The sequence below is a fragment of the Ptychodera flava genome, chromosome 14 (assembly GCF_041260155.1).
Source record: "Ptychodera flava strain L36383 chromosome 14, AS_Pfla_20210202, whole genome shotgun sequence".
Classification (NCBI taxonomy): Eukaryota; Metazoa; Hemichordata; class Enteropneusta; family Ptychoderidae; genus Ptychodera; species Ptychodera flava.
In genome coordinates, this window is record NC_091941.1 from 20,584,393 (window position 1) to 20,848,246 (window position 263,854).

The 263,854-nt window shown below is 39.9% G+C and overlaps 5 protein-coding genes across 28 annotated transcripts in view; 2 read left to right on the plus strand and 3 right to left on the minus strand.

Moving 5' to 3' along the window:
- Positions 1–27,968: 27,968 nt before the first annotated feature.
- Positions 27,969–64,752, minus strand: LOC139149703 (homeobox protein OTX2-like). 5 transcript variants are annotated; one of them, XM_070721578.1, is made up of 5 exons: positions 64,619–64,752; positions 64,077–64,212; positions 44,685–45,067; positions 39,990–40,141; positions 27,969–30,864 (listed from the first exon to the last, which is right to left on the minus strand). In XM_070721578.1, the coding sequence occupies exons 3-5, from the start codon at positions 44,797–44,799 to the stop codon at positions 30,250–30,252; spliced, it is 882 nt and encodes a 293-aa protein (XP_070577679.1). In that variant the 5' UTR covers positions 44,800–45,067; positions 64,077–64,212; positions 64,619–64,752; the 3' UTR covers positions 27,969–30,249. The 5 variants fall into 5 exon arrangements, with proteins under 5 accessions (XP_070577679.1, XP_070577677.1, XP_070577680.1 ...); XM_070721576.1 differs by having other exon boundaries at positions 44,670–45,067; XM_070721579.1 differs by having other exon boundaries at positions 64,584–64,651.
- A 29,903-nt stretch (positions 64,753–94,655) lies between these two features.
- On the minus strand, positions 94,656–163,684 carry LOC139149704 (EH domain-binding protein 1-like). 4 transcript variants are annotated; one of them, XM_070721581.1, is made up of 25 exons: positions 163,336–163,681; positions 149,598–149,679; positions 148,642–148,785; positions 128,716–128,773; positions 126,504–126,599; positions 125,366–125,422; positions 124,215–124,396; positions 122,181–122,377; positions 121,400–121,778; positions 117,622–117,820; positions 116,694–117,002; positions 115,980–116,158; positions 115,679–115,727; positions 113,871–114,608; positions 111,932–112,066; positions 111,407–111,557; positions 108,267–108,293; positions 106,299–106,432; positions 105,162–105,249; positions 102,597–102,721; positions 102,252–102,372; positions 101,436–101,529; positions 100,756–100,829; positions 98,597–98,711; positions 94,656–98,045 (listed from the first exon to the last, which is right to left on the minus strand). In XM_070721581.1, the coding sequence occupies exons 3-25, from the start codon at positions 148,740–148,742 to the stop codon at positions 97,964–97,966; spliced, it is 3,690 nt and encodes a 1,229-aa protein (XP_070577682.1). In that variant the 5' UTR covers positions 148,743–148,785; positions 149,598–149,679; positions 163,336–163,681; the 3' UTR covers positions 94,656–97,963. The 4 variants fall into 4 exon arrangements, with proteins under 4 accessions (XP_070577682.1, XP_070577683.1, XP_070577684.1 ...); XM_070721582.1 differs by lacking the exon at positions 108,267–108,293 and having other exon boundaries at positions 163,336–163,684; XM_070721583.1 differs by lacking the exon at positions 116,694–117,002.
- A 193-nt stretch (positions 163,685–163,877) lies between these two features.
- LOC139149707 (uncharacterized) lies at positions 163,878–176,390 on the plus strand. Of its 2 annotated transcripts, XM_070721585.1 has the most exons (7): positions 163,878–164,065; positions 166,231–166,412; positions 167,246–167,534; positions 168,375–168,452; positions 168,698–169,530; positions 171,522–171,669; positions 173,037–176,390. In XM_070721585.1, the coding sequence occupies exons 1-7, from the start codon at positions 164,002–164,004 to the stop codon at positions 173,567–173,569; spliced, it is 2,127 nt and encodes a 708-aa protein (XP_070577686.1). In that variant the 5' UTR covers positions 163,878–164,001; the 3' UTR covers positions 173,570–176,390. The 2 variants fall into 2 exon arrangements, with proteins under 2 accessions (XP_070577686.1, XP_070577687.1); XM_070721586.1 differs by lacking the exon at positions 168,375–168,452 and having other exon boundaries at positions 163,879–164,065.
- Positions 176,391–180,809: 4,419 nt separating this feature from the next.
- LOC139149708 (serine/threonine-protein phosphatase 4 regulatory subunit 4-like) lies at positions 180,810–243,337 on the minus strand. Of its 15 annotated transcripts, XM_070721587.1 has the most exons (27): positions 243,026–243,308; positions 242,850–242,923; positions 221,514–221,616; positions 220,791–220,938; positions 217,669–217,704; positions 216,990–217,063; positions 215,816–215,922; positions 214,882–214,989; positions 211,522–211,643; positions 208,819–208,941; positions 205,751–205,851; positions 204,184–204,261; positions 203,013–203,132; positions 202,556–202,633; positions 201,936–202,019; positions 201,215–201,256; positions 197,982–198,164; positions 197,286–197,391; positions 196,315–196,607; positions 195,773–195,814; positions 194,093–194,276; positions 193,384–193,491; positions 190,221–190,323; positions 189,297–189,356; positions 186,873–186,955; positions 185,547–185,640; positions 180,810–184,808 (listed from the first exon to the last, which is right to left on the minus strand). In XM_070721587.1, the coding sequence occupies exons 1-27, from the start codon at positions 243,107–243,109 to the stop codon at positions 184,787–184,789; spliced, it is 2,760 nt and encodes a 919-aa protein (XP_070577688.1). In that variant the 5' UTR covers positions 243,110–243,308; the 3' UTR covers positions 180,810–184,786. The 15 variants fall into 15 exon arrangements, with proteins under 15 accessions (XP_070577688.1, XP_070577690.1, XP_070577691.1 ...); XM_070721589.1 differs by lacking the exon at positions 217,669–217,704 and having other exon boundaries at positions 243,026–243,337; XM_070721590.1 differs by lacking the exon at positions 201,215–201,256.
- Positions 243,338–258,483: 15,146 nt separating this feature from the next.
- LOC139149710 (thyrostimulin alpha-2 subunit-like) overlaps positions 258,484–263,854 on the plus strand; it is a 29,182-nt gene continuing 23,811 nt past the window's right edge. The window contains exons 1-2 of one of the 2 annotated variants that reach the window (XM_070721605.1): positions 258,484–258,500; positions 258,661–258,926. The gene's annotated coding sequence lies outside the window, so the exon portion shown is untranslated. Of the gene's footprint in view, positions 258,501–258,660; positions 258,927–263,854 lie in introns of those variants that run through there. The other variant, XM_070721604.1, reaches the window with a different exon arrangement.

The window sequence follows — 263,854 nt, forward strand, 5'->3', positions numbered from 1 at the left end:
TTCAGCCATTCTTGTAAATTGAAAACAAGTCGACTTTTACGTCTTGATATTATATGAATTTAATTTGCAGAAAATATAGAACGATTATATTGTTTGAATATAGGCCGTAACATCGCCATTGCTGAACTAAAATTCACGTTTAGCTGTACGCATGACAGAATACCCTGCTTCTTGAAATCCCCGGCAATCGTTTTGCATTTTCAATTCTAGTTCAACCTTATACAACGTGTATTCAGGGACTTTCTTTAACCTTTTCTCATGGATATTTCTGCAGGATTTCTTCTTCTGTTATTGATGTGATATCAATTGCAAATTGAACATCGACGTCCGATGGCAAAGTCGGCGGTTTTTTTCTTATCAGCAAGAAAATCAGAACGGACCCGGACTTAACTTTCTGAAGTGAGTTTAAGATGAAAACTGATGGATCGTTTAGATCAGGGAACTTCAAACCGATTTAAAAGCTATTCGCAAAATCGTGCAAAAAACCCACCCATATGTCTATCAATTGGGGGCGCTGTCCTTTCTGTTAAAGTTTCTGTTAAAATGGTGACCGAACAGAAATGTCTTCGTCAATTTATTCCGCGGTATGCCATGAATCTTGTATTAAACTTGTCGAGTACACTAGCATTGAATCATGGGAAATTTCAACGTCTCACGAGTTTATTTATTTGACTGCTACAGATACATGTACATAGAAGAACGACAGTAAATGCACACCAGAACACGATTCAACGAGCATTTAAATTGTTCACAATGAAAGACGATTACAACCAAAATCGTTACAATTATCGAGGATGATCGCTCAGTCTTGTTAATTAACACGGATTTTTTAATTAAACGGACACCCTCTCACATGTTTACCTAACTGTGACAATTCGATCGAACGAGTTGTCCGGCAAGCTTCGAGAACTAGAAAAGTTTTTAAAAATGCATGAGCGAGTTTATTAAATGTAATAAATGAAATAAGTAGTAGATTTATATAAACACTAATTTTACCAAGTGTAGTCCGTCGCCTAAGAGATGTCCAAAATAACGGTAAACATGATTTGCCGCCGTCATTCAGAGAGCAGAGTCATTTCCTTTGAAATCAGACTGCACAAATAGTATTTAAAAGGCGCCAAAACCTTGCCATATTTTGCATGAAAACAACACCAAGCGCGATAATTTTTTAATTTCGTTGCCTGCCCGACGGCTATGGCTCTGTCATTAGACGGTTGTATAGCGCCGCTAATTTGGGTCGTGATTGACTAATTGTTCGTGATCGCGACTCGCGCCCCTTCGAAAATATGTATCAAACGTGATTGCGTTCGCAGATAAACGATTACAAACAAATGAGATTACCATAAAAAGACCAATGTTTAGACTGGGCAAATAATATCCACAATCACTCCTGTTAAGATAACCGTCCGTTCTTGCCAGCCGAGGGCCGGCATAATAAAAGTCAAAGCAACGCCAAATCGATAAATCTTTTAAGAAAGAGTATTTAAGCATTTAAAAGATTTTCTTTTTGCCTGTTTACCGACCTTAATTAATGAAGCATTATCGTAATGGACTTTCGATATATTTTTTGTTCTGTGATGCCAAGACTGGAAACGCCCGTGTCGTCTGTTGTAGCCGTCTCGTTGAATTGAAAACGTTTTAACAGAATTTAGGCAACCGTGATACTATGGCGTAACTTAGTATTTGATGGAGTTTTTTTAATAATCTTTCTGTAGACTCATCTTAGCTGCTAATCGAAACCAAAACACGCCACCGCACTGCGGAGAGAAAGGGGGAATATTGCAACGGTTAAAACGTTAGTGAAATTGTCTGACCTGCGCAAACAGTCACAAGTAAATAAAATTGCATTTTAAACATTCATATTTTCTTATTTAAAATTGAATATGTTTGTATTTGGCCGGTCATTGATTTTGGCTTTTTTGGCGATGTGATTATAATGCGTTCTGCGTTCCATCATCTTCCTTTGGTATGTATGGTTTTAGTTATAGTACGAAGATCAGCTATCTATGGAGCTGCGTCGACAGCATGTAAATTTCGCCCTCGTGAAATTTACAATTTACAGAAACACTAGGCCTAATATAAATGAAAACTAATCCCTCAATAATCCCGTAAACAGTTTCAGCACTTGAATCGATTACGGTAGTAGTTATCCGTTTCTCTCCGAAACATATACAGAGTGCCAGGTACGACAAATGACATTTTTTTCTCAAAAAAACCCCACATTGTCTGTTGTTTGCAGCCTGATGGTACCATATGATGTACAGTGGGTGGAGGGACTGTGGTACAGATGATGTTCTTCTGAGAACAAACGCGAGCGCTCGAACCTGAACGCGGGAGGGCGCTATACTTAGGGCTGTTATCGTCGCACCGGCGTTGCATTACTGTGCTGAATGTATTTGCTTGTTGAATAACACTCCAGAGATTCGTTTTCTAGGTTGAAAACTTATTTTTTTTGTCTTCCGATAGTTTAAGGAGACAATAGTATGGTTAAGTGTCAAATTCATCTGTTGATCCATGGTTCTGCCTCGTGAATTTTGGGAAATAATGGAACACGGAAGATGAAGCTGTGGGGTAAATTATTTGACATATTACAACCGTCACATTTCAAACTCTGTACATCATTGAAATGGACATGGAGATAACATTGTTCTACCTTGTCACACAGTAATTAACCAACTTAATGATTTTTTTCACATGTTCAGGAGAACAGCCGCTATTTTACACTCAGCTCAATACAGATGTTAAAGGTATACTGTCACCTATTCCAATTTTGCCACAGTTACCATGGAAAGAGAAAATCTAACAAATCACATATTTTAAGCGTGTGGCCGCTTTTTAAAAACAGCGCCCTCATATAGACAATTTGAATACCAAGGAACGCCCTTTGACCATATATGGGTATATTTAGATTACAGGTATTTAAAGTATTGCGGTGCTTTCAAGAACAAGTGCAATGTCGCCAGGACAAAATAGACCGAACAAAATATTCAGGGCAATAGAGGAGGATGTAAGGGACCGGTGCTTGTAAGATCAAACAAAACGTCAGTTTTAGAGAACTTGTTCAAAAATGGAGGAAAGATAACGGAATACAAACCCTGGTCAGATAGCAGTGCGTTATGCTATCATCGCAGGACATCACTTGTATTTTGTTTGTTGTTAGTTTTGCTCTTTTTTTTGAATTGCAGGCGATTTTAAGGTGGAAATGAGTAGTGATTTTTAACGGGTATAAAATATAGAGCACGTTAGTACTCAGTGAGTGTATTGTATTTTGGAAACAGGATGTCAAGACGAGAGTTATACATCAATCAATTTCAGAATCTGCTAATTAATCACAAACCATCTGAACCCTCGAATGGTCGGCTGTTTTCGTCAAATCGCACGACTTTCCTAATAGTATCATACCGCCCTCTATGAATTGAAATGGAACGGCACAGAGTAACAAAGTGTCGATGGAAGAACATACCTATAATAAGACGTTTCACGAATCTGTTACCCTCTCTCCCTGTTCACTGTGTGCTTTGCCGTGACGTGATCAGACATGAAATCACTACTATTCTAAAAGTGTCTGTTACACACCACTTTCAGTGTTACTATTGCTGACATTGTATGAAATCAGCTTCAAAGAAATGTTGTTCCAAGCTATTACACGCACTGAGAGATGTGCACTCATCTTCATTACACTTGTTAAAGCGAACGGTGTAGTTTTAGGATCCTTATAACATCCCAGGATATCTCCCAAACATATCGCCACAAACGGACAGCAACGATGAAACCCGGACACCATACACGTTCATCGTCACTGATAAAAACATTATGAGGTATTTACCTTTCTGCTTTTATTACAAACTCTGAAGTGAAATCATTAGTTTCAGAAGCAGTAATGTGGCTGAAGTTTGTTTTGAAAAGCGGTTAAATTCTGAGTTTTCCTGATGTGTGCCACACCATTTGGTCAGTAGAGGGAGACATGCCGTTGGCGTGACAGTTTTTATGGCATGAATGACGTAACATGAATGGATTTGGACTAAAATTGGATGATTTTGTGCACACCGTACCGCAAAGGGATGGCGTCTCCGTGTTTTTTATACAATATCTAGACGGGGCTATATGCCGGATTACTAAAGCAATTTAGCCAGGTTCGAAGCGAGCAAATTGTTCCTTCCCTCGAGGAGATATCACTGTGTGGTATATTTCGGTGTATTTTGTGACGAAGTGGTTATAGACAATTTGTCTTCCTATAGCAAAATCTCATATCAAAATTCCCAAGTTAAAAAAAGTAGGACTTGACTCCGTTTCCGTCGGAAGTTAAATTTAAGGGCATGGTATGACATTGCCCGGTGATATAATTGCAGAAGTTGAGGGCGCTGTCGAACTCCCGACCATTGCCTCAATCCCCCGCGCAACCCTCTCACTTTCGCTGCTCGCTCCGTCTTCCTGATCTTGCCATGTGGCATACCACTCGTATACTACAGCATATGGCGCAAGACCTGTAATTAATTTCCTATGCGCCACTACAGTGGCGTTGAGCTAAATTTCCCCATTTGAAAACATTCTGCGCGCGGTACAAAGTCTCTTTACAGGTGTTAGATTAATGCAGCTTGAGTACTGATTAATTTTTCGTGTGAGCAAGTCCATTTGAGTTAGCGATGAAAATGGCGCCCAAAGTGCTATTTCTGTTGAAATTCAAGCCCATTGCCACGTTTTTCATTGGCCAACGAATGGTATAGCCATCTCCCACATCAATCAGACTGTCTGCATTTTGATCCAAGCAGACAATGATATTTGCAAAAACTATTTCAAATCCAAACACAAACCAAACATGCGCCGATGCAGGTATCAAAATTCAAAATTCCGAAATATTTTATCACCCGAGCTATCTGGTCTTGTGCCATACCTCGTACGTACACCGAAGAGTCAACTGTTGTCAGTGAAGAAACAAAGGTTCCAGGCCACGAGATGTTGGGGGCGCTGTCGAACTCCCGACCACGATGATTTCTCTCGCGATAAAACGTACTATTCTATGGAAGACCGGTCACGACATGCGACATGCGAGTCTTTTTTAAACTGCGACATGCGAGTTCTTAAACTGCGACATGCAAGTTCTTAAACTGCGACATGCAAGTTGCAAAACTAATATGGCGTTTGCATACATGTCATTTCGTTCTCCTCCTAACGATGGATTACAGAGGTAGAGACGAGCTTATTTCTGCATACTTCTACAATGAATACACCGTGGGAGAAATAGCGGCCACGTTAGGACTCAGACATAGTATGGAAGACCGGTCATGACCTGCGACATACGACCTGCGTCTTTAAACTGTGATCTGCGACCTAACCCTAACCCTAACCCTACCCTAACCCTAACCCTAACCCCTAACGCTAACTAACCCTAAGTTATGCCGTTACAATTTTTCCCTCCCTTTGCCTAACCTCCAGGGTTGAGAGCGAAGTAAGGCTTTTTACCAGAGAAACCTAACCTCTAACACTAACCTAACCCCTACCCTAACCCTAACCCGAACCCCTAACCCAAACCCTAACCGCAGATCGCAGTTTTAAAAAGTCGCATGTCGCATGTCGTGACCGGTCTTCCATATCTATTCAGTTGTATCTGGTTAAAAAAGTTGGTATCGATTATCCTGTGAAGTTTATGATAACCTTTATATTTTTCATTTTACCGCCCATGACTTATCTGGTGGATAAATTTTACGGTCTTAGAAATGTACTGTCCGTCCCTGCCAATTGGCCAGATCTGAAACTCTTGTTCATCGTTTATATGATTGTAGTAAGGCTGGACACTTTTGAAAACTTCCAATAAAGATTCGGGCAAACAATCTTGTGTTACGGGCCATCTGGACCTCGCAAAGGCGTTGCCGTGCGATTCATACTTGCCAGTGTTGGCGAATTTTTTTCGGACTTGTTCCAAACAATTGTTTTGAGACGTGGCAAATAGCAAATTACAAATTGCATACATCATTGAATTGAGAGCAAGCAGTTTTTGAAACTTTATCAATCTAGCGAAATGAAGTGGTCTGCAATTATATATCACCAGACAGTGATGGACCGTTGTCTTGGCAACGCAAACATTGCTTTAAGGTGGTGAACACTGACGACATTGTTCGGAAGACGACTTATAGATATACCGTCTTCTCCTGCCAAGTTCATATTTTACCATCAGGTCAAGTTGGTTAAAAGTAGTGGAGCACAACGCGTCCCATATTGATTATTTTAACAAAAACTTGAACATTTTTAAAGTATTATTTTTCTGATTTTTAAATGGCCTTTGACCTGCCTATAGCTATTCAGTCAACCTAAGGCGATGTCGTATTCTGCCCGGCCTTATTTAAGAGTCCCAGCTTTTTTTCTAGTGAACAATGACGGGAAGGGGACATATTTGCACACAACAATTTTTTGAGGATGAACTTGACTTTTGACCCTGGCATGATCCTGCATCTCATTATTTTTGCACATATCTAATTCTGGCCTGAGAATTAGAGGTATGATTTTTGTACACAGCGACAAGTATTGGAGTAAAGTTGTTTTAACAAAAAGTCACATGACCAGCAAATCCTATACCTCATTAATTATGCAAATATCTAATTTTGGGCTAGCTAATAGAGGTCTGATTTTTGGTACACAGAGATAACTGTGCGAGCAAAGATTTATGACAAAGTGTCACATGACCTCAATGACCTTTGACCTCAAATATATACTTTTATGCCAATAAATCAGTAGCTACAAGGGCTAAACAGTTCATATTTGGTAGGATGATAGACCTTATGGTGTAACATGTTCCTCATTAATTATGTGCATATGTAATTCTGGGCGAGCCAATTGAGCTAGAGGTCTGATTTTTGGTACTCGGGGATAACTATGGGAGCAAAGATTTATGACAAAAGTCACATGACCTCGATGACCTTTGACCTCTAATATACTTACATACCTATAAATCAGTAGCCACAAGGGTTATAGTCTTCATATTTGGTGAAATGGTCGACCTTATGGTGTCACATCATGTGTATTGTTCATTATGTGCATATCTAATTCTGGGCTAGCCAATAGAGCTAGAAGTCTGATTTTTGGTACGCAGGGATAACTATTGGGGTAAAGATTCATGACAAATTGTCACGTGACCTCAATGACCTTTGACCTCTAACATACATATATGTCTATAAATCAGTAGCCACGCGGGCTATTCCCTTCATATTTGGCAGGATGGTAGACCTTATGGTGCCAAATTGTGTTCCTTATTAGTTCTGTGCATATTTAATTCTTGGGTAGCCAATTGAGCTAGAGCTTTAATTTTGAAAAATGGGGAGATATGTATGGAATATGGAAATCCGGTCACGACATGCGACATGCGACCTGCGACTTCAAAACTGCGACCTGCGTCCTGCGTGTTTGTCAAACTGCAACCTGCGACTTCCGGGTGCTCTGGCCTATAGCTGCCACCTGCGAGTTTGAAACTGCGATCTGCGAGATCACAACCTGATCCATGATTTTAGGTATTTGAGAGTATGAAAAGCAGTCACAAGTAATATCAATGATAGGTGGTGTCATTTAGGAAAGAGATGAGGTTCGATGACACGTACAGCTGTGTTGGCCTACTTGTTGTTCGGTTGCTTTCAAAGTCCGGTTTCAAAGGGACAATGCTCAACTGATCACCGATTTTCATGAATAAAATTTGTTTTGATAGGCCTACTTCAACAAGCATGTTGTTATATATGTTGTTTCCTAAAGTGGTAGCTATTTCACAGATCGAAATGACTTTAGGCCTATGTATTCCGTGGTTGTTGTACTTCGATTCGGTGACCATGCACCCCACCCAGCCCTAGACATTATAAATATCTTTATGAAGGCATGAGGGCAACTCCACACATCGGCTCTACCAATATGTTTAATATTACGAAATGGTGAACAAAAGGATCATTGCATTTATTTTGTGTGGAATACATGGAGAGACACCGGTGAATCGATAGTGCTTTGACCCTAGTCACGGTGATCTGTGTCCTCGGTAAACCGGTTTGTTGATTGAGTGATTCGTCTTAACGGTGTTTCGGAACCAAAAATGGGGTTCCTTCACCAGTCGCTCTCTTGCTTTGTATCCCCTCCGCTTGGTTGTGTGATGAAGTCATCTTCGTCCTCGAAGAGGAGAAACCAGATTTGTTATTGAGAGAGTTTAGTCTATTGACTGACTCTATAGTGAGCGATCCGGTGTGTGGTGTCAACATGACCCAGCATCGACCGGAGTTTCTGGACGCTTATAGGGATATTTGTTTACTGCATATTTTGAGCGTTGCTAGTGCTCGTTATGTTAACTGTAAATGTTGTACTAATCTGACAACGATAAGTTTGTTTTGGACATTGAAATCAATTATCCGAACTTTTGGGGTTTTGTGTCAAATTTTCATGGACTTTGTAATAGATTTCGGGTCGATATTGATGCCTGCTTTCCGGTGTTGAAAAGCATGTTGTGAAAGGCTGTTTCAAGAAATAAATCTTATTTCTCTGTGTTTAGCCATTCCCAGGTTTCATGGTTTCGTTAACAATATTTGCTGTAAACGGTCTTTGATCGGTTTGGTTTGAGGAGAGTATTTGTTTATTTAATCCATGCCGCCAACTTTGATTACTTGTATGGAAGCTCTCTCAGTTTTTTATTTTCTTTGCCAGATGATGTTTTCTGTATTGCTCAGCAATCTTTTGAGATTGGTTGATTGTAGTATCAATTCGATGACTGATTGCATCTTGGTTTTATACGATCAGTTGTGGCATAAAAATGGAGACAAATTAAAAAAATTCAGATTCCCCGTTGTTAAACCTGCAGTTGTGAAGTCGCAGGTCGCACTTTGACAAAACACGCAGGACGCAGGTCGCTGTTGTGAGGTCGCAGGTTACACCTAGGTCTAAATGCCGAAGTCGCAGGTCGCATGTTTCAAACTCGCAGGACGCAGGTCGCAGTTTTGAAGTCGCAGGTCGCATGTCGCATGTCGTGACCGGATTTCCATAATGGAAGACGTATGGAAGCAAAGTTTTTTGACAAAATGTCATGTGACCAGGATGACCTTTGACCTCAAATATGCATACGCATCTATAACCATAGACCCTCGAGAAAAACGGGGTCTATGCTATAACTCAGTAACCACAACTCCTACCTACCAAATGATGGGAGCTATTATGACGACATATCATGTACCTCATTAATTATGCACATATCTAATCTGGATTTATAAATAGAGATAGAGGTCTGATTTTTGTTACATAGGACCGGTCTTCCATACATAGGAACAACTATCAAATACAGTTTTTTGACAAAACATCACGGGACCTTGATGACCTTTGACCTCAAATATACGTATATGTCAATAACTCAGTAGCCACGAGTCCTACACCCTCCATATTTTGTATGATAGGAGAACTTATGAGGGCACATATTATACCTTATTAATTATGTGCATATCTAATTCTTGGCTAACCAATGGAGATAGAGGTCTGAATTTTGGTACATAGGGATAACTATGGAATACAATTTTTTAGACAAAATGTCGTGTGACCTCGATGACCTTGACCTCAAATTTACATATATGCCTAAAACTGAGTATTAATTAGTGCAACACCCTTCATATTTGGTGTGATAGGAGACCTTAAGGTGCCACATAATGTAGTAATTATTTATGCACATATCTAATTCCAGGCTTCCAAATAGAGCTAGAGATCTGATTTTTGGTACACAGGGATAACTATTGAAGGAATATTTTTTGACAAAATGTCACATGACCGTGACAACCTCAGACCTCAAATATTCTTAAATGTCTATAAATCAGTAATCAGAAGGGTTACACCCTTTATATTTGGTAGGATGGTAGACCTAATGGTGCCCCTCCTGCACCTTATTAATTGTGTGCATTTCTAATTCTGGGCTAGGCAGTGGACCCAGAGGTCTGATATATGGTACACAGGGATACCTATGTGATAATTTTTTTGGCAAAACGTCACATGATCTTGATGACCTTTGACCTCAAATGTACTTATATGCCTATAAATCAGTAACCACAAGTGATCTATCCTTCATAAGCTTATTTGGTAAGATGTTTGAGCTTATGATGCCAAATCCTAGAACTCATTAATTATGCACATATACTATTCTTGGCTAACAAATATAGCTAGAGGTCTGATTTTGCTACATAAGGCTTATTTGTACAGATGCAAATTATTTTGCCAAAATCTCAAATGACCAGGATTACCTTTGACCTAAATTTCACAAATAGACTTATAAATCAATTACCATAAATTTTATCAATTCATTTTTTGTTTCAGTGATATAGACCTTATGATGCCATATCACTTATCTCATTATTTATGTGCATATCTAATTTGAGGGCAGGCAATAAAGCTAGAGATCTGATTTTTGATGGACAGGCATGATTATGGAAGCAAAATTTTGCCAAAATGTCCCATGAATAGGATAACCTTTGACCTCTGTGACGACGTTTGACTTCTTTGACACACTTAGGTTGCTTGGACCCGTCATTGCTGCTTGCAGCTATATTTTCAATTGAAATTGAATGTCGTAAAGTCGTCGGGCGAAGATGAAGATGCCTTACTTAATGACCAGCTTGTTTGCAAAATTCTCAGACTAGAAGCGTCGGCAGTGTGGCGATCACACGTGGATGTTTCAGGCTACTTTTGTTATGTACTTTCGTTCAGAGAATCCGGTGATGGGTGCAAGATCTGAAAGTTTCCGTACAGGTAATATCAGCCAGGGGCGTAGAGTGACACCACATATTGCGTCACATGCACTGACTTGTATGGACTTTATTTGCCCCTTTTCAGTTGAGAGAGTGCTCGTATTCACATGGTTTAGGGTGAAACACTTACTTTAAATAATAATACAGGAACGTGATCTATCTTGTGTATGATCGATTTATTTCTTACAACGAGATTGACGAATTTAATTATATGCATTACCTTTTCGTCGGCATCGTGTACGTTACGGATGTGCTGATGATCGGACACCTGGTACCACCACCAACCATCAGTGGATCAACATGGTCTTTCTGTACATTGTCCATGATATTGTTTCATCTTTATAGGGCCAAGGTTTCGTTTCTTCCTGTTGCAGTTATTCTCCTGAAGACTTCCTTTGATCAATATCTGTTTTGTTGGTTAACTTTGTAAATCTTATTTCATTGACATTATTTTTCCATTACCACAACTAGAGTCTTGGATGATTTGCCTGGACCTGGAATTGTAATATTTCTTGCTCCACTGTTTTAAAACAGGAAAGACGTCGCGATTGTTCCGCATACAGTCTAAATTATCCTGTCAGTTGAACCCCAGTCCCTCCATCACTGGTGGAGGGACCTTGGTTCAACGCTGTGAGTATACCTGATTTTGAATGACATCCACAATGTGATGCACAATGTTTCTCCGCAACGTGTCCTTACTTTTGTCACGTGAAGATTTACGCTGTCGTCCGAGTACACAGTTCCAGTTCTACTTAGTGATTTTTGGCATGTGTGATATATTTTCGTTATGGTTCCTGAAGAGAGTTGTGCTTACTTTTAACTTAGTTGTTGTCTTGGGTATTTTTCTTTCTTCTCGTTGCGTCAACAACTTGGTGGTTCAAATAAAGTGAATTTCTCACAGTTTGTTAATTTCCAACCACCCGACCTCGCTGCAGAAATTTATATTCGTTTGTTTACTGTCCTCCTTCGCACGTCGTTGGCCGTGAACAATTGATCTTTTAAATTCAGTGTTTCAAAAAGTAAATTGAGATAATTAACCCTTTGAGTGCTATATTTTTTCCCATCAAAAGTTTAGTCCAACATTTTACAAATTTTTATGAACTTTTCTGTAATTTTTCTGATAATTTTTGACCAAATGAACACAACATTACATTGGCCTCAGTTTTTTTTATCAAAATTTTGGCAAAAATCTGACAAAAATTGACTGAGGTATATTTTATTGACTTTGGCGCTCGAAGGGTTAATGATAAGTGTACGATTGCTTGGAGACTCGCTGCAACTTCATGCTTATTTATCAAATTGTCAATTTCGTTCGAATTTGTTATTTCTCTGAAAGTCCGACAGTGTGCCGATCACAAGTGGATATTTTTGAGACTTCGGACACTTTTGATCAGTTTAATTTTGGTGACAGACGTACTCGTAGGTAGTCTGGTGAAATCAGATACCACATCTTGTGTCACATGTACAACATTTTTAGCCTTTTCAGTTGAATGAATAAACTTGTGCCATCTTTGTAATGGTTCAATGTGCAGTACTTACTTTTAGATAATAGAAGTACGTGATCTCTCAACGCTTTAAGTTACTGATGATCGATTTCCGTACAACGAGCTGTAATTATTCAATTATGTACATTTCTCTGACGTCTATTACATGTTGCGGGATGTAACACGCCTGCAGGGTCCGTTTGGCCAAAGCTCCTTCCCACAAATGAACTCCAGCTGGGTCAGTCCGGACAGCCAATACCACTTATCAGTGGTGAACGATGGTTCTACTACATGTTGTCCCAATATGAACCGTTCATGATCACTGGCTTCATACATCGGGTAATTTGTCACCTTGAACGGAAAGTTTTGACGAGAAATCGATGACTCTAATTCTTTAATGTAATAAATCATGTTTTCGTAGCTCTTTCGATAATTTTGTTTACTTCATCCATGGTACTGTTTCCCCCAAACGCTGAATTAATCCTACTCATTTTATTTTCCGTTCTTTAGGTCAACCTAATATCTTATTATAAGTAATCCGTGTTACGGTGACGAGCTTGCTACACAATGGTCTTAGCGTCATTATAATTTGTTTTCGATAGTGTGTTGATTCCTTAATCCGTTATGCGCTTGCGCCGTCTTGTTTCTTCTCTTTTGGAAGACAATACACATGTTTTTTGTTTGTTATTGTCACAAAATGGTTTCCTAATCTATTGCTGCTTCTCAATTTGAATTATTTATTTTGAAAAGAATTACTTCCAGCAATACATGACGATTTTAATCTGCCAGTCTCTTGGTGATCTCGTAAAAGCACCCATTGTCTTCTCCAGTTGGTGAAATCTTTGCTTCCCAGTGAATCTGTTTTTATGTCACCATGGCTGTTTTTTAATATTTCAGAAAAACTGCATATATGTTGGAGATAGACAAGGCGTTTTAAACTTGATGTTGTTCTTTCGTGAACTTGAAAAAGATTCCTTTCCTGTTTGTACTCTTGAGAAAACCCATATTTTTACAGACTTTTTTGCTCTCAGCGATCCCATGCAAAGGTAGAGTGTGCGTTCTAAATCTGAAATTGACGTAAAAAACTCGCGTTTTGCCGTATGCGAAGCTGCAATTTATGTCGCCACCAATTAACCTGTCTGTGATCTCCCTCCTCGTGTTTTGTCTTTCTATGATCAGGTTTGTGAGTTTGACCTGACCGTAAGTTTGCTTTACACAAGCTATGTCGTATATCCGATTTTACGATGAAATGTTCGGCGAAAACTTGTCATTTTGGTTTGTTTTAAATCGCAGACATTGCAATGACGATGTAGTGCGCTTGACAGAAAAAAAATACATTTACTGGAATAGTCAGATTTCAAAATGCAAATTTTAAAAGAAATTGTAGGCCTAACTGCTCATTTAACTTCAGACGCAGAATGTCCTCTGTGGTTTTCTGTTTTCTAACATTGTCATACCCTATATTATTATACACCTGCGTCTGTAACCTATGGCGTTTCGTCGTATAGTAAGTTTCGGTATCAGAGGACGCGGAGTCCAATAACTTTGACGCGGAGTTCACTAACTTCAGGTGTTATTGGACGCTATTTGACCTTTGACCTCAAAACACCTTTACGTCAACACGAGGAAAAAGAAGAGAATATTTTACATTTTTTCCAAAAATATATACTTCTTAACATTCAGTTCTTCACAAAGTAAATCATGGTCAGTCCAAAACCGGTAAATTTGAGTGAAATTATGCTGCTGGCGTAAAATTTCTACCGCGTGCACTGCGCAGCGCGGGTTGAAATTTCGTTCTGTGCGCTTAGCGGACGCGCTGAACGCGTTCCCAGTCTGCTCGCGATCGCTCAGTGCAGTGCGCGAGAAGCATCCAAAAAACGCCTAAATTTCGACTTTTTTCAGATAAAATTGGACTAAAAAGGTGTATAATAATAAGGTTATTCCCAAAATACCGGGATTTATGTCCTCGTACATCGTACGCTACGGTATTGTCCTCGACGCTACGCGTCTCGGACAATACCTCCGCTGCACGATGTACTCGGACATAAATCCCGGTATTTTGGGAATAACCTTATATTATACATGATTGAAACAAGAAAAGGCTGTACAATATACTATCATACACGAATTGTTTACGCAAGCCCCTCCATTATAAGTTGTTTGTCTTCAGATATCTCTGATCGCACTTCAACGATAGGCTTACGTTGATTACTATTACAGTTTGCCTCGCTGGTCTGTAAATGATGAGTTTTTGTGCGGTTTTCATGTCAGATACATCTCCCTTTCCCGGTTTTATTCGTAGATAAGGAACTGGCATCTGCCGGCTGCTGACTTCACTGTTCCGAGCAATAAGAAGGCACGTGCGATAACAGATTTTTAGTGCAGGATTCGACGGGTGGTGACCACGGTTTGAGGTTTCCAAGGCCAAGTATGTATGTAAGTCAATCACACATACATGTACTCAGTTTGGAAGGCGAGTCGTAATTTACTTTGCCCTACCACTGATTTAAAAAAGTCTTGATCTATAAACTTTTTGAGAGTTTCAACGATAAGTTGACTTAAACATCTGTAGTTTTCCTTTAATAAACTCATCAAAAAATTGTCGAACATTCATTTCAAATGCGTTTTAGTAACTGTCGTTCATTCTGCGAATGGCAAACTACTACTGGTCTTTCTTGAAAAAATAGAAAAAAACTCAAAACGTTTTATTTTGATCCAATTGATATTCTCGCTCAAGCGACTCGGGCATTTAAGGGACGGTTCAGAATTTACTTCCACGGGGGCTGGAGGATTTTCAGGGGGGCCACCCATTTTTCCCAAGAAAAATTAGGGGGCCAGACAAAAATGCCACAATCTTTTGGGGGGGGGCAAGGAAAAAAAATCAATTCAATATTTGCCCAGAATTTCTGATCTCTACAAAAGAGAACCATAGACGCTACCTGGGTGACAGATAAACTCAACATGTTTAGTTAAAATCCTTTAGCTGCCAAATCGGTAATATTCACAGTGGTTTGTTTTATGCATCTACTGCAGTATCTTGTTCTCCTCCCTGAAGCGTCATGAAATGTCCAGTATTTAGCATGTCAACACAAACCATACAGTGAACAGTCAGGGTTGTTTTTGTTGAAAAGAGATCTCGGATCAAGTCCAGACTAGAATTCATTTGTCAACAATAACAATGGTCATTTATATTCACACTGGTATGTTGCTAAATACAGCATTTGGTGTTCTATGTAGTGATAGAATAACAAACAAATGCTGATACACAGAGATGAACATTGAACAAATGCTAAAAATTACAGCAAATGTCTTTTTAAGGTTGGGTTTACCTTGTAGCTTGTAAAGCAGTTGAAAGTTGTGTGATAAAGAATTGTTAATTAATGCAAATGTATGGAAATCACCCGATTTCTTGGCTTCTTTTTCCTCCCAATTTCAAAGTTTCCAAAGAATTTAACTTCACTTCGGCTGGGTCAAATTTTCTAAAATTTTCACATTATGGTTTTTAAATGCTATATAACAAAACGACTATCAATTGGTTTTGTTCGGCAATAAAGCTCTTACATTTTTAATAAGAGGCATTTTGAATAAGAGGCATTTTAATTTTGCTGATCATGATTTTAATCAATTATTAGCGTGTCAGTCTTTAAACCCCTACAATTTTAAAATGAGGATGGATAATGCCAAATAAAATACTTGTTTTTTTCTACATATACTCTCCCTTCAAGTGAAATATTACATTTCAGAAAATACTGTCTAGTTTTCAACTTAAATTAATTTTTATCATTAATACTAAAATTGAGGTTTTTACCCTAAATATACATCCACTTCATCCTTTGAGTAAACTACTGCTACCATACTAAACTTTAGAGTCTCTGCTTTTTGAAAATATATGGTATGAGGGGGTTTCCTTGTCATCTTTGATGAGAAATATTGCTTTAAAAAAAAAAACTGTGACATGCAGCTCCACCTTAATTCAAAACAAAACGACTTGCTGCTCTGCCTCTTTTTAAAGTAACATGGTCACGTTGGTTCTCTGGGATTTTGTCAGTGTCAGTGTCTGTGTCACTATCATATTCAGAACCAACACCATCATCATCACTCTCAATGACTCCAATGACAGAGGTTTCCAATTCAGAGTCACTGCTATCTGACTCTGACTCATCTGTGACATAAGTTGTTACAATATCTTTCCCTGACAGTTTTCTTAAAAATTGATTGAAGGTTGTGCATGTATATGTGCGTTATAATTTGAACTTTTCAGCTTTCAATTTTTTTGTTTTGGTAATTTATGTTTATCAAGGTATTTATCTAATTCTTTTACGTTTAAATTTTGAAGGTTCCCACTCAAGAGCAACTTTAACCAGTCATAGTCCTCGTATTTTTTATCCTCTCTTCTTTTCTGCTCCTTTTTTCTATGTTTCATTCTCATCAATTTTACCCTCTCTAAATTTTTTAAATGTTCTACATAACTTTTTACAGTGCTTACATCTACTATAAACTTTTTTGAAAATAAATTTATGGCCGTCTCATCTTCAAGTTGCTTTTCAGTGATTATTTTCTTAATGTTGAAAATAAAAATATTATGTATTACTGTCAAAAATATATGGTGAAAAATTTACAAAAGGGTTGATTTTCCAATAATCCTGTATGTGCATCCAGAAGATCATGTGGCACTGCATCAATGCTATGGTGTCGGATTGTTGAAATATTGTGTACACAAGAAATTTGCTGTAGTCCAAGAAGTGATCTCAGTGTGTATGAGGCTAGGAGAAATGTGGATAGGCTTACACATTGTGTATTGATGCTAATACTTTTGTGTCCCATTCATTCTGATATGTATAATCAAAGATTTCTCAGTGGCGGCTGGCAGAAAAGGCAAAAAAACAAATTAAATGTATTGTTTCGTGTCATCTGAAAACATGCGCATCATGACTTTTTTAAAATTAAAGTTTGTTAAAAAAATTTGAAATATGAATGCTCTGTCAATTTTGAAAAATACTGCTGACAAAATGTGAACTTTGACTTACACAGGGTTATCTGCATTTTAATATGAACATTGGATTGTGAATGGAATGAGCAGAATAACATGTGAATTCATGTTTTGGATAAGGTGTTTTGTTCAAGAAATGTTCTAAAATATTCCTCAGCATTGTTGCTTTCAGTGGCAGCTATTGGTTTTATGACAACCAAATTAGAAAAAAAAGAGAAAAGTAAAAACAAGCTGGCTTTCACCAATTTTAATTCCTAATGTTTAAAACTTTCACCGTGAGTCTGCAAATATTCAGCATCATCAAATGAAAATGTATGCTGAACTTGTGCATGTACATATCATGTACATCTCACTTTCCAGAAATATCTGGATATCTGCAAATGATGTACCATTAAACTTCAAGATATATATCACTTTGCCAATTATCTGCTCCTCTGATTTTCTGTTCACCATTTCTAACTGACATCTTTGCTTGTCTTTGTGTGCATCATATGTATCAGTGAGACATAACGAAAAGAATATTCATATTTAGTAATTAACTTTTCTTCAGAAATTGACAACCAGATATGTTTATTGCTACCCTTTCCAAAAGTGTGCCACTTGCAGTCCCTGCAAATCATTCTTTTTATAGTCACGTAACCCTGAAATGATTTGTTATATCATCGATTAAATGTCCACTACAGTTCCTGCAACTTGTTAGACTGGATCACAGGAGGGACCATGACTGGATATGTCTATAGTGTGTAAGCATGCATGTATATATTGGGGGCTATGGAAAAAAACAGGAAAGATGAGGGGGGCCATAGATTTTTTCTATAATTTACTAGGGAGGGCCGTGGAAAAAAATCACCCAGAAAATAGAAAATCCTCCACCCTCCCCCTGGAAGTAAATTCTGAATCGTTCCTAAGTAAACCCTTTCTTGCTCAATCGGAAATCAACGGGCAATCGAACAGCGCCCTCAACGTTGTTCATGTCATGCCTCGTCTTTTTTTTCGGTGAACCTCATATATTTGCCGCGATGTCAAAAGGACGACATTTATGAATGATCTGTTGCTGACATTTAACCTTATCAAACCGTCATATTTCATTTAAAAGAGAAGATATCATTTTATGATCTATGAATCAATATTGTCGATTACTAAAACTCTCATCATTCTTGTTGACCGCAAATTGTTTGCTTCCTTGGTTGGTTGCCCTGGCGACAGATTTACTGAGATAGCAAACCAGACGATTTCGATAGTTTGTAACTATAGTGTTTTTGATGTTTAAGAGCAATTCTAACGTATTTTGGAAAAATGGAGGGGAAAATACCGAGCAGTGGCTCTTCGTAACTACCCTCCTGCTAAGAAGTGAAAATTATACTCTTCTGTCGTTAGTTTTCTTTCACTCCCCCGTCAGGAAATCTCCCACGCTTTTTCTCTACCCACCAAAAACTCGCTACTACCCTCTCCCCGCCAAAATATGACTTAACTCTCCACATTACCAACAAACTGAATCATGATGACAATACGTCACAAACAGTATTGTAGTTTCTGACATTCTGACTATTGTAACTTTCCAACGGGATCGAAGCAAGTTCCTGATGTTATAACCGTCAGTGCTTCATGAACCGACTTTTTAGTGTGGTCGATGGAGTCAGGATATCTTCCTGTTCGTGCTTGCAAGATTATTCCGTGCAAGCTGATTAGTTTCAAATGGAGCGCTTTATCAGCGACGCTTGATCACCAATTATTGTTTTGCGAATTAATTATGAACGAATCTAATAAGGGACCAAGATTTCGGAAACCCACATCTTTTGTCTTGCTTTAAATATGCAAAATGTTAGCCGTTATGTTACCGATTTTATTCTCGTATACCATTATGCACGTCTTTGACGTCCGGATCAAGTTTTAAAATATTTCACATTCTTCAGTATGCAGTGAAAGCGTGACGAAGCAAAATACGCAATGTGTTCATCTAACAAAAAAAAAAAGCTTTTCGGTTTTACTGTCTGGTCGACTAATTAATTAGCCGTTCTTTGTCTAAAGCCGTGCCAATTATACACAAAACCGCTTATTTCACGACAGTTTGAACATCTGCATCTATAATCGACGATAACTTTTAACCTCATTATTTATAATATGTATGATAGTCTTCAATTGTTCAATCCTTAGTTACATTGACTGGAATAAACCATTCGTCTACAATTCAAAACGTTTGTGTCTATGTATGTATGTATGTATGTATGTATGTATGTATGTATGTATGTATGTATGTTTGTATGTATTTATGTATGTATGTATGTATGTATATATCTATGTATGTATGTATGTGTGTGTGTGTATGTATGTATGTATGTATGTATGTATGTATGTATATATGTATGTTGTAAGTATGTATGTATGAATAGACGGATGGTAGGATGGATGGATATATGTGTGTATGTATGTATGTATGTATGTATGTATGTATGTATGTATGTATGTATGTATGTATGTATGTATGAATAGACGGATGGATGGACGGATGGATGGATGGATGGATGGCTGGCTGGATGGATGGCTGGATGGCTGAATGAATGTATGTATGTATAGTATGTACGTTTTACAAACCTACACTAATACACTACACTACACGTACACTTATAAAATCACCTTAAAACCCAAAAAAATCACCACATAATTTTCAATCGTCAGGCCTTATCTTGATGAAGATATCGTCTTTTTTGTGCAAATTCAATATCTTAATACGAGATTCCGTCACCCTAGTAAATTGTGAGGGTAAAATTATGCTTAACAGAGTCGCCAGTATGTATGGATTTATACGGACACTATCATCACCAAAATATTATTATTATTATATACCGGTGTGATTCATCTCTCATCGTTCAACTTTTTTGTCAAATGAGAAGCAAATCATTTCTTCTGCGTCAGTAAACTGTCAGTTGTTGACCCCTGAAAATCAATACCTTGAGCGTCGGAAACTCGGGTCACACTCAAGGTGATTTTAGGAGAACCGGGCTTTTACTATGACGACCCGGAGAGATTTCTCATTGGTCGGTTGCCCGAACGAGGCGCCACGCTGTCCGCCGCTGCGTCTCCCCCATGTGAACCTCTTGCAAACATTTTCTCTCTAATTGCGTCACGGTCCCAAAATGTCATCTCGGCACGGCTTGCGCAGATCCGTCGTAACAGCCGCGGGTGGCGAGATTGAACTCACGAAAGATATGCCGACGACAGGTCATTGGGGAGATAACATTAAAAGTTGCTTTGTCTCTCGTCTGAAAAGTACAAGAACTTCAACCGGTAACCTTTACATCGGCGCTGATGTGCATTCCAATCACAATATTGAACAATAGATATATAGCCTCGTATATTTTTAATCGTCTGGATATGTAACTCAACTGAAAACATACCATCCCTCCCTTCTATGATGATGATGTAATTTTTTTTTCTACTTCTCAGGATATTTATATACGGCCTTTTGAGCTTTGCATTAATTCGCCATAAGATTGGGTCAGAAGACTGATAAATTGACTACAGTGGCGACGGACCAGAGTCTGAAAATCTGTTGACTTTTTAAGTTGTTACAAGGTGAACTTGATCAATCGGTGGCTAATACATCGGAACTTGCACATTTTTACACTTCAATCATGTTCATTTCAACCATGTATGAGCGAAATTCGCAACGATTCAGTATGCGTCTCGAAAGTGAAAGACAGCTCAAGATTTCCTACAGAAAATTTTCAACCGCTCTCTTTCATAATCAAGAATAAAAATGAGGGATCACTGTTACCAGAGACACAAATTACCTTAAATTTATCGATATTTCAAATTCAAAATGGCCGCTATCCCTTTGTATAACTCTATAGCAAAAACATTAAATTTTCAATTTTTCGCAAAAATAACAGGATGAGAATTCTGTTTACTTCAGGAGCTTTAAAATGAGCCCCCACAGGCAGTAGACCAGAAAAGCGTTTTGTTAACATTTGAAAGTCCATGTATTTCTGTCCCCTCAGCGCATTCTACATTAATTCCGATTCTGTCAAAAAAGGGGACACTATTATTTAAAATATCACTCACAATAAACTTTGACTAATTTGATGACCTATCACCCTTGTACTCCCAACCGCGTGCCCTTTAACCAGACTTAAACTCAATACGAATATTTTCTTTTTATTGACCATAAATTCTTGTTATCTATCGTATGATGTAACATTTTCCATTGTAGATCAGCTACTTATAGTAAGGGTATTCGTAAACTTTTGAAATCATTTCAAGTGTGAAATAAAGGAAGGCTGGCTCTTTAAAACTCTTATGGTTAAGTCATCTGTACATTCACTGATACAGATACCGGACTTTCAGAGATAGGGGAGAAAACCATCGCTTTGGCAGTATATAGACACTGCAGTTGTTTCTCCTTCTTGTGATATTTTATTTTCCACGAGAACGCCTTCACATATTAAAAGGCACGGGAGAGTTTTATTGCTTCACCTTTGTTTTGGTAAAAACAATATCAATTTTGTTCAAGACTTTGTATCGATACAAAGACTTCTGAAGAAGATACATGATAGATCTGCCAGCCACTGTACAAAGTTATGTTTTCAATCTCAACTATATGTTAATCTCGATGTTTCTTAGGATGTGTAACTGCAATGTGGTGGCTGTCCTACGAATTCAAAGTACCATTTTACGACATTGCTCGCGGGTTTTGAGTTCATGTCGCCGTGGTAACAACACGCCACATATGATAAGCATGCAGAGCGATGAGGCCAACCTATGAAGGCCCAGTAGCTGTAATGTTTGGTGATTTTTTCGCTATTTCTTAGTTATTGCTGTCAACTGTAGCTCACTGTTTTGCTCCCCAGAGCATATTTGAGATACACAGTATTCACCTTGTCAACTCAGCCTGTACGTATGTAATCTGCATTATTATTATTGACAAGTGAATTCTGGTCCGGACTGTACTTAAAATGTAAACAATAACAGTGCCTTTTACACGTGTAGTCGTCGTGTTGACAAGCTAGATAATGAACGTTTAACATGCTTTTGGGGGAAGAACAAGAACTTGCCATTGACAAAAGAACAAAAATAGTGAGAAAAAAACATCAACGGTCACAGCCACTGCCCTTTTAAGTACCTTTCTGACGACAACACATTGTATTATCTACAGCTACAATCACATTTGCTTTCGCCTACCTGATATTTAAACCCAATGAATATGAATTCACAGTGAGAACACGGGAGCTTCTTTCCTTTACGTTGCGTGAGCAAATCTGTAATTTCTAAACCGTAAATTTTTATCACCATAGGGTAACAATGAACTTTTATCAGATTAGGAAAGGAAGGGATACTCCAATGTTTCCGTTACCAGGGACTAAGAATGACTAACTCTCCTTATATACTCTACCGGGAAATTAAATTTCTGTTTTGACTAAAAAGACGTTGAAATAAAAACTATTTGTGACAAGCTTCAAACTGACTGCACGTACGCCGCGGACTTTTGAAAATAAAATAATATTTCGAGATTCTGGAAATCAGTTTTCAAGTAGTGATGTAATGGCGCTGGAATCAACTTGGCAAGCAGACGACATCAAGTTCGTTACACTGTCAAAAGTTGCTTGGATTCAGGGCTGCTAACGTCGCCGACACTGTCCTTGTAAATTAAATTATTCACAGTAAATATTGACAAACTTTGGTTTGAAGTGCCCTTTCTAACTATTTTTTTTTACGTATCAAGTTTGTGATGGGTGGTTTTTATCGACAATAATATATAGGTCATGACATTTCACAGTTGTTTGAGTTTTTATGGCGATGTAGCATTTCTGCATTTATTCCAGCTCATTAAAATTTATTGTTCTCTCGATGTCCAATAAACCCGCAACTGCAATATTCAGGGTCTAACTGTAGAATTATTCAGAAAGTTTTCTTTTGAACGGTTTAAATTTTCTCTTTTTAATCTTCACCATCACGAAATTTCTATCTGACGTGTTCGGAAAAATTCACATAATAGATCAAGTCGTCCTCTATCTACATCGTTGGACTATTGGTGGCGCTGTCTAAACAACCTTACATGCATAGCCGTCCGTTGTCGGCGCTTTTCACATGCTCTGCTCGACTTCTCAGAGCAGTGCGCTCTTCGGTGAGCAGACCACTTTCCGCGCCGACTGTCTGCGTTGGACCAGTTTCCACCATTTCGATGAGTGATCTGTGAGGTTGCATCGACGGACTCGCATTTGTCATCGGGGGAAAAAAACTGTGCTCACAAATGTGACACTGATTTGAATAATTGCTCTGGCTACTGTGCGTGTAAAAGATGTTTTCATGAAAATCTCTGCTTTGAAAGCAGACAAAGCCCAGCTACGGCACCGGCTGGGGGTAGTCCGACAACAGCTGTAACGGTCAACATAATTGGTGGCAGTGGAAATCCAGCGATTTACTAACCTTTAAAGTGCCTCTCAGGTCTCGCATTATGTTAGCAAAAGTCTAAGTGGATTTCGCAAATTGTTGACTATAATAAAAAAAAACTCCGTTAGTTTGAACAGGTAGCTGCTACGACAGAACCCGAACCCGATGTCGATCCCGATATTGTTACATTCACTCGCGACTCGATATAGAAACGGTTCATTTTGTTTCCCCGCGTCAATAAGATTACGCAGAGATATGCCGATTTATTTGCTATTTATAATGTTTGATATTCTGTCACCATTTTAGCGGCAGCGTTTCACATAGCGTTGGGCACGTTAACAAATCCTGTGGGCCGGGGCAAAAAAAAGCTGGCCAGCCTGGTAGATTTACAACTGTTGAAATGCTCTGTTAAGAATAGCGTGCTGGAACAATATGGTGATATTATTGATAATAGCAGGTACGTTAATCAGTCAATTGAAGAGTTTTCACCAGAAGACATAATATACCAAAATGCGGTGAGGTGAGCATTATTAAATGAAAAAAAAACTTTATGCCTGCGAAACCAGTGCCCCCTCTCCGTGACCGGCGAACAGTCAAAGCCGCACCAAAGAAGATTTGTAAAATACGTGAAGAGTCGCGGATACTGATACCGAAACATGCACTTTGTTCTGAACCATTAGCTAACCTATGCCGTAATGTGATTTTTCTTTTGGCTAATGCCAACCAATTCCGCGCCGGATTAAAATGTAAACTTAGATGTAGATTTTGACGAGGGTTGAATGTTTGTGTCGGCTCTGGCGAGGGAGACTTGCAGTGGAGCTGACCCAGTCAGAGCTACACGTTTGATGATGCAAGTTACAAGTGTACGAAGAGCGAGCTTAAATATCCAGCATTTAATGAAATATTTAACATGATATAGTGATAAATTCTCTGTATGTAATGATCGACGTAGGGCGTGTGGACAGGCGCGGTAATCACTGCTTTTTTTCTTTCTTCTTTAAATAACCACTCATTATAGAGTAAGGTCTCTGCGAGCGAGAACAAATCGGGGTTAAACGGCTGTGCACAAAAAAAGCTCAACAACCGCTCGCGTACAGGCAACGAGGTTGACCCGGGTCCGATCAACAATGTCGAGGATTATTTCATGTATCTACTGTGAGCAATTAACCCTTACACCGTAAAGCAGATGATGGAACCTTGGAATAAAAAGAATTAATTTTTAATTCTGTTGAGTTTGCCAGATACAACCGGAGCCATCGGGCAGTGTATCTTCAACCAGAAAGATAAAAAAATCGCCTCAGAAAAAACTTCTTTTTCTCCGACGAGCAGAGGGCGATAGTCAGAGTCACGCTTGGTTTCAAAATGAAATTGGATGAGTCAACGGCAAAAAGGCAGTCATCATACCAGAGTGAAAAAAAAATGAAATATGGATGAGGATTTGGTGTCATTTCATGTGACGAATACGTAAAAATACAAACATGCGCCGGTTTAATGGACATCGATCATCTGTAATTAGACGGCAATCGACAAACAGTTCCTCCAGGTGTGGTCCAGCGCCACCAGTGGGGGCGAGGCACGTGAAGAACTCGAGAACTGTTGACGTTGCTCTCTCTCTCTCTCTCTCTCTCTCTCTCTCTCTCTCTCTCTCTCTCTCTCTCTCTCTCTCTCACAGCCTCTGCGAGCGAGTCACGTAAATGTGTAATATGCACACAGCAGCAGCATCGACGTCTCCTCAGTTAGGAAGAGAGGCGATATTATTTTGGGTTACAAATGGGACAAATTAACTTTCTCTAATTAAACTTTGAATTTCGCCGATATTAAAATGTGACATCCTGCTCGATGTTTCAGCTAAACCGCTTTAAAAATAGGTGTAATGTCAATGAAACATTCGATTTAACAATTTTTGATTTCTTTTATACATTTTATGGGCCACGCAGAAAAAAATTAGTAATATGAGAAATCTAATAATATTTCAAAGTATTTTAATCCATTCAGCTTGTAACATGCCAGCTACATATACAGACAATGTAAGTTGATATATTACAATTATATCGGGCAGGGGTCGAGATTTTTTCTCTATCCCACACTAATTCATATCACGTCTAACCGGCTGACGACAGATTAAAAAACAATTCTTTTATCAACACGACAATGCGCAGAACATGCAGTGCGCAATATGTGAAATGCACAACATCTGACGCCCCGTCCAGCTTAACTTCGAATGAATACATGACGAAAGTCAGTAAAAACAAGATTAAATATTTTTCTCCTCGCTCGAATCCAAAATCCAAAAATTTCGACTTTTTTTTCACCATGACACCGTAGCGAGCTGTGGAATTAAGAGACAGACTACAATGTAACAAGGGCACGAACAGCAAATAGGTGTCCCCCGACGATTGAAAGTCGGGCTGTGGTAGTAGCTAGACGAATGTGAGCCAGTCGCAGGCGTGTTTGAACTCTTTGGCGCATGTATCAACCATCGAGCTCGCTCGCCTGGGTGAGTCATGGCACGACACTTCGCAAATTGCGAGTGATATCCCTTGACACTGACACTGGAAAGTCACTTTGACTTTGAAACATGTAAGACAAGGGGTATTGATCTCAGTCGAACGAACGCAAAAGCACCGAAGAGAGACAAACCGAATAATAGCAAAATTCAACATACTGTGGACGTAAATAAAATCGTTACCATATTTGTATTGCGAAATGGAGAAATTGAGGGAAAGTGTGAGGGACATAAAGTTACGCACGCAATTTCGTATTGTTAAGTATTTTAAGGGATCTGGCCCGTAGATGGCAATTGTGTTGGCAAGGGGAACTCTCTGTGGGGGAACAATCTCAATGTAACGAAGCTTGAGGGGACTGCTTTACCTACGCACTCGTAAACATTATGAATTCACAAAAGCGACGCTTCGTAGCTCTTGGGTTTATGCGTATGTTGGCATCTAGCCACTTTTGAACAATAAAAAAATTGTCGAGCGCGAGATTTTACTGCGGCCATGCCATTGGTTCGACTTTTGTTTTATTGCTGTATGTTTTTGTGATCATTTGAGGGGAGGAGGGAGGCTCGAGAAAAGAGAAAACAAACAAATAAACGTCGGTTTCTCTTAACGCAGAGATGACTTTGCATAGGCAGGTTTATCCCCAGTCAGATACTCACAGAAGGATCGCCACTGTGGCATTTATCTGCACAGGCCACGCTCAGCATGAGAATGGGTTGCAATACATCAGTGTATTTAACCGGAAAGGTGGAAAAGAGAACGAAACAGCTGTACTTTTATGACGTCACTGTCAACTGTTGTGACCACCTCGGAAAGCCCCGTTTCAATTTTCGCTCGGTCCAAAGCGTGCAACTACACCGACTGACTCAAATATCCACTGATTAAAAAAAAAGCATAATTTGTTTCAACATTTTGTAACTCTAACCGTGTAACTAGCCATTGTAAGACTTCTAAACCTTGTCCAGAATATGGGAACAGTACGAAAAAGTAGAGCTGAATACAATTTAGTTGGCATGGAATTATGTGTAGTATTAACCTGTTAATATAGCATTGCAGTGACCATTCTACTTCACTTTCCTGGCCCTGTCCGACCGACATTTTTTACTTGTTGTATTGAAAGAGATATTCAATACTCAGACGACATCTATTTTATGTGTAAGTGATTGTATTCTGTCGATTAAGGGGAGGGGGCGTTTCTTTTCTGTCTCACTCAAAACCTAACATTTCAGTTTCCCGGTGATGCAGTGGAAATGATGTAAAAACTACAGTATTTGTTTTCCGTTTCCCAGATTTGACCTCACGTGTCACCACTGCGCCGCCTACCGGGACCACGATCGCTGCAGTGGTGGAAATCGTCATAAAAAAAACACGGTTGTACGGGGATTAGTGGTATTTTTGGAAAAAAACGTTTCTGTTCTTGGATGACAAGCTGAAAATAGTCACGCTCCACGACATAAATCAACGTGGATAGTTTAACATCATACTTAGTGGCACGGCTGACGTACACTTCAACCCGTCCTATCTGAGCTGCAACCGAAGAGGTCATGTCTCCTCTTTGGGGTTCAACTCCCGTCACCCTACATTTTTCAGCACTTGTATCCACACTACACACAAACATACCGTTCGTACCTGCTTTTTTTTCTCGCCGAAATGCAATTTTTTTTCTCTCTGTATCATCCCCCTTCCGACAAAAATTAAAACGTCATTGGTGGCTTTTTACATCATCAAGTTCAAGTTAAAAATCAATTTGCAAAAATCTTTGCCCGGGGCGTAGGGGAAAATAATCCCTCATGAAAGAGACCTATCTATTGATTTCACAATTCACTCAAAATCGCAACCACTCTGTAAAAACAACATGACGGCATAATTGATTTTACTTTAAATATATTTTTTATTCCTCATGTTCACTGTCAAAGGTCCAGACACACAAAACAAAAAAATTCTTGAGCTTTAAAAGGTGCCTAAAATCAACTTTTCTTTTCACTGAAAATTCCTTAAAAAGACAATTCGATGGGAACAAATAACTGCAGTACGAAAAACGAAATTAAAATTTCTACTTTGAAATTTTTTTGCAAAAAAAAATAACATTATAACTAAGTATACTTAATGTATTTTTCAAGAGAAAAAAATAATTAAACTTTACGGGCAGTACAGGCGAAGAGAACATCCCGCGAAACTGGAATATTCTACACAATAAGCCCAAGAGTGACGTGGCCTAAAAAGGTCACTCTGGGGGCTTCATTCCCCAAAGAAATCACTGTTCTATTTCATAGTATTCTTTTGTTTTTAGAAAAGGGTAACATTTAACGTTACGTGTGCATTTCATCTGCGACAAAAAAAAGATCCAACCTCATCGAATCAAATTCTTCTTTTTTTAAAAATCACAACACCGTTGAGGTCTTTTTTTCATTTCCTCAAACGTTTAAGAAATGGTAAGGGTGTCAGCTTTTTGTGAAGCCAAAAAAAACATTTCATTGGAGCAAGAGATGAAAGTGACATTGCGTCCTGGTGTGGCGAGGTAGTCCTCCTTATGTGGCGAGAGAATGCTCCATTTTCCATAGGTACCTAAATCAGAAGAAAACTAGACTACTACTATTTTGTATATATACATTTTGTGAAAGCGTTCGGATTTAGACATTTAGTCACACGCAGTATAATATCAGCTCTTAACTCAAAGAAAGAAATATCTTTTTTTTTCAAATCGAGGGATTAACATTATTATTTTTGTACAAAAAAAGATGGCAGAAATGAAAACCAAGGGTAAGAAAAGTTTTCAAAAGACGCTACGAGAGCTTATTTACAAGCAGATCGGGTTTACAACTATGTAAAAATTAGTCTCCCCAGCTCCAGTATGATTGCGTCACTGTCTGTCGGTTTGGGCAGGAAGAGGCGAGAGGGAATTTTTGCAAGAGTAGTTTTATTTATTATTGCGACAGTACTTTACAAAAAAAGAGTTTCAAACGAGAGTTCTAACCATAACCTCTTCTGAATTGCCGACGTACGACGAAAGTACCCCGTGACAGACAGAGACGCCCCCCGTAGGATGTAATGGCAAGGCAGTGCAGTATTTACCAACTACACAACCATACGCCCCCTGCTTTTTTTTTTGTAATTATGCATGTGACATACAATTTTTAGAAAAGTTATTAAATTTTCTCAAGATGACAGTACAAGTTATTGACCTTCCGGATTGCAGATTACTTCTGGATGGCAAGGTAATCTCCGTGTTTCTTTTAGTGTAAAAAAGGGTGAACATTACTTGACCTCCTGAATATATTATTGAGATATCACGTAAGTAACTGGGCCTAAACAGCAAGACGGCGAGTTCCGACATCCGAGCCTCGCATGTACGTTCCAGATCTGCGCTACAAACAGCTTTTTAAACTATGTATTTAATTTCTACGATACAGTTCATCAAACTCAAAACTGACCAGCAAACCTCTAAGCTTACCGTCGCTACACCACTTGTTCTACATACTTTTCAAAATAGAAAAAAAAACCTGAAAACAGTTTCATCAACTCATAGATTATTTTTTTCGCAATATATTTCTATACATAAATTAACGAAATATTGCAGCCACAACACTTATGAAAATAGCAGAAGAGAGAGATTTTAGAATTGGAATCCAACCAAGTTTTTTTTTTAAATATTTATGTTGAAGAATAAAAATTCATTGAATAAATCTATCACCAAAATCATTAGATGTGTAGTCATTTGGTTTACAATTCCAATTGCGAGAAAAATTCACGCAGGCACGCATTTCTTCCCCCGAAGCCGTCGCCATGGAAACTGTCTCTTGATCAGTTTGGGTATTGATGACCACAGCTTGTCCGTTTCTTGGCCGCACCTCTTTGTTTACTTTCAACCGTCGTGGCTGTTGGAATGAAGGAGTTCGATTGGCTCAACGAAGCGGGGGAACAAAATTTCAGAAATCATACAAGAGTGCAGACCCGACGCCGTGGCGACCTGTGTAGGGGGCGTACATTTCACGAGATACGCGAATGTTGTCCCTGGAGTATTTATGCGATAATGCTGTTCTCTCCCCTGATAGTCAAACGCATATCAAAGCGCAAAGGATGAAATTCTCTTTGTTCATTTTTTTTAAAAAGTCGGTTCTGTCGATTCATCTCCTTGATTTCAATAATTTTTACAAGACTTGGAACTTCCACGACGAGCCGTGGTCTTTGCTTTCCAAGCAGCTCTCGGCGGTGAGTGAACTGTGCATACCCATTGAGCCCATGCTTGTAGGTGTTCCAGGGTTCATGTGATGGGTTGGCGCCAATTGTGACGGTGCTGAGCTCATGTGTGAACTCGACATGCTGGAGCTCATCTGGTTCAGAGTGGTTCCCGGCAACTGCATCGGTGGCAAATACGACGAGCAGTCGATATTACTGAAATAAGAAGACGGTTGGTAGTTCTGCGTGTAGCCCGACGCTTGCGTGTTGCCCATGGGATATGTAGAACGTTGCATACAGCTGTTACTCGTGCCGAGCGGGTCGTTCACTGGCGGTGGGGGGATGGACGCCGGGCTCCAGATCCCGTTCCCGTTGGATATATTCGACATGACGGGCGATTTGTACGGTGCGGTCATCGAACTCATGGTGGACATGGTGGACATACCTGCACTGGTGGTCGGAGGGGTGTCTCTTGGGGGTGGTGAACTTTTCTTATTGGCAGGTCTATTTTTGTTGGCATTGGGTCCTCCGTTCTGTTTTTGCTGTTCCTGCTGTCTGCATTTTGCTCGCCTGTTTTTGAACCACACCTAAGAAGATGAAAAAAGTAACAGAAATATGTTGAAATAAAGACGAAATAAAAGTGCAGGTAACAACTGTTGGCTGGAGACGACATATGGTCAGAGCGGTCACTCGGTATTTTTGTCAGCTGTCAATCAGGCGCCTAATGTAGTTTTAGCGCGAAAGCAAAACACTGTCGGTGTTAGGTGAGCAAATATCATTTAGGGACCTGCGCCAAAGTTTATTTAAATCGTTGACTTTGACTTTTCTAACAAAGATATCGAAAAGTCAACGAAGGAAGACCAAGTGCCGGGACAGGCTGGCACTTTTTTTCTTTGTTATTTTTCTCCCCAACGCCTACATCGATAAGAGCGAGGTGATAGGCAATCGAAGATAGATCGCGAGTCAATAACACCTCCAGTTTTGAACACATTTTTGCGTAACTACGGCTTCGCAGATAGGGCTAGCAAACGCCACAAGATAAACAGAGATATGGCCATCGCTTGTAGGGTTTCGCGAAACGCTGTCACTCAAACCGGGCATGATACAATGACCGCCTAGTGCCAGAAACAAACACCTCTTGTCAAAGCGGTGACATAATAGCCGAGGCAGGTACATAAACGTTAATGCATCGGCCGCATGTGCCTTCATTTCCCGGCGTTTCCGAGTCTATGAAGTGCCCGTCATTTTAGGAAAAAAAAGAACTTACAACATTTTTATTCATCAAAAATCAATAAACCTGGGAAATGCTGTCAACGGTCGATAAAGATGTGGACAAAACTGACGCAATTTTTTTTATTAATTAACGAAACCGTTCAGCTACAGGTGTCCTGTGCCGGGGGCTATGCGAAATGCAGTAGCGGCGGCTTAGCCTCTGCTAAGACGTTTGGTTGACTTCTCGAGCCGCAATTTGTAACTTATAATCCGTTGCATTACAGCAAATTACAAAGCTATTGTCATCAATAACTCAATCAATCACGATGATAACTTAAAGGGGACCGGGGAAATCGCGGCCTATCAATGGAGACCATTTTTTCGATAAATAAACCACCAGTCATCTCAAGGAAAGCACGCTTTCGTGCATGAAAAAATCATTCGATGATTGGATGTCAGGATGAGAAAAATGTGCATTTTTTTTCGATCGCTGCGATCAGCTGGCGGTGATTTGCGGCACTAGCCGAGAAGTACTCATGTTGAAGCCGTTGCTAACATACAATATATTTTCTCTGAGAGTTAACCATACAGATATGCTGAGATAGTATGTCGACTACCGCCGATGTTGATGCACGTGGAAACTGCCTCTAGGAATGGACAACCCTCCCCACTACTCCCCATCCCCTCTCTTCTAACCAACAGCAACTTGGACGAAGAAGCGCCAATGCTGGACTTTTTTTTTGAAGTCCCGAGCGTATATTGCAACAAATGTAAACACATATAAAAAGAACGTTGTTTTCCCTCGCGGGTATAAACTCGGTTTTGAACCTCCCTTTTAGAGTGCCGTGGGTCTTTACCAAACACCGTCAGGTTTTGTGATGGTTTAAACAAGCGAGTGTGAAAGGGAGGGGGCTTCGGTGAAAACATGGCATTCATTCCGCGGGCCCTAATTGATTCGCCTCTATCTGCCTCTAAACAGTTTATTCCATTTTAACCCCTTTTCTTTGCTCCTTGCTAATGACGTGTTTTCTCGAGCAACAAAAAGCACATTTAATCAGTGGTGTGATAATGGCAAAGAAAACAGGTCTAATTGCCAAACTAATTAACACGTTCGAGAGGGAGGGCAGTGAAGTCAGATTTGTCCAAAAAAAAAAAAGGCTCTCAAAGTTCTGTCCACTCTACAGAACTAGAGCCCTCTCCGTCAAAAGAAACGCTGCCTTCTTCGACTTAACTTCCAATAACGTCAGAAACATAAGCGGCGGCCTGACTTAGGGGTATTCCGCAGCGCCTCAAGAAGACTTCGTGATTTTGGCTTCCTTCATCGGCGGTTCCACTCTACGAAAACAGCACACACCTGTCTGAGATGGATGGGTTAGACTATTTAGCTCCAAAGCGAAACCGAACAATACGTTGAAAGCTATGTAAACTGGGTTGGGACAGGAGCACGCCTCCTTCAGCCGGACAGGCTTTGTCTTGGTGGCACTTTGGCGCATAAAGGCATTTGGGACTTTCGCTTGTTGTATTTGTTGGTAAATACAACCAATGGCACTTGTCATTTTTTTGATGTTGGCAAGTAGTGGGACACGAACAAATGGATTGTCTCTTACGCGCTTACGCCGACAATCACATAAATAGACCATGCACATCTTAAGAAGTTTAGGCTGCACTCAACCTTTTAAAGAGAAGATGCCTTCCTTAAGAAGTTTAGAGGAAAATAAAAAAGATAAGGGGGGAAGAAGAGAAAAGCGCTAACATTGTATGCGACTCGTCGGTCAGTCAGTTCTGGCAGATGACCTCATAACTATATGCAAAGGCATTTTCTAAGTTCGATACACGAAGTTTATCTGCGGTAAACGGTTCGGGATGTCCCGGGTACGCAGGAAGGGGTCCCGACCAGCCCTGTCAGATCGAAAAAAGATGACCTTCCCGACTTTGACACGGCTTGTTCCGGCATGCACATGGGACGTAATTTGCATCGTAACGGAAGACAACCCTAACAAAGGCCATGATATTACCGACAATCAACTAGACACCTGTCCCACGTTTGGCCTCTGTACAACGTTTCTGCAAGTAGCACAAGGGAACAGGAGTAAAAATAGACAAAACAGTACAGTTACGCAACCCCGATTGAAAGAACTCGAAGTAGTGTTCAGTGTAAAGTGGCCGTGCTTCGTTTTCACAAAAAAGGCATACATTCAAAATTCGACCTGTCATCCTTAAAACATGGAACCGAATCGGACTTTACCCAAGCTGACAAAAACTACCGCTAAAAATACCAGCGGTTGGCTGAAGGGAGGGCGTTGAAAGGGGAGAAACGTTGCACGGTTTACTCTCCCTTTTTTATGGGAAAATCCAGCAAAGGGAAACATATCATTGCCCCATGGATAGATACTTGTTTTTATTTGAATGTGTAATTGTAGTATTGTACAGCAGATCCTGCCCGCAGGCGCTGGAGGACCGGCGAACAATCGCCTTTTGAGGGCTTTCATGAGTAGCGTTGCCGCCACTTTTTTGTAATCAATGCTGGAGTAGCCGGCCAACTTTTTTTTTCATTCTTTGAGTCTACAGCTAACAATGCGATGATACGCGATAAGTCTCCTGTTAGAATAGGTGAAGTTGTCATTGCACAGATAACCGCACTTGAAAATAGGCAAAAAAAACTCCGACTGATTCCATAATCAACAGACTAAATAGTTGGGTAAGTGTCACATCGAGGATTATACAGGGGAGCCCTCTTGCTTTGCAGAACGCGGCATTCCACCGCTGTGTAATGAAGTCAACGCCGGTAAACGAGAAGATCTTCAAAACTGTAATCCCTTATTTTGTCATCATCGGTGTGTCAGAAATCTTTTTTTTCTCTCTCTCTCGTGAATGAATCGACAGCACACGGTGATTTTGAGCCACAGCCTGTTCCTAGGCTTAATTGGATCCCGTCACAGTGGCTGAGATTTACGTGGGATTACGGGCCATTTCCTCTATGAACATATTCCGAATAACGATATCAAAATCTCGTTCTCCTTATTCCCAAGCTGGTGACGGGAAGAAATTATGGTTGGTTGGAAAGACAGCGAGGGAGGCAACCCCCCCCCCCCCCACTCTAACGAAATTGCGGAAGTTAGGCGGCCTGGATGCAAAACCACGGCTCTTTGTAATTGCCTTTTCAGGGCGCTAACCAAGCGACACTGGACCGGATTCAAACCGTGGTACCTTCTTGATTTAACACTGTATAGAAGTTTGCAAACATGCATCGTACCCCGGCGAGATATCGAAATCCTAGCCTTCAGGTGTGTTGTCGATTGATAAAACACGAAAGACACATGCCATTTAACGACCGAAATCTGAGGCAACAAGAACGAAACAAAATCTAGTTGTAATTTATATTTCCCGGAGACAGAAATATAGCATTTTTCGGCCAACGCATAATTCTTTGCTCCAAGTGATTTGCGCAAATTATGGCGTTTTTCTTTTTTTTTTCTTCTCGGGTAAATAGTTGTAATCACTCACCGTGAAAGTGATCGGAATTTCTTTTGTCTCAATAGGCAGCCAACTTCAAAAAAAACACACAACCCTTCTCCCTTCGCGTCAAAAGGGGAGCTTTTCTACGCGTTGTACTTTCGGCGTGGGAATGGTTTACAAAAAAGGTCTTTCATCGGGGAAAAACGTGCCATTCTAACGTGTCACCTGAAGGTGAAGTAAGACGATAGCTTGCCAAAAAAGACCAAGGTTTCCCCCCGAAGCCCGTAGCTAGGCGATGTCGGCTACTTGTTCTGACGTGCTCTCACATCCCGAAGTTTCTCAGGGCACGTAAAACAGGGCACCAAATCAGTCGACTCCCCTATTATCTCAAAAGCCCTGGAACATTGGATTTTTTACACCCATGGCAAGACCAGCGCCTCCACTACTGGCACACAAATACAAACCGGCTTGGTTTGGATATATATATATATATATATATATATATATATATATATATATATATATATATATATATATATATATATATATATATATATATATATATATATATATATATATATATATACATATATTCCAGCCAATGAGTGTCACTTTTCCCTCTTTGCGTTTATTGATATCCAAGGACAGATGCACCACTCGTGCACTACGTACTGATTCTTTAACATAGAGATCAATATCGCCACTATTAAAATTACCCGATACGAATTGTAGCGTTTTCGTCATGAAAAATATACGGCCAACGGCAAAATCCTATCTCTTATATGGTTGTTGTAAAATTAAGTGATGAATAGCCGTCCTGATTTACATAAAATTCGAAGTAGAACTATGAAGAAATTTGTGTCACTACGGAGGTATGTGCTAACATAATTATGTAAAACAGATAGCAATCCAACATAACTCAATTTCGCGTTATCACCTCCAGCTGATTGTGTATCTATCTCAACTTATTTTGGTAGTATATCTAATCACTATGCAAATTCTTCCGCAAACACCGGGGTTTTTTTCTCGCAAAGTCATTTCACAGCACATTAGCAGCGTCTTCCATCGAATGTTGAGAAGAGAGACTCACAGAGAGAGAGAGAGAGAGAGAGAGAGAGAGAGAGAAAAAATAAAATCAAACCAAAACGAATCGATGAAGCCATCGATCAGTAAAGAATGTATAGCAAAAGTGCTTGACATGTGTGTTACTGTGCATTGTTGAATTCTTGATACATTTTTGAAGTTGGCTAAATCATTGAGGTAGGAAGCGAAGCAACCTTGATAGGCATGTGGAGAAAGATCTGAAGGCAAAGAACGAGGATTTTTTTCTTTTGATTTGAGAAAAGTTGTGGCAGATTAAGCCACAGCGAAAACAGGTCCTGACTTTAAATTTATTCCTTCTCTTGGCGACGAATTACTTTGTAGTGCCTTAAAATTCGCAAACATCTTTAACTTAAGCGTTTATTAAACGAACATCCCCGAGAACAAAATTGTCGAGTAACAACATGCTTCTTTAGAAACTGTAACTTTGCATTCAGAGAAAAAAAAATGTTACAAACGCGTGTACTGTTGCTCTGTTTGGGCATGATGTTGTATCGGGACCTTTCCGAGTTGCTAATATCCAGTCGCCTAGGGGGTTAGATACACAGTGTGTTTGCAGCTCAGCGTAACACGTTTGTTGTTTCTAATTAGTAGGTGCGTCAAATTTGATTTGATTAAGTGTTTAGGTTTGTTGTCCGCCATTACCATCGCCGTTGCCACATATACGCATGTAAATAAATAAATACAATTAAAAACCATTAGCGTTCTGAACAATCTCTTGATACTTGTATGTTTACACAGGCAGCCGTAGTTTGTCATAAATGTGACGAGGCGAAATGTCAAAAACAAACCCCGCCATCTCAAGCAAAGAGCGAATGAGCAAGGTTTACGTTACGCCTTGAGAAATATCCATAAACAATTCGACGGGTGCCCTCTTATCTTTGCTGCGGTAACCAATTTTATGAATGCATTGTCGCTTTATTGAAATAGTGTGTCCTTCAGACAGTTGTCGAGGTACATGTTCGGTGCACGTAATTTCAAACACTGGGCTGAATGCCCGAGCAAACTAGCCGGATTAGCTGGGCGGTGTCAACAATTTCGCGAAATGACAAATTTATACATTTTTTACATATGCATTAGAGCGATGATTAAACGGATAGAGCTGCACCCGTTGATGGTTGCTGTATGTCTGCCTCAACTGTAAATGGTACCTGAAAACAAGTTGTGAAACATGCTTTGAAGATACACCTACCCTATGCCAAGATTCGCTCATTTTGAATTTTTAAAAAGGGCACGGCATGTATAATGTTTGATAGATTTGTTACAGAGTTTAGGTGATGGGGAAGCTGGGGTGATTTCGGGAATATATTTCATACTAGTTGTCTTCTTGATTCGCTGGAATGGTGTTATATCCAGAGATTGGTACACAATTTGTTCTCGAATCAGTTAAAAAAGTACGATGGGGTGTTTTTCAGACGAAAAAAAAAGGATAAAAGCGTCAAAAAGACTAAAATATAAACTTTTGCAAAGGAGATAAGGGAACGATACCACACAAAAACCCCCAAAGCCATTTAAAGAGCTGTTATCATAAAAGAAAACACGCCATATTTATCCAAGGATTGTGACGAGAAAATCGCGATCCGCAGTATCGTTGAGGGGTTTATTTTTATTTTTGAGAAGAGTGACCAGCTCAAAGCACATTAAGACGCATTTATACGCTGGAAAAGAAGGGTTATTTGTTTTCAAAAGGATTTAAAAAAATAAACGGCCTCTGCTATTTTGACAGAAATACGTTCCGATTTTTTTTTCCAGAAGTCGCACACAATCCCGTTCGCGGCGGTGGATTCTCGCGTGCGCGTTATAATTGTTACTTTTTATTGTTGAAACGGTAAAAATATGCGCCAGATGCCGACAAACCCCCCGTCTGTTGAATTAAAATGAGAGGGGGGAAAAATCAGAAAAATTAATTTTCCCAGCCGCCACGGGTGAGAAATATCTACCCAACCGTATGGGAGCAAACTAGTAAAAAAACGACCTTTAGAAAGGGAGGTAATTATTTTTAATAGTTGGAAAATATTGTCATTTTCAGAGTGCTCATATTTTTCAGGTGAATTTCTGTAAATGTGGCTTTCCATATGTAGAAATAGATGGCATGACAACACTGGTTTGGCCTCTCGCACGAAAGCGACGGATTAGCAGATCATTGAAAACGTTGCACGGGCTGTGGGGATTAGGGGCCCAGATGACACAAATGTCACCAATTCTCTATGCGAAAATCCCCAAATCTGTTTAATTGAAAAATAGGAAGAAAGATTGATGATAAAAAAGTGTCAGCGATGCGATATTTAATATGTCACACGTAGAGCACTAGAAAAAAATGTGAAATAAGAAATTTCCTGAAGAAGTTTAGAATAAAATGAAATGTAAAGTGACCCGAGCAGTGAGTTATATTACAGCTACGTTCCTTTTTGTTGAAAAAATAATGATTTTAGTGTAGTGTTTTGTAGGTAAACAGTCTACGAACAAGCTGTTACCACTGGACAATCCGTCACTCGACCACACGCCGACTACGATAAATATCCATCGCTTGTTGAACATTTTCCCGTGAACATGTTGTAAGGCAGCTTTCACTTCAAACATCGGAGAGGGTGTACTTTTGGACTTCGTCTGCGTGTCACAACAGCGATAATACCTATAGCTGCGTTGCTATTAACGCAAATAGTCGAACTGTCTGTAAACTATTAAGATTAGCATCGATGCCCCCCCCCCCCCCCCGTGCTCTCCGCGTTTGCCACTGATGACAGGGAAATCCGCTGAAAGTGTAGAACGCAGTTGAAGTGGTATCACAGATTTCTAACGGGCGTTTCTGGCCCGCGACGAGAGTCGAAAATCCGGAACACATTTTGAGGAGGGGTAAAAACGGTGGAGGTTTACTAACAGGGCGAATGGGGGGGAGGCACTTGGACGGTAAAGCCTCTCTATTGAGATTAGCCAATCTGATCCGTGTAAAAAAAGGCGAGTGAATTTAACAGGCTGTAAACTCAGAAGTTAAGAAGTTTTTTTTCTCTGTTGACGTCCAGTGTATGTATCACAGAGGAGGTTGTCACTTATAAAGAGGGGCTCACTGCAACTTGAGCGACGAGGCGGTGTGTCCACATCATCTGTCAACATCTCACACGAGAAGACAGTCAAACTGGGCAGAACACGAGGTTTCTAATGGTAGAACGCGCGATCGCAAAGCGAATGAATTTGCACGGCTTGACCTCCGCGCAGCTGAAAAATCTGTCATCGGTACCTCCTTTACATAAGTAATGGTTTGGTAAATGTGTTCTTTTTTTTCAAAACGCTATAGATCTGAGGCAAGATATGACAAGTGATATAACATTAACGACAAATAAACTGTGTAATTGCCGGACATTCATGACACCACTTGGTTCCCTATTAGCCTCCGAGGCTAAACACTATGAATAGAATCGACAACTATACGCGTTCAAAGTTTTTCTTTTTTTTTAGAGGGATAGTTGCTTTTCAATGTGAGGGGGGAACAACAGTAGAAACAGATTAAACTCTAGCTCTGTCTGTCTTGTCAAATGAGGGTACTTGCACATTTCAGAAAGTCAATAAATCGTGCCTTCGGGTCGTTCATGGTCTGAAAGATGATGCTGACAAGGCAATAAATAGCAACAAGAAATGGTTATGGACACCCCGCCCTCTCCTTCCGTATCTTCGTTTCGAGAGATATTTCTGCCCCGACTCCCCCGTCCCATTCTCGTTTTACACTTCTCAGGAACAGAGTTTTACCCTTTTACAAGTTTTTTTTTCACTTCATCACTGTAACTGCAATTTCAGTTTGAAACACACTCTTGAAACCGAAACGTTGGCTGTCTTAAAAAACTTGAACGTGGAACAGCTTTGCCGTGACGTGAAAGAGAAAATAAACACTGGGCCAACCCCACCGGAGGTGACCTTACATGAAGCGTGCTCGCCAAAGCAAGAAGCTTACCTGAACTCGAGACTCGGGTAAATTGATTTTGAGGGCGACCTCTTCTCTCATGAATATATCTGGGTAACGAGTTTTGCTGAAGAGCGACTCCAGGACGTCGAGCTGGGCCCTGGTGAAGGTGGTCCTCTCGCGTCGCTGCTTCCTTGGGTTACCTGTGAAACAAGAAGCAGAACATCTCAGGGCCATGTTTCAAAATAGAAGAATTCCAACACTTAGCTGATTAAGAAGTGAGGGGCAGAGAGGAGAAGGAGGGAGACGCAAGACACAAAACGAACAGAATAGGTTGCAAAGGTTTTTTTGATTAGATTCTTTTCGGGCGAAAAAATAAAACGCATCGAAATAGCACTGGTCACCCCAGGCTTCAAGATAACCGACAGAGAACCCCCTTATATCGAGATTAATAATTCAATTTAATTCCGTTGAAATGGCAGCAAACGCTTGAAACGAGGCCCATCTCAAATCTGTCCTTCACTATAACTAATTGGTAAACGCAACACAAGGTCGAAATTTTCGACCGAACTTGTCTTTTTTTTAATGATGGAATACGTATGGAACGGGCACGATTGCAATCATGATCACGGCTAAAAGGTATGGCAACGCGTTGGTGAGCGTGCATTTGTGGGGTCAGTCAAGCACTCTGCTTCCTGGACTGGCGTTAATACAAGGGTAAACAGCAGATTTGATTTTGCTCCCCTTCCTTTTCGAACAGCGGAACCAGGTGTTCCATCTCGCCCAGACCTGTTGATGGCTGTTTTGAGAGTTACAAATAAGTTCTTCACACCGTTATTCAATTTTAGGGCTTAAGTGGCCATTTTCCAAGCGACCGGGAAATCAAGCGATAATGGAGAATGAAATATACACGGGGATCCCCCGGGAGGATTTGATTGGAAGTTTACCAACACATTTTCATTATTTCCCCTGGGATACGTGAATTAGGCAGCGTTCTCAAGGTACAAAAAATCGCTCCATTCCTCATGAAATTACTCCGAAGAAATTGCTTCGTGACGCTTCACAATTCAAGGTACGTCGCTCTCATTTGAGGGCTGACTAACCCCCCCCCCCCCGTAAATGATAAAAGCGAAAATACGCCTGAAAGAACGAGTTGTAGACTGAATTCCCAGTGCAAAATCAATAAATATACCAAATTCCATAATTTTGAACAAAAATAGTAGGTTAAGTACCAGAGAAATCCAAAGCAAGTGTGTTTCTATGTTGACTTGTAGGTGACTGCTTTGTTTTTATCCCCTATCTCTCGAGGCATACTCGACATGCCGGTGAGCATGGCTTCAATTTGGACAACGTGTCAAAAGTTCGACCAAAAAAGCGTGTTTTGGTCTGGTAGGCCTAATCACCGTCCTCTTTTACGTTTTTCCCTCCAAAAATTGCCTAAAGCTAGTTTACAGATGCTTTAAATTACTCTCACGGAGAAATCCCTCCTTCATTGGCAAATCACAGCTCGTTTTGAAAATCGCAGAAGGCAGATTAGATTTTTCACGGGGCAACGAGAGAGTTGACAAGCCGAATAAAGTAAAAAAAAAACAGGTTTTACTAGCGCCAATTAACGACGCAGACAGTAAACATCGGTCAGTCTTAACTCTGTCGCATTACAACGCATTGCCACAGCTTGGTATTGCTCTCACCGGCTTCTTGGTTGTCTTTTAGAGCGAACAGATTGCTTACAAAAAAAATTGCAAGTCATCAGGGCATGTAGAGACAAAAAAAAGTCACCGCAAAATATACTCTTAATTTTGAGAAGCAAAAGTAAAAAAAATCCATTACCACGATTGAAAAATGGAGTAAAAACCGTTGCGATTGAGACTTTCTCGGCGAAGGGTAGGAAGATGCAGAGCCGAAAGAATGAAGAAATAGCCTACTTGTTTGCCTTGAGGTGACTAGGTTACATGACGACAGATAAGAGTGTCAGGCAAAGTATTTTAACCCATCAGAAGAGTCTTATCAGATTCACTTTTCTATCGCTCTTCAGAGCATTATTATTTATGGCAATTTGTTATCATTAAAATAAAAGTCATCATCAATACAAAGTACTGGGCTTTGTGTGATCTGTAGTAGTGTTTTATTTTTTTTAAGTGTCTATGACAATAAATCGCATAATCTAGCGTGGCGAGAAATTTATTCGGTGTATGTTCGTCTTACGCGAAGCTGATCCGAGCAAATAGGCTTAGGGTAGTTAAGACACGGCTTCCCGTCAGGGTCTCTCCTTCTACTGGGCTTTTGGTCAACTGTGTACTTCGCTAGGACTGACAGGTCGGCACGTGTGGTGATTTGCGGGGTTTTTTTTACCCGGCCATATGCATGTCGGCGTGGCCGAAGAGAACTCGAAAGATAACACGAAGACAGTGACTTTTATTTTCTTGCAGAAAAAACTGTATCATTTCTTAACGTGAACAGACTACCTTTCAGCGAGAGACATATACTAAAGGCGATTAATGATTCCGGGGGACAGTGCGTGTTTACCTTTGCGATGTCACTGAAAATACACATGTTTATCGCCATTAAGATGATTTCGAGCATTCGCAAATCTGTTGATATATTTGCTTCATGATTCATCCTATTTGCGCTACCGTGGAAGCAATAAATTAATTGCGCGGAAGTGGTGTTTTAGGAGTCGAGGTGGAGAAACACAAAAAAAACAAACCTATGTCGACTCGCCTCAAGCTGCAAGCCCACGTACAGAAAGCATTGTTTTACTTGCCCAAATTCGCAAGGCGGGGAATTGTCACATTTTCCTCGGCCGGCTCATTGTCTTCGATCCGGAGCAGTTGGTGTGTTATTTTTAGCTCTTCGCAGGGGTGCTTACGACGGAAATCACACAACGGTGTTTAAGTCCTACCATTATTCCCCCTATTCAGGGGACATATAAAACTTTTTGTGGCAGTTTCGTACACACTTCTAAAACGGGAAAGTAGAGATTACCGTCCTTTTCGGGGAACCGGCGTATATACAGCGCCGACAACGTCGCCGGGGAGTAGTTCATGGTGAGCAAATGGTGAAAAGCTATGCACAGTTTTATTGAGGAAATCTTTAACAGCTCGAAGATACCTGTGTAGATTATATCGGTCATCAGAAGACGTACGATTAAAATTTGACGTGCAAACGACCAGATAAGTTATTTGTGTTTGTTTAAGGGCAGCGCAGACGGTGTCTCCTGGTTTGTTCTGTGTTATTGATTAACTTAGAGCGGGCATTGTATGCGTAAATTTGTGGTGACTATGAGATGGGGTTTTTGCACCTTTTTGGTCGAGTCTCCTGGCTCAGAGAACAGAAACACTTGTAGGGAACTTTCTTGGCTGCCATTTCGCGAACTATGAATAATCGTTTGCCGGGAGAAAGCGGGGGTCCGTCTCAAGAACTTTCGCCACCAACCACTTTGCAGAACTTTGGCCTCTTTTACAAGTTAAAAAAACTCCCTCATGAAGCGAGAATGGCGTTTCTCGCGTGCAGGAGACACTGAAAACACGAATGCTGTAAGTCGCGCCATGAGAGGCCATCGATCTACTAGTATGTTGAGTAACACAGCGACTTACACACAGTCCCTGTTACGGGAAAGGCGATGACTTACGAGCGATGGTTTGGATTATGAGAACCCTTCTCCCGCCTTGTTTTTATAATTATTTCTCATTCTTGCTTTAGGAGTTATTGCCGACATAACCGCCCAGTTTCCGTTTTGTTCTTGGTCATTCGTACATTAAGACGGGCCACAGAAAGGAGGGCGTTTTACTTACGTCCCTCACAATAGCGTTGAACATCCTGTATACCCTCTTTGAAGACAACGAGATAGTCGCGTTTTTTGTGCTTGCGTAATTATAGACCGAAAGATTGACGGTAGGGCTTGGCGGCAATCGGTGAGAACGGGAGGGAAAATATAAACGGCGGCGACGCCTGCCAAAGTGAAAAGTCAAGTCGACGTGTGGGCTTCGTAGCTAACGCACTTTTTTGGACGATATTTCGCACACACGGTTTCCTCTGGGGAGGACGATCCGCATATATGAAAGAATCTGACGGGTTTTGGCATACTACAATCGACTCGTCATTATTCAGTTTTGGGCGGCGTTCAGAACAATCGAGGGCTCAAAGGGGTTCCGTCGAACAAAGCTTTTTATTACTCAAAGTTGCGGTTTCGACAATCGTAAACAAATCAATCGATATTCCATATAAATGCACTCGTAGCAGCTCGCGGGGGGGGGGAGAATTCGACGTTCCGTTTTCATTCTGTGTCATCGCAGGGGAATGAGTAACACAGCTCATCGTTCGTGTCGTCGATAGGACTTGCTGCTGAATCGAAACCTGTGAACGGTGGCAGGTTTCGGATTTCCTGACACGAGTGCGAGACCCAAAAACTTTGGCCGACACAGAACACACTGAAAATCAATAATTCTAATTGCAAGCAACGATTTTTCGATGGACCCAAACTTACAAAGGAAGCCAGCTTGAGTACTGAGCATGTCACGAAATATACATATTCCTCAAAATATTTGAACGATTTTTTTTACCTCTCTCATGATAGTAGCACCGGATGTCGCCAATGAGCAATCTATGGCATCACATGTTTGAAATGGTGAAAGCTCGTAATCGTCCAGACCATAGAACACACACACATATATAGTTAACACAACTTTTAGTAAAATTATCGAATGCGAAGTAATAAAATTGGTAGCCTACTGTTAAGGATGGTACCTTGGTACATAGCGGGGTGCTGACCAAGTTCCACTGCATTCGGCGACGCCAGGCTGATGCCGTTGACGCTGTATGGTACGGGCCCCTTCATATGGGGTAGAGGGTAGGCCATCATTGGGAGTTAGTAGTGAGCCGGGGATGAACCCTGAACGGTGACGATCAATACACAGGCTGGGTGCGTGTTTGAGGACGGATCGATCCACGTACTACTGAGTCTTGCCTCTTCACGCTTGGCAACAGGAAAGTGGAGGTGAAATGGACTGTCCTTATAAATTCGTTGTAGTATTGTGTGTATCTGTTTATGGTGTGGCACTGGTTTTGGTCCGTCGGCAAACGGCGTTGTTTGTAATACGGTCCGGATTTCACTATACTCACGTGTTCACCTGCAGGATAAAAGTTACCAGAGAGTACACAAGAGTTAATGACTGTGATCTTGTTTTAAAATAAGAGAGGGGTGAGCATATGTTTATGGGGACATATGTCTATATACCCCCACTCGAGGATATGGGGGTTTTAACCACACGAATTAAGAATATCCGAAATCGGGACTGTACTTACACCAGGAAAATGCACAGCAAACTGCCCAGCAAGTGGAGATAAAATCGCACGTGACGACGTCAGAGAAGCAGGTGAGAGAAAACAAGCGGCTATCAGAGAGAGTGACCAACTGCGTCAAAGCGAGCAGAACTACTACTAACAGCGGAGGGGAGCGCACACAACCACCTGCAGTGCCAGTGCGACGTTTGACGACATTGGTGGCGGTGTGTTGTCGCGATGATCAACTACCGTGAGCTGAGTGTTGTGTGTGCTTTACGTGTTACATTCAACCCCGCTCCACAGGAACTGTCAGTTTTACGTCACATGTCAAAGTTCGCAGCCAATCAGTGGTCAGCTTGGGTTTACAATGCGCCGCATTGTGCAAAGCCCTCACGGTCTTTTCACTGAGTGACGATCATTTGCGTACTCTAAGGCACCACAACGAGGCTCCTCTACACCGACCAGGTACTCCATTCTGTGATTCAGTTACATTCACTCATTATCTTCTATTCACAATTTATCCATTTGTTTTCTGACTCACGTTCCGCGTAAACAAACATACAAACAATAAACAACTCACTATAGGTGAAATGCACCGCAAAAAAACTAAACACTGCGAAGCGTGTTTTAGAATTCCCTCGCCAATAAGATATACGGCACTCGCATACACCGTTGATTGCAAGGAAGTAACCATGCATATACACAAACTCGATGAGAATGAGCAAACATTGTGCAGATACTAAAACATTTTTTATTTGACGGTAAACTCTATGTCAGAACATTTAGATTGTCTCTGCAGGTTGGGAAAGTTGGTCAGAGCCACTGGGCATTTTCACAGCATTGCTATTGATATCGTAGTGGTTTTATTTCCCGTATAATAAACCGAGTGTACTTTTTTACATCGATTCTTGGATTTGTGCCGTCCTAAACGTACTTGGTTGTGAATTAACAATCTCACAGGCCGTGTGACACCCCATCCCTGGCCACGCTTAGTGTGTTTCCATGTCGCTTGTCTGTCATGCCAAAGGCGATAACTGTATGGGCGGGGACAAGGGGAGGCGGAACGAAGTAACACTAATTAGACAGGAAACCCAACAGTCTATATCTGTTTGAATTTCCAGACTTCTAATGTATCTCCAAACAATTCGAACAGGCCGGAATTTGTAATTGCTATCCTAACCGCGTTTTCCCCCTTTCCTCTTTTATGACCGGAGGAGAAGGGGTTTGTCTGCTTTCGCGGTGTGTGTTTCGGGATTGCTTTTCACCACGAGCGGGTCAGGTTACCCAATGTTATCCTTGGACGGGGGGAGATTTTTTTTCCTTGACTGGCAGTCACCGAGCTTGGGGTGACAGTTTATGCTGGTTTTATTGTGGAAACAGCTTGATGGATTTTGATTTTCAGGTGTATGTGTACAAGCACACATTAACACTTGTTTGATGTGTCAATTGACCAGTAAGTGTAAATCCGCCATCACACGATGACGAGGGCAATTCACACTGTCACGACGGACGGGGAAACCACACAGATGTGATAAAACAGAAAGGAAATTTGACAGGTAGAGCTAGTTTGATAAACCTTAATTGTTAATATTTCACACCTCCCGAGTGCGCGTAAAAGGAAGTGAACCCCCCTCTTTGATAAGCCCTCCCCTTGCACCATACCACCACTAAGAGACCCTTACACGCACTGACTATGCACAGCTTTCGAATGTTCACATAACTTCCACATTCAGTTACGGATAATGGGTAATTTATTAATGATCGACCCTAGAAACATATTGTGAAAAGAGCATTAAAAAGATAACTGGCGTGATTTTTATCAGACATACGGAAAATCAACACATTAACCGCCAGACAAACTGACTTTAAACCAATGAAAATCGGCAAAAACGAATTACTGTTTAAAAGAAAAGTGAGAGGTTTTGTACTTTTTTTAGCAAAAACGATAATAGAAACGAATTCGGGAATCGATATCACACTGCCCCGCATGTGACGAAGTTGTGCTCTAACCACTCAACCGGTGAATGCGGCGTATGATTAGGACGATTTCCCCCACTCATCAACTGATTTCCCATGGTGTACAAGAAACAATCGCCGTTCAGTTCCGTCGCGCCCGGTTGCTCATGCTCGTGCCGCCGTGAAACAAATCGCTCCGCTGACTAATAATAAAATTTCATTGGACGTAATCATGTCTTTATAGCCTTCAAATTAATTACTAAACCATATCGATAATGGGTAGTGTAGGTTTTGTCCACGGTCGAGTTCGGTGTCACGGGGAGAGAGAGAGAGAGAGAGAGAGAGAGAGAGAGGAGAGAGGAGAGAGAGAGAGAGAGAGAGAGAGAGAGAGAAAGAGAGAGAGAGAGAGAGAGAGAGAGAGAGAGAGAGAGAGAGAGAGAGAGAACGTTCGGATTGTCGGATTTCGCAACCCTGATGTTCATTTCGTAAATGGGAATACGGGTTTCTTGTGCTGTTTGATTTCAATTACGATGGGAATTGCATTGCAGACTTGACACATATTTGAAAAGTGCTTGGTAACAATTCAATTAAGGTTATATTGATATCATCACACAATTATGATTATACTTAATGTAATAATATGACGCACTTTAATATTTCTTTTGTGTAAGCTCCCCGCTGATGGGAGCGTCCGCGGGAAAGCGGTTTCCATTGGAAACGGCGCGCTAGGACATCGAAGGAGCGCTTTTTCGTTTGACATTTCAGGACTGCAGGAAAATTTACATCGCCTTTTTTATCTAGTTGGTTTATTCAAGTCGGACCTCTGTCGCCGATTCAGTGAAACCTTACGAACAATGCAAAACAGGTCCGGTACTGAATGAAGCAAAATTCACTTAAAGGAAGCGCACACAAAAGAAAAGCATTAGAAGGGACTTTATTTGACCAGTAATTTTGCGTGTGAAAGCCATGGTCTCTTTAACCAGTCCCCGTTTGTTAAAAGCCTTCCCGTGTTCGGGGATGGCTAAGGCATTCTTCCGGTGAAAAGCGCCGCGGCCACTCGTGTGACAGCTCGCTTTCTGCCCCTAAGAATCGCTAGGTGTGAAAACTAAATCGCTCACAAGTGTTGTAAACTGCTTCGCCGGCTGACTGAGTAACAGAGCCAATGTGTCGGCCTTAGATCCACTCTGGTCAATTCTCACTCCGCTTCGTTTTGTTTTTGTTCGTAATTTTTTTTTTCTTTTGCATGCCACACAACATTTCCACTACTCTTCCTGCTTTCTATGGGTACAAAAATGAGGTACTGTCGTGTCATCCGATCCAATCGCGCTCAAAACGTAACTGGACAAATTGTCAGATACACGTCAAACTCTCAGTTGTAATGTGGAGCCCTGTACACTAACATCTGCCGGTGACAACGAGATATTTCCGGACTATTGTCTCAGCTTGACAAGCCTTGTTTGTGTTCCTTCCTCGGGCTCCGTCTCGGGAGTAGGGGAGAGGCAAGAGGTGCGAAGAATACTTCAATTTCAGCCTTGGATAACGCTTTTTGAGGAGAGCACACCCGGCAGCACATTTGACGCAGCTTACAAACAGAGACATCAGTACAGCGTGTACGCCCGGCCATCCTCTGAACCCAAGAGACAGCGGCGATGGTAGTAAGAGGAAATCCATGGCAAGTCCATTAAAAATGTCTATAAGAGTCGGGTATCGGGAGAATTTTCCCTGGTAATGGACCGTGCAATGGTAGCTGTTTGGTTTTTCCCGGGCTTCGCACATGCAGTCCGCGTTAAACGCGCCATCCTTGCGTGCACGCCGCGGTCCTCTGACAACAGCGTACCATATTGTAACCAAGTGTGCCGCGTTATTCTGGCTGTTGGGGCTTTTTCCGCCCCAGGGGTTTATATTATAATATCCAGAGTCATAAGGAGATCTGCCTTACACGAGATGCTTGGAATATTACAACACCGAGTAAGCTGTAAAACGGCCAGAAATTCGTCGTCTGGCCTAGATTTCGTTCGATACGGTTTAGCCGTAAATCCCCACTTTAAGCTGTATCCTTTTAGCAAAGATAAAGGTTCGGTAGTATAATTGATGTCAAAACTTCGATCTATTTTCAGCGGGTGTTCCCCAACCTTAAAATCCCCCAATAGGCGGCGCGGTCGGTTTTTTTTAAGAAAAACAAAAACGAGAAAACTAAACTCCATCAACCACAGCCGTTACCACATATCGGCGAAGCCCTGCTGCCTATTTTCAATATTTGCCTCGCCGTACAGGTTTCGCTTACAATTATTTCACAATACCAAGTGTTCAACAAGCCTCGGTGCGTTACAGAGCATGTGCCCCGTAACCCTTGACAACGGTTTACGGCCGAGCAGTAAACTCATAAAGCGTTGGGCTCACGAGAATGTTAATGTTCCGCGTTCGGCCTGCTTTCTCCTCTCCCCCGCATACAAAGACTCGCAGTATTGAGGATTTTATTGAACGAAATGTTCAAATGTTAAACTGGAAAGGGGGTACGTTCTGAAGTGGTCGACCCTACTCAAATCTTGAAAAGTGGAGGTCGGCGAAAATGGAGACATTGTATTCCTTCCTACTCCACACCATTCATCTCCGAGGTCAAATTTTCAACAAAATGGCGATAACATTGTTGGTATACGTTCCACGTTTTGGTTTGTCCGCGTGTATCTCCCTTGATCTGATGAAACTGACAATAGGAAAGAATTTATGTCGATTTCTAGTGGAAATCCATCCCCGCTAATCTCGCGAGAACAGAATTCCACCCGCCTTCCCTTCGAAAATCCCGTCGCTTCCGCTGGGATATACCCCCTGTATATCTCTGGAGAATATATCCCTCACATCCACGATGATATTAATTTGCGAAAAAATTTAAGTGAATGGTCACCTATCCTACGATTGGTAAAAAGAACAGATTGGATCGAAAGCACTGATTTTTTTTTCATTTCTCTCTCTCTCTCTTTTTCAACTGCATGCGCGAGTTTGTTTGAAAACTGATTGGAGGGGCCTGAATGGATGCTTTAACAATGAATGCAGAAACTGGCACAGCTGTTTGCGCGGGCAGCATAGCTAGTCTAATAGAGAAAAAGCCCTCCCCGTCTGTTGCAACATGGAACAATATCGCCAGAGAAAATATTATGCTTTTTATACACGCATATGCGCCAATTAAACGCATCTCGTGTAGTTCACACTCTTTTCCGCGACTCCATTATTACCTCATTAATGGTTGAGCTTTGAAACAAACCTGAGTATCCAATTCGACAAATAGTCAGTCAAACGTAACCAAATAAGATTTTGTTTGTTTAATTTTTTTTTGAAAGATTTTTGTAATGTTTTCAGAGACGGGCGACTCTGTCAAACGCCGACGATCAGAAGTTTTTTAATATCATTAACGTCTAATCGCTTGTATGGAGGTATTCAGCAAATCAAATAATTTAGCCAGTTCGAGTTCATTTGTCTATTTGATCGTCGGGAATCGGTAACATCCGATGCAAAACAAAAATAGTACTGAAAACGGATTTTTTTTGTCATTGACCGAAATTTGACGAATAAAAGAGAAAAAAATATATTCTCATTCATTTTAGTGTGAGACAGATATCGATATGCGAATCAAAATAGTCATATTATTCGACAAAAGAATTGTTTTTTTCAGAAGGTCCTCTTCCAGCAGGATTTGTGACACGCCTCATAAAATTGCACTTGATTAGTAAACACAACTGCTTATTCACATTAGCGTTATGGAAGTAGACGATGCGCCGGATACAGGCCTATTTTGGCACTGGCGTTGGCACAATGGGCGAGCTCAAATCACGCCCATCTGGGTATAGAAACCCATGCTCATATCAAAATATAAATTAAATTAAATTAGAGATGCTCGGTGATCAGTTCAATACGGAGACGACAGTGCCTTTTGTCGGAGGGCATCTAGCGGGAAAGCTCGTTTGACGTCGTCTGAAAGCGCTGGCCCGCCAAAGCAGAAAATTGCTTCGGCAATTATCAATTCCTCGTCGATATTGAGTCAACATGTTCATTATGGATGGATTATTATATTTACAGTGCTGTAATGCACTATCACTTTCTTATCTATAGTAACCTTTTACATAATTGCATAAGCAAAACGCAGCTTGGGGAGTCAGCGGGGCTTGTTTGCATGGCTTCTCTCTCCTCCGCAGTTCCCGGGAGATGTGACTGGTGACAGCCAAAAGTGTCGGAAACGGCCGAGGTTTCGGCAGGTCCAGCCTTGGCCGATCATCCACCGACCTTTTTAATCAGGCGTTGCATTAAGGCTTTGTGCGAGTGAATTTTCTTTTCGCAAAGGAGGGGCTAGAGAGGATGTTAGGATAGGTGGCGTTGTTAGCTTGGAAGAGAAGAGGCAGGATCAAAAGTACAGATCGCGGAAAAAAATCAGTGTTTTTCATAAAATCATTGGTTTGCACGCTCTTAGCATTGTGAAAACTCGATGGAGAAGGATGCATCATCTCGCGAGACGAGAAAGTCTTTCAAGTTAATTAAATTCGGGTGGGATGCATTGCGAACTTGCAAAGAATTTTCTCCGACAGTGACTATGATTATCTCTGAGCGAGTTTCGACCACTGCCGAAATACCCCGCGAGCTTTCAGCATCGACCCGAAACGATGATCGCTTGACTCCTTAACGTATGAAAGTCAAGACACATTTCAGAACAGTGATCGTGGAAGGGGGGGGGGGAACATCGTGCATTTTTGTGGCGGGATGAACTGCCAACCAGATATACATTACCCCAGGGCAGAGACCTAACATTTCACAGAAGATCCCCTGCAAATCGACTGAAAAAACCTAACTTGGGAGGAATGATCCACGTTTGACAGCTAGACGCCGAAGGGGGAAACGGAAGCCAATCACTCACAGGTTGACGTTTTATTTTTATAAAATGTTGGGATCGAGCCTGAAATCAAACACGGGCGATGTTAGTTATTGCTCGTTTCTATCAGTGTACATTACCCAATGTTCACTACCGTAGCGAAACATCGCAACAAGTGTGTGACCTTTTATAATGGGACTGAAAACAATAACAGCATGGACATGATTTGTGCATAATTGGCGTTGCTATCTATCGCAGGACATATCTAGTCTCCTTCACGTACCACGCACCCACCCAGTAATCCGTTGATAATTGTAGCCAGCACAAATGTTGCAAATGTAAAATTAGCATCTGTGTCACCGACTGAAATAATGAAATACATATTTATATTGCATTTACGATAAAACGTCTCAATTACAGAATGGATCGGATGCATATGTAGATAGGGGTTGTTTGCGAGCGAAAGTATCGACACGTTGTTTTGAAGAGTGTTTTTCTAAAAAACAAACTCCTACATTTTGTTTATGTAGAGCTAAATGTGACAAAAACCGGGAAACAGCCCACGCTTTGAACTGATTGATCACTTGGCGAGATAATTGATTGTCGGATATCATCATGAGGTTTTTGCTTTTGGATGTAAAAGCATGTTTGAACGTATTTCTCTTTGAATTTCTGAATTTCACAATATCTATGAGGTGCATGCATACTCGATATTCAGTTTTCCGTCTGTTGTCACTACTTACGATTGTAGTATCAACGGACACGGAATAGTACGTCAGTTCACGTACCTAGACGAATGAAAAACAAACAAACAAACAAACAAACAATCGGCGGAAATGATAATTTAATGACAGTGGGAATTTCGTCGCGCGTAAAGTATGTCCGACACGAAACCGTACGGTATACGCGAAGCCATCTAAAAACACCACCGTGACACCCGGAAACCCCGTGCGCATAGAGGTTGTAAGAGTGCGTGCAACGCTCTTATGTCACCAGGACGGTCAATTGGGACACCAGTAACTTCTCATTGTGGGCAAACGGACGGGGCGTCCATCACGACGTAAGTCTTGCGGTCTAATCACCGGGTAAATCGCCATCAGACATCCGTCGACAACCGCTCGGAAGGCTTTTTTCCACACGCAATGCAAAAAATATAACAGACGGAAAATTTTTCGTTTCAGCCGTTCACGCTCATCGCGAAAATGTCTTCTCTTCGGTTTAACTTTTAAGTAATAATATTGTATCGAGAAGTTGACGTTTTCGATGTGGTACAACCTCGATGCGGAAAAACTGTAACTCTTCATTGGGAGAAACATACCATCATAGTTGAACTTGGAAGGGGATCAGTATATTCATTACAGTTAAATCCTGACGGTTCAATTTCTATTTGTGTTTTTCTACCAGTAGAGCGTGTTTTTTTTCAAAGCTAAAATAATATATATATACGGTATTTAAAATTGCCTTCGAGAAGTTATCAAAGTCAAACTGTGGCCTGCTATGATAATCGCGATATAGAAATTCGATTTGTCTTCACAGCTGACTCAATGAATGGTATTTGTCTATTTAGCAAAGGGCGCTTGCATTTTCCCGCCTCCCTCTCTTCAGCTTTGAACGTGATCTGTAACCCCCGCGCTGATCTCTCTCTGGGCCTGTGTGATTCAGAAGTGTCCTGCCTAAATATTGGCATATTTTGTATAATTATGGAGAAACCCAATATCCCGTATGAGTATCAGAACAAATAAGCTCAGATTGTATTATCTGACGCGTTGCGGTGGGGACGGCAGGAGGTGATCTACCAGCGGCGTGACGTCGAAGCATCGCACTTGGCATAGTCTGACATGCTGGGTCGTTCCGTTCGCCATTTACACGCTGTTTATTGATAGCGACAACCCTCCAAAGACCCATAATGATGCCTGTTTATTAACTAATATTTCTGAAAGCCAAGTTTCTCACCCTTCGATGAACTACCTTTACAAACCTGCCATTGTCAACCACGGATAATACTTTTTTTTTTGTTGCCAACAAAGCAATATAATTGTCAACTTTTTCTTTTGAGGCGAGCAAAGAAAACATTGAAATCCACGATTTTTATTCTTCTTCACTGACAGGGCTCGTGCATAAATATGTCGAGTAGTGGTATTGTTTTGGTCTGTGGTTCAAGTCTCCCCCCCCCCCGGTGCCTTGGCGTATGTTCATACCTGCCAGGTCAGTACAAATTATGGAGGGAGGACATACTGTTTCAACATAGGCTATGGATATATACAGGAGGACGGCTGGAAAAGGTATATAAATGGAGCTTGTTTGCGGCTTTTTGTCGGCGAAAATTCCGACGAATTATGTGAGTAGACATCGCATGCGATGAATTCGTCATGCTCCCCGATTCGGAAGATGCAAACCGTTCCCCTTTCAGTGGATTCTTCAATCAGCACCCAAGAAAGAAAAGAAAAAAACATACAAATAGGGTCCCGCTTTTCATCAGGGGGACTCAACAATGAGACACGGCATAATAAAACGCTGGTATTAAAAGAGCGCTGGTCGCTTGAATACAAGTGGGTGCAGTCTACAGTCGAGTACAATGTCCACCATTTGTTCGCCCCTGAAATCTGGTTGAGCAAAAATTAAAACGGTACCCACTCAGAGGTAAAAGCAATGAAAAGGCTGGGTTGGTCGGTCAATGTCTGCGCTGATTCCTATTCAGTCCGTTGTTTTGCCGGCCCCTGTTCCCCCCCTTTTGCGATCGGTGTACAGAACATCGATTCTATAGGCGGCACAAACGTCGGAACACTGTGTATACTAACCGCGTGTATATACATACACTGCGTTGAGGCTGATAACGTTTACTTATGACGGTTCACAAAGGGCAAAATTTGAAAAGCAAACAAGTATGCTGTCTATTTCAAACATGACTGATGGCGTTCGTCGGAGTAAAAGTCACAGCTTAATATTTCAAATCCCGACTCACCGATTCCCTCTTTCCCCAGTGTGGTGCCTTTCCGCGTTTATTCCTTGTACATTTCGTGTCGTTGTCAACGGTGAACCCTGAGTATGTTTTGGAATAATATAATCGGGTTTTATTTTCCACGATTTTTTTTTTCTGTCCCTCAAAACTATCTAGCTATCCACTGCATTATTTTGCGTGCGGTTGTAAGTGAGCGTATGTTATGGATGCTCGCGGTAAGTAATTATGGGAATTAATCGCCACATCACTAGCCAGAAAAAGAAACATCACAGTTTCAGCCAAAAGAGCGTTCTCAAAGTATACGCAATCAGGTAGGCTAAATGATAGTGAAGCATGCAAGACGAGTACATAGATCAGCGCCTTCCAACAGAATTTGCCAGTGAAATTCAAAAGGGGTGCCGACATTCAAAATATCACTTTTACCGAGTGGATTCAAACTCCTCCTTTTAACCGAGATAAGCAAGCAAGGGCCCGATCATTTCTTTTCTAAAGCGCCAAAGATTATATTTTCAGAAGCCATTTGACATGTTTGAACGTATTGGGTCACAGATATTTGACGCCTGACTGAGACAGGAAGACAGATATACTCATAATAAAAGAAACGCCATCCAAAGATGAGATGCTGTAACCGAGCCACTGGGAAAACAACACAAACAGGTACGCCGGAAAATATTGAAACGTATACGTTAACTCGGACTACAAGAAAAATATGGTTATGTGTTACCACCTAATACAGTACCATACACCAGCAGGCAGAAAAAAATAATAGTGAAACATAATTTCGAACCCAAATTTACGACAATTCTGTTTTTTTAAGGGACACAGCTGTTACCATGGTCCAGCCATAGGAATACACTCGCAACTATTTTCCCACAACGGTGCCGCATATGGACTATGCAACTATTCACACGAGACAACGCTGGCAAAACAACGGCCTCACAAACAATTCCCATGAACGCACTGTCGATCGCGGGACGAGAAAGAACAACGCAGTATAAGACAATGAGATCTCCCACTGCTTAATTAATTATCAATCTGGGGACAATTAATGTCATTTAGGTACACTGCGGCATTTATCATGCTATCTATATCGGCCGTCGTTATGTCAGAAAAGTGACGTAATTGGGGTCAAAATTCAAGGTCTCTCTGCGTATATCTCAGAGCCAAAATCAACTGACCGACCCATGTCGAAGTGCTCTTTGTAAGATGTGGATGACGAAATATTATGGACACACGATAGCATCGAATTATCAATCATTCATTTGTATCTTCATTTTGTTTACGTACCTGATGTGAGAGAGAGAGACTGGAGACTGTGTGAGTGAGCCTGTGTGAGTGTATGTGACTTGGTTTCACATTTGGACTAGTCGATTTTTAAAAGAACTTCGGAAGCCCAAAACAGATTGTCATATCATATAACCGATGAGATTTTTCAGAAAGGTAATCATAAACGAAAATAAAACAACCGAAAACCGTTTGCGTCAAAAGTGACCCCCTCCCCCTCACCCACCGCAGAAGCCTTCTATTTTGAGAGGAATTCTCGAATTCGATGCTGCAAAGCCATGACTCTTGCACTATGGAGGGAAGTGCAGTTGGCTGGGTGAAATACATGTATTGACAAACAATGGCCCCCGACTCGCTGACTTCAAATGAACATATAGAGTGAATGAGCGGTGCCCTCGGGGACAAATATTGGCATTACAAAGAACGAGACGCATCCTTGACAATACTATGATTTTTTTTCCAGACATATTTCACGCAGTACCCTCGTGTAACGGCCATCTTTTCTTGTAAAACACAGAGTCTATGAAAGTCACAACACCGTCAATTCGTCTGCGCCGGCATTGTTTGCGGGTATTTTTTAGGGGGAGGGGTTCAGTGGACGACTTACAGAAAAAGAGGACAACAAAAAATACCCAGAAACAACAAGTCTGTTAGTTCTGCTTCACTATGCTGTATACTTTCGGAAAGGGAGCTCACTAATTTGCTAATCAAGACCGAAGGGTTTTTGGTGGGATGGGGGAAAAAGAGAGTCGACGACAAAAAAAAAGAATGGCCTCGGAATGACGGATGTGAATTTGATAGCGTGCTCTATGAGGTGTAAACAGAGGGGTGGTGTGTTTTATATAGCAAAAGACTTGTGGGTAGACAAATGAACGCGGGAACACGATGGTGTACACTCCTACGCCAGCGTGGAATTTTTGCGGCTAGAAAAGAGTGAATACCTGCATAACACACATCGTAAGATCGCTACATCGGTATCACAAACGTGTTCGGAACATGCTTGCAGGCCCCCTCCCCCTGCTCCCGACCCTGTGCCACGAACCCCACATGCGCGCGCGCTCCTTGGCTGACGTGTATATGCCTCGTGCTGCGGCGTACAGCGACTTCCAAAAGACTAATCTACCATAACGACTGGATCTAATAACAACATAATTGATGTAAAATGCAATCAACTAATCGATTTTCAGACGTCTCTCAAAATTGGGTGAATTTTGAGCTAATTACACCATGGGTCAACGACTATCAAGTATGCTGCTTCCGGTATCAAATTTTGAAAGGGGGAGGCGTCGTCCAATTTGCGTTCGATTTTCCACGAGTTAAAAATGAAAGTTTAAATTCACGGAGGTCGCGGAAAGAATTGGGAAGGAAGGGGGTGTGCAGAGAAATCAACTTTACGGTTATCATTGGTAACCTTGGTTTGGATGTAAGGAATGAACTTCGCCCGGGGTGAGGACTTCAGTACCTGGGCGAATGGAGTGAGACATGGCGTTTCAATGTACATTTATATATATACACAGAGAGAGAGAGAGTCATCTAATAGAGGGGTAAATTGGACAGTCATTAAGTGCACTTCAACTGATTGCAATAACTTTAATTTTCAAATATACCTCTTACCGACACAATTTCCACCTAGTCTCCCCTCTGCTTAATCTTTTTACAGAGCGGTGCATTTTGTAAATTATGTCTAAATCCCAAGTCATCTCACGCATACCGTGTACGCGGATGTCTAAAGCTGCATTTTAGTGTTCTTCGCTAATTACAAATCGTTTAAAATCATATGTTTGTTTTGCACGTTGAAAAGAGGGAGAGAGAGAGATCACAGCCCAGAGAGAGACAAGAAATTCGAAATAGGCTAGTGTCTGTATCCGATGCATGTTATAGCGTCGTTATAGTTTTTTTTTGCTTGCCAAATAAAAGCTTGGTAAAACCTGAGCCAACAGCTTTGGAAACGAATGTATACTAGTAACAGATGCTGGGGTCAAACCCCAGCACAAGCCCCCGAGATTTCAATCACGGAGACAGTACAGAGAACGCATGCCTCAAATCTGTGCTCAATAAACCTTGTATGCGGTGGTCGCTTTTCACAGATTGCTCGCTTCGTATCGGTGCAATTTATTGGCGAAGAATGGAACGTCATACTACTTAATTTACTCTATTAGCGTGTATCTTTTCTATATGTACATATTTTGACAATGTTTTCCCCTGTATACTCGGAGGAGGGAGATGAAGGGAGGGAGGGAGGCAGGGTTGTTTTGTGTGCATTTCATGCCACTGACAAAGGATTCCCCCCTTCTCTGCCAACACTGGTATTGTGATTGTATCGAAGCAACTGGGCTCGTTGTCTCATCGAGATGCACCGACACATTCCAGAAAATAATTACAAACGGCACAAAAGCCGAATGCAACCATATTAAACCGCTTATTCGAAGGCGAGCGTTTGCCCTCTGTGAGGTTTCGGAAACGTATTGCAAAACAAGCCGGAAGTCAGTTGGTAACATTAAACAGACGCTGGATCTGAAACAAAACTACAACATATTGAAATCTCTTTGAATATACATACATACATATATATATATATATATATATATATATATATATATATATATATATATATATATATATATATATAACAATAGAGAGTCTATATAATCGTCGACTCAATACATTGTCTTCTGTTAACGGTTAAGTATGTTACCAATTGTGATTGAACACAATTTTGTAAATAAAATGAAGGAAAAACAGCGCGGCAAGCGACGACATCCGGGTCATTCAATTATTCATTAAACAAATCAACGGTGTAAAATTATTGAGTGGGTTCGTGCATGTGTGCGTCCCTTCCGTCGAGTTAAAACGCCTAGCTGCCAGGCGTTCGTTTGACGGCCTCGAATCTACTGAGTCACCATTATTGTGATGTTTGTTGCCGTTGTTTCGCTCTCAAATGATATCTTTTTGAACTCGGGTTTCTCGTCATTCGGCCCCCATACGAGCAAATCCCCGTCTAATTAATTACCGGTGGCTTTTTTCCCCACTTTGCTCTCGTTCTGCTTTTCGTCAGCGTGCAGACCCCGCCGTGTCAGTGTGTGACACTGGTAATACTTGCTCGGGTTCGAATGTTTAGCTGTGTCTCTTTCATGTCATTTTTTATTGTTATGTTTTTTTAAAAACAAACTCGCCTTCCAATTCACGACTTCAAATATATCTGTGGTGTTACTGCACCGCCCTATATACAGACGATGGCGTCAGCTGTTTTCGCCGTAGCTTTGGTCACACATTTCGGAGGCGAACAAACAAAAGTCTAACAAATATACAATATTTTGAAGTTAAATTTATTTTAGATGTAATGACATAAAGAACACAAGTGAATAAATTATATAACGTCTCTCTTGTTTTCTTGAGAATTATGCGAACAGTGATAGTCCAACCTTTAATGCGATTACTCGCCGCTCTAATGGGGAATAGACCCAGACGCAAAACTTGTTTCCATTTGTGTGTGGATTAATTGGATTTCTTTTAACCGCCTTCGTCATATTATGATCGAGTTTTGATTGAAATTGATGCGTCACATAATTTGTTGTCGATTTACCCAGCGTATGGCATCCGTGCGCGGGGAGACACGCTATAATTTTGCTGATGCGCTGACTATTCACTGAAATGTACATTGTATCCCGCGCAGTCGACGGATTTTCCTCGGACACCATCCAGCGGTGCGCGATGCACTGTCCATGTTCCCGTCTGGTTGGATCACACCTACTATTTTTCGCGCCCTTCATCGGATCGATTTCACGTTCAAGATGAACAACGACCACCGAGCTACGGCCAGCGCTGACTCCCTCTGGCGAACCAAATAGGCCCCAGCTGAAACTTTTTAAAAATATTTCTCCAGCCTCTTCCTTGGGAACCGTAGCGTCATGAGACAGAATTTTGTGTGTGTGCATGCCTGGCGACGAAAAACACACAGACGAATAAATCTGTTGAGTTGGGGTAACACAAAAAGTCTGTCGTCCCGCGAAGCGTGCGTCTACTGCCCTTGTAGTATTGGCGGCAATGAGGGGGTAGTACCGTCACTGTGTTGTTACTGCAATAAAGCTATTGTTTGGTAAATACCATATCAAAACATATTTTCACTGCAACTACCTGTGTATTTACTTTGAGCGATCACCCTGCCATGTTAATTGCAGTTGCTGACTGAAAAATCAGAAATGTACACAGTCCTGACAGGGGCTAAATCATTAATGAGCTCGCGAGAATTAATCAGTCTGTTTCATTCCCTGGCCGCTCGCATCGCCCTCCAAATGATTCAGTCGACAAATCTCTGGGTACATGTGCGGACCCTTCGCGTCGCGAAGCCCTTTTTGTTTCTTTCGCCACCGTGACGGCGAGCTCGGTCTCGGGGCTAAATCGCGAGAATGAACATTGGCATCGGGCATCAAATATGTACATTTCAATTGGATGGATTGTGTTTCGATTACAATTAATTATTAACTACAATAACCGTGTGGCCATTATGATTAACGCGAGATAGCGATCGGAATGGACATCTGACGAGAAATTGTTCACCTCAGAAACCGATTCTAATTTCGCCGTTTAAAATACACTAGTACAAGCGGTGAACATAATTCTTGTGTATGTGTATTGTAGGTGCCGGCTGACAGTTGTATGTTCATACGCACGGGCGACTCAAGTGTGGACCTCTAACCCGCTGCATATAGTCTGTTCGGCATTATTGCTGTAATTCAACAATTACAAAGCAAATGCTACTTTGTTCCCTGGTATCTCTATAATCTACACCTGAAGATCTTGTGAAACTCTCAGCTAGGTTGACGTCCCAACGAGGGAGGACACGGTCGCCGCCATCTTGAAGTCGCTATGTTGATAGTGCGAGCTCCTCCAGTGGTAAACTGAATATCTAAGAAAATGCAAAGCACGCAACCGTTATTTATAACGTGCCATGATACAAAAGCTATACTTGACGGTTTTAGGTGAATACCAGATTGATGTGATCCTTGTTTAGTTCTGATCAAAACGTGTTCAGTTCTCACTTTTTCGTCGCATATCTTCACGGTGTTTCGTCAGGCGAATCGAGTCAACAATTCTATCTCGCCTTTTCGAACGATTTTCGTTGACTTTGCCCTTATTTGGTGTTTGAGGCGCTCTCACGCCCAAACCTATGCAAATAAACGTGGAAAATTCTTCGGCGTTCGAAAACATTCGTTAACTTTTCGCTCGTCAGCGGTTGACGAGCTCGGAGTTCCTGCAAGGAGCGCGCGGTAATGCACACACACAGGCATTCATGCTTTCCTTTTCTCCATACGAAACAATACGTTCGTCGGATCCGTCTTAAAAAAAAACCTCCAAAGAACTAATCGAAAGTTTTGACACGGGCAGAGCTGCAAGACAATGGAGAGAGCGAGCGGAGTCCAGACCGATACCGAACGTCAATATGAATACGAACAATGAAGCGAGTTATGACACCACAGTCGCCGGGTGTCTTTTTCACATTAATCCGAGCATAAGGAGCGAGAATGAACCGTGCAAATAAAATTGTCATCCCGTCAAAATTTTGCAACCGGGTCGTGTTTGATCTGTTGCATCGCGGCCGTAGGTTTGCTGAAACCAGACTGGGAACGCCGCCTCGAGTTTGCGCCGTGAAAACAAACTATCGATTTTAAACTGTTGGGCAAGAGGCGTGTTTGAATTTGGTGGACACACGTTTGTCAAATACACGGATACCATACAAGTGTTTTAGTGCCCAAAGTATACTAAATTGTTAACCTGACAACGGAGGGTTGCCAAGCATTTTAGCGAGTTCAATGACTTGTCGGGACCCGCGTTACGGCTTACGTAAACGTGTTTGTTCATTCAATTTTGGATATCTGCACCGACAGTGCCGGTTGTTGACTTGGGCCGAGTCGAGTGACTGAACGCCATATTTCGGAGCGGCGTACAGGGAGGGGAAACAAAAAGTGTGCGCACTGGATACACCCTCCACTTGTCTTGTCGCATATACAACCAAAACAAAAACACCAACGGGTACACATGTGGCGAGCCTTTTATGCAATCTCTGTCTGGCATCGTCGTTAGCGAGGGCGAAAACAATACGACATAATGTCGACACTAATAAAAAGGTGTTACAACAAGCAGAGTTCAAAGAATGGCACAGACGAATCGGCACCAAAAGACAATATTTGACAACATCCTAGTTGTGGCATGCTCAGTTTCATTAAAAAAAAACCCACTCGCACCGACCCATGAGCCGTCCAATTAACAAATACAAAATCATTGAAACCTATTAAAAACAATATTAGTTTGCCTCTTTCAACCTACTTGTAACTTCGATATTAGGGTCGCCTAGTGAAATTAAGAAAACGGTCTGAAGTGCTTATCTGAACACTGCGAAGAAGAGTAAAGTCCAGAGAAGGCTTCGCTTACTAATTAACAAAAAATGTCACCTTATCACGGTGCAGATCTTGCAGCATGAAGTAAGATAATATTTATCTATTACGTTAGTACAGTGCTGCCCTCGTGACAAATCACCGCCCTCAAAAAGGCAAAACACTACTATGTAAGGCACTCGTCTACTCACCCCCACCCCTAACCCCGACCCCTAAACGTATGAATATTCTTACCGGTAAACTTTGCAGGCCCTAGCTAACCGAAGAGACTTCTTAGGTAACTTGAAACGATGTCAAAAGGCGAAAGGGAAATCAACGAACGGAAAATGCTGGTCAAATAGACGTGGGCCCATTCCGAGGAGTCGACATTGGTAACCCGTGTTACCTCACCCAATCGGATTTGGATTTCTTTTTCGTGAACAAAAAGAGTAAAATACCTCGTGCGGCCATTGAAGCTTCTTTTTTTACGAGGGCAAATTTGGCGGGTGAACAGATCTCTTAACCCGGGGTCTCCGCCTTCGTAATTTGGCGTATAATGAAGTTACGAAGGTTTTATTGGTAGGCGACTGTTGTTGGACAGGGGTGTGAAATCTCTTGAATTGCCAATTTCGTTTCATGAATTATATATTGAAGCTAGTCGGATAATCAGAGCAAACAATCCACCGTGCTTTGCATTTTGTCCTGCTTTGCTTCTGTCTGTCCCCTTTGAAAAAAAAATAACACGGGGCCCGGTAATCCCTAAACACAAACAACGATCAACGAATATTGTTATCGCGAATAGATTTTGCCGGCTATACGCGTTTACACGCTTTCCTGGGGTAAACGCCGATACACGATTTGTGAGCACTTGGAGGGCTTCACAAGCAGGGCTTCAAAAAAACGGCCACTTACTCTCGCCCCCTCTCTCTCACACACACACTTAGGTGTGAATGAAGCAGTTCAAAAAAACCTTAACAAGGGCTTATTCTTCACTTGAATAAAAAAGTATCTAACGCGTTTTCACACTATTTACTGTTTTGTTGGCATTTTCTACACATTCGAGAGATCTTGTTTTATAATTAACGCTTAACATATGTCCTGTGCCATCGCTGCACACAACAGTTCCTCTGACAAATTGATTTCGGAGTCGCCGCTGCCCATTCTCGTCGTACTCTGTCGACTACTGCTGAAAGTTTTACACAACTTAAAAGTAATCGCCTGCCGCAGTTTTTTTTTAACTTCATAGGGCTTCTCTGCAATTATTTTGAGGATAGCAAAATGATAAACGTTCGATGCCAACTCATTATACTATTGTGAAAACACACATTATCAATATTAGCTTGACACGCTGTGATTGCTCACTGACAACCGAAGTTTTGATTGTAATAACACAGACCGTAATGTAATGTAATGCAATGTAATTTGCTCACCTATCTGTTGACTTGGACCGCTTAAGTGCTTTTCAGAGAGTTTCGTCTGCTGTGGTTTTGCTCTACTGGCTTGCAGCGCTAGCTCATGAAACAGCGGTAACGGTGACGATACCTGGGTCCACTCGGACGGGGATCCCTGTCAGCACAACCAAACAACCAGGATATTAGTACAACACGCAACGCCAAAAAAAGTGGCTCGTCGACTCGGCTCTCAACTAGACACACACGGGCCGTGCCCCGAGAGAGAACATACATGCGTGTATGTCAGTATGTCGGTATGTATGTATGTAGGCTCGCAAACACACACACGGGCATACGCCGCATACACTGTGTGACGGTTCAGCTCTCGCGACAGCACTGTACACAAGTCGTCTCACTACGGGGCTCTTTCAGTGAGTGTCTCGGAGTGAGCCAACTCCAGTAGAACGCAACGACACACCTGAATGGCTAATTGAGAAGCTAAGCCGAATCTAAAACAAGGCTTAACCTTGTTATAGGCAAGCTTACGTCGTGTAAATGCGAAAATGATTGTGATTGATCACCTTCACACGCTCGTACTCGGTCTCAAGCTGGACGCCTATAATAGTATTAGATTTACTGTAAGCCCCTCTCATGCAACAGGGGTACCCGCTCCGACCAATCAGCGAGCGACCTGCCCCCTCTACGTCATCGTGAGTTGAAATAGATGTATCGATCCGCACACGGCACTAACATCTGTGGGGTTTCACTGGTCATCGATAATGGAGACTAGATTTCCCATAATTTGTTTACTTAACTCGCGTCGAACATAACATTTTACTGACAACTCACGCGGTGTGATTCAAGCGTGTTCAATGTTTAGTTTCTGTAGAAAAACGGCGACGTTTGACGATAATTATGCCTTTCTAGTCCACAACATTGAGTGCGGAACAATACATTACTCCAGTGCGCCTCTTGACTTGAGCTGTTTCATTGAGAAAAAAGAGTACGACCTCTTTTCAGGTGTTGAAACAAATTATTCTAATTACCTATTACGGCGTCTAATCGGCATACTAATTGAAAAACTATACGCGATTAATCATTCTAATAAAAGCAAAACAAAATAAACAGAAGGAAACGTAATGTATGCATTGTCATGGCTACGAAATACTCCCCGGTTGTGAAAAAAGTACCTTGGTGCTTGATCGCTGGAACTTGACTTCTCAGACGAGACAAATAGCGCGATTTTCAAAAGTTATTTGGAAAAAACAGTTCTATATAATATCGTGATTGGTCAAAAAATAAACCACCGTCCAAGTCGATAAAGTACTTAAGTGTCACGTCAGGTTTTGGCGATGAGTGGTTAGTGAAGGGTCAGCGGGCAAGGCACGTTGTAACAGACCATAGCGCGCTCTTTCACGGTAGCAGAACCTACAAATGAGTGTTTTATTATGACAAATGACTTCAACTGCTCCCCGCATTACCATCAGAATGGCTGGCCGTGTTTACACTTTCCTCGCCGACGAAACCTACACCCCTTTTTTTGGCTTCGCACTCTCGTCTCGTACAGTTTGAGTCAAACACCTCAGTGTTTTGCCGGGGAGTTTTATTTTGTGATATGCCTTCCCTCGACACGATCGATCGATTCAGACTAGGTTTACATTCTAGGCCGGACACAACAGATGCCGACGGGGGGAATGGGACACATTCTATAGCACTTTTCAAATTTGTCCTAGCGAGACCATGAGACGTGTCCTTAGAATATGAGCGACATTGACTGGGGAAAAAAGGGAGACTCGAGCCGCTCCGAGGTTCCTACCACACCGCCGGAGGCTGCTGGCCGTGTTGATTGGAAGTAGTCCCCCGTTATTAATTTAGTTAAGCATCGGCAGTTCAAACCCATTAGCCTCTCATTAATAATTAAAGACTCTCACCCAGGACCGTGTTTATATGTCTCTGCGTACTATTTGTGTGTCTGTGTGTAGGATGTCATGTGATAGGGCAGAAAACTCCCCGAGACAAGGCAGGGAACAAAACCAAGGGAGAAAGCCAGGTAACGTGCCTACAGGATGGTATGAAAGAACATAAAGGCCGCGGTAAGGAGTTCTCAAAGACTTCAAAGGGTCCAAGACTGAATGACCAAACGTACTACCATTGTGCAGGTCTGTGTTGAGTTAAAAGGGGCAATGGTGAACCTATTCTGCGGCACTGCCCTGAGAGCGGGAGAGAAAACAGCGTATTAAGTGGGTTGCAGGAGAAAAAAAAAGGCAGCGCTCTGTTGGAGTGGGACATCTTGAGAGTTTGACAACCATTGCAGTTTTTTTTTTTCACTTTTAAACAATATGCACATACCGAAGCAAAAAAAAAAATAGCCGCAAAACTCTTGTCACCAAGCCGAGAATTACTAAACTAATTATCGCTTTTCGTTGTACAGCAGCTAATTCGTCCCCGCCAGTCCCACGAGTTCGCTCTTATATGGTTTCTTGCTCGTGGTTATAAACCAGTAAAATGGAAAAGGCTGAGTGAAAAGAGCTAATTGTAGGCAATAAAAGAACGCTGCACAGAACAGGACACTTGAATGAACCGTCTGGGCTTCTTGACCCGTGCATAGATTTCAAATAGTTCCGAAGGTTGCTAGAAACTTCTCTTGGTTGGTAAAAATGCCGACAAACTTAAAGGAAAAAATTCCACCCTCTGTCAATTTTTTTTTTTACTCTGGTATTCGTCGGGCAAAATAAAATCAAACGCCTTAACCAAATGCAACTCCTACAGGTGGTATGACGGTGATCTGTGGAAGGGGGACTCGGATAATGGGGGGACACCTCGGAACATCTTCGGAGCGATGTTTCGTAAGATGTCGTCTTCTGAGAGCTCGCTCTGTGTGGAAACAGCCTGGCTTTTACATAGTTTGTGATTTTTTTCCATGAAACAGAGCGGGAAACAATGGTTTGTAAATTGAATGGTTTGAAACAAAAAGCTTCCTGGGCAGTTTTACAAAAGGCCTTGTTATTACGGCATTGAGTTTCCCATCGTTGGTGTGTCTCGTTTTTTTCTCCTTCTCTCGCTCTCTTTCTCTCCCCTTTCCCGAAGAATACAAATTCAAATAGAAGAATGGAATAAGATGGTGGAAGAGTCGAAAAGTAAAGTAAAATGTTATTTCAACAGCTGCCTCAAAGGCTGAATGTTTGGCACAGGGATGTTTTGACAACAGCTCATAGTCCCTAACGGTGGTTAGTGAGTTCAGAGCTTGCTACGTATCTTGTAACGCGACCACCGGTGCACACTACATCCTTTGTTGTCATTTTGTTTTGCAGAAAGTTTTTTTTTCCTAAAAAAAAAAGCTCATTGTAAATTGTCCACGCAAGCCCCCTTGCTCTCAGCACGGTTCCCGATGGGGCGGTCTGTGTACTGTTACAAACACCGAAAACAGTGCCAATTGATGCCCGTGAAAAGCCTGGCCGGTAAATCCGATCTCCGTTCGCCTCAACTGGCAGCCCCCGTGATGTCGAGCCGGCCAGGCCCACCTTGGGATTTCAATTCCAATGGAAATAATTGTGAGCCAAGTCGCTGCTGTCAGTTGTGTGTGCACCGGTCTGCAGACAGTGTACGAGTAATAGGCTTAATTTGGAAATAAAGACTTCATAATCCGACGTCGCTTTTCAGCCTCCGCTCCAGTTTTGTTTTGATGGGCAGGATTTATTGGTGAGGTGGGCCAGCTAAGTAGTTTGCTCTTGTTATTAATTATTGTATAAAAGTTTGCATTGAGCCCCAACAGAGCTGTAAAGCAACCGGGCCGGCACTGTTTACTTTTTACACCAATATGCCACCACTTCCAGTCCATTGCAGCCATATAAGGCAACGTTGCTATTCATGTCAAACCCGTTTCCTTCGCACGCATGCCTTCACTCCCAGCCGGCGTAGATGGCATTCAAGTAGTGTCGCGGACTTTTCTAAATGTTCTTCTTTTTTATATTTTCCTCACGCTCATGTTCGAGGTGCACTTCTTTTAACTCTGCCTCGATCAAATAGCTCACTGGTCTTTTTTTTAATGTCTTGGTGCGGTTAACAAACAAAAGTACTGAGTATGCCGAATGAGTTGTACGTCCGTTCAAAAACGCAGGATTTCATGTTTTTGGACCCGCATTTAAACACTAAAATAACTCAATATCGAATTGGTTTGTGCGAGGCGGATGGAGCGATGCAACTACAAGGGCGGCTTGAAAATGAAAGGGAGAAAATTCTCAAAACAAAACCTTCGATTATTCGACTGGTCTGGCCGGTCATTGATCGATGCGCGTCTGGCAGCAGAACTGAAAGGCAAAGGGGGTCTGGTGTCGTCGTTTTCAAACGATTTAATGCGCTAAATTGATTAGACACGGGAAAAACTTAACATTCCCGGGGATTTATGGTACCGCGCGGTCGGCTCCATAGTCTGTTAGCGGACGCGGGCACTCGTGATCTGACTGATTAACCCGCCGGGAGCAGGGCGAAAAAAATTCCCGAAGTGGTCAGGAACATCAATGAGACAAGGCAGAAAGAAATGGCACGAAGGGAAAAGTCGTTGCTTTATCGCGGTCTTATCTCTACCATCTAATACCGGTGCTTTCTCATTAGCGCCAATTTTCAGATCGGGTTTCCCTTCTTAAAATGTTGTCTGAAACCGAGTGATTTTGTTCTGTCTTTTGTCTTGTTTTGGTCTTGAAAGACAGCTAAGTGTTAGCCCCTACTTAGGCCTTACCCGCGAGTTTTTTCCCCCCTTTCACGGTGTCTTTGTACCTGTACGTTATACGCTGTCACAACACGGGCGTTTTGGATTCGGATGACATAGGTGTAGGCGCTACCGTATTAAAATCAATTCAATCAGTGTTGTGCTTTCTCCTCTTAAATACCTTGATAGGTTTTCTTAATACCGAGATTTGTTGTGGCTATTTGAAACCGATGGAGGGAAAAAGAGACGATAGACAGAAGCAAGCCAGCGACAAAGTGGCCCAGCGTACACATGAAACGGCGTCCGTTGCATTCTTTTTTCTTTCTTTCGGAGATGGACATTTCCACCGGATCAGAGAACTCCTTAACCCCTCTTGGCTCGCGAAACCTCTGAGCCTCTTGTGGTCGGCCGCTGGTTCTCAACCACGCAGTCTCCCTTTTTTTTGCGTTCTAACCCGAATCGTTGTGTTCCTTCCTAAAAGATTTGGATAAAACGGAGTCAACGATATGAATTACTCTAGGGCCAACCGTCGCCTCTATCTAAATCCATCCCTATTATTGTCAACGGATTGACTGTTTTTTAAGAGTCAGCGAAATAAACTGTAATCGTCACATAAATAAAGATACCGGCGAATAGAAAACAGAATAGCTCGTTAACCACATGCGCCGCCTAATCGGATAGGGGTGGCAAAATATCACCGGACAATAGGGACACCGTTAAAAAATCGTGTCGTTTCGTGTAACGACATCCACTTCTAAAGTCTCCTCGGCACACGACCCGGCCGCTGCGGCTACCGGAGAGTCCCATACCAAAAAAATTACGAAGAAGAAAGCGCCGTGTGTATGTTTGAGAAGAACGACAGAAAATCGAACTGAGTGCCGACCATAATGCCAGATGGATTGAGTGCTTTCCTTGCAGGTTGGGTTGTTTCGCCCCCTTTCCGATGTATATTGTACCGTGGAAGCGAGATCAATAGCGCGTGTTTTTGCGATAAAATGATGGTCGACAATGGACTATGCATGCTAACTAGAAGCAAATGAAAACATGGACAAACATTGTGACCCCTACAATACACACACATCTCCGCCGAGGCCTTTGTTCCAGCAGGCAACTCAATTACCAACTGTGTACTTGAGATGAAAAAGTGCTTTGTGGACCGTGTATGAGCGCGGTGTGGACTCTCCCCTGTCGTCCGATTACATTTCCTAAATGGACCAGGGGAATTTAGCAAATAGTCCAGTCTCTATTTTCTATACATAACCTTCGAGGGTTTAAAGACAGGTAAAGTCACTGCAAAGTCGGGTTTAGCAAACATTAAGTCGTGTTAGACACACTCTTGGTTATGAGCTGCAATGGGAGACCAATTTTGTGGGATGTGGAGCATATGTTCCGAGGCATATCTGTTTTTGACATCTCCCAGAGAGGCAGGCAGTTGAAGTTTCAGATATATTTTACAAGACAACGGGAGGGGGGTTGCATCTAAATGCAAGAGCAAATATTGAGTTTAGATTCGCCGTTATCAGACGGGTCCAGAGTGCAACAAGGCAAGCAACTATCTACAGCGAAGATATTGCGTGTGAGGAAAGTGCAATGCCACAGTTTCGGAGATACCTTTTTGGGACTGGGAGGCGAACGTGGGAGAACATGACAGTTAATATTCCAGTGGCAAAAAACAATCAGCCAGCTCGTGTAATTACGGGAGAGAGGGGAAACCCCGGTTCGTAATTACATCGTATGGCAGTGATTCCAAGTACAATGTTTTGCACTCGCCCCGAGGCGGGGAAAGTCAGCGAAGCGAAATATCAGATGATACGCCTAATTATGTAAAAATCACATGCATATCATAAGCACATTATGGCTGAATACCCTCGACGCATGATATGATACGCCGGATACACACTTGTTTGTTTAAACAATAGATTACGTGACTTGGTAACTGTCATAGTTATTTTTAAAACATCTATAACAATGTAAATAGCAATTGTGTTATCAATATGACTAATCTACTATTTCTTCTTATTCTTCTTCTTCTATTATTATTATTATGATGATTATAATTTATTGGCATTGTTGAACGTAGTGTCTACAAATTGCAATCCGCATAGAGTTATGTAAAACGTGACACGAGGGACGAGTTTTAAACAATATGCATTGTTAAATTTGTTTGAGTGAAATAAAAAAGGGTGTTACGCTTGAGTCAGAGCTCTCGTTATCGTCTGCACTATAATAATTCAGTATTTTTGGACGTAAAAATAGGATAAATAAATATGGAATATGTATCACGAACCACTAATGTGGAAAAGAGACACAGATTAGGGCGCGTGCACAGAGTCGCAAAATTTGAAGGAAAATGAAGATGTCCCAAAATTAGTGGTTTTTATGAAGGTTTTTCACAAGGTCGTCGCGCGATAAACACGTTCGTCTGGAACTTTTGGGCCAAGCCTCGTGTCACGCAGGCAAGTCACCTTGACGTTGACAATGTTCCGTCAAAACAAGTACATCTGTATAGTTTGGGGAAGCATATACTGCCAACATTGCGCGGAGTTGGATAAATCTGCCCAGGTGTGTCGCGAGTAAAATAGTTGTCGCGCGTTATTATATGGACGCCCCCCCCCCCGAACCGCGGTAACCGGAGACTTTGGAGCCAATGCAAAACATATGGATATGCTAAATATCACGAAAACGAATTAATATTTTAGGGCATGGTCACACCCCGAAGGATGTTAGCCAGCAATGTACCAAAAAGACAGCGTGTCATCGTAACGAGAAATACAATATATGCCGCGATGAAATCGGACACGGAGATTAATTTCATGCCGAGAATGAAATAAATGTGTCGATGTATGCGCACACAGAGATGGTCGTCTACTTTGGAGGATGTTATCTGACTAGATTTTATTTCTTCCATTTTTTAATTTTTTACTTCATTAGAAAATTGAATCCCATCAACTCCTAGACAATAGCGGTTCTCATTGAAATATCAGCGCCGGCTCCTCGCCCAATAAAACTCAGAGAAAAATGGAGAAATTGCAGAAACTACATCGAAATGAGATTTCTTTCAACGCCTTGTGTTTGTTAATCGACTGCGTGTGCAGTGTACTGTTACATAAATTGTACTCCCCGCAGCGACCTTTGGATTCGCTTGCCAAGTACATAGAGATAGCGGAGATACATCGAGTGGTATCGACAAATAAAGGTGAGAGAAAAAAGAGGAGGGACGACGTTGAAAATGTGCCTCGGCGAAGATGGCCATTTACCGTAGAAGTAAATTGACCTAATGGTGCGTATTGCGTAACGCGAGAACAGTGGACAGTATTGATCGCAAAGTAACCCCGTTTTACCAGAGTCATTCAAACCACTGGCTATTTCATTTGAAGAAGTCCCCGTTATTTATTTTGCTTTGTTTTTTTTATTTCCCTTAAAAGAACAGCCATATCGATATATCGATGTCTTCCCCTTTTTGTAGTTATCTCATTTTAATCAATCCAAAACAGATAATATATTCCATCTTGCGTAACGACTTTTTAGAATAATATCGACTGACGAAAAAAATCTTATTTCTGATAAACTGGAATTGAAACTACTACGATGTACTCACCGCAAAAACGTCGGGAAAATGGACTATTTTCATCCTAACGCTCGAAGAAAACAGGGAATCTTCGAAACACGTGCACGGCCGGTCAATGTAAATTGCGGAGATAGCTGCCTATTTCCAGCACTCGATATGATCACTGCCGCGAAGCGAACAAGTGTCTATGTCCTACCCAGATAAGTCTTTATAAGATTATGAAATTGTATTTTTATCGATTGAGATCCATCCTATTATGGAATTAAACATACAACAACTTAATGCTCAACTGCTGTATCGCTGTTTTCCCGAGTCTCTATACGATTAGGCGATTATCCGCGCACTTTGCTGGCGCGTTGAAATGTGTGACTTGCCCCATTAAAGCGCGCTTAACAGGGCTTATACGGGGGTTTTCTCTATATTATTAGCAGTAGCAAATCTCTTTATAGTAAACTTTAACAAGTCCTCGTGGTACGGGTAACAGTCTTGCGTGGAGAGGGAGATAAAGGTCCCGGATGACACGCCAAAGCCTTTTTAAACAAGCCTCTGTGAGAAGGTTACCTCGGGGTCTGTCTTACAAGAAATTACCCCAAGTGATAAATCCTGTCATACACTGACTTTGGGAATAGGGATTTGTTAGGTTTTTTGTGTGTTCATAGCGTGTAACAGGCTCCATTTCCAGCAGCGTACACGGTAAAATAAAATCGCCACGGATTGAATAAGGTGTAGCCTATATTGAACTTTTCCATATGTGTCACAATAAATGCAATTATTTTTGACAAAGGACAGATGCATAATTTATATTATTGATACAAAAGTTTATACTGAAGGTTGAAAACGAACTATATATTAGCCGGCAACCCAAGTACCACGCAAGGGATATCAATTTAATTTCAACCCTGGCACCTCCATGTCCAACATAATTTTTCAATTATCGCCAAATGCGTGTACCTTTGTCTGCGGTGAAACTGTTCGCGGCGTCTACTTCTTTGTCACGTACAACAAAAATATATACACTCGCGCGCGCACTCACACATATATATGTGTACACGTAAAACCGACTGTAAAGCTATAGCCACTCTGAGCAGTTCTCATTTTGTAAAGGCAAAAAACACGAAACCGACAGACATAATGGCGAAGGTGAGAATACTTTATCAGGAATGGTTTGCAATGGACATGGAAAATAGGAATCACGCAGAATTTAATCAATTCCTCTGAAAAAGACCATAATGTACTATTGATGTCTTGCAATTGAGTGCAGTGTATAAACAAAACGTAACCGGATCCTAGCGGAATCTCACGGGGCAAGCCAACGAGTATGCATCATTCACGGCCACAATACTGCTATTTATGACACGCATAAAGGAGCTGAAAAATCTAATTTCGCTATGATAAAAAGAACAGAATCGCTTGAGACAGCTGTAGACTGGTCCATCAGTGGCCTACACTTTGCCTTTCTCCAAGAAAAAAAAATCAACTTCAGGCTAGGTATTTACACCGATATTACTTGCGCTATAAGCCAGTCGATGAAAACGGCAGACATCGGGGAATTTGGAACTGTACTTCGAACATGTCTACAATCCACCTCGTTACAAAGGTTTGTTCCCGAGAGAGGTTATATGCACTGCGGAATATGCATAGTGTGTGTGTGTGAGAGAGAAAGAGTCTTCAAAACTTAAAATTATAAAATGCATTAACTCCAACATTTATGCGTGGCGCGAAAGAAAAAAAAACGCGTGTGGCTAATAAAATGATAGCGGCTATTGTGGGTTCGCGACAACATATGTAAGAAATGAAAACCGCTGAATCATTAATGGCTGCCTTGATGGAAACGTCAGAGAGAAAAAACACGGCAAAAAAGGATCCAGTCTCTCCGCTACAAAACGCGGCGACCTCCTGACGGTGGCCTCAAGGCCGAGGAACGGAATTATAACCACGTCCTCTTCCCGAGCGCGCCGCGCGCCCGAATGCCGTCTGTTCCCGTATTTCCACGAATATTTTCTAAAGTATTTAACGAAAGAAAAAAGGAGAGAAAAAAAGATATTTGTTATTCAAGTTCACCGCAAAGCAGCGCAGAACAGAAGGCAGACGATGGACACGATTGTGCGATTCATAATCTGTATGAAGATTCATCAATTGGCTTTTTGAGAGGATCATGTTGATTTCGTCAATTACTCAGCTGATCATATCCTGTGTCTATTTCATACGTGTTATATTGTTACAGTACATATTAAGTGTTCTTGTTTAGGCAATGAAGCTTTTAATCGTGCTCCCAGGCTATATGTGCGCATGTATTCACTACGTATATGTGTATGTATCATGTCGGGAGGGAGAGGGAGAGGGGGACAGAGATGCGGGGAGAGGAGCGGAAAGGCAGAATGAGAGAGGGAAGGGAGGGGAGGGAGTGAGAGAGGCTGTGCGTATGGTTTTGTGTGCTGTTCGTCGTTATAAGCTCGCATGGAGCAAAGTAGCTCAACTTTTTCTCTGCAATTTCAACTATATCGCACCTGTCCTCAGTCGTTACAATCCAATTCAGCTTCGTTTATGCTTGGCCGAATCTTAAAAAAATAAAAGTAACATGTTTGTGATGCAGTGAAAGCAACATTTGCTTGGCACAGTGAGACCCATTGGAGCGACACCGGACACGTGACCGCTACATCTGTTTATCACTTTATTAACTTCAAGCAGTCACTATTTTCAAATATGTCGGAGGAGGGGGGTGAATCAACACAAAGAAGCTAGTAGATTGTAGCCGCCAGCAGCACTCGATTTTACTGTTCTTGGTGAGGGGGGGGGGGGAGATTGTTCAATAACACTTGGAATAAAAAAAAATCGTCGACCTTCCGAAGTTTCATCGTGAAAATCGGCATCAGTGGATGCATCCATGGACGTTGCCACGGCAACTTGGAAAGTTATGAACCCTGACACTGTAAATGGACGAATTTGGCATGACTCTCTTTCCACTGAAGGTCCGGTGACCTTTTCCCGGAGAAAAAGTCAGACGTAACTCACTGAAAATTAAAATTTCAAAAGACTCACCCAGGTTGCTCATTCTCTCTGTATTTGTTTTGTTGTGGTCTCGGAGCTTTCACTTTCGACGTTCCGTGACGAACGCCGATGATTGATAGTTCTGTGTATCAATTTTGATCACTTGAATTTTGAACTTTCTTTACCCCTCCCTGGGTATTGCTGTTCACTTTGTGTTTTGTTGTCAAAGTTACGCCAACTGAGACGCGCAGTTATCAATTTAAGGAAATATACACACACGCACACTCATACACACGCACACCTACAACGACATTAATACGCCGGGAACAAGGGCTCACGTGCGCCGGTCTCAGCGATATAATATACCAACTAACTTATATGCCGGCTACATGGTCTGAGACAGAGCCCATTCTTTCATTTCGCCCCTTTTTCCTATCCAAAGAGAGAGAAAGTGCTCGGGGCATCGCCGCGGCTAACTCTCCGTAGTGGGTATATTGCACCGTTCAATTTTGATATTTTTCTGTTACAAAAAAAGTGACCATATGGGTGTTGGTTATGCGCGGCGCGGAGCGAGAACACTACCGCGGGGCATAGCAAAGGATGATGAATGACAGTGGTGTGCACTTCCCAACCCAACACATATGCCGGGTGCCTTGTTCACTCTCCTAATTACACTCCTCTCTTAATTTCCTCATATTTTAGAGCTAATCTCGCCTCGTTCACCGTCCTCATCAGCACACTATCATCTGAGTTACAAAAGGGAGGGAGGGAAAACCGATGCTCAATATTCTCCGTCAAATGTACCCTATGCAGTCAAAAAAATAAACACTTGCTACGAACAGCCGCAAAGACATTAGAGAGAGAGAGAGAGAGAGAGAGAGAGAGAGAGAGAGAGAGAGAGAGAGGAGAGAGAGAGAGAGAGAGAGAGAGAGAGAGAGAGAGAGAGGGACGAAGAGAGAGGGGAGAGACAGACAGACAGAGGAGACAGAGGCAGAGAGACAGACAGACAGAGACAGACAGAGAGACAGACAGACAGACAGAGGAAGACACACAGACAGACAGAGACAGACACACAGATAATTTTTAAATCGTTGACGGAGATATCAACTAAATCTAAAACGAGAGGGTCTTCAACTTTACGTTTGTGAATAGGTGGTTTTGAATTTACCTGAATGACGTCATGAAACAAAACATTACCTGAAGGTTTCGGATCTTTTGAGCCTGTCCTGTGTTGGATTCTCTTTCTTCCCTTACATTTTTTCCCTCTCTGTTCTTCTTCTTTAACAATACTTGCATTTGTGTTTTTGTTTCTACTGCTTCAGAGTATCACCAGGTCAGTGGTACATTTCAGAAGATGACTTTTCGGTGAAAGTGCCCCAAGGGGGTGGGAATTCTTTGTATGTCGAGCACTTTTCTTCCCCGTTCATCGACACCGACTTGCCGGCAGCAAAATCGTTGCCGGGGCCCATTTTTCGGGTGGGAGGGTGGAGTAACAATCGAAAATGTGAGCATGTGCTTTTGACGTAACATTATCGGTAATGTGCTGTATAGTGAAAAGAACGGTAAAGCGCAGAAATTTGAAGTGTACCTTAACTGGACATGGAAGGGGGAGATCGCCCGGGGCGATCATGATGACCCCGGTGTTCGTCGCCGCCCGCGTCAACGTCACCGGCACAGCTTCACCAGACTCCGGGACTCGTCCACGGGGGGAAAAAGAGACAGTGTATGTATACTTTTGTGTTTGAAGTACTCTTGTCTCGTTGAGAAACATTCGAATTGACTTTTTCTTCTCTTTTGTGAAAGAACGACATTTCAGGAGAGAATAGGTTTCAAGGGGCAGAACATATTCAACGAAACTACATCTGCAATTGACAGAAACACACGAACGAATATGTAAGGAGTGAAAATAAAGGAAAAACAAAACAAACCAATTTTGGAAGCTCCTTTTTTTATTTTTTTTTTTTGCGAAGATGAGGGCTGTAAGAACGAGTTGCATGGAATTGAAATTTACAAAAAGGCTAAAAAAACCGCGAGGGCATGACGGTCGGTGAAATTTAAGCGTGAAAGGAGAGAACTTACCACCATGAGAGAAATAAAATGTTGCAGACAGACTGGGGGAGCTAGCGAGCGCGCGGGGTTGTGCTTGGCTCGCCCTAGGACAGGGTATAGGTTTAGAGATATTGGGTGTCTGCACCATATGGAACTACAAATGCAAAAAAATAACACTTACTGAACCGTCAATATAAGGGTAAACCCCATGTGCAATGTTTCAAACACAGAGGACAGAACCCGTGTAGTGAGTTTAAGTTGAGCGCTATTTAAATTTTACTCCTAAAAAAACTACATCTCATTGATCCGTGCTCCATCGGGATAGAGCGATGGGATTTCGAGAGAGAGAAAAAAAGCGAGAGTAATTTTTAACAGAGTGCGAAATCGCTAGAGTCTTCGCCGGCACTGAGTTTTTTTGTTAAATAGGTCATGTAAACAGAAAATCAATTGAGCCAAAGTAATGGCAAATCCCCCATTCCTATAATGGAGCAAATAAAACACGAGGTGGCCTGGGATTTGGGTTTGGTGACAGCTCGCGGTTACAGGGCCGCTCTCCGAAGCACGGGAGTCAGCCAATGTAATTACCTTAATGGCAAGCATTGCATAATAATTAATAGAGTGGATAAAAAAATTGACATGTATACAATGGGCGGGTATCCCTGACTGACAAACGAAACGGCAACCCTGCACTAATTACGCGGCGGGCCAGCTCTGTATTTTAGCTGCAGAAGTGAGAAAGCTATGATTTGGACAACGGGGGAAGTGAATGTAAGTTATCGACAATCAGGGTTTCCATTTCGCTTTTTGGTCCCAATCGGCTCCTCCAGCTAATTTCAAGGATAACGACACAGAAGGCCTCGTTCCTCATCCCCTCCCCTCCCCTCCCTGACCGAGCCAGCCAGGGAGAAATCAATACTTCGAACGAACTCTTTGAGAACACCTGCGGATCACATCTCAAAAATTCGACCGGCTCAATGCACTTGGATAATAGGTAGAAAATCGGCTCCCCCTCTCTCCCTCCCTGCATGAATACGTATAAGTTACCAACATTTAAGATACACACACACACACACTTCATGAACTGTTACTAGATTCGCAAAACCGCCGCAATAGTATCTCGATGTTTGCAAACTTTCGTCACTCTCGACAGAGGAACTAATTATGTGCTGTGTCACGTGGTACACATTACGTCACTCCTCAGCAACTCCTCTGCCGTATATACTTTAAGAAGCAACTTCAACTTGCAAGTGTAACAAGAAATATCTACCTTGGATTTTTTTCTAAATTTGTATACTCGATGTTGTCATATGGTTTGACCATAAAAAAAACAGAACATCTCAATATACCTGGAAGCGGGTCTTGTCCCGTTAAAGGTTCTCGGTGCAAGTCGTGGCGACTCTCGAGCATCGAGGGAATTCGTCTAGTAGTTGATTATAGCGGCCGATTCGTCCTCCGAGGTGAAGTCGGTCTCCCGGGTCAATTATCTGTACTAGATATTGCTTTTATGAAAGAGCTCGAGCTTACTTTACTTGAAAAATCGACGTCACAACTGAAGAGCCAAGTAAATGATACCCTTTTTTCACTTCTGCACTTTTTATCACCGAACTATAAGCTAGTTTTAAATACGCCGGCAAAGAATGATATGGGCACACCTCACCTGCCAATCAAAATATGCTCGCAAGGGATTCTGAATTGCGAAACAGGCATTCAGTGTTCCCCCCCCCCATCCCCCGAAATAAGTTTCATTTACTTGCAAGAGTTTTTCCCGACCCATTTCCTTTCAACCCTTTTCTGAATAAACAGCGTTGTCTTGTCACAAGAGAAGCGAGGACAGCCCATGAATGTTAAAGCTGGGGAAAAAAACACATAACGAACATGTACGCACAACAATCAAAGCAGTTTACTACTCCTGGCAAGGTATTTCAATTTGTCATTTTCCCCCCGAGTTTTGTCCGAGGGACATCGATTAGAAATTATGCCCGCGCCAAGCTTGCTATCTTACAATAGTTATATTTCCCCATTACTTCAATATTTCCGATTTTAATTTTTCTAATCGGTCACGGACGGATAATTCAATGGTGATTTATACGGTCAGTGACTGACTTACAATGAAGCAGCATTTTAATTACTGGCGTAATATATTATCGAGTAATCATACAAGTAGCGGCGGGGATTATGGCGGAGATGCATCTTCATTATTTTAGAGTCCGCTAGATGATAATGAAATCGACAACCCCCGAGCCGTGACGTCACCGCAGACTCGCTTTCTCATACACGGCAGCTAGTCGTCTTATAAGTACCGCGAAAGCCCACCCTTGTAATTTTCAGACGCTGATGAGCTCATTCTTCCATAAATGTTTATGATTAGAGTACAGATGAAATCAAACACGGGCCAGTGCAAAGCTCCCGCTGTAAATATCTTACTTGGATTTATTCGCAACCAATGCATCGCCCTCCCTGCCCCCCGACTCTCCCGTTTCTTGGGTGCGTTTCTCGCTCTGACGTGTTCCGCTCTTCACGCAAAGCCCCTATTTTGCCATCGTCGCTCGGTCGTGACCGTCTTTACGTGCCCCGTTGTATTCGGCGTGTATGTGTGTATGTTAGCGAGAAAGAGGCAATTGGGTAGCTGACAATCTGCAGAAAAGATTACCATAATGTTTTGCGAAGGCTTGCCAACTTAACACCTGAGCACTGGCTGGGACTGTCAAAAGATTTCAGGCAGCTCTTTTTCTATTTCACGGTATGTAAACAATTACGCTATGGGTATTAAAATACTCTCCCTTTCACAAATTGAATTCGTTATGTGTGAAGGACACGTTATAATCCCCGAGAAGTCGCATCCCTCCCCTCAAATTTCATTTCTTCATTCCATTAATATTTCCTCCGACCATTGTCATCATTTTCATTGTTCTTATTTTTTTCAATAATAAAAAAATGCAACCGTTACTAATTTAACAAGGATTTCAGCTTCATTCACTGACGCTGGGTTTGCGTCGACATGTGGACTATCTGGCGTGTTACTCGTGAAGTCTTCTGATCATCATGATATAAAAGGCCGGTTGGATTAGTTTTAACTGTACGTTCACTGCCGAAGAAAAAAAAGTTAAGCTGAAAACAAAATAGGGCATTACTTGGCGATCACGTCAACGACATGATTCCCCGAGGGTTTCGCAAAAGAAAACTCTCTCAGGTGTATGGAGAATCGTTGACAACACTACCCTCCCTCCCGTATTTCACTCCAGAAATTTGTTTAGTCAATCTCTTTTTTCGTTTTGTTTTCAGTCAAGGGAAGCGTATGTTGGCGGAGAAAGGATACGGTGATCATGTCCAAGGTGAAGACTCGCCTCTTAATATTACTTGTCGGTCTCCAGGCAGCATCTAAGCGACTCTCCCCTGCAAGACCACTCATATATAGATATGAAATTAAAGTTGTTATTATTTTGATATCGTGATGTTCTTTTTAGTATATCCAGTGATTTAATCAGTTGTTTTGGTAGTTGCTTAAAAAGACATAATTTACCACAACGCATTTTTCACTAGTCTCAGATTTTTTTCTTTTGCAAAGCGTTAACTATTTATGTACCTTCAGTAAGTAAGTACATTACAGGAAATCGACTTCGGCTCTGTCACATGTTTGACAACTGAATTAGTGGTGTGGGAAAAGAGCTCACCATTTACCAGATCCCGTTTAAGGCCTTGGTGGGTTTTCATCGGTTCAAGGGACTTGTTACACCTGAGAATACCCCGGTAACGTCATGATACACGCTCCATCGAGGCCGCCCACTACTCAGCTTTCATATACACATTATTGTCAGGGCGAGCGATGCGATTGAGAGCTTGCAAACTTGAGCCCTGTTGGGGATTGAAGGCACAGCGTAGACCGTGGAGGGTGTGGAAAGTTTACAAGATTTCGACACGATCGTATGTTCAAAGTCGGTCGATGAAATATACACGGTCTGTTTCCAGAGTGTGTGATTATTGAGATGCCATTTTAAAAAACAAAGCCAGAAATCTGCGGCAATTCCTTCAAACTTACTTTCTATTTTTAAATAACTCTGAACAAGACAGTAGAGTCAACGCCTGTTTTTGTTTACTTTGGTTTTTTGTTTTGATTTTTCCACACCTGCTTTTGTTTCTTTTTTTGTTTTGTTTTGGTTTATCATTTCACTGTTGTCATCGTGCAAGAGGTTCTGAACAAGCCATGCTTGGCATGGACAGCATCATGAGTGAGCAGCCTGTTTTGCTCAGTTCTGTGAAAAAAAAGAAAGGTGGGGCGGGCGATTGCATCAGTAAGTTTTCAGTAGGTAAGCAAATGAATAAGTTATGGTCGTACACAGTCCCCCTCACTGAATAATTCACGGGAACACATTGTCATCGATGACCGAATTGCCGGGAAAAGGAAGTCCTGTCATAGCGGAAGTTTGATTTCGAAGACATTGGCGTGGGACAACACGACAAGGGGGAAGGTGAAAAACAGCGCGGATCGATAGACCTTTTAAAAAACATTAGAATACATGTAGCATTCCAAGCTATTTCTAAACCATTGTTTTCAGGAAAAAATCCCTAACTATTCATATGAAAATTTCTTTCAAGCAGCGGTGTCAGTGAGTGTATGGCTTGAATATCGATTTTTTTTTTCAACCGCCCGACCTTTTTTCTTCTTTTTTTTTTCTCAACACGGCCACGTCAGCGTACACTCTACGGACAACAAGTCTTCGACGAGTTGTTTTTGCGGAGAGATGCTGTTTCTTTCGGAATTCGGACAGTGGCGATAAAGTTATAGCGAGAAGGAGATATTCTCCACTGTCAGGAGAGGTGTGACTGCACTCCTCGCCAACGCATAACCCCCGTAATTGTCTGCTATTTTACTTTTCAATTTCTCCATAATGTAAAGTTATTTTCCTAATGCAGCAATTGCTGTGCTGGCCTATTGGACGCTGCCGCCTCACTGAGGCAATTAAATTTCTTCGCTAAATCCCCTCCACTCCGTTGATGGCATTTCCAAAGCGACTTTCCAATTAATTCACAATTCTTGTCGCAATTCTATTATCCAAAGGGGTCATTCTCAGTGACTTTCTTACCCCAATACTTTACGACGGCGGGGGGATTAAAACCCAATACAATATGACTATCTATGCTTTATCAAAATAGTTTTCGGTCCGACTGCAGCTATTTCGTCGGGTGGAATCGAATCGCGCACGCCCGTTTAATACTCAAATCACGCTCGCCGCGCGATTGTGGTGGGAAAAAAAAAACATTTTCAAGAAGTTTGTAGTTCTCCTTAACAGACCTCATTTGTAAAGAAACTCAGATTGGACCACGAAGCGTGCCATTATTATCTTCGACACGGTAAAGGCGAAAAAAGGTACAATTTTTAAAAAAGGGACGGGGAAATATTACCTTGCATGCTTTCGTTTCATTTTATTTAAAGCACATTTATTTCCTGGAACAAATTCGACTTTGTTGAGAAAGTGACAAAATGGCTCATTTTTTGCGTATTAGGGTCGGATCATTTATCCATTTATTCAAATGAAATGAATACCGGATGTTTAAGGGAAAAACAAATCATTAACATTTGACTGCGGCCACCTATGATTTCCGTTGTTTCTGTTTGCCTCTGCCCGTCAGTGAGTATTAATAAGTAGACAGATGATGACAAACATACAAACAAATATACATCGAAAACATCACACAATATTATACACTACCTTACTTATCGTATCTGTATTTACATGTCTCGCTGTCTATGTGTGTATAAACATATATTCGCTTAAAGTATAAATGAATATGTGAATATATTTATATATATTATATATATTATATATATGTATATATGTATGTGTATGTATGTATGTATGTATGTATGTATGTATGTATGTATGTATGTATGTATGTATGTATGTATGTATGTATGTATGTATGTATGTATGTATGTATGTATGTATGTATGTATGTATGTATGTATGTATGTATGTATGTTTGTATGTATGTATATATGTATGTATGTATGTATGTATACCCCTAGATATAAATTTGTTAAGGAGCCTCTTGTAAACGGGACATTTTCCCGCTTCTTAGACTTTTTGTCTTCATGGATTTGACAGGGGATTTCAAGTTTGTACTTGGAACTTCTCGGAAATCAACACTTTGCCTCAAACAGCTAATCAATTCAATAGTTCGGTGTAAGTTTCCTTCTAACGACCTTTACCCTCCCGGCGCAAACATTTCACTTCTTGTCTTGGAAATAATTGGGAGGAATCAAGTGTGGCAATCCGTGGTTAGTGTCCACTCGGCATTCCTCACTTGTTATGATTTGCAGGACTTACCGCGCATGCTCGGGATTCTTCAAACATTACAAATTGTCATTGATGATGGAACTTGAATGCAATGAATTACATAAAAGAGAGATTAAGGAGACAGTTTTTTTCAAAAGAATTCCAGCTTTGAAGTAAGGACGTCTTTAGTGAAAAAATGGAAAGTTCTTGAGCGTGTCACGAATATTGTCGCAGTGCCTGTCGATGACTCGACGCCTCAGTGGTATAGAAATCTCTGAGGCGGCGACACGGGCGTGGGATGATACCGTAGTCTGCCTATTAAATCACAGCTCCGTCGACTTGAAAATTCAACTTTGGGTAGACACTGCTGCCCAAGCCAGTTATTAAAAATCCCGTAATTCGTCCGAAGTCGTGAGTTTCGATACGGGGTTATGAATCCTTTCCCAAGCGAACCCGGTGTGTTACAGAGACATTGAGCACCGGTCATAAAACCGAGCCGACCGAAAACGAGGTTAAATTTTCATTTTCCAATAAAATTAATTTTCAACTTTGATTTATTGAGATCGGAAGGACTTCGGCAAATTAGCATGTGTTAATAGGGGACTTTTGCTAATGTGGCGAGCGTTCCGAGTCGCCAAGTCTCCTCTCCAAACGAGAGGTCATCACGTTTATAGACCTTGAGGGGGGTTAATCACCGGGTATTTGAAAACATTTCTGCGATGGCTGTTGTTTTCCGTTCCATGAGAGGAAATGAAAAAATACTAAAAAAGGTACATAGTCTGTCAGGCGAACGGGCGATAATATGTGAGTCGGCTCGTAGTCAATTAACTGAAGGGATAGTATTAAAGCAGTTGTTATGGACTCCGATTGCATATGGCCCATGCAGTAAGGAAGAAAGGGGAAAAAACCCAAAGCAGTCTATTAACCAATAAGAGAATCAAATTATCATCTTTTGGCAGTGTAAGTCAGCGATTTCAGCTTCCGGCGGTCATACCTGGAAAAAAAAAACTTAGCTAATAACACGGCATGCCTCGATCGTTTTAACGAAGAGGAGACAGTGAGAGACGAGATGCGCTCCGCTTCGTTCACTCCGAGCTACATTGAAATATTTTCTTTCTGGCAGAAAAGAGATTTACCGGGGATTAAATCAGTGACCGTTCGGTATTTTCTATTTCCCTTTTAATTCTATATATATACACTCAGCGTTCTTCGTTATATGTAAAATCCTGCGCATGATTAGATTTTATTTCCACGAGTATAATCAGGCGTTTTTTTGTACGAGTCCCATGAAAACGATGTATTAATGCTTTTCTCCTTGGATGGGTTTCTTGTCACAATTTTCATATTACCGTATATCCATGTTTTTGCCCTCTCTCTCCCTTTCTCTTTATCGCTCGCTCTCTCCCTCTCTCTGTATCTGAACCAGCAATGGTATAACTAACAGTCATGGCCTATGTAGCCTCAGCCCAAGTTCGACTTTTTTTCCACGTACAACCTCCTTGGTGAGGCATATCCGACAGTGTCTGAAGCTTTCTTCCACGTACGAGGGAGCATCTGGTTAATTTAAAAATTTAATTTCATAAGTAAGGCAAGAACTCAGGAGGTGGTGAGGGGATTAGCTAGTAATGATGGATTAACGGCTGTCTTTCGCTCACACACGGCACACATCATGTCTGTATACTATTGCCAAATACATGAACGTCGGATAATAAGCGCGTCAAAGAGAGAAGTGAATTTCCTAACCGTTATACTCATGACCAGCACGGTTTTTATCTTTCGCTCTCTCTCTCTTTCTTCCTCCCTGTTGTTTATCATTCTACACATCGTCAAAGTGTCCCAACACTTCAAATCAGTGCAGAGAGAGAGAGAGAGAGAGAGAGAGAGAGAGAGAGAGAGAGAGAGAGAGAGAGAGAGAGAGAGAGAGAGAGAGAGAGAGAGAGAGAGAGAGAGAGAGAGAGAGAGAGAGGAGTAAAACTAATCCGTAGCACCCTGCAAAAGTACATCTTTCTCACCTCGTTGTCTTTGTACTCTCCTCGCCCCACCCTCGGGAGGGTTTGTCGTCGATGGGGATCTTCGCGCAAAGTCTTGTAGGGGCGAAAAAGACAACGTCTCCTTGTGTTGTTTTTTTTTCGGTGTTGTGAAAGCATTCTGTGCGCGCCTTGCGATGTGGGACGAGACGAAACTGAATATAACGCGACTCTCTCTCAAAAAAAGTTCGGTGGAAGTTTACAGTCGATTGAACAAGAGTGTCAAAAAGGAGTACCTACCCCGTCGCCGAGAGAACGCCTTTGTCTGATCAGCACATCTTTTTGAAACGTTTGAATATTTCTTGTCATGAAAAATTTATCGATTGCAGTTTTAGCTGTGATAATGCCATTTTTCTCAGAAACGATATTACGAATTACGTTATCACATGCTTTGTACAATGCCCCCTAGTTGTGTAAGACGTTATGATTTTGATACGGCCCGGTTTAATCTGATTTTTTCCCTCATAAATGAATAAGTGTAAGTTTTCGTTTCCTTCATGCGGCAAGTTTGTTTTCACGTGACAGGCTCTATCTCTCCGCCGTGACCATGTCGTTTTTTTAGTCAGTCGTATCGTATCTACCCTCACTTTGATCTTAAATGTGACTTTGTCTTCGAATCTGTTCAGATCAACCAAGTAAAAAAAAGAACGAAAACAAAAAAAAAAGACTCTGCTAGTTCCTGAAATCATGTCTGAACTCTGCTCTCTATGAGGAAACGAACATAACGCGTTCGTGTAAACCAGAAACTGACAACTGGGTCTTCTTCAATCCGTAATATTATATATGTTCTGCAGAAAAGCTGATTAGACAGATTGATATCGCCGATAAAGCCGTCAGATGTACAAGACTCGGTGGTTGGGAAATATCGATATTCATTTTCCTTGTCGCCAGGATTTTGTTTTTAGATAACACTAAACTTCAGCAGTGTGGGAATGTTTTTTTCCTTGTACACCTTAAGAAGAAGTTTACCATACCTATACGGAGACGACAGGTCGGAGGCTTGAAAGGGAGACGAGTAATTTTTCATAAGTCTGCCATTTTAATAGTTATTTGAACCAGTGATACGATCTCCTCTAAATCTGATAAAATGTCAACATTGGGGCTTCTCTACCAGCGATTTAACACAGCCTTTTTTTTCAAAAAAAAGAGAAAGAAATCTAATCATGGTGCCTTTGAATATGTGATAAAACATCAGCTAGAGAAGTCGTCTCCGAGTTGAGTCCGTGCGCTAGAGTGACTCCACCATTGTCGAAGGTGAAACAGAACAGTGGAAACTGACAAGGTAACTGTTTTCCAAAGGGTTTTTGATGGATGCAGAAATGAATCTGCCGGCAGCCGCGGATTAGCCTAATGAATTCATTGGTTATTGAGAGCGATGATTATTGTCACAAAGGATGCCACCGAGATCTAAATCAGCGGCAGCGAATTGGAACACGACATAATACGGAGAGGGTGACTCCTTTGAGGTTCCACACGCTCCGAGATTACATAGTTGTCACTTTGGGCGCTCTAGTTTTGTTGTGAGTAAAATCGTATATTCTTTCTCACTCACTCGCTCTCCGACGAGTTGCGTCCTCCCATAAGCCCGTGTATATCGGCTGTGCAACCGACCACAAAGTGTGTTTACGTGAACTCTGACATAATTACAGCTCCTTCAGATGTAACTTTTATAGATTTTAGTTTGCGTTTGTAAAATACAGTCGCTTGTTCTACTCCTCAACTAACATCTTAACGTCCAGTGTGTAACTTTTCATCATAACTTGTGCAAGCAGCGTCCAATTTTATTGTCAACAACTGAATTGTATTCGGACTTGAATTAATTTGTCAACAACAACAACAACAACAACAACAACAAAACAACAACATGGCATATTGTAAACAATGCATTGTGTTTCCATGGCAACACTTTGCATTGCGAAATAATTTTAAGGAGAAGAAGAAGGAGACAATGTACTCACTTTCTATGACCAAAATATTAACAATGATCATCAGCAGGTTTACCAATTGCCTCTTTCAAGAAATTATTTTTATTTGAAGCATAATAGCCGTTTTTGACCGACATTGCGTGATTGGAGACGACAATTTCTTCAAACTCAAAGGAGACGTGATTCCTTTGGTTGCTCTTTACACTACTAACACCGTCAAGTGAAGATGCGACAGATATCACTGTAATTGAAGTCAAAAAGTTTTAAGTTATCACAATCATTTGGTTTGGCATGTTCAAAGTAGTGATTTCTAAATGGGATATCTCCATACAGACTGGCAAGTGCACATCAAAAGATCATCTATTCGTCTGTCTATCTATCTATCTGTCTATCTTCTATCTATTTGATCTGTCTGTCGCTATCTATCACAGACGAGCGCACACACAATATATATATATATATATATATATATATATATATATATATACACACACACACAATTATATATATATATATATATATATATATATATATATATATATATTATATATATATATATATATATATATATATATATATAAGTATACATTAGCATATATTAGTATGACCTGGTGGGAAATTACAATGCTGGATGCTAAAAGCAGAGCGATATAAATACATTTAATAACATTTACTTGATATAACATAATATTTATATATATATATAATATATATATATATATATATATATATATATATATATATATATATATATATATATATATATATATCCTGCGTGATGATTGCAGGATGCATGAAACTTAAGTAACATATATCATTACTTTGTACTTGAAGTAATTTTGTGTTATTATATATATATATATATATATATATATATATATATATATATATATATATATATATATATATATAATGTTTGTAAGTACATGCGTTTATTTAATTATCATTATTTTATATATCCATTAATTCATTTGTTAATTTATCTATTTAAGAAATAATACCTGTAAGTCCACAGATTTATGACTCTTCGATTCCCTTGAGAAAGTAAAACTCTTCTCAGTATAAAGTCACCGAAACGGAATGGACAGTAAAATCGGCGTTATTGTTACATTGTAACAGTTCCGTATATCGATTACCATCAAATGTAGATGTGGATTGTGGGAGGAGAAAGTCGCCGCGGTACTTTGTCCACTGATGTATAGCTTGAGACGATCAGTGAAGTCTCCATTGTCCAAGCCGGTTAGAAAAACAAAGATGGGCACAGCCGATGAAATGAGAAAAGTGAATCCGAAGCGATGCATTTCGAAGAATCTAATCACAGCGATTGTTTTTACAGCTGGGCCAATGGTTGGTTTCGGGAAATTCAAAAAGCCGGCACCCTTCCCTCCCCCTTCCCCCTCTCTCTCTCCACTGACTGGCCTCGCGAGACTGATTCATAAAAAATAACGACGTAACGGTGATTGAAAACAGACATATGGAGGGGCAATCGATTTCAGGTGTCTATTTCGACCTAATCAGTCGGTAATGATAAATAGAACCTCCAAAACGATTGCCTTTTATTAGTTTGACATTTCTTTTCTGCCTATAAAGTTACTGCCAACACGTTCATATTACCCTTCATTATTGTGACCATTTTCTCATTACAGACAATCCGTGCAGCCATCACTTTCATCATTATTATCGGCATTGATGATGTGCGCACAACCCCATCCATGCACCGCTGCATTTTATCGGTCTAATCATTTTTAACCATCATCCCCTGGTCGTTGACTCATGGCACCCCTTTTTTTCCCCTTCTCCACGTGTAATTTGCCAGCCAGGCTATAGTATCTTTTTTTTTCTTTTTTTCCCGTACCGAGTTTGATTTCCGGAGATCATAATCTGCTCTGACGAACACCGTCTTAACGCGTTGACAAATCCCCGCTAACCACTGCAGCAAATTCAGCGTCCTTTTCTTCGGCGTAAACTTGATGTCTGTCGTGATTAGGTCCAAGACGGAAGCTATACGATGGATGGCACCGGCAAATAAATCTAACAGAAGGGGCATTTTTTTTTACGTTCGTGCTTTCTTGAAAATATACGCGGCAAAGCTTGCGTTAATATGTTTGGGCGAGTTCGTTTACCGCTGTGTCCATACGGATGAGGCTGGACCCTGAGGGTCCACGAAAAGTGCAGGCTGAAAGTAAATGTTAGGATTTCAATCCGACAAAATGATTTAGACACATACGTTTTAATAAAAAATCGTAACTTGTGGATCAAAGACACTTCCAAAACTTTGAATAACGTCACAGTTACGCCTAAGTGTGTTGAACCGTCCGACAAATTCTTTGTAAGGTTAATTTTCGTCGAATAACGGCAGGGGCAGCAACGAAAATATTTACATCTTCAATTTTCAGACTGTCCTTGTAACTTCGAGTCTTTCGTTCTTTAAAAGTACGTATTAAATTGTTTCATTGTTACGGGCATGCACCGAAGAGAGCAGTGATGTACCCGGAGCCGTTGCAATAATTACCCAATTTGCGTAAAACAGTGGAACGTTTTTGACGCCATCTTTGGTAATAATAACAAATACATTTTAATTTTTATGGAAGAGATACATCAGAATGAAAAGTAGAACAAATAAAAAAGAAACTGATATTTTTTTTGCAAAGGAGGTTGTCGAAACTGATGTATTTCCCATCTTTGAAATGTGGGTTTAAACATTCTAAAATTCGATGCGATTACTATAGTTAAGACAAGGTCAAACGCCGGGACTCACGAACGCTTTTACGGAGCCAGCGACGCCGAGGCCTCGGCGCTCTGATTGGACTGTGAGCAGGTAGTGAAAAAAAAGACGGGAGAGAGAAAGAGTGAGAAGAGAAGAAGAGATAAGACCCAAATAAAAACGGGACCTTTTAATTCAGTCTGAAAACCTTGTAGAGGACGAAGAGCACGGCTATGCCGACAGAAGCTTCGGGAGATGCGCCTTTTGTCCCGTTGCCGTGGAAACCATTTGGTGTGGATGAAGGTGTGGAGGATGAGTATTATCTGTAATTTGTCATATTGGTTGAGGCAGGAGGAATGGGGCTGGGGTCAAGCATGCCAGCTTTGGGGGTCAGACTACGAGGAGCCAGTCAGCTTTATAGCATCAGTACATTAGATGCTTATAACTGCATTTAACGTCCAATTAGTTGAAAGGTAACGTATTGCTGGAATGCACGCACGCAGCAAAAAAAAAATTATCCGAGGGAAGAAATGTGAAAATAGAATAATTCTTTGCCGTCTGTCCCGACCCAACTTCATGAAACAATCTCACTTGTTTGTCTAGAATATCTATGTTCCAAGGCGTAATTTCTGACTGACTTCATATCTTGTAGTCCGGTATATGTTTGCTCAACTGATGTGATGGATCTCAGACAGGTAATGCAAAATAATTTATCTTTTCCTTTTGTTTTTGAGACTTTCTTCGTCAAGTCTGCCCCGAGGGGAGGGTATTATCCGGTGACCTTATCATTTTTTTTTGAGATGATAGCGGTACGTACACCGGTAATGTACACATCGGTACGTGTGTAATTTCTACCATTGATCCGTGCGTTCTGTGTATCATTTTAAATGAAAAGGACACGATTTCCTCCCCATAAACGTTTCACGTGACACGGTCAGGACTGGGCAAGGAAGTCAAATACTTTTTGCTTCGATGGAACCAGCTCTTGCGAAGTTTAAAAAAACCAGCCGAGCAAACATGCATATCAGAGGGTGAAAACAAATGTTTCACGCTCGAAGTTGCCTTCACGCCGATGTTTTAAAAATAGCCTTTATTGGTTAAACGGCTGAAAATCCTTAAAGGAAACCGAAAAATAAACACTTTTGTTCTCGATCATTATCTCTTTGGCGATGATGTCACTTTGCTTCCTCATTTGCGATGGGTGTGAACAAATGTATCACCTGCGATCTTCTCCCGGCTACTAGAATGCCACGCTCTTTTCATATGCAAAACAGTCCTTTCTGCTTTTTTTGTTGTGAAGAAGACACAATGTCATATAAACGGCAGCCTCATTGATTCGTGGGAATTTCGTTCCGAAGACAATCGGATTCAATCTGTTTCTTCACGACGGAGATCTTTAACATGATCTTATCTGCCCTTGCGGTGCCAGCATGCTGCTGTTACCTTCTGCAAATCTCCCCGTGTGTGACACTTTGAGCGAAATTAAAAACCCTGTCTCTGGAGCCAGATTTCACGCACTCATCACGACGACTTGTTCTTCTGTGTGGAGATGTGTTTGTCTGGCTGTATGACTGGCATTATCTGTTTCTCAGACTTGACAAGGTTTCTCTTTTGTGTCTGCCCCTCCTTCTATTCCCATCAATTTCTCTCTCTCTCTCTCTCTCTCTCTCTCTCTCTCTCTCTCTCTCTCTCTCTCTCTCTCTCTCTCTCTCTCTCTCTCTCTCTCTCTCTCCCTCTCTCTCATATTACGGCTGGCTTTAAAATTTGCAGTGTCATCATGTTATCTTCACATATAACATAAAAAAACAACAACAATTGCATCCGGATGCCTTAAGTTATGCCGGCCATGGTCTTGTACCAACCCCACGCACATCTCGAACAGTTCCCGGCCAAAATTTTTTTTTCAACGCCTTTATCCTTGTGAAGGCAGGAAGTGAGGGGAGATCAGGAAGTGAGGGGAGATCCTCGATGGGTGGGCTGCAGCTGGGATGATGTTCCTATAACCACAATGATGGCGGGGGCTTTAAAAAACTTGGAAAACATTTCACATGCCTTCAAGGATTGAAATGACTGATGGGCTGTCCCTGACGAACACCCTCGATTTATCGAACGTGATCCGTTATCTGTTGCTGTACACGTGATGTAACGCGGTCGCGGTTTGTGTCATCCCTAGTTCAAGGTTACAACGGCATTAAAAATGATACCGTATTTCTCAACCACTATATAAAATAAAAGAAAATATCTGCTACCCCTCGAAGCCGGAGTGTAATTTTATTTTGCACAAGAACCCATCGATTGTGAAAGAGGTTTCATTTTTTCAAATAAACACTGGCAGAATGGTACATGTAAATTGGAACAAATACCTGAACATTTAATACAGTTAATAAATTTATCGGATATTAAAGACGGTCTTTTCCGCAGCGTAAGCGATCAATTAAACTTTTTTTTTCTCTTGGTAGCTAATTCGGTATGTTGCGATGATTCAAATCAAGTAAAAGCCCGCGCAAAGGTCACTTCGGACGGTTTTCATACGACAGACCTCAGTCGACGACAATAAAATGCTTACTTGGAAAAGTTTTTTCGAAGAGTCAAGTTTATGGTTTCAAATCTTTTAACACTGGCACCGTACCACCGAAAATAAGTTCATCAACAATGTAAATTATAGAATATGACGCGACACTTTTTTTGTTCAAAACGGCAAGGGGATGTCTCCTTACGGAGAGTGGATTATTAAACAAGTTCGGAACACCTGCGATAGCACATAAACACTTGACAAGAAACGAACTGTCCTTGAAAGGGGAGGGAGTTAACCTCCCCCACCCTCCCCCAACATTAAAATCACATCCTTCACCTTGAGGAGTTACCTTGCGACGAAACCAGGGGGCGTGGATTAATTACACTCTATATTAATCTTAGTAACCACATACATACATACATTTTCTTTATAAAAGGCACAATCACATGGTTTTACGCCATCGGTTACGAAAGATCGTTTATTTCAAAATCGTTCTTGGTACCTGGTATTTGCAAGCTGATATTTTTGGGGTCATTCAATTCCCGATGAAACGGGTTGTCGCGATTACTTTTACTTCAAAAAGAAGTCACAAACATCACCTTTTGCACCATTGATCAAGCGGATAAGGAAGAGAAGTTTTAGTTTCAGTTTTTGTCTGTCTATTTCGTATTCAGACAACCTGTCCGATGCTCGATGTTCACAAAAAATAACCCCCTTTAAAATTAAAGAAAAGAAGAACAAACTTTATTTTTCGCGATTACCGCTACCACAGAAAAGGAACAGGTTTTTTTTCAAGAACCGTGCTATTAGTCACTGGTTTATTGCTTGATCACTCAGTAAAACAAACAATGACAGATAATTCGACTCCCACATTTACTGTTGGGAATTTGTCGAAGTCATTGTCATGACAAAATGCCTTAGTTATGAAAAAGAAAACACACGATGAAATAAAGTGATGAATTTCAGCTCTTGTAGCCCTATATGCGAGAATTATATCCTCGCTACAGACACATTTTCCGAGAAAATCTTCAGCGATGCAATGCGATTTTCGCTGTTCACGTGCTGTCAGTCATCGATACAGATAGTGCGAATGTCCAAACTCGACTATCCACTTTCGTGTAAGCCTGTCAGTTATCCATGTTGAGTCTATGGGAGATATTGAGACGGGAAATCCCTCTTCAAACTCTCTGACCGTCCACTACGGTCGTTTATTTGTTATTTAAAACACAATCAAACAGAGAAATGTATCAGCGATTTTTTCCCTTCAAAATAAACGCGTTTCGATGCATTCCGTGGGTTGAAATAGCGTTATTACGGTATTGCTTCAATCTGGCCGGAAATGGGCAGAATCATTAATGTACATCTCCCAGCGCTGTTGCCAAACAAAGTCTCGTTGAGCAAATCGTTTTGCTACATAGCATCATTTCAGGGCGCTGGTGCATGGACGCAAAATGAAGGTGGATCGTTCATAAACATATTTCATGATCTCAGCCAACAAACAGACATATATCAAAGATAGTGACCGCTTCAGGCATGGCTGGTCATGGTAGCAGTTTATAAGCTACCGACCTCTTCAGGCAAACAGTATATGAAAACGCTGCTTGGTCTGGAAAGATGCCATGTGTGGACGTCCTCCACAAACATATCTTTATCTACCTACCGCATCCAATCACATACAGACAAGTACGGAAGCACATGACTTACGCACACATAACTTACATACATACATCTATCCATCCATACATCCATACATTGATGCATACATACATACATACATACATACATACATACATACATACACATACATCATATAGTTACATACATACACACACATCTCAATGAATTCGCTTCATTAGACGGAATTCAGGGTTAGCTCAACTATAATGTAAATTTTATTTATTGGTCGTATAATTTACTTGTAAACGCAACGCTGTACCTGTTAAATATTTATTTTTTCTACACATAAATAAAAAGTTGTCAATACGAGACCCGGCAAATTGAGAGAATGGCATTTTGTAAGTTTTGTAAATATAAACATTTATAAAGTCGTTTCTCATGTCGGCGTGATCATGAGGTTATCGCACCCATTAGTAAGTCAACAAAATAAAATAACTAGATTCAAAAAAATTAATAAACACAAGGATACACATTTCCCCCCTTAAATCTCAAATGGAGAGTACATGGAACCCTGAAATTGGAAAAACACTAATCCGTCCTCACCCTGCATCTGCGCAAGGCCCTCTATAAAGCTGAGAGCACGGGTTTCTGTTACGAGTGCCACACCATATCGTCACACTCTGAAATGGGCATGCTATATGCAAATATTGAGTTGTCTGATGAGCGCGCCTCTCATCAAAAATATGTCAAACTAAGTATTAAGATAATATGTTGTCATTTATTAACTACAGCAACCGTAACATATGACAATATATGAGCAGTCTAATCTGTTATCATGGCCCCTATCTCCACTGATTAAAATAAAATTTTACGTCGAGAAAATTATATTACTTTCTGTTGTATTTGTTGTCATCCGTAATTTACTGTAATTTCTATAACATAATGCTAATAATTTACTTCATTGAACATATTTTTATCACCACTTTTTCATTTCTCGTTTCTCGGAAGATTAATCTGATGGTATGTGGAAAGGAGAGACAGCGATTAGAGACAGACAAATTATCTTCGGAAGTTAAAAGGGGAAAAACGCAATGGAGGGGAGAGACTTGGTAAACAGAGCTGGGTATTCATTATAGGCAGGAAAAGAAAGATTCTAATCCAGCCGGCTCCAAAGAAAGCATTACTGGAAGAAAGTTGTTGACAAGCTCGTCTTGGAGAAAGGAAGCTTCAGGAGAAAAGGTACGAGGAGAAATTGACAGGGACGGTTAAAAAGATGACTTCTCTACATAATGCACAGCTAGATATGAATTATTGGGGGTGTGGGGTGGTGTGACAAAGTACAAACATATAAGCAGGAGGCTGGGAGCTCAGAAAGTGAGACACATCTCGATGCTGACACTGTGCCAGCCATATTGACTGACTGTCATTAGGTTTGTGGAGACAGTAAAACTAGGCGGGAAATGGGAAAGTCATCAAATATGCAAATAGCTTGAAGTGCCATTAAATGCAATACTAGAACAGTTCATTAAACTTTTAAATAAGCAACTTATAAAACATATGTGTTTCCTACTCCAGTCTCACTTGTTTAGTCAGTATGATTAATTTTTTTATCCCTGGTGTCTTGACCGGAGTATTTCTTGGGTACTGGGCAAGGTGTCAACTATTCATTTTAGTTGCAGTTATTTTTAATCTGTGGCACAATATCTACTGTAGATGGTTACCCTGTGTGTCTGTGTTGGAAATCTTTTGCCAAGCTGTAGACTGATTGTTAATTCAGAGACAAAAATTTGAACAGTGGCAGGTGTTACTGCCAGTGTACATCCAGTGGGCAAAGTGAGAGGTGCATGGGTTTTGCTAGGTGTGTTCCTACTCACAACACAGCGTCTGTCACCGAGTTTCAGACTGAGAAAAAGCCTTCCGTGGGATATTCTGAGGTTAGAGTTTTACTGTGAAAAAAAATCACCCAAACCACTCACATTAATTTGTGTGAGTAAAAATTGGCAAAAGAACGGCATTTGGTTCTGAGTATTGCATTAGGCAGTGTAAAAGCAAGGTGAATTGTTTGACCGTGTACTTCGCATGAACGGGCAGGGTATCGCGAAGTTAAAAAAAAATGTCTCTTACCCAAGGTTGTTCTGATAAACTTAACAACAAAAAGGTCCGCTATTTCTCTTTATACTCCTTGCACCGGCTCGTTGTCTAAAAATCCCTTTTAAATACCGAGCAAAAGTTAAACGGCTGATTGTTTACAGGAAACGCACACAAGAAGCATTAAGCCAGTGCTATTGGTTTCAACAGTAAACGCTGGAATCAATGGGGCAAGGAGTTGGTAGGGTTTTAGCAGGTCTCTATTTGGCCATAGTATTTAAAGCTGGATGCTGGAGAAGCTATCCCCCCCAGGGGCAATGGACTGTGTTGATGCTGGCTTCCGTACACTCCCACCATTGACAAGCCTTTCAACATTTGTTCACTGTGGCCGGTTGAAAAGGGGAACACTGCCGTGCCTGTGAGCGGCACTGAGTATTGTAAAACCCACCACTGACTACAATATGCCATGCAATGGCTGTGGCATAAGCAGCAGCGTCTGCAGCACACACACTCTGACTCTCAAAGCCGGCAACGCAGTGAACCGATCCTGCAAAACAAAAATAATGGAAATCTTCTGGCGTGTTTTGCATGGCCATTAACAAAAAAAGGAACCGGAAAAGCGGAGAAATGGCAGAATGGTGAGAGGTAGTAGAGATGGGAGATAGAGGGGAGGAGAAGTGAAGATAACAGAAAGACTGGATGGAGGGTAGAAAAGGGAGGAATTAGGAGGGTCAAACAATTGTGACGATTACAAATCATGTTGAGGGAAAATACAGTTGGTTACCTACATGTAGGTTCTCCAATGTAAGCTTGGAGAGGGATCTTGCTAAATATAATTCAAAATGAGAGCTCCAAAATAGATGGAATCAAGAAACATTTGTTGCTGTCAATTGGCACATCAGTGGTAACTGACAAGGTGAGTTAATTGTAACTTTCAAGTTTAAACAAGACTTAAATAAATAACAGATTCCGTATTCTGCCTTAAAACTTGCGGTTCAATATCAAATGAGAATAATGGATTCTCAACAATCTTATATCAGAAGTGAACAAAACTTTGGCCCTCATGCAAAAATGTGTTTTGGAATACGTGATCATGATCTGAGGGCGGATTCAGACTGCAACGTAGAGAATGTTTCAAATGATCTAGTTTGCTTGTTGTCTGATCTGTGGAGTGGTGTCGTTTCTGATGTACACCAACCAACCACATGTACACAGAAACATAAACAGTACAAGAGAAAACCAAAAACTCAGTAGCATAGCAAACGAAGAGGAACACTGGAGTTGCTACGCCTTCAACGTACAAATTCAAGATGATTGTAGAAGATGGCAGTTGCACAAGCAAGCAGTATCTCAATCCTTTTTCTTGTCTTGTAGGGGATTTTCCGGTGCATCTGTCAGACCCAACAAGTTGCCGCGGTTTAAACTTGTCACATCTTGGCACTGGCGAGTGGGACTTCCGCTCATCCTACTGCACCACGCACTTCTCTTGTTTATGTCTCACGCCTCTGCTGACGGCACTCTCTAGATGCTCGTATTCTTCTACAGCTCTGAAATACCAACCAAAAAAAAAAGTGCTTGAAATAGAGATATCACGAAGAAAGACATCCTAGCATAAGACAAAAAAACCCATGACATCATGAATGTGGTGAGTAACAGTAAGGAAGAAAAGTGCAACAACATGCAGACATCTAAACTGGAAATGCACCAATCAAATTACTAATAGCGCAGGTAGTGCCTAGCAAATGTCTGGACACACTCAAATTTTAAACAGCTCCCTTTTCACAGGTCTGCGCTCTCAGATGGGGCACTTGGGGAAGCTATGGTTAGTTGGAGGGTTCTTCAAGCATGTCACCTCATTAGCATGTACAGGATTTGTGAATTGGCAGGGCCTTGAAGGGCCAATTCATTGTCAGGTTTGACTAAGTCAAGACAAGCGTATGCTTGATTGAAGGCCATTCATGGGGAAACAATGTCAAAATTTCCATTGAGAGCTGAGGGCCGGTCTGCAATCCACACCACCTCTCTCTCAATCTCTCTCTCTCTCTCTCTCTCTTCCCTGCTACTTTTGTGGATGGCTCTTGAAGGGATCGGCACTCACGCTTTCTCCTGTTCATCCAAGGTCTGGACGAGCTCATCACGCTTGTTCACCAGAATGACCAACTCTTCCAGCAGCAGCTGCTCACGTTTCCTCTCCGCATCCGTCTTCTGCCAGTCTGAAGGACACCAAAAGAGAAAGAGTGAGTGAACAGAAGAAAAAGAAGAAGAGAAAAATGTCCCGACAGAAACATCAGGAAATAACCAAGGACATGCACTTCAGTTTGGGGGGAAAAAAGATACGGTAACAATGCGGGGAAATTTCCTGTCTGCGGTGGTCACTTGTTTCGAGGTGTTGGTTGAAGCAGAAACAGATAAGACTCGATCGACAATTTCAAATTTGTCAAAATACAAAACAATGACGAAAACCCGCTTGTATCACATTTGCTGTGCAATTCACCGTGACATTGACATTGGAAAGGTACATATCGATGCACTTGGTGCTGGACAGCGGTGGTAATCACATCAACACGTCAAGGTGGACTTTGCAGTATAAACAGTCACCAGAAAAAGAGGAAAGAAAAACACCATTTGTAGCCTTGATGTGTCATTCATGAACGGGGAGACTTTTTAAAAGTTCTTTGTTTTCAAAGGCACTGAATGTTAGAACACTCAGCTGCCTTGTTTATTAGACATTGAAAAAAAAATTGACCTGCTTGATGGTGACAAATGCCTACATGCTTGTGGTTGCTCGCTGGCTGGCTAACTGACTTGGCGGCTAGCTTTTTTTCATCCTAATACAAGCTCATGCTGTGTGTGTACGTGAAATAAGGGCAACATTTGCTTCGCTTACGGACACCAGACGTGCAGCATTGAAAAGATTTTGGCCTGCTGTGGTCTGTAACTCAGAAAGACAAGACATGTTTCTGAATGTTCAATGTTGGTGGGCCCTCCTCTGAGACAAAAGAAGGGCTAATTGAGTGTGCTTGTAATGGGCGAACCTTTGATTACAGGTTCCAAAGGTTTACACAATTCAAGTCAAAATGACAACCAAATTTCATGCAATTTTGTCCAGAGGGGTACCCGGACATTACCAATCTGTTACAACATTCTACACAGCACTTCTTTCAATATTCTCCTGGAACATTTTATTTTTCCCTCATCACAGTATTGACAATGTGTATAAGTGGTTGTAGTGGTATCAATGATCATCATCATCATCATCATCATCATCATCTCATTAAGGCAGAAATAACTCAAAGTATGTGATCAGAAATTTTATTTTGCTTAAACATCTGCCACTTGTTAGCCGAGATACGATGGGCTGATATTACTTTGTTTGATTTCAAAAGAATACTTCAGCTAAAATTGTCACTTGAGATTTTGTTTTTTTTGATATGCATGAGTGATGATACCCACTCGCTGCTGTTTTGTTTGGTCCGTACATTATAGAACATGGAGTAAAAATTTTGAAAATCTGGATGTGTTAGTTACTTTGGGTGAAATGTTCGCAGGCATTCTGTCAAAGCAGCGAAGCATGGAGTGTCGGCACAACAGATGTCGCAAAACATGCGTGGCACATCAGCAAACTGCGGGACACAAGCAAGCATGAATGAATTTGAGGGGAACTCCGAGAGTTGTATTCCTGATGATGATTCCAGGACATATTGGGGAACAGTCACAAATTCCTGCCAACGGTTACACCAATCATTACTGCACTGACATACTTCTGCCCAAGTTACACCCCACTGGTCATTGTCTTGGCATTGATATTGTAATTCCATGAAACAATTCACCGTGCTCTGTAATCTGCTGAGTGATGTGCCTCTCTCGGGAGAAGCAGGTGCAATGTTTTGCCCAAAAATCTGTGAAGATGGACACACTTGAAAAATTAAATGCAGACAGTCCCCTTTAGATGAATTTGTTTTTTACAGCCCCTCTGCTTTGACTTGGCATACAAAAATGGCAACATGCCTGTTTTTTTTCACATTTTTACCCCTCCTCATAAACAAAAATCAAAACCAGCTTCAGCTGACTGAACTATCAACACAATTTCTGTGAAGAGTCTGTTGATAATTTCTGTGGAAAATATCGGGTCACAGTGGGGCCGGGGAGACACGGATAACATTCCATGCCTCAGTTCTGTAGGCTGTCAAGCGCGAGCGGCAGATTTACGCGCGGGTCAATTAGATCATTTTGTTGTTAACCAGATTGCCTACACACCTTCTATTGACATTATCTTTCTCAACTCCCGATTCAAAAGGTCGAAGCGCAGCTCCAAATCTTGCTCTTGCTCTCTGTAGGAAACAAAGAAACGAACATGAAACACGCACACACGGAAAAAATGGGAAAATAAGCACAGGAGGACAATGTCTTGACTGAAATTTTCACAGAGGTCAAACCAAATGGGAATGTGTAATTCATCTACAGATCTCATTTCACTGTTGGGCATACTTTAGAGATTTTGTAAAGCTCTGTGAGTATACGTACATTCGACAGTACTGACTCCCAGTCTGAAATCCTTCATAGCCTATCGTTGAAATAAGAAGTATTAGAACACGAGGCGAATACGATGACCTTGACAATAAATTTGTAATGAGTTATGTGGGTCTTCTTTTTTGAACTGGACAATGATATTCTTAATAGTGGTATCTCGTCAAAGCCAGTTTGTAATTTTCCCGCCTTTTTTCCTCGAGCACTGCTTTGATTGAGTTTGTTTCACTTTTTATTCAAAGATATGTGTAAGGATGAAAGTCAGACTTTACTCCAGAAATCGACAGATGAGAAAAGATGTACATCTTGAGAGTGAGTGTGCTTGTATATGTGTGTATGTTTGTGGGACATATGATGGTATCATGTGTTTTCTGCGAAACAAGACATAAAGAAGTGAAATCAAATCTCACAATATATTCAACTGTTCTTGTCTTCGGATGAGAGCGTTTTTCTTGTTAACCAGAGTAAACCATTCCTGCATTAAATCAGCATCCTCTCTTTTTCCTGTCGGGCACAGGCATGGAGACAGACACCAAGACAGAGACAGAGAGAGAGAGAAAGAGAAAAAAATATATAGTACGACAAACAGCGCATCAAATTTCGAATTCACAGCCCAGATTTTTTCTGCTGACAGGTGAAACTTGATCGTCAATGTTTTGGAGAGGGACTACCAACCCTGCTACAAAGTATTAGCTCTTGCTACTTAAACTTTAATTGTGCTTAATCTCATGGTTGTTATATTTCCGACCGTTATAGGGCATAAACTGGGAAATTCGCGTCGAACATTTCTCTATTCAACATTAACATCCACTTCTGCCGAGCTCCTCAGGGATCTATATGCTCTGATCATCTAATGCATTACGATAATCCAGTTTCTATGTCTCCATTTGTTTTTCTCCTCTGGACACATTTGAATGTTAATCCTCAAACTTATTTCTGGCGTCAAACTCAGAGATGAACGGTTCGTTTTTTTCACTGTATCAAGTTTAAGATGAACTACTGAGAAAATATCTTCTTCTCTTGAGTGCTTAAAAAAAGAATGAACGTTTCATGTTTCCTTCTCGTTTTGCTATGTTACTCGTTCTTTTGTTACACTGGTTGCACGGGGTGTTGATTATGTAATAATTTAACACTTTCAATATTACAAAGATGACGTTCGGGATAATGCAAGTCAGCTGTTTCTTTGGTTCAGTGAGAAGAGCAGCATGGAAAGACAGTGTACCCACCTTCGTTCATACACTTCCTAAGTGCTACCTCCACCTGGGCCGCCCTCCGATCTATCTCTTTCTGCTCTCTCTCCAGCGCTGCCAGCTCACCCAGGACATATTCACTGGCATCCATCAGGTCCTGGATTAATGGGTTCGAAGAGGAGAGGTAGATAAACACAGAGGAAGTCAGCAAGAGGATGACAAAGAAATCTGTACGTCGGCTTTAGGGGAGTTTCAATGAATGACATATACTTTTGCTTCGCTGAATGTAAGTGGGGAATAAATCAGACATGCTCGTCAACACCCAGGTGAAATTTACAGAAAAAGAACCTGGAGACAGAAATTATTACTGTGTTAAAATACCTCCTCTTCATCTCTGTTTGAGTCGTTATCTGATATCTCTGATGTGCCCATGTCCTTGTCACTTTCCTCGCGCTTTTCTTGCTTGTTGCCGGTGGACCCATCTTTTCCAGCTGAACTTTTGTCATCTGGAAAACACAGAGCACGTGGAGAATTTGATATCGGTCTTTGTATAAGCGGCCGGTGCAATGACGAACAAGGCATATGATCAACAGCTAAACACATCTCTCACCTTTTCTTAAAAAGAAAGAGATACTGAGTGACATTTGTTATTTTCTGATGCCGCTTAAAACCTGCGTTAGCTAAAGTGCTTAGGAAAAACAAGTGTCATTGCTTGTAGCCTTGTGAAGAAGTAGCAAAGCATTTAACAGTAAACATGGCAATCCGCATAAAACGAATCTGCAGTTTTTCAGTATGAAATATACAAGTACTTTACACAGTTTCTGATGAAAAACTTGTTGTCATTATCAAATTTATGTTCAACCTTGAACGAAGGAAAAAAAAATTCACCGACTACATCCTAAGGCAGTTGGAATGTTTCAAAAAATCAAAAGAAAAAAAAAACACTTCCAACATATGTTACTACACACAGCAGCTTGCGATTTGCTCTTGTATTTATTAATAATACATCATTTTTCAATGGTAACGTAAATATTTCAACCCGATGAAAATAACATGCTTGCTAGGAAGGGAGGAGGGTCTTCTAAAAATGTCATCATGGTTCACAAATAGAGTCAACAAATTTACACACTGCACAGCTTTAGTTTATTTGGCATTTCTTTGATTAATGACGCCATTAAAAAGTGGTTTTATGTTTCACTGGTTCGGATGAGTACACTCTAATGTAATCACACTGATATTTTTACTAGCAGCAACATTGCTCATAATTTCATTAGGCCCCCCCCAGGGGCAAAAAAAAATGTTAAACTTCTGACAGATTTTATTTTTGGTATCTTTATGTTTACATGACTATAAAATAGGTAGTAATCACTTAAGCAGGAGTGGATTTTGTATGGTCCAGTGAAGGTGACAGCACTTTTCCCAACCGTGTGTGTGCATGTCTGTGTGTATGTCTGCCTGTTATGTAAATGTGTCCGACTCTGTGCAGGTTCATACCTGGGTATATGTGTGCGTGTGTGTGTGTGTTGATATCTGGACTTGCAGATCGTGGGCGCCATCATGTTTTTATCATTACCACTGGTGATGCCTGGTAGAAGATTGTCTGAAGCCGTAATCCACTACACTGAACACGCCAGGTCCATGGTTGATTTAATAAATCAGCAAGCTCTCATTTTCAACAACATATAATTCTGCAGGTCAGGCTCAGCCAACCGATTCTAGAAAATTAAATCCTTTTGCTTGTTCATGACTCGCAAACACACATACACACACAAAAAAGATACATCTAGAAATTGAAATATTGTGGCTTTTTTAATTTGTTCGTGATTTTCAAGATGCCTTACATGAAAGTCCATCCATTATGCTTGGGCTGGGAGTATAATTATTTACAATAAGTGCCAATTATCAGTGTATGTAGGACACATGAATAAGTCATGTTGGTAATCTGCGAGCGTCATTCCTTGTCACTTGTCATTTGTCATTGTGAGTTGATTCACTCTCGATTTCATTACGAGTTCATAAAACAGAATTAACCCCGCAATGTGGAAAGCACGCAGTGTTCATGATATGATGGGGGAAGCTTCACGTATTCTGATTGTCACACGTGTTACCGATGTGGCCGTGTACATGTCGGGATGAACAGCTGCGCACATGCAGCAGCTATACACACCGCGCACACACAGACAGGCAGGCATAATGTTGGGACAGAGCTCCCTGAGCCATTGAACGGGGAAAAAAAAAGAAAAAATGCCCACAGGACTAGGAAATCTAGTGATCAAAAATCCGGCTATCTGTGACGTACAATTTTGCCATCATCCACTTGAACCTGTGATTTCAAACGCACTTAGTGTTTCCCCATTCAGAAATCCCATCAATGTGAAAACACAATTAGTACTTCTCACTCAAACGTCTCATGAATGCCAGCAATATCACCGATATTATCTTGGTAAGGTCATTTCCACAGCATTTCCCCCATTCATTACACATACTATTTGCCTTGGCCAGCCTACATTGTTCTTTCCATTTAGAATTTACCGGGCAACATGGCTTAAATATTTTCCCTGGCATGCAATAAAAGGGGAAGTTTACATTTGTGAGTAAATTAACCATTTTTTTTTTATCTCTTTAGATTTGACCATGACAGCATTTAAATGAGAAGAATAGCTGCTAAATATGTCGAGTGGAAACAAATTAAACAGCACCTACAAAGGAAGTGTGTGGTTAGTTCCACACTTCCTTTTACAGTGAATAAACACAGGATGTTGGACTGAAACAGTTGGTCTGATTCAAGAACTTGACAACCTTGGATGAATCTTTTGTGTCATTTTTTGGGTATCAAGTAATTTCAACGTAGGGGAATGAATGCACAATGCCGGTATACCCTGTTCTTTTTTTTTTTTGGTAATAAAGATGTCTCTTTTGGATCGATTACAACAAAGGAGCACTCACTTTTCTTCAGCGTGGTCTGTGGTACAAAATCGGCAAAGGATACCAGCTGAGTTTTTTTCATAAATGATGGTGTTTTCCCGGTGTTCGCCTGAAAGACGCATCATAGAGAGAAAGAACAGGGTGTCAATGAGAGTCAATGAGTGGCGATTTGAGAATACCAACTTACATTCACACTGTCCATTTACCCATCTCTCTGGTCACTATAGTCGCATTCAAAGATTAAACCCAAACGTGAGTCCCTAGAGACTCTATTTCTGTTTGTGTTTTCACAGTTTATGACATAAGCATCACAGTGAATTTCGCTGACAAGGTTATGTATTGGGGGTAGTACCATCATGAAAATCTCCTCTTTCTACAAAGAAATAGAGGGGGTGGAGTTATTTTGAGATAAGATGACACGGCATAAAAAGCATGCATAGTAACAATGGATGACCAGACCAACACAGGACGAAAAATGATGCTTAACTATTCTTTGTTAGAATATTTGAATGAGGACACATTGTTGTCACATCCGCGCCATCCTCAGTGAGTCCTGACTTGGCAAAACAGCAAACGAGCAAACCATATCGATGAGTAAAGAGGTGGCGTTGGGCGTTACCTTTGTAACTTTTTATAACATTGTCATTTAATTTTGCTTTAGAAAAAAACCTTCTTTTCTCCGAATTATGTCAACACACAAAATGCTAGCCTTACGAACAAAATGCACTGTGTACGCCATGGAATGTAAGTGCTGACAATTGAATTCCAGCCTGGGCTAAATTTCAGTCGTTTATAATAACACTTGATGTTACACACACACGCATGCATTGAAAAGTTAAACATGACGTTTTATTTTGATTTTTGGAATAAAATGAGAAACTATTTTACAGACAAACAAACAACAAATACTGGGAAGTTCACCAAATGCTAAAGCTAACAGAGCTTTTAACCTCATTACTTTAATTTCTCTCTGTTGAGGTTAGTCTTTGCTGTAGAAAACAACGGAGCGGTACCAAAATTGATGGTGATGAGACTACTCTCTTTCACCACCATGGTTTGGCACCCAAACCCATCATTGTTAATAGTGAGTATGGACCTGTTGATAGGGAATTGAGGGTCAACAGGTTAAGACAGCTAGAAGGGGCATGCATGACTTACGTTTGGACTGATGGGAGAAGATAATGGTGACGCTGGACTGGATGGTCCCGATGCTGGCAGGGGTTTGGTCAGTTGCACTGTTGTCAGCTTCACTTCCTTAGCACCTGGACTCGTTGGTGTTGTTGCCTTGGAACCTACAAATTTTAACAAAGGAAATATTTTTTTTCTGCTAAGTTATTGTAGTGTAACAACACAAGTCATGAGGCAAGTAAGGTTCATGGAACAGTGCAAGAAATGCAAATAAAATAGAGAAGTAAAATAATAAACTGAATTCTGAAATTCTGAAAAGTTGCTTAGCATTTGAGAATATGTGCATGTCAGTTGACAAATTACAATCAAAGCTCAATAAAGTAAATATTTTTTGGTTGTAATTTCATGTAACTATGTATTATGCTATGCACCTAAGCATCATCTTTCTGGTTGTGAAACCATGTACAATTTACTGTACTCTCCAGTTTGATCCTTGCAGCACTGGTCACTGCAGAATCCATATTTCTTCATCGAGAACAGTGCATGTTATCAAACTTGCAGCACATTCAGTTCCATAGCAATGCCCTGACATACGCCTGTGACTAACTCACACCACACCACACTGTGTACAAGTACTGAAACTTCCTCCATAACCCCCGCCCCCACTCCCTACTTCCCCCCTCACAATTTAATATTTGTCTGGTGAGTTCACACAGAATGTGTTAGTAGCTCAGCACAGCAACACAACAGAGTGTCTCTAGAACTGGCAGAAATGGCAAGACAGCACTTACAGTGCTGTTTGCACCTTGGGAAAAAAAAACCACATCATCAATGTATCCGTCCACTGTACAAAATCAAAATTTCTACATTTAAGCTCCATTGCCATTTTAGTTTATAACAGAAGTGCTTGAGTACCAGAAAAACAAGAGAATGAAAGGAAAAAGAGAAAATACCAATGATTGTCATAATTTCTTAAAAAGCGGGACCTGTTTTTGTGGAAGTATACATCTTTGGTTTTTGCACAATCAACATTATTCAATGTCAATTTTTGCCTTATAAATTCATTTTCATTATGTTATGTATCACTATTAATACTACCAAAATGTTAATTATCCTTCCCCTTCGGAGATTGCATAAAAGCACAAAGTGGGCTATAATGAACACACCTTTATTTTAATCACATTAGGCCAATAAATTTCAAGTACTCAATACCATTAGGGTTTGTACATTTGATTACTTACCACAGTTGGAGTGGCATAATTTTTATTCTATTTGATAATAAAATCCTTTTATTCACTTGAATATATTACAAATAAACAGTAAAAAAAAAAAAATTTAAAGATTAAAAAGGGGAATAAAAAAACATGCTTGACTACTAGAGGAAGTTACAGGTCACGATGATGTGCAGATATGGAAAAATGATACGAGGATTTTTTATAATTAGTGAACACACACATGCACACATGTTACAGCAGAACACATGCTATCATCTATTTTTTTTCTATACTGTTTTTATCTCTGAATTGACAATGACTAAAAAAACAAACAGTGTCACCTGTTCTAGAAGGGGGGGGGGAGAGAGCACACACACATACACTCCCCCTCATATAAAGAAAAATAGTTCCAGTGATCACATTAAACAGTCTGTTTCTATCAGCCTGGACAATGAAATCAAATGTGTGCTCTTTTGCAACTGACAATGCTTTGATGAATTCAGTGGGACAATGATCAGTCTGCTTGAAAGGAGAGCTAAATGCTGAGCTATTCATTGCTTTTTTTCATCATTCAGTGAGTTTTCAGTTTTCAAGGGTTTGATTGTCAATTCAGCGTTAAATAACTACTGTAATAATGATGACGATGATAATAATAATAATAATAATAATAATAATGATAATAATAATAGACAATGAGAGAGATAATGATAATTGAACTCTGGGTTAGAGCATGTGCCTGAATGAAGCATGAATCCAGTGGCGGACACACACACTGCGTTCTTACCAAACTGGTAGAACTGAAATCCCACTCCTGCATTTGAAGAGAATGGATGCCAAAAGTACATCATGCCAGAATGGAGCGGATGAAAAGAGAAAAATGAACACATCGGTTAGACACAGGATTTTTTTTCCAAGACCATGAAGAGATGATGCCGATTTATGTGCCAGCTTAGGTAGATATTGGTGATGGTGGGAAACATTTTTTTTTTTTTTCGGTGTTGGGCAGGTAAAGGGGTAGCTGTTGAACGGGAAGGAAAGAAAGGTTTGTGTAATATTTAGCAATTTAATTGGTGTGCCCTACAAAAAGATATTTAATTTAGAAATGCTTAACGTCAGTAATCTAACAGATGGAGTTAATAGGTAGGGGTTACATTTTTTATCTCAATGTCACGATTACTTTCAAATTTAATGCTGATAATACCGGGGTCAAAAAAAAGATCATTTCTTCCAAATTTAAATGTTCGATGATAATTACTTGGCCATGATAAACATGTGAATTACCATGAATGATGATGTTAAACTTCCCTTGGAACGGTGGTTTCGGGTGAATTACCCCAAGTGACGCGCCATAAAGCCCAGCTCAATACTGGATAAACCTTGATGATCCTGGCTCTGTGCATGGCTCAAAAAGTTTGTATTCTGAAGACTTTATACTCTGTTGTAGACACGAAATGCTCAGTGGAATCAGTCTACTTTGTTATAATTTGAACTCTATATCACGCTAGAGGAAAAACAACATCGGGCTAATCTCTGCCGAGCGTTTTTTTGTGAAACTGTTTAATTAATATCCCATGACTGCCCTTTTTACCTAACATGCAAACAGAAAGGGAAACCATTCAACCAGCTTCTTCCATATAACACTTTATCCTTTCCCCCAGTTAAAAAAAAAGTTAATTTCCTGACGATATTTTTGCAAAGACAGTTACCAAGATCAGAACAGGGGGTAAGCCCCATCTGGAAAGACGACAGTACACACGCCGCATTTCATTCAAAAAACATCCAATTCAACTGAAAATTGGAAATAAAAAAAGATTTCACAACTCTCGATGAGATCTGTAATTTTTTATGGTTTGTTTTGGAGAGGAGGAAAAGCTCTAAGCATGTTACACCGAATTGACAGTTAACTGTTCATTTAAGCAGCTTACCCCTTGTAACCATAGTTTCTTGTTCTCTTTTCATCTTGAATAAAAAATTATGAGCAATATTTCCCAGTCATTAAAAGTCATTTTTATGAACTCTTCACATCTGGTCATTTTGTTTTTTTCATGCTTTTCAAGGTTGACTCATTCCTGTCATAAGCATCACAGAAGCGTCCGTTGGGAAATTCATCTGCTTGAAAATGGAACCAAAGCTGAACTGGTCCGGTTTGAAAGACGTAAAAAAATGCTCTGAGCGGCCGCTTTCCTATCTACACTCAAGTGTTTGTTTATTTTTTCTGTTTGTTTTTCTTGTTTCTGTTTTTGAAACTGTGATTACGTTTCCACAGCCCTAACTGCAACAACGCAAACTGTGAAATGCAATGCTTGACATTTTGAAACACACTGCAATGGTTTAACTAGAACCAGCCCTTGATTTTGTTTTTTTCAGCTTTCACAAAAATTAAAAGTGAAGAACACCATTGTAAACAATGCATGGGAAAAAGTGTTGTTCCTGAATGAAAACAGGCCGCTGATCCAGGGAACGGGTCTTCGATACCAGCCTGGGAAAAAACCAGTGACAATACAAAACTTGGCTCTTTCTGGACAAGTTCCAGCATTTACCTATTGGTGGCACCTCTCATGTTGTCATTTCCCAGGAACCCCCCTCCAGGTAATACTCTTTATCACTCAACTTTCCTCCCCCGCTACTTTGTTTTTGCTCACAAAGGTGTACAAAATCCAGGCCCGGGCAACACCTTTCAGTTATAACAGTACCGAGTCCAGAGTTAAAAAAAAAACATGCATGGGGCCAAGCCTACAGGGAAAGATGGCCCCAATCCACGCATCATTTGTCACTCTTCTAATGGAATTCTTTTCTCAAGTGAAAACAGGTGTAATAGCCAAGGGCCATGTCATCTTTTTTTTCTTTTTTCTCCCACTCTCTTTATTTCGGTGGGGCAGCTACTATGGTAAGTTTGAAACATTCTGCCCATAATAAGACCAGTGAAGCAGAATTCATTTTGTTTTGGTGGTTATGGATTTTTGCCTAGGTCAAGAACAATCAGTGTCTGAATTAATCTAAGTCTGAAACAAAGGCGGGCTTGCAGGTACTATCGGTCGGTGACAAGCGCACAATGCACTCATTCAATCATGCAACTTGTAGGCCCCGTCAAGTGCCCATTCACCGCTGCTTTCTCATATGAATTTTCATGAGTTTCCACTTGTTTGGCCTCTGTATGCTGTCTCATTTGAAAAACCCACTCATCAGAATCCAAGGGGAGAGAAAAAAAGAAGATGCAACATTATGTGGCTGAGACCTTCTTTAATTAGAATCACCTTTTGTTTTTATGATTCATTATCTCGGATAGCTGAACAAAGAGCCTTGGGAATCGCCCCATAATGAGATCTCAGTCACCTCTTTTCACTGATGCCCGGGGATCAATAGTAAACCGTGACCAACTGAGTAAAACAACAAGTAGATGATGATTGGAAAATCTCTAACTGTAAATGGAGATAGAAGTAAACTGATTTAGGCCTTAGCTCCTTCTTATCACAATGACACAAGATGTTACAAACTCCCGATTTCACACCCTCCAAGCACGGGTGGATAAATCACTCTTATAACTGTTCGACCTGATAACCAGCCTTCAAGCCCAGGTACGCACGGCTGAGGTGTGCACCGTATTATGACTGGGAAATGCTGGGCACCTCAGCTTGCTCGGCTGGTCAGGGATTACAGATTCTACGTTGCAGATTAAAGCATCACTGTGCTCATTCCTTTTTTTATTTTCTCTGTGTTTCGCTTTTACTCAGATGTGTGTGCCTGTGTGCAATTTCACTCCAGACGCACCGCTGGAAAGTATACATATGTCTGGCTGACAATCACCTGTCAAAATGATAAGCTGCTTACTGCCTCTCAGTGATGCTTTCCTTTTCATTTTTTTTTTTCTGTTGGTTATAGTATCCAATTACTACACGCTGCATGGGCACATCACAGTGATATTACCTTCATGACTGGGAGACCTGGCAATTTGATAATTTGTCGAGAGAATGGCGTCTAGGTCCTTTGGAGGAGGTTTGTTCAACCCTTGCCTGGCCTTCTCGATCAGCAGCCTTGCTCTCCCCCTCAGTTCTTTCTGCCTCTCTTCCTCTTCCTCCTGCGATGGGAAGGGGATGCAAATTTGGGAAAAAAAAGGAAGAAGAGGGAAAGAGAGGGGGAAGAGAGAGAGAGAGAGAGAGAGATGAAGTGTGAGAGAAATTATTCCGACGGCTTTTCATAATTGCCAGACAAGGTTCATCACTACTGCAGTAATTACAATAATTGACACAACAGCATTTCAGAGATTTTTTTTCAGATTATGAGGCAGGTGCAGCTGAGGATTTTTACCAATATCTTCTTTGATCCTCTTAGAGTGACTGACCAATTATACAGATTGCGGTGCATTGCACAGCCCAGAGGTCTTAACATAGTCTATACGCGTTCATACCATGAATTCCCCATCCCTTTGTGCTCTGTTGACTCTTGGCTTACCGTGGTCATATTTTCTTTCTTCACACTCTGAGAAGTATTTTTCTTGGCGGCTGATTTTGTGCTAGCATCTCTCCTGGCTTGCTCTAATAGCCTCCTAGCTCGCAACTTCACCTCGTCTTCCCTGCTCAGCGGTTTCTACAGACGAAAGCAGACAAAAGAGTTGGAATATTGCAGTTTTTTTCTTTCTTTCTTTCTTTCTTTCTTCTTCCCCTCTCTTTTGTTTTCACAAATTTGCATGTATGATGACTTGCTGGAATTTCCCACAATACCATCCAAAGGGAAAAGCAGCATTGAATATGCCATGGGTGGCTCTATTTAATGGGCGGTGAGGCGTATACGCCAAGCTACTGTCTGTCCAGTCAAACATCATTCAGATGGTGGGATTCTATCCGATGAATGTTCATTTCCGACCCATGTATTCAAAAACTACCTCCTCCCGCATCACTTTGGCATATAGGTCTTATTAAAACTGTTTTATGGAGATGGGTACCTGGTGAGATCGAGAAGGGCAAAAACAAAAAATAGTACTAACAATATAATGTCCATAAAGAATGTCAATGGTAGTATTTATATGTCTGGCATAGGGCTTTGTTGGAATTATCTTACTGCCGTTGCTTTATTCTTCCCTAATGTAATTGCAGATGCTTGTTATATATTATGAGTGATTACTGAAGATTTATTTTGTTTATGGATGATGCGTAGCAGGACCATCTGTCTCCTGTCGGTAATCTTTCAAGTTTAAGAATGTTTGGGACCAGCCGCTCATTTTTCACACACACACACACACGCAAAAATCAAACAGGTGTCAGTCTCGAGAAGGGGTTTTTTGTCGGAGGAAAAAGTTCACTTGAGAAAAGTGAAGTGTGTGCGGAAAAGATGACTGTCGAGACTCTTTTCATTCAGAGACATGAGAAGAGAAAGGGAGATTTGAAATGAATTCTGCAAAGATGCGTTCCTTTTTGACTCAAAATACGAAAAAACTCAACATTTACAAACCATCATTCTTTGAGACGGGGAAAATGAAGAAATATGAATAAAACTGTTTCCATCCACAAGACGTGATTACCTCAATGGGAGATACATGTGCACTCAAGAGTTCAGAAAGTTTGCAGATTGTATGGCCGACCAAATGAAGCAGCCAGAGACCTTAAATGGCAATTTAATTGGAATAAACTCTGGCGGCCATAAATCTGTGCATCTTGACACAAAACTGGGTTGACCTGAGCAAAAGACTACCTATGGTGCTTAACGATCAACTAGAATGGCATTACTGGCAAATTCTGCAGAGGCAATCGATGAAATAAAGCACATTTAATCAGACCTCATGATAATTGAAACAAACGCGATGTAAACTTAAACGATACAAAATCTGAATACAATCCAGTAGAGAGAGACAAAAATATGAACGCTGTCCGCTGGAGAGATCTGCATATCAAATATCAAATCAATCTGGCCAGTGGTTCTGAGTCTCAGATTAGAGACTGCTTCCTACACGCTTGTGTATTGCATTTCCGTAGAAGTGCATTTGGAAGTTACTTTGGTGATGCCTTCTGAATTGATCCTCTATCAACCCTCAGTGGTCTGTGCTGGCCAATCACAAGGGTGATAAAAACTGCCGTCTCATGTTCAGAAGAGGGGAAATACATGTGCAGCGTTACATATTCACAGACACCAGATGCTAGGAAATTACTGAGCAGATCCTATTACCATGAATAAATTATGGCAAATACAAGCTAGAAATACAATTTCTTTAATCTTTTTTTATAGGGAATCTGTTCAAATAATGCTTTCTGACATGAAGTAACTTTCATAGGGGATGACTGCATCGTACATGTAATCAAATGCTTTATTGGAGGAAAAAGACTATTGCAAAATTATGGGCAGTGGCCACCTGGCTGAATCTATATGTTTTTTGTTCTGGTTGTGTGGTATATCTTACCTTTGTACGGTCAGGGCTAGGTGTCTCCATGAATGAGGGGGACCTAACTGTACTATTATTACTTGTAGATTGTTGCACAGTTTCTGCTGGCCGAGTTGGCCGATTGACAGGGCTGACAACATTACTGACTGGTACTTTTGCAGTCGAATGTGGTGTCTCAAGTTTCTGTTCTGCTTTGGACAGGTCACCAGCAGAAGGGGCTGAATTGTTTTGAAATTTGTTACTATGTTCTGAGTTGGCGCCATTTTTGTGTGGCGTTCTCCTAGTCTCTTCTCTCTCGTCCCTGTTGCTTTGCCGATCTTTGTCAGTGTTACTGGCATTCTTGGCATTTTGGGCTACTGGAAGCCCATTTGCAACCTTGTCCTTCTCTGATGCAGCACTGGGAATGTCTGTATTTCCTGGCTTCCTATCAGGACCTGCTTCCCCGGCAGAAACGTCGGGTAATTTCCCCACAGGACTCGTCGGCGAAAGGTCTTTTGTCTTAGCCAGTTTGGCTTCCGCACCAAACTTGTCCTCCGATATCTTGCTGCTGGTGTCCGATTTGAAGTTGCCAACCACATAGGTGCTTTTCCTCTGCGGGTCGCCGATCGTGCCCACCTCCATGGCCTGTCCCGTGAAGTAAGTTCTCAACTGGTACAGATATGTCATGACCGCAAGTTTGTCAGGCACATTCAGTAGCACCATGTCTGAGGGATCTATCAGCTTGGGAATTCCCACTTTGGCTGCTGCATCAAAAGCCTGCCAGAGTCAAAACAAAAGGGATCACATCAGTTGCGAAATATTTTCAAGTATACTAGAATAGAAACTATATTACCGTACATCTAGAAGGAGTATGAGCAAAGCTGTCGGCAGTGGTAATTCTTTAAAACTCACAATCCAGTGAACCGTTTAACAAACCAATCATAGCTCTGTATTATATGCTTCGTACGCAAGCAGGAAGTAAATTTGTCTGATTTGTCTTCTCACTCAAATGAACAACTTCAATATTACAAAGAATACAAGGAACATTACAGACACTGGCTGTCTTCCTGTATTGTGTTTCATGAGAAGTTTTCTCTTAGCACAGTCAGTTTGAGTCAATGTCAAAATTCAAGGAAATTTCATAAATGTATTACTGCACTACCGTAATAAATTTATGTATGTAAAACTTTTTCTAATTATTTCTTTTTAAGTTCTTTACAAAAAAATTCTAAACAATAAAAAAGAACTTGTGGCATTAGTATAGATTCATTACACTCTGCTAAATTGTAAAAATAATGACCAGATAGAGAAAAGGGATAATCTTAAAATTCAACCGCGGAACTTCCATGCGAAAATCACAGCCAGGTGCTTGTATTTGAACTTGTAGGTTTTCTTTTTTGCCATCCTCCACTAACTCATTAATAGCTTGGGAAAGTCACATCTGAGTGAGTTGCTGACGTAACTGTCAATATTATGAAAACATTCCGGACATTTTCCCAAGGCACCTAATGTAAGTCTCATCCACAAACACAGGAGACAGTCTGTAATCTTTGATTGTTCTATTTACTCGCCACAAAGGTAATATTTCTCAATCATGAACGGCTTTCTGCTGCTTTTGTCCCCTTTCAGCGCTGGGCACAAAGCGGCCACAATGCCCCGTTGGTAATCAGATATACTCTACTTGGACAAACACCAATACATTCACGTCGGGGCCAAATTAGTGGCATATTACTCCTTTTCTCCGGGCATGAAGCGACTCACAGCGTAATGAATGGTTGGGAGGTTGCGGTTAAGCTTTCTGAAGAGAAGGGGGAAGAAAAAAAACACAACAAAGATGGGCACAATACCTTCTTGTTGTTGCCTTTGATGTCGTGGGGAGATAATGCAGCAAAATCACTGTGGAGGAACAAAGCGTGCATGCTTGGTTAAAACAAAAAGAAACTCCTGAGATAGACAAAACAAAGTTATCTTAGCTTTCATCAGGGTCACATTTCCATACCAAAATGTCATTCTTTTTTTTTTCTTTTTTGTCTTTCTTCTTTTTTTTTCTTCCTTTTCTCTTTTTTGCCCCTCCCTTTTCTTTCTTGGAAATAACAACTTGTGCATTTGAGCGGAGCCTGAAAGAGAAGACGTTTTTTTGCTACTCACACAAGATCTGGCTGAAAGTGATGAACGATTGCACAGAAGGCCATGCCGTTTCTCCAAGACGTTGTCAAATTGGTCACTTTGACACCTTTAGATCCTTTGGTGACGGCCTTGCACCAGTCGAGGAGTTCACCTGCTGGAGTTGATTTCTTCACAACTTTGGGATCGTGTTTGGGACTAGGCTATCAAAAAGTTTTGAAAATGTTGGAAAAAAAATGTGTCGGTACAAGTGTGGTTTTCTTTCAAACACAAAAGTTTACTTGTTTTTACTCTTTCACTTTTCTGTTTAACCGTTTACTAATCCAAGTGTAAAATTTCTCTGTTAAAACTGAATGAGTGAATGAATGACTGGATTCACAGAAACGGAAAAACAACTCAACTAGAATCAACAAGCTTGTACAAGTAGTTTCCCTCACAAGAAGTCTCTCTCTCTCTCTCTATCTCTCTCTCTCACACATCAAAAGGCAAGCAAAACACAAGAAGTAATTTTGACATGTTGAAAAAAGTGTTTTTCACATTTATCTGAGAATGTCATGCTGTGAGATATGCAAAAATGAATTGTTAAAGTTCATAAGTCTTACATTTTGAGAGTGAAGCAAGATGACATATGTATCACTGATCACTTCCTATCAAATTCATACGAGGAAAAATACAGAAGTGAATAATTTAGTGAAAATACAAAAAACATGTCAGACAACATGAGTTTAGATAACATACCACTGGTGATAATTCTGGACTTGGTTCAAATGTAGGCGAGGGTAACGGTGACGTTTTAACCTTACTCTCTGATGAAGCATTGGTGGTTATGGTGGTGCTAGCGGATGAGGTGGATGTCGCAATGGTAGTTGGGGATGCGGCGACATTGTTAGATGAGGCGCTCTTGCTACTCTCGGGGGTCTGCCTGACTCGAGGTGGTTTAGGTGGCGGCGGTGTCGCTGCTGCACTTGCAGTTGCACTAGTGGTGGTCGCCGCACTAGTAGTAGTAGTACTAGTACCACTAGTAGTGGTACTAGCAGCCGCTGTGGACTGTGGAGATTACACAGGGAAAATGAGATTTCGGCTGCCCAAGTCCTTAACATAAATACTCGGGTAGTGTTAATTTTTCATGAATTTATAGAGAATATTTACAGAGATTACATACCGTTATTAGGAGAAGTGGGACATATACAGTGTAAGTAGATTACTATGAAATGAGAATTGATAAGGAAAGATGGGATCACTGGTTAAGACTCTGGGTAGTTAGCACCTTCTTTCCATATTTAGTGAAAGAGGATTTGTTACAGATACTAGCATGTGGACTTATTCCCTTGTTTGAGCGGCTAAATCACCGCTGTCAGAGCTCTCTCACTGGACTCGTTAAAGAGACACTAACGCTTCCAGGTTGGCAGGAGTCATCTCCTCCATTCCGGGAAAGATGTGTGGAATTTCTACGGTGAGGAGTGGGCACTCTCGTGATGAACGGGCCACATGAGGATAATTGCCGTATGGGCTTGAATAGGGCTATTAGGGGGCTGTAATTCCAATCGGGTCGAGGTTGGCATTAAACCCAAATGCTGGAGCACGGTTTCCTGCCAAGTGCCTAATCACTGAGTGATGTACACAGAACGGGAAGGTGGAAAAAACACTGGTGTGTGGAAATCGTTACCTTTGCCTTAGAAGTGCTTATCCGGCTGGATGTGGTAGGTGTTGATTTTTGACCTTCATGGCTCCTGGCTTGGAGACGGTGATTCACTGTTTGCGGGGAAGGCACATTGTGATTTGGACGCTGGACATCAGGCGCTAGCGGGGCTTTCCTCTTCTTTTTCTTTGCCTCAGATTTCGCTTCAAAAAATGGATTATTATCTCTGCGGGCCAAAAACAAGGAAATGGACAAAGAAAAAAAAATTAAGAACAGAGAAGTAAGTGACGCTTTTGACACTGGACAACTTTAAGTGCATACGCTCTCATGGAAACGAAGTTACGGTAAGCCTTTGGAAAGTCACAGTGCTGTTTGGTGTCAGATTTCGTCGTTGTTTGCCATAAAGGCCCTTGAGACATGGGGGAAAAAAACTAATTCTCTAATTCTGACAGTTACTACAGACTTCATGGCAGCAGTGGTTAACGCTCAAACAAAAAACGTGAATGTACAGGACTGTTCTGTGCATGATTTAAAAAAATAAAGGTGTTCACAACTCGTTATGTCAAGAATAGTACACCAGGGGATGATATTAACCTTTCAAAAAAACTCTCTCCTGGCTAACAACTGAGAAAAAAAAATGGAGACAAGGAAAAACTGCACTCCAGGTAAATAACGCAATGAGTATTATGTGAGTGAGACTGCCATCTTACTCTACAATATTTTGTCTCTGCATACAAGTATAGTGGTTTGAGGCAGAGAGATTACACTGTATACATACATACTTATGTACATGTGTGTATATATATATATATATATATATATATATATATATATATATATATATATGTGTGTGTGTGTGTGTGTGTGTGTGTGTGTGTGTGTATTCAAAATGTAAATAGAACATTTTGCTTCTTTTTGTTCAATTATTATTAACAAATTTCAAAAGATATAATACAAAGGCTATTTCAAAAGATATAATATGTCAATAATGCAAAATCCAAATACATACACGAACTACTCTAGCAAAAATCAGGAACTGTACCATTCTAGCAGGAATGCATTTGTACATATATCTACATACCCCTTGCTACAAGGTAAACAGTCAGGCACACAACTTCAGGGGCTGTAAACAAGATTACTGTACCCCCTTGGCTAAACATAAAATCAAAGGGCGCAGCAAAGATCCAAAACAAACCACTACGCCAAATTTCTAGACATTGTGTCTGTGTTGTACCCTATACCGACACACATACTCTGGAGAGGCACATCAAATATTTATTTCATCCTGAGCTGTCCCCTGATTTTAAGTTTATAAAGCAAAAAAATAATTGCGCTTTATAAGGCAGAAATATTCAATATTATCTGTTTGGTGATAAATCATATTCAAAATTGGTAGCAGGAAATTTCCACGCTTGGTTACAGTATGCAGTGAAGTATTTCGCTGGTCCCTGGCTGTAAAAGATAACCTCACTCTGTATAAATCCTTTGAACAGAAAATCTGTTTGTCAACCACGGCTGGTTGGAAATCTCACAGCCAGATATGTCAGTGGAGCAATGCAGCATAACATAACACAGATGAGCAACTAACAGGTTAACGACTGTATCAATCCCTGCTCTATTGGGAACAGCGGTGCAAGATCTATGGTGCTCAACACTGATACGTGACAGCAAACTGTAGCAATCACACTGGCTTATTTGAAACTTTGATGCGAGATGTTTTGAGTGAAACCTGCTGCAAAAGGGCCAATTTAAACTCTGTGCAGGCTAATTGCATATTTCAGTCAGTAGTTGAAAATCCAAACAGCAACCCATTTACCATGGGTAAATGGGTTGCTGTTTACCTGGTATAGGAAGCTACATTCCACCAGCAATAACCAGATCCTTACAATATGGATCAAGCATTGCACTTATCTCCTCCCTGTTTCTATGATTTTATTCAGTCACCTGTACAACCTTTAACCTGTGCATCGACTTGGTCAAGCAAACAAAGCAAAATATATATATTACAGTGACATCATTGAAATATCTCCACACTGTTAATCACAGATAACAAAATGTCCGTACTGGCGCTGTGCAACTCCTGGTTTCACTGTAAATGTTCATATCCTCAGCCCTAAGTGATTCTCAACACCCTTACACCGTATCATTAACTCCATCTTTATTTTATGACCATGGCATAAAGAAGTCCTAATGCACAACACAGTAATCCCTCCTCCCCTTACATTTTTTCTTTGTTGCTGTCTAAACTGACCTCTGGCCTTCTGGCGACAAGATTTTCAGTAATGCAATCCCCCAGCAATGTCAGTTATTCACAACTGTGTAAGGAAATACTACAAATACATGCCTTTGAAGAAAGGACCTGGTCAAGGCAACTTTCATCCAATCAACCGATATGTCAATTTGCGAGACACCTAGCCGGTTGTGTGTGCTGATGGGATATCATTACAGCAAGTGTTTGAAATATTGCAAGTATTCAGATCAGACTAGCAAGAACTATGGGATGTGGCTTTCGGCTTTCACTGCAAACTCATGGACAGAATGGATTTCTTGAGTATATTGTTCGCACGTTTGTTTGGTTTCTCTCTTGTTTTGGTTTTTGCTTCGAAAACGGCTGGTAAGAAGCAGCTGATCAGATGTCGATCAAGGATCAAGTGTAAATTCAACAGAACTTACTGACAACTCCAGAAGCAGCTTTAGATGTGTGTATGTGTGTGTGTGTGTGTTTGAGAGAGAGAGAGAGAGAGAGAGAGAGAGAGAGAGAGAGAGCGAGAGAGCACCAGCTAACCTCTCAACCAAGGAAAAAGTTTCACAGCTGTTCAACCTTATCATGCCCTGTAAACATCCCTTGTCGTGTAGTTGAAACTTTGTAAATCAAGCGAGGCATTACACTGCAGCGTTTTATATTGAAAACAATCGCAGTGTGCAGTTGAGAACACAAACGGGGATTTTTGTCTTATTTATGTAGCAATGGATGGATGGCTTTTGGGGATTTTTGTCTCATTTATGTAGCAACGGATGGATGGCTTTCACAAAGTAATAAACGTTTGGTTGGCAGCTAGCATTACCATCATTCAGTAGCATTACTACAGCTTGTGAGCGAAGTTGAATACTTAGGTACCTGGCATCTTGCAAAGATGACTATACACTTGCAGGTGAACCAGAGCAAACATCTCAGTGTCAGTGAGGATTTCTGGCGCAGCTTCGGGCGCGAAAAAGGTTTCAAAAAATGCCATGACAACCACCAGAAATTTTGGATTTTACTGGGGGATCAAACATGCTAGAAGTATGTGAATGAATCAGGCAATTTTCTCTGAGAGGTGCCTGGATTTCTGCATGTTTGATTTGGCACGGTGAGACTACATTCGTGTGTAGACCTGCTTTACGAAGTTTTCCTGAGGAGCTAAATGCAGACACTGTGGGATGTAGCCTGTACCGTAATGATGTTTGTCTTACATGGTACAAACAAAAAGCTTCAGTCAGGGCGAAATCTATAAATGACTGCGTACATCAGCTTGGCTGACGTCATGACCCGGTGATGTGAACTGCATCATTCACTGACTCTGAGAGTTTTATCTTCCCAACCCTCTCAAAAAATCACCGCCCTGTACATACATGAGCACTTTCTCATTTTATGGTTACATAACTCACGTCAGCAGGTTCTGGATAGTCTTGTAAAGATAGCGCAGAAACACACTGTGGCAGAAATGACCACATAAACTTAAATAGCTCTCTCTCTCTCTCTCTTGCACTTTTTTGTCCTCGATGTCCTTGGTTTTTGAAAGGTAGTTAAACAATGGAGACTTACTCGAGTAGCTCATCGTCGTCCTCCACATCGAATGGATTCTTGGAGTGCACTCCGGCAGAGCCTTCGCCACCTGCTCGTTCGTCCTCATCGAACGGATTAGTAGACTCTTCCTCTTCAAACGGGTTTGTAGACACCGCCTCTTCATCGAAGGGGTTCGTCGGGCCAGATTCATCGAAGGGGTTCGTCGAGGCAGATTCATCGAAAGGGTTTGTCGACTCAGACTCCTCCACAGCTTTGTTACTTGAAACAGTTTGGACTTGGCTGCTGGGTTCGTTGAATGGGTTCAGTCGCTTTGGTTTCAGTCTGGGTGCAGGAGTATCTCTTTTCTCTTCTGCTTTCTTATTAAGCTTGCCCGGGGTACACTTCTTGAAAAGTTGCTCTGGCCAGAAAAAAATAAGGAAAAAAAACGAAACATAAAAACTTTATGAAAAACAAATCCAAAACTTCCTGTACAGAGGCAGAAGCAAAGAATTCTCTTTGCTGTTACAACCCTTCCAGTCAAAATTGAATTAATTCTATAATATATATTTATAAATTCTTTATTTCTGTTCCACTATTTTGATTTTTATTGCTGATCAGAGTAATTTTAATGACAATATGACATGCAAATGAAGAGACTAGCATCCACTTTGCCATTTCCAATTATGTCTTGCAAGGTGAAATTCTCTATAAAAGAAACTGGTTGTCCTGGCCCACAGTAAAAACATAGTTGGAAATCTTTATTCAGACCCATCACCTGGGGTGAAACTATTCCACATCAATTATGAGCAAGGACATTTACCAGTGTTGTTTTCTTTCGGGTCCTCATCATAATCCTTTCCCAGTAAATTGTACTGATTGGCTAGTTCTGATATCTTGGCAGATGTTCCCAGCCTATCGAAGTCTTCCTCCTCCTCCTCGTCATCCTCAAAATCGTCCATGTTTCCGACATCATGTTGGAAACTCATGATACTGGCCAGACTTTGCATGTCATCATCACTGAGAAGACAAGAGGAAAATTTGTTGGTCTTTTAGGAATCCTGGGCTGTGAAAAAAACTGTAACAATATGTCATGAAAATTACACAGTCATGTGTCAAGGGTCACCGCTGTGGCACAAAGTACACTGCAGCATGCTGAGTAGAATTGCTGATTGGTTGGTCTCGGCGAACTGATGCTTGTGCAGCAAGTGAGGCTGTCAACACGTGACAATGAGGAGTATCCTAAAAATATCTTCATCAAAAAACCCACATCTACAATGCTCAGTAAACTTTCATTTTATTGAAATTACATAGCTGCGCAAGCTTATGGGTTCAGCTCCAGAGTGATATTACATATTACAGATTAACATGTTGTACATTTATCCTACATAACTTCTGTCAATCTGTCAATGAAGACAATTTTATTTTCTATTCATGCCAAGTCGCTATTATCAAAGTCTCATTCTACTTGTCAATGTTGATTTTCTACAACGTATACGGCAAAATGACGCAGAATAATGCAAAATTTGAAAATTGCATTCACAGAGAGTCAAAAAAACAAACTTGAAGATACTGTTCATTTAATGCCCAAAAAATGTGCCCATTGAACATACTCAAAAGACAATCTGGATGCATTGTAAATTCACTTCACCAAGTCAAAGATGCTGACTTGTTGTGTTCTTTTTCACTTCCAGTGCAGATGATAATGATAACATGATTCTGTTTCAGCTTGTGTTTTAGACAACGTAAATATTTCTCAACCAAATGCTCGTCGAATATTTTGCCCATTTTTCATTTTAGAGCATGAGTTGAAAGTATAATACAGAATCTACTTGCTGTGAGTTCCGACCAAATGGGGGTGGCTGATATCAACAAGTTAATGACAATTTTTCAGTGAAATTCAGAGCTAATCAAGGTTAGGGAAACAGCCCACCATTTCTGACTTTAAAAAAGGCATTCTATCAGACATTCTCATGTGTCTTTGATATTGTGATGGGTAAAAGGATGTCAACATGCAGACGTTATTGTCATTGAAAATTGTCACATGTTACAAAATTAATTTTATAACTTTGAATAATGATTCTTTTATAAAGTTGAAATCGCCAAGATGGGGTTTATATCAAGGCCTACATCTGAGACTACCTGTTTGAATTCCGAGAAACGCTACATAATTCAATGAAGGAAGAGTCCATCTAAACAATTCAAATGATATTGCTCAGGAAAAGTTTAATAATTGCTGAGACGGAAGTCGCTAGATATTACATACATGGGCATCAGAAACCATACATAATGCAAGAGTTCTGAAACAATTCACTCTGTACTTTGCATAATTTGTTAAGGGATGTTACTGATGTCAAGATAACACATATACAGAGATACAATCAGCAAAAGACGTTTCTGAAGGAAGCTCAAAGGAAATCAAAACAATCTTGGATCTTCATTGATCCATATTAAGCAATCCTGCGTTCCCTGCTATGGCTCTCATGAACCACACTGTGATCGATTATCATTCCATTTTTAAAATGTATTCATACAGAGTAATGCATCATCATGTTCGTACAGCAACTCAAGATTTTTGAACCCAGATTCAGCAAACAGGCGGACAGAACACTTCAGAAACTTCACGGGATAAAAAAAAAAAGTTATCGATATAATCCAGCAATAGGCGCTACCAGCCAAGTCGTGACACAGCTTTGTTGTTGCGAAGAAAAGGAACCAGTGTTGGGTGAAGTCTGCAAAAAAAGTAAAATCAAACAAGCCTCATTCATATTTAACAGGCAGTGACAATTTCTCCGATTAGGGGATTAGTGTAAAAAAAGATGGGCGCATTTCCCCGCCCCGTAGCAGTGAAACTCACGTGGCAAATCCTTCTCGGAGCAGAACACATGATATGGTTACGCTGAGAGCTGCCGCTACACATTTCTTTGTCAGAGGTTTAAAACTTATTTTTATGTTCGATTGTGACGGCATTACACTGGCGTGCTGCTTCATGTTGATGTTGTACTCGGCAATCTTTTTCTTCTTGCCGTTTTTGGCCACCTGGAGGCAAGATGAAACAGCGTAGAAATCAGCATTGTTTTGTTCCCCCCCCCCCCCACTTCCCTGAGAGAAACTTAACCGTGTGATTAAAAAAACACAGCATGATGATGCACCTGCAACACTTCATTTGCAAGTGACAGAATGACTGCCTTGGCTGGAACAAATCTCTCGTCGAGACTTACAGGTGGCTCCAGAGTGCCAGTATACATGTGGATGATGATGGCTGTGGCGTCATCCTACTACCTGCACATTTGTGTTCCAGACCATCAGATCATACAGATCAAAATGAAATCCAATGCATCTATCATCACACAACATCAAACCTCTTGGAGCTGTTTGAAATATTGTAAGATGGGACTCTTCAGAAGGAACACGCCCAGTAATATCCCTAGGATCCAAATTTAGACAAGGTTTTGGGATATTTTCAGGTTTTTAAAAATAATTTTGGGTAGATCATGTGTAAAAAGAGAGGAATCAAAAACAAACAAGCAGACAGACTGAATTTCAAAGACATAGAGCATGGGGCAAGTGTTTGTGTGTACCTACGAAAGAACACATTCTCTACATGGAGTTTATTTCATTTCAGCAAGAAGAAACATCTCTCGTATCCCTTTTTGTTGTAGTCGCTTGTTTTCACTCTTGTAACCTATGCAGGAACAACGTCACAACTGCATATAAAGACAAATGGGTGTCAGATGAGCGATATTCTGCTCATCTGGAAGATGTAGATAACAGGAAATGTTTAACTTTCACCGTATCTTGTACGTTTTGACTTGTTTTTGCTGGAGTTGGACATTGACCTTTGCAAAAACTGTATGACGCACAAACTTAACAATGGTGTCATACAGACACGAAATGAAATCAAACAGGTCTTTTAATTTTTTTTTCCATCGATCCTTTTCTCCTTTCCCTCATCTGCTCCAAAAAAACTCACTAATTATTGATGAAGAGCTGAGAATGAGAACTTACATCTTCGATGACAAAAGTCCATTCCTTGTCTTCGTATTCCGCTTCTGGCCGATTTTCCTGTCGATGAAAAGTGAAGTCCTCCTGAACAAAATGAACTCACTACTGCGGCGGGCATTTACATTTCCTTGAATTTACCAAGCGCTGCACAGCCAGGAGGCAGTTGTTCCTCCGGGGACTGCAGCATGGACTGTTTCTTATGAGCGTTTCAATTTATCAATCTTGTTGTACGCCCCTTGATACGCTCTCGATGAGAAGGAACGACCCTTGGGAATATCTAGCTAGTATGAACCCTCAAACCTCCTCGGCTCTGGAACCAGGTGGCTCGTATCAGGAGCTGACACATACGCGTAAACACAACTTTAACTGAACTAGATCAAAGGGACACTCATGTATAGAGATGACCCTCAGTTTGGTCAAATACCAAACAGATTCAACATAATAAATTCAATCTGTTTCGTTCATTTTGTACCATTAATTACTTTCTCAGATTCTTTACAAAGACAGCCATAAAGAAAACCGTCACTGATATATTTCGTTCATGAAAAATTCAAACAACATGAGTGGGTTTGATATTTTGCTGCCGTTATATATGTCCCATTGGCAGAGACAATAAGCCAGTAAATCACACGAATATTGATCAAGTGGTCTCTGTAGTGACAGGATGATCTGTAACGGTTGAATGTGGCAAGGCCCAGTTTGAACTGCGCTGTCTGTCGTATGGCATGTCTGAAATGAAACTCTAACCTCTCATATGAGAGAGTTGTGCCTGCCTGATATTCAGAGACCAACAGAAAACGAGACAGTTTCAGAATCACCAAATTTTTTCTACTGAGTTACGCCCAGCAGCATTACTGATCAAAAATGGGGGGGGGGGAATGGAGAATTATTTGTTTCAAAAATTACCACATCACTTGTAAGCCTGCCTTGAAATCATTTCTGTTTTTTCAAATGTCAGCAAGGGGTCACTTTCAAGTTGCCATCATGTTCAGAGATATGAATTTTTCATATCCAAATGAAATAGACATTGACCAGCTCTAGGGTGATTTTACATCGAAGAACTAGCTGCCATCGATCTTTTTTTTTCCTGTAGGTCTGGATTTGTTGATATATACATCCACAGGGAGAGATTTTTGCTTACCTTGAACAGGGTAACATTGACTTCCACATTCTCCGGTACCGTCCAAAGTACGCTGCCCCTGTATGGATCTTGAATACCGGGTACCCAGCTGTGTGTCTGCAAGTTTGCATGGATTATTATGTCAACAGTTTTACAAATGATTTTCTGGATCATGGAGGAAAATGAGTCTTGCTGTTTCCTTGAATGGCAGTTTTAATGATAGTGTCTATTCTATTTTAAGGGGGAAGTTGCAATCACTTGCCGAATTCTTGCAATTATCCTGATTTAACTTGATGATTCTTCACTTTCTGGATGGATTGTCCAGTGTTTACTCTACCTCGGCAGGCAGATATAGTTTGTGAATATTTTGGTGGTATTTTAAGGTAGAATGCACCTCCGGGACAGATATTTGAATTCAAATGTTTTTATTATTCTTTTCTGACCTTCCATTTGTGGAGGCTCCACTTTAAAGCTCTTGGAGTAAGAAAAATCTTTTGAAAATAAAAAAAATCATTTTTCCCCAAACAGTTAACATTCAGGGTGGCAGCCATTTTGAATTTCAAGTATCAGTGAGGGTGATTCGTTACTCTCATACCAAACTTTGCACAGCAACCCCTGATTATTATTCTCGATTCGGTAAGAGAATGGTTGAGAGTTTAACGGAAAGTTTGAACAACAGTTTAACACTTTCACTTTTTGAGTCGCATACTACCTAAATGCAGAAATTGTGTAATTAAGTACAGGGCTCGAAATTAGCGGTAGTCCCGCGTCCACAGACTACCAAGTTTTCCCTGGGGCTACCGAAACCCATGAAATGGTAGCCCACACGGACTATCAAAGCCTGAGATATGAAATTACTTAGTGGGAGAAATAATGTTGATCGCTGTGAGATGAGCGACGCTCATGCGGTCAACCCAGCTGGACACAGAAAGGCCAAAGTATGACTTTTTATGCAAATTAAAGGCGACAGTGCAGTTGAATTTGTTGCGACAAACTTTCAATCAAATATCATTATCTGAACTGATGTACTTGGATGACAGGCTCGGGAAATGATGGCTAATGAAATTCATTTTCATAGCTATTTAATCACAATTAAACACAAAATTATTCAACCTGCAAAATAAAAGCTGTCGGCCATCCACAAATTACGTTTTCCGAAGTGTACGAGATCATCCCATGATAGTGTACTATGGTGGAGAAATATAGCTAAAATTGCCACGAAAGTATTAGGAACATGACTGTACCAATTTGCCATCCTGAAATTCATAGCCAATCTATCTGTAGCCATGTTATGTTTACACGTGCTGAGTGAAATTCGTTTTCATGGTGAACATCAAAATGTGCGTATAAGCTCTGTGTATGTGTGAATTGGTCGTCAAACTTTGAGGCGTCACCGTTATCCACTACACATGCTATACCGTTCTCCTAAGGCTATGATCTGCAGGTATTGATGTCAAATGACTAGAAAATTCACTTCCTTGACAGAATCATGCAAAATAAATCTTTCTTTGTCTACATATAAATAAAATATCCTTTAAAAAATTCTTCATTCATGCATGGGCTACCAGACCTTGTCGCTGGGCTACCAACTTCAGAAAATGGTAGCCCAATGGGACTACTAGGCAAAAAGTTAATTTCGAGCCCTGAAGTATCATCCCAAGCCATGTTTATCTCTTTCTACCCTATTCAAAACAAGAGGGCTGTACCAGTCATATCAGGTGGTGAAATGGTTACAGTAGGGTATGGACCAGTGTACACTTGAATGATGTATGGATGTAAATATAGATATCCTTCAGATGCCAATATAAAATACTTGAGAATAACAGAAATCTGGCTGAAAGAAACTATCTCCTTCCTGTTTCAAAGGAGATTTTGTCCGTTTAAAACTTAACCATTTTCAGATTTTGTTTTTGGTAGTTTGTTCTCATAAATGAGGAGAAGTCTACAAAATTTATCCGCCTTGGGGATCTCAAAAGCTGGATTTAAAATTTCTTTTCTTTAGGTGAGGCACAGCACAATGATAACCCTGTTGATTTCTGTTATCAGGAAGAACAAATCTTACAAACATTAATAATTGCACATGTTTTCTCACCTTGCTTCGTTCTTTGGCCCTTTGAGTTTTTACTCCATATACGTGAGCCAAAGCCGGGTTTTGAAAGTTAGGCCTACTTTATATCAAAAATAAACACATCCAGGTAAAAGCTTTAATCTTGTAATAAACTATATAACTCACCTCCGTGGCTTTTCTCCTTCCTCTTCTGGTCCAGACTATCCTTAATTTATTAGGCTGCCTGGTGAAGTTCAAGGAACCATTGACAAATACAAGATGTGGGGGAGTGGTATGAAAGAAAGAAAGAGACAGATGAAGCACGGAATTAGATGGTTTGGAGTTCAAAGTTTGGCACTGTATCAGCTGTTTTGGTAGGAAAAAAAGTTGCTGGCAAAGAAAGAAAGATTAAATGACTAGAGAGACATTTGGAAACATGGTGCTTGATTGTTCTTGATAGAGTATCAGAGTTCAAAACTGACTCTTAACTCTGTATGATGCGGCAAACTGGAAGCATACATACAGTGCTTGTCTGTAGACTCCTGGATCAGTGACACATTTACATTCATGATTGATAATACATATGAGAGTAATTCTTTGCAGGATTTTGCAAACATGAAAGAATTCTAACACAGTAATGGAATCTTTGTTGGACTTTGTCAATATTTTGTACTCAGCAAATTTGGCAAAATCAGCATAGTTAGTGAAAGGTGTGTTTATATATTAGACACTGTTAGTGTCACCAATGTTACGATATTGAGAGTTTGCAAGACAATGTTGCAATACGTGTACACCATGGAATCCGGCATGACTTGCAGTGACAAGAGACACTGTTAGTGTCACCAATGTTACGATATTGAGAGTTTGCAAGACAATGTTGCAATACGTGTACACCATGGAATCCGGCATGACTTGCAGGAACAATTTCTTCACAAGCAACTCTGTGGCTCCTGCCAGGTGTTTGTTTTATTCAAGATTCACTCGCCTCAGGTAATGTTTATTAAAGCAACGCAGCTGAATGCCACCAAGCACTAAGAGGACCAGGAAAACAGTACACTAAACTATTTTGACGCCCTCACGAGGAGAAATAGGCAGACTGATTGCATCTCTGGCATATTATTTTGACGGACAAAAAAAAACAACAACAAGGGTGGAGCCTTTGCTCCTTACACAGGCCTGCATATGCAATTGGCCATTCCTTATATTACAAGGAGTTGAGTTTGGGGATGCAAATATGTAGGTGACAAATCACGGAGGGAAAAATTCCTGGAATTGTTTCATGGAATGTGTTTACATACAGTGTGGCAATGCATCGGTGCAATGTTGTGCCACTTGTTCTATATTTGTGCCCTGTTTTCGGATCAGGAATAAGTCGTGATAATTCCTCCGGAGAAAAAAAAAGTTGATGGAGGAGGAAAACAAAAGAAAAAGAAAGAAAAGAAAAGAAAATATGCCCAGCGATGAATGGGGAAGAGTTACTAAGTAGTATTTATGGATAGACCAGAAGCTTCTTAGCTTTTATGCTTGTGATATGCTCAAACACTTTAATCTCTCCGGAGACAAAGAAGATTCCTGAAACTTACAGAGAGTCGCTAATGATGAGTGCCGCTGCATGTAACAGTTGTATACAGGAATGTCCACAGAATACAGGTGTATTCATTATGAGCTGGGGCCAATTAGCAGCTCGCCCACTCCGATGACGATGACGTCATTCAGTTTCTTCTTTTCCCTCCCAACTTTGTTTATGCCAGCCCCGTCACCATGGAGATATCCTTGGAGTTTGGGGTTGTGGGACTCCTTATCTCTTGTGCCTTTTGTCCCACCATATGTCATATTCAAAGATTGTCTAATCTCTCTTACTTTTCTATTGTCTGAAACAACTGACGGCCTGTGATTGTTCTGACGGCCAATTTCTTGATTTCAAGAGATACCTCCAATATTGAAAAAAAAACTGGTGAAGTCTGGCCGGGCCAAATAACGGTCAACAACTAATTGGTGCAATCAGAACAATGGTTACTATTTATAGGAGGAAATTCTATTGAAAAGTTCGGCTCTAACAAGATCAGAGTTTCGCCCTCATTGATGTCTGCATTTCTTATTCTTCCCTCCCCCTTTCCCCCTCAAAAATATCGGTGGCATATTGCATAACTGTATGCTTCCCTATTCTACTCACTTCCAATTAACTGTCCGTGAAAAGTGGACTTATTTGCGCATCAACTGCTCCGTTATGTGTTATTGAGGGATTCCACTGTGTTTTCCCATCCATTGTGCCTCATCATTGTCCCCGATAAAGGGCGATGTTTGGCAACCAACCCCAAACCTTACAATATCATAGCCATTTGAATGTTCTTGCTCTTCACGGCGATACAATGACCAGTCCTCTACTCTTTCATTTTATTTTTTTTTCCATTTCTTATCCAGCAATGAATTGTTGGAGACAAACAACTGCTTTCATTCTTGTTATCGGGATTGACGCAACAGGTAAGTTTGTTCCTTTTGAAAATGAGCTCACAAAGATATTCATGATTTCCTCAATAAAACTTTTGTGGAAAAGGTCCACAAAAGTTTTGCGATTAATATGAAACTTTTTTCACTTTACTGTATACAAAGTGATGTTGAAAATTATCTCCATTGTTTTTTCAAATAAAGGCGAATATTGATCAAATTACCTTTACTGACAAAACACATTACTTTCTCCTGAACATAACTGCCATTTGTTGGAGCATAAAAATTGGCATTTGTAAATGTTACTTTTCAGTTTTTGTCAAAAGGGCGCCATCCTTTTTCGGTACATGATTAACATGCACACACTTGGGTATCTGAAAACCTATGACAACACATCACTCCAAATTTTGATAATCTTCATTTGCTTTTTATCTCTAACATTAATGTGACAAATGCTATCTTAGGTAAGTGCAAAAAGCCCATCCGTTTCAGATATGAAAGATAATACAGCTGCGCATTACTTGTAAAAAAAAAAAAACTCAACCAAATCTTGACAGACATTTCGCTTTGAAATGAAGCACCTGTTGTAATTATAGGAGGGAAAAGGGACGAGAAGCTTGATGGAAGCATGCACGCCGCAAGTCCGAGTTGACTGCTTTGGGGGATTTGGTTTGACCCAGGGGTCAAAAAGCCTGAACTCTGATGAGCTTCATGAACTTGTTACTCTGACATGCTTTTCTGTGATACAATGACTAATGCTACACCGCCAGGAGGCCAAAACTTGGCACAAGATATCGCTAAGCCTCTTCTTATCCAAAAAAGGTTACTCTCTACATCAATTTGTAATACTTGATGGAAAATGTCAGGTTTCAGCCTTTTTGCTCTTCCTTTTCTCAAAAACTGAAAGCAATATTTGAAGACATTTAACGCGTAAAAACAGCCCTGTGGGAAACAACCGATAGAATGGAGATGCCCGTAAAATACATCTTCCTCCCACTCTCTCTTTAGCCAGGTAGATTTTGCTTGTTTGCAAGTTTAATGAACCAAAAAAACAAAATATTTTGTTGTTTCCCCGCTTTGGAAGATCTTTATAGTGTTTTACACACCATCCATCAACAAAATAAAATGACTGAATCACTCTACATAAAAAAAAGAGAGAAAAAAAAAAGCAGTGACTGAATAGGTTGTATAGGCCGGCTCACTTTCACTGTTGGTATCAGCTTGGCATGTGGCCAAACATTCATACAGAGACCCTGATATCAAGCTATTTTGATAAATAAAAATTCAAAAGAGCTTTTTCATAATTTTTTTGTTGTATTAAAAGTCTTTGAAAAAAATATAATCACAGGCATTCACATGTCTTCATTCTGTGACACAGCCAGAGCATTTTGTCAATTCATGTCAATTCAAAAGCACCTTTGGGGAAAAAAAAAATCTGTGCATGTAATTCTGTTTAAATATAACTGTGTGCATGGCGTGGTTATGAAGTGACCCCCAAAAAGGATTTGCACTGTCACAGGGCAGCATGCCCTAGTCAATATAGCAGTAGCAGCTGTACCTTGTTTTATGAGCACCTATTAACAAAGCCGAGATGGCCTTTAAGAGCACAATTTTTATTGGCTTGGGAGAAGGGATGCAATTCGTAATGGTTGTCTCCCTCAATTGCACAGAGCAGGCAGGAGTCAAACGCAGCCTGTGAAAACTTCAATCCCTCCCACCTATGGGTCCTGCAACACCACAGGCAACAGCTTGGAGTCAGTTTGAACATGGTGGGGGGAAAAAAAGACAGGGACTGTTTAATTATCACTCGTTACTGGAATAATTATGGTAATTACTCACAAACTGTTTCTTTTTCCATATGAAAAGGGGATTAGACAAAATTTTATGAATGCTTCCTTCCTTATTACATGTATTGTTCCGCTCAGCTATTCTGGATTCTGATGTAGGCTTTTTACATGTAATGTCCTCGTTTCATGGGAATTTAATCAAGGAGATGGGAATTAATTTGGGCCGAAATTACAGCACATTGGCCACAATACCAATAGCATCAATTTCCCATGGAAAAATGTCACATCAAAAGGAAATCTTTTATTAATTGCTTTTTTTCCTGCCAACATCATTAATTATACTTCCTACTCATAGGAAAATTTTATTTCCGTACAAAACAGATTGAGTTGAACTGATTAGGGTTGTAGTGGTCGTGCTCGGGGATTATCTATCTTATTTTTTTTTCGGGAGCGGGGGGTTTTATTCTAAATCATTTCTCATCCAATTTTTGGATGATAGGGATTTGGAGCAGAATTTAGACAGTCTGAATGTGAGTGAAAGGTCTGCTGTGTGATTGTCTTAACATTGCTACCTTTCTAGCTGATATTACTAGTATGTTTATTCCATAGAAGAATGTATACATGTGCCAAGGAATGGCTCAGAACCTTGTTGATTGTGACTTCCAGCCATTACAAAGCCATTAAAAAATTTTTCGGTATAAAACACATTTTTTGTTCCATGATGTAAGCTAGTCTGCAATGGCACTATGATTTTAAAACTTACTACAGTGCAAAGACGGCAAAGGCCACGACTAGTGCCTAAAACTCTCTTTTTCTCGGCCTAAATGTTTCACAGCCTGTTATCAACGAGAATATCATCTGCACTCTACAGAAATAATCTATGACTCTGTAAGCTGTCCAATTCTAATGAAATATGAATTTCCCCTAATTGAGAATTTACTGTCGTAATGATGCCACACAAACAACGTGAATGATGATGTACACATACATGACAGTTGTCAGTTTTTTCATCGTTCTGTACAACCAACTGCTGTCACCTAGTGAGGATTTACGAAAAAACATTGGTATCTGAGAAGTGGGTCCGTGTTTGTTTTTTCTCAAACAGACAGTCATCAGACTCTCGGTAAACGTGGACATGTGGAAGTTAAAATGCATCAATCACACTTGGGTGTACGGCGACCAAACACCATTACACACAGGTGCTGATGTGAGTTTACTCAACACTGCCACAGCCCTCGTCGACAGCATCACAATTCAGACGTCACGTTTTTTTTGCTTTTCTGTTTTTTTATGAACACACAAACACGCACACGGCATTGCAACTTGTACTCTATGAGGAAGAATATCGCTATCAGTGAAAAGGAAAAGCTCAAAACAGCATGAAGGCTTGCTTTTTTTTCCCTTTGGAAAGTTTGGTGTCAAGTCGGGAAGAGCTAAGCCATTCATCCAAGTATACATCCTATTCACAGGTTAAACAAAGGACAGACTGTTCTAGATGCGGTGACAGTGGTGTCAATGTCTATTAGCAAGACCTTTTCTTGGCTGATCATGAATGAGGTAAGAGTTTCACCGACATGTGACACTTCAACTTGACGCTGGAACAAAACTTTTCGTTTCCATCGAGCCGAATTTACATTCTGGATGGCAAATGTAGATTTCAGTGTCCAAATCCCTGATTTAAATGTCTGTGTCAATATTAACTTTTGCCACATGTTGAGAAAATCATTTTTTCTCTCCCAAAACTGTGTAAAGCATTTCAATAAAATCCTACTGGGGTAAGCACTGCCATAAAATAGTATTACGATACATTTTTATGTACTTATATTTTATATAAATATCTATCATGTGTATATGTTGTTTACGGTACAGCTGTAAATCGCATTGCCCCCACTTCTGCCCTGGAAGGTCAAACTTCATCGTAAAAAAAATGATATTAAAAGTTGAATAAAATATGAAATTTCATTTGGGAGAGGTCGAACATGAGTTTTCTTGCAAAAGCTGTCAGTTTTCCTAAAAACAAGTTCTAAAACTTGAGTGTGGAAGACATGCATCTCTACAGACACAAACATGTACTTGTTGATTTATACTTCATTAAAATTATGTCATATTTTTATTTCTATGAAAATAATTACATATATTCACGAGTGGGGTTATTGATTAATACTTCTTTGCATTGCTACACGTAGCCAGTGTGTGACTGTGAGCGACACCATAGCTCAGTGTTAGCTTCGCACTACAAAGTATACCCAACATACAGACCAAAAGTCAGTAAAGCTATTTCACAAATTGAAGCAACAGAAAGCCGTTGCAGTTTCAACTTCCATTGAGTTATCAGTTGGTCATTATTACAGAGACATCACTTATGTGACGTCTTTAAAATAGGCCAGGACACAACACCCTGCCTGGCAAAGAATAGCAGCTGAGAACAAGCATTGGTCTTCTTGGGGGTTTTTTGTTTAGTTTTTTTTTTTTGCTTTTTCTTGGCATGAGTACTGGGTATAACTGTACTTTTTATGGGACATTGTAAAGAATAAATCCGAGGACTGCCATGAATGAGATGACTTTGTAAGAATCATGATATAGACTACATGTCTGCCTTTTATTGGACGATGATTTGTGACAAATTGTCTAATTGCATGGCTTGCCTCGGAGCCAAAAAGATCTGGAGCGCTTCCTTGGACACCATAACAAATCTTTGACCCCACTCATCAGACAGAAGAAGTGGAAAAATGAGATTGCCCCGGCACTGACTGCCGGAGTTGTCTTGGCATTGTGATCGGGGATTAGCCCGCACAATGCCGTGCGCCTGGACTATTTCAAATCCCGGGACATAGGTGGAGCCCGCACTTCAATCAGATGCAATTGGTATTGATCACCGGAGCTGCTTCTTTGACCGCTGGTGAAAGAGGTACACCGTGAAAAGAAACACAGCCTGATTGCTGTCAATTTGTTACCTTACCTTGTGAATACCTAACATGTCATTACTGATTTCACTGATGGAAAGGGGGGAGGGGAAGGAGGGGGATAGATGCGGAAAAAACAGATCTTCGTTAATGTGGATGGACCCGGCAAAACCTCATTAAGTGCTGATGGAGAAATGGGAGGGAGCGCGGAGAATGAGAGCGAAGGAGAGTATGAGAATATGAATGGCGAGACCACTTTGGAACTTGTCAGACCTTTGTCATCAAGCTGAGACTAACATAAACCAGATGAACAACAACAAACCCACGGCAGTGACATCTTGTGATTACAGGTGCATATATTGCATGCAGCTCTTGGAAATGCCTGCAGTAGAAACAAAGTGGCAACAAACCATTTGCCTCGGTGTAAAGAACCGTGACAAGTAGGCTGCTGTTGCTTTTCTATACCATTGGACCACTTTCAAAAGGGGCTCTTGAAATTCTTTTTACCTGACATCATCCCGAACCGAACCTCCACACCCCTGAGGGCAGACGCACCAAAAGAAAAGAAGGAAAGAAAAAAAGAAAAAGAAGAGAGAAAAAAAAAATCCTAAATTTCAATTACCCATGTAATTTTCATGATTCACCTAATGACAGGGGCGGCCTAGTGTCCATCATCCAGTGCCTACATTCCATGAATACACACAGGATGATTTGAGAATTGTCCTCTTGCCAGTCAAGCCCTTGTTTATGGCTTGTTGTCACATACCTTCCCCAATTGCTTATAATTACACTGGGGGCTTTGAAGTTATTGTGCCCACCGCCATTCAATTGGGGGGCTGGCTTCCGAAATAAAAAGAAAAGGAGAAGGGGGGACATGGAAGCCGAGTCAATGGAAGACTTGCACAGCTGTAACAATCACATAATCATAGTTATCAGCGACAAAGGAGTATACAAAACAGGCCTCATTAGCATGCATAAACCCGACCATCCCCATTCTCATGCAAATGGCTGGCATTATTGTCCCGATGAGATTACCACAATTCACTTATTTCAAAACTGAAGAAGAAGAAGGGAGCAAGAGAAAAGCGCATAGACATGGTAATAGGACAGCTCCACAATTTCAATCATGTCACGCTTCAGCTGATCTTTTACTAATTAGCTGTGAATTAAAGAAACACACAATGACCCGGGCAGCAGAACAATCCGTAGGAATTTTCTTACAGCGAGCCTTTACATCGGTGATGACAAAACAAAATTAACCCCTCGGTACGTCTGCACCAATCAAAAGGGGAAAAGGGGAAGCAGGGGGAACTCTTTCCGCTGCCCTGGATGTAATTGACAGTAGCGGTGTAGCCTTCACGCTGAAACAGGCATATTGTGCAAATCTGTCATTACGATGATGGCTGCATTGATGAGTCACTCTCAGATACCACTGCGACTCTCTGGGGAGAAGTTTATAAAAAAAAGGGGGAAAGAGAGTGAAAAGGTACCTATGAGAGACATGTCACTATTGGTGATTTCCAAAAATAGTACCCACAGAATAATCAGTCAACGACAACGCGGCAACACCTGGTGTTGCCATACTTTGCCAAACACAGCACTTTTACAGGAGCAGAAATGGAAGAAAAAAAAAATCACAACGAAACAGTACTGCTTCCATCCAAAACAACCAGAAATTTTTTACACAACTCCATGAGAACTTACAATTGAGGGGACTTGGCCAGACTGATGGAATGTTGTTTGGCTGGAGCAATTACAGCCTGTTAAAAAAACTAGTGGTGGGACAATTTCAACAGGAGACAATATGTGATACATTTAAAAAGCAACAGATGAAAAAACGTTGACAGTCCGTGAGAAAAGAGGAGCGATCACAATGGCATTGCTCTAGGGCAAATGTTCACAATCCGCAAAAAAACAAAAACAACTGGAAAAAAAAAAGAAAACAAAACACAAGGCAAATTTTGGCACATCTTCCTGAGAAAGAAGACCCTTGTAAAATGACAGTGTTGTCAGTTAGTCTGTCGACACGAAGAAGAAGCACTCCCGTACTGAGGATGAAGCCATGGGAGGATTCTGTGACAGGTACATGGGGGAAGAGTTAGTAGCAGTTGTCAATTGAAAGGAAGCCAAGCAGTAACACCTGAGCCAGCTTTGATGAGGTTAAGTGTACCATGTCTATTTTCGGGCACGTCCCGGTGAATGAGCCAGAATGAGAAAAACAAACTCTCGCGAACAACTGTCTGAGATACTTGAAAGACAAGTGAAACACTTCTCTGTAAAGGAATTGGCGGTCATTCTGCACGGCCATAAAATCCTTTGAGATAATAAAAAGGTAATAAATGTTTTAATTAGCTATGTGTTCAATCACTCGTTCCTTCGGTTTAGCTGGTCTGCCAAATACAGCTTGAAAGCTTTTGTTTAAAAGTTTGGCCGTAACTTATTTCATGCATGAGAAACTTGAAATCTGAACAATAAAGAGAAAGTTGTTTTTCTGTTTCTTTTAAACAAGCAAAAGAAATCATTTACGGTTGGACAAAAGGAAAAGCCCAGGCAGTAGAATGGAAAAGTTTCAGTATCATGCAAGCATGTTTGGACTAATCGTGGAGTAAGCACTACAAATCAGTGTGGCAAAAATAACCAGGAAGAGAAATCTCAGAGACTTTTCTATGCCCTCACCACCTGTTGAGCCAATTATTCCCCGCTTTAGCCACAATCGGCGGCACGGTTTTGCCTGGCTAATCCATCCTTCAGCCAGGCTCGCCGTCAACACAGGGATCTCATCCACATTACTTTAGAATCTTCTTTTTTTTTCAAAAGGAGGGAAAATTCCACGGGGGCAAACACGGGATGATAGCAAAAAACAACAAAAACAAAAACAGACCGGCACACTCTTGCCCTCAGATACACTAAGTATTCAGCCATTGATGTTTACAGCAAAAACAGAGCGGAAAATAAGTAAACATATTTAAAAGACAGACAATAAATGAACCAACATCTGAGGAGAGAGACAATGATCAGTCACTACACTTACAGCTTACAGGCAACATACACCAAGGAGCTCTCATGTTATGAGGTGCAGTGCCTCTGACAGAATAAAGTGCTCAGCGTTCAAAATGAATTGCATTGTGAGGTGAGTGTCTCAACGGGAAGAAAAAAAAACTTTTCCCATGTAAAGCAATGTTTAACATTGGAAAAGTTGGATATTTGAATTCACTTTTCTCAGTTTTTGGCACTGTCCCCTTAGATTTGTGAAATATAACTCAAAAGATACCAAGTTAATTTACCCCCTTCCACCAGACAATACTGGTCAAAAATCTCCTCTTCCAACCAAGCATTTGGCTATTTTTTTTACCTCCTGACTTTTCATCCACAAATGAATGAAGTCTGCTACTGGATGAAGCCCGGTTGTGCTATAGTATAACGGATTTACGGGAAAGGCTGGGTACATTAGTGAAGAACAATAACGGCATACAATTCTATTTTGGCTCATGTTGCTCACTGTTTTCATTTTGCCGGGTCCTTACGGCCACAAAGAGAGAAACCCGGCTATCAGATAATGTCTGCAGCATGGCGGCTGGAATGAAAGGAGGCATATTTCTCGGTAATATTAGAATCTCTCTCCACCTGTCAGCATTGGGCTCTGCCCTTGGTGGAGAGGGGGGAGGAAGCGGTAAAGAGGGACGAGATCTGTCACTTTTTATTCGGTGGCACGTCACCTTAATCTCGACTGTCAGTTCCCAAGGAAAACTGCCGCGCTCGACGTTGTAAATGATAGTCCGCAGTTGAATCCAGGAAAGTGGCAGAACATCCCCCAATAAAGTGGTCTGACACTTGTCGCGACAATCCCCAAGTACAATGGCCACGTGTGGGTAGTATGTTGTCTGGCCGTGAGAGGTAAACCAGTGACACTTTAGAGCTTTGCGAGGTACACATGTACTACCTTTATAGTCGTGGAGTAGCGATGGTGTTAAGCCCGAGTTAGATGGCTGGTTCAGCATTAGCATGACAAAGACCGGGCAATTACTGGTATTTGAGATTCAATTAGCTCTCGGTGTATTGTAACCTTTGAATGTTGTCTCAAAACCCTTTCCGTCTTGTAGAAACTACAGAAATAAAAGCTTGATAACGCACTCCAAAGGTACACACAATACTCGGCCATCCATCTACTACTCTAAATGTAAATGGCTTTTTGATGCCGGGGTCTGCTTTGTTGTTTTTACCTTTGCCCTCCGAAGTCAAACCCTTCATCACAAATCTGCATGGGCTTCTCTCTCTCTCTCTCTCTCTCTCTCTACTCTCTCTCCCTCTCTCTGAAAGGGTTCACTTGTTTTCTTAGATTAGCCCCCATGTTGACTAAACACCATGGAGGTTATCTCCTGTTTTGGCTAATTTCGCTTTGTCCAACTGTGAAACCGAGCCTACTTCCTCACCTGGGAGCTTGGTGAGATCCTGGAGTGAGTACGACAGAAAGACACCCCCCCCCCCTCCTCCCTTCACACTCCATTTCTTATTTGTCAAAGTTGGGAAAGTCAATCTTCTCCGGAATGAGTGACAAGGATGGAAGGATGGATGGGTAAAAGCTTTTCACATACCTGATTTCACAACTGACAATTTAATTGCCTTGTTGAGACAAGGCAGAGGACATGGTTAAAAATGGGAAGAACTAATTGATGGTAATTTGAATGACTGCCTTTTTAGAGTGAGGAAAAAGGATTTAAGAACATGTCCCTATTTTGAAAAACAAAAGGTCCTAGGGCCTTCCTTTTGGCATTACCAGTGCCTTTACAATGTCGTCAACATTGTTTAGTGCATGGCAAACTCTTGAGATAACCATCAGTAGCCTGAGTTCCACAGGAAAAAAAAAGTTGTTTTAAGAATGACATAACTTCACTGTATTTCAAGACATACCCACTGTGGTATTCAGTGGAGGTTTTACACAGCGCCCTCAAACACTGACATGCAAGGACAGAGGTTAAGCTGAAGTTACAGTACTTTTTTTGACAGGGCACAGTACAGTGCCCTCACACAGTGAACAGTTGTGATATAGATGACACAAATCAGTAAAATAAAGTATACACAAGAGCTTTACTCCTCATCCCTTTTGTAATACAATCAACATCGTTCAGTTGATGTGTGATTAATATGTTGATACCGCGACTAAGCTATAGCCTTTGCAGAAAAATCTCTCTAATCTTGTCGGCTGGTCCGGTTTTGCAAGGAAAATAAAAAATGTACACAAGTAAAAATTTTTCTCATGAACAAGAAAGTGTACTGTAAAATCTCTCTGAGGTGTGCTGTTTTTTTTAATGCTAATTTCATCTTGAAAGTCTAGGATGTATCTCACTGGCGCATGCAACAGATGCCAGTTTCACGGCAGCAACGTGCACTGCCCTCTTGAGTCTGCCTCTGAGATTCTGCAACATTTGTTTTTTATTTAAAGTGTCTCCTTTTCTGCATCTTGGAGAGTTATTATACTCAAAGTACGAGGTAAATAACTCAACAATTATTATGAATTATCTTTTTTCATTATTAAGCTCCTTATCCTTTCACTTTAATGTGAAAGCTGTCCTGGCTTTTGTGACAACTTTACTAACATTTACAGAGGACTTCTGTCGTTCAGTACCTGGTCTCTTTAATAAAGTAACTAATTTCTTGCATGGACTGAATGGGCTACAAGAAACCACTAAAATGTCAAAACAGATATATAAGACTATCTCACTTCCCTTCACTGTTGCAGAAAACAGCTCACCTATCACAACACCTGAATATACAGTATGTATTTCACCACAGTTTTTGGTGCAACTGTGATTTTTACCAAAATATGACGGTTCCAATCTGTGGTTCATGACTTACGGTGTTGTTTAACAATAAGACACTTGGCACAACCATTTTGTTCTCAAAAAGGACACTGGCAACTCAGGGATTTCAATAGCAAGCTAGATTCACATAGTAGAGAGGCAGTAGATAATTTATTTGAACATGCTCAGTCCAGGACCTGCAGAGAGTACTATAGCTATACCAGTGCCATTGGAAAAGTTCTTCTGTCAATATTCAGATAGCAAACTTTGCAAGAATATTATTGAAATCGCTGGTAATGCGATTTCAATAATATTCAAGCAGCAGAGTAAGGGGCACTTTATATAATGTTTGATGAAAGTTGTTGTCGTACATTGAAACCGATGCTGTGGACAGCAATGAGCACATTGACATCTGCTGCACATGCCATGTCTAGACTGAGAGCTCAACAAAAGTAAACAGCAACTACTTGAGTACACTGTGAACACATGCCCTGACTTTGATTAATGTACCGAAATTCACATGTTTACCCCCCTGTACACTATGAGGGGAAATCCTTTTACTTTCTGCTCAACTAAATCTCAATTTCTTATTTGCATTGTCGTTTGTCAGCATGTGCGTGAGTTCTGTTACTGACACTCACACTTCTTACAGTACGATGGATGATGTTGTCAATGAAAGTTTAGTAGTGATAAACAGTGGGTGCGTCAGCTGCCATAGACGGCAGTACGCTGCACACATTTTGTGAACAGCAAAGAAAAGAATGTTGGAACGGGAATTGTAAAGTGAAAGGGTTGCAGGAAAATGTTGATCTCCGTAGATGGCAGCCAAGCCTTGCGCGCTGCAGAGTGGAGTCTGGAATCTTGCCTATTTTGCGTTCATATTTGAGAAGTTACCATCTCCCAATAGACTGCCGTTGAGGTTCCGCCTCATACCTTCATATTGAACGGCAACTCTCTCGGTAAGCAGCCAGGGATTTTACCAATTTTATTACTAACATTTCACTTTCATTGCCTGTTGTCTTTACAGGAAGAGAGTAAAAGACACAAGGACCTGCGGACAACAGCACTTGTAGACTTCCTCCTCAGCTCTTTTGTGCCCGAATGAAACTGAAAGCAGGCCACTTCACCAGCTTTGTAACTTCCGCGGGATATGACAAAGGCAGTACCAGAATGGTTAGGTGACTGGTGTCCATGGAAAGAAAACCATCAACATCAAATCACAGTCACAGTTGAATGGTAGACTGGAAGATGTATCTTGTCCTTAACTGAGACTTGGCAGTATACATTGTTTGTTCATTCCCAGCCAGCACTGGACAATCTGACTGGCTCTTCAAGAGGTTTGGGACAACTATTCCCCAAATCAAAGTTTTTTCCCCCATGCATAAAGTGGGGAGTACACTGTATGTGGACTCTTCCCAGTCCCCAGCTGCCTATTAATCACAAATCACCACCTATTAGAGTGAAAATCTTTAAAACATGCAGGGTTGATAAAGGGCTTGTACAAATTCTGAGACAGACTGTCATGTAACTCTTTAGTTGTACATAGAAGGGAGACAAAATCACCATGCTAATATTGTACTAGGCAATGAACTATGACCTGTGAACTGTACTTTTACATTCTAAAAGGTTGATCAAGACAGTTATCGTGTTACCTGCAGTTTTGGGGAGGGGTATTCCTTTACGTTCACATATAAAAACATGTGTTTGTCACTTTCGGTTTTTGGGTTTGTTGGTAATAACATATCTGTCATTTATTTCTCCTCATAAGCTTATCAGAGAACTAATCATAATTACGTCATACCAGTATATTGATGGCGCAAATACAGCAATCTGATTGGTTGAATTGTGAAAATAACCGTGCTATATTTGCGATACAGCACAGTTGGAATATGCATGACCTCTCATGTAGAGAAAAATTCCCTCTGAGGTTTTACACCAGAATTGAAATACACTGTTATGATATCATAGCAATACATCAAATCAGCAACAGGTATACCACTAGGTTTTGACCAGTTCCCTCCATGTATAAGCACTCGCTATCATATATATGTCATGAACTGGTCAAAATATTGTGTTACACCACTGCTGGGTGTGATTTATATGAAACACTATGAAGAATAATTAAATATGAGCCTACAAAAAAAGGATGACATTGTTAACATTATGGTATATAATCAAATGATTTTATCCAGACACTACTTTGAAAATTAATTCCAATTTACTTTTCTACTCGAGTGGAATCAGTGATAACAATCATGAAAGAATTATAGTTGTATCAATTTTCCAGATTAAATTGATTGAGACGTATAGATATGGTTCAGGCAGAAAGCACAGCTCTACCTCAATATTGGTAAGTTTTCCCCCTCAAATCTTTTAGGTAAAGAAATCCCTGACCTTAAACAAGATACCTCATTTGGGCAGTGACCAGTTTATACATGTATAGAATGTGGCAATACATAAAACACGAATTGTCTAGCCGATGAAAATATACAGAATGGGGCAATACATAAAACACATATTGTCTAGCTGATGAATTTTTTATTGCATTCAAATGATCAGAGTTGAAATTTTGTTAATTTCTTGTCTGGGAATATGATCAGTAAATGTTTGTTTGGATGTTGATGACCCGAAAAAATTTTATGGAATGTAAAACTTGTGTTAGGTGTGCGATGTCAAAAGTATGCTTTCATATTTGCTCAACTCAAATCTTGACATGGGATGTTGAGTTCTGTTAAAAACTATTTCAAATATTCTGTATAAATATTCACAAGGATTTTGTCTGGCAATGGAAGGACATATGCAAAAAAAATAACCCTGGCTTTACTGCATGAAAGCAATAGGAGCCAGCTACTGGCCTATAAATAAAGAACCTCAACTGAATCTGTGGCTTCTCTATTCAGCTTAAAGGACAGCCTGACATTTGATAATGTCAGAGGATTGTTCAAAATTGCTACGGCACTGCCAGAGACAGCAGTGCAATATATAGCAAAGGCACAATGTGTGACACCGTGATTTTGGCTGAATCATTTCAAAGACAAGCCATGCACAGCTACAAAGCAATGTATGCTTAATAATTGTTTTTTTAAAGTGTTGACCATTTAATTTCCAATTTGAAGCCACATCATGATATCCATTAATTCATTGAATAATTTAAAAATTTTGCTAAGGCTCTTTCTTTGTTTGTGATCAAACTGACAGTGAAAACTAATGTTTGGGGACATTATCTGGAGATAACAGCTACCCACGAGTCATACAGTTTACTACTGTATCTTGTTGGCTTCCCGCATGTTAAGTACAGTCCTACATTTAGCATAAACTATTCATCTCTTCTATTAATATACCTGAAGCATTGTTGATGGTTTTTTACCTATTTGACCTCTGACACATTTATGGAAAGCTGTTTCAATGTACACAAGAGCCCTGATTGGTTAACCAAGACCATGTGACCTAGTAGCAATATGGGAATGGTACTAGATTCAACACCCATCAGGTACTGGATAGTATGTGGGATGACATGAAAAGCTTTCCATAACAACAATAATAATAATTTTTATGGTGACAGATGATGTGTATTAGTACTTTTCCATAGCTGTATATCACATAAAGTCCCTCAGCAAATCAGCGACGGATCTGCTTCATTGAGGTGGACAGCAAAAATTCCTATTCGGAAAATAAGTTAGAATTAAATCTCAGGTTCACTTGGACTGGTAGGTGACAACAGAGAAAATGGATTACACGGTACCGGTATGTTGCAATTCAAAGTAGAAAAATACATGATGCACAGTTTTGGCTACAAGTCTTATGTGAACATGAACGCAACACATCACATCAAAAATTTTTATTGTGACGCTATTGAAATTTGAATTGTGCGTGTCTACTCTGGCATACATGGAGACTGTATTTTGGGATTTTCGATGGAGACAGCTGTTTTCTTTTCAGGTGCGAATGAGCAATGTAATGTAATTTATTTAGCAACAACACATACATAGTCAATGAAGTGCATGCATATATTGCTAGTTGAGTATGTCAAAATGCTGGATACAAGCACATTCATGAGTTTTTTGTTAATTTTGACTGAAATTAGATCATCGATTAGCATGATCATCCAGAGGGCAGTATTCATGGACTAAGCTTCACGCTATTACCACGGATGCACAGGTTCAAAGTCCAAATTTCATGGGTACATCATACAAATTTCTATGTACATTACTGTCATGCACTATTTTCTGACCTTACTTTCACATTCAGTGCTCTACAACCCTAACTGCCACAATTCTGAAAATCCATTATTTCCAAAAATTATTTCAGGCAGCTTTTTTAAGGGTAGTACTTGGCACTACAACGTAAGTTATTCCATGATGATTTATGGAGCAGCACAGTGATGGAACACAGTGGCATTTAAAACTCAGCAATCATGAATTTAATAAAATACAGAGTGTGCATGTCACGCTAACTGGCCGTTGACACAAAGCCGAATACTTTTAGCTTGTGAACAAGCAGAACCTACACTGGTATTCGGGTAAAACCTGCTGCTAAACCTATCTCATATCATCATCATGCTGCAAACACTCACAAAGGACAATACAAAACATGGGTTTACCACTAAAGCTAGATAGAATGATCAGTCATGAAGAAAATGTGACAGTCACAACAAAAATAGATTACTATTACTTCTAAAATCAAATGACCTTCCATTGTTTTTTGGTTATTTATTTCTTTATTTCATGTCACTTCATTTAACTTCACTTCACTTCACAGATTTTATTTAATCTTGGAGGTCATGTTATCTAAAACTCTTTATGATTTTAAAATTTTAAGTCATCATCATGTATGAAAGGATATTTAAGAGGAATGACAACAATATGAATTTGTGCTACATGGTCATATCAGAATATAACCTTCAACATTTTCTAACAAGTAGGTGATAGTCTGTGTTTCTGATGTGGGTGGACAAGCTTGTAAATTTTTAATACCAAGGTTCCCTGGTCACTTTACCCAGGTTTCCCAGAGTATACAAAAAGAATGTGCATGGTAGTTTGCAATCAAGTTACGTATATTGCAAAAGCTTCGCATCATTAAGTTTTCATTACAGATGGCATGCTTGATGTTGACTGACATTAATACTGAAATGAAAGACTTTACAACGATAAGAAATGCAGCCTGTGGGAGTTAGGAATGATTTGACAGGCTGTCATTAACAGAAATCAGGCATCCATTTACCGATGCTTTCACAACTTAGCAAAAAAATCGCTGCACTGCCATTTAGCAAAGATGGCATGCTGGATGTTGAATAAATGACATGCAGGGATCGATGGACTCAAAACAAATGACAAGCCTAGACTGCGGGAGTCAAAAAAGTTTCAACTGGATGTCATCGTATATGTTAAACCAGCTAGGCTACAATACCAGGAATTCTGCGTATACAGTGAAACAGAAAACCAAAGTCCATATATTCCTTGTTCCCTTCACTAGTTTTAGACCAGGAAGGAAATCCTGAATGGTGAAATGAAAGTCCAGCTTTGTTCGGGTACATCATAAATGCATGTACAGCCAGTTTCTACACATTTATAACTATGTAGAACACTTGTTTTGATATGTTAGTTACTGTACATCATAAATATTAAAATACGATCTGAAGAGCATTACATACAAATTATATTTGCCAGTGCTGGAAAAATGAATCGTTCATTTGAGATACACTGTACCTTCATATACATTTCAGAAAAAACTGAAATGTTTTGCAAGTCAGACATACTTTGTGTGTTCTGCATTTAAAAATAGCCACATTTCATAATTTCTGAACGGTTTCTGACACAGTATATTCACCCAATGAAACTGAAACACTTGACGTTTTACTGGAATATTTAAAGATGCGAACAAAATATTCATATAAATTTCTTCCCCTTTTGGATCATGATTATGGAAAGTACAGTGACAATGTTAACATTAGGGGGTGGGGGGTGCAGTCTAGCCTTACAGCTACAAACTAGCAGTTACATTATTTTAAAAAGCTCAAGGTTTTTGCAGCAGAAAACAAACCTTTCCCTATCGTGCTGAAAATACACATCACGTAACTTGGCTTATGGTACTTTGTGGAGATAAATTGACTGGCTTAATTTACACAGTGTGGATGAAATACAGACAATTTCATTTCATTATTGCTGTTTTCTTTTTTTCAGTAGGAAAGTGCATAATCTAGTTTGCATCAGGAAATGGGTGTCACAGCATCATATTACAAAAGAGCTTTTTCACAGGTTGCATATATCATGGTTCGTACATGCTTTGTGTACAAACATTTGAAACGTACAAAAATTTGACACATGTACAGTTGAGAAAAAAAAAGTTTACAACATATTATGATATTACTCACAAAGCTTGGAAACTTGGACAGAAAGTTTTGGAATATTTTACAAAGAGTAACCTTGAACTGTTCATAACAATGGCCACATATTTCATTTTTTGAGATCCTTCAAATGGATGAATAATTGCTGAACAAAAGACTTTCACTCAAATGAACTTGATGTTGAGAGAATATTGACGACCTCAAATATTGTTTTCCTCATTATTTTTTTTACAAACTGAAGATAACCTTTTTACCAAAAAGTTTGACCAATGTGCACTAGCCTTCACATTTGCCTTCAAAACATCAATGAAACTGTATAAATACAATATAAATGAACTTAACCTCCATTTTGTCACAGATTGGTCAATGAATTTGAAATGATTTGTAAATAGACACAATCAATAAATACCCTTGAAGATGAGCCCATCATGCATAGCATATCATAATACACATTGTGAACTCTAGCTAACTAGTATAGTAATAGACATGGTTGTACTGTATTTTTGTCTTCCAGACAAATGTATAGCAGTTGTGGCATGTGTATGAAAAAAAATATCGGTTAAATTTGAAGAAATCTGATTAATTCCCATGATACTGGTAAAGTGCCGAAGGCAATGCTTAGAGATTCATGATAATGAACAGATATGAATGACATGTAATGATGTATATTATCATCAATGAAAATGCTGAATGCATAATGAAAAGCACATATCTGGATACAAAGTAGGGCAGCTATTAGAAACACCACAGACATGAATGGAAGGCATGCTGACATGTACGCACACATCGAACATACCAGTCTGTACAAACACAAAATCCAAAAATATGATTCTCACCACTTCTTGGTGCATTCCACGATCAGGTGCTGGAAGGACGCCGTGAATTGAAACTTGGCGGCCCTCTTCCCGACCCTCTGCAGTCTCTTCCACAGGCTCATGATGCTGAGTGCGGCTTTACTGCAAAGGCATTATCAGCAGCTTCTAAAAAAAGGAAATGAAAGAGCATTACCGCAAATGTGTCAAGACTTCTCCGGGAAAGATAACTCCCCCTTAATGTACAGTGAATGGCCACAAGGGTATCAATGTGCACGCTACTTGAACAGAATCGAGAAGAACACGGAATGACACTAAAACTTGGAACACGCACATGTGTTGCTGAGATGGCTTGACTACACTTGATCGTTTCATTTTATTTCAGCCTATCCACAAGTCAGCGATTATCAAACACTAAAAATACCAGCGTTGAGCAGCAAATATTAAACATTATGAGTATTGTGCATATTTTCATGGTGAGTTTCACATACTGTAGACACACAGTAATCTACAAATGCAGACACAGTGCAAGCTATTGTTAGCGTCTGTGGGCTCGCTTCCTACTTATTCACTTCTGCAACCTCAGCAATTTACAAAATAGAAAATGTTCCACTTTCTGTCTCAAATGCTTTTAACGAAATTCTCTTAAAATATTTTTCAGCTCCAATTAATATTAGGGCTGCTTATTTCACAGGAAATAAAAAATGAAAACATGAAAACAGAAATAAAACAAAAAGCCTTATTGCAGCATGATGATAAAAATATATTAAAATACAAGTTTTTCTGCTTTACCATATTACTAGTCGACCACAAGGAAGTACATGTACATGCAGTATATCCACAAATAGTCGTGATATTATATGGAGATCTAGGCGCTAACATCAGCTGTTGGATTCACAAAAACTATTCACTGTACTTACAAGTGCATATTCCTAATGTACCATTAAACATGACTTAATGTAAATCTGAGAAAAAAATACCTGATATGTTGGTGTATTGATTGGAGAACTGCTCTCTCATCCTCTGGAGTCAGCCCAACACTGCAGATCCTTGTCTTGTATCCTGACAAAAACAGTATACGGCACGAGATCAGAACAGGAAGAGCCAGAAGACTGACAGTTTATAGGAAGAACATGCACTTGTCACATGTGGGAGAGTTGCCGAGAGTCACGTCTGGTAACTGAAAGCAGGAATCATTCTGATGACACACAAATAAATGATCATTGTCCAGGGCCTGGTCTCTCCTCTTTTATGAGTGAAGATAATTGACTGCGTGTAAACGGTGTAGACAAATTACGCTACATTCGAAACCAACAAGCAGTGGGGGTTTCCACTTACAGGTATATACACGCTCAGCAAATCGTGGGTGTAATTTCCAAGCAAAGGTTTGGGGACAGTCCATTCCCATGGGGGGTTCAATGTACGAGCAATGAAATACACTCAAGATCCACTTTACAGATGTTCCAGTGTTTCTGTGAGAGGCTATACTGCAGTGTCGGTGAAATCGGATCTTTTCAAAACATCTCTCACTGGCACACACTGATTGTCTGATGTCGGAGCAAAGTTGAAATCTTTTTCAGGACTTGCTAGTACTTCACTGAGCAGAATAAGAATGGCCCAGCACAGAGCAATCAGGTCTTCTACATACGCCCCACCCCCTCAGCAGTGTTATTTTGGTTTCACCCTGAGCTATCAATTGCAACAACAGAGGGTTATACACAATGGACAAATGGGTGAAAAGGTCATGGTATGAAATATGTATTTGGCTTGACTTGTCTCCTTTCTTTACATAACCTATGACAAAAATCAACACTGTTGTTCAATGATGCTGACTCTCTTATTAATTTTTCAAAAGGCAATTAATGCATACATCACTTTGTGTAATTTGCATGCATGCCATGGCTTGATCAAATGCCGGACAGCTGATCAGCCTCATGTGGCTTGGCGTCCAGCGTCGGTTTTCTGAGATCATACAAAGATTACATTGTCAGGCAGTTGAAGTGTCCTGAGGGTGCACTTCCCTAAAACTGGATGAAATCATACAAAACACTGATGTGACAAGTATGAGTTCCCTTTTTTGTATCACGATACTTTCTAATGTTGATGACGCTTTGCAATAATCTGCATGAATGTACACTTCCTCTCTCATTGAACTATAATAAACAACTCCAGTCGATAAAATCATGGCCATTTTGACCTTAACAGACCGACAAAGAGATTCCCTGTGTAAAGGATACACAAAGGAAAAGTACCTTCAGCCTCAGGGATACTCTACATACACTTTCACTTAATGTCTTCCGAATCAAAGACAAATTTCATCATCAGACATTGGACTATAAGGCCATTGTAGTTTCAAATTCAATGTAACAGAGGGAGGGGACACAAGCTGGGAACAGGCAACATTGGGTGGGTATGTATGTTATAATGTATGCTGATGATATACGGAGGTGTTAACTAGAACATTTAAGTATACACTATTTCATTTGATAGGAAATTATGGATCAGTTGCAGCATTGAGGACAAGGACAATTATTTTCCCATATTTCAAATGTTAATTAATTTAAGTATTAATTTTGGCAGAGTGAATAATAACGTTTGCTGTGGTAACTTTTAAAATACATGTACAATGAATTGTGTTTACACGCCATGTTCATAGGACTGGAACAACGATCCAGGATGTACTGTACTTAATTCAATTAAAAGAAATTAAATATATATAGCAAGAAAATATACAGACAGTTCCCAAAGATAATATCAACTATGTAATAATGTTTTTTTTAGATTTCTGTTGTTCAGGTACATATTCAACACAAGAGAAAGAACATGAAGGTCTACATCTAATACACCTGCACCACAGAACAAAATGAGATTGCAGGAACAATGAGGGGAGAGACACAGGGTTGACAGAGGATAAAGTGATAGGGGCAGCACACCAGAAGGAGAATTGAAACTTTAATCTCACGTACATGTCTTGACAGGGCCCTATGAGACAGCATGGACAAGGTAAATTCAGATACAGTGCAGAAGACCTGTTTTACAGGTGGTTGAAGTACTACTGGTATGTATGTTTCCATGCATGGATGATATATACACATGACGTACGTTGACATTACTAACCTATAGAAGTTACGGTAAACATATATGGGGAGAATAGAAGACATGCTTACAGAATTACTCATTGTAACAAAGATGAAATAACTGTACCGAGAAATTCGTCATAATACAACATTATTGTCAACCATTATCGGTGACAGCTTTATGGCAACATTCCTATCGATGATTTTTGACATCTACTGAGAGATCTGCACCTGGAGTAACAGTCTGAGGTCTGACAGAGGTCATTTCAGTGTGAGGTACATGTTGTTGTGATGTTAAGCCATGGTCACAACACAGGGTTGCCTCATAGAGGCAACTGAGATCTGACTACTCATTCTGTAACCTGGCAGCTATTTTCTCAAAGTATGCACAAATCAATTTGACAGCTGCATCCACTATAATAGTTGATGTAATTTGCCATTATTTGTAAAAACAAATTCTCTTAATTTTTTACTCCAAAAACATATCAAAATGCTTAGTATTCAACTTGGCATCACAGCCTACATGTATGTGTGTGTGGTAATGTCTAATATTATTGTTGACGGCATGAATGTTAGCCAGTCTAGAATCACTTGTCAACAATGACATCACCTTATGTATACAAGTTGTATTGTTATTGCTGGGCTAATACTTTGTATTGAAACGGATCAGGCCTTCAGGGAAAAGAACAAGAAATGTCAAGTATGTACTTGTTATAGATTGAACAAATATTATAAAAGAATTATCACACGTTAATAAACCAGTCCCTTTGAGATTATCAATTCACACACAGTTGGAGCAATGTAATGTGCACACGTACAATCAACTGACAAGCACAGAAGTTCTGCCAAAGAGGAGTCAAGCAATTTCTAGTTAAGAAACATAAATTATTACAAACGAATGAATGAACTGCTAGGAAATTGTCATTTAAAAAGGAGTCAATAAAAAATTCAGAAGTTTCCACTGTAGTATTAGTATTAGTCTGGGTTACCCAGACTGCACTACAGAGCTCTTGTCCGTCTGGGAAATCCCATTCAAGAATCTCCAAGCAAGATGGCATGACATAGACAAGAGCGATACAATGTATCATGCTAGTAGCAACTGATCTATGATGTAATCATCATGTTTTGAAACAAAGTCACGGAAAATACAGCTTCAACATGTCAAGATTATGTAGACGTGGCTTTCCAAGTCCATCTATGAGTGTGAACTATGACTTTCATGTCTTGGGTCAGTTTATGGACAAGTGCGATACAACAGACCCAGGACATAAAAGTCATAGTACACTTGCATTACTAAGGTGGGACTTCAAAATCTACTTCAACATAACCTTGACATGTGGAAGCTGTATTTTCCATGACTTTGTTTCAGAACATAATGATTACATCATAGATCAGTTGCTCCCAGGATGCATTGCTCTTGTGTCACATTATCTTCCTCAGAGATTCTGGAATGGTATTTAGCGCAGCGCAGTCTGTGTAAACCGAGACTACTGTAGTATCTGAGGTCAAGGAACACACGCCCTCTGTAACAGATATTACAATACATCAATTACCAAGGTACAGAGCCACTTCAATTGAAGTGATGACAGAATACGGTGGTGCATGTCGTTTGATTTGATCAGGGATTTAATCATCTTTCTGAATTATTATATGCAGCAGAATGTATTACGCCAAGGGATCTGATACTGATAGTAATTCTTCTTTAACATCGAGTTGATTTCCACATCATGCTGACTGTAGAAAAAGTTTGGACTATGTTTTAATTCTAGCCCACATTCACACCTTGCACAAGCTAATATTACAGGACACTCACCAATGTCAAGAATTTCTTTCACACTTTATGTGTTACCTTACCATCATTTCACAGGACACTTCTTTGATCATGAATATGGCATATCATCACAATTTAAATACAGCAGTAAAATGATAATATTGACATCTTTATCACTACGAAAAAAACAGGCTGGCAAGATTAACTACGACAACCATTTGATTTCTTGGGGGGGGGGGGGGGTAGATTAAATTGGTATATCTGCAAATTTTTGTTTCCTGTCACTGTGACAGCAATTTTTTTTCTCCATTGTCACTCTTGTATCAAATTCTTGTTTCCGTATGCAGAAGCAATGTACAGTTTTTCCAGTAGCCAATATTTCTAACATGTGGTTCATAATTTCACCCATGTGTCACTGGTTCAAATCTGTACCTATAAATAACTAGTAGTGTTCTGTGAAAGTAGCAATAAACAACAGTTTACAATCCAGGCTTCTGCTATTCAGATTTTGTATACAAGAGACAACTGGTAAAAAATCCACTCATAGTTGACTGATCTAGGGAGTGCTGAACTCCTGATGCCTTTGACTCGTCTGAGTTCCTTTCTTGAAGCCTGTCATAATAGTAACAGGAGCCAGAAGAAAATATCTTGCATTGTGTCGTGTTTTTGGAATATACCGGTAATATATTGGTTTTACAACTGCTTCATTGAATCCTGTCATGTGTTTTTATATCTTCACTACCGGTATTTAAAGAGCATGTCAAATAGTCATTTAAATACTGGTTGTATCGATACTTATTGCGAGTACACCCAGAAATATGTTTTTCAAGGGGCTATCATTGCAATGGAAACATTGACTGCAATGAATTTAAATCAAGACTTTTGTAAAATGCTGACCACAAAAATAGGACTTGCTCACAAATATTGAAAATATTAGCACTGCTATAGGGTGCATTGCTCCAGAGAATACGACAACAAGAGAAGTAGATTTCCCAGTTTGCACATTTGTGACAATTTGTCTTTGTTCCTGTCTGTCATATGGATTTTCTCAAACAATTACAGGATCAAATTATTTTATTTCTTCTTCAAATGTCAACAAGTTTTTTCTCCCCAAAAATCCTCCATTCCCCTCCTCCAAAATCAAACGGTTCTCTCCTGATGCTGCAAAGTCAGTGGAAAATGCATTTTTGGGGTGCCCTGGCATTGAGCAACAATTATCCTGCCCTGTCAAGGAAAATCAGTATGTATGTATAATGGCCAGCCTAATACACCCCATGTTCACATGCTTTTTTAGGAGGCTAACACTGTCAAGTTGAGTTCATTTGGTTCTTGACTGTTACAAATTATATATATACAAAGCATGCCAAGTCTGTGAAAATTGTTTTAGGCTCTATAATGCTTTTTACAGACTTCACAGAATGTTGGGTTACTGGCTCAGCAGGGAAAGTTTAGTAAACAGCAACCTGCACAGTGTCAAGCAACAGAGTGGAAAACCAACTGGTACTGATACTTGAATTTCTTTGGAACCATGCAGGTTTCCAGCATGTAAACCACTATCAGTTGCTCTTAGGTCATTCTCACCAAGTGACAATTTTACTGTCTTAAAAATGCATATTTTGGCATCAGTATGCCATTCGTATACATTAATTGACTGCAAAAGGCACTGAAAGTACTTGGATGAAATTCTGCTATTAAAACTTGAATGGCAATTTGATTATAACATGACCAACAGATTTATTGAATGTCACTATGGATTATTGTGGCATTTAATGTCACTCCAATGATGTGTACACTGTATGAAATATTTCTTACAACCCTTAAATGAAACACAGACTACCTCCTTGTGCTGTGTCTAGCAAATAAAGAGCAGCGGGATACATTCAGTTCAACGACCTCTCCCTAACACTAGCACTGTAGCAGATCGGATTTGACTGGCATTACCACATCCAAATTGTTCTGTCGTCATAGAGGAAGTTTGATTACATTTCACTGCATTTATTGAGTCATAACATTCTTGATATGTGGTGAATTACTGCAGTTTTGAAATGACTGCATATTTACCTAACAAAAATCTGTGGTTTGACTGTTTAATTTGGACAGTCTACACAGACAATTTATAATCACTGACTCAGCATAACATTTGAAAATGGGTTCTATATCCACTTGACATTCATTCTGCAATAACAGAATAATTTTTCAAAGATTATTTAGACTCTCCCATAAACAACCACCAGAGAGAGAGAGAGAGAGAGAGAGAGAGAGAGAGAGAGAGAGAGAGAGAGAGAGAGAGAGAGAGAGAGAGAAGGGATGTTTTCCATTACTTTCTGTACAAGTTTGATGACATCTTCAATACATTTACACCAACAAAGGTAAATTTGGATTTCTTGAATGTACACTTGGCAAAATAATCTGCTGACCGTTTTTTCACCTTCATGTCTACAATATTTTATGGAAGGCTTACAATTTTATACGTGAAACAAGAGTACATCTACAATTGAGGGCTTTAACTCTGAACCAACAAAATTTTGGTACAACCACTACAACCCAGACTGGCCTACTAGTCACTTTGTTTTCCTCATGCAGGCATACATTGAAGTTACTGGAAGTACAGAAATAGACAAGTCTCCAAGAGTTCTTGCAACATCGACCATGGAAGACACAAGCATCGTTCTTCCCACCATTCTGCCAGTCAATGGGGATCCCACTCAAGCAAGTTGCAACATACAGCACTGTTCACCAACATTTTTGCAACAAACTGCTGAGATGACTCCATTTTCATTATCGATCCACAACAGCAATGAGCCCACGTACATTTCCTGATATATTTTAACACTAACCTCATCAAACCAGGGACATCTGATCACAGAAATCAGCTCAAAACATTCCCAGTGAAGTTCAACAATGGGCAACAGGCCACAACATTGAGTGTTCTTTCACATTTAATGTGAAAGAACACTCAATGTTGTAGCCTGTTGCCCATTGTTGAACTAGTAAGGTGTCCGATGCCAGTTTTGATACAATATCGACCATTCAATTGATCAAAAAAGAGGACGTAGAAACCAATGGCCCAGTGCTGCATACTTCTAAATGGGTTTCTCATTCATCCTGCAACATTTACATGACAATCTGCCAAAGTGTGTTGCTCCAATTTTGTGATTACCTCACCATCAACTCAACAGTCTGCTGCAATTTTAATTTCCTCAATTTTTACTCTGTTTTGATATTTATGTACCCACAAACTTGGGGGGAGTCTTCTGTTGCAAAGCTGAGCTTCTATGTAAGGCAATGGGTGCGGTGTGAAACAAACTAAATTGAATTGCTTTCCAGAGAAAACATCAGCTGAGGTACAGCTTGCCATGACAAAACTTATTTTAGTTGAAGTATGCTAAATCATTGATAAACTTGCACATTAAAATATCTCTGACAAATTTCATTAGGAAACATGTAGTTTGTTTGAACATCAATAGTTTTACGACCATCGGTAGATAATTATTAATTCTACTGTGGACGTTTACTTTTTAAATATCAAAATCATACATACTATCAGGACATTGATTAATTCAATTCCTTATATTTTTCGAAGTTGTCAAGAGTACAACAGAATCATTTTACAAAATTGAAGTTGGTGAAAAATGATTACGGGCGTAATTATTTGTCTTATGTATTATGTATGGTGCGATAACTTTTTGTCTTTTCCTATGTTACATTATATAACTTTCAAGTGCACACCACCATTTTCACTAGAATAATTAGTATTATTGGAACAAAGATTTAAAAAAAAATGAAGTATCATTAAAAATGCAACGGTATAGAAACTGGTCAACAACATCCATGGTGGTCCTCTGAGAAGCAATGACAGGGTATAGACTGCAAGGCAAGGTTTCAACTTGGCTAATTACTCATTGCAAGCCATGGCTTAAAATACAGTACAGACAGGCTTCAATTGCTTGAATCAAGGATTTTAATTTCCCCAGTACAATCATAAGGCTATCATTATCAATAACATCTGCAAGCAATGTATTATACATAAAAAATAAATTGATTCAATAAAATTGATCTTGTAATTAAAGAAAGAGACCATGGTATAGCAACTGGTCACAAACGAATATATGGAATTCTCTTTTCACACACATGTGAACTTAAAGGTGTTATGTACTGGTAACCATGGAGACCAAGGGCTGAATAGAACAAAGGCAGGATATAGAGTAAGAGTAAAATGAAAGCAAAAGAGCTTTGGGAAAGTACATGCACATAATCAAATTTGTCCATTTTTCCATCCATTAAATTCCTATAATTTTGCCTTTTTTCATGTTGACAGTGATATTTTAAGTTTGGTGACAGTGACATTTAAAGTGTGGCAGAAAGTTGTGATTATATAAACTATATGTGAGGGTAGATTCCACTTGAAACTGTGTATTAAATGCACAGATCTTTGCATACACATGTACATATACCATGTTACATATAAACTCATTTTGTTGGTAATGTAAGCCGAAACTGCGGTTACATTTCATTGCAAACAGCCTAAAGAGATCTTGATTACCGGTTGTAAATGTCAGCACTGAAAATTGCCCTGTTGAGTGTTCATTCCTGATATGTGTGTGTACCCAATACTGCATCATCATGTCTGCAAAGCTTTGCAATTCTGGTCTTGAGTGATTTGTAAGGTCACAGTCAAAATAAAAATTCAAACACTATGGACAATTGAAAACACATGTTGATTCTCAGAGTATTTTGTCTTTGCAGATTACCACTTCATCGATGCCATATAATGTTAACTCGTATATTTGCTGATGTGGAAAGACTTGCACTGAAAGTGGAGTGGTGATCTTTTGACACTAATCAATAACCAAAATGCCACAATTCTGTACACAACAATGCTCACTTACATGAAGGCATTTGGTGAGTGAAATGTTTAAAATTAAAGCATGCCAAATCAAATTAATCTTTTAGAATGATTCAAACCTCATGATTCTGATCAAACACACAGCTTGGGTCAAACTACAATTGGACAATGAACTCACCTTCTCATTGTTATATGAACAGATGGTTATATGATGTATGACTAACAAGCAATAGATACAGGAATAGAACTGATTTCACATACCAATTTCTATTGCACACCTAACCAGAGTAGGAACATCAAGTTTCCCCCAACTGGATGACTCAGGCGTTCCAGTCTGCTATGGTGAAGTGGCCCACTGACTGCCAGTTATGTATGTTGTGTACTGATAATATGACTAACAAATCATAAAGGGTTTCAAAGCTTCCTGCCAATAATTCATGATTCACCACAGCTAAATCCGTTAAACCTCCATCATTTGGTCTTAATTTTTTTAAAGCTTTTCATGCTGAGACTTCAGACAGGTCATAGCGGTGAAAGAAATTTATTATTTTTCCAATGATTTTGCTGAATTTGTTGGCTGACAGTCTCAAGATCCTGTAATCTATGGGAGTGTCTCAGGCTACTGGTTTCAGAGGGGAGTGGTAGATTTGTCTAGCTGAGATTGGCTGTGTCAACATGTCCGTCATATTAGTAAACATACTCCTGTCTAAAGCCAGTCAAATTCTCTCTACAGAGAAAACATGCTATTTCATATCCCTGATCTGCAATTTACTGTGCACAGTCTCTTAGATGATGATATTTGTGCCACATCAGGGCTCGAAAATTAGCGGTAGTCCCGCGTCCACAGACTACCAACCTTTCCCTGGGGCTACCAAAACCCATGAAATGGTAGCCCACAGGGACTACCAAAGCCTGAGACATGAAATTAATCAGTGGGCGACATGATGTTGATTGCTGTGAGATGACCGACGCTCATACAGTCAACCCAGTTTGACAGAGATAGGCCAAACTATAACTTTGTTATGGAAATTGAAATGCGACAGTGCAGTCAAATTTGTCGCAACAAACTTTCAATAAAATATCATTATCTGAACTGATGTACTTGGATGACAGGCTTGGGAAATGAAGGCCAATGAAAATTCATTTCCATAGTTATTTAATCACAATGTATCAATCACAATTAAACACAAAATTGTTCAAACTGCAAAGAAAAAGCTGTCGGGCCATCCACAAATTACGCTTTCCGAAGTGTACGAGATCATCTCATGATAGTGTACTATGGTGGAGAAATATAGCCAAAATTACCATGAAAGTATAAGGAACATGACTGTACCAAGTTGTTATCCTAAAATTTATAGCTAATCTTTTTATAGCCATGTTATGTTTACACGTGCTGAGTGAAAATTCGTTGTCATGGCGAACATCAAACTCTGCATATAAGCTCTGCGTATGTGTGAATTGGTCGTCAAACTTTGTTGCGTCACCGTTGTCCACTACATATGCGATACCGTTCTCCTAAGGTATATATGATCTTCAGTTATTGATGTCAAATGACTAGAAAATTCACTTCCTTGTTAGAATTATGCAAAACAGATCTTTCATTGTCTAGATGTAAATAAAATATCCTTTACAAAAAAAATCTTCATTCATGCATGGGCTACCAGACCTTATCACTGGGCTACCAACTTCAGAAAATAGTAGCCCAATGGGACTACCAGGGAAAAAAGTTAATTTCGAGCCCTGCATATTATAAGTTAGATTATCTATTAGATGTACTGACTGCTGATGATGTTGGTGAAAGTTTCAATCTTGGCGGTCACAGAATCTCCGACTTGGAAATTAACATTTTGATGGTGCAATTTGACATTATCATTTACAGTTTTACTTGTCACATGGTGAGTGCATGGTACAATTATGAGGAAACTATGCAAATTTAATACATCATCATTTTGGCGGCAATACACTAGCATTACTGACCATCAGTATCCACTGCACAATATTAATTGGCAATAAAGCAGTAGCCATCTTTGTCTTGTGCCCACGAGGAGATTAAATTTTTTTTCCCAAGTTCATAGCCCTTTTAATGTTCAGGTCAATTCTCATTTGTCCTTTATCTATCTTGTATAACAGCTTCGCCGATGGAAACTCTCCTGAAGTTTCCTTTATGATGACAATGACTATAAAACTTACTTGTAAAAAAAATCGAGCAAACTATTACGAATCATAAAAGTACAAAAATAAGACAATGCCATAGGAATCTGTGATTTTGGTTTACCGTACATGTACAGGTCTTTAACTTTTTATGATAACACAGAAAAAAAGATCTGCCTTGTCCACCTGAATGAGTCAAGAGCATTTTTTTGCTTGAGTGGGGAAAATTTTACAGTCAATTGTCCAGTGGACAATTTTTTTAATATTTTTATTTGCGGAGATCAATGATAACGTACACCAGGTATAGAATATGCAACATACATGTGTACGCGTGTGTGGCGGGGCCGGGCCTGGTGCTGTTTTACAAGGCAATTTTCGAAAGGTTAATAGCTGCCAAGATGTGTTGTTGATATTTTCCATACATTTCCAACACCGGGAGAACACAGACCTTGAGGTAAGTTTTTCTGTTACTTGACCAGCAGATTGACTTTTTAAACATGAAAATGAGATAACAAAATCCAATCAATCTTCATAAATCTCCAAACAGTGACAGGGGAAAACTGTGCTTCAGTGTACCCAAAAATTACATATTTCATGCTGATGTCAAAAATATCAAAATTTTGTACAAACAAGATGGGAAATCACAGATAAACAAAATGTCAGTACTGGCAATCTTATCATTTTTAACATGGGTTTGTTGGGTTACATTTGTTCTATAGGTGAAAATAAAAACTAAGTATAAATCTATCACTAGCAAACTTAAAGTAGCAAAGCATCTATGCAGAGGGTCAATACTGGGTCAATACTGGATGAAATTTTTTAGGCTTACTATATGTTCATCAGTAAAGATAGTTGTACATATGCTGTCCTGTAAATACTTTTTAGGGGTCAAATGGTCTGCAAACTTTCAGTATTGACTTTCAGCATACAGTACATGTTCTTAGGGGCGTATCAATTAGCATTTACTGGCAAACCAGAGTGTCAAGCTGAGGAAAAGTTGTTAAATTTTCTAAAACCTGAAAACTGGGAAAAGTCTAAAATTTGATACCATTGCCATTATCCCTAAACAAAACGTTTTTCATGCGTTCATTTTGTGTTTGTCAGGCAAGAAGAATTTTGCTCTGATAAGAGGTATGGTGTATGAAATAAGAATATATGTGAGTTAGGAAAATATTGTACAGGCTACATGAATACTACCGGTAACAGCATTAGGTCTCATCCAAGAACTTTCCCGAAGCTCTGTCCAAGACAAAGAAGAATTGCAATTGTCGATTCAGTGAACAGAAGTATATGGAAAATATGCTGAAAATTCCATAGTAAATGAATTTTCATTGTAACAATTTCATTGGATATTTAGTTGACATTACCAAACACTGTACATCTCCCAGACCTGAGATACTATCACCAAGGTACTAATAGTTGAGTATAATAAATGGTTAATGCTCAAGGAATGTAGGAAAGAAGTGTGGTGTAAAAAAGAAAAGCTAGAGAATATTGTCTCACTACAACAAAGTAACAGTGACAATCTTCCAAAGGTTGCCCATTTGACTTTGGATGAGGTCAAAGGCCACCTAATTTGGAATTGATAACTGAGTACACTGGCAACCAGTTCATGTGCCATCATCTTCCTACCAAGGCCTCTGGACATGAAGGTTGTTTTAAAAACTATAGGATTATTATTACATTATTGGAAACTTAATTATAGATGATTACTGTAGGTTGTGAAGAAATGAAAACCTTCTTTTATGATAAAAGTCTGTGGAACACAACATGTGCGTATGTGTCTCTCAAATACAAGTGTGTACACTACTACAGAACAATAAACGGAAAAGCACTGAAGGCTTTTATGAAGTTTGGTATGAGCTGACAATCATGGAAAAAACTGCAATAACCTGGATACAATTTTCTGATTTAAAAACGATTTCCTCAGAGGGCCTCACTCAAAGAGCAAAAAACTATGTGTACCCCTAATGTAATTCTGCTCATGAACTACAAAGTCATAGGTATACATGTATCTTGTGTACTGTTATCAACCAACTATCTGAATTTCACAAAGTTGGTCTTGATGAAAAAAAGATTTTTCAAACATAGCTATTCATGCACATTATAATGAGTATTAGTGTTTGTTGTATGGAAAGCATGCGGTACAAGACCATACCACAGACAGTCTTCCGTTACACTGTCTATAGTTAAAAAATGGCGGATGCGTGAACATCAAAGTAATTACCTTAAGGCACACACATGTCAGTGTGCTCTCCATGCTGATTTGAACTTCCACTGACTTAAGAGTGTTCTCGTTGACACCAGAAAATGTGTTTTAGTGTAGGGCCAACTCACAGGAATTTCAAGAAATTCCTAAGTTGACTTTAAAGAGTTAAGAAATCTTAAAAGTACATAGAGGACTAAGTGACGCACAAAATCACATCAGGATATGCTTATAAGAATTTACCAGATAGTATATAGTTATACTGCTTGAGGTGCTCTTGTTAGCACAATCCCTCTACACACCAAACCCCTCCCCAGTCGAGTACAGGGAGGGGTGGTGGAGAGAGGAGGCTAAGTCTGTTTATAGTCAAATTGAACAAAATGATGATTTCTGACCTTGTCAACATTTGTGTGACAGAGAGGATGCCGATACGGCTGACAATCACCTTTTTCGTTCGCATAAGATGAACCTGCCATAGGAAGTGCTATTCATTTGAAAAAGAGTAAATGTACCACATGTAATTAATAATAGACTGTCCCTAGTTGGTTGAGCTCTGGTTTCTGGGTGTGTACTGCAGATTGCAGGTATCTACATGTGGATAACATCCGACAGGTCAGCGTACGCAGGTACGAAGATTCATACTACATATTTATGTGACAGAACTTACCATAAATGAATCTCCTTTAATTACGTCACTTGTCTCCTCTAATTTTCGCCAATTTACCTTCAGATACCAATGAAATGTTCCAACTGCAGAAGGTTAACTGTTTACAACGCCGCCATTTTGAATATTTTACGTACCAAGTCGAACTACCGTATGAGTTAGATTGGGACGACTTTTCTTCTGTTTCTGCTGAGTATCACTCGTAAGATGGTGAGCATAACAGATTTTACGGAAAATCACAACTATCAGTAAAAGATACACATAGTTCATGCGATAAATAACAAATGACAATTTCGTCACAGTAGAGGTGACCTACGCACACAGGAAGTGGCAAACGTGATTTGTCGCAGATGTGAAACTGCGGTAAATTTCGAGATTTGAAGTTTACCCCGTTTTGTGTTTGACAAGCAGCAAGGGTTGACGGTACATATAGACACCTAAAGAAGACCTGTTAAAATGTGCAAACATATTCACTGCAAGATTTTCACCCATGATACTTGTTAAAAAATTGTAATATGTAAGTTTATTAAGTCTGTTTTGCGATCTTAGACTATATTTTGCAAGAAACCACTTATTTTTTGTTGAGAGCCGTGAGGTCGTAGAATAAGGTAAAGTTGTTGTCTGTAACAGCAGACGAACACGAACAACGCAACCAGTGAAATTTTGACGATGACCTCTCGCCGTAGGAAACAAAATGCTCCTCGGAAATCCGCCGTTAACATTTCAGAACAAGGTACAGTACTTCTATATAGTATTTTCGACAACATGTTCGCTGTTTATTTGGAAATACACCTTTCTTTCTAGTGTTTTGATCGCATCAATATGGGGAAATTCGACTGCTCGGTCATGACAGCGCCCATAACGAATGGTGGCCCATGTTTGTATTGAAATTGACAGGTGTTGGAACCAACACAGACAATCCAGAACAGAGAGCCGCAATCCGAAAAAATGGTCCCTATACCGCTGAAGATTTTAGATCGTGTGTTTGACTGGCGTGATGTAGCCAACATTTGGCAACAAAGTCGCAAAAATGGGTCGCACTGCGCTGTCAGTTTGTTTATTGTCTTATGATTACGCGGCAAATGTATTCCCAATGAAAAGCGTCGACGCGTCACACACGTTGAATTTTGAAACGGGTCAACTCGATTCTTTAGCTCAGTATTCGAGATTATAAGAATGGCAGGTACAGCTTCCCAAATACCTCACTTTCTCCTGCCGCACGAAGTCAGAACGTGTACCAATCCATGGCAAACAAGCAGACCCCCTGTCGTTCCAGGGTAGGGTCAAGCTATGGCAACATTGTACTACTACAGTACTTTTAGTATACTTTGTACAACATACTTGTTGTGCAGTTTCTTAAGCCGGCACTTGTCCTGTCAATTAAGTCTAGCATATGCAATATAATAGTATGTTTCAATGTATTTTACTCATGTACTGAGAGTTGTACTTTAAAATGTTGCATTTATTGCATTGTGGGAATGAGGAAGTATGCAAAATACATCATCTTTATTACTGTAAATAACCTGATTAACCATTTTCATCATTGAAAAAATTTCTTGCATAAATATCATGTGCAACAGGTTGTGTCATTTGCAGAATAATTAATTTCCTTCAAGATCTGAGGCATCTTTTCAAGAGATTGTTGGTCGCAGTTTTGCATTTTAACTACCTGTGGAATGAACACCGTCAAAAGCAACATTTAAATATCCGTTTGTTTGATTTGTAACATTTTCTTTTAACTTGGAAAAAGTTTTTGTGGTCTATTACCTTCCTTGCAACAGCATTCAAGTGCTTGTAGAGAAGAAATCTTAAATATTTATGAATGTCAATGGTAATTCATGATAATGGACATTAATCAATTTGCCACAAACTGTGCTTCAAACAGTTAGCGAAAAAAAAAATGGTGAAAAAAATGATGTTGCAAGGACATCAATACAGCTTTTCCAAGTTAAAGGCAATACTGAAGGATTACCATTGCCAATCAGCAGTTGCTAGGGGAATGTATCCACAGTGAGACAAATATAGGATTTACATGCCGGTGTCCCAGAATGTACAGATATGTGGTATGTAGCTGTAGACCATTGGAGTCATGAATGCAAATGGGTCTTGCAAGTTTCAAAATGGCTTAAAACCACTCCAACACAAGTCAGGAACAGTTTGTACACAGCATACCCCTCTCTGTCCTTGTGCCAAAACACTGACTGTGCAGGTCATCAAGGCAGAGCCTCGTAATCTTGTTGAAATCAAGTTTTTTCTCTGTTTAACTTCACTCACAAGATTTCCAGCCAACTCTCACAGCCAGGCAGAATTTTCAAAAGTGTATGCTCTATAATGCATGGCTAAACAAAAGTTATATCAAAAGCGTTTCTCATAGAATCAAGACTGATTTTATGTTATGGTAGAGTGTGTTTAGGGACCGTCTCAGTGTGTAGCATAAGTTCAGAAAGCGAAATTTATTTGTTTTTGGTTGAGGGGGTTTGACCTTCATTCACTCAGTGAACTTCACTTTCGCACTTTTATTTTGTGATTAAAAGTACTCTTTAAATTTTGTGTAAAAGTAAACAAAAACTGCACACTTCTACCAACAAAATTTGCTGTAACTGTTTCCGACTCGTTCCTGTCATGCTATAGTTTAGTACTCAAATTTGATCGATTACTTGGCGATGTAATGTGCTCAGTGGATACATATTCTTCAGTAGCTATAGCAAAATGCTACATTGTACTCTCAGGCAGACATCAACATTTCGCACTTTTGAACTTTCATTTAGGGGGACGGGGAGGGGGGTTTTGATGTCAACGAATAATACACACACACACACACATACATACATACATATTAACAAGTACTGCCTTGAAACACAAAGATTGGAATATTAAGGAGTTTCTGTACTTAAACAGATGAAGCGGATGGTCAAGAACCCACCAGTAAGCGCACACGGTCATCTCGGCTTGTATCAACCCGGTCCCAGACACAGCTGGTCAAAATGTCTACATTGAAGACCAAAAGAAGCCTGAAAATGAAACTCAAGAAAAAGTTACGATCCAAAAAAGTTGCCAAGGAGAAAGCTGCCAAGGCAAAAGTAAGCTTTCCAAGCCTCCATAAAAGTTTCTTACAAGATTTTATTGAATTTTAGATACCATAGATTTTTTGCTTCTATTTTGAGCCTCTATCAGTAGCTTGTAGCTTTTACTTTGTAAAGATAAATTGAAAATCTACCAGCTTTTCTGCTGGTAAATTTCACAAGACAATGGAATGTGAGTGCTATTGACTTCACATTAAGGTAGTATGCACCTCAAAAGTGAAAGGCTTAAACTTTTGCTTAAACTTTCCTAAATGAAACCTTCAACCATTCTCTTACCAAATCAACAATAAAAATCGGGGACCACTGTGCAAAGTTTGGAGCTGGTGAAACAAATTGCCCAACATTTTGTGATATTTGCAATTGAAAATGGCAGCCTTCCCTCCATGGGGAAACATTAAACATTTGATTTTCGAAAAAACTAAGATGATGAAAATTTTTCTTTCCCAAGAGCTTTAAAATGAGCCCCCACAAGTGGTAGATCAGAAAAGAATTGTAGAAATTTGATAGTCCGAGTATTTGTTCCCGAGGCACGTTCCACCTTAAAGAGATCACACACTGGTTGATTCACCGAATTCTGAAATTTCACAACACAACAGTCTGTGAGTGTGTCACCATATTTTCCATAGTGGATCTACAGCACCTGTTTTGGTTTACAGGTTGCTTAGACAGACATTACACCGTTGAACAAAGACAATAGACACTCATTTGTACTCCGCAGCGGGTACATCACCTATGATGAACATTGGTTGCTTTTTCCAAGGCATGAACTTTTGCTTCACATCACTGAAAACTATTTCCATCACTTTTAATTATTTTTTTTTATTCTTAAGATGAAAGAAGATCAAGGCAAACCAGCTGACACGCCTAGAAACAGAGTGCTGAACCTTGACCAGATCAGGAAACTATCAGACGTGTCCCTTCTCAAGAAGTTTGCCGAGCATAAGGTGGACAAGGCAAAGAAGAAGTCGGGAGATGCTCGGGCCGACCACATCTACACCTGCAAATTGCTGCCAGACAACTGTTGTCAAAAGTTCAAAGGAACGGACGCGGTCGCTAAAAATGAAATGAAAAGACATTTACTGGCCCACATTGGAGAACTACTTACACTGAGTGCTACAGGTAAGCATTTACTAACATCATCATCAGTGAGAAGTTGCTTTTTAAGCTATTACAAGGGATACTAGATGCTACTGCTACTGTTTCTAACTTCCATTGCATTTTCTCACTGCGGCATAATTGTAATGATGAATATGTGATGGCTAAAATTCTAATGGGAGGCATGTTATGCCCGATACATCTAAGTTGAAAATGCCTCAAAGCGTGTTGTGTGTTTCAAAGGGACGGTAGCTGTGATTTTTGATGATTTTTTCACTATTTTTGATTTCTGTGTCAATTACAGTTTCTTGCTCTGATCCCCAAAGCATGTTGAGATACACAGTATTCAGCGTGTCAGCTCAGCCTCCGCATGTATGCACTGCATTGTTATTGTTGACAACTGAATGTTGCTCCAGACTAAAATTGAAACGTAAATATAAACAATGCTCCTTACATGTGTACATGCTGTATTGACAAGCTGAAAAGTAGCTGTTTTAACATGATTTAGGGAGTAGAACAAGAACTTTCAGTTGATATACAAAAACAAAAACAGTGAAAAAAAAACATTAAAAAGTTACAGCCTGTGTCCCTTTGAATACATCTGTTCAAAAACATTTTTGTGCCAATGTATCAAAGTTGAATTTCCTGAAATGTACAGTCTACATGTCAAGGGCACCTCTTGAAAATACGTAATTTAATGACACAATTTTTAGAGGTTTCACATTAATTAGTTGCTTTCAGCATCACACCTGACAAGTGCTTTGTAATATATGTGTATGCACAATGGAGGAAATATGAGGAGAGATGTCGAGTTCTCATTGAGTCAATTAACAGGTGTATTTCTGTGTCCTTGGCTTTATGCAGACTCTGCCAAGGGAGATAAAGTGGAATTTACAAGTGTTGAAGGGAGTTCAGTCAGAGGAGGAGCAAGTACTAAGAAAGGTACAGTTTCTGTAATGTGCCAACCCACACCTGGTCTTGTATCATGATCGCTTTTCCCACTTCCCTACTCATCAGTAATATCCACCAAGCATGGCTGATATTTTTCTTCATTCCATTATAATGCCACACTCTCCTCCCATTAGCCCTTCATGTAGCACACACAGCACAGAAGCCTTTACTTGTCAGTGTGCTTTTTTGCATAGTTTGTATAGCTCAATTTCTTATATATGCTGATGTTCTATCAGGAAAGAAGGCCACCCACCAAAGGTCTGGGTCTGGTGCATCGAGCAGCGATGAGCCTGAAGAGAAAATTTGCGAGGCCCAAGATGGTACCAGGTACATGGTGCCAGTGCTGCCACGACCAATAGCAATAGAATTACCCAAATCAGCCGATGTGCAAGGGTCAAGTTTCACAGTAATAAAATCTTCAGAAGGACTTAACGAGGTCGTCTTGCTGCCTAAGGGACAGTTCATTAACCTGACAACGATGGCTGATAATTCGGACAATAGCAACCCAGTCGCCAAAGGTGTTCTGTTGGCTGACTCGGTGTCTTCTTTCAGGAAAGATGCTGTCAGAGCTTCGCCGCATAAGGAGAGGCACGTTCCCAACATCCTGCGACGCAGTCGGAGGGAGAGCCCATTGAAACCTAAACTGGATGCGGGGTCGGGGACGAGCGCCGAGGGCAGGCTGACCCTGTCAGAGTTTGCTCAGATTGTCACCGAGGAAGTTGGTCTGGACGACGACCGACTCGCTGCAGCATTCCACGACGACCACAACTATACCATCGTACAGAAGAAACCCCAGATCCCGGAGCTCATGAACACAGACGCCGAAGGCAGACCCATCAGACCGGAGTCGTCCAGCCAGTACATCGAGATGGATAGCCCACCTAACTACTACGAGCATGGCGGCGCGGCAAACGAATGTCATAACAGCCAAGATGGCAATGCGCAGCAGCCACAGCTGCAGCTTGGCTTTCGAGCCAAGCCAACCAGAATCAAAATGTCTGAAGTTGTCCGCAATGCCAAGTCCGAGGTCGAGAAGTCTGATGAAGATGCTAAAAGCAAACAAGTCAGGGTAAGTAAGAAAAAAAGAATGCTTGATGGGAATAACCGTATAAATCACACCAAATGCTTTTAAATTTTATTTGAAGGGTTTTAAAACAGATGTTTACATTTGATGCCACAGACTCCATGGAGGATTTAGGTTTGTGTTTTGAAGTTTCCCAATTTGTCTATGAGACTGCAATGCTTGTTTAATGGGGTGACAGTTTGGCACATACCATTGTCATGTAGATGTTGCAGCATTGTTAGCAGTGGCAACCCCTAAACAAATCCTAAATAGCTGAACACTATACTATATGTTTACTTCACAAGTTATGAACCTGCATGAATCTTGTAAGAGAGCACACTTCTTAATTCCTAGTTTTAAGTTACCTTAGTCTTCGATCTTGCAAACATAGACAGCAGAGGGACCAATTTTGTCTACATTAACACCATGCAATTACAATAGGACACCTTTACTTTGGTATGGTAGATTGTATCACATTTTGATGCACTGTCCTTCAAATACCAAGGCAAAGTAGTTGGCGACTGTTGTAATGGACACACACGTGCATTTACAACACCATGCAGCCTGGTACATTAAAGGGACAAAGTTGGACATTTTCATGAATTTTGTTTGATACGAGATACTACTTTACATTGTTTGACATGTTTAAAGATACTGAATGAATGGGTGACCATGCCTATATTTGACCCCGGTTTTAGACAAATTAAGTGAAACCATCACAAAAATGAATTAATGGTCATAACCATTAATTCTTTTTCGCAATGGTTTCATGTATCGTGTCTTAAATCGGGGTCGAAAATATGCATAATCACCCATTTATTCAGTATCTTTAAACATGTCAAACAATGTAAAGTAGTATCTCGTATCAAACAAAATTCATGAAAATGTCCAACTTTGTCCCTTTAATGTACCAGGCTGCATGGTGTTGTAAATGCACGTGTGTGTCCATTACAACAGTCGCCAACTACTTTGCCTTGGTATTTGAAGGACAGTGCATCAAAATGTGTTCAGATGGACTTGACATTATGGAATATTACAAGCTAAGGCCAATAGAAGCCATTAAATATTGTTCATACACTCATTCTGGTCTGTCACATGCAACCAAATGTGAGCAAAGTGTCATAGATGCTATTTTTTTAATTAGGCGTTTTTTCCAGGAATTTGTGGCAGTGTATATATTCAGGATTTTGCATTGTTTATCGCAATCTGTAACAATAAGGATTCTTTTGACATACCTTCAACAACACATTGTTTATACAACCTGTGAGAATGAAGATTCGTTTTGATGTAGGCTTGATAACATGTCTATTTCATAGGAAGAGCATGCAGTGAGGCACAGGGCTTTTTCAGTGAGCAAAGTATCGCCAAGTCAGTTACATCCAGTGGGTTCAGCCTAGGTAGAGTAGAATTTTTCTTAGATCCTAGAAACCAACAGGTAACAGGAACTTACAGTCGACCGATTATGGAAAATAGCTCAAGATGTGTACAATCACCGTCTCTCCGTAAATCTAGATGTAGGGTTAGTACAGAAGATTTCTGAATCTCAGGCAGTTGATATTAATTTTCCAGCTGCTGCCCTGGTCAGTTCTTTTTCTTCTTACGCACTACTGCTTTGTTTTCTGCAACCATTAGGTTACTGTGAAATTATGTAAACCAGAACAGTTCATATTTTAGTAAACTGTTTTGCATGTAGTGTACATGTGCTTCTAGAACATTGTCCCAGGGATGAGGAAATTTGAAGTATATTGCTAATACAAACTGATTTCATTTGTATGAAATGCACAGAGTGTACATTACAGCTGCCCACAGAGGTTACCGGGAAACTGATATGTACTGTCATTAGAATATTTCCAGGCAAGATTTCGTGTTTTCTTACGTAAAAAGTGATGGCTTCCTCATGAGATGGTTTGATCATGATGCTTTTAGATTTACTGTGGTTATCCATAGCTAACAAGAAGGATAATGCTGATTACAAACCTTACCATTGTTTTTTCCAGTTGAAAGCCTTGGAAATCTTGAAGAGCATGCGGAAGAGGAGAGCTCGACTGGATTACGGAAACAGCAAAGGCCAGTTTGAATGCGAGATATGCGGGAAGCTGTACACGGCTGGCGCTACACTCACAGCACACTACAGAAGCCATGCAGGTTGGTCTATACATGTGTTGTCATATAAATTATTGTGTGGATAAGATACAATCTCCACACACAGAGTGAAGCGTGGCGGGGTAGCACTGCTGCGTGGATAATTTGAACCAAGCTAGAGGGTTTCCGAGTTGGTGACTGTGCACCCCACCAATCTCTGCTGCAGGCAAATTTGAATATTCAAAACTGGGACTTCTTTCCTGCATGCGCCCGACTGGCTCAATGAACGTTGCGGAAATAGCAGATTTTGATAGGAGCTATCTAGCTATAGATTGCAATTTCCACACACTGGTAAAAATAATACATTATACACTAGTAAAACTAATAAATAATCTGCTGAAACTTTAAAATTCGCATCTGCAAAGCTGACAGTCATTGGGGCATACATTTTGAATCATCGATTCACATCTATGTAAGCTAGAGCAAGGTCTATGTTTTGCAAGTGTTGTGAAACTAGTGTATTATTCATTTATCTACTTTTTTTGTTCGAAGTATTATATATAAAAAAGACAGAAAATGTATATCATGGAAAACGCGCAATACCCCAAAAGTTGGTGAAATCCGTCGTCTGTGGCAGAGATTAGTGTGGTTACTGCTGAGACTCCCTAGCTATGTTTTAATTTTCCACGCTGCTACAATCTCTGTATGAATAGTGAGGAGCGGTTTTTGATATCGCTCTTGTATTATTACACTTGTTTAGTAAAATGGAAGACTGAGTTTTATTTGCTCTTTTGTGGTCTTTTACAAAAACAAACAAGTTTTCAAAACAATGTTTATTATGACCACAGGCAAATCTAGTCTCTGGTGGTGCAGCTGACTCGATACACACGTTTGGTTTTACATGAAATCCTCGTGACATATCACATTGAAGGACTCCACATAATTTCAATTCAATAAACTTTAATTTTGTGTTTTGATATTTGATGATAGCAGTTATTTCTGCAGACTGCTTCACATGGCACCCTCCCGTCCTCCTAAAAATCCTCACATATTGGATTGTATTTCACCATTACCGGTTTTGCTTTGATAGTCAAGAGTCTGACATGATGAGATCGAGAGTCCCTTGACCTGTTCACCCCCGATTCCCTGTAAACAGGTCCACAATCACCATTGATAACAATGGCTTTCGGCCAAACCATGGTGCTGAAAGGGTTAAAGTTGAGTTGATATTTATACATGAATCACGCAAGTAGTCACGCTCTCCTGATATTACCTGTAAATTTAGCCACAGATATCAAAGAAAAAAAAATACCCTACTAAATATGTCTCCTGATATTCCTCGCCTAATGCTAATTCTGATTGACTGTTTATTTTGTCATGTGTTGTCTTTCACAAACATTGAAATGAATGATTTTCCTGTGTTGTTGCAGGCATAAAGCCATTCCAGTGTCAGGTTTGCAAGGCCTCATTCACACGTCTGCACAGTCTCAACTATCACATGATGATACACAACAGCCAGAGTCGCTTCACCTGCGACTACTGCGGCCGCAAGTTCCGACATCCCAGCCACTTCAAGGAGCACCTCAGGCGCCACACCGGCGAGGCCCCGTTTGCCTGCTGCGACTGCCCGAGGCGATTCAAGACCAGAAATACGTACAAGCGGCACTTGCGATCAAAGCACGGCAAAGTGCTGACGGCCAAGGGTATCACTACGATGGACGGCGTACCTGTCGTTCTCGTCTCGGCCATGGGTCAGGCTGCGATGCAGATGGAGCAAGCCGCCGCCGAGGTGCAGCCTGAATTCGACAAAGATGAGGAAGACGATGACAACGAGGGAGGAGAAGAGGTCGAGGAGGAGGAAGTGGATGTTGATGTGGAGCCACGGGTGGGAAGACTTAGGGATGAAAACGATGGCCAGCAAGCCCTACATCGATATGAAAGTGAGGTCAAATTTGAACCTTAATAATTTTAGGAGCCTTTCAGGAGGGTTGAAGAATGTAAATTTGTCTATTCACCCGTAAACAGGAGAAGAACACTACAACCAATGACCGGCTGCACAATATTACATAATAAAAAATCTCTGGAAAGCCTTACTTTGTGGAGACAATTAGCAAAGAAGGTCAAAGGTCAATTGAGACTGAAGCTACCTATGTCACACTAGGGGAAAGTGTCACAGGAAAAAGACATTAGATGTGAAGGTCCTTATGAAAAGAGAACCACAAACCTGATTTTTTTTCCTATCCATCTCTTTATACAGGATTTAACATTGAAATATTATCTCCTCACTGATATAATTGCCGTGGTCTTGTTGCAAAGTTTTGGACAAGGCAAGAACAACGAACAGTAAAATTATACCGAGGCAAAATTTTCTACTTAAATTATTTGAATCAGAAACCTTCACGTTTATAGTCACTTTTGAGAATAAGATATCCTTGTCATGTCCAAAATATTGGAAGTTCATAATAATTTACCCATACCCAACTAGTGTAGAAACATATACTGGTTCCTTCAAGGTTCTGTGTATTTCATTTAGCCGTGAACACTTCCGAGCAAATGTATATTTTTTTCTGAGAATTGATACGAAACACCGAATTATTCTATCACAGAGTCATTCCAAATATGATGTCATTCTTTTTCTCACTTCTTTTTGAAACTCTATCAGATCACTAGGACTAAGAATAGATAATTCCACAAAGTAGCGTATTTATTTAAAAAAGACATTTTCAGCTAATATTCGAAGATATCAATGTAACTCTCAGGTTTAATCATAGAAAAAAGTTAAATAGATGTTATTTGTGGATGCATGGAGGGGACTGCGAAAGAAAGTCTCAGTATGCGTTTTTAACCATAAATATAATTAACTTATAAGGTTTTTAGTGAATGCGCTTGGTCAATAAAAGTCAACCCAGGCAAATAACCCATTATCGTTTCCGAATTGTAGAACCGAAGGTACTACAATTGAAGTCCATGCTTTTAAGAAAAAAATCTTTGAATTACATTCAGAATATTTTCTGTTGCTGTTTTCAAGATAGATAGATTGGCAATTTCAAAGATAAGACTTTGGAATTTTTTTTTTGCTTCTTTGTGAAAACAAATCATGACGCAGCTGTTAACAGTTACAGTGTAAATTAAGGTAGCAGATCGTGTCAGATCAAACATTGCCCAATTTTTGTTATATTTGTGACAGTGAAATAATGAATGGTTTTTTTGTAAATTTTGTCGTCAACTTTCATAACCTTGTCTTTGAGTTATACGTCAAAGGAAAGTGAGCAGGGTGTGCAATTGTCTCTCCTGACACATCAAATATGAAAATAGTCTGCCAAAGTGCCTATTATGTGTTAGAAGTGTATTTTATCAATTGCAGTGGGATTCTACGGACCAGTCAATGTGGAATGGATAGGAATTGCGATATTGGGGTTGTATTTCTGTATGTACGGCAATATGGCAATAGAACAAGAATACCGTGCACTGTAGCTAATGTCAGCACTCTGAGCCGAAGGGGAAGGTAGATGGCACCTGGTTAGGGACAGTTTCCATAAGAACAAATCTGTTATTGTTTTATGGCTTAATTTCCGTGATCTGCTGAAATGTTCACAAATTCAAAGGAAGACTTGCAGAGCAAAACTTCTCATTGAAAACTGTCTGAATCAATGTCCAGTATATCATGATAGTTGGCAAGCATAGCTGGTATCTCTTAATTCAGTCATCATCAAGTTCATTTGACATCTAAAATAACACAGGAGTTTTCAATTCTCTATTTTTGTGAGCATGTCGGAAATTTACCCACAGTTCAATGCTTTGTTGAAGCCAACATGTATGTCCATGCCAGAGAGAAGTGATTTGATAGTTTATATCATAGTATGCACCTCCCCCTGAAGTTGTCACATTTTTTTTGTTTGAATGTCTCCTACTAAGAATTTACCATTTGCATTGATGATAAATTTTGTTTGTACTTGGGCTAGTGTAGGTATTGTATGTGCCTTTGTGTGTTGGAAAGGCACATTTTTGATAACCCAGATACGATGTATTAGCAGTTACATATCTTCATTCTTTAAAAGTTAATCACATCTATATCCAAGGACATAGGAGCAGTGTCATGGGAAGGGTGATCAAGAGATTTGACAATAACTAGGAAACTTTAATGCAAGTTACCCATGTCTTGGGACAGTTCAATTGTGACTCAGTATGTCATGTGTTAGCATATGGGTGAAGTGTGAAATCACATCATCAAGATGGCACAACATCCATACCAGGTGTGTTTGACACTGTGGTACGTTGTGTCTGATTTACGCTGCACCATTTTCATGACCCTATGTGACCTTGCATATATCTGGGTTGGTTGGTATTATTCTATCTTTTCAATTTCACATTCTGTAACAGCCTTGCACCCCCAAAGGCTGTACTGCAGAAAGGTAACTATGACTTATTTTTGAGCTGACATTTGCAGTGTTCATGCACCACATGTCAAAATATTCAGCACCGTACATGACAAAATATACCAGAAATAAAGTCTTGTAAGGTTGATGAAAATGGTATTTTTTCACACCTCAAACTGTACAGTATTTTCTTTATCTCTTGGCATCACAGAAAAAAAAAATCTTTATCAGCAGTGAAGGCCGCGTTTTCCAGCTGCCAAAGTCAGACAAAGCGCCATGTTTGCTTTCAGTTTTCATGATGACAGGTCATCGAAGTATCAGGACAGAATTTTTCATTTATTTTGAAAAAAAAAAAAAAGAAATCTGCAAAACATTTCAAAATTGCGAAAGGAACAGTGCCACTGATTGCATGACATGGCTGGGTTAAGTGGGATCCGTTTGCAACTCTTTCTTCATTCCATAATAGTATTATACATAGATGTATCTATATTTGCATTATACCTTTTTATCACAAAATGAGTCATTAAAAAAATGCTGATCTCCATTGCTGCCAGAAGAACATAATTTACCCAGTAAGATTTTACCGCCATTTTGCATTTATCATCGAAGTACAAGCTTGGATACTGAATAGAATTAGATAGAACAAGATTTTTTTTTTCGATGTACTAGCTGTGTTAAGACATTTATGTTTTTCTTTCTTCTTTTCTTTCTTTTCTTTTTGCAAACATATTTTTGTTGAGATGTCTACTTGAAATAATAAACCGTATGTACATAAGAAAAAAAGAGTGTGGCTGTCGGTGTTTCTTTAAAGGTATAAAGTCACCTGTAATCTAAATATGCCCGTAGGGGTCAAAGGGGCGTTCCTTGGTATCGAAAATGCCCATGTGAGGGCGCTGTTTTAAAAAAGCAGCCACCCGCTTAAAAATTTGTGATTGGTTAGATTTTCTCTTTCCATGGTAACTGTGGCAAAATTGGAACAGGTGACAGTATACTTATAATCATGGCGGGGATTTCCAACTCTAGGATTGGAAGTTTCCCATATTTGTTTTGATTTATCATTCCGTTGTACATTGCCAATAAACTGAACACCAATCAGCTTTCTGATTAGTCTTACAGAGACTTCCCTGATACAATGTACTGTAAGGCAGCAAAAATATATTTGCAGTTGAATGTATCGTGCAGCCATTATAAGTTCCTCGTGGTGCTTCTTTTAAGCTTTGGGCACACAAATGAAGTCATAGATAGATTAGTTTGGAGATGCAATAACACTTTTCCGCTATCGACTCAGCTTTTTGATGTGGCGCATCATGGAGCATTCAATTTGATGAAACAACATATATATGAAAATGATAGCAAGTGCATATATTGAGTGAACTGGTACGACTCGTTGCTTAGATGGTTTATTGCGAAAGTACTCTAACAGTTTATGGAAATTCTGGCATGAAATGTTAAAAAGGACTATTTCTAAAATTCTGGCTTGAAACATTTAAAAAGAGACTTTTTCAAAGTGAGAGCTCATGCAAGATCCAACCGTGTTATGTTTCAAATATTAAAACTCTGCTGCTTTCACGTATGGACCAATCAGATCACTGTAATTTTGCCATCAATATACTGGGATATTGTAAAATAGACGTTTATGTATAGCCTAGCTTCCATTGCTTCAATTGCAGGCTCTGCACAGTCCTCTGGGCCGTCCATCTGGCATGCACACCACTGACTCAAAGAAGGGTCTCTCTGACACAAAATTTTATGTATTGCAAGTAATGGTACAGGGTCTGATGAAAAAGATTTCCAAAATTTTGTTAGAAGCACACTCTGGCACTGCCCCCAAAATGCAACCCAAAATGCCAAAAGGCTACAAAATGCCTAAAAATTGAAAGATTGGTTCTATGCTTCAGGTGCATGTACTTCTGAAGGTGCACTTAGGCTGATCTGAGCTAGAAATCATGCACTTTCAGTGGTGGCAAAGGTATGATGGCAAAGATAATCCAATGGCTATATTTCTGTTCATCTTGTTCAATTTAAGAGATTTGTATTAAGATTACATAGGATATGATACCAATATCTAAGTGTAACAAAAACTCATTTATCAGAGGGTAAGAATCAATATTCTTTGTTCACTGAGAGAAATGATGGCTTTTTAGCACTTCTCATCTTAATTGGGCACATTAAAGCTTAATGCATTCATGTTATGGTCAGGACCTGAACATCTGTGTTTGTACGACTACATGTGTGTACATTTTTGTTGAGCAAATGTGTTTGTCTTTATCTCCAAAATTTTGTATATCATTTGTGTGTTCTTATTCCAGGTTCTGATTTTTGAGAATGATCAAATTACTCTATCTTTGTTTCTGAAAAACTTTAACATAGCGCCCTCATTGGTTTGGCATGAAATTTCTAAGGGATCCACAGCAACACCACTTCTTGTTTTCATCCATTAAGGGGGCCGTGGATGATTAAAACATGCGTATGGTAAATGCAACTAAGTGCGTTTGGCCTCAACCCTTCCTCCCCTAAACGAAAGGAAGTGTGAAAATCCAACCAAGCCTTATTCTGTATCAGCACACCTACAACTGTAATTATGTCGCTATGGAATCACACATATTCTAACACCCCCCCCCCCCCCCCCCAGCATACCCCTTCTAATATCATCTTTGTTCAGCACCAATTCGAGAATGATGCAACCAACAGAATGAAATGAATTTAAACTGTGTATCCAAAATGATTGTTATTTTACTCATATGCTGAACCACGTGTCTGTCAAAGGAATGCTGGTGTAGAGCCTGTGCCGCACTGGCCTGGTACACGTCAAACAGTATAGCGCGATATTTTGAATACATAAAACCGTGTAGTGGGATGTTGCGATATAAAAACATGCAGTGCAGTTTTTGAACACGGTAATCGAAATACAGCCAACCCCCCCCCCCCCCCCCCCCCCGAAATTTTGTTTACCATGTGCGTGTTTTAATTATCTAATTATCTACGGTCCCTAAGTTGACAATGTGTTGACTGAAGCGTGAACTTGGATATTTCATAAATCACAGTCACAGGGACCCTCTCAAATCATATTTTTATGGTCTGCAGTAATTGCATGTTCTTTCACCAAATCAGAAACCTAACACGTGGTAGAAAAATGGTGTTGAACTTTTCAATTAAAATGACTGATGTATGTAGTTCATGGCACAAAGCAATTTTTCGGAACACCAGCATAGCTTTAACATCAATTAAAAACCATCTACTGTTGATTGACCAATCAGAGTGCTCAATTCAGGGTGTTTTATCTACTCATAAAGCCTTGGTCACCAAATTCCAGAAACGAATGACAGCGCCGTAGTAAAGTACTGTCCAATCAAAAGTGAACATGTCATATTCTGTAGACATCTGGTACGTTTTAATATTCAAATTTGGTAAACAGCGGAAACCAGCTGCAACACAAAATCTGCTGTGCCCTAGGGCATTTATATAATGTGCCCTAGGGCATTTATAGGATGTTCCATTACATTGGAAGGCTATTTCACAAATAAAAGTTTTAATTCATATCCTAAACATGTTACATTGACAAAGGGGACGGTTGACGTAGACACATTGAAAACGAAAATATATCAGTTAGGGGCGATAGTTTTTAAGTCGGATAAAACCCTCATACTCGGGCTCTTCTGGTATATAAAGTCCAACCCTACGATAAAATGCTCGGCCTGCGGCCTCGACATTTTATCATTGGGTTGGACTTTATATCCAGAAGAGCCCTCGTACTCGGGCTTTATCCTATACATATTTTCTTGAAAAATAAAACATCAGAGTGGCTTTTAATATTAGTAGAATGCGCCTTAGATATACAGACTCTAAAATTTTTACAATGCTTTTCTGGTCTATCGTTTGTGTGGGCTCATTTTGAAGCTCTTGGAATGAGTAAAGTTTTCATGATCTTATCCACATGACAGCTCAAAATTTTTATTTTTCCACTTACAGAAAACAAAGAGACGGCAGGCATTTTTGAATTTGAAATTTTAAGGTGGAATGCGCCTCTAGGAAACATATTCGGACTCTCAAATTTTTTAAACTTCTTTTCTGATCTACCACTTGTGGGGGCATTTTTAAAGCTCTTTGAGTAAGAAAAACTTTCACCGCCTCGGTTTTTCAAATATCGACAATTTGATTTCTCTCCGTAGAGTTAAGGCAGGGACATCAGCCATCTTGAATTTCGAATATCGCTAAATGTCAGGTAATTTTGCATGGTGGCCCCCGAATTTTGTTCTTGATTTGGTAAGAGTCTGGTTGAAAGTTTCATTGAGCAAAAGTTTGTCTTTCACTTTCGAAGCCCATTTGTTTTCCATAAAACCAAAATTTGCACGGTAACCCTCCATTCTTATTCTTGATTTTGAAAGAGAATGGTTACCATGCGGAAAGTTTGCACACAAGTTTTATTTAAAGGTGCCTACTACCTTAATCCTGACTATTAAAAGTTTATATTGGCAAATCACTTCACATTTAACCCTTGGAGTGCTGTATTTTTTCCCACCAAAATTTCAGTGCAACATTTTACAAATTTTTATTAACTTTTCTGTAATTTTTCTGATAAGTTTGAACCAAATGAACACAACATTACATTGGCCACTGTTTTTTATCAAAATTTTGGCAAAAATCTGACAAAAATTGACTTAGGTATATTTTATAAGGGTGACGAAAATTGACTTTGGCACTCAAACGGTTAAGCAACCCATATCAACCACACAAACTGCACACTCACACAAACCACATACTAAAGAGGTCACCAACATTCATTGGTGAAGACTTTTAGGAGCTTTAACAAAACAACAAACACATTCATTTTTTTATAAAAAGAACCTGTGGATTTATTTTTTAAAGACCAATGCAGATTATTTACAAAAAGGAAAAAAGTGTGTATTTGTTCATCATCAACAAGGTCTTTTTAAGTGTAGCGCCACAAAAAAGGAACTGAGACAATATCTATACACATAAAATTACCATACAACAGGAACAATTTGCATAATCTTTACAAAAATTCTCAATTACATCCTACCAGCTGTGAGTCTATTTCAAAAAAAAAAATATGAAAATTAGAAACTAAAAAAAAGTTGCATAAAAGCTGCATTGTTAATTTTCTTCAACCTTTCACCTAAGTAACGACGCAAATGATTCGTTAGCTCTCACATTGTACACAATTATCACAAATACTTTGGAAACTCAATAAATGTAATTTACATTGTGAATATTTTTTACCACAATAATCACACAACTCATGTATATCGATAAATTTTTTTTGTTGCTCAAACAGGGAACATGGAAATTGGCACTACGAAAAGCTGTCATCAAAATAGACATTTCGCAGTGTTTTAAGTATGTCAAATATACAAAGACATAAAAATAATCGCATCTATGAAAAGAGAGCAGACCCTTCTTTTTGTGAACAACTTCAAGTTCATTCAACAAAGATCATTGTCCCCTCCATTCTCCTATTCATTGGAACGGTCTTTGAAAGTTTTCTCGAACGGAATGATCTATTTTACGTGTGGTAGGGGTGTGAATATCGTCCTTCCATCTTGAATACAGCTGGAAATTTCTTAAGTACAAAGCTTTCTGTACAATGCTTCACGGGTAACCCATTTGTTGGTTCTCATTTCTAACAGCAGCTCTCTATTAGTGCAAGATATGGGGCATATTAGTATTAATTTATGCAAATTATATTAACGAGCATTGTTTAAGTATTGAAATTTTATGCTAATGATTCTTTACCAATGTGGAATATTCATGTGCCCTGAATCCTGCATTGTATAGAAGCTTTGATGCGCTGTTAGTAATGGCTACACGCAGTGATGTTTCCTGACACGACCAACTTCCAACCCAAGGTACCCCTTAGTTTCATGTCCGTTACTATCCCTTGATAGAACTCCCACTTGGAGTGCTTCTAACAATATATTAACCAACATCGGCCCTTTCCTTCAAAGCATGGGATGTGGCACTCCTAAACCCTGCACTCACTAACCCTGTCAAAATAAGAGACCGGACTCCAGTACGTAACCACGCAGCTGTACTTGAACACCCTCCATAAAGTTCCCTGTTTGCTGTTCAAGCACTTGAACTCAGCGACACCAAATAACACTAGCACTTACAAGACCCAATATCCGTAACTAGCTGTAGTCTTACATTGAGAGGTTATACTGTATAATATCTATCTGGTTTAAGATTATATTGAAGGTACACTTGAAACGACCTCTGCTTGTGGTATATCTGAATGCATTGGTAAATAGCATGGATGCAATTCCATGGAGTGAAACGTTGATCTGTGTGTGCAACCACTTATGCGTAACAACATCAATTTCATCAGTATAAGTGGACACTGTTACAAAATTACAGCTGCTGCTATGGTCAGAAGAAACAGAGTCTTGTACCGGCCCTAAAGTCAGGTCTGTGAAATTCAACATGAAATTTAATTAAACGATTATTCTTGGAACTGGAAGAGGAACTTGAATTTCAGACCAAGGTGATGTCACATTTATCTGCTCAATATGAACAAAACCAATGATGAAAAAATAATCTGGTTTCACGTGACATAAGCTGTGGAAATGCAATACCAGATTATTGCAAAGATGGTTTGGGATACAGATACATAAACAGGAACACAGTCTGGTCAGCTGAGAACTACACTGTGCTGCATCATATAATGATAACGTAAAAGTCTGCTTTTACAGTAGTTGTATGCGTTCTCTTTGACTCTGCTATATTGGTCCGTGACAAGATAATATATGCTCGTCTTGACCAATGGGATTGCTTCAAACACCACAAAGCCCCGTAGCTTTTTCGCTAACAGGGAAGGCCCTTTAACTTTCATTTCAAGGAACTGTCAACTGGTTCTCTTCTCTTCATAGGTTTGCACTTCTCAGACGCTTTACTTAATAAAACATACACAATATCAAATGCTCAAGCATGTACCATGTAGAATTCTTGCAAAAATTTACACATCTCCCACCCCCTGCCCGCCCCCAAATAAACTAAGTACAGCAGATCTTGGCCTTGAAACGATACATTTCAGAAAATTTCTCTTTAAAACTCGGCTGAGCATCATGAGATGTGTGGGTCACACAAGATTTGTTGGGTGTGCTCTGTGCTGGACGGCACTGAAATCTCGTAAATGACACTTGTTGTGACACGTAAAGTTGTTTTGGTGGCAAGGAACTTGTACACAGGTAGAACAGTTGCTTGACGCTTACATGCAGTTGGGCACGAAAGGCACGCACTGGTTAAAAAAAAAAATCACTGTACATGACTCAAATTTTAACACCACTCATAAAAAAAGAGCAAATTTTAACATTACTTTTTTTTTAAATATTACAATTATTAAAATTGATAACATGTAGGCACTTAAAAAGTCCAATTTTTCTCTCCCTTCTTCAAACTTTTGCTCCCACCTCGATTACTAAATACGTACCCCATCCCTCCCAAGACATTACTTACTCCCACCAACATTAGCTGCTCCTTCGTGAAAATACAACAGCTGCTTGTCTAACATACACATTCATGTGCAGACACAGTTTCAATTTGACGGCAGACACATAAACTGGCCACTGAACATCTCTGATAATTAATATAAAAATGTAAATAAAATAAAAAACAAAGCTTGCATTGTATTTGATTCACAAATCACAAAAAATTCAGGGCAAGTATTCCAAAATAAAATATCGCAAGTGCGATCACCATCTTGTCAAGTTTGTTCATGTTCCACAGGTGTTCTTTACAAAAAAGTACATGTTTATTTAATACCATTACACGGGCTAGGCAGTCATACTTAACATGTGCATGCACAGGTGTGTATGTGTGTGTGTGTGTGTGTGCATGTGTGTCTGTCTTATGGGTGGGTAGGGGTGTGTATATGGTGGGCGTATGTACATGCACACACTCATGTTAAGGACGGCTCTGGACTGACTTGTACAAATAAAATTCACTTGACATAAATCACATGGACTGAAAACTCTTTGTCTTTGGATTCCTACAATATCATCATATTACATCGTAGCCGACATTGCTCTCAATATTCAAGCCCCTTTGGGGTAGACGGATATTTGACACGGAGAGAGTAAGCAAGCAAAGTCACCACTCCAGTAACCCTAGTTTCGACACCGCTTCTATGTAGGATACAAGAGTGGCTGCATCTCTTGCAAAAAGCTTTTTTTTAGGAACAGAAATTTCTTTATGCCATACAGAGAGTGGGGAGGCGACATGCGCACACTCACTACACAAATCTGTGTGGGGACAAAGTTCCACACAAAACGGCAAAGTAACACCTATCGGTCTAACCGGGAAAGAAGACTCTTCCAGGAAAGAATGAGAACCAGCAAATTTCATGTACTGCTTTGCCAGAAATGACCCTTAACCTTTCACAGTACAGCACTTCACGTCACCACCATTTTGACAATTTTCAAAAAAATAGATGTGTAGACAAACACATCATTAAGTACAACCCCCAAAAACAGTGGCTGCAAAATACTAACATGCATATTTAAAGCTTGACGCACAAATCCCGACCGACCCTCCTACAAAATTGTACAACATCAACACAGAAGCCAACAGTTTCACAGTGCACTGTCAGGACAGATTAGCATCCAATACACCATTGTGTACACCTACATGTTACCAGAGCCAAGTTCAGGTACACTTTGCTCTGATGAAGGAGTGACCACCTTTTGCAGTCAAATCCCACTGTTATATTTAGATTGAATCATATCAAGTCAGTGTTTAATACCAAATCTGTTAAATCACCATCTAATCATGTCATGGTTCCTCTGCTATTATGACTTGGATATCTTTCTCCTGAAAGAGATAAAACAAAAGACAGAATTCGCAACGTTAGCCAGAACGTAACACTCCACTCTCCCTCATGTCAGGGGACAGGTAAATTTTTGGCTTGGCAGGTGAACGTTTACAGTAATCTGCCATATTTGGCTTTTGAGAATAAACATAGTTGCCGGTTTTGTTATGAGATACACTAGGTACTAGGTACACATGTGGGAGAGATTTCTCAGAGAATGCGCTATTTTGCTCAGGCAGGAAACCTGTCATGGTCACAGGCCAAGATGTCTTTTCCATGAATTTCCTTCACATATTCGTACACTGAGACAAACACACTACAGCACATCACCTTCATTTGATAACCCTTTGAGCGCCAAAGTCAATTTTTGTTGCCTATATCAAAATATACACCAGTCAATTTTTTTCTAATTTTTGCTAAAATTTTGACAAAAATCTGAAGCCAATAAAACGTGATGTTCATTTGGTCCAAAATTGTCAAAAAAATTACAGTAAAATTCATAAAAATTGGTAAAATGTTGCACACTATAATTTGGTGGGAAAAATTACGGCGCTCAAAGGGTTAACACAAGTCAACCATCTTTCCATAACTTACTACCGTGCGACGCCGACAACAAATGTGTAATCATCGCACACAAAATAACATCCTGATTACAGTCACTTTCAACTGATGATACGCTTGAGACACACCTGAACTTGGTGAACCCATGGAAGCTCCATGGTGTACCAATCACCACATACCTTGGTTTGCCGTCAGTACTAGTCGATGAGGCGGATGAAGTAGTTGTGGCACTACTCTTCCTACTTGAACTACTGCTCTTCTTTGATGAATGACCTGCTCAAGGAGCAAAAAGAACGGCAATGGTAAGCTACCTACCAAATCACCAGTAACTACGCGTACACTACAAGGGTATAAATCACTATGAAGCTGTAGAAGATGCTATTCTCTGATACCAATGGGTGTACATACCCAAAGACATGCCACCTTTTTCCAAATGGAGGTTAAATTTGTGCAGTGAGCGGTTTGTGTCAGAATCTCTTTATACCAGTATATCAATACTGCTTCATACTTTGAGATTGGTCGTACACAAGCCCTTTCACATCTACAAAATTTGTTCCTCTGTAAATTGAATTTATGTCCTGTCATCCTTGATCTGTCTTCCAGATAGCAAGTTCAAGGTTTGTGATTTTGACATCACTCTTTACAACACAAAAAATGCAAAGTCCCTCTCCTCTTTGTCCATCTTCTTCTAAAAGGCCAATAGCTTGTCAGTGAATAACGGACAATGCCAAGCTACACCCTATGACCTTTAACCTTTCCTGTCACTTTTCTGTCAACGTGAAAAATATGAAATCTAGCTGCAGCATTAGAAGGATAAAATATCATGGGTGATTCAAACTGAGGACTAACAGAATCCCATCCCAATGGACAGGAATGCAATGTCTCACACCAGTTGGGGAATTTCTACTCCAGCTCATGTGCGACAGAAATCGGCAACGACTGTCAGACATTCCATCTAAGCCAATTAGGATGTGGGATTATTTCTACGTCCTTTCAATATGTGAGAAAATTGCAGTTATTGTATTTTATTGTAGAAAACACCATTGTCATCAATAGCTTACTTTGAATTATATCATTCCCCTTCGAAAAATATAGTCCGCATCCGATCACATATAGTTCTATATGAAAAATTGTTTATACCAATGAAATTTTCCTCCTCACTACTCTAACAGCATTTAATGTTCATGATTCAGCGATGAACTGGTAAAAACAACCACATGGCATCATGCTTTGGTCAGTCTTCATACAGATTTTTCATCAACAAGGAGTACACAAACCAATTTACTTTGAAGCGTGTCGTCTTCCCATGCTATAGTTCCGGTCTTACAATATGCGATGGCCCATTCTTCAAATAATACATGCAGCTTGGACACGAGGACAGCAAGGACCAATGTGCATTCGTCAAACGAAAACATATTTCGCTTGCACGACAATACAAAGTGTGAGCAACTGGTTTTCCCTGTGAGTGTGCACACTTGAAGTGGAGACAATAACCTTTAGCCTACCTGAGGTGCTTTCATTGTATAATCTTTTGACCACGTTATGAGCTGTTGCCTGAGCTGCACTTCCATCAGATCCTTTCCTTGGTCTGACATTGACAAAGAGATAATGATGACAACATCATTAATACCATGAGAGTTGGTCACGTTACGTCACGTGGATTACAAATTTCACTGGTGATGATTCTATTAGTAGTGATATGGTGATTGATTATATAATACTTAACCCTTTCACCACCATGGTTTGGTCCAAACTCATTGTTATCAATGGTAAGTGTGGACCTCTATACAGGGAATTGGGGTCATGAGGTTAAAATGTGCATATTAAATTTATTCAAGTTTCAATGCCTTCACAGCATTGTAGCATCTTTTATGCCTGCTCATAGTAGACTGGAGGTCTTCATCTAGTGTTAAAAATTGCAGACAATCTCTCACACATTGCTGAAGGTTTCAGCTGCTGCCAACTCCCGTATTTGTCCGATTATATTTATTACAAAAATAATATGCATCCGTTTATAAGACCCCTCCCTAGTTTAGTTCAAAAAGCCAAAAATTTATCACTCCAAAATTTATGATAGTGAATGGATGTGAATAAATTGGCATAAATTAGAAGTGTAGCTGATAACATGAGGTTGCTCGATTATAAGACCAACCCTCCCCACCCCCTTTTCAAAATTACACCCATTTAATGTTGCTGACCCTAGTCTTATAATCGGACGAATACAGTACAGTCCATATTTACAATCTCTAACCATTCTTGAATCAATGCTTCCCCGATTTACGTCACAGCAATCAATCGGTAGTGCTTCTCTTATCTCACTGATCTTTGACAAGACAATGTCTGACATGCAAATTTACACTCAGATAAACTGACTCAAAATCCTAAGACCAATATATGTTTTGATCGCTATGAACAAATAACGCAGGAAAATCTAAATTACTTGCAGGCAGAACATTCACATTTTTAGTGATACAGACAATATTCTTCTCCTGTTGATTTGTGCATATGAATAACAAACAAATTTGTAGCTCATATAACTCTGAAAAGAATGGTCTGAGAAAACTACACCATGTTATTTTGATTTTCATCACTTCCAATATTGCCTCCACAATATTTTTGATGCTGATGATTGGGGTAAGTGGAATTATTTGTTTCCAGTTTTAACATATGGGTTTGCAAAATATGATATTTTCACTGAGCGGTGACTTCTTGTTATCCTCGGTGAAGCCAACATGAACAGGTGAGAAAAAAAATAATATGCATATTATGCAGAAAGCGTGGTTACTGGTGCATGTGACGATGACGATGATTGACAGTGTCAATGGAGTCAAATGGTAAACTAAAAATTGGTTAAAAATTCACTTTATTTCTTGATGAGTATGTGATGCCAGGCTGCTGCAAGACAATGCTTGTTTCCTCTGTGACCGCTGATTAGCAAACTTGTTATTGTGAGGGAGATGGGGTGGAAGCAGTGTAGGAGAGGGGGATGTGGGGAGGTTATGAATGGAGGAATCTGTTTACACATCATCAGGACAGACTTGTCTCTGAACACTGGGGGTCTTCAATTATAACACACTTTGGTCACAAATTTGGTGAAAAGATATATCTTTTTATTGTATGTACTAACAAGCTGACAGAAGAGACCAAAATTGTGACTTATACATGCTTCATATTGCTTTGTGCTTCTCTTTGAGGGACTACTCTGGGTTTGGTATTCATATGGGTCACTCAATAACAATGCAGATATGGATGTAATATTTAACTTCCTTTTGCACAATTCCCTATGCATGACTGATGAGTTTATATCAGTGCTGCAATTAAATCATTATTAGAGAAAAAATTTCAGAATGCACTGAGATGTTCCTTGGGTGTATAATTAAACAAAGTTTTATCCTATTCTTTTGCAATACCAGATGCAGCACTGTAATGATAAAGTCCATTATGTTTTTTTCTCCCTCTTCACCTAATAATCCTGTTGAACATTCTAAAACCTGGTTTTCTTCTTAAAACAATGGCGTGTCACCAAATAACAACGATGATGCTGCCAGGCTATCATAGAAAAAGGTTTGTAAATTTTGTATCCTTTATGATATGTACCGATCAAAGCAGCAAGCACAAAACGGCCGAACACCATTGAAGACTTGAACTACCATTTTTAAGGATTTTCTTTCTCAATAAACATATACCCTAATGATCTGAATTTCATGTTACTTGGCCAAGAGGAAACGGATAGTTTTGAGACAGACAAACAAAAGAAACAAACAACACTACATGGCTTAAGAAGGAAGAATTAGAGAAATAGACAAGGAGAAGAAACTTTATCTTTTAGAAATGGTAGTAAAAGAGACAGGCATGGAGGATGGGAGTAGAGTATTGAGTTATGTTCAAGTTGACAGTTTTTTGAAAAAACAGAAACAGAAAATTAGAACCTTGTTGGGGTGGCCTTGAGACCGACGATGTTTCCGTCAGAACCTCCTCGTGATCTGGGTCTGTTGAGTGTGGAAATGAAATGTTTGCAACAAATAGGTACACATATAAAAACTGAGACAAAGCGAAAAAAAAACCACATTACAAAGCAGCAAAGTGGCATCCAGAATGCAAACAACATGCAAACGACACAAAATATTTTGCATCTGCAGGACACGAGAGCAAGGATGAGACGGGAGATCTTGTACATGAATCAAGCTGGGGAGCAGTTTGATATGACAACATGCTGTCAGTGCGACAAAGGTGAGAGATTTTGAGAGTGTTCAAAACACCAGTTGTGTATGCAGAAAGGTGGTACATAAATCTGATGTGCGTCTCAGAAATGCAATTTTGAGAGTTGAAAATACACGCACACAAGTTTTGTCACTTCCTGACTTCTGAACTATGATAGCCTTGCCCGTGTCATAACAATGTTCGATTGGTGGCCAATTTGTGGCATGTGGTCTCACCGAAGACTGTAGTTTCCGTTTCCACAGTCGACACAGATTTCCTGCAATTCTTTAGGTGTAGAACTTGTACATGGTCACCTTTTCACACCACCTACAACTTGTCTACGTTATTGTAATTATTTCTGTGGGGAATAGCTATCTTATTTGCTGATAAAGGTGTATGACAAACACTATCCCCCCATGGTGGTTGGTCCCGTTATCGGTCAAATAGGACCACATGCAAAGGGCACACTTCACCCACTCAAATTGAAAAAAGTTAACAAAACTGAGAAAACATGCGCATCTTCAAGATTCACAGCCATTGAATGGTCACAAAATCACCTGCCAGTCATCCACACGGCTGTCAGACAGGCATAAATACTGCAGGAGAGAGAGAGAGAGAGGTGTCTGCTGGTGACAGGAACACTGTACACTCACCTGATTGACGAGGATGAAGACAACGAAGAAGCATCACCGATCGGTGAATTTTTACCCGTTTTGGAAGATTTAGCAGAACTCAACGACTTCATCGTCTTGTTACCTGTGGAACGGAAACACATCGCTATTTAAGCTGCATTAGCCACCACATTTTGGGATGGTACGGTATACATTTTCAAGTGGTTTTGTTCCTTCTGTACAGAAGAGTTTCTTCTTCTACTCATCATGACATCGTGGCATCAATTACATTGTATCAAAATGTTGACTGCTATACATGTTCAACAAAACTATGTGTGCACATTTTTAACAGAACAAAAATATTGTGAAAACAAGAAGTGACGGCTGTTTGTCCCTGTAACGGACTATTCAAATGCTGGGAAAAAAACGCATGAACAAGCGATCCATTCAATTTATATATATAAAAAGTTGTCAACAAGCATATGTGGACTAGCCATGGCTAGAGATTTTGAACATTGCTTTTTCTTTGTATCACTGTCTTCTCATTTCTCTTTCACTTTTACTTTACTGTTTAAATCCCTCTGCAGCGCTGTTCCACCATGAAACTTGCTACATACAACTACAAATCACTATCTCTAATGGGTAAACTCCAAAACCCAGGCCAAGCTGAGTCTAGCCAAACCTTCTAGGTTAGTGACTGAAAACGTCCGTATGAGCTGTTTGGCAGAAATTTTTCGTTCGTAGTACGCCCTCACATGGCATTTAAAAAGTTTTACATTTACGCTTAAAAAATATCAGTATCTGTGACCGTTTCATGAACATTCAAACATATTGTATTCCATGAAAACACTATAATATTTCTCCCTGGATTGACAAAGTATATTGAGATCGCTACCTTCTGCGTCACACGTCCGTGTTCTGGAAAAAAATGGTAACAGAACCGTTCGCTATGGACCCGAACACTGACTCAGGAGTGAGAAAAGTGCAGGAAATGTTTCACAACATCTAATGTACACCCAATTTCTCGTGGACGCAGACAAAGATCAGTGTGAATGTCTAGTTTGAGCTGCCTGGGCTGTAGATGCGAGGATTACATGCATGATTTTCGGTTGTCTTGTACTACAAGCTGAAGTGACACTCCCTCTTTGCAGACGACCCCATTCACGAATGCTACGGCCAGGGAAACAACTTGAAGCTGCTAATCGAAGCCAACACGATACTCTGATACTTTCTCTGGCAGAATAATTAGATCTTGCTCCACCTTTAACCTGGCCAGTACTTTAGACTATTGGAGCAGCGAAGTCAAACAGCCGGCCGGTGGAAATCCGAGTTCAACTGCATATGCGCCCTTTGTTGCTCAGTATGATAAGGATCAGAGTTTTTTTGATGGAACACTGTGCCAGGACAGAAATGAGTTTGTTTTTGATCACTAACTTAAAGGGTTCAGCTTGGCTAGGCTAGGCTAGGCTCAATAAGGTCTGGCTTTTGGAGTTCGCAATCTACAGTGTACATTTGCCAAAGTTTTGTATCCATAACAAAGCATGCCTCTGCAAACCAAAACTGCGATACCATCAAAAAAATATTTTATCCATCACTGAATATCAAATGTGTGGTTCTTACTTTAGCAAATGAAATATCACCACCACAAAAAAAATCGCTTACTTCTTAAAGTGTACTCAAGTGGAAAAAAGATATCTTATACATGTAATACACAACAAAAACCACTTGAAAAATAAAAGTTATATACAACAGGTTTGAAACCTCTGAAAATATCTGTCAAACATGTTAATATTTCAACACATCAAATACTCAATGTACAGAATGTTTAAAGCAGTGTACAGTTAGTCAACATTTAATACATGCATGTGCATGCAGCCACTACCCATGCAGAGATGCCCCCTGTGCAGCTAAAAAGAACCCAGACTTATAAGCTAAAGACAGGCTACTAGGGGGAGTAAAAGATGCACACAAGCCAGAGTGCCATCCCTGCAGTAGCTGAAGAGAACTGTGCAGTGGTTGGTTACAGTATTAGAGTGCAACTTTTTTTTTTAGCAAATGGTGATAGTGGGTGCATGTTAGAGGTTCACCAAGTTGTACTGTCATAGGACACAAACACAAACACACACACAAATGGTTCACAGAACAATGTCACGACTAGTAGTGTGCCCTCTAGAGTTGAATTTCTGAACTCTTTGAATTAATTCAAAAATTTCTCAAAAATTTCCCAGCTTCTTCGCTCTACCAATACATGTCATACATGAAATCCAAAATGGGGACTAAAAGAGAATTTTCTTAAATCCGTTAAAAAGTAGCCTAGAGGGCACACTGGCATCCAAATACTCATGCAACTGTAAGTATTAAACACAATGTCAGTTTGAAAAGCAAATATCCCCTTCTTTATTCTGCTTGGCATGCATTCTTCTTTGGGTGGCCAGTAACAGGCACTGGCAAGTGTCTCTCGGCTGCATACCTCCATGACTGGCTTGGTGGTGGCTTGAATTCAAACATGCTGTTATCATGCCACAACTTTGATCTGAGGTCAAGCCTGGACACTACGTTCACACAGACATACTATAAACATGCCAAATCTCATCACATCTTACAAACAGTGTCACGGTCATCTAAATCGCGCAAGATGTTTTCTGTGAATATACTGCAAGTGCCCATGAAGTGGAACTTGGGGACATGATTTAAGTTTCAACGTTGGCAACTACAAGATGCCCTGAATTGAGTAAAGCAATACTTACCAAAAATCATTTGCGATCGAATAACAATTTACAAGCAAACGTGACACTGTTTGTAAAATGTCTGAAAATCTGAATTCATTCAATATCAGCTGGATGTGGTTGGCCATTCTCGTTTATTTCTATTTTTATTTTGCAAATTGTGCTGGGATAGAAGGGGGTCGCTGAACTTTGACCTGAGGTCACTGTCATGTCAGATGCTTGGCAGAGCAGATTGATTCATGTGTGAGAAATGCAAGCATATGTGTGTACAACCACCACCACCACAACATCGTATGATGGATGACGAGCGTATGAGGTGGGTCGTTGGATGTGCATTTGTGGGGGGTGGGGTGTTGGGGTAGCAGGGAGGAGGGGTTTTTTTGAGACTCCAGCTGGTAGTAAATGAGTAACTAGGTAACTCCCAACCGTCTTCTTACACCGAAATTGGACAGTACAACTTGTAAGAATGGAAAACTGACCTTTGCTGCTTGATAAATGTGGTGGTGGTCCGGGCAAAAGAGATGAGTTGCTATTGGATTGGCCTGCCTTCTTGCCACTTACATTAGAACTCTTGGCTGGTTTAGAACCTTGGCAATACACACAAGTGAGATAGAGCGTAAGTATTGGAAGATTTCACACGCTTGAAGCCACCTAAAACTCGTTTGTTTTCTCTCTCTCCAAGATTTAGCCAACATACCGAGTTGATACTTCACCACTTAGCTTAAGCAGACCTTTTTTTTTCCTGTTTTATATCCACCAAAGCAATTACACAATTACAAAAGTTATTGATAATTTTCAGATGTATTTTGTGCTAGCTGTAGCTTGATACGAAAGCAGTGATGACGTCTATGAGGTGCGCTGAGCTAAGTGTTTGCACTATATTATAACCTTTCCAACCATCCCTTTTTCAATTTATCCCTGCAATGTAGGTGACAAAAGATACTGCATGAAGACGATGGGGGTGGATTTCCTAGAAGCCGGGCAGCGGAGGATAGGGTCAGGGCTAGGCCAGAATTCTTTCATTCACCTTGTACCTGTGAGATTGCAAATTATTGAGAAGTGCACCCTTGTTCTATGCAGCTTGCTTCTTATGACCTTTAACCCCGAATAGAGAAGCATATGGGTTGTTTTTTTTTGTGTGATTAATAGGGCAGTGTGTACTGACAGGGGCTGATGAAAGAAAATTACCCTTCTTTGTCAGCTTGCCATCTTCATTTGACTTCTTCCGTCCGCCGACCTTGGCGGATGATGGATTTTTCATGGATTTCTCTGCCTCCTCTTTCTCTTTCTCCTCAAGTTCAATCAGCAGTCTCTCCTCTTCCTCTTTCCGTTGGTCAGCTAGGTCGTCATCCATGTAAAACCTGTTGGTTCCCTGGGGTAAAAAGATCACACACGGATCATGTCGTACTTTGTCATTTGGACACATGATTCTTCCCTCACGATTGAACTAAGGAGAATCGTTTTTGATTGATATTCAACTGACCAAAAAGAGATACCTTGTGGGTCACTAGATCTAGAGAAGTGTGATAGACGTTTATGAAACGACCTGACAATGCCTCATTGTGATCAACTTACACTGGGGCCAGACCACTATTTCCATACTACACATTGACAGTAGCCAACTGTCACATGTTAAAGGTATACAGTCACCTGTAATCTAAATATGCTCATATATGGTCAAAGGGGTGTTCCTTGGCATTCGAAATGTCCATGTGAGGGCGCTGTTTTTAAAAAGCGGCCACCCGCTTAAAATCTGTGATCGGTTAGATTTTCTCTTTCCATGGTCGCTGTGGCAAAAATTGGAACAGGTGACAGTATACCTTTAAATGGCTTGTCATCCATTATAACTCTATTATTTCCTCTTCTAGCTGTGTAACTTTGGCTAAGGACATGGAAGGCGAGTGCCGACTTTGGAGGTAAAATAGTTGACTAATTTCTTTGGGTGCGTTTGGGCGTACCGTTCTCATTAGGGGAACATTCGACGAGGGCGAGCTTCCGATAGCTGTTCTTGTTCTTGACGACCAAACGACACTGCCTCGCTTTGGCTGAACTTGGTACAAATGTAATTACAGTCACGGCAACAGACAACTTTCACGAAGGAAATCCTGTTTCTATAGTGGTAGCGCTATATTTTAATCATCGTTCATACATAAGCTTTACCCAATATTACGTTGAAGACGTTTGTTGTATTAGTACAACATTTTACTCTCAAAACTTTTTGACAACTCTCCAAAAACGAAAAACATCACATGTTTGGAAAGATCAAACTTGTAATAATAATTCACCTATCTCGTCTTGTATCCTGAGACGTTTTTCGTACAATAGCAACATAGCACTAACATTTTCATTTCGCGCGGCTGGTTTCCGCCATCTTTGTTCTCGTCTGCTCCCGGATCAGACCAGGGTTGTGTTCTTCATTCTCGGAATGAAAATTGGCTATTTCCGGAAATGTAGCGAAGAGAATCGAGCGCGCTCGGCATATCCGAGCACCGTTCTTGTGTTGAGAACAGTGCGCCAAAACGCACCCTTTCACAGATTACCTCCAACAGACTCATACTTATCACACTGTACATGATTGGGGATGGCTGCGAAAAAACACAGGCCATTTCGCTGCCACTGATATTACTGATATCGTTTGGACCCAGATACCTTAAAAATACCCTGACGGATGCCATACACCGCCCACAATGACTGACAGATATAATGCTGGTAACACCTGTGTGTGACATAAAAGACAACTGCTCATGCGCGTGGATTGAAATCTGGGAGCATGTACTGTTGCCTTGGAAACAAAGCAAATGATTCTAAATACTTCAATGCAAGACAAGTCATAAGTGAGAGAGAATATTGAACATTTCATTTACTTACTGAGTCCATTCCAATTTGTATTTTATCCAGTTCTAGCACCGACTGAAGAAAATGAAGAACAAAGGAAAATGTCTCAGTCTTAATGTTGACTTCGTACTCACAAAAAATACAACCTCCACAGTTTTCAGTACATAAATAAACTGAACCACAAAACGATTGTCATATAACGTTTCATAGACATGTTATTTCTTCCATCACTATGGTTTGGACTAAACTCCTTGTTCTTGTTGGTGATTGTGAACCTGTTTACAGGGTACTGGGGTGAACAGGTTATATAAGATAACAACATACACTTCATAATCTACAAGATTTCACATCATGAACCTGTAAGAGACCTGTCCGGGCTGGATGAGTGTCCGTCTGTGGTGAAGGGCATAAAATTCACTGTCAATTCTGACAGCATGCTGCCCTGGCTTTCGAGCTCTGAACACTTCAAACACGGCCACTTCCCAATTGAAACCATGTACTTTCGCCAGAGCATCAGTCGCAAATCATCCTGCGACTGAGCTAAGCCAAACGAAAAACCCACACAATGTACTCACATGTCTGATTCTCTCTGCCACGTCTCGGTCTTTCTCGTGGGCCATGAGTCGCCTGACCATCAACTCCAGCTGCTGAAGCAGCGGCCGGTCAGTGGGCAGTTTGATTTGCTTCTTGAGAGCCGGCAGCAAGTGGCAGAACTTGAGCCTGACATTAGCTACCGGGTCTTGGGCTAGTTCTAGTACAAATTCGTAGAAGTACTCCTTGAAGAACATCTTGGAGAACATCTCCATCAGGATCTTGCAGATGTCCATGAAGAGGATCCGCTTCCAGGAACTGTTGCCATGGCAACACTCTGGAGGAAAGATAATCCATTTGAATGAATCAGAGAGGGAAGAGACTGCTGCACAAATCTTGCACAGGCTTTAGCTTTTCTATAAGAATAAGTCACCTGTGCCGACAATTGGTTTTGCAGATTAACTGACGGTCAAATATTTCGTAAGCATCTTAACCTGATCCTGTAAGCTGATGTTCCTTGATAAAAAAATTTCACTGATGTCATAATTTTTTTTCCATCTCTGTCCCTGATCTTAATCCTTACACCACCATGGTTTAACCCTTTGAGCGCCGTAATGTTTTCCTGCCCAAATTTTTGTGCAAAATTTTACCAATTTTTAGAATTTTTCTGTAATTTTTTTAATAACTTTGGACCAAATGGACATTACATTTCATTGGCTACCGGTTTTTCTCAAAATCTTAGCAAAAATCTGAGAAATATTGACTGGGGTTTATTATATATATAAAGGGGACAAAAATAGACTTTGGCGCTCAAAGGGTTACCTCAAACCCATTGTTATCTATGGTGAGTGTGGACCAGTTTATTTGAGGGAGCAGGTTGATATTTTTATGATTCTGTCCTTCCTCGCACATAATTATGCACGGGTGTGTTACAATTCTACAGAATACCATGTATGGATACAGGGGTACAGGCTGAAAAGAGCAGGCAAAGTCTGAGCAGGACTAGCATAATTACCTTCTATAAGCCGACAACAGAGTTCCTGCCTCTGTTCAAGTTTCCTATTATGTCTGATGAAGACACATATAGTCCTTGCTGCGGCTAGCTTTACAGGAAGTACTCTCTGGAAACAACGAGATATACACAAGTCATGACAGAGTCAGAGACAATTGTGTCCGTATTGATATTTCGATGCAAATATAAAAGTATGTGAATTACGAAAGTGATAACTGGGAAAGGTGTACTCCGTAATGAAAAATATGACATTTAAGTACTTAAAAGTTTCTGAAAGGAGAGGTTCATATCCTAAATCTGGCCCCATGTCCAGTGTCACTGTATAATGATTATTTGAAATGATGGATATTTGCTTTTATGGTTCACCACAAGCATTTGTGTTTTTTTTGTCCTGGGGTACACCAGGGCCGATTTCAAAGTGATATGGGGACCATTTTCTGTAGATGTCCTGGGGAAGAGAACAGTAAATTTCAAAGTGATACATGAACAACTGATACGCATGTAAAATTTACTGACTGTTCTGGTAGAACTCTCTGCAAGCTCGTGGGATATTTGCAATGCTGACAACAATATCATTGCTGAACATTCCCATATTTCTTTTCAACGAGTCATTTTTTTTGATGGGGAAACATAAGTACCCCTTGGCATTCACCAATCAAGAAATCCCGTGAACATATCAACTGAGCTATGGCCACTCACGTTTGTAGTTAGGTGCTTGAACAAAACTGGCAAAAATTTGTAGTAGATCTGGTCGCTAGTTAAACACTTTGGAAGACATTCAAACTGAGTTATGAGATCACGGTGGAGTCTCCAGCGTCTTGAGCATGCTGCCTGTGATTCTGCCGCCATCAACGCCGGCACCAAATCGGCCAATCCCGTCAGCTGAAAATCAATGACACATACAGAAGAACCTATTTAATAATCTGTGTGTGAAATACTAGCAGATCTTGCAGGATGGTGATGCGAATAGTATCATAAGCCAAGTAAACGCCTGCATGCCCTGTGGTTTGCGATCACATTAAGGTAGAATGCGCCTCGGGGACAGTTATTAGGGCTTTCAAATTTTATCAATTCTATTCTGACATACCACTTGTGGGGAATCATTTTAAAGCTCTTTGACGTAAGAAAACTTTCCACCTTCTTAGTTTTTCGAAAATTGAAAATTTGATTTTCCACCCTAGAGTTAACACAGGCCATTTTGAACTTCAAACATCAGGAAATCTTAGGTAGTTTGTCTCTCTAGTATCAAATTTTGCATGTTGACCCCCGAATTTTTATTCTTGCTTTGGTAAGAGAATCGTTGAAAGTTTCATCAAAGAGAGTTTGACAAAAGTTTAAGTCTTTCACTTTCAAGGCGCATACTACCGTAAGACAAATGAGCAAGTTGTGATCATAACAGGTTGTTAAATCTGATGATACAACACAGATGTCGGTTTAGTACAATTTTTCAGACACTTGCAGCAAACTGGTTTAAAGGTAATGCATGCCCTACTATTCAGCCATAACAAAGACAAAAAAACCAAGTCACTTTATTTTCCTCTAAAATATATTGAAACAAACTGATGCATAGCAAATTCTAGTTAGTAATGTATCTTCAAGATCATGCAGATCAACTATGACTAGCTCAGCAGAAGTATGTTCTACCACTACATTTTGCACTGATACCTTAATATGCTAGTAATAAGCAGCTTTTTTTCAACTAGCTGAGCACACACAGCTGACTTTAAAGCTGGAGCTAATACAGCCACTATTGAGTTAGTTGAGGCAACATAACACAAACATGTAGAAGCAGGGTGCCTAGAGACTGTATCAAATGCCTGCCATTCAGAATGATACACATTCAAAGCGTAAAAAGTCCATCGACACCCTCCAATATGAGAAGGGTTTCATCTAGTTCACTGACACTTCTATGATATTGCTCAATCCTATGGGCACTATAAACCAACCTAATTCTTTTGGTTAACGGACAGGTTGGAAATGAGGGTGGAAGCATTGACGGTACTTTGGGAAAACTTCACAAGCAAAGGCACTACATTGTGTGGAATTGTCTTGCTGACGGCCAAGGTGAGAGGCAAGGAAGGTCATGACCTTAGATGTGCATGAGAATGAGGTGGAACATTGATTCTGATATCACTGTTATACATAACTCCACTGAGGGAGATTCTTGCATTCAAACAGGAATGAATGACGGTGATCGGTGACAAGGTTATGTGCGTCAGTGCAGATATGAAATGCACAGTGAATTCCCACATTACAACATTCAAACTATTCTATAGATCACGATGTGGTAAAAGCTCATAAACATGGTATGTATGAATCTCTGATGATATGAGGAGTTCGTTCTCTGGGACAAAGCATTTCACCACTTGAAAGTACAATATTTGACCTTGATGGAGACAAATGACAATCCATTACTTCAATAAAAGATCACTAAGAATTTGCTTATTACACAGCTTTCTCCAAACAGCACATAAATTGTTCTTATAATTGGAAGGGGGATGTTCCACCAAAATAACTTGAGCTTATGCCTACGATATGCACGGGAGATTTTAGCTTATGTACACTTTCGTGTTCCATTAGACAGCCAATGACAATGAAAACAAGAAACTTTCGGATGAATAGGTATTGGAAAATTCATCACTGTATGTTGACAACCATGAAGAGAAAGCAGAAGATTTTGGTGTTTATAGGCAGTATATGAAGCCAGAAACCATGTCTAGCAAAATGCAAAATCATTCAAATCTCTAACTGAGAAATGCTTGATGGTGCACAACTTCTGTACTCTTCATGATGCAAGAGACTCGAGTCTATCCAAACTAATCAAAAAAAAAGAAATCACACCAACCTGGTGGAACTAACATTTTGATATGATCCATCTATAAAAACTACAATGCAACATGAATTGCGACTCATTAAGATTGAAATGGAAAACACTGTACAGGAGAGTCCCCGTAAATAAACTTTGCCCTTCCAACCAATGGTAAGAGGTCTTGTCCTGTGTTAACATATCTACAGCAATGACCATGGTTTAAAAACCAAGGGATGGATTACGTTACGGCAAAATCTGAGCACTGTATGAACAATAAATAATAGCAACATTTTTACGCTGGTGACAAGAAACTAAGCAACGGTCTTGGTTAATTCATTTACTCCAAGCATGAGAGCTTTGTCTTCACAGAGGTTAGTACAAATTATTCAAGTCCATTCCCAAATAGCATGCATGGGGGATGGACACAGCATGGCAAATTATGATGACCACTACATTAATCCTGCTAGTTCTAAGCCTACATTCTATATGTAGTACAGAACGCTAACAACCAAGTTCTCATTCTTCCGCCGACAAAACATCCAGCAAAGCATTGGCATTTGTCCCACCCTTGCCACACACTGAGGAAAGGGAAAATCCTCGCTCCAGCGCAATATGAGGCAAAAGTTTGAACAAATGCACTTGACTAGGATAGTAGGAATTAATAATATTTGCCAACAGAAGACAAATAAGAACTTGGATACCAGCGACACACTACAAACATTAATCGGCTTTTCAGAACTTATATGACAACTATAAATATTTAAATGGTTTCTCTAAATTAATGGATGAGGAGATCATAGGAAAGTTAGTAAGCAGAACGTTTGACTCATGATGGTTTATATCTATATGATTTTTACTTATATTTATGCCAGCTAAATGTGAATTTTTACGATAGCACATTATCAGCCTGGTTGCCAGCTTTGCTTTAATGTTAGAGTTTGGACTCAGGGATGACACATACTCAAACACTGACAGAGACAGACAGAGACTCAAAAATAGACAGACAGACAGACACACAGCTACACAGACACACAGACACACACACACACACACAGAGGATTCAACGGAAGCAAAAAGCTGACAACCAGTCTGGGTAAGGCATGGCTTATGAAGGACTGCTTACCCTCTTACAAAGGATGAGATTGTCAAAGCCAAAACCACTTATCTAGAGTGGGAATAGAAAAACATATAACGTGTGACATGACTAGGGGGAAAGGGTGCCCAAAATTTTAAATCATTACTGCTAACTGGGTCTACGTGTCTGATCTTGAAAACTATCATTTACTCATCAAAGATTGACTGAAGTAGTTATAAATGTGAGAACACGGTAATTTTGCATTGAATTCAAATTTAACACCCGACCTGTATGGTCGAAGGACAGAGTACTAAAGTTAGCAGATATTTGATTTTAATTTTGACAGCAAGTGGATGGATAAAACCCAGTGAAGAATAATCAGTTTTTCAAAATAATTAAGTTAATTCTCTTGTAAAGATCAAGAAAATATGTAACTGTTCAGGCCAACTCTGAACTACCTTGCAGGTAAAAATGGTGAGGTCCCAGAGCCCATGTTGAGAAAGACTGCCCTCTATGATACTATGATATTATCTTCTGTTTTTATACTGTGTCTTGGTGTAGAGTTATCTTATGTGATGTGAGATGATATGATGTGGTGTAATTTCCTACGGCTAGGATGGGATAAAGCTTCTTTTTGCTGTGTTGAATACAGTGTTGAAACTGATAAGATCAGGGGACTTGCTGTGAGTGTTGTAGTGAACAGTGCGTAACATTACAATAACGGAAAATACAGCCAAGGAGAAAACTTGGAAGGCTAGACTAGACCCACCTTGGACTCTGTCACGACATTACCACCTCCCTTGGCAAACATTTCAAGAGTTTCTGGTACGTGTGGCACCAATCCTTCTAACACCTGGATGGAAAGGAAAACATGAAGGTTTGTTAAATAAAACACTGAAATGGGGGTACAAAGCGTTCTTGATCAATGCTATGTTAAATCATCAATTGATTTCTGCTACTTTACTTCAACGTTTTCTATTTCTTCAAACTTCACTTTTTTTTCTGTCACACCTCACCACCTAGTACCTTACCTTAAAATATCTGTTCATAAAAATCTTTCAAGACAAGCCTTGTGGAAATCAACACTAATAAAACTGTGTTTCTACATCAATCATTCCCAAAGCACTCTGAAATTGATGGCAAGATTGGAAACCACACACAGGGGAGGTAAAAAATATTTCTCCTGGGATGGAAAACATTCAGCTTATTCCAATGACAGGGCAATCTACAATCACTCTGGTTTCAGTATAAATCCATGAAAATCAATCTCCTTTTGGGGGGGGGGGGGGGGGATTCGTATCCAAACTAGAAAGAGGCTTGGAAGTGAGCTACTCTACACCACCACTGTGTGCCATTGAGAGGGCAGAATCCCGACACAGTTGTACTCACCTCTGGAGAATCATCCTTGAGTAAATTAATCAATTCTTGCTGGATCATCAGTACGCTGGAACCTAACAACTTGGCAACCTGTTCAGCGACACGAAGGAAACAAAAACAACACACGTCACTTTTAAGCCCTCTGTACTGTTACTTTCACACCAATCTTTAATTTTCAAACAATATTACAAAAAAATATCTGCAAGCTCTTAGTATTCAGATTGGTCCAAAAATCTTTTCCGCTCCATAAAAGCATTTAGAGATCGAGTGGGTTGGGTGTTGATATTATCAGAAAAAAATGCTCATCCTCTCCCTGTTAAACAAAATATTCCATTTCTTTGTTTCATGAAAGACCCGGGTAGGGAGGACAGAGAAAAATCAGCCATTCCCTACATCATCCAAATGAGAGTTACAACGACCGAAGTCAGTGGATACATGTCAGAGCCAAAGAACACAAAATGTTGCTTACCTCATGAAACCCACACGCCACTGTTCTCCTCACCAGTCTGTGTGGATCATCACATAGACTAGAAAATGTGCTATAGAGTTCAGTCTTGAAGTTGCGCGGCCCAGCAAACAACACCATACACTACGAAAGACAGATTGATAAATATAAATATATAAACGTATAAATATATAAAACCTGTTCATATATAAACAAATAGAAAAAAACACTGTAACACAGGCATCAACAAATAACTGTATCTAAGATGTCTGAAAAGCTGACACATAGCTCATTCCGAATTCAACCTCAGCTCTCCGTCTCTCTCTTTCTGTAGGCAGTGTCCCAGCTGTGTCTATAAGTAATGACAGCATCAACAGAAGGCTTAGAATAGCTGTTACTTGGGATTTAGTCTCACTTTTTTTATCATCAGATTCTCTTGCGACGGGAACAGTGTACCGATAAGTGATATAATCAAGTTGACACTGCAGGACATTGAACGGCCTTGCCATAAAACTTGTCCATTGCCAATCAGTTTAACATGACATGTAGCTGCATTCAGATAGGTACGGCAGAGACACACTAGAATGAAGATGTCCAAAAGGGTTTTTTTTGTCCAGCAAACATCTTCTCTTGTTCGTATTCTAACGACTGCTGGTCTCGTTTTGATGTTTTTTTGACCATTTCACAGACAAACACACCAATTGTTGGACCTACCTATAAGAGGGGATGGGGTACACTCTTGCATTTTACTTATTTTTTACTCTGACCGTATCATGTACTGTCTGTTTGATGTAAGGACAGCTCCAATACATGCATCAATGCATCAATGCTGGCAAATATTGTTTTATACCAAGTATTTACATCGCAAAGATTGGCAAGTGCATAATCTTATAGAACTTCCGCTGCACCCTTTCATCACAAACTTTCATTTCTCCTGTTCCTATCCCTGGACATTCAGCTTGTCTGTCACCCTCCTCACCCAACATACACGATATCTTCACATCCGATTTTCCTATCCCTGGACATTCAGCTTGTCTGTCACCCTCCTCACCCAACATACACGATATCTTCACATCAAGACACAGAGTATGACAATGACAAACAAGTAGTCAAGACAACATAACAGTCTCACATATTAATACTGCAGAAATCACGGAAATTCACCCAGGTATATTTTTGAAAAAGTTACACTCACAGGAAAGTTGTATCCTGCGCACTGTCTACATTCAGCATAACTATCTTCTTCTTCAAATATATTAAGTAAATTGGGCGTCTGAAAGAGAATAAGTTAACAACACAATTTTGAGGTCTTTCAACAACAGAGGGCGCACTTCAGACAATGGATATTTCTACAGTTAAAAAAAATAATCTCTGCAGTCATCTCATCATCCATATTCTCAAAGCAAGACAAAAATGAGGAAAACAATCTGGATATGCAGTCATTAGAAACTAGATGTTATAACCTAGTTAACTTATTATCCTTGTGACAGAGAACAAATATGGCGTCTGGAATGTTAGATTTTGTCGATAAACTTGAATAATTGGATATACAGCATGAGAGGGGTTCAAGTAGCAAAGGTCCATAGCAATTATCATAGATGGTAGAGAGATAAGACTAAATAAGTCGGAACAGTGTCTAAATGAGCTATGTCATTTAACTTAGAATGCAAATTGCCCACGAACAGCGGTAAATGGCGTGTACTGTAAGTGAATACACACTATGCGAGCTGGCATTGCTGCTTTGCAGCAGAAACACCTGTAAAAAGGAGGAAGGATTGTTTGTTGTCTGGGACTTTGGCAGGAATCGTTTTATTTTATTCTGTCAAGTTTGAAATCACCTGAGGGAAAATACGTTACATAAGGGTTGGAAAATGGTATGATCATGACAGTCGGCTCAAAAATGACCCTGCAATTCACGTTGAGGGCCAAAGCAATGAAAAGAGTGACACACAAACGTTAGTGCCTCCTTTGCCTAGAGCGTTATATAGTCACAATGTGATGCAGGTATACTTGGCCACTGTTCAGACTCTAAACATGACTTGAATCTTTAAAACCCAGCAGCTTTCTAGGGGTTAACTGCTTTCTTCACAGGTCACGTAATGGCTTCTCAAGATCTCATTTGTCACTGAAAACAGTACACTGAGTGAGACTAAAATTGCTGACACATGTATATACACGAACACATACATCTAGTACACATTTTATATACATAAACATATACAAACTCATCTGTACATACACACATAAATACATACATACACGCATGCATGCATGCATAAAGACATACATGCACATACACACACGCACATATAGTGTACATATGTAGTGTACATACATAGATACATACATACATATAGATACATACATAGACATACATGTACATAGATACATACATAGATACATAGATATATACATAGATACATAGATACATACATGCATACATACATACATATATAGTGTACATATATGCATACATACATAGCTGTTAATGAATACATGAACATATAAAAGCTCATGTGTTTGAATAGTACATAGACATGACAAAAAGTTCTTACATTTCAAAAAAATAAACAAAATACTACCAGATGACAACATCTACACAAATGTATGACAGAAATTGAATTTCATTCAAGCGTACACACACACAGTCACATAAATGAATGTACAGATGTATGACCTTCACAACCTGGCATTTGGCAAGCTATACCAATATACATCTCAAGGAGTATTATCTGAGGGTAAAAATAAGCCGATTTTCTTACCATTCTATCGGAACTTTTGGATTTTCCTTCTGTTAAGCCTAGAACACACATTCTTCTATAAAAATCTAAAAACCATATCTTTTGATCCTCATTGAGGTTAACTGAAATGGAAAAAAAGGGGGGGAGAAATAAACCGTGTGAGAAAGAGTATTAAAATGAGAAAGAGATTGGCCATAATACAGTGAATCTCCCCCCTCCCTAGAGTGAAGGGTAGTTTCATTGTGCAATGTAATTGACTTTTGCATGGTACAATTCAGCTCGCTAGGCGTCACCGCCTGCCCAGGTCGTGTCTCTGTCCTGCTTCTATTTTATTTATAGCATCAATAGCATAGCTCTAGCTCACCACAACAACTGATGCAATGCGTATGTAATCTATCATTGCCTGCCTATTCAGCCGTGACACCGAGCCCACTTTCCTTGCCTAATCAACTCGAAAAACTGCTCTCATATCTGAACAATGTCTGTAAACATTTGAATTTTTTACCCCTTTTTTTTCCTTCTTCAATACCTGCCCAGGCATGTCCACTGCAAACGCATCAGTCCAATGTTTTACATTATACTGGTTCAATTTTTCTTTCTAGCGTTTTTCTTGCGCTACATGACATTAGCAACTTGTAATTGCATGTATTAGCTGCAGAGATTACGATCACATGCTCAGATGGATTACCAGCAAATGCAGATGAAAAGCCCGTAGGCTTTTAAACTGCATTAAAAGCAACTGCATCATGTATAACATTCCAAGAACATACGATGCAGTGTTCTCACCAGAAAAAAATTTTGTGGGACATTTTGTCTCGCTGACCAAAAAAAAGCGGGACAACGGATGATTTTTGTGAGACAATATATAAATATGTTCAAAAAGTCAAACTGCAAATACGAACCTTATTCTATGCATGGAAAAAATAAAGGACTCAACAACTCATTCAACTTAACAACTTTTTTGTAAACATTCGGTGAAAATATCAACTGATATTAAATATCAGTGCCTTTTAATGAAAAGTCTATGGGACTTTCGTTCTTTCCAGTGTGAAAGTCCATTTCGGGGCCCTCTACAATAACAGTAGTTGCTAGAGTTGTCCAGCCGTTCAACTCCCAGTTGATTCCTGTCATTAGTTACTTTTTTTTTCGCACACTAAACCCCCTTTCACAATCAGCAGAAGGAACAGGCCAAGTCAGCATTTATTTAGATCAGAAAACATATCCCTATGATGTTTGTAAACAATCATCAACTTTTGACGTGAAATTTTGGTCGCGCGCCAGCCAAGGCTACAAATTTTGTCAATTGATTGACGCATGAAAAAAGACGTCCATGTTCTCACGTATAAGTTCGCCTGGAATAATATACTTATCACATGCGCAAGCCAAGAATTGATAATTTTTTGCATAATAAGAGAACTTTCCTCCTACTATTCCACATTTAAACCTTGGAACTACTTTTGGAATAATATTATCAATCGGCAGTGGGCCAGTTGTCAATCATTTCCAGTCGTGGGTACTAGATCGCGTGGGCGAGGAACGGAGCAAATGCCAATGCCTGATAACATCACACAACACGTATCTCCCGCGAAGTTTATACATGATTCCAAACATAGCAAAGACCTAAAAATTATCTCAGACAAAGTTGCGTTATTTTTCGAGAACAAAACTTCACTGAATCTCAACGGCACAAACACTATAACGTCGTTCCCGTCAAGACACTGGTTGCCATGCGGAACTCACAGTATAATGCTACCAGCTTCGAGTTCGTTGTTTTCGAAAAATGTTCATGTAATTCCTTAGGGATATACAAGCTTTACATTCTTGTGTTTTCGTAGTTCGGATTATCGTTGTCGTAGCCTATGAAATATTTATCGTGCCCATGACGTCTCCAGCTTCCGCGAATTCCGTGGACATCTACCGGTATGCATGCAAGGCGAACACGTCCAGTGCGTCAGACTACCACAGTCTCCTGTGGTTCAATACACGACGGCCGCTGTGTGGTATACGTAATGATAATGCATCCACACATCGGCCATCATGTATCGAATCACAAGTGACTGTGGCTTAAGTACGCCCTCTGACGGGTATTGCCTCCAGATTGCCTCGGTTTCAACCAGGAAGTGTAATTACTCGCGTCAATCATTTACGTCCACGGTGAGAAGTATTGGCTGTATGATACGCCGACCGCGCCGTACGGCTGGCACCACGAAAGTTTATAATTTCAAAAGCGCGCCACTATTGGCGCGCACGCCCAAGAAATCTGCGACAAAACAGAAAAATACGCGAGAATGTCGCGGAATCGCGGCCTGGTGAGAACGCTGACGATGGATTCTACATGGCTTCCTCAAATCACGGACTTCTATGTACTCAATAAAGACGTTCTTGCCTTTACACTGATTTGCCGTCATGCTTTTGCACATAAATCAAGTTGTTGCATCCTAGTTCACCAAATTATTTGTCATTTCATTTTTGTTTATCATTCTGCCATCTTTATTTTTGTTTATCATTTGTTTCCTTTTTCTTTGTTGACGCGGGTTTGTACTGGCAACCGTACCTTCAGTATGAAAGGGTCATTGGTGTCTCTATGGAAACTCTATTGAAACTGACAGTACTTCATATTAACAGATAGAGAACTGTACTTGTGTTTTTGCTTTTGCTTTTAATATGCTTGTGTCACATTTCACTGACTTTTCAAGCTCTACTTACTATTACTATCAATTTGCTTTGCCTCAAGCACCTATTGTATTTTAAATGCATACTGCTTCATTTTTTTTTGCCTGGGCATGTAAGTAAATTTCCATAATATTATCCCCAGATGATGTCATAGAGTGCTATTTACAGACAGTGGTGTCACTGGAACGGACACTGCAAGCGATATTTATCTCAACATTTTTGTTCTCGTCGAATCCGTCCAACAGTTGGCTACATTTTGCTATCCTCTGAAAGCTACAATCAACCTGTAAATTAAGTATGGGGCTCACGCGTTCTGAACTACGACAGCTATTTAATTCTGTTATAAGGAAGAATTCTAAAAAAAGTAAGATAATTCTCACTTTATATTTTTCAAAATGAAAATTCTCGTATCTGACCTGATAAACCATGGCACAACCTTCCAAACTGGTGGGCAACGCTGGGCAGAGTTGGGTCCTCGTTTTGAAGGGCATTCTCACAAAATCTACACATTAACGGGATGATGGTGTTCACACAAGTTTCTGAAGTGGAGAAAGAAAAAAAAACGGCGTTTATGTCATTATGATAGCACACATTTGAAAGGAGGAACACTAGATGAGGAATAAACTTTACAAATATGAACTTTAGAGAAGAAAGTGTTGACTTTAAACAGCCTGTTTTAAAATTTCGTGATTTCCTGATGACGAAAAACAAGCAACAGCTCAGATTCCGAGCACACTAATGTTCAAATTATTATCATTGAAAACAAGTCATCGTTGATGACACAGTCCCCACTGTTAATAGGTACTTTGATTACAGGTCCTCAGAGAGGATAGAGTCCTCTTCATTAGGTCTGTGATAAAAATACTTTTGAATAAATTCGCTTGATACATGTCTGAGTTGTAGTTCAGGACATGAAAAAATGGTATAAATGGCCACATGGTGGCCATATTGGATCGTATCACAAAACAAATCAATGTGCATATGTATGACTTAGGTCAATGTCCTTGTACCAACTTTGATTAAAATCGGTTGAGATATGCCTGAGTTATGGCTTTGTACATGAAAAACTCATAACAAAATGGCCGCACAGCAGCCATATTGAATCGTATTACAAAACAAATTAACGTGCATATGTATGACATTGGTCAATCTCCTTTTACCAACTTTGAATAAAATCGCTTGTTACATGTCTGAGTTATGGTCCTGGACATGAAAAAACGTAATAAAATGGCCACACGGCGGCCATATTGGATCGTATTACAAAACAAATCAATTTGCATGTGTATGACATAGGTCAATGTCCTTGTACCAATTTTGAATAAAATCGGTTGAGATATGCCTGAGTTATGGCTCTGTATATTAAAAAATCATAACAAAATGGCCGCACAGCGGCCATATTGGATTGTATCACAAAACAAATTGATGTGCATGGCTATGACATTGATCAATGTCCTTGTACCAACTTTGAATAAAATCTGTTGAAACATGCCTGAGTAATGGCTCTGTACATGAAAAAATCATAATAAAATGGCCGCCTGGCGGCCATATTGGATCGTATCACAAAACAAATTTACGTGTATATGTATGACATAGGTCAATGTCCTTGTACCAACTTTGAATAAAATCAGTTGAGATATGCCTGAGTTATGGCTCTGTACATGAAAAAATCGTAACAAAATGGCCGCACGGCAGCCATATTGGATCGTATCACAAAAAAAATTAAAGTGCATATCTATGACATTGGTCAATGTCCTTGTATCAACTTTGAATAAAATCAGTTGAAACATGCCTGAGTTATTGCTCTGTACATGAAAAAATCGTAATAAAATGGCCGCCTGGCAGCCATATTGGATCGTATCAGGAAACAAATCAATGTGCATCTGTATGACATATGATGTAATCCTTGTACCAAGTTTGAATGAAATCGCTGCAGGCGTCTCTGAGATATCTGCGTGGACGCACGGACGCACGGACGGATGCACGCACGCACGGACATGACCAAACCTATAAGTCCCCTCGGACGATGTCCGTGGGGACTAAACATACACAGACGATTCACCTTTGCACTCTGCCAAAGCACATTCATCAGCACTCACCACTGAAAGCAATGGGTTGAGGACACACCATGGTGGTGAAAAGTTCAATATTAAGGCGGTACCTAAGTTTTCAAGAATCTAGGCAACGGTTGCTAGGGAAAATTTGTCAAATCCTGGAATATAAAGAGTTTTTGTGCATTTATTGACCCAAAGATGCAAAACAACAGCACCAAAACCAAGCAGACGCATGTTTACCGGTCATGGAATGTGTGACATCATAGATATGCAGATTAGCACAGCATGTTTTTGGAAAGATTAAGCCACTCCAAATTTGCTCAAAATCCCCTGAAATTTTACACAGTGATACTTGATATATACTCCTTCACAGTTCCGGGCATGGATTTGGTCATCCGTGAGACAAACACTATGTTTTGAAATGGCAAAAATCTACCTTATAATTCCGTACAGTTTTTAATCCTATTCCTGCCATATCTCAAAAATTATACAGAATTTTCTAAAATGCATGCTCAGCCTTATTTATCTTGGTGATGTCTACAATTCTGCAGAAATTAATCCTCTCTCTACCAGGCTCCATAGAAAATAAATAAAACTTGGGAGAAAGAGGATTACTTTCAATAGATGGAAAATTGGCCGACTTGAAAGCTTTTGAACATTTGCACAAGAGCAGAAGGCGATAGTGCCTAGAAAACTATGTAAACGGTAACAATTTTCACGTGCAATAGCGCACATTTGGAACACTGCCAGCCTTAGTGATCGTGCACGCGTTGAATCCTTCGGCATCACCTTAAATGTATACTGTCACTTGTTCCAATTTTGCCACAGATACCATGGAAAGAGAAAATCTAACCAATCACAGATTTTAAGCGGGTGGCCACTTTTTAAAAACAGCGCCCTCACATGGGCATTTTCAACACCAAGGAACGCCCCTTTGACCATATATGGGCATATTTAGATTACAGGTGACTGTATACCTTTAATGCAATCCCATGAACTTGTTACCAATAACAGTTACAAGAGAGGTGAACTTCCAGCACTGACTATTTGATAAGTGTTCATACTCACCATCATCTAGTAAACTAAGAAGGCTGACCACTGTTTCTAGAGCAGCTAGTCTTACAAAGCTTTCCTCATCATTGCTAAGTTCAACTAGTTCTGGTAATATTGCACTTTTCGTAGACTCAAGGCTGGGAAAAGAAAAAAACATGGGGAAAGGTTGAGTAAGAAATGTGCATTTGTAAACAGCTTATACCATTGATTTTAACCCTTTGAGTGCTGTAATTTTTCCCACCAAAATTTTAGTGAAACATTTTGCCAGATTTTATGAATTTTTCTGTAATTATTTTGATAATTTTGGACCAAACGAACGTCACATTTCCTAGGCTACAGTTTTTCATCAAAATTTGGGCAAAAATGTGAAAAAAAATTGACTGGGATACATTTTATAAAGGCGACAAAAATTGACTTTGGCGCTCAAAGGGTTAATTCCCATAGAATAATCATGTACATGCTACTACACTGTACATGCCCTCCCTCACCCCCACCAACCCCAACCCATATCAGTATAACTCTACTCCAAATATTAATATTATTACAAAATGAAGCATGGATAATGGGTGGAGTTGAAAGGGGTTGAAAGGTCTGGTGAAATCCTCATGGTGAAAATTGACAGAAATGCCTTTGATGATCTATAAAACAGTTACGTTCATTTCTGTTATCATTTAGCGCACGCGATTATCAAATATAGCGAAGGAAAAATGCAATGTGGGTGTGTCCCCAGCTCTGTCCAGTTGACTTTTTTCGCCTTTCCGATGTTAGCCCGATGCCGTATCCTATAAAGGGAAGTAAGTATTTCACACCTTCGTAAGCTCCCCACTAGGAGTAACCTCTAGAGTTTCCGTTTACGTAATTAGTATCATACTGAGAGTTCATGTTAATGCTCGCCACACTTGCAAATTGCGATGAAAACTTGAATTTGGCAAAAATTCTATTAAAACGTTCGCCACGCATGCAACAAAACTTTTGACGTGAACCAAAGCTACAGTTTCGCTGACTGATCGAAGCGAGCAATACTTCCTGGTTGAAACCGAGGTAATCAGAAGCAATGTCCGTGAGAGGGCATATTGGCCACTGTCACTTGTGGTTCCATACATGATGGCCGCTGCTGTGTGGTGTGCATTATGTATACCACACAGCGGTGGTCGTGTATTGAATCAAAAGTGACTGTGGAAGTGACGCATTGGATGTGTTTGCGTTATATATCCACAGTACTTCATGAAGTTATGGGCAGCGAAAGGAAAGTTGCTGTCACTGTTACAGAACTAAGTTCTTTGGTCTTTTGACTCCAACCAATGAAATTTTACATCTGTTTACATGAACGATACAACATATTCTCGTGTACCATTCTGTTTGATTTTTCTGAAATCATTTGAATTCCAACAACATTTTATTCAATCATCACAAGTAAACTTCCAACAGCAACACACTGACTTTATGCCTGGGGGGAATTTGAAGAATTCTACCAATGACCATCTGTGCATCTAAGAGCCTCAAGAAAATGGTAACCTCCTCATCCCTATTTCAAAGTTCCACGGTCCAATACGTCCCTTTTTATACCAGTGAAGTTGACGACTATTTTTTTTGTAGCAGCAAGGGTTGATACAGTCTTTCATGTGCACACATATGGAAACAGTAACAGAAGTGGTGAAATTAATATGGCAAGGTCTGTCTTCTCTCCCATGTGCTTCCCTCATCAGGGTGATGAGTGTTATACAATATTGCCATAATTGATAAATAATTTACAACCTAAAACCCCTACACAGAAACACAAAAATAAATCTGACAGGTTGGTAAACATGCCACACATGCTGTCGTGCTGTGTAAACAAAGGTCCCCCTCTGCTTGCTTGCCAGGGTTGCTATCCAGAAACCACATAAAACACTCGGCCCCGGTATTTGCACTGTGATGCAGGGACTTATCGACCTACCATATGTTTCAGAGATGAACAACTGTTGTTTTCATATGTGGTAACTCTCCAGTGAACTTTTGAACCCATCCTCGGTCCGGTCAGTCACCAACATGTTTTTCCACGGAAATTTCAAAATATTTTGCTCGTTGGGGTTACTGACATTGCTAGCGTTATTACAGTATTATTCAAAACACAGAGATAGAGCATCTCTCATTAAGAAATACTTTACAAAATTCGAAAGATTCAGAATACAATGATGCGATTTTTGAATAGCCAAGAATAACATTTGCTGATGTTTTACTACAAATGTCTCATTAAAACGAGATAATGATCACTGAACACAAAAGGGAAGACCCCGGGGCGATTGTCTTTTCTCTGAATCAGTGTATGCAATAAATAACCGCCAAACAGGGTTTTTAATACAAAAATCTGACAGAAACTGCTGCGGTGGGAGAGGATTTATAAATCACAATGCCAATTAGAAAAATAGAAAAAGTCTGCCTATTCAGCGATGGTACAGAAAAAAGCTATGTGAAATATTCTGGGACAGCTGGAGGGCATGTCTTCAGTGCAGTGTACATTTTATGAGAAGTCATCCTTCCCTAATAAAGTATTGTTGAGTCTAAACATGTCTGCCAGCACAGAACTTCTATGCGTTCTCCGTGTCATCAATATACCATTACCGTATAACCCTTTTACCCTCCATGTCCCTGGCATGGAGGTCTCCCTTTCAACATTGAACAAAAAGAAAACATTTGGTATGATATTCGTGGTTATCTTACATATTTTATCAAGAACAGAATGCATCCACTGTATTAAAATCTGTATTCTAGTAAAATTAATTAAAAGAGTTTGACTGTAGGCAATAGTCTAACTGTCAAGTTTTCTGCCAGAATGCCCAATCTAGCCTGTCATTTCGAATGTATCTGTATCTAAATTAAGCAACACCCCAAGCTCTACTGAAATTATCTAAAAGCTGGTAACATATTGAAAATACAGAATTTTTGTAATGACTTTGTGCTCATTGTCGATGCTGGCAATCACCTTGTGATCTAGGCATATTCCATGCCTGTCTACAGCAATTTAAAAATTTCCTCAATTTCTAAAATCCGCTGTCTTACCAAAGCTTATCCTTTCTAGATAACACCACTTCATTAGCAAAAAGATACACCTGCATGTGCCCCTAGTCAAAAGTATGCTACTTTCTGACGCCAAATAGCTGGCAAGACGGGCGTTGGGGGGACAGGTGACGATTGTATAGCCATGACTATTTAGACTGAGCCCAGCCAACCGATAAGGATAAAGAGAGCATGGAATTTAACATGGAATTACCAAATGGAATGTAATTTGCACAGAAAGAGAAATACATGGGCTTAATACTGCCAGAGACATGGAACACAGCTTTCAAAATGCCTGTACGAGATGGGGGTATACATTTCAGGTAGACATCGACTTACCCTAATCCTCGGGCAACTGCATCTAGTTGTCGACACATACAACCCCTGACTTCGTAATCTACATCTTGACAAAGCGACGTCACGAGAGGTAAAATTTCTTTTTTAATCCTGTTTTATGGAGAACAGAGAAAGGGGGAAAGATTGAGAATATTAGTACTTGGGCATCGGTAGATGTTTTCAGCCGGTTTAGTTTTCAAGATGCTGAATACAGGCAGGTATTGACACGTAATCCTAATACTGTATCTTTATGGTTTGCGAACATGATACGTCTTTCTGTGTGTGTACATTGCCAATATCTACCCTGAATCCCTGGCAAGCTAAATGAAATACAGAATTCAGCTCTCGTCTGAAAACAAACATTATACCCACGGCTACAAGAAATCTCTGCAGAGTTTGCCTTCAGTGTGGCTACGGCATGCCTTTATATTTCGAATGGAAATTGATTATTGTTTTGAAAGAGATCTGAGTTATGCTTCAAATTGAAATGACGAAACTATGTTTTATATTTTAGAAGGCAAATTTTCAAAACTTTTACCGTGACTAGTATTTCAAGAAAAGGTACTGATCAAAATGTCAACAATATGAGCATGAAATTTTCACTCCTTTCAGAAATTCATTATGTATAATCTGCCATCAAAAATGACAATATGTCTCTGTCTGCCTTGAAATAATTCTATTCACGTTGCTCAGGTAATTATACCCATTATCATTACTTTCAATGACATTTTTAATGATCACAGTTCCCATGCAATTGACCAAAGGTTAATAACCCATCACTGCGAGTCAATGCCTCGTAAAACACGTTGCCTTGCAGACAACAAAGGGACTCATTCTCACGTTACAACCGTGATGTCACGCTGAGGTCAAAGTGCAGTAGAGTTCACACGACAGCAATGTTAAAGGTCACACGGGTCAAAAAGCTGAGAGAACTCACATGAAGGAATCAAACTTGGTGGCAACCCGGCCAAGAATTTTACAGCTGGCAAGTCTTGAGTGGACGGACTGAGATAGCTGTCCCTTACTGATGGTTATAGTAAGAATCTGTTGAGAGATCAATAAACATGGTTCACATATTGTTTGACATGCTCTGTCTTCTCTGATGTTAAAGGAAATTGCTGAATCTTCATTGAACGATTGCAAATCAACAGGTAATCAACGCTGTCATTGATAATTCAAGGTTCCACATCCCCGTAAATTATCACGGGCACACATTGATCAGTTTGATCTGCTGGTTACATAGTATAGAGAGGAATTTCTGGAAGTGCTCAGAAAAATGTCACAGGCTTACATATTTGTTTAGCGGTAAATTTTGGCTTTCTTGGTGATGACAGTGCAATATTTCAAACAAAGAGTATTGATATAACAGAAAACAACTGGTCTGTTCACATGCACAGAATTCACAGCATACTAAAGTGCATGTTTGATGTCACAGTGGTGACACACGTCCCTCTATCGTTGTTGACAGGTTAACTTGATTTACACCACAGACAACTGTTTTTTCCCTTACCTTGGTCACAAATGAAATCAAATTGAGTTTTAACCCCTTGTTCTGCCAGGCCTGTTATTTCCCCAGTTACCAAGTCAGTAAAAAGCAGTATTAGCCAAAACATATGCATCCGCACCAACTCTACATGGTACGTTATAGCAGGTTTGGTCCACAAAATGGCATGTTCACCGTATCCATTGCTTTCAGCTCCAGGGGCCTTTGATCAACTAAGTCAATTTTTGATGCCTCTATAAATTGTAATCTGGTCAATTTTTTCAAATTTTTGCCAAAATTTTGATAAAAAACTGTAGCTATCAAAAAGTGATACCCATTTGGTCCAAAAATAATCAAAAAAGACAGAAAAATTAATAAAAATTGTTAAATGTTGCACTAAAATTTTGGTGGGAAAAATTACAGCACACATAGGGTTAAAATATTCAAGTCTTTGTAGAAACATAACAAATGGGGCACATTATTCCTCACTGGTTTTAACCGACTTGACCTGATGGTGACATATGAACTTGGCAGTATAAGGATGAAGTGTCATTTTTAACTTAAATTCTGAAGTTGTGAATTTGAACCAAGGGCTAGATACTACATTGGTATTCAGTTTGTTACTTACTTCTTTTTTGATGATATCCTTTGGGAGAAACGATATCACTTCTAATAGCGTCTCCAACCACGAATATGCTATGGCTGTCGATGGAAAAAAAAAATGAAAATCAAATTTCCGCGCTCTATACATTTTGTAAAGAAATTCAACGTTCAGACAAATCTTGGAAGAGAGATTGCACAAATATCTACAGAGGAAGAACATGTGGGTTTTGTGCTCATGCATTTCGTGTACATGAAGTCAGTGTGTTGTCTTACAAAACAAACACTCACATCATCATTTTTTATCATAATAAATATTTTCCATTCTATTCTGAGTTAAAAACTTACAAAGGCATACCAAAGCATGGCTGTGTTTTGCCAAGACTGGCCACAATAGTGTCATTCAGCAAATGCCATGTGCATGCTAGAATAGCCCCGGCTCTATGGCATGCATATTTCACTGTGGGATTCCACCATGCACTTAGTCTTCAACAGAATTCTTATCTTATCACCTTAAAGGAATATCTCATTCAAGTATTGATGTGGATGCCCATGCAGTGCAACAACATAAATTGTGGGCATTCTCCATCGGGGGAACCGGGTAGATGGTGATTGTGAGTAAAAGGCATGTCAAGTAGAAGAACACCTCTAGTGGGATAATTCACAAGTATTTTTTTTTACCAAAATAGTTTTGCTGGAAATCCCACCTTCAAGTTCCTGTTCTTTCCGTTTTTGCCTCAAAGCTTAGAAATCAGAAATTAAAACATTCTCTGATCACTGTCAAAAAATTAACATTTCAAAAAAAAAAGTCAAGCATCACTGCACAGCTGGGGCAACGGGCCTTGGAAAAAGATGGCAACGCAGCTCATCAACACTCAATGGCATTTGTCAGGGGTCTGTCTCATCTCAAATCCCGTACGGATTACAATGATAAAGAAAATTCACAAGACTAAATTACAGGATGAGTGTATTTCCAGTCCACTTGGCTGGGGAATAATAGCATTTTATTGACATGAATGATGATAGCATATTCCGAATGTGTCTTTACACTTCAAAGCTTATCAAGAGAATGAGGCGGTGGATCTGATGAGACCACTTCTCAGAGACAGCTTTGGAAAGTACAGTGGCACCTCACTGGCGATGGGAAGAGATTCGTTTTAATTTAGCGGGACACGGAATGAAGATGAATCAGCAGGCAAAGTTGTGATATTACTCTTAATAATTCTTTCACCGTAAGTGGATGATACTTGGAATTAGACGGTGTAGCAGGGACGACACGAAAAAGTGACGAGATGTTTCATTTGTCAGGCTTTCCTTCTCCAGGTGACATTGTGGGGGTGGTTTTCCTCTGGGTACAAAAAAAAAATCAGTAATTTGCCCAAAATCACTAGAATCTTGTCAGGGCCTCTCTTCAAAACATGAATCATAATCACTCAGGAGTTTGAATCAGTGTTGTTTTAAGCAATTCTCAGCTTTTTTTTAACACCTGAGAATACTCACTGCCAGCATTTACACTTGAGTACGACAGGGGAAAAAACCCAGACAGCACATCATTCTATTGAACCTGCTGCAAATAGCACTATGCATCCTAAATGCTGGCTGGAAAATAGATACATCTTTCACATATTAATTCTAGATAGAAATTTTCACAGCCATCACAACAGCCTGTGTATTGAGTATGCAAAACGGTACAGCAGTTACCTTTTAGATGTTTATTACCACACCAAAATGCTAGAAAATTTTTTATCCTGTTCCCAACTCGACGTCTCACATTCTTCAGTGCTGCTGATATCTAACCCCATCGATCTAAACATTAAATCTAATAAATCGTGTTGAAAAGGAAGAAACACCTTCTCCCCAGGATATCAGTCAAACAGGCGACAAAACTCTTCAAATAACGGAGTCAGTCACACACGAACTCTACTATTTTAAAAAGAGAATTGACAATTTCCTGTGGCTTTCTGGTAACATTTACACACAAAAGTTCACAACTTCTCCTCTTGCTACCGTAGGTGCCTCCTTCATTGACACTACGCTGTCGGCATGACGATAACAGAACTGATCACTTTCATGTGGTATGAACAAATACAGTTTCCAGGAAAAACATTTCTTATTTTTAAATAATTGCTACTTCTCTGGCAGGTCATCCAACTCAGTGTCAACTTCAGAGGTGAATTTTTAATGACTCCAAACAAGATTAGATGGTAATTTTTTTATCTATCTCCGAAGCAGGCCTTGGTACAGCAGAATATGGATCATCCACACAACTGTTTTGACTTGAATTTGAAAAGAGGACATCAAATATAACCTTTGAGATCGATTTGGCAATATTAACATGCTCTCTTTGACTTTGAGCCATCATTGCAGTTGGAAACACACAACACTGAAAACTTCAAGACTTTTCAGAACTGTTTCAGTGATAGATTGCAAAACGTTATCTTGCGCATGGAAACAGAAAATGAAGACAGAATACGAGTGCAGTTTTATTCCACTTCATCAAAAAAAGTCTTCACAACTACCATTCATGAAATGGGAAGGTTTATGTAAGGCCTGTAGTTCAATAGCACTGTAAATTATTTTGGTGCAAACTCTGCCAATTAATGGTTGTTGAAAGGTTCATACCATTCAACCATGGGGGGTGAGTAGACGGTGGGGAGGGACATGCAAATGCCAAAGTCTCCTATTCTCTACAAATGTAGGGTTCCAATATTCGTCTGTACGGGGAAAGGTGTTACATAGTTGCTATTCTACTCTTACAATGTAGTGTTACAGTGGTCCAATCCATTGGGAGGGGAAGGGGGTTTTCAGTTTTCATGCAGCCCTCCTCTTGTGACTGTACCAATACTGTCTTAAGAGTTACAGGTTCCTTGATTGTGTCCATGTCGTTTTATTTGGGATTTCTTTTTATAGATGTTTTATGTGCTCTTAAAGTTTACATTTCCCTTACCAGTTCCCAGTTATCCCTGCTTATTAGAACACTTCAGTGACAACAACGGCATTAGTTTGCAAAAACATGGGATTACATCTTGGCCATTGACACCAAAGGAGTGAAGAAGTTTCCTTAAATAAACACTCTTATTTCAAGTCAACATGTGAATGTAAAGAAATCGACAGGTACAATTTGCGCCAATGAAATGAAAAAAGGTCAGCTGTCCTTTGACAAAAACCTCATTATTGTATGACAGCATGACGATTCTGAGTGACACTGAAAGATCCCACTGTACATTTTTACTTTCTGCCATCTCGTGTGTGTGTGTGTGTGTGTGTGTGTGTGTGTGTGTGTGTGTGGGTGTGTTGTGTGTGTGTGTATGTATATATATATATATATATATATATTATATATATATATATATATATATATATATATAATATATATATATATATATATATATATATATATATATATATATATATATTCCATAGTCAAGTCAATAGACCTGTACCGGGGTATGTGTTTTTTCATATAAGTACCAGCCTGGTGACCAAATTTGTCTGGAGCTTAAATCCATGTAACCACCAATGCAATCCTCTTTAAACACTTGAAACCCATATTTAAAATATCAATTGCTAGGCAATGTCAATCTTGCAAAATACAGATCAGACAGGCTTCTCTGGGCAAACACCGGCACACATGTTACAAACAAATACGTGTGTACGTATCCACCCACTTGAATGAGTGGACCCGGGTAGGTAACACGACCAGATGTGATTTCGCCACTCACCAAAGCAATCATGGGGAAGCAGTTGAGGGATTCATCAGTCTGACTCTGTCTGCGGGACGACAAAGCAAAGCAAAACAATAGAGAAGACACAATGAGGTGTGCCATACCTGGATCTCGATTGTCTATACTCTGCAGCATACTCTGAAGAAACGTCTGCGCGAACACTGGGTAGCTGACGATTTGATTCTCTATTATGGTGAGGAAAGCCTGGGTTGCTGCCACCTGCACATCGCTTCCAGCTACGTGCAACACTTCCTGTAGAGCATACCATACACACACATCCACAAAGAAAGACTTTATGGTCAAGATACCCGGTAGATAAAGGAGTTTCAAGAATATCAATTATACAAACCCAAACAGTGGGGTGGAAAATTCGCTTGAAATCCTACCCAACAGATCTAAATCAAAACATTTATGGAGTATATGTATCTTTGTCATCACTGTTGGTCAGAATTTCAGCATTAGTCAAGTGATACAATTGTTTAGTTTCTTTGTTTCAAAAAATATTCATATTTTGTCAATTTACATTATTTATAGGGATCAAGAAAATGTGTGATAAGTTGTCATAGTGTGTTTTGTACTGATGTAATGCATCAACATTGCATAAGAGGGAATGTGTATGTTGATATGTACATCAAGGTAGCTCTGTAATTTTTAGATATCATCTTTCAAACATCTTTGTGAATTGCAGGAATCCACCCTTCCTGCATAATATGCAGTATTTCAAAGCTTTGTCAGAGTGGCAAATGAATAATCTTTATTCTGAATACAAGATCTTTGCTTTTCATAGAGCACTGGCTGCTGGCGACCTAAACCACTGTTTTTCTCACCTTGACTTTGGGAACAACTCTCTTCATACAATCGGCATTGTGATCTCTGAGTAGCTGGGGAAGACTCTTGATAACACTGATCCTCTGCACTTCTTGACCAGAGCTGTCCAAAGAAAACAGAGAAAAGTCATCACACAGGCTGTCGGTACAACTTGCCATTCTCCGACCCATGTCACTCTCCTGGCAATAAGAGTTACTGCACTCATTAGCTTGAGGTTCTAGCTTATCACATTTTGACGAGGACAAACAAGAAATTTTAATAAAACGCATTCCGGTCTCGGTTTACTGTAATTACTAATTTGGGAAATTCACGTCGATTCTTTAATTTTGGCCATCGGTAATGCATTCCAGTTGGGCTGGCACAGTGACACAGATTGGCTACATATCTGAGAACACTGTATGGTACCTGTTAGACCTTGCAATTGATTATTGATAAATGTCTGCGTCACCCACCGTGGACAACTTCACATTCTTTCTGTGGATGTTTACATCTGTACACAAAATTCCACTGAACGGTGAAAACTTTGAGAGAACATCATATACATGTTACGCACGTGATGAATTCATTAAATTCACTGATTTGCTTTTGTGAAGTGACATGTACTCAAACAAAACCATCATCGTTTCGCGGACAAAGGACGCACAGACAACCCACAACTGCACTTACACAGAAACACACGTACTGTACCCAGCCAGGTTACAGCCTTTGTGCATTCAGAGTTGCAACCCATGAGCCGGAATCACAACAGCACCCTGGCAATGAAAGATCTATGCACAACATACGGTACAAATGCACGTCCCCACATGTGTATCTGTCTCTCTGTGTTTTGTTCACTACATTTATTTCTGTACATACAGGCATACCCGGTTTGTTGTGTTTTCATGCGTCAATTGCACTTACATTACAATTCATTGGCATGTACACTTCGCATCGCTCTGAAGCTAAGCATTAGCCTAGCAAAGTCTATGTCACCGAACAGTTAGGGGAAAAATAAAGCAGACTGACTTACGGAATAACATTCGATTAGCCAGTCAAACAAATCCGATTGCTATGTGTGTACATGTACATATAGTCAACCTACATGCCCTACTTATCCCTTGGGTATTAGTATGACAGTATTAGAATTTGAAGCAAATTGAAGGGCCGGCAAGTTGGTACGCATAACCGTGCTCTAGTCATTAAATTTCATTCCACAAAACCCAAATGTACACGTATCCCAAACTTTTGAAAGCAAGATTCATTGCCAAGGTTTCTAGTTTCTCAGCAGATTTTGATTTATACTCAGATATGCAATATAAAACCACTTCCACAAAGGTTAAGAGCACTGCATAGGGTAATCCCTCATACATGACATGTTATCATGCATATCAAACTTCCTTGAGTAATTTAGAGATTCTTTTTCTTTCTTGTGTGCTTTTATGGTAGAATTGCTAAGTTTGCAAATGGTGTTATTTTCAAATCTCATTTCTGTCTTCCTCCCATGGCAGAGATCAGATAGATAACAGCTGCCAATGATATATTTGACTGACATTAACGCTTTTAGCATTCGGATATGAGGAATATAACCTCCACGGAGACTAATTCCGGTGGTGAAATTGTACTCTGTCTTCGTTCCAATGGAGTAACATTCATAGCTTGGATTGGCTCCAGTAGCCTTTCCTGACTCATCCAATTGCCACATGTGGATTGAATAGGGTATTTTTTCCACCCCAGATCACCTTGTAATCTTTGTGAATCTGTTTGGATAAATCAATGATAAATCATCAGAAATACCCAGCTGGCTAGCACATAGTTAAGTGTCATACATGGATGACTTTTTTGCTGTGGTAAACGTCAACTGGTATTTTGCTTATGTTCATGGGGCATATACACAATGTATATGGCATATGGCCAAAAAATCAGTATAAACACCTCAATAATTGCTGGTGATGTAATGTGATTGCAAGTCACCAAAATTCTTCCCAAAGAAGTGATGAATTTTCGATCATTTTAAGAGAGTGGAATGCATCTTCCCTCTAGCTTGGCTCTTGTCTGTCTGGGCAGGAAGGGTGGGTGGTGCTCTCCAAAAGAAATGATTTTGCCGACAGCAGGCTCATAATAGACTGCCCGAATAGTTCCACATAAAAAATGCCTAAGTGGAACGCCGTGTCCTCAAGCCACATTTTCACAACACTTGATTTTTGACTGAAGATCAGGTTTAATTTGGTGTGAAACGCCAACTCAGCACTGATGCCAAGACAATGTACTGGCCAACACCTATGTGCACATTCCAAGCCGAGCCTTTCTCACAGATATAAACTGATTTTTTTAACATCAACCTCACATTCCAACTAAGTGCTGCACCATTGAATGGGTGACCATTATCCTTGATGGATTGAATCCTTTAGACTATTACTATATTTCACACCAGACACAAGTCAGCCATTGAGGTCATGCTGAGCTGCCCCCTATAGTTTCTTTGAACGCTCTAAAAATAGCTCCAGACAAGATAGTGGGGTATTTTTTTAACCACACAGAAAGAGAGGAGTGCATCTCTATGGTATGATTTAGCTATACAACCCCTTTCACAAAATTAAATTGGTGCACACCATTGTATGAAAGGGTTAATGTCAGTGGTCGGTAAGTAATGTCTGGTCAGAACTGGGTGAGCTCAAGGTCGTTTGAGGGTAGGGCCATGGCAGAACTGGTCATCTTTCTAGCAGATAATATCTGTCAAATGATTACAAGGCTCTTATGAAGCTCCATTAACTGCAACTTTTGATGCATTTTCCATTTATTTCTGTTTGTGAATTACAGTTTCTTGTTCCAATCAAATCATATCACCATGAGTCACGCCTTGTGTTCAAAACTTGTCAACACAGCCTGTGCACCACATTTTACTATCCACTTACTATCCAATCATAATAGCCACAACTATATTTCAATCCCGACTCTAATTCATATTGCAAATAACACAAAAATATCGTAAAACAATGCATTGCATCGATGAGGCTAACTTAGTTCAACATACAAAAGTTTTAGTTCAACATTAGGAAGAAGAAGAAGAATAAGAAGAAAACAAGAATTTCACTTGTTTTACAAAACAAGAGTAATTAAAATATTACAGAAAACTGAAGAAATTATCCTTTCGATGTCATTTACCAACTCTGCTACAGATCAGCCGTTTTGCAATACCTGTTTCACAGACACACTTTATCAGATCTGACCAAATTTACAATGGCAGACAGTGTGACCATAATATCCGTCACTCAGTCTCTGTAAATAAACCGTACTTGAAATCCATCGAACGAGGACAATGGTTTGACCAGTACTCCAACCGCTTTACAGTAATTCCTCCTCAACCTTGGCACACAAACCCATAGAAGTCTGTCATCACTGGTGGAGTGTGCTGAGCAAACGACTGAGTTTTCTCGGTAAAGTTTGCTTGGCAAATTTACCTTGGCTTTGTGACTAGTCAATCGCTTATTAACAGAACCTAGCACTGGAAGCCCTTCATTTCCCGCTGTTGACACACCGTAACCATAGCTACCGCAACCAGTTCAAATCACAAATATTATCTGTGATGTAGGCGTCCTTGACAGACGCAAGTCATCGCTACAGACTTGCCAAAGTCTGACACCTGGCGAACGGTCAAATGTTAAAAGAATTATTACTAAGCGCTAAATGCACCTTAAATACAAGAATATATGCTGCTGATTGCACATTTTTCTGAATTTCCAACACACAGATATCACCCCTCATACAGGGTTCACCACAGGAAAAATCTATCAATTTACCTACTTCCGCATCTAATGACACGCCATAGGCTAACACTGTTACAGTGTATTTAGTAACAAGGATCTCAGCATTGACATAACTAAATGACAGCGGCTTCACCGCCATCAAAGTCGACTTTACAGCACTTGCATTTACTTACGGGCACTTAAAGTCAGTGACTGTCCATGCGATGTTGGTATGGCTGTTAATGAGAATTTCTGTCTCACCAACTTGGGATGGTCAACGTTTATTACAGAAAGGGAAAACCACCTTTTTTTTTAATTGAAAGCGCAAGGATGCCAGGGTTTCTGCAGAAACGGTTGAGGAAATTCATGGAAAATAACAACAACACACCTGAGCAGGTATCTTGAAAAAGTTTATAGTACCTCCCCTTACAATTATATTTCAAATACTCTAATAAACCATTACACCTGACATCTCAGCACATCAAACTACAGAAATTATTTCTAATGCTAAATTGGGCAGGTTAACTATAAAATTTCATCTGCCCGGCCAAAAATTTACCTGCCCACCAGCAAGAGGGGAGCCTAGTATTTCAAAATCTGACAGAAGCCACACAAAAGTGAGATACTTCAATCCCCTAGGTACAGTGCTGCACCCCTGAAACTAGACTTACGTGTGTAACATAATCCACATGGGAAGTAATTTGAGAACAAAACAGCCACAGTTATTGGCTAGGGCCATGCTTGGATAAAGAAAATGTTTCAAAAGATTTCTGTTTAACCCCCACGACCCCCAACAGTGCACACGGAGAAAGGACAACATTAAATTGGAATAGCGCTGTGTTGCATCGATAAAATCAATGACAAGAACTGAAGATAACCTCCCCATGACAAATTAAACTTTGTAGTCAATCTGAATCTTGTTGAACACCTGCAAACTGTGCAGGAGATATCCTAAAATATGACATTCACAGCAACCTACATTATATATACACATTCCTGTGTATGATATTAAGAGCCATTCTTGTATTCAAACATTTAAAAATACACATCCATTTTAAAATCTATGATGATGAGCACTGCCAAACCGATGACTTATCAAACTGCGGGAACAGGTGGGAAACAGCTTGAATTGCACATTCATAGAATTCTGGTCGCACTTTGAACTGAATTCAACCTGGCAGTTGTGAACTTTAACCCCTGAGGACCACAAAAATTTTCTGCTATCAAAACAAAATTACAGTCTAAGGTATACATGTACCCAGTAGATACACAAGACACTACAGGGAGAAAAAGTGGTAAAATTTCAAAGGTGGTTTACAGAAACACCATGCCAGATCATGACAGAGATCTGCTATGGGCTATCACGGTGGTAAATTAGTAGAAGTACAGGAAATGGTTTATTCAATGATAGTGCTATCAGCGGTGAGACATTACTGACATGCCATGGTTGAAATAAATAACCACCAGTACACAATTGTCTGTGATGTCAACCTGAAAAAATTCCATACAACAGTATTACAGGTGTACATCCTAGGCAAATCTGCATGTTCTGTCATCACGTCTGTTGTTTTCTAAAAGACTATAAACTACAGTCTCTTTCACCTTGATATGACCCCTGACCCCATTCATTCCGGCTTGCCATTGATTGAAAAACCTGTTTGAAGGACAAGAACGACTGTTCACACCCTGATCAGTGTCAATGCTATTGTTGGGGTCTCCAGGGTGTGCTCTAATGGCAGTTCAGTGAGAAAACTCAAATAAATGGTTACATGGTCCTATAGTGCCCTGTCATTTGAAACTGGTGATATACGGTTGCATGGCTTGACGCAGACCTAAAAAAAGAGACTGTGGTTAGCCAAAATGCCGTCCAAATAGCCCACAGGCCAGAAAACATCTGCTCAATTATCAACCAAACCACAGGCAGTGAGGCGTACATGACCCGTATTTCAATCCTAATTATGGGACCACATTATTAATTTACTTTAAGTTAATAAACTCGTTAAACAATTTAATTTCATATAAATGACAGGTGACAGAATACTATTTATTTTGCAAGACCATGTGATGTGAGTTAGGTGCTGGTTCAATTAAATATCCACCCAACGGCAATTTATTACATGTATAGTTCCACACTACTGACAGAAGGTCAAATGAAACAAACAGTCAACTGCCAATGTCAAGGCCGGGTTTCACACTGAGTACAGTGAACTGAGTAATTCGATAAGCTATCACGATCATTACCATGAATGGAGAGTCCCTGGGGTTTCGACCCATTGGGACATACCTGTGGCAATAACAGAGCTCGGTAAAAGCCATCACTCCAACAATGGGAGACAGCCGCATGTACATGTACACTGGGGGTCTCCGTGCGTCATTACGTGTTTGTCTCAGCTACAGCTAAGCTTGACAACAGTCTCATCTCACTGCAGCCTATAGCAACTGTAACCAACATGGTCACGTCTTTTTAATTATTTTCATTTGCTCTGGGGCGGCTATGACGCACAGAGAATCCTACAGAACTGAGGGTTACTGAAGAGTTTGATTGTCGGCCACTGTTCCAAAAGACAATAGCATGCCTGTTGAGAAACCACAATACTACAACAGTGCAAATGATAACGAGGCAAAGCGCCATTAGCTATATTTAACCACTGCGACCGTCTCACAAAATATTTTACTGTACTCTGAAACACAAATTAAAATTGACTAAAACACTAGGCTATGCAAGTCAAGGTTCTTGAATTTTAAAATTATTCAACCCATCTCCAGTGTCACAGCTCTGACGTCAACAGATTGAAATTATAAATGTACAGGACAGTGACACACTGAAATTGCCCTATGTCTGTGGAGAGGAATGTTTACTTATCATACATTTTTTATCTCACTCGTAAAACTTGTACCACTTGATTAAACATCCAGCAGAAATACATTCAGCTGGGGCCTGGCAATCTGCCTGAGAGTATTTCTGTATTTGCCGACAATAAAATGTATTCAAAATCTCCATGTTGGAGCCTATGGCAATGTTCCTATCACTATAACGAGAAATTTCAACTCATAGCCTTCCTTCTTACCTTAGCAACAAAATAAGGTTACTCTGACACACTGACCTGCAGATAGTCGACTGCCTTCAGGATAAATGGACGTCAACCCACACAGGACATGCACAGGAGCATTCTGTTCTGGTACTAAGATACGGCACTGGTCAATTCTGCTCAAGTACCATGGCACATTTATGATGTGTATGCAAGTTTGGCATCGTTCAACTTCTCCCTAACTTACTGGGTTGTTTTACTTTCCATTTTTTATAATCTGAATCTTTGAAAATGATAATCAATTGGGGGAAGGAGATGGTGGGAGGTATCCCAGATTTCTAATGTCTTCTGTGATCATGATGGTAACTTGATACAGCTCTACATCATAAGTGACCTGAAGCTACTTTTGCACTATTGAGAATTAGATAGCCACACAGATTAGCGTATGAACCCTCGATACATCTAATGCTAGCAACTCCGAAATCCTTCACACATCAGTGGTTCTATTCACATTACAGTTACAAGCATGAAATCGGAGGGTTATGTCTGAGTGACCGAGCCTGAGTACCATATCAAACGCACTTCATCTTGATCAATGAGAAATGCGACTTGTTGAATCGGGCCAAAAAGTTATGAATATATCCAATCTATGTATAATACAGAAACGAATTTATATGTGACCACCCGAGGACATTAATTGACAAGATTTCCTGAACAGATCAACGTACAACTTCTGTGGTTGCTTTGCCCTTCTTCTCCCCATTCATATTTGGAATCATAAAGTTTTATTTGCCTCAGGCACACACAAAAATATGGCTTGTTGAAGACCTTGTAGGAGAAACTGTGGTGGAGATTGGTTTTGGAGCAGATGAAACACAACACTACCTATCACAATGGGCACTGTGAGGGTCACACACACACACACACAGTGACACACACAGTGACACACACACATTTACAAGTCACTTAAAACTTTAAAAATGTCAGACGTATATCCATAATAGCTGGGCAACACCACAGTAACACAACTGTCCGTCAAAGAAATGGCGCTCCCAACATTTCTAAACTGGCTGGTAGATGCGATATGTGACCCTTAGACACTGTGATAAAAGCACAATCCAGTAATGTAAGCTGATAGTGGCAGACAATTTCAAACACACAGCTGCCTTACACATTACATGTATCACTCTCTACCTATATAATAATTAATATTTGATGTGAAATATTAGCCATGCCTGAGTCCCAGTAACCAGTAAGAAATAGCATTCTCCAACAATAGCAAACAACAAATCAACAGTGGAACTGAACCGCGGGGTTGATTATTTATGATGAGTAATAACCTTTCAGGAAATTATTACTCTGCCATGCACATATTCATAAATACATTTTTTCCGCCATAAAATACGACATATGTCACCAGTACTTGCCTTATTTAACATATAAGTATAGATCTCGAGTCAGACAGGGAGGTCAATTGCCTGGCCCAATTATGAGGGCAGAGGTCAAGCCGTGTCAGTCAGCCAACAGATGGGCCAATGTCCGTATTTCACCTAGCCTTTGTTCCAAAAGATTTCCAAGACTAAAAATGTAAAAGCCAGTGATACACGTATGTCTGTGTTCTTACATGGTTAAAAGTACACAATGTACATTACATGCTTCTGCATGTATTTGAGGTCACTGGACTTGTTTACAGGTCAGTAGTGCATGGGGGGGGGGGGGGAGTGGAGGAGTGAGTGAGTGTAGGCAAGGTGGGAAAATTCGGGTCCATACAATAAATTTACTGACAATAAAGCTTGCCCCACACATGAAAAATTAGCTGAGCAAAATTTCATTTGAGGCTGTTTGCTCAGCAATTTTACTCTAGTGTGCGGGGGAATTTTCAAGAGTTTTATCTTTAGTGCCGATGAACAAAATATTCAGCATATTTGATAATTTTTCCCTCACGAGAAGAATTCCTCACCATGTGTGCTAAGAGAAAATGATTTTCCTCGCATCTTTTTTCACTTAAAGCATGTGTGTGGAAACACCTGACAGTACAAAATGGCCACCCATAGCATTGAAAATACCGGTCGCTTGTTGTTTGATACATGGCAAAGGCCGCTGTACACATTAGTAAGATTGACAAATCTGTCTTGTCTGCCGTGCATCTTGACAGCTTTCGCCATGTATTATTGCTGGCGCAAATAAACTTGGAACACCGAAGTCCCTATATACATAGGAAAACCGCTGGCGATATCCCTATATCGCCAAGTGATTAGCCAAAGCAGTATCGCTAGTGAGTTAGATCATCTTACAGTTTGTTTATCGAAATCACTGCGGGGTGCCCATACTGTGTTTCATAGACAAAAAGCCATAGCAGAGGCCGTTCAAATTGCGTGAACGATGGTACAAGAAAGGATTGACGTTTTGAGTAAAGTTTAATACTTGGGTAAATTTCGATGAGCAGGGAACCTGTTGAAGCAACCGTTTTGACAGACTTTCCCTCAAAATGAAGAAAGAGTGCAGGTGAGAAACGGTAGGTGTTGTCATGGAGTTCGCTATCGTTTGGCTTCGTTTCGTTGTGCAGGCGTGTCATCATAAATGCCGTCATTTCCACTATCTCACAAAAATTGTAAATTACGCCCGGCATTGTGGTTAAATCTGTATTTTTAACTTTCATTTTTATAAAGTGATCAGCTTACGTTGAGGTTTAAAATGTGCGTCTCTTTCTTATATGTTGTACATGGACCTTTAGGCCTATTCACGTTTTTAATACACCCATCGAGCGATGTAATATCTCGAACATGTACTTCGACAATTTCCATTCAAAGCGACAGTGTTTCCTTGAGTGAAATTCAAAGTCGCTAAATTTCTAATTTCGTTTCGAAGAAACCGGTTTGTCCATAGACCCTCGTTTCTCGAGGATCTATGGTTTGTCGACCGGTGTAAAGTAGATGCATATTCTAAGTGAGGAATAGACGGTTGTGAAAATAACCAATGGTACCGGTACGTTACCGGTATGTTATCGGCCGTGCACCGATGCGAGTTGCTAGGTAAAACTTCCTGGCTCTGACGTTTTTTTATCCGACATGTCGTAGCGAAATTCTGTGAGAACTAATACTGGCAAGGTTTCGGTTTTCGGAGAATTTCAGTGTATCAGCTGATTATCAAGTTGAAATAAAGCGCGAGCGTGGATGGTCCGACTTGTTGCTGGCGCACGGCGTGGCGTTGCGGGGAATCTATGTTACAAGCATCCAAATGTCGGCCATAACCTCTACGGTCGCCATCGACGGCTTTCGTGATTTTGAAGAATAAAGTAAACCGTAGATAAAGCTAGACCTTTTCTCGGCTTTGTTTCTGAAAACCTCTCCTCACAGGCAAAGGTGACGTAAACCGTGTCCGAGTCTCGGCCTTGACATGACACAAGAAAGTCATAGTTCAATCACATTTATTTGCGTGCGTCATGCATACAGATGATATCATTATTCATAGGGGTATCCGATTGAAGTGGGTACATACTATTCTCAAGAAACGTACGATGAAAAAGGACAGGCTAAATAAAAATGTTTCAATCATATCATCAATTGCAAAGAACGCTGAAATGCTGCAGATTTTAATCGCTATGGCAAAGTTTGTTTTTTGACCTCAACGTTATCCGATCGAGAACGTAAACTTGGTTTGACCCAAAGTTTGAAAATGTGTTTTCTGATCTCCCGCGGCATGGCCCGCAGCCTAGCCAGTGACGTCGACGTTTCGTACTTCGAATTCTGAAAGCTACATCAAATCGCCACGATCAGCGGACAAGAAATTACTATTTTCAAATCGCCATCACCAAAAAAATTACAGAGAAATGAGACAACACGGTGAGAAAAAAGGCATATCATCAATGATGTTGATAACCTACATTTTGCTTCAAAACGGGTACCTTTTCAAACCACCCAGATTCCCGATACCAACTCGCCCGAATTCAATTTGTTGGGCGAGCCAACGATATATTTTTCCTGCAAACGTAAACAGACTTGCACTGTGCACTGAAAGGAATAGTTGGCGATATCTTTACCGAAACTGAAAAAAATAGCTAAAGAAGTAGCCATCTCTCAGGCAGTACACGGCCAAGGTAAACCTGAGCGTTCATATTCGACTAATGCCAAATGGAGCATTTTCAACGAAAACGGCGATGTCCAGGCGATGACTTATTTTTAAAGTTGAAGAAAAATGCTTAAAATTTTGGTTGTGTTAGTCAATCTATCGAAATATTTTTGTTCTAACTGATAAAATCATAGACAGTCTCGATTATACCATCCATAATTAATACTTACAGACTAAATCGACAGGGGGGGAACGCGGTACGAACGAACGTGTAAACTCAAACAACGGGCGAGTTGATTTCGGACCAATATGACTAAAATCAGATGTAGGTTCCCTGGTCATTGAAATTTACCAACGTAACTTTACTCAAAACGTCAATTCTTTATTGTACCATCGTTCAAGCAAAATGAACGGCCTCTGCTAAGGCGTTTTGTCTATGAGACACAGCATGGGCACCCCGCAGTGTTTTCGATAAACAAAGTGTAAGATGATCTAACTCACTAGCGATACCGCTTTGGCTAATCACTTGGCGATATAGGGAAATCGCCAGCGGTTTCCCTATGTATATAGGGACTTCGGTGTTCCAAGTTTATTTGCGCCAGCAGTAAAACCACAAGCAACTGTATTTTCAATGGTATGTGTGGTCATTTTATACTCACGTGATTTCATACAAAAGAAAAAAACTCTGGAAAATCACCCACACACAAGAGCAAAATGGCTGAACAAACTGTCCCAAATGAAATTTGCGCTGGCCTTACAGACATTTGAAGATTGTTCAGCAATTATTCAGGGGTAATTCATGTTGAAGAGGACCATTTGGAATCAACAGTGTGTTGGTGTGAGAATACCATGGAAATCTTTCGAGGGAGATTCCATCGCAATGATATTTTATTTGTCTGTTTTGACAATACATTAAATTTATTTTTCAGGACTTTCACCATGGGATGGCTGAAAATCACAAGACTCTCATGAACTTTCTAGAGGCACACAAACCCCAATAAATGTGTTCTGAGCAAAGGAACAAAACAACAGCCTCTCAGGGACTTCTCATGATCAAGATTCTCTTCAAACGGCTGATGGCAGTGACACATTATTTCACCAATGAAATATGTCACTTAAACCTATCGTGGTCAGGGTATGGTGCAATTCAATATTGTCTTCTATGTAGCATGCAGAAGAGTACAACCTCTGAACAGGAGAATGGGGTAATCACATGTTTGACACCAAACAACAGCATCTACATGTATACTTATCCTGCATGTTCCCAATCCTTCACATCAAAACACACAGGTCAACTGAAATTCAAAGACAAATGCCATTTCAATCAAAAGGCCCACATAAGTTTATTTGAAGTCAGAACAGGCCACATATCAAATCTTATCTGTGGCAGTTTTTTCAGTCATAAGGTTAACAAGAAATCATCAAAAAAATGTTAAGATAGACAGCTTCTTATCAGGTGTAAATATCATGATGTCAGCTATATGAAATCTGTACTTGTGGCCCTCAACTCTTCTAAGTGTGTTTTTGCAAGACTGCTGACTACATTAAAATAGACATTAAAACCAAGATAACAGAGCACTTAAAGTCCAGAAAGTGAAGACTTCCACTTGGTGGTTAGGAGGCAGTGTAACAGTAAAACCTAACAGGACAGACTAGGGCCCTCTTGTCAACAAAGCTTGGCATTTCTAGAGATGTTCTATGTAGGTTCCAGATATGTACGTGTATACACAAATGTGAACTTCCCGTTTCATGTTCAAGTGTGTATCTTTGTAGTCATCACTATTTAGAATCAATCAACTCAAAATTTCAATCCTTTCCCAAAATACTACACTAAGAAAATTAGAATGGGAATATTGTCAGTGAAAGTGGACAAGTTTCACTGGCAGAAAAAGGAATGAACAGCACACGGAATCAATCCATCCATCCTCTGTCACCAGTGTACAGGCCAACCACAGTATCAGAAACTAATGGGCACAATATTGCACATTAATCAAGGCTTTTCCTGCCAAGTCGGTGAAAATCCGCTTGAAATTCGGTGTAGCTAGAAGCTGAGCAGCCACGGCCGTTATCCTCCTAAGGCGGTGGAAATCGGGCTCCTTTTTGGTACCCCCTTTCCTGCCTAGTCGACGGAACTACGTGTAGCAAACTCTTGCTCACGCTAGGGGTCGTTCGAGGACAGGTTTTGGGCCAGGAACGGCGTTTGCTCTCGAAATGGGTTCACAGGGAGTCCAAGGACAGGGAAAGGTGCAGAAACCTGTCCGCCAGTCCCCCACACCCGAGGGGGGCTGGTTTTTTTTTACCGCTTTTTAGCGGACTTGGCAGGATAGCATGGTGACGTTTTCTGGCGGAGTTGGACGTACTTGGCTGCCTGGCACTATACAGATTGCTGCCGAACTTGACCAACTCGGCAATGCTAATCTAGAAGGCTACCTCTTGCAAACGACTTGGCAGATATGCCGATGGTGCGAGACGAAAGTCACTTATTCAGTTGTGCGTGACTGAAAATGAGAACGTATTTTTGACGGGACGGCTCGACTTGTTCCTCCCATGGAACGGATATGAACGACTCCCATTACAAACTGGTGTCCGACGTACTAAGCTGGGCTTCAGCTCTGCAAGTTCAAGCCAGGCAACGTCCTTCACTGCCTTGGCCGTGCCATTCAATGGACGTAGCTTTGGATTTTTATTTATTCCACCGTCCGAAGTACTGGCTCTGGTTTGCAGGCAAACGTATCCTCTTGCCGATGCATTGGTAACTACGTACGCTGTTTGCGTACAGAGAATTCAAAAGGGCACATGAGGTCAATATGCTACATGTACGGGGATACCGTCTGCATTTAGCAGGGACTGCTTTTGTTATGCAAACCAGCTAGCAGTACAATATGGCTGCCAGCATGTGGACACGTCGATGGCTAGAACAATGGAAGCATATTGCGTTGCACCCGTGCATCGCAAAAGTGAACTGAAGACTTGGGGGTAGTGACTGGTTATCACTGGTTAGCTGCAGCCCAAGCCATGTCGGTACAAACCCGTACCTGACTGAGGACCACTCGATTAAGTCAGTAATGAACGGTAACACTCGTAAGCCAACTCCCAACTGAGCTGGCAAAACTACGTAAAGCTGTGCTTCAATGGCTCAGCCATGTCGTTAATACAACGGCAAAAACGTAGTTTTTGTGCTACACTGCCAAGTCGTTGGAGGTACGTATTCAATTGACCCTACCCTGGGGAAACAGGACAGGTTTGACGGTGCTGCTGCACCCCTAGCACGACCCTCAGGGTCTCTGACTAACAGACGAGTGAGGTGATGTTTGTGCCTAGCGGACGTACGTAATACTGAAGGAGTTTATTTCCGAAAAAATAAACATGAAACGGCAATAAAATGACGCACTCCCGGGGCAAACAAAGCCGGTGACCTCAATTTTTTTCTGCAGCAACCCTTGAGCTCCTTCCCCTGTCTACGGGCATGTAGAAATTATCGAAGTCTAACACGTATAAGTACGGCTAAAACTACCCTGAAAATGGGCGATTTCTGCCAAAATGCCTGGCAGGATAACATGCAGGAGAGCCAATCTTTTGCAGGCACATATTATGGGGCGGTTTTCTACTGACTTGGGAGAATAACGGACAAGGGCGCTCGGCAGGAAAAGGGTTAATCAAGGTGATTCATGCCTCGAATGTGAAGGACTTAAATCAAACTTTCCTTGAGGAATCTTTCAACCATTCTTTCAAAATGAACGATAAAAATCGTGGGTCATCATGCAACTTTTGCACCTTTTTGGCGATGACCCCTGATCCGAGCGCCATCGATACACTTTCTAAATATTGCTTACGAAATTCAAGTGTAAATAAGATGTATGCGTTTGAAAAAAAAGCAACCATATTCAACTTCAAAATCAAAAGGCTTCTCATGCCTGAAAGTATTTTGCTTTTGAACTGCTAATAGATTGGATATCTGATTCGTTTGAAAAAATATGCTGAACCAAGTTCGTATAGCGCGATATGTACATTATACCACTGATAGCGATTTCAGGTTCGTTACTAAATATAGATGCACACGCACAACCTCGGACAGTATCGCTTGAAATTCGGACAAGTTTTATTTTTGTATGCGTGGCTGTTTTTGGCTCCTTTAATCTAAACCATAAATTTGTGTAACTTTTAGTATCCATAGTAGCAATAGCAGGGTTTGTTTCTGTCATTCTTGCGGAAAAGGCAGACGAATATTTATTTTTGCATATTAATGAGACAGAAATGACGTCATTTGCGATCAGTGGTATCGGCTTGTGTAATTGAATATCACGGTTTGGCAAATAATTTTTTAGGGCTTCTAGCCAAATTTGCTACAAGATTTTGGAACCAAGGGGAAACACTGTACCTTTCAGACTGAACAGTCTGTTCATGATAGAAAGGTGTCGGCATTAAAGAGGCGTCTGTGAGTGCTTGTTTTCATTTTATGTAGTCTTTGTCCATTATGCAGGGTTTCGGTTTGACAGAATATGTAGAAATAGATTCGTTTTATCAAAACTTATTTTTTTAGGAGTTGCAAATATCTAAATTAACAATATTTGGAAAAGCCATATACTGCAGCACTTCTGTACAACCCTTACCCTTTGCTTTTCATTCTGTAGGTCAACCTCTGTACCGGAAATGGAAATGAAACAATGATATGTACATTTGTACGAGATGGATGCAAATATAACACAGCAATATTAGCTCATAGCAACATATCTGGGTCAGTCACCATATTTGAATGTAAACACACAGACAAGCCTTCTATAAACTGGCACGGTTTTCCCTCCATAGTTTTATATACTCAAATACGGCGACCTTTGTCACTGTTACACACAGCAACTGCCATCTCTGTTAATCTATGTCATTTCAATCATAACTAATCATAAAGTACGAAGATTGTGCCTGACACTCCTGCCCATCAAGGACACTCATGCACACAGCGCAGTTACAATGGTTCTAAGCAATGATCGATTTCCATGGCAACCAAGGTGATTAAACTCACCACTGAAGTACAGATAGGGCCTCTCCATCACAGTTGATGTTAAGAGGACTCGCGTACCCTGTGGCTTTGATAGAGAGATTTCTGATGGCTCAGAGAAATCTGACCTTTGAAGAATGACCCCTCTCTGAATATCATAACACTTCTCTGTTGTCATATCTGTTTGTTCCTGCCACTGAGTGGTGCAGCTTTGACTTTTCAATACACGGTTACAACCCGCTAGGCTCTCAAGTCTAGGAGAGTTTATGTACAGAACATTTCGAGTACTTTGCTTCTCAGGCAACAAGCCATAACTCCGTCCGTTGAACTTTAACAAGATTTTGACAAAAAGGACCATTTAATAAAAGAAACACACACTGGCCATGCAGTGAATGCCTGCTTATGATGAGAGAATGGCCCAGTCTACCAATGTCTCTTTTCAAGTTTTCACAAAGCTACTTCAAGACAGCATACTCTTACGCACAAGATATAACAAAACAAGAGGAAGGAGAGTGCTTGACAATGACTCGGTAACTGGCCATACCCCACAGAGCCGGCAACAAAACACAGCAATTGACAATCAAAACAATGACCCACAGTCAACTGCTCATGATGTCCATTGTGACAAGCACTTGTGTCAGGTGAAATACCTGGATGTGTATTGGGTCTTGGATTTGAGGGGCAAGAAAGCAACGCTTTGGCCTGAATCAGATCGGCTTGATATTGTTAAGCTTTACGATCAAAACATTCTCAGTTTAATTGGTGGTAGCCTGGCTGGACAGCAGAAATGGACAATGCGAGCGAGAGCTGAGTAGGGGGAACATCCTTGCCGGTGACAATGGCTATTGTACTTGATTGACATGGATGCAAAAAAAAAAATTCAAACAAGGATCTCTCCCTCTCCTGAGTTATGCATTTACCGCTGAAAATTACATAACCATGAAAAAGTCAGCCCAGGGGAAAACAACAAGATGCCTCGGGAGCACTCTTGTTGCTGTTCTCGAATTGAGGGATGAAAACCCCTGCACTGTGAATCTGAAAACAATGCCTTCGAGGCAGGAAAGTTTTGACCCATTTAGATGATCCGGCCTATGCAATAAACTGTGGTAAACAAGGGCCAAGTCAAGTGTGACATGTCCACTCGCTTCACCGAGTCTACTTGTGGGGCTGGCTGCGAAACCCACTTTGGACTTGTCCATGGAAAGGACTGACCAGGCGAGCGATTGATTCACCTACCTTGTCTGCCTGTCTCCATGGCATGATGCCAGTTGCACTCCTCAGGGATGGGGTTGGTACAGGTATGTACTGCAATCTATGTATGAATTTGTAAAAAGCTCAGGTGGTTGATGATCGCAACACAACACAGAGAGTTGGGTACCGCATTTGATATTCATTGCACCTACAGGCTATTTGAAAGATGAAGAAGATTCTGCTGAATAATCTGCTCTAAAGATTGCATTTAGCTCCCAGCATATCAACTCAGAGAGATAGAGAGCGTTCTTGAGGATACAAAAGGGAGAGGGGACCAAATAGTCTTGAGTTTTTGGACTTCTCCAAGCTGATAATGGCCATCAACCATAATGTCTGTGCCAAAATCACTGAAAGCGTTAAATTTGTAAACAGTCCGAGAAAGCACTAATTGCAACCACAATTTTTTTCTCTAACTTTGTTGAAAGAGGGCATCCTCCGCCAGAACACAAGTTAAACTATACCACAGCAATACATTTTTCTGATTTTCAATTCATTCCTATGAAAGCCAGGTACATGCACAGCAGAGTGTACACTGAATGCCACACTGCTGTATGAGAAGGGTAGAGGGCCCAACAAGAAGAGCATAATTGTAGTGGAGTTTTAATCTGGTATCAAAAGCCTATGTTTGTCCCCCCCTGTCACAAAAGACAAATCTTCAGGGAACAATGGCCGTCACAATCCAAAACTGAAGCCGAACACTCTTCAAGACAAACCACGGAACAAGCATCAGGTATTCCACTGTTGGCTTGTTGACCCTAGAACAGAAGCAGATCCTTGAGATTGTGCGTCTACCTGCACTTTGAACAGCTATCTCAAAAACTAGGTGCACAGTTATGCCACCTTACTGAGAGAACATAACATACTTTCGTAATACCACCTTAACATTTCTTGAATTGATACAACAACACCCCCATGTGGATATACCTGTGTACAAGATGAGGTGCTGTGCCATCCACTCTTCAGAAAGCATATTTTATACTGTCAGGCAAATTTCATCACGTAAAAATTGATAAACTTTTGCTGTACGTAACATAGCACTGCTGGTACACATTGTTGCATTGTGGGAAAAAGAGTGATTCGCGTGGTTGTTCATTTATCACATCTCATGGCTCTTCTCAATTCTGGGAAGGACTCGTAAAAAGTAACCAACCCTGTGTGTAAGTAAGAACTGGCTTCCATCAAGCAGCAAAAATACCCCTGAGTGGAGTAGAGCTCAATAAGTTAGATAACATGCAATCAGGCTACCTTTGGCATTTTAATCTGCAGGCATGCAGAGAACAATTAAGGAAGAGTTTGGTCAGAACCAGCTGCAAGCGACTGAAGAAATCACACCAGTAAGCCGACTTTCCAATCGGAACAAGACCAAGTACTCAGGCTGGAGGGATATTATGATTCTCACACCAATGTGAAGGTGCAAAGGTTAAATTGGACCTATGGTTTGTGCTATTCAGTGGCAATGGTCCACCACTTAATTCAATGAAGATGCCTAGGAAACGTTTCAGTAGAGCAGACGTACACAGAAAAGTGTAGTTGACAAAAATGGGCAAAACTACATGTGGACAGGCAACCGATGGTCAGATATACACAAGGATGTGTACATGGAGTCATTTCACACATAAACCTGAAATCTCCATATATATTACTTGTCTACTGACAAATATGTTGATGTGTTATTACCAAAGCATTGCTGAATGTTTCCCAAATGATAGTATTACAGAGATCACCAAAAGTATTATTACAGAATGCAGCCATGAGAGAGCCTACATTTTCTGCCCTCTACTTTAGTTGTTTCTCACACAGATCAAAAATTCCCAAACTAAGAAATATTTTCACAGCAGCATAAAGTTTCGCAAAACAGGAGAGAGGGGAATGTCCGTGAAGGTGTTGATGAACAACTGGCTGCAGTGTATACAGCTGGAAGGTTGCCAGGAGTAGAAATCAAATAAGAATGTGTGTGTTGTGATTCAAACTCCCAGAACTCAGCTGTACTATCTTGATCCAATTAGATATCCATTGATGGGTAAACAAACAAACAGCCAAATCTATATTATTAGTCTCGATTACAAAAGAATTGCTCCATTGCCTTTTGACAAGTTTTGGTCAAATGTTTGTGTAGTGCTACAACTTACAAGGAAAGTGGGAGTTCACACAGAATTCATTTACACCTATATGCTGACATATTGCAGTGAATGCAAAGGGGAAATTTCTCAGTGAGATGGACTTCAATGTACATAGTACCACATTGAAAATACAATTTCAGGAAAGCATGAATTTTTGGTGTTCTTTTTTGGCATGAGTGCGACAGCGTCATGATGGGTCGTCGTGGAAACAAGACAGATGGCAATTATTTATGGCTTTGTTGCTTTCTGCACATGGGGAGTTCAATGAAGTGCTCGACCTCTTACACATATCTTCTGAGAGCAGAGAAGCCTCTCATTTGCAGGATTTTATCATGCACACTGTGTGACATCATGTAAACAACCAATCGAATCCCTAGCGTAATTACGACTTGTGATCATCACTGGATATTGAGGCTGCTGCACTTGAGGACAGAGACCAAAAAACACATCCTCATAGAATCCAACAGAATTTTGAAGTCAAATAAACAAACAGTTAATATATAATATAATATGATATAACATATAAAATATAAAAATACTTCACAAGCTTCTTGTCAGTTTCTCAAACAGAGGAAGCTGGCTTCGTGGAGGTACACTCCAAATACTGGGGAATGTCTGTTTCCATCTGTGTGTGTGTGTGTGTGTGTGTATCAGCAACAGGACACACATACTGACATGTGTTATTACTCATAGCATACACAGAAGTCATGAGAGGTAACGCAACCACAGCTGGTTCAGGAAAACCTTTCTTCTTCTTGGTAAGCAAAGCAGAAGCTGGATACTGTAGATCATTTCAAGCTATTAATGGATCATCAAAAGTTTCCTAAACCACTGTTGATGGCTAATACCTGATTGTGTTCAAAGACACGCACTAGCAATAGTGAAACTGTAGACCTCAAATCATTAATGCCTGAGAGCTGAACCCAGGGGTAGAACATCCTGGACACTCTTGTTTACAGGCAGTGATTTCGCATGGCGTTCTAACTATCAGCTCATATGTGTATGCCAAGTCACATCAATCATGGAAGACAGAATGGCCACATACCTCGTTGCCATTCAGGCAGGTCTGTTTACACCACACCCTACTGATATAGACAGGTACCTGGTAAACCACATTTGTCCTCATAATGAGATGTTACCAAACAGAAAAATCATGTTGGAATTAGTATTAAGTGAATACTGACATTATCATACCCAGTAAAATTGTACCTATATCTGATCTAGTGGAAGGCAATAGATGGATGTCAGTGTACAGGTAAGTCACACCCCCATCCCCAATCACAACAAATGTGCTATTGTGTTATCAAGAATTGCAAAAATAATAGAGAGCAAAAAGTGTGACTTGGAAAATTCACTGTGGCCAATATTGCTTACTGAATAACTTCCAAGAAAATGCAATGACTTTAGTCCTCTTGTTGGTATCTCTCAATCAACTTAATGTTCACCACTGTTTTATATAAATGTTGTAAAGTTTGTATAAGAAATATGATTTGTCTGATGGTTAATACACCATTTAAGTGTCAATAAATAAGTCCCGTGTTCCTCACAACTAAACATTTTCACACACACTAATGCCCGGAAACAATAACATTGCCTGGAAGAAATGACACTGTGCCATTTTGATGGTGAAATTAGTAACAGGCACTGTGGACATTTCCCACGCAAGTTCATGTTTCGGTTTCACGCACTGTAGTCAGAAACGCATCGTTTATAAGGCTGATAATGATCTTGGCATTATTACATTACACACTGGTAAACTTTATGTATTGAGTGCAAGTCACTCGCAACGTCCTGCAATGTGTTCAAACAGATCTAAACGGGATCACGCTGGCCTTTACACGTCTTCAGCACAATACACAGCGTCCCCTGGGAGTGTCCCGCGCACAACAACGCACGTAGTGGCCTTGCTTCACTTTCAAGTTTTCACAAAAACTTCAATCCCACTTTTAGCCGACCACCATTACATAATACCGTTATTCACACAAGTGTCGGTTGGTAAGGGAACCTTATCGCAGTTGAAGTGGGACGTTCCCGGACGCTGAATAGCGCGAGGTAAGCGCGATCAGACAGATAACGGGGAGGTTATTGGGAACGCTCTTTGGAGGGGTTACACGGGTCGAAGGTGTCGCCATTCAATATACACTGGGCTTACCTGAGCAGGTAGACTGCACGTTCGATGTCGCCGAGCTTCTCGTCAACAGTTAGTCTATCAATCTCCTCCGCAGACTGAAAATAAATAAATGTGCAAGTTAATGTCTTTCATATATGCTAACTGTGCAAAATTCAGCGACTTTTGGAACGCAAAGGCGACATAACGTTTGCACAAACCTTGAGCCCTTTCGTTATGGTCCTTTCCAAACTCAGCTCTGCAAAACTCTCGGCAAGTTTGTCAGCTCCGTCGGGCCAGTCCATCGTTTGTTTTATCCTCCCACTCGTCCCATATATTCGATATGTTGTTGATCAGTAATAAGTGTAAATTCTTGGTAATTAGATGCGCTGAACAGTCTGTGTTGTCATGGTAAACGAGTGAGATCCACAGATTAATCGGTTACATTTTCCGAGTTCAATAGTACACCGCAGTACACAAACAACACGCCGCCATTCCTAAAATATGTTACGTCAGGGAAACTCCCACAATGCACCGCGACGAGACTTTCTCTGTGACATACTGTGAGATTGTACGAGAGCTCTCACAAGTTTACTCCGCGTACAGCACTTGGAACCTCAGGATACGAAACTCACATCTGTATCTGAAATACATAAAATGCACATATATGATGAACATGGTGTCCCTAAAAGACTGGAATAAACTTAAGTATGGCATTTGTTCTTGTTTTGTGGTCTGATTACACTGTAAGGCCACAATTCAATGCGGTTAGAGAAGCAACGTCAAGTTTGTTCATTGTCTGTTAGCCCTAAAATTCAATGCGCCGAAGTCAAGTGGAGAAAACAGGTACAAAATCCGTGCCAATGATGACCGGTGGTAAAAATACGCTCAACCTAATAAACATGAAAATGTCCATTAAAATGAGGTTAATATGGAAATCATGTTGATCGGATTGAGACTTGTGTGGACAACTGTCCGGGTTTTGTTGATAAATGGCACATAGTCCGTGGGCTGGAGGGGCCCACCGTGCACCCCCCCCCCACATCCCTACTTCTTGGGTATTTTTTTGTTCTTAGGACCTCTGAACAAGAAAAAAAGATGTTAACATTGGATATTTTGGGATGCACTACCTATCTCGGCTGGTTTTTGATTTGGATGTACCGCAAAAATGGCGAAAAATGGGTAGGGGTAGGGGGTACTATATCCTCCCCTACATTGAGTAAACTAGCATGAAATAGCACAAACCATACATTTTTGGAAAGCTGAGATTCTGCTCTTTATGAAAAACACCAACTTTAGCAAAATTAATTTGTGTACATAGAATAGGACGACTTTAAAATGAATTTTTTTGACAATTTTGAAATTTTTTACCCAAAATACCATGTAACAATTGTGATTTACTTGTTATTAAGCAAAATTTTGACAGCTTTTTGTGTTTGAATTATTTATTCCCACATATTAAACAAGAAAAAAAGTGTTAACATTAGATATTTAACTATACACTACTTCTCCTGAGTCAATTTTGAATTGCGTGTATCTGTATGGGGTGTGCAAAAGCTAGGGGTAGGGGTACAACATTCTTTCCTTGATGAAGTAAACTGGCTTGAAATGCCATATACCTTATAGTTTTAGAAAGCTTAGATACTGGTCTTTCTAAAATGCATAAAGTTTTAGTGAAAAAATATGACGTCATAGAATTGGATAACTTTAAATCGATTTTTTCTGGTAATTCAGTATTTTTAACCGAAAGAAAATACGATAACTATTGTTTCCTCCTTATGAAGCAAATCAAACACATTTATGGATGTTATTTACTAATTGCAATGTGCTGAAGAAGAAAATAAATGTCAAAATTGGGTATTTACCATGCATTATTGTCTCTAGTCACTAAAATAGCAAGTTTTGCTACATTGGTATATCGTGAATGGGCATTTTATTGTTATGCAATGAACTAATGAGCACAGCCTTAAAAAGAAGACTCGAAAACGTGCACACATAGTCATATTGCCATTTTCTCCTTTAAGTAAATAGATTATTGACGACTGTCTATTGTTATAATTTAATTTTTAAATATTTTTCTATAAAATAATTTGTTAAGGCGTATTTGGAAAATTGTCTATGCCTCCTTGTCTTACTTTATATACAGCAAGCATTACTAACAATCTATTAGGCCAAGGCTAGAGGGGCGTCTACGTGCACCTCCCCCTCACCCCACAGGATAACAAACTTGTAATTTTCAGAAGCCTTGGGATCCCTAGAATAAGAAATCGGATTTTAACAGACAAAATATAGGGACTCAATAGCTGTTACGGTCATGTTTTGAAGGTACCACAAAATCACGATTTTGTGACCCACGTGGATTTTTGTCAAACCTGTCTTCTTGTACGTGATCTGCTGAGCTTACTGTTTAACATGACCTAAGTTATGGGGTATCATTAGAAAGGTAATATTTTTTTCTTGAAAATGGTATATAGCAATATGCAATATCTTCTACAGTTTTCATAAAATAGGGCCATAATTTACCCCATACCCCAAAGTTTTATGTCACAAATTACTGTCAAAACTAATCTAAATTCCACCAATTATTTACCTAAACATAATACAAAAGGCAATACTGTGTATTAACTTTGTGGTATTTGCTACAGGTACATGTTAGAAACTTGGAATAAACTTTTAACAGAAAAAATATTGGGATCCTGTAGCTGTAACAGTCATATTTTGAAGGGTACCGAAAAATCACAGTATAACTGACTCGCATTCGTTTTTGTTAAACCTATCTTCTAGTAAGTCTTCTGCTGAGCTTATTTTGAACATAACGAGGCCAATGGGGTACCATTAGAAGTTAATTTACTCTTCTTTAAAATGATATGTTGCAATATGCAATATCTTCTATAGTTTTCATGAAATAAGATCAAAACTTACCCCATACCCCAAAGTTTTATGTCGCAAATTACCATCAAAACTAATCTCAAATTCTACCAATTATTTTCCTAGACACATTACAAAAGGCAATTCTTTGTATAAAATATATTTTATTTGGTACAGGGACATGTCAAAAATATGAGTTAGACTTTAAAGAGACAAAATATTGGTATTGAATGACTGTTACTGGCATGTTTTGAAGGGTACCGTGAAGTCAGAGTATTACCGACTCGCATATGTTTTTGTTAAATGTGTCGTCTTGTAAGTTTTCTGCTGAGCTTACTTTTTAGATAGCCTAGATAAGGGGCTGCCATTGGAAAGACAATTCATTTGGCTTTAAAATGACATATTGCAATATGCAATATCTTCTATAGTTTTTATGAAATAGGGCCATAATTTACCCCATACCCCAAAGTTTTATGTCACAAATTACTGTCAAAACTAATCTTAAATTCTACCAATTATTTACCTAGACATTATACAAAGGGCAATGATTGGTATCAAATTTGTTTTATTTGATACAGGTAAATGTTAGTAACTTGAAATAAACTTTTGACAGAAAAATATCCAGATGCTCTAGCTGTAACAGTCATATTTTGAATGGTACTGCAAAATCACAGTACTGCCAACTTGCATACATTTTTGTTAAACCTGTCTTCTTGTAAGTCTTCTACTGAGCTTACTTTTTAACATAATGTAGCAAGTTTGGCATCATTGGAAAGGTAATTACTCTTCTTTAAAATAATACATTGCAATATGCAATATCTTTTATAGTTTTCATGAAATAGGACCACAACTTACCCCATACCCCAAAGTTTTATATTCCAAATTACCGTCAAAACTAATCTCAAATTCTGACAACTATTGACCGGGACATAATATAAAGGGCAATGATTTGTATTAAATTTAGTATATTTGCTTTAGGTTCATGTTAGAAACTTGAAACGAACTTTTAACAGAAAAAATATTGTGATTCTGTAGCTGTAACAGTCATATTTTGAAGGGTACCACATACTCACAGTATTGCCAACTCGCATACGTTTGGTTAAACCTGTCTTATTAAAAGTCATCTGCTGAGCCTATTTTTTAACATAACCCAGCTATTGAGGTATCGTTAGAAAGGTAATTTTTTCTTCTTTGATATGACATATTGTAATATATAATATCTTCTTAAGTATTCAGGAAATAAGACCAAAACTTACCCAACACCCCTAAGTTTATATTGCAAATTACTATCACTTCTAATCTCAAATTCTACCAAACTTTTACCTAGACATACTACAAAGGCAATGATTTGTATGAAATCTGTTTTATTTGCTACAGAGACATGTTAAAAATATTAGATAGACTTTTAAAAAACAAATATTGGGAATGAATGGTTGTTGCTGTCATGTTTGAAGGGTACTGTAAAGTCTCAGTCTTGCCCACTCGTATGTGTTTTTGTTAAATGTGTCATCTTGTAAGTCATCTGCTGAGCTTACTTTTTACTCTAACCTATCTTATAGACTATCATTGGAAAGAAAATTTATTTTGCCTTAAAGTGACATATTGTAATATGAAATATCTTTAATAGTTTTCATGAAATAGGACCAGACTTACCCCATATCCCAAATTCGCAAACTGCAAAGTTTTCGAACAGATGTAGTTTGCACATAAAACTAAGGGCTGAGTAAGTTTTTTGCCATTTCATTACAACTTCAGATGATAATGCACTTTATCATATGCTAAAATAAAGAGTGATAAAAGCTTTGTAATGATACCCTATAATCTGCGTTACGGATAAAATAAAGGTTGGCAGATAAATTTCATGGAAACTTGTTTAATAAAATTTCACGGGTTTCAGCAACATATATCCTGCTATCCTTCAAACTATGATGCTAACAGCTGTTAAATCACAATAATTATCCTGTTAATGGTATCTTTCATAGTTGGAAATGTCTCTGTAACAAATAAAATAGGTTTCATACAAAGTTTGTCTTTTTTTATAGAATTTATCGTAATTAAATGCTAGTATTGACAGTAATATACAACATAAAACTTTGGGGTATGGGGTAAGGTTTGGTCCTATTTCATGAAAACTATAGAAGATATAGCATATTACAATATGTCATTTTAAAGCCAAATAAATTGTCTTTTCAATGGCAGCCCATAATCTAGGCTATGGTAAAAAGTAAGCTCAGCAGAAAACTTACAAGACGACACATTTAACAAAAACATATGCGAGTCGGTAATACTCTGACTTCACGGTACCCTTCAAAACATGCCAGTAACAGTCATTCAATACCAATATTTTGTCTCTTTAAAGTCTAACTCATATTTTTGACATGTCCCTGTACCAAATAAAATATATTTTATACAAAGAATTGCCTTTTGTAATGTGTCTACGAAAATAATTGGTTGAATTTGAGATTAGTTTTGATGGTAATTTGTGACATAAAACTTTGGGGTATGGGGTAAGGTTTGGTCCTATTTCATGAAAACTATAGAAGATATAACATATTGCAATATGTCATTTTAAAGCCAAATAAATTGTCTTTCCAATGGCAGCCCATAATCTAGGCTATCTAAAAAGTAAGCTCAGCAGAAAACTTACAAGACGACACATTTAACAAAAACATATGCGAGTCGGTAATACTCTGACTTCACGGTACCCTTCAAAACATGCCAGTAACAGTCATTCAATACCAATATTTTGTCTCTTTAAAGTCTAACTCATATTTTTGACATGTCCCTGTACCAAATAAAATATATTTTATACAAAGAATTGCCTTTTGTAATGTGTCTACGAAAATAATTGGTAGAATTTGAGATTAGTTTTGATGGTAATTTGCGACATAAAACTTTGGGGTATGGGGTAAGTTTTGATCTTATTTCATAAAAACTATAGAAGATATTGCATATTGCAACATATCATTTTAAAGAAGAGTAAATTAACTTTCTAATGGTACCCCATTGGCCTCGTTATGTTCAAAATAAGCTCAGCAGAAGACTTACAAGAAGACAGGTTTAACAAAAATGTATGCAAGTTTGCAGTACTGTGATTTTTCGGTACCCTTCAAAATATGACTGTTACAGCTACAGGATCCCAATATTTTTTCTGTTAAAGTTTATTCCAAGTTTCTAACATGTACCTGTAGCAAATAACACAAAGTTAATACACAGTATTGCCTTTTGTATTATGTTTAGGTAAATAATTGGTGGAATTTAGATTAGTTTTGACAGTAATTTGAGACATAAAACTTTGGGGTATGGGGTAAATTATGGCCCTATTTTATGAAAACTGTAGAAGATATTGCATATTGCTATATACCATTTTCAAGAAAAATAAATTACCTTTCTAATGATACCCCATAACTTAGGTCATATTAAACAGTAAGCTCAGCAGATCACGTACAAGAAGACAGGTTTGACAAAAATCCACGTGGGTCACAAAATCGTGATTTTGTGGTACCCTTCAAAAACATGACCGTAACAACTATTGAGTCCCTATATTTTGTCTGTTAAAATCCCATTTCTTATTCTAGGGATCCCAAGGCTTCTGAAAATTACAGGTTTGTTATCCTGTGGGGTGAGGGGGGAGGGGCACGTAGACGCCCCCTCTAGTGTCGGCTTACAGATTGTTAGTAATGCTTGCTGTATATAAAGTAAGATAAGGAGGCATAGACAATTTTCCAAATACGCCTTAACAAAATTATTTTATAGAAAAATATTTAAAAATTAAATTATAACAATAGACAGTCGTCAATAATCTATTTACTTGAAGGAGAAAATGGCAATATGACTATGTGTGCACGTTTTCGAGTCTTCTTTTTAAGGCTGTGCATTAGTTCATTGCATAACAATAAAATGCCCATTCACGATATACCAATGTAGCAAAACTTGCTATTTTAGTGACAAGAGACAATAATGCATGGTAAATACCCAATTTTGACATTTATTTTCTTCTTCCGCACATTGCAATTAGTAAATAACATCCATAAATGTGTTTGATTTGCTTCATAAGGAGGAAACAATAGTTATCGTATTTTCTTCCGGTTAAAAATACTGAATTACCAGAAAAAATCGATTTAAAGTTATCCAATTCTATGACGTCATATTTTTTCACTAAAACTTTATGCATTTTAGAAAGACCAGTATCTAAGCTTTCTAAAACTATAAGGTATATGGCATTTCAAGCCAGTTTACTTCATCAAGGAAAGAATGTTGTACCCCTACCCCTAGCTTTTGCACACCCCATACAGATACACGCAATTCAAAATTGACTCAGGAGAAGTAGTGTATAGTTAAATATCTAATGTTAACACTTTTTTCCTTGTTTAATATGTGGGAATAAATAATTCAAACACAAAAAGCTGTCAAAATTTGCTTAATAACAAGTAAATCACAATTGTTACATGGTATTTTGGGTAAAAAATTTCAAAATTGTCAAAAAAATTCATTTTAAAGTCGTCCTATTCTATGTACACAAATTAATTTTGCTAAAGTTGGTGTTTTTCATAAAGAGCAGAATCTCAGCTTTCCAAAAATGTATGGTTTGTGCTATTTCATGCTAGTTTACTCAATGTAGGGGAGGATATAGTACCCCCTACCCCTACCCATTTTTCGCCATTTTTTGCGGTACATGCAAATCAAAAACCAGCCGAGATAGGTAGTGCATCCCAAAATATCCAATGTTAACATCTTTTTTCTTGTTCAGCAGGTCCTAAAGAACAAAAAAATACCCAAGAAGTAGGGATGTGGGGGGGTGCACGGTGGGCCCCTCCAGCCCACGGACTAACACTGTCTCACTTACAAAATGGATGTCCATGGTTACACTTTCATGGTAACAATGGAGATTCCGGTTTTTCTATATGCTTTCATAATTAGGTTGATAATTAGCTCGACTTTTCACGCGCATGAACCGTTGACACACCCTCGTTAGGCCTATTTCGTTGCCAACGAATTACTGAGAAAATTATATTGCGTCAATATTTGTAAAAAGGAGATATAGGAGCTATTAGGATATAGATATAATGGTTCTACTCCGAAAATAAAAAGGACGCGATGCGTTCTACAGACTCAGTAAGCCCAAATAATCACGTGATGCCGGTACAAACAAGCCCACATGTGTACTAACGCGTATGGAAATACACGTACGTCTATGCGCGTTTGCGCACATGGCTTTGTTTGTACCATGGTCGATTCGAATTCCGGGTTTGGCCTATTAGAAAAACACATTACATTAGACGCTGACTATGCCATAGAGAGATACTAGTATTTCACAATCTGTTCAGTAATTTTCTAATTATAGCAGTCACTGAAGCTGATGATCCATAGATATACCTTTATCAACAATATTCCTATTTCTTCACGATCGATTTTGGCATGAGGGCAAAGTATGTGTGGTAAACATGTGCATGATTTTGTCCTTTTTTTATTCGCCCGACATGACAGCGATTATCTGTATAACAGCGATTACTGCGTGTGTTATTCTCAACTAGTAGTAGATCAGTCAATTGGTTTGATATTTCTATCTTTTTCCTATTTTTCCTTCATACGTTTACTTAACTTCACTGAGAAACGATATGGTTTGATTTAAGTAGCAAACTAAGTAACACCAAGAGATCCTTTTTTTTAAAGTTTGATAAAAGAATTTAGGTCAAGGAAGTGATGCATTATCGGTCATAAACTTCAAGCGACAGACATTGAAACACAACGGACGTTACATCCGTTCAAATAAGTCCTTGGCGTGAAAATGAATATCTCACCGTATTGCAATATGTGTTGGCTTCGCGAAATAGAAATTGAATTTATTTATTTATCTTTTTTATTTTTTAATTTATTTATTTATCTTTTTTATTTTTTAATTTATTCAATCCATCATCCAACAGGCGAACGCCCAATTATATGATAATGTACCCATAACCCACTATCCAATGTAGCAATGGAGCAGTGAGGAGTAAAGTGCCTGGCTCGAACTCACAATCCTTAGACTGTGAATCTGTTATTCTTGATTTACCCGGTCTCGAGCTCACCATCATTTGACAGTGAGACCGGTACCCTGAACACTACCTCACGGTGCCTCCCTTGCACTGTTACCAGGATAAGTAATAAAGGCCAAGTCAATAGGACAACGATGAACGAAAAAGTAAGAAGGATGTGAAAGTATGGGCCTCGAGACCTATGGATACAGATCGTTATGTTCGCTGAATACGCAAGGCTTTATATCTCACTCAGTTGTCGTACCTCTTGTAAAAAAAACAAAAACAAAAACAAAAACAAAATAAACGATTTTGGTGAGATCATCAGCGTCTCTTGCACTGAAATAAAGATCATGGTCACGGTTGGTTTGAAAAAGAGAAATTCCTTGTTTCTTTAACATGAAGAGCTAATGGGGTATATACTCAAGAACATAACATCTGACAACATGATGAAACACCTTCAGAAGCAGTCAGGCCTACTAGATACACAGGGAACCCAGAAATGTGGTCGTTGCTGTTGTTTGTATTGTTGTTTATGTTTATATTAGTCGTGTTGTTGTTGTTGCTGACCAATAAAATGCAACGAACGCAACTCTTGTGTTGTTGTTGTTTAAAACGTAATTGAGATGTCATAAGAAACACTACAAGGACCCTATCTTTATTTGACCCAAAGTACTCTTTCCCAAAATACATCTCTTTGTGTAATCGTATAATTCACTCCTTTGAAGACGTTCTCTGTTAGTCGTTTTGTACTCTACCATTTTGTGTATAAGCAATCAAACTTTGAGAAACAATGTCGATACATGGGTGGTTTTACGTTTCGCAGAGGCATCCTTTGCTGCCACTGCGTCGCCTCATTCAAGCGGTCCATTTCTCTTGCACGTGGTACATGCAAAAGGCAGTTCTGCATGGCATGTTTTAAAGATGAACCACCGAGGCGGCGCCACTGTCGAACACAAATGCCAGAAACAATATCTACAGCCTGACGCCAGCATATAGAATCAGAATATTAAAAACTTAAACAAAGTTGTGGAGAGGGAAAAAAGACACAACTATACATCTCAAGGGTTAGAAACTATTTCTTATTTTGGACGTTGTGACTTTTTTCGCAAGCATCAGTGTGTGTGTGTGCCATGGGCAACTGACTGGAATAAGACGCGGTCAGGTCGTGCACTGTCACTATTAATGAGAGAAGCTCTTCTTAAAACATCTTCGCCGTAAAGGTTCTCACGGGAAGACAAGTCGACGCCAATTATCTCGGATGCTGATGTCACGAGTTTTTATTAATTTCCAACTTCCTTCTTAGCTCTGCTATGGACAGAAGACAAGGATTTCTACATGCCCTGCAACTGCATCTTAGGAGTTCGCGCACTTTGCTTGGCGACGGAAGAACTGCCCCTGCTCATAATTTTAATTACACCGAGCTGAGTGACTCTGACTTTACGTTTGTCGTTTCGTGTTTGATACCGTAACGGCAGTTTGATCTGTAACATTTAATCGGGCAAAATGTCAGGGCGAGCCGCTGTGATTGTTCTGGACTGCTTTACCGTCTCAAAGTCCCGAGAGGGGTTTAGCAAAATGTTGAAGGTCATATTTTATGATATCCGCGTTAATGATGAGAAAAAACACACGGAGACGGCTTTCGTTCCGATAACTTGCATGCACTGTGGTTGGTCGTGGTGGAATTACGTACATCGCGCGTCTGAGAAAAATGACTGCTGTGGGCTACTACTTGAAAGTCAAGAAGTGTACTTTCATTTCTGAAAAAGATTAAGCTCAAAAGAGACATCTTGTTACCTCTCGATAACCTTCCCTTTGTTCGCTGATACATTACAAAACACGGACTTCAATATATTTTTTTGAAAACACGATGTTTCTCATAGTTTTACTTATTAACGAACAATGTCCATTGGTAAACTTTAATCGACCTCGACTTTGCTCTCACATAGATGCATAGTTACATACATACATACATACATACATACATACATACATACATACATACATACATACATACAATACATACAGACAGACAGACAGACAGACAGACAGACAGACAGACAGACATACAATTGCAGGTTTTCAGACATTGTATCAATGTTTGCTTCGTTGTCTCTCAAGAGTATAGCGCTCTTATTGATTGATTCCGTTATCTTGTACCACTCTTTCTGCCTTCCAGGTCAAAGCCGCGCGAGATTCACCAGAAAAGCCGAAGGGATCATATAAGCTGACACTGGCTTTTTGCCTCATCTGTCTCAAACAACAACGTGTTCATGAAATTGCCCTGTCAATTTAATTAAATTGATAGCACCCAAAGTTTTACGATCAATATTCATGACACATAGATCCTGCGCTAGCTGATCGTTCACTGCTCTGTCAAAAGTCACTGAAACAGACGGAGGTGAAACTTCGCGAGTAAATTAATGAATTACCAAGCTTTCCCTCTTTCTATTACTGTAGACGTCCCGGAAGGAGTATTTTGATGAATAATGTACACGTTTGTTCAACAGGGGGAAAAAAACACACTTTCAACACAAAATTGTAGCCCGAAAGTATGTGTAATGAACACAAATCCCTAATTGTGTCAGTATTCAAGTTGAAAATAGACCATTAGAGATTATTCTATTGCCAACTTTTAAGAGGCACCTGAAAATTTTTCATTTTTAAGCAAAGCTCGAAAGGACCAGTACCTATAACTTTCAGTTTTTTTCACTTTTTCGTTAAGTTTCTTGTTCTACTCCACATAACGTGTAGAGATATACAGTGTTGCCCTGGTCAACTCAGCCTGTACACGTGTAGATTGCATTGTTATTGTTGATGAGGGAACTTTGGTTCGGACAAAAATTCAAACATAAACAGTAACAGTGACTTTTACACATATAGACGCTGTGTCTGCATGATAAATAGTTGGTGTTTCAACATGCCTTTGGGGGCAAAACAAGAACTTACAATTAACATACAGAACAAAATGATGAAAATATTCATCAACGGTCGTCACATCTACTGGTTGTTTGATGAAATTACTCGACGTCGTACATTCACAAACCACTTTATTAAGGTTGTGCGTGCCTCGAAAGTGAAAGACTTTAACATTTGCTCAAACTTTCCGAAATGAAACTTTCGACCTTTCTCTTTCCAAATCAAAACTAAAAATCAGGGGTCATAGCGCAAAGTTTGGTGCAAGAAAAACAAATTACCTGAAATTTACCGACTGTGGTACCTCTATGGAGAAAAGTAAAATTTTCAATTTCGAAAATCTGGAATCTTCAAGAGCTTTAAAATGAGCCCGAACAAGTGGTGAATACAGTGAATATCTGTCCCCGAGGAGCATTCCACCTTCAAATCAATAGTACAGAACTGATGTGCTCGGTCCTCTCATTGTATGACTTTCGCATTCGTTGTCCTCGTATCCTAAGACGAATACCAAAGGCACGGAGAGAGAGAAAAAAACGAGCCAATCCCACTACATCTGATTTTAATAAGATTGATTTACCAATAGTCTTGGCAAAGGTAATCTCGAAGACACAAATTCAAAGAGTGAGATGAAAATTGACGTCACCCTCCTGTAGGGGTCATGCCAAGGCAAGCAAACTGTTCGCACACATGATGGGCATGAATTCACGATGAACAATAGCGACTTCGCTAATGGCGGTTAAAATCAAGTTCTGACTGGGTACACCTTTGTTACCCGCTGTTGCTACTTGTCAATTTTTACATATCGCAGATACTAGACGGGCCTTGCGACCTTGTTCAATTATTAATCAGTCATTAATCATGGATATGGCTGATCATATTCATCTGAATGTCAATTTTTTGTCGTTGGGTGTTTACCATTACGTGCGACGCTGTCAAGTGTTGAAATGAAGTAAGAACTGCGTTTCTGTATATAAGGTCCAGGAAACGAATGGACTCCGGTCTGAACTTGAACTTTGGTCTAGTACCTGTCATAGGGTTCTGAAGCAGTAGCTTTTGATACGTAGGTGAGCGTTAGATAAACAGTTGTTTTAACCGTTAATACGTGAACAATTTGGCGCGAGCGTGCAAGTTTTAGAGCGTTTGTGCTTGACCGATCGACTAATTGTCACTGCACCGCATTGAATTGAACTGCAGCCATTGATGTTGAGATAGCGCCGATGAAGCATGGCTCGGTGACAAATCGATGAAAGCAATGAATAATTGATTTGCCCGGACAAGTTCACGAACCAGTCCATTGGATTTCACACAATAGAATAACAGCATCTTGAATGAAGAGGAAGAGCAAAGCCAGCACATAACCTATCTTGTGATGTTTTTACTGACAAATCTTATATACATGTGTTGATTGCATGGGAGGAATGCTTGAAGAGTTGGAGTTCGAATGCTTTCGAATGTCATTCGCCACTTCTGCATGTATGAATTTTTCTGAGTAAATGTTTGTTTATAAGTGTACCGTTCCACAATGTGAATCAATCTCCCCACTCCCCACGGGGAAGTTCTTTCAGCTTCGTGTCATACCACCTAAAAAATACCCCACTGCCATTTCTGTACCCGGTTGCTCCCCCCCTCCCATCACTCCCCGTCGGCAAACCCCTGAAAAAAACCCGAACCAAACTCCTTTCCCGGCCATTAGGTCATTTTCAAGTTGCCCGCTGAGCAAGGGATGACATGTTCTTGGACTGCTGTGAAAAACTGCCCATCATAACTTTTGAACTTACATCCATGTTATTTGCTCCTGCTCATCAAAGCACCTATTTTTAAACGGTGCAAAGCCGACGAAAGGGCAACTATTTTGTGGATAAATCAACTAATTCGCTCGAGTTGCTCAACTCAATGCCATCTTTGATCTCTGAAACAATACCCCTAGTTTGTTAAATTGGACACTGTTACCGTCTTCGTATTGCTCAAATGTACTGCACACAGCAGTTTGTGTGACAAATATTTTACAGTAATATTTTACCGATTTTGAATAACTAGATTTTCGAAGCTGATCCGAAGTAGATCCCGAGTCGAAGTATCTGAAGTTCTGGGTTTTTTCCTCATTTTAATGATAATTATTCTCTATGGGGTTTAATTTTTATGAAAAAAAAGGTTAGAAAAGTTCTTACTCAATTCAAATGACTATCGAGACAACTTGATCATGCACTATTACAAGCCTTTCTACATGTAAACAGGCGCGAATGAGTAAACAGAAAAATGTGTTTGGTATTATAATTAAAAAAGAAATCTTTACTTAGGAAAGAGGTACTGTCCCTTCAAACACTAGCTTTTATCTGTTTAGATTTGCACAGAAAGTTTTAAGTCGTTTTCGACAGATATGTATTTCTGTCGACCACTCGTGCAGCATAGACGTGCGTTTGGGCCCCTGACTTGAACAAAAGCCGTCGCGGAGAAGAACGCCCCCACATGGACTCATTGACTTCGAGAAAATTCTCTCGGATTATCCAGTTCACTGGCTCGTGACTGCGTCAAAACTTCGCCCGGTTAATTACATCGCCGAGATGGCTGAATTCCCTCGGCTGCATCTTCGGGATAGTGATCTATTTGTTCGTAAGCTTCTTTCATAGCTTTTTCTGTAATCTCAACTTCCGTCACAGCACCATCAAAATACATTCCGACTCCAATCTTCTAAGTGCCTGAGATGTAATTATGATGCAAAAACAAGACAAGAAACTCGCGACTTACGCATCTTTTAATGTCGCCCATTTCTTGGGTGTGTGATAATTAGTTTGACGTGTTCCGCGCTTCTTGATGAAATAGATGGCATTTTACCCATCCGAGTTGAGTCCTTGCCATGAGCAGGGTCACCCGTATTTTTTGCGCTGTGTAGGCCGTGTTTCGGCTTCTGTGCGATGTTGATTCCTAAACCAGGGAATGTACATTTCCATCGGAGATAAGGACTCGTAACACACGTCATCAAAGTCGTTAGGCTTACAGCATTGTGGCACAAAAAATAGCAAGGGAAAGAGTTGCTGACACAACTAATAACAGCAAGAGGTTATTAGTATTGTTTGCTTTTGAACAAGTCGTTTGGTGCCAAATATCATCCGGTTTAAATTTCAGTGTATCACCAAATCAGCGAAACAATACTTCAAATACTGGTATTCTGATCAGTATAAAACCTGCAGTTGCAATTTCGTCTCGCTTCATACATTTAAATGGTAATTGTGCAAATTGCCGGATATGACCTGTTGATGTATTAAATGCGCTATTTAATAGAAGTGAGTGAATCAAAGTCCGGACTCCGATTCCACTATGGTACATTTTGCATACCGGAGTCAGTGCTGCACAACGTATATCCAGTAACCTCAACATCTTGTATAGAATAATAGCTTGTTTATAACTTGAGTGGTTACGGTCGACTTCTTCATTAGCGATAGCAAAAATGATAAATCTTAAATACAATGATAGAGTTAACCGCCACAACTTTTGCGATAAGAGAAAAAAGGAAAGCAAGGCCACTGGTTATGAAACACGTGTTTGACACCTTTAACGCCTTCCTTCACACTCACTTGACGTTTGGTTTGGTAACTTCGAACTGCGGAAAGCTTTAATACACAAACTCTTGAAAACCGTGGCGCTTCCAGAGTCTCAAAGAGCGCCACCAAGTGACGGATGAGTATGGTTCCTTGAGACCCGCTGAGCTATGAGCGAGGCTCCCTAAATGAATTCGAGGTTTTGAGCGATTGAAATATTAAACAGCAAGAAATATCACCAAATTGTTTTTAATTTCTCATCTCAAGTTACTCGATTCCTCGCCTAAAGAACCCTGCAAAGCGAAGATCATCGCAGAGATATTTCCGAGCACTTGGTATCGCATCCCCCACCTGATACATAGGTAAATCCCCCAACTTAAAAAACCCATTTCAATTTTTTTCTGTTCTGAAAGGTTGAAAAATCCACCGAGGGTGCGGCGTGTTTAGACTTAGAGATTTTTTGGTTAATATGTAACGCTAATATTGACACAACAACCCTTTTTTGTCTACACGCGCTGATAGGTAGTTGTGACGTTTACCTGAGACCATTAATCAGTGAATGACGTGCGTGTGGGATTCGGTTCCCCCATTCATGCCAAATCCGTTCACTTCGGCGCCCTAGACAAGCTTCCTGTTTCGGGTGGGAGTAAGGAGTGAGTTACAACCGCCTGTCTGATTAGTGAAATCAGAGTGTTCTGGACTGGTAACATTAAAAAAGCACAGGCACCTGATCAACAAGAAGCTGGAGACGAAAAAAAACGGAGGACGTTTGAAGTGCAATAAAACAGGTAAGCCTTCCATTCTTTAGCTACCTAAGGTTTGCATTATTTATACAATTTGTTCGCATTCATTATGTATCAGCCATGGGTATTTGTGTGTGTATGTGTGTGTGTATGAGATAGAGAGAGGAGAAACCTGTGGCAGATCGGCTACATTTGGAGAGGCTCTCGGAGTCACTGAAGTGGGGTGGGGTACGCCTGTGACAAACACGGGCAAACAGCAACTAACATGTGGCCTCGTGTAAATATTGAGGTAACGGTTAGAGTCGACGGGGTTGGCCGCTCTTGAAGGACTTATGTGATCGCGTCGGCCGTAGGGCTTCGTCTCGCTTGGCACGTACCGTGTCCGAGAGGCAGTATATGCAGCACGCGACGCGTTTTAAGCGCACATGGCTGGTTTTCGCATCAACGTCCGCCCATGCTATATCCATCACGAGCGGGTGTCTCCGACTATAAGACGTCGTTCCTTTGAGTTGAAGTGACTTATAAGACCTCATGAACAGTTTAACGAGAGGGATTTGTTGCTGAAATGTTTTCTAACCTGAGTTTTGAACGTGCATGCTAGGGCTTACAACAGAACCGGGGTCGTCTCTAGTTCACTCGTCGTCACACCTTTTACAGCAATTTTTTTAGGGGTTGAGTGAAGTTCTAAACCCATGTGTTGTGATCACCTAATTCACTTTAGAAATATATGTTTAACGCCTGTCACAAACCCATGCGCACACTTCAGGAACTGCACGGTCATTGCCAAAAAAACCCCACGCAGAATAAATCGACGGCTCTGCAGCAGCAACCGTATAAACATTAATCACTTCTGAAGACGGACGTTCCAGGTCTTTGCTTTTTTATCTTTAATCGCCATGACTTTTTTCAAAAACTGCGCCATTGAGCATACATCCGTCGTTCCGCGGTTGTAAACCGATGTTGTGAAACTGGAGTTTCGAGCGATATCGTGTTCAGACACGTGCGATGCACACGACTTGCCATGCCGTTGCCGGTCGAGCGTATTTCCGTTGTCCGTCTGTCGAACTTTTAATGTGTTATTTTAGTCATTTGCTGAATCGGCAATCTTCATCGACTTTACGATATTATCATCATTTGTGAGGTAGCACACACACAGTCTCTCTCTCTCTCTCTCTCTCTCTCTCTCTCTCTCTCTCATATTTTTGGAGAGTGTACCATGCACACAAATATCATATATACCTATCGAGATGGGTACCAAGATACATAAGTGTGTACAATGCACATCAATATACGCATGAATGTATATACCTTTGCATATAGACGTGTGGTACAAAATTCTGCATAGAAATGAACAAGGGTGAAGTTCAGCCTAGAAATGTCCTGAGCAACAGTCTATTGCTCTTTGGTACGAGATATAAATATTGCGATGACTCAAAAAGTACTTGTACGCGGAGAAGATCCGTGACACCATCCTTTATTTATGTGCTATGGCAACGAGCGAGATAAAATACTCCAGTCGTCATCACAGCCTTACACATTTCGGTAAATCTATTTTGAGTGCAACAAAGAAATAACTTCTCGTATTCCCGACAATTGACCGAGCTGACCTCGAAGAAAGCCGATGACTTATTAAATAAGTTACACCCGTGCATGTTAATATCATCAATCGAAAACATTGTCGCTATATAAACAATTCATCAGCCGAACATCTCCCGTGCATTAATTAATTAGAGTGTCTTGACATTAGTATCCGTTGCCACGCATGCGCCAATGCCTGAATTTGCTGTTTGCTAAAAGGTAGAATACAAGCCCGGCCTTGTTTTGTAAAGAAGTGATTATGAAATGAATAATGGTCTCATGCGAGTGAATCACGCCCATTATCGTATAAAAATGCATCTCTCTCTCTCTCTCTCTCTCTCTCTCTCTCTCTCTCGCGATGCTGTGTAACACCCACTGCAGACTATATGTGACAAAGATCACGTAAACCAAACGACAGCTGCGAAGAGTACAAACGATCCGCACCCTTTTAATGTCAAGTTTTCTCGTTTATCTACAGATCGCGTTACCCGCGGTCAAACTGCCTTGCCATTTCACTCATCTCTACTGCCTTCTACGCCCTGCTTTTTTTATAGATACTTTACTGTAATTTCACGCCGCCATATTTTAAACCCTTGTCATGCCGTTACCATGGTTGCAATTTTTTGTGTATACCTGTATTGTCCAACGGGTGATTGAATGGGGAGTCAGGTTCTGCCCCGAGTTGACCGATTCTAAGCGTCGAAATTTCAGGGGTTTAGCGATAGAACAATTTACAATTCAATTCAAAACCAACCTCTCTCCAAGCTGTCCTCGTTCTTAGGTTTACTTGAAGGGACAAAAGAACGCGGGCATGAAAGACAGCTGATGACGTCATCATTCATTTGACGGCTAGAGCTCAGATGGGTCATTCTATGCATGAAGCTTCAGTGAAACTTCAATTTTCATCAATTAGAATGAACACAATTGCAAGCATAGCTAGGCACATACCCCCTCGAATATACTTTCAATGCATTGCACAATCTCGAAAATTGAAAAAAAAGATGCCTTAGTGTACGTGTATGCCAAAAGTCTGTCCCACGATGTATGGCTTCAGTGCATTAAAATACTGACAGTATTCCGTTTTATAAATTACAGCAAAGGAAGGGTTAATTTAAAGGCCGTTGAACTCGACAGGCATTTCGACATGACCTGGGTAGGGTGGAACAAGCAAGTCTGTCTCGGAGACAGAACCAAAAACAACCGTAAAACACACCAACGGTGATCTAGATAATTGAGCTTTCAGTATTCACTGCCATTGCCCCTGACAAGCAGCTTAGATAGCAGGGTTAAATCCCCACAATAAAACACAACTGCCTATAAATGACAATCTGACAATTGGCTTCGTTTCCAGTGCCCCAGGGCAGAATAACAGAAAAATAGTCACGAGGGAATATTTTGCAGAACTTTAACATTTATATTAGTTTTTTATTACTGGCTGTCAATATTCCGAAAGATGATGATGACAGTGATTGCCGTCGTGTTTAGAAGAATAACAAACAAAATAATCCCGCGGGGGTATTCTACAGAATTTTCACGTTATTTTTTATTGCTTGGTGTCAATACTGTTGACGATAGTGAGAATGATGAACTGCGGGCGAGAGATAGCGAGAATGCTGTTGTGATGGTGATAATTATTTTATAGATAATAGAACTCGAAACTTAAGACTACCGTCGGCATAGTGGCAACTACCGCAAAACCAAAGCAATTTATCAATGCCATTATCATCCTCATCCTCATCATCACCACCATCCTCCTCCTCCTCCTCCTCCTCCTCCTCCTCATCATCATCATCATCATCATCCTCATCATCATCATCATCATCATCATCATCGTCATCATCATCATCATCTCATCATCATCATTATCATTATCATCATCATCATCATCATCATTATCGTCATCATCATCACCACCACCACCACCACCTCCACCATCATCATCGTTATCATCATCATCATCATCATCATCATCATCATCATCATCGCTGTCATCACTTGCCATCTACAGGAATTTGAATTCATCGACTAGAAAAAGTTGAACGAGGATGGTAGTTTAAACTATAGAATATAGACAAGTTTTGAAATGGATAATTTTGCGTTGTAATGTTCGCGCATAAGCGAAATATTACAAATAAAATCTTCATTGCTAGTCTCCAACTATCGCTGAAGAAAACGATGAATTCTTACAAGGACCAACGCCCGCCCTTCTTCTTCAGATATGAATAAGTCATAACCGTGAAAGATATTAGCAATTCCTAAGATATCGCATGATGGATATTGTACACTGTCATCCATAAAGCTATAATAAAGAACTTCCGTAACGGCGGGTTAACCTAATTACGTCAATATTTCGTCACGCGGACCGCATGCCGCAGGAAAACTCACTGAAGGTTACAATACGTCGTAAAAGTCTTGCGTTTGATGAATAGGAGAAGCGCTGTAGCGTGCGCAGTCACGCGGGGACCGGAACAACAGTTGGCTTCCAGCACGCCTTTCCATGGGAGGTGTCCATATATTTATACGCAACTATTCCTAATTTTGCGGTTTTATTACCTCGGCCCCGCGTTTCAGTGAGCCATGGGGACAGAATTATTTATTATCGGCAAACTGATAACATGATCACGTTTCATTCGATTCCGTGCACGATGCCTCCTCCGGAGACGGCAGTTTCCGAAGTCTGGCAGTAACTCAACTTGCGTACATGCACGCCCTGCGCTCTGAAATTTACGTGCGTGTCTCAGCGTGTACGCATCCATACTTGTGTGTTTGTCCCTCGTTGTTTCTTTGTTCTGCTCTGCATTGAATGTTCGTAAGTTATACAAAGTAAATGAGGCTCCCAGAAACCCGTAATCGCCTCATGTTACAGACTTTTCAAACAACAATGACAGTGTACAGTAGACAGAAAATTTTGCGATGACTAATATGGTATTAATAAGCCCTGCCCAAGGCCTATTATTATTTTGATACAGCGGCGTCTGTTAGCAGCTACTATTTCCAGCCGCTAGTTGAATTGCGTTAAAATATTTACTTACTATCTTCGTCTGGAAAGCGAGTTACAATCTGAGGTTTTTAGATTGCTGTGTACGTACTTTCAACTCAGAGGTGACTGTACCATACATTCCTAGAGCCAAAATAAAAAAGGAATAACAGCCCCGGGAACAACCCTAAACTTAGTAAATCGCTGAACGATAATTAGCGACCATGTACATGAATAATACTGATTTATGTATTCCAAGTTCGTATGTATGTATGTATGTATGTATGTATGTATGTATGTATGTATGTATGTATGTATGTATGTATGTATGTATGTATGTATGTATGTATGTATGTATGTATGTATGTATGTATGTATGTATGAATGTATGTATGAATGTATGTATGTATGTATGTAT

Coding starts and splice junctions, on each gene's coding strand:
- LOC139149703 (XM_070721576.1), bottom strand. CDS start 44,799: ATGATGGCCTACCCTCTACCCCATATGAAGGGGCCCGTACCATACAGC. Junction 40,142..44,669: donor CCAAGGTACCATCCTTAACA/GTAGGCTACCAA, acceptor CTTGTTTCACAG/GTAACCCAAGGAAGCAGCGA. Junction 30,865..39,989: donor TACCCGAGTCTCGAGTTCAG/GTAAGCTTCTTG, acceptor TCATCTTCTTAG/GTGTGGTTCAAAAACAGGCG.
- LOC139149704 (XM_070721581.1), bottom strand. CDS start 148,742: ATGAGCCTGTGGAAGAGACTGCAGAGGGTCGGGAAGAGGGCCGCCAAG. Junction 114,609..115,678: donor TCAAAGGCAACAACAAGAAG/GTATTGTGCCCA, acceptor TGACTCTGGCAG/GCTTTTGATGCAGCAGCCAA. Junction 98,046..98,596: donor TTGGATGAACAGGAGAAAGC/GTGAGTGCCGAT, acceptor TTGGTATTTCAG/AGCTGTAGAAGAATACGAGC.
- LOC139149707 (XM_070721585.1), top strand. CDS start 164,002: ATGACCTCTCGCCGTAGGAAACAAAATGCTCCTCGGAAATCCGCCGTT. Junction 166,413..167,245: donor AGAAAGCTGCCAAGGCAAAA/GTAAGCTTTCCA, acceptor TTTATTCTTAAG/ATGAAAGAAGATCAAGGCAA. Junction 167,535..168,374: donor ACTTACACTGAGTGCTACAG/GTAAGCATTTAC, acceptor GGCTTTATGCAG/ACTCTGCCAAGGGAGATAAA.
- LOC139149708 (XM_070721587.1), bottom strand. CDS start 243,109: ATGGACTGGCCCGACGGAGCTGACAAACTTGCCGAGAGTTTTGCAGAG. Junction 205,852..208,818: donor GTTGTGCCATGGTTTATCAG/GTCAGATACGAG, acceptor TTTCCATTTCAG/TTAACCTCAATGAGGATCAA. Junction 202,020..202,555: donor TCAAGGATGATTCTCCAGAG/GTGAGTACAACT, acceptor CTTTCCATCCAG/GTGTTAGAAGGATTGGTGCC.